Source organism: Nelumbo lutea, chromosome 7 (assembly GCF_056320005.1).
Source record: "Nelumbo lutea isolate HS-2025 chromosome 7, American lotus-T2T, whole genome shotgun sequence".
In the NCBI taxonomy this organism is placed as follows: domain Eukaryota; kingdom Viridiplantae; phylum Streptophyta; class Magnoliopsida; order Proteales; family Nelumbonaceae; genus Nelumbo; species Nelumbo lutea.
The window spans coordinates 31,763,438-32,033,203 of NC_142690.1; the positions used below are offsets into that span (position 1 = coordinate 31,763,438).

The window sequence follows — 269,766 nt, forward strand, 5'->3', positions numbered from 1 at the left end:
ATCATCCACCATTCTCATCACACCAATTCAATAATCTCTCTCTCTCTCTCTCTCTCTCTCTCTCTCTCTCTCTCTCATACTCATACATTCACAATTCTCTACAATCTGAGCAATTATGATTAGTTAATTGTCTGATTTTGCATTCTCCAATTCTCAAGTCTCAATTTTATCAAAGTTTCGACTTTCAACAAGAAGGCTTGCTTAACCAGCTCAAGTATCTCAATTTGGGAGGCTTGGACGCTGAAAGGCTTCAACTGTTGGAATCAAGTTGGGATTTTGAATCGGCAATTCAGGCAAGTCAAATTAGATTATTTTTATCTTTTTAGAATTAAAAAAATTGCCTTCTCTTCTAAAAACCGATTCCCCAATAGTACTTATGCGATTGATGATATTCAATTGCATCATGATAGTGTTAGCACTGATGCAATTGATGTCGATGGAAGTGGAACTTTCACCCTTGGAACAGGTACTAGGGGAAAAAGGAGGGCCTCTAAGTTGAGTAGCCCTAATTGCAAAATTTTCAAAGTAGATGATATTGAGAAGGGGAAAAGAGCAGTTTGCTAAAATTGTAGGAAGGACTTTATTTATTATAGCAAGAGTGGTACGGGTCATTTGATGAGACATCTTATCACACATAAGAAGGAAGAAGATGAAGGAAGAGAAACAACTCAAATACAAATTGGGAGGGGGAGTAGTTTTGGTACTTTTAAATATTAACAAGAAAAAATGAGACAAGAATTAGCTAAGTATATTGTACATGTAAAACAACCATTTATATTAGCTGAAGATCCAAAGTTGCAATTACTTCGGATGTTTGGACATCCAAATTTAATATAAGTTATATTTGTGTTACCGGTCATTTCATTGATGAAAATTGGCATTTGAATAAAAGAATTTTAAGTTTTATTATGCTTGAATGGCCACACACTGGCCTAGCTATTGTTGCAAGTATTTTAAATACTTTGCATGCTTATGGAATAGAAAATAAGATCATGCTTAAATGGTAAATTAATTTTGATAATGCCAACAATAATGATTCTGTAATAAATATTTAAAAATCTTAATTAATATGGTAAATTATTTCATATTAGATGTGCGCGTCGCATCTTAAATTTATGTAATCAAGATGCCTTGAATATTATTTCTACTCATATTTTTAAAATTAAAAATTGTATTATATATATATTAAATATTTATGTCAAAACTATGGTTTAAAATATAAACATTTTATATTAGATATAAAGCATAGGTGGAATTCTATTATGCTATGTTAGAAAGTTGTATTTCTCATAAACAAATTCTTATTGATAAATGACAGTCTGTATACGAGATTTTTTAAAATATTTTTATGATGCAACTAATGAATTATCAGGAATTTATTATTCAACTAGTTGTAATTTACCATATCAATTAATTGTAACTAATGATTGTTTTGCAAAATATAGAAACAATCCACAATTTCAATGTATTGTTGAGATAATGGAAAATAAATTTAAAAAATATTGGAAGAACATTTCTCCCCTTTATTGTTTAGGTACAATATTAAACCCTAAGATTAGGAAAGATGGTTTAGATATTTTACTTGAATCATATTGTGAAAATATGAATATTGATATAGGAAATAAAAAAGAAGAAATTAATAATTTATTTTTTGAAATAAACAGTTTGTATGAATTTGAAAACTTGTACAACATCTTCTACTTTTGACCTTAAGCCCAATAGTAGAAGAGAATTTTTTTTTATTTAATAAATAAAAGGCAAAAATCTACTACTTCTACAACAAATTCATTTACTAAACTTAATTTTTACTTATAAGCAAATTTTTTATAATTTAGGTAAAGGATCAAATAATTTTGATATTTTAAATTGAAGTGAATATTCAAAAAATTATGCAGTTCTCGCTGCCATGGCACATGATCTACTAACCACTCAAGTGCTTATAATTCCATCGGAGTCTTGTTTTAGTGTAAGCACCAGAGTGCTGGATGACAAAAGTTGTATGAACGATGAAAGCATAGAGATGTGCATCTGTTTCAAGGATTGGCTAGATGAAGAAGATAAATTACAAGATAAAAGAAAGCATGATACTACATCGAATATTTCATCCGAAACAGATGATGAAAGTCATGAATTTGACATGTATAGAATTCTTTATTTTTTCAAATTATTGTAAACTTTCTAATTTTATTTAATTTAAATTTGATTTTTTTAAAATTTTTAACAATGTAATTTTGTATTTTCAATTTATAACTATATTGTATTTTTTATATTTTATTAATTTATTCCATTTTCATATTTCATTCATCCAAGCATCCAATGATCCAATCATTGTATTTGTAATTTGTACCATTCAAATTTAAATCAAAGAAAATTCCTATTTTTCTTCCAATTTCTTATTCCATGTTCCATCATTCTTAATTTTTTATTTCAATTTGGTTAAGCATTTTTTTTTCATTTATGTGTTACATAACTTAGATTTCTCCTTTCTTAATTTTTTAAATAGTTCCCAATTCCCAAAGTTCAAAGGAAAATTAAATATTTTAGTTTTATAATTTTACTTAGAAAAGAAATCAAAATTTTCAAAAAACAAAAAAACAAAAAAGTAAAAAAAAGTGTAGCATGTTTTATCCCAAGCCCAAGCCCACCCTGTGGCCTAGCCCGACAAGGCCTGCAGCCTAACACGACCCAGGCCCGCAGCACAGCACAGCATGGCATGGGCCTGGGCCGTGGGCCATGTCGGGCCAACCCCCAAAATTTCCACCAGGGAGGGCAGCACAGCCCGTGACGGCCCATGGGCCAGAACGGCATGGCCCGCCTTTTGCACGGGCTGCCCACGGGCCATGCCATGCCGGCCCAGCCCACTTTACACATCTGCCAGAGCTACTAAAAACAACTATGGTATTTCCCATTCTCTACAATATGCTTCCCAAATTTGCCAATATAGAAGAGAAAAACAGACGTTCTATTTCAGTCCGTAGTATTGTGACTGAGTGGAATACACTGAATCTATTAAAGAAATTTGCAGGAGTCTAAATCCGGAAATTAAGAGAAAAATAAGCACACCATTTAACCATTACGAATTTACGATTATGCAGGCAAAGATGACTCTTTCCTCTACCGTTTTCATTTTAGCACAATTAGGTTAATGATACATCAATAATACAGCTATAATTAAGTTCCTAAAAGCATGATGACAAGTTTGCAGAGCTTTTATAGGAATCACTGTTCTTTTTTTTTTTTTTTTTGTTATCACTCACTGTTCTTACTTGTACCAGATAAATTTAAGGAAGTTATACCAAGTTAGCAAAAAATTAAGGGCGAAACATGAATTAATAACTTCATGTTGCCGTGGTTGAATTGTAAGCAATATCAGCAGATGAAGTGTCCATGTCATTTAGGCCTAGCTCCTCATTTTGCTCCCAGGATCTCTCATATTCTTCAACTGGACATGATATCCAACCACAGTAAGAAAACATTTAGTGGATTGTTAATTAACAGACTAGCAGATGGCAATATAATTGTAAGTTATTCCAAGAACCACAAAGATATCTAAAGACTGATGGCTCGAAACTCACAGCTAAGCTGATGGTCATCTTCAATGGCATCTGTGATAGGTGCAACAAAAGAATTTGCTAATGCATCATCAATAATTAAAATCCAAGGTTGCTCCAAATTTAAAAGCTGTGTAACATAAATAACTTGCATTAGTGGAAAAAATGGTTAATGGAAAGAACAAAAAATAAAAAAAAATAAAAAAGAACGTAGAGTTTTGTAAGGAAACTGTACAAAAAATAGAGAGAATAACAGAGAATATTTATATGGATTGGCTTTAAGGGCTACATCCAAGGGAGAGGAGCTTGAATCCAGCATTCAGAAAATTGCAGTTGTTCTTAAATTATCCCATAACCACTGGATTGAATACACCTAAAACACACCCCAAAGTTATATACAAGTCCTTTATACTATCATAATTATGCAATAGTCCCCAGGCCCAACAAGCTTACAGAAATACCCTTATGGCCCTGCAACACCCGCTTTGAAAGAAAATCCAGATGAGGAAACCCACTTGAGTTTGCAATGTTCTCAATGCTGAAGTATAACACAAAATCAGCATGTTGGAGTAAAAAAATGGAAGAGGCCATGAAATCAGAATAAGCCAACAGAAAGCCAGTGTATACTGTATACACCAAAGTAGATAATAAAACCACGTCAAGAACGAAAGTAAACTAGGGAATCGCCAGCCAAGGTTGACCAACAGAAAGCTAAACTATACAAAACAACTAAGAGGAACACCAACCAGATGCTCTGAATGGTCTCAAAAAAGAAAAACCCACCAAATGAGCGAGTGAGAGAGAGAGAGAGATCTAAATTTGGGTGACCCAAAATCTCTAGAATTGATAAAAAATATACTAACCAAAGAGATCAATTATCTAAATTAATCTGAACAAATAACAGGGAGCTCACATGCACATGGAAGACTTACACACAAGAGTTGGACACCACCTTTAACCCAAAATCTTAAGCCATTAGTCTTTTGCATCTCTTATCTCTTTCCAATGTATGCTCATACACTCGTACATGCATCCCAACTATCTCCCCCTCATGAGCGAGTCTCTTTCCATCCACATCAAGCACTCCCCCTCAAAAGGATTCATCATCATATCACCAAGTTTGACACACACCAACCAAGAGACCTTTGCTCACGACAATAAAAGCCCTTGTTCAACTGCACTGTTCAACAATGGAAGTATCCTGACCATGGATGGAGCCATGCATGGGCGACAAACCTCTCTTGCCAACCACTCAAACCATGGGAAACCAGCAAAGCCATTGGAGCCACTGTGTGCATCCATCAAAACATGTGCCCAACCAAACCTTCAACTCTAATACCACTTGTTAGGGACCAGGGAGAGTCACAAACACTAGAGAGCTTGTATGCACATGTAAAGCTTACATACAAGAGTTAGACACCACTTTTAACCCAAAGGCTCAAGTTATAGGTCAATCCTTGTCCATAAGTCCTTTGCATGTCTTATCTCTTTTCAATGTGGCATTCATACATTCACACATGCATCCCAACAAATAGATACCCATGGCACCCAACAAACACCCATTATCTCTTTTCAATGTGGAATTCATACACTCACACATACATCCCAACAAATAGATACCCATGGCACCCAAAAAACACCCATTATTTTCCTAAACACTATTTGCATTGTTTCACACTGAATACAAGAATCTTACCAGGTCCTAATCAACCAATCAAAGTGGTCCCATCTCAAGTTCAAAACACCAATAAAAAATAACCTAAAATGTTGACAGACTTCAACAAAATATCAAAAAACCACAAATATGTGTTGCATTGATATTCAACACACCTAAGCCTTACAGTTTAATGACTGATAATATTAACTTACAGCAGAGAAAAAGCAAAAACCAGAAAAATAGGAGAAAGTGTGGATAAACAAAAGCAAGCAGATTTATGTGGTTTAGCTAGGAGTTCTATATCCATGGGAGAATTGAGTCTACTATTCAAAGAAACAAAAAGACAATAATGTACCCCTGTATAGACTCTCAAAACCATAATTACATAAGAACAACTATTCAGAATTATAGATAAGCCACTTACACTTAATAATTACACAATACTCCACAGATAAATAAACCTTACAGAAATACCCTCATGTCCACAAATAGCAAGGACCATGTGATCTCTACATTACTCACGGTTCACATGTAATTAGTAATTTATTTTATAACATAGAGTTGTTTTCATAATGTCCAGTCATCTACTCCAAAGCATTATATGACTTTTAATACATTGGCATATCTGTTAATAGCTTACAGTCAGAAGTTCGAAGTTGACTACCACATTTTTGAACTTTGTGAACAAGCAAGTAGCAGCTAAACCACTGCCAATGACATAATTTTCATATACAGCTAAACCAAAGTACATCTTATACATTACCTTGCTTAGTCTATCCCTGAAATCTAGCCATTTGGTTTTTCTACAATCATCAAGACTATCTCCAAATGTGAACCCATGTACTCTCTCAAGATCTGCAAGGAAGTATATAAGATCATGCATTAATCTCCACAAAAATATCTCAAGTGTTGTATATTTGTTAGCCATATCCAAATACTTCCACCTACTCCCCAAGAGAAATGCCTAAAATCAACACAAAACAAAGAAGAAACAAAAGAAAAGAACAAGTAATTGCACTAAATACAATGCCTATAGATTAAAATGACAATCAAACCCCCCCGCTGTGTTGAAAAAACAGATAGTACTTATTTAGGATCTCACATGAATTACAGCAAACCAAAGCAATTTATGACTCAACTGTGAAAATAGCATAGTTGTCAAGGCAACACCTAGGTGACTAGGAATCCCTGGCTGGGTACCTCACCTAAACACCTTGACTTGTACCAATAAGGCACCCATCTAGGCAACTAGGTGTGCACCTAGGTTTTACAAATATGTGTTAATGCATTCTATTATATACTATATATCCTTTAGACTTTGTTTTACTGATAATATACCTCATGCTGAATTCGGCTCATTAACATTGTAGTGGAGACCGTAGTGACAACTAAGTTTTGATTTGAAAAACACAAGTTATCTTTTAATTTAAATGATAAATAAATGGCCAACAAGATAATGTACAAATTGGTACATCGTCTCAGATGGCAAACGTTTTACCATTGTAAGGACTAGAATCAAAGTTTCAGCCTCCATAAGTATATGTTAGTTTTCTAATATAAGGGGGGAAAGTGCCATTTGGAGGCTAAAGAAATTCAAACTTAGAGTAGAGGTACGAAAACAAAGTGAGGAGCAATCTATCAGGGCTACTACATGAATTTGTAATATGTTATGTGTGAAATATATATAGGTCAAAAAAACCTCATTGCATTTGTTTCATAGATTATGAATTAACATGTTGCTGACTAACTAGGTCTTAGAAAGGAAATAAATTAATATTTCATCGATTTAGTTACAAGAAAATCAAAGAAATTATGTAACTAGAAGAAAACAACACAACGCTTCCATGGTTTGCTGTATGTAAATAATGAGAACACAGCTTCAATTGCAGCAATGGTTTTTGGATAGCTTCAAAAAAAAAAAAAAATCAATTGCACTTTTCATAATATCAACTAATAGTGCCAATTGCTGAATTCATCAGAAAAGAACACCCCAAGGAAATATTTCTGCACTTTATTCCTAGAACGTTCAGAATCACATATACAACAAGCAATGCAGACAAGTGGAAGATATGTAACAACCCTCCCTGGTCATATGTTCCACCCTAATCTATAAATTGTTTACTGATTAAAATAAAAAATATATGTTTACAATCCATTGCAAGTCTTTATTGATTAAAAAATAAATAAATCTATTTTTCACTGATGGGGCAAATTTTAATTCTTTCCTTGCTCAATAAAACCATCTAGCTGCCTTTTTTCATCTACATAATAAAGCATGTTCCACTTTTCTTCCCTTATGCAATTCTCACAAATTGTACTCCAGTGCATCAGGTACAAAACATGCCATAACCTCTCACTGAGTATGCAACCCTTGGTAGAGTTAAATTGAAAAGGATCAATTTGTCATTAATACCACCAAAAAAGCTAATAACTAAAGTACAAAATCCACAAGTTTTTCTTTTTTTTTTTTGTACAAGTGAAACCCACAGATATTCAGAAATAGAACAACTTAGATGCAAGTCTCTTCAAGAAAATCATTCAATCTGCATAAAGATACACATAATACAAGAGATAGAAATTGGTCAAACGATAACAAAGTGCTTTGTTCAGGAAACAAAGAATATATGAACAGAGGACTTACTTTCACTAATTTTAGTAATCAAACCTTCTACTGTTGTAACAACTCCTCCTAGTGTGCCACTAGCAAGCTCCAACTCAAGCTCTGGGACTTTCACACATGCAGAATCAGACTGGTAAATGCAAAAAAAAAAAAAAAAAAAAGTCAAGAATAGGAAGTATATCGCAATAAGCTGGCTGCAATTGTGTTTCTGTTCTCAATATAAACCAATTACATTATTATATTTTAATCAATAATCACCAAATATTCTCCCCCAGGGGTAAAATTGCAAGTTGTCATTTCACAAACACCAGTGTTCAGATTTCAAAAACAACATTCACTAACATTCAGTAGTCAGAAAAAGCAGAAAATCACAATTTCATAGTGCTTTTGTCAGAAGTGTTTTGCTTTTCAAATGTCATATGTCAGTACAACTGAACAGCACCTTAGCAGATAGCAATAGGGATTCAAATGGATCGGATTTGAATCAGGGTATATCTGATTCCAATCTGATAGCACATATCCTAGATCTGATTGGATTTCATATATGGCGATTCAAATTCGAATCCCCTAAGGATGTTGAATATCCGAATCTGATCTGATCTGATTCAAATTCTGAAAATTTTAATAAATTATTAAAATAAAATAAACATAACAATTTATATAAAGAAAAACAAAAAACATAAGTATTTTTTTAACTATTTTCAATATATATTAATATGTACATAATTCGATTCAATTTTCAATCAGATCCCATTATCCAATCCGATTCAATCCAAAATCAACAAAAATAAGGTTGGATTCAGATCGGATCATGATCTGATCCATTTGCACCCCTAGATAACAATAGTAATTAGTTATAATTAAAAATAAGAAAAGTTTAACTATAAGGGAATAGAACATAGACTAAAATCTACTAAACAATAAAAAAGAATAAAATAAATAACCGTAATCTTATATAATAGAACTTGGATTGGAGAAGAAAACACTACAAATAATTTAGAATTAGATTGAACAAGAGGGAGAAAGCTAGAAGATCCTACTAAATAAGGTTCTTTTCTGCTGGGTTTTTATTTGATTTTGTTTTGTGGTTGGTGGTGGGGAGATGAAATCAACACATAATTGGAATTATCTCTGCACCCACCGGAAAAGAGAAAAACTAGGATCCTCAAATTTCTGTCCACCCTTCAATCTATGGGTTCCTTGGTTTACCTGTGAGAAAGAAATTGACTGTTCCTTTCTAAAGCAAAAAAGAAATGTCTAGAGAAAACTGAGGAAATCAGCATATACAAACCTTTATAACATCCCGACTTAGATCACATGTTTTCTCCACATGGACTGTTATTCTTTTTCCTTTTTCAGAAATTTGACCACCAGGTTTTAACTGTCCAGTACATAATGATCATAATAATGAGAGACAAGAAAATAAAAAGGAACAAAGAAAAGAAGCAAAACTCTAAGAATATAACAACCACAAACCTCAGAATTGCGGTAACCACAAGCATCACAAGATGATGCCATGACAATTACTTCTTGGAAGTATGGAATATCTGTATGTGGTTAAAGCTCAGCATTCCATGTGAAACAATAACTAAAGAAAAATTGCCAGACATTGGTTCAAGTGAAAACTAATTTTATAAGCTATGAGGTGATCCATGCAGATCTGCATAATAATATGCATCATTCTTAGATTATACAACTTGGAATCCATACTTGTACGGCTACAATGTATTTTATGTTCTTCTTAGAAGTTTTGACCATATATGATGATTACTCTTTATCCCTGTGACTTGTAGGAAACATTTTTTATTCGAGGGTTGTGATTGAAGGATCATACCAATGAGATGGGTGGAAAATCTGGGTTTGTGAGGGAGATTAAGTGGTGAAGACCCATGGTCTCTTAGTGTTGCAGTCTAAAAGTCCAACAGTCGGCTTATTTCTGAGGGTACAAAGGTTGAAGACAAAAGCAGTTTAGGGATTTGGGAAATGTTTCCCATAAGGAGGACGGTGATCGGGGTCTCGATAAGTGTGGTGGCAGTTGGGATACGAAGGAAAAAGGGAGCCATCAAAGTGATGCTTCGGTTCTTTCCTCTGGTAACCATAGTGGAAAGCATTGGGGTTGGTGTGCAATTGGGTCGGGTGGGGCTTGTGAAGGGTCAGAAGTTTAAAGAGGTGGGACCAGAGGAGGTTTAGAGAAGAGGTGGAACAAGGAAGAAGAAAAGCCATTTTGGTCAAAGGTGGATAATGGTTTGAGTAGATTTAGACAATTGAGGTCTCGTTGTATTAGGAAGGGAGACTGGAACCAGTTGTACAAGTTACCGATAGATTAAATAAGATTTAGTTTTAAAAGGGAACTTTGATAAATAAACGAACGAAGCAGAGTTGGACCAAGAAGAGTACAAAATCCAGCAAAGAGAGCAAGAAAGAAGCTTTCTGAAGACAATGGGAAGAAGCTCGTCGGTTCTAGCAATAATCATCTTAATTATGAGGTTGGTATGGTTTCAGGATCTTTTCTGTAGTGGATCTCATGTGCGGAGCAACGATTTTGTCACTCAGGACAACGTCCTCAGCCCATTTCAAGAATTCAACATTTCGTTGGTAGAGTCGGGTGTGAGAGCTTCAAAAGAGGGTGTAGAAGGGATGGAATTGTGGGTGAGGGGAGATTTGGGGGACAGCGAGAAGCATCGAAACAACATTCTGATGACCAAAGGTTTTGTTAAAGCCGAAGAGGGTGACTTGGTCGGAGGCATTGCTAACAGGTTTACCCTTATAGATGTGCCTTCATCCAATCTTCCTGTTAGTTTTAAGATGGTGGTAGTTGTTAAGCTGGGTGTCAACTTGGGTAATAGGAGGAAGAATCAGGGGACTTTGGGTCTGAGGAAGTTTCAAGCTTCTAGCAAGATGCATATTGTCCATGCAACTAAAGTTTTCTTGAGTCTGAAGCTTGGTTGGGTTGGAGCTGGTCCCACAAAAAATTTCAAAAAGGTTTACAAGAGAAAGAGTGTAAAGTTGAAGTTGTCGAAGGTAGTTGGTCCTGGTGGGAGAGAACAATCTCGTCTTTCGAATTCGAATACGTATCTGGTTATTGCTCAACAAGAACTTATGAATCATGAAGAAAGGAAAGAAGTGGATTTGAGGACAGTTGGTACACCCACAGAAGAAAAATTGGAAAAGAAAGGTGGTTTAGATGTTGAGAAAAATTATTGAGAGGAATGTTAAATTGGAAAAAAAAAAACTTGGTCTTTTCTCCTTAGGAGGTGAGGCTTTTGTTAAGGAAAGCCTGTGAAGATTTCAAGAGAAGAAGAGAGGATAGTTTGAAGATTGACACTGTGGGGGAAGGAGGAGAGGCTTGGAATGAAGCAGACGGTGGGAGGGTTGATATGCTCGAGGAGGAGGATTAGTGGAGGCTAGGGTTTGCCCTTATATTGGTTTTGGTGTGCCTTATGTTGTAGGATCAAGGTTGTAGGGGTGTTGGGTGTTAGATTCAAGGGAAGTCATTTTTTAGGTTTGTGTCTTGAGATTTTATTGTTAGGATGGTCTCCTTTATCTAGTTGGTTACCACTGGTCACCTCTCCCATGTATGCTTTTTTGCTTTTCTTCTGTAATAAATTCTCTTTTATTATCAAAAAAAAAAAAAGACTGGCTAGTGATCCTACTTATCAAAGAAAAAAAAAACAGGTCAGTTAGTGATCCACATATTTTCAAACTTAGTAAGTGTTGGGATGCACCTGTGAGTGTACAAGTCCTTGGATAGAAATAAGAGAAGCAAAGGACTTATACATAAGGATTGGCCCACAACCTAATAGCTTAAGCATTTTGGTTAAAGGTGGTGTCCAACTCTTGTGTGGAAAGACCTCCATGCAATGCAGTACATACGAAGCAATAGTATTCAATCAGAATCAACCAACATGAGAAACCTGTCCAATTTGTATACAAAGAACGGCCCTGCATCTTGGACCATGTAAACCTTGCATTACCAAGAGATAAATCTTCAAGGGAGCAATCATTGATCCAATGATTCAAAGATCTCATACTTCTTGAGATTCACGAGCTTCTGCCCTTTCATCATTGCAACAGCTATTCTACTTTTATAATGCATCAGCTGGCCTTGACCAAAAAATAGGCTGCCTTCAAGAGAAGCGTTTTGGGTGATTGACGGTTTTTTCTTTTACTTTCATCAGGAGTTTTAATAGGGTGCCAATTGAATCTAGTTGTTTTTCACAACTTCAATTTAACTAGAAATGATTTGCAAGGTTGGAGCAAGTCAATTGCTTAGTTTAACTCAATGTTTTAAAAACCGACTCAGAGGACAAACCATTTTTTTGCCTCCGAGTCGCAAGTCACCGGTCGGGTCGAATGGTTTAGACCGGTCCACATCATATATATGTATATATGTATTAAGTATATATATTTATATATATACATATGTATATGTTATACATGTATATACATGTATAAATATATTTTTATCAATAAATAATGTATAAATATGTTAGATGTATTTTTATATTTAATTTATAATTTTTAACACATTGTTTTAATTTTTTATATATAAAAATATTAAAAATTGCAATTTGAGGCCAAAAAGGGGGCTTTTTGCGAAAATAGTGGGGCAAGGCGCCTTGGAGCACATAGATCTCGAAAAGTTACCCAAAATAAAAAAAAGCACCCCAATTGGACATCAGAGTGCAATGTTATGGCCTCCAAAAGTTTGCATACATTGAGTGTGCAACCCGCGACCCGGTGACCAGGTCGAACGGGTCAACAGTTGAACCAGCTAGGTCAAACGGTTCTTGACCAAATCAACAGTTTTTTACCATCTGACAGGTCTTGACTGAAACGGACCCACAATCTTGGTCGGGTGATGGTTCGAACGGTTCAACTGACCGGGTCAACAACGGGTTGAAAACAATGGTTTAACTTTCTGATTTCATAAGTATATGAGCAAGAGAGAGAGAGAGAGAGAGTAAGAGGAGTCCCAAATAGGGCTATACTTGTTCTGCAATGCAAATATGTACCATATTGAGATTATGATAATGATTTATTCCAGTCCTAGTAAGTGTAAGAAATCATTTTTGTAAATACAATGTCTTGGTTTTTTTTTTCTTCTTTGTACTTGATCTAAGCTTATCTGTCTAAGTCCACAGAATCAGGGGGCTATGCTCCTTTGCTTTTTCTCTTTCTTTGTAATCATTATCTTTTTTTTAAGATAAATAAAAAATAAACTTTATTAGAGAAAACGAAAAGGAGATTACAGCAGGGTGATAAGGAATCACCCAGCAAGAACAGACCCAAAATATGACAGACCCACCCTAACAAAAGCCCCTAAAACAGAGAATTAACCCTGCAGACATACCAAAGCACCTTAAGAAACAAACCCATATCCAATTACAAATATCACAACAAAATAATGGAGGTCCCTACCACCAACCCCAAAAACAAACAAGAGACTGAAACCCAGAACCTCCAAAACCTGCCAGAAAACACATGAAAAAGTCATCCTGAAACCAAAACAATCCAACTGATGAAATGCTCAAGTTAAACTTTATTCATTTCCTCATTATGTCCACTGTCTAATATAGAAATCTCGTCTCATCGGGGTAACTTTCTTTATCTTTCTCCCTTTATTTTTTAATCCCGCTCCATATATTCCCAGCTTCAGTCTGGTAAAAACATATGAAACTTGTCTATTTTGATTGGTTTTCTGTCTTCTAAATCTTCTTACTGCATTAGGGCATTTCTCCCCCCTAGTAGATCCCTCCCTCTGAGCATTAATTCTTTCTAACTCAAATATGGCACTCTTCTCTAACAATCGATCAGCACTCAGGTCTTCTCTACCCTTCCCCTCCTCTACATCTCCATCTATCTTTAAACTTCCAAACACCTTAGTTGTCCCTGAACCAGAATCAGCCGCCCCCTTAATCTTCTCTTTCATCTGGACTCTAGTATTTTCCACCTCCCTAAAAGCTTCCTTTGCAAAATCCTCTCCCCCCAAGAAGAATAAACCCAACAATTTACTGACCCTCACCCGTGTTCAGCACCCTTTCCATATCCGCAGATTTCTCAACTTCGTGAGTCTCATCTATGGCTACTTCTTCCTCCTCTGTACCTGCTGCTCCATCCTCTTCACCTGATCCTGCATCCTCTTGCAAAGGCCCGGTTCTGTATTTGTGTTTCTTGTCTTACTAAACAGGACGGGATCTCCTTTTCTCCATTTATTTATTTATTAATTTTATTAACCATTGGATAAAGAAACTAATTTCACTAAAAAACCACTCCCCATGGATAACTTTAAATTTCAATCTGTACACGACTAGTGTACATCCTAGTCTATACATGTAAGGTTTCTTATAGTACAAGGCTTACATGTATAAATGCCTATGGTAGAGTTATAAAGAATTACCTTACTTTTTTCTCAAAAAAAAATCAAATATCAATCAAGATGTCTATCTTCTAAAACTGAGAAAAATGGAGATAAACCATGTCAAGTGACTGGAAAAAAGAAATTAAAAGAAAGAGAAAGGAAGGTTGGAAGAATTTAAGGATACGGGTTACAAACATCCGAGTTTCACATCTGGTGCCACAAGCTCCACAAGTTGATGGGAAAGTCATCACCTGACCAGGAAGGTAAAGAGATGATCAATAGAGCTAGAGCATAGGGTATGTGAGAAAATACAAGTAGCATTTAATATCCTTCTATTAGGTGTACCTCTTCTGGTGCAGAATACCTAAACAAGGCTGCAGCAACTTCCTCACTATTGCCCTGAGCAATAGCTCTATGACCACCAAGATCTCCAATTGACCCATGCGGCTCTCTCTTTACATTGGAAGCACATATCCTGCCTTCCAATACTTCACTTTCACGCTGAGGTCCAAGTTCACCTGAAGGTGATGAATCCACAAGGAATCCTAGAGATGCCTGTTGCTCAGGAGTCCGCTCATAAAACTTAATTGTTAGTGATGGATCTGTAGCTGGCGCAAGCCTGTAATGGAATATATTCAAAATCAGACAAAAAGGAATCCAGCCAGTGCATGTCAACAACATCATAATAAAAGAAGTTAAATGGCGCAAACATTACGAGTGAAAACATATAATAATTTGGTCTACCCACCTTTTTTTGATAAAAGGTATAGAAATTTTATTAATTCTCAAAAACAAATCCCTGTACAACAAGAGGCTGCTATATAATGGAAGCTTACAAAACACTACCCCTGCAATATTGGAATGGAACCTTTGGTCTGCCCACATTTGTGGAACCTTTTCCTGGGTCCTTACAAGGCCTGTCCATATCCAACTCCTTGGTGCCTTCATTTCCATCTAAAGAGATATGGAGTAATCCCGTGCCTCTTAAGGGCTTTCTGTTAGAATGTGTATCAAGAGAAAATCAACACAAGCAATAAACTTCAAAAGAAGAGACCTGGTTGGTGTCTTTTTCAAAATGTTTGCATTTTGTTTTGGTTAGTCGAGAGTCTTATTTCCATCTAATAACCTCCTGTTCATTTGTTTCTTGTATTTGTGAGTGTTTTTGTCACCTTTTTATGCAAGTGGACCCCCCAACTGATGTAGTAGAGTAGTTTAGTCCATTGACATTTCCCAACTGATGGAGAGGCACAAGAGCAACTGTTATTTGGACAAGTTGGGAGGAGCAGAATGCAAAGATCTTTAATGGGGAATCGTAAGGAAGGTTTATTTGATTGCATCAAAATTAAAGTGGTGCACTGGATGAAAATTTTGGATATCTTTGGCCTGTTCTCTATGAATAATATCCCTAAAGGCTGCAGAGTAGTAGCCAATTCATCACCCAAAGGGGAACTTGTAAAACAGAACTTTGATGGATGCAGCATTGGCAATACAGGCCATCAAGGGTGAGAGGGGTCTTTAGAGATGCAAATAGCACTGCGATAGCACTGTTTTCAAGACATATTGGGTGTGGGAACTGAATAAGAGCTGAAGTATTAGCTGTAGTGCAAGGACAGAGGACAACAAGGCAACTGAATCTGAAAGATATTGTAGTGGAACTGTGGAAGGAGACTATTTATCAAAAAAAAACTGTGGAAGGAGACTAAATTTGTGATCAATTGGCTTAGGAACAACAGAAAGGCAATGTGGCAGCATAGACAAGTAATCAAGGAGAAATTTTGGCTGGCCAGGGAAGTACTTATAACCTTTCAATGGGTGCACAAACCAGCTATTTCAATGGCTGATGCTTTCACTAAACAAGGGGAATATGTGGAACAAATGATTTGGACACAGCTGTAACGCTACTACTATAGCAATGGAATAGCTGGCTAGTCTGGCCTATTTTGGAATTCTAAGCCCTGTACATGATTTATTCTCTTTTAATTATTAGAAAAGTTACATTGCCTATAAAAACATACAAATGCAACAAACAAATAAACACATGGCCTAGAACAGGGCAAATTGGTATCGTCATTTTGGAGAAACCCCATCAAGAAACCATTTCAAATATCTAAGTGGAAAAGAGAGGGAAAAAGGTAATTTAGACAAACATAATAATCCCCTAATCTATCTAACATAGACAATCATAATAATACTCAACGTTAACCATTTAACTAACCAAAATTCACTAAAATTATAATGAAAATATGTAAAATTCACATTAAACCAATAAAACAGATCTTACGGATTCTCAATGAAACTGTTGCCAGATGGATCATCCAGAATGAAGGTGAATGATGCATCCCCAATTGCACATGATTTCAATTTTGTCAAGAACTGGTCTAAAGCTTCAGCTGTCCCAGGATCCACTTTCTGAAAAAACCCAGAACAATGGTGTAAATAAACTGAGAATTAAAAAAAAAATACAACTCCTAAGAGAGTACTTGAAATTTCAGCACCTTGCGTTCTTCTTGAAGTGCCTGCAATTCATCTATAGCTCGCAATAATATCCCTTCCACCTAAAAATATTCTAGGCAGGTAAGACAGTGCCTGAGGGAAAAATCTTTAACAGACCACTAGAAAGGGAGAATCTATTGAACCAGAATGATGTGGCATAATCATACACCAAGTGAAATGGTATAAACGGTTAGTATAAAAAGATGGCTTATGAAATTGTGTTTCTAAAAAATGCATTACCAGATAAGAAGCGAAGATGATACAATTTCATCTACGAACATTAATGCAGTTTCACCATAACATAATAGATTCTATGGGCTATTGATGGAACATATCTCCTTAAGTATCGAATATTGCTGTTTACAGTTTAATGTATCTGGATTGTCATTAGTGAACAAAAAATTAAATCAGGAAGTAAGGTCTCAGGTGCAATGCAAAGAAAAATGGCATATGCTAAATAATCTTTATGTACTTTATAGTAATGGCATGGCAGAATGTTTAAGCATCATATATTTTTAGTAAATATATGGCCAGTAAACAGACAAATGGAAGAGGCAGAGGACTGGTACAACAGAAGACCAAGAAACATAGAGACACTTGCTATCTATCCCTGTTTCAGGTACTTGTTTCTTCATTGTGCTCTCCATATTCCTCATCCTTGTGGTTACCAAATTCCTTCTATAATTAAGTCTTGCGGACTTGACATGCTCTCCCAATGAGATGACTTCCATCCTTTTGGCATGCAAATATTTTGTTTCCTATTTCTCACAAACACCATCAAAGATATGAATCTCCCCTTTCATTCTTGTTTCTTTTCATATAGTGTGTTCCATTCCCTTTCAAAGAATTTTACCATTGTGAGTATTGATTTGTGAGTGTTGCTTCACCTACAAAGCCCTTAAGCCATATTACTGCTTCCTCCACAAGGAAGATCATTTCTCTTCCTCTTTCCCTGATTTTGAGGATACAGCCATCCAGACCAGATACTTCTTCCATGAAGAAGTATATCATTTCCAAGTTCCACCTGAAAGACTTTCTTCAATTTTCCTTCCTGAGAGATTTCCCCTTCTCTGCCCCTTTCTTCGTTTCCCTTTTTTCTTTCCATATATCCTAGCGTTCTCCCTCAAGATAGAGTAAACATGTCAATCATACCCTGGATTTCCGCTTATCATAAACATGATATTTCATGATATTTTCTAAATTGGAGTCTTAAGAGGGATGGCAAATCCTGGCTCTAAGACATGTGAGGCCCTTTTATACATAGACTGAATGAATTGAATAGAAAGTGTTGACTTCATCATAGTTACCTTTGGTTATATGTGCTTTTCCTCTATCCTTTCCATGAGCCCAACTATACACTCCTTTCTTTCTTCTTATCTCTATTTTGTTATCTGAAATTCTGAATCACTTCCTCTCATAATTCATATCCTTAGATCCCTTATTCTTCACCTACCTTATGCTGAAACATAGTGCATCCTTCCTGTACCTTATAAATTTTGTGGCACTGTCCCAGTGTCCCTTATATATATGCTCAGGCTGCCCCAGGTGCTTATTCTTCTATTCTTGGGGCTTTACATATCCTAACGTATACGCTATATAGTTTCTCGTTAATGATCAAAAAAAGGAAATGGCACTTCACGATAATCTTTGTTAGCAATGGAATATATCAACACTTTTTAAGCAAAGGGTGTTAATTCGAAGTTCAAAATTTTCTTCAACAAGTAAATATTTCTATAGAAATAAAAGCGGGCAGTATTTGTAACATATGAAGCAAACACACGAGATGCAAAATGATATGAACCAAAGACAGCTAAAGAATGTTATTGAATAATTAGACTCTATTGGAATAAAAACCAGGATGAAAGGGGAATACCGTAGATAGTGTGCCACGTTGAGCTTCTGGAGGAATCTCAAAATCCAGTTCCGGAATCTTTTTTGTGGGGGGAAGACAAAAGTGTTAGTAAATTGCTTAAATACATTCATGTACAATAACAGAAAGAAAGAATAATACTAAGTCACCTGGTTAAGTTGAAAGAAAAAATCAACCACAAGAACAGAGTAAAAAGTATTCACAATTATCAACCCTGATAAAGTGAACCTTTTAAATTTTCACAAGAAAAGAAACATGGAAAGGGTAAAGCACTTAATTGATAACTAGATATATTTCCAAACTTGATTCGACTAGATCAACAAATAGTCCATTAGAAGTAGAATTTTTTTCTTTGGAAGAACTAGTTCGGTTTTGAATCATGCAATGTTTATGGCTGTCAACTTTTTTAGAACTTTTTTTTATCAATAACTGTGAAATTTCATTAGATTTGAAAAATAATATAGTACAGTGAGTAAAACCAAAGAGAAGATAGTGAAAGATAAAATAACTTCTCTCTCCCCTTAGATACACCCTTCCCTTACAATTGTGCCCAGAACAGAACTTGTCGTCCCACCCCTTGTTTTGCTAGAGAATCAGCAAAGGAGTTGGCACTACACTTGAACCAGTTGACAGAAACTTCCATATCCCTTGTTAGCCATCTGAATTTTTTCTTTTCATTATTGTAAACCCACATCTTCATCTTAGCACTGTGCAGCCAATTTGCAACCAGTTGGGATCCCCTTCCACTACTAATTTCCTAATATTCAAGGATCTTGCCCTTTGAACTCCTTCCATCATTGCCAATACCTCTGCTCTGAGAGAATCTCCCTCTCCTACCGAGCTTGAAAATAGAGCTATTATTCTCCCCTTAGCATCCCTAAATGCACCTCCAATTCCTGATGGTCCTGGGTTTCCCATGCTACTACATTCAAAGTTAAGTTTGATGGACCTGTTTCTGGTGGAAACCAAAAGTGTACAGTGGCAGGTGTACAAGGAGCAGATTTTGCTACTTCCTTCCAATTTCTCAGAACACCATCCGTAGCTACACTAGAAAAGGACTCAAGAGATCTGAGCCAATGAGCCACCCTGACCATTATTGTTTCAATTAGGTCTTCCTTGTTCCTTTCCTTGTCCAGAAATAATATTGAATTCCTTCTTCCCAAACTGTCCATACTATTGCCACTCTAGTACATATCCACATCAATCTTTCCCTCTTGTATGGCCATGGAAAGAATGAAGGGTCAAACAATCGTTGCACATCAACTGGAGGATAAAACCATTCCCAAATATAGGCAGTAAAGGAACAAAAAATAAGTAGATGGTAGCAGTTCTCACCATTAGCTTTGCATAAGACACACCAATGAGGGGATAAGCTCCATCTTTTGTGCTATCTTTGAAGCAAACCACAAGTGTTAATCTTTCCATGGACAGCCTCCCAACAGAAAGTTCCAATCCTAGGGGGAATTGGCTTTCACCAAAGCTCTTTAGCTGGAAACGAAGGCAAAGAACTTGTGGAAGGGTGGGATAGAGCTCTATAGAAGGAAGCACAAGAGAAGAAACCTGAAGGAGTGCAAGTCCAAATTCGGCTATCCGGTTTAGAAGGTTCAAAAAAGACTTCCTCTAGTAATTGGAGTAAGTTCGTCACATTTTGAAGCTCAAAATCCCTAATACCCCTCCTAAACCCTAAATCCCAACTTACTCCATTGGTAGAGTTCAAGGGAACAAGGAACTTGGAAATAGGCTCATTTTTCAAACAAGAGAGGGGAATTGTTCTTTCAAAGGGGAGGAGACCAACCAAGTGTGTACCCAAAAAATAACTCCATTATCACTACAAAGATCATACCTGATAAAGGGAGTGAAAGAAGGTAGGATTTTCTTGATAGCCTTCCAAGGAGATGCACGACTTGCCCTTGTGAATGCTCCAGCATCCCATCCATTATCCAAGACCAAATGAATGCTTGCTATGACCTTAGCCCATAATTTCTCTTTCTCCAATGGCATTCTCCACAACCATTTTCCTAGTAATGCAGTATTCCTCCTTTGTATGTTCCCTATCCCCAACCTCCCTTTGTTTTTTATCCCTACATGCCACTTCCCACCTTACCCTAGGATCCCTCTTACTTTTCCCTGGTTCCCATAAGAAGTCCCTCACTATCTTCTCTAACTTCTTCTCCATGCATGCACCTACTGGAATCCTGAAAACTGACAAGTAATAGACCGATAAGTTAGAAAGGGTTGACCTAATCAGAGTAATCCTTCCCCCCAAGGATAAGTACCCTTTCTTCAAAGGCGCAAGCCTTTTGGTAACTCTTTCTATCACTGGGTTCCAAAAGCTTACATCTTTAGGATTAGCACCAAGAGGTAGGCCTAGGTAGGTCAGAGGCCATTGAGCCATGCCAAACCCCAAGATATTTGCACATTCAGCCATCTTCTCTTCTGTCATGTTGATCCCAGCTATACAACTCTTTTCAAAGTTTATTTTCAGATTTGACATTCTAGCAAATAGTTGTACTGACAATTTCAAGTTTTGTATTCATTCCATTTCACCTCCCTCACAAAACAAAATTGTATCATCTACAAACTCTAAGTGGGTGATAGGCACATTCTCTTTTCCCACTATCCACCCTCACGCTAAACACCTTGAATCTGCCCTTGAAATGATCCTACTCAAAACATCTGCAATAAGAGTGAACAAAAGGGGAGAAAGGGGGTCTCCTTGCCTAATCTCACACCTAGCAGGGAAGAAATCCACCACTTTACCATTTACCAACACCGAGTAGTGGCAAGACCTCAAACAGCCCCATATCCATTTACACCATCTATCACCAAACCCACTGAAGATCTGGCATTTACTCATTTCATTTAGAAACCACAGAATCCAAGCCAAAGAAACCCAAATAAATTTAAGTTTCTGCTCAGCATGTTTCTATCTGCATTTATTATCTTGCAGTGATAAACAAAAGCACTACATAAAGCTCAGGTTCTGAAAAACTCATGGAGATGAACATGGAAAAAGAGACAACTAGGATAATGATAATTATACAGTAGAAACACATGATGCTTTCCAGTTCGGTAGACATCCAAACATAAGAATTAAATTACATGTGATGAATGCATGCTAAACAATAGACCCAAAACAAGTAAAAGAAAAAAGAAATATTGTTTCCCAACAGACAAGCAATTGTAGTTACACTATTTAGGGGGAATATGATGCAGACCTGGAACAAGGGAAAGGAATCATGGAAACAAATCATGTTTCTCCCAGTTCCTCATCCAGTGTGGTCTAGCAAAGTATCTGAAGAGGCAATATTAAGTTTTATCATTGCAAAGTTTACAGTTGCAGCCTTGAAGGGATGTCATATGCATTTAATGTATCTAATAGTCACAATAGTAGAAAAAATCATAATAAGGTTTTCATAATTTTAAGAAATTGAAGTTAAAGGTTCATCGCTTTTCTCACCCCAAGGATTTAAGGGTCAAAATTTGTCAGACTGATATGATTTTGATTTCATTTATTTAGTTACCTATCCAACAATATGTAGCCTACCCCATATAATTGGGGATAAGGCTTGGATGATGATGAATTGCCCATCTAACAATGCAAAGATCTTACAAATGCAATATGATTTATGATACGGAGGGACGAAAGAGAGGGAGAGGTGCAGTGCTGACAGTTGACATTGGGAAGGTTGGGAGAATGGTTGGAAGGATGAGTGTGTTGAATGTTAACCTCCTAGATAGATTCGTTGGATTGAATTTGGATGTAGACAATGTAGAAGCCTGGATGATCCTTTAATAGGGGCATGAGAAGGTTTTGGGGGTCAGGAAGCTGAACGCAGGACTATATGTCTTTATGTTCCACAGTAGAGGTTGGGTCGAGGTGGTGTTGGAAGCTGAACGGGAGATGGAGAAGGACCTTGACCTCAGATTGGGGTGGTGGTTTCCTGTAGAAGGCACTTTGATTGAAGAAGGAAGATAAGGGTGGTTTGGATTACGGTGGTTGGAATTCCATTACATGCATGGAGTTGGAGTATCATCACGTTTGAAGAGATAGAGAGATATGGCGGGAGTTTTTTTAAATATGACGATAAAAACTTAAGCTGGAATAGATTGGACATGACCAGAATACTGGCAGAAGTGGAGGAGATCGTTGATATTCCAGTCAAATTGAAGTTGTTATTTGCAGGGGAAATGTATGATTTAAGGTTAATCACAGAAGGAGAAGACGGCACATCTTCAAGCTTGGCTCAAGGGAACAGCGGGAAAAGGGAGGAGTCAGGAGACGGAAAGCAAAGGTTTGATAGCAGAAGTGAAGCTCATAGTGCAAATGACCGGAAGACAAAGGGACATTCAGAGGAAGAAGTAATAAGGTGGATTAGTGGTAATTAAGCAATATATGAAAATAAGAGGTCATGGGTTCAAGTCTTGTTAATCACATTTTAAAATTTCAATTATTCAAGGACCTAGGCGGTTTCATAAACCAGGACTGGTTCATTGGTTTTACGATTAAACTGGCCAGTCTGCTGGTTTTCAATAGATTTTTAGCAATTACGGTTATTGGGGTTTGACCGAACCAGAAAAGGTCTTGGGTCACAATTCAACCAGTCCAGTCCGATTTCCTAAACACTGATCAAGAGAGTCCCTATATGGTTTTGACCCAATGAGTCCTTACTATTACCACCCCAATTGATGGCTCCTTCTGGTTGGAATTTATTCAAAACAAAATCTAGAGTTCCATCATTCCCGATTGTTCATAAGATGGCTTCTTTCATACATCTCTATATGATTTTTCTACTTTTCTTTCTTGGGAAAAAGAAAGATAGGTGAAATAATACATTTTTATCTTGTAATGGGTTGCACCAAGAACCAAATAAGTAAATAATATGATTCCATATACGGTTTACAAATGAACAGGAGAGTACTAATTGAAAGGCTCTCTCACAACTAGCCTTTAGCTAAAAGCAAATATTAAGTGAGAGAGCCCAAGCGAATTGCTTTGTCCTTTACTGAACAAGTTATTAAGGAGGTTGTGAACACCTTAATGGCTGAAGCTGAAGTTGGGGGTTGGTAGAACGAGGAATATATTTAAGAGCTCATATTGGGGGGTCTAGACACTTGGTGTCTGTTGTATTTTCCACAATGTCTTTGAGGCGAAGATGATTTCGTCCTTTTCCTGTGATCACGCAAGGGATCACAAACAAATGGGAAAATTGAATGAAAATTCAGGACTATTGCATGTGTGTACCTTTGGAGTCGAAGATGATTTCCGTCCTTTTCCTCTTGCTTCTCTGCATTCTTTTAAAATTAATAAATTCTTCTAATGAGTTACTGATAAAAAAAAAAAGTATTTATTGTTAGATGAAACACCTCCAACTTGGGGGAGTAGGACCCAACCCAAATAGATTTGACCAGAAAATTCAAAGGATTTTGAGAAGATGGCATAAGAGCTTTGAAGAAAGAAGCGTAGAAGGACTGATCAAGGTTATTGATAATCCAAATTCCTCCTATCCAACACACAAAAATCTTAGCAAGCACCTTCAAGTAAATAAGAATATCAACAACCTCTAGCATCTTTTGATCTCCAAGGCCTCCCCTAAAACCAAAATCCCAGGTTAATGGCAAAACTAAATGATGAAATTGGAAGAATTTTTTATTTTATAAAATTGAATACAGCTATAGAAATCCGTCCATAAGTAAAGAATCTCCACACCATGGACTTTCCTAGAATTTAACAAAGTTGCATTTTTCCCTATTTATTCTAAGGGCTAAGGGCTTTTGTTTTACAAGATTTACTTGAGTTATTTTAATAAACTATTTAGATACTTCTTTTCAGAATATTTCCCATCATATAAGTTAACAAACAATTTTATATGGGTTAACTGACTCTTTTAAGTCAAACTCAATTATATCATCCTACACTTGTAGACTCAAGTAGTAAACTTCGTATAATAACATATAAAGTAGATGTGGATTGAGAAAGGGGTAATATTATCTTTCCATATAATTAAACATTTAGTCTATCTATAAAATCTTAGGGATGTAAATGGATCAGATCCAGTTAAATCTGCATCCAATCCAATTATTAAACCCTTGGATCTGAATCTGATTTGAGTCCGACATTTCGGATTTCAGATCGGATTTGTATTTAATCTGCATCCACAAAAAAAATATAAAAAATAATTATTTTTAATTTATACATGCACAAAAAATGTATATAAATATAAAATATTAAATTTATCATTTATAAACTTTATATATATATATATATTGTTAGAATCGACAACATAAGGGTAGCTTGGTCTTTTGTCATGTAATTAGTTGTGTGTCCCATACTTAATGAGGGACATAATTGTCTGTGACAGCAATTGGGTTTTGGTGACGAACCCTACTGTCCTACAGCTGTGTGTGTTTCAGCAACAGTTAATTATTTGTGGTGTGGTGTGCGGTGTGGTGAGTGCTGAACAGTGAAGGGTGGTCTTGGAAATTATATATATATATATTGTTAGAATCGACAACATAAGGGTAGCTTGGTCTTTTGTCATGTAATTAGTGTTGAATTGCCTATTTTGTCTTCGTTTAAGTTGTGTGTCCCATACTTAATGAGGGACATAATTGTCTGTGACAGCAATTGGGTTTTGGTGACGAACCCTACTGTCCTACAGCTGTGTGTGTTTCAGCAACAGTTAATTATTTGTGGTGTGGTGTGCGGTGTGGTGAGTGCTGAACAGTGAAGGGTGGTCTTGGTGATTCAAGTTTTCTTTTTTTAACAATGGCAACAATTGGAGAGAGTAATGATAATAAATCTGGTGTTACAATTTCCCCCGGTTACCTAAATGTACAGGACATCCATCAAATTAAATGGTGAGAATTATGTGCCATTGGCTAAGTCAGTGGAAGTGTTTTGAAGAGTCAAGAAGGTAAAACATGTGAAGGAGGAGAAACCCTCATCTGAATCTCTTTTTTTCTTCTGAAGAGTAAAGAAGAAAATTTTGTTAAATTAAAAGAAAAAGATACAACTTTAGTAGGTGTCAAGTTAACAACCGAACAACTGAAGCTATGAAAACATGTTTACATTACAAGCTGGGATCTCAAGAGCACCCCAGAAATTTTCTTCTAGGTCTACACTATCAAATTGCTCAAATTCTAGTAGAAACGAGACCCTGCTTGAAGCAAGCTTTCCTACTGAGGGCACCAAAGCTTCAATGCTTTTGGACTTGTCTTCGAACAGTTGTTTGTTTCTTTCCATCCATAAGGCCCCGCACACTGCAAAAAGGGATGCAGCTCTACAAAATTTTTGCTTTCTTGCATACTTTAAACCTTGGCCAAGCTGCGAATATCTCTGCAGGTGAGGAAGGCTGGAACACCGGCATGCTGAAAAGGAAGGAATAGAATTCCATATGAAATTTGCCACTTCACAAGAGAAGAACAAGTGCCATACTGATTCCTCTTCTTCTCTGCACAGGCAACAGTAACTGGCCATAGAGAAACCCCTTCTCTTCAGATGCTCTGTTGTTAGTATATTGTCTAGTGCTACCAGCCAAGCAAAGGTTTCCACTCTTGGTGGGACAGGGTTACCCATACTCCATCTACTTTATCCGCAGTTAATTCCTCCTTGATCAGAGATAAATACAAGGGTTTTACCAAAAACCTCCCATCCTCGCATTCCTTCCACCACAATCCATCACTAGAAGACAGAGATAACTTGGACTGTTCTAACTTATCCAACAACAGCATGCACTCCTCCACTTCTTGATCCAACAAAGGTCTTCTGAGGTTGGGAAACCACGCCAACTGATCGCCTCTCATCTCATAACATTGGGCAATCACCACTTGGTGCTCTGCTAATCTGTAGAGTCTTGGACAGATACCACACAGCTTCCCAACCCCACTCCAATCATCCTCCCAAAACCTCACCCTAGTCCCGCTCCCACCCTAAAGCTCACTAAACTCTTGAATTCCTGGTTGAATTTCATAATGCCTTTCCATACACACACTCCCTAAGAACTTAACACCTCTCTTGGCTCCCAACCCAGCCTTGCCACTACATATTTCCCTACTATCACCCTCCTCCAAAGAAAATCTCTTTCCCTTTCTAACCCAAACCACCACAACCGCTTCCCTAGCAAGGCTTTGTTAAAGATTTTTAATCATCTTATCCCCAGCATCCAACTCTTTCGGCCTACAGACCTTTTCCCATTTTACTAGGTGAAACTTCTCTGTCCCTCTTGCTCCTTCCCAAAAAAAAATCCCTCTGTAACTTTTCTATTTTGATAGCCACCTCATTTGGTATCTTTAACAGTGAAAAGTAATAGTTTGGTAGATTTGATAGCACACCTTTAATAACTGTGATTCTGCCAGAAGACCCAAGTAGGTAAAAGGTAGAGTCCCAATCTGACAGTCCAAGGCTACTGCAAACCTATCCAAATCCGATTGACCTAAATTTCCAACTCCAATTATATGGCTCTTTTCCATATTCACTTTCAGCCCTGACAACAGCTCAAACTTGGCTAATATAGCATTTAAGTTTAACACTGCTCCACATCAGTATCAAGAAATATCAGTGTATCATCTACGTATTGTAAATGGGAAATGCATGGGCCTTCCCTCCCCACCTTCAAACCAACCCTGTTGAACCCCTTTCAGTATTTGCAAGTTCAGCACTTCCATAACCAACACAAACAAAAGAGAGGAGATCGGATCCCCATGTCTCAGCCCCCAAGAGGCTTGGAAAAATTCCAGGACACTCCATTGAGCAGCACTGAAAAAGAAACAATTGATATACACCCAAACATCCACCCCTCCACTTTTCCCCAAAACCCATCATATTCTGAATCTCAAGGGTATAGTGAGTGGGAACAAGAGGATGCACAGATTATCACTTGGTTGAGGAATAGCATGGAGTCCAAAATTAGTGTGAATTTTATGTTCTTAGATACAGCCAAGGAGATTTGAGATCATGCTAAGAAACTCTATTCTGGCCAAGATAATACCACCAAAATATATCAACTTTATCAGGAGTACTTCAATATACAACAAGGAAATCAGAGCCTAGAGGAGTATTATGCTAGTATAAAAAAACCTCCAGAATGAGATTAATGTGTATCACCCCTTGACCTCAGATGTTAAAATTCAACAACAGTAACAGCTTGATGTGACAAGGTTTTTAGTGGACTGAAATCTGGATGTGAACCTATTAGGGCAACAATACTAGGCGGGATCTACTCTTCCTTCTCTTGAGGAGGTGTTTGCCCGACTCCGAAGAATTTCTATTGGAACATCGAAGAATTCTAGCCTCTAACAATCTGTTTTTGTGGTGGCAAGAGGGAGAGGTCATGGGAATAGAAATGGTGGAGGTGGACGTGGAATCCCAAGGAACCGAGGTGGTCCTATGATTAACCGTATCGGTGGACGAGGTGGAGGTCGAGATTCAAGGGAAGTCATGGTAGAGGACAGAGTAATTGTCCTAGGAAGTGCACATATTGTGGGTTAGAGGGGCACACTATCAACTTTTGTTATGATTTGCATGGCCCACCAATACTTGGGCTAATCATGTTGTGACTATTGTAGTGATTTAAAAGGTGCGCTAGGCACACAGGCGAGGCACATTTTGGGGTATGTGCCTCCCTAGGTCCTAGGCGCACCCTTTTCTAAAGGCGTACCAAGCGTGTGCTTGAAGCACCTTGCGCCTTAGCCCAGGCATGCGCTTTTTGCGAGTCTAACAGCGGGCTAGGGGGCGGCCCCCTGACCCCGACCACGCCGCTCGAGGCAAGCCCGAATAAGTCTATGTAAGGGTCTGAAATTCTTATTTCTCACATAAAAAGTAATGATTTTATATCTTTCATTGCCTTTTAAGAAGATATTTTATTGCAATGAATGAATGAACAACATTAGCAAATAGGGAGTTCTACTCCACTCCGGTTCGCTCACTTCGCTGAAAATTATAAAATCATTATTTTTTTACGTGAGAAATAAAAATTTCAGACCCCAACATAAACTTGTTCAGGCTTGCCTCGAGGAGCGTGGTACAAAGGCAACTCATAGAATCAAGAATGCAATATGTTTTACATCACATTAGCTACTTGAAGAAATGCAATTAAGGAAAATAAGAGATTGTAGGTTTTACATGCTTGAAAATGCTTTATATGTTTGCTTTTATTTTTAAATTTTCATTTGAATACGCTTTACATGTTATGTTTATGTATTTTAATTTTAGATAATAGGTTTTTTAAAACATTTATTTTAAATTTAAGTTTATATTTTTTATTAACATTATGTTCAATATTTTTTGAATTTTTTGCATTTTTTAAAATTTTTAGCTTTTTTTTTTGAATTTTCTGACTTTTTTTATCATTTAGCTTTTTTTTTTGTAATTTTCTGCCTTGCTTAAAAAGGCGTATGCCACGCCTTGCGCCTTGCGCTTTTAAAACACTGAACTAGTAGTGATGGTGCAATTAGTGAGAGCTAACAAACTAATCAAACACCTTCCACATCTACATGTGCTTCTGGGAAGGAAATAGTGAGTGTCTCACGTGATGAGTATGAAAATTTTCTTCAAGCTTCCTCTCAATAGAACATAGCTAGCTACCCTTGCTCACTCAAGTATGGCTTGTTTGGCATCCAAACCTTCACATTGGATTATTGATTTTGGAGCCTCCAATTATATGACTGGGACTCCAGGTGTGTTTTATTCTCTTTCCCAATCTTCCACATCCCAACATACCTAGCTAATGGTTCTACCTGTCCTATTTGTGGTGTTGGTAATGTTGGCATTACATCTTTATCTTTATCCTATTTTTATATCTACCCAAATTCTCATTTAACCAATGTGTGTGAGTAGATTGACTAAATCTCTTAATTGTTCCATCACCTTTACCCCTCTTTTGTGTGTTTTAGGTTCTCAAGACAGGGATGAAGATTGATGGATCATGAAGCTGGTGGATTGTATTATCTTGATGTTGGTGGTCCAAAAGTAGCACTTCAGTCTTCTCTCACTCATCTCCAATTGCACTCTAGGCTTGGCCATCCGTCTCTCAAAGCTCTTAAGTTACTTGTTTTGTCATTGAGTCATCTTTCTTCTTGGGATTGTGAGTCATGTCAATTTGAAAAAATATCATGGAGTATCCTTTAGTCCTAGGGTTGATAATCGGGTTCTAAGTCCTTTTTCTTTAGTTCATTCAAATGTTTAGGGTCCAAATAAAATTGTCGTACAATGATTACAATTATTTTGTAGTTTTTGTTGATGACTATTCAAGGATGGCATGGCTTTATCTTATGAAAGAAAGAAGTGAATTGTTATCTATTTTCCAAAAATTCCATGCTGAGATTCATACTCAATTTGGTGTTCATATTAAAATTCTCAATTCTGATAATGGGAAAGAATATTATTCAACACCATTTCAGCAATATTAAGAGCAACATGGTGTAATTCATCAAACTTCTTGTACTTACACACCGCAACAGAATGGCATGACTGAATGGAAGAACCAACATTTACTTGAAACTACTCGGTCCACTTGCACAATATGAATGTTCCCAAACGCTTTTGGAGTGATGTTGTACTGACATCATGTTTCCTCATTTAATCAAATGCCCATGTTTATCCTTGGAAGTTAGTCACCTTTCTCACTCTTGTTTCCTACTTTATCTCCTTTTCCCCTTACTACTAGAGTTTTCGGTTGTGTATCCCTTACTACTAGAGTTGTCGGTTGTGTATGTTTTGTTCATAATTTAGGCCTGGACTGAACAATTTAGATGCATGTGCTACAAAATATCTTTCTTGGTTATTCCAGAACCCAAAAAGGGTACAAGTGTTACAACCCCAGCTCCCATCGTTCCTTTGTGTGTCTAAATGTCACTTTCTTTGAATATGTTTCCTTCTTTACTAGTTTTGATGTTCCTCCCTCTCCTTCAATGTTCCCTCTTTATGTTCCAATTGAGGACCCCATTCCTACAATTCCCGTTTTGTCCAAGCCTTCATCTTCTCCAGTGTAGGTTGCTACTGAAAGCTAACCAATCACACAAGTGTATACTCACATACGGGCACCGGCTCCACCCCTAGTCTATTCCCCGTCGACAAATCCAACGATTGTGTCTTCCCATTACATTGCAGAAAGGTAAACATAATTGTACTTCTCATCCTATTTCCAATTATACTTTTTTTGCTCACCTTTCTGCTTCCCATCGACAATTTATCTCTTTTATCTTCTATTTCCATCCCTAAAAATGTCCAAGAAGCTATTACCTCCCAGGGTGGCATCAAGCAATAGAAGAGGAAATGTCTGCACTAGCACACAATCACACGTAGGAGCTTACCACTCTTCCTTCTGGTAAGAAGTTGGATGTAAGTGGGTGTATACTATGAAATATCTACCAAATGGCAATGTGGAAAGGTTGAAGGCTCAGTTAGTGGCAAAAGGTTACTCTAAGTTGTATGGAGTTGACTACACAGAAACTTTTTCTCCAATGTCAAATTAAGTACTGATGCGGGTGAAGAGTTAGAAGATCATGGGAGGTACAGAAGGTTGGTGGTTAAGTTGAACCGCCTGACTATTACTCAACCAGACATATCATTTGCAGTGAGTGTGGTGAGTCGGTTTATACAGCATCCTTGGGTTCCACACTAGGATGTAGTTCTAAGGATTGTCAGATATTTGAAGGGAGATCGAGGTTGTAGATTGTTATACAAGAATGGAGGAACTCTTGAGATAGAGAGGTATAAAGATGACAATTGGGTTGGCTTGGTTTCTGACAAGAGATCTGCTACAGGGTATTGTACCTTCCTTGGGGAAAATCTGGTGACTTGGAAGAGCAAGAAACAAACTATAGTAGCGAGAAGCAATGTTGAAGTTGAATACATAGCCATGGCACATACTACATGTGAACTGTGGCTGAAAAATCTTTTGCAGGAGATGGGATTCTCAATTGACAGGCCTATGAAGTTACATAGCGACAATCAAGTCGTAGTCCACATTTCCTCTAACCCAATTTTCCAAAAGAGAACAAAGCATTTGAAATAGACAACTCAACTCTAGAAGTTCAATTAGCACTTGTCATGTAATTAGAGTTGAATTGCCTATTTAGTCTTTGTTTAAGTTGCGTGCCCCATACTTAATGAGGGACATAATTGTCTTTGTATCTCAAATGCATAAACTATAAATAAGAGGTGAGTCAGCTGAGAGAGTGAGTTCTTTTCCCTCTAGTCGAACTCTATTTTTCTCTTCTCTTCTCTCTTCTTCTACTACACATATATATAAAATAATAACTTTTTATTGGACTCAAATTTTAATCAAATCAAATGGGGTTAAATCTGCATCCGATCCGATTATTAATTAGATGCAAGTTTTAACATCCAAATCCGAGATAACTTAGATTCACAGTCAAATCTGATATCGGACTTTTGGAGTCCGTTAACAGCCCTATTCAATATTAATAGAAACAATCAAGTGATATATGATATTTTTCACAAATCAAAACAGTTTCTACTTATAGCATAATTCCAATATTTAGAACATTGGTTGATACTAAAAAAAAAACAAATAGTTAAATGGCAACCACTACTTATTAAGCCATGGCACTAATGGAGCTGGATCCTAGGTCACATTTTTTAATACAACTTAGTGATTCACAATCACAACGCAGTAAGTATATATGTTAAGTTTAATAATAATAATAATAATAATAATAATAATAATAATAATAATAATAATAATAATAGGAATGCAAATCAGGGTACAATTAGGAGTTAGGACTGGAGACCAAGAGATAACTCAATGTTCCGGTACCTAGAGTTTCTAATTCATAACAAGTGAGGGGGAATGGCAATTTCTACCCTTCCTGGTGGATACCCGCCCCTACCCATCCCAACAGGGCAGGTTTTTTTGGTTGAAGGACAGGCTTTGGGATGGGGGCAGGTATTGGGATTCTACAACCTGTAATGGGTACAGGTAGGGTACAGTATTAGGCTAAACCAACCCTCCTCGACCTGCATATTGTTGGAAAGCATATGAATTTTATGTATTAGGTGTTGAATTTAATAATATTTTGAATTTTATGTGATGGATAATTGATAGCTCATATGTATTTTACATGTCTTAATCAAATAATTGGAAATTTTGTTGTTTGATCACATTATTTTACTTATTTATTGCTTACATATAAGAAGCAATAATAGAAAATTAGATGTGGGTTCTAAACCCAACCCACCCTACCCTTGAATGTAGGAAGGGTAGGGTCGGGGAGGATTTTGCATTTTCATGTGCGGGAAGGGTTTGGATTCTCAAAATCCAACCAGTCTTGGTTTTGGGGCAGGTACAGATTGGGAGGTTTAGGAAGGCAGGTGGGGTCTAGAATTTACAAAACCCTCCCCGAACCCACCCTGTTTCCATCCCTACAAGGGAGAGATTGAGGAGGATGTTGCCCATAGAATTGGAGTAGAACATGCAAAACAGAGGATGCATCTGAAGTCTTTGAGATGGGCAAATACCACTTAGATTAAAAGGAAACTTGTACGAAACAGTTGTAAGGCCAGCAATGCTTTATGGAGCAAAGTGTTGGACAGTCAAGGAACTGCAAATTCAAAAAAGGAATGTGGCAGAGATGTGTATGCTGAGATAGATCATAGATGAGTGGAAAAACTATAAAAATAGGATCATAAATGAAGTCATACAAAATAACCTAGGAGTAGCTCCAACAGGTGATAAAATGAGAGAAAATAGACTAAGATTGTTTGGTCATGTGCATATAAGACCACCTACAGTACCTCTAAGAATAAGTGATCTGTTATATAAGTTGAAGGGGCCAGAAGGGCTAGGGGCAGACCAAAAAGAACATGGGTTGAAGTAGAAAGAAATGATTTAAGTGCTCATTTTTAACAATGGATATGGCACTAAACAGAACAGAATGACAAGCAGGATTTACGTAGTTGACCCTGTATAGTTGGGAATATAGACTTTCTTACATGCATCAAATAATGGTCATAAGAGGACAACGGAATGCTACTTGATCTCAAATATACCAAAATACTTCCTCCACATTGACAAGTTAATAGAACATGAACAGAACTCTAGTATGTAAACCTTCAAATGGAAGTATATATTCACCAATGTCATAACCCGGCTAGCAATTTTTGTTTAAATAATTCAACATGAAAATGGAAACTTTCAAAAATCAGTGCCAATACAGATTCAGAAGATACATGAATATGAGCAATATATATCATGGTAAAAAGGAACCTATTGAAGTACCTTAATACTGGCAGAATCAGATTTGACCACTTGCCGATTAAGCATCTGCAATGAACAGAATCATCATCTCTAGATTCCTACCAGAGATATTCCTTACATATCAACAGAAAAACAGAACTAAACAAATGCAACCCACCAGAAAGGTTCATATATCTGCAATAATAAATATCACCACTGCATGGGATGAAACCAGAAGTACAGGTTAAATAAGTTTGATTAATTTAGCATGGTGAAGGGGAGTCTCTCTAAAACAAGGTGAAGGTGAAGGTAAGTAAGGGTTATGAAGTCTATATGGATTGAGGCAGATACAAGTACTGGGACCTGAGGCCGATATGAGGAATCAAACTTTACAAGTCTAAAAAAGCATAGATTAGGGACTTCAGGGATACAAGCAACGGCCCTTGGTTAGGGAACCAAAAATAATAGTAATGAAGATTAAATGTAATAGCAAACTACATCTGCCAGCAAGCAGGTTTCAACAATCAGTACTTGCCCTGGAAATCAAATTCATATTTCTTCTTTTCTATATATATATATATATATATATATATATTTTTTTTTTTTTTTTTTTTGGGGGGGGGGGGGGGGGTGTATATTATGATGCATATGGTAAATTCCTAATTGCTAAATGTAAGGACCATACCCAGTCTACCCCTCCCAAGATGCTAGATAGCTAGGACCAACATTGGGTACCGGTAATAGCCTTTTTTTATCAGCAATAAAGATTGACTCATTAATTAAAAATATATTGGATTAAGTACAAATCTGATAACCCTAATGTCATCCCCAAGAAATACAACCAGAATTACAAAGAGGCCCAATATGCTGCCTTGGCAGTCTTGCAGCCCCTTGTGCTGATCTTTCCACACCCCTGAAGATATGTTTAAGGGTCCATGGGATATGTCTGTTAAATCTTGCCCAAGAAACTACTTTTGAGTCCCCTTTCACTTCCACTTGTCGAAAACCCAATTGCTTTGCCAACTGGAGCCCCTGCAGTAAAGCCAGTAACTCCGCCTTTGTTGAATTTGTAATGCCAATTGGCCCTGACTATAGAGCCAATATCTTACATTCTGCATTCCTGATTGCTCCACCGATTCCTGCCACCTTTTAGTAATGCATATAGTTTACTCATCACCAAAATTCACAAACAAGCATGTCACATTCCTGAATTAGCAAAAAATTATTTACCACTATTCACCAAAAAATACCATAAATTAGTTATGGTGAAGCCCATTCATCTTTCCTTTCTTATCCAGAATATAATTGTCAGTTTCTCAAGCATAATATTTACTTAAGCCAATGCTACATCTATAAGCCACATTTCAGGTGCACATAACATAATTAATAGTGTTTACTTTATAAATATTTTCATTCATATTAGCACAACCTTCTGATCACCAGATGGAACATCCAAATGATAGTGACATCCTCGAGGTTGGAGTTCACCAGCAAACTGAACTTCATTGTTCCTAACAGAAGAAAGAGAGAACAAATAAAAAATGTTCTAGGTTACTCCAAGTAGCTTAACTAATATGAGTGCAACAAAAACCTTGTGAAAGCATGATATAAAATAAAAGAAATATATGCAGGACTACCTTTCATTACAATGTGGGCATTCAAAGGCCATCAGCACAATCTGCAAGCAAAAGAGAAGAAAATAGAAGGAGAAAGAGAAAGGTTTCACAGAATTAGAGGGAGAAATATTTTTTTGAAGATAAATAAAAAATAAAATTCATTAAGGAGAAAAGAGATACAAAAGAATCAGATAGCAATCCAACAGTTTCCATCCAATTGCAGAACAAAGTTATTCCTTGATTCTCTTTGTTCATAAGAACTCTTCTATTTCGCTCTTTCCAAATCTCACAGCAGATAGCAAAAGGTACGCAGCTCCACATAATCTTTGCTTTCTTACAACCAATCATCACTGGTCATTTTTCAAAAACCTCCTTGGGTGACTGAGGTTCCCATCCCCCCATTTTGAAGAGTCAAAAGAATCATATACAGCTTACATGCATGCAGTCAGCCATCAAATGCATAACATATTCAGCATGACTTTCACAAAGGCATCTATTTGCCAAGTTAAAGCCTCTTTTCTTCAAATGGTCTTGAGTAAGAATGCTGTCCATTGCCACCAGCCAGCCATGCAAATGCCTCAACTCTAGGAGGAATTGGATTGCCCCACACACCTCTCAAATGATCTTTCTACTTGACTCCAAGACAAAATTTTGTAGAAGGATTTGACTGTAAATCTGCCATTTTTACTCCTTTTCCACCATCTTGCATCTGGGTTTTCTGGGTGAATCACCACATCCTGTAATCTGGACAGCAGCCTAACACAATCTTCAACTTCTCTGTTGAGATAGCGACACCAGCACACCTTCCCCTGCCTCTACTCAAAACATTGAACTACTGTGATATCCTCCCTGCTAAGCCTATATAATCTTGGGCATATATCACATACTATTCCCACACCTAACAACTCATCCTCCCAAAATTTGATGCTCAACCCATCCCCCACCGTCCAAGAGACACAAGAACTAACTGCAGATTGAAACTTCATGATCCCTTCCAAACACTCACCCCAAAGATGTATTGACCTCCCTCAGATCCCACCCAAGATTCACCACCCCATACTTACAAGCAATAGCCCTCCTCCATAAAGCCTCACTTTGCCATCCAAACCTCCAAATCCATTTTCTCAATTGTGCTTGATTAAAAGTTCTCACCCTCCTAGTTCCCAAGCCCCATCTTTCTTTGCCCTACACACTGACTCCCATCTTACCAAATGAAACTTCTTTTGAGCCACTTTAACATTCCATAAAAATTCCCTCTGAAGCCTTCTCAATTTCCTGACTCACCACAGGTAGCACTTCTAGCAATGACAAATAACATATAGGAAGGTTTGAAAGAACACTTATTATAATTGTAATCTTCCTCCCAAAAGACAAATACTTTCCCTTCCATTCAGCTAATCTCTGTTCAATTCTATCTAGTACTGGCTACCATGTAAAGAAGGCAGATCGCTGCACATTCTTCAAGGATTTCTTAGAGCACATCTCCCACCCCAATCATGACACTTTTGCTTAAATTGATCTTCAAACCAGATAGCACTTCAAACCCTTTAAGAATCCCCCCTCAACTTCAACACTTGCTCAGATGAAACATCCACAAAGATAAATGTATCATCTGCACATTGTAAATGAGATATTATCAACCCCTTGAGGACCTAAAAAACTCAGTAGAAACCCCATTAACTAATACCGAGAATAACACCAAGGAAATACTTGCAAACACCCAAGTCCTCCACTTCTCACCAAAACCCATTAAGCCCATCACTTCTTCTAGAAATCCCCACTCCACGTGATTAAGCTTTTTCCATATCAATTTTGCATATCACCCCTGGCAATTGGCAAACCACTTCCAATTCTGGCATCCACACATTCACTAGCAATCACCACCCCATCCAAAATTTGCCTGCCTTGAATAAAGGCCATTTGTGTTAGACCCACCACCATCTGCATCACCATCTTTAATCTTAGAGATAGAACCTTTGTGATTATTTTATACAGACTGGATACAAGACTAATAGACCTGAAATCTTTCACCTTCACAGCTCCTTCCACCTTTGGAATCAAAGAGATAAATGTTGCAACTTGCATTTGCCAATTTTTCAATCTTCTTTTCCTCCCATAACTCCTTGAACATTCCCATCACCTCCCCCTTCACTATTCCCCAGCAAGCTTTGAAAAAGGAAATGTTAAAACCATCCAGCCCCGGTGTTTTACCTCTATCATCTTCTTCACAGCCCCCCAGACCTCCTCTTCATCGAATTCCCTTTCCAACCACTCTCTCATACCCTCTTCAATTCTGTCAAAGTTCAATCCCCCTAAAAAATAGCTTCTTCTATGCCCTGATTGAAAAAGATTCAAATAAAACTCAGGAATTTTTTCTGCTACCTCTTTTTGATCATCAATTATCCTTTCATCTTCTTCAATTCTCAAGATAGCATTCCTTCTCCTCTCCCCCCCCCCAAGGCCTGAAAATATGCAGTATTTTTATAGGAAACGGTAACATTAATTCCTTTAATCATAAAATTACATACCAGATATTCCATAGCTAAATTGCTGATTCCATAACCAGATCCACTGTTACAATAAATCCCAGAAAAGTTCACTCCCATTTGATCCTTGTTTGGCTAAAACATCAGCCAGGCCACTGGCAGTTCTTCTAACCCATTTGAAATCTATTTCAATTTCCTTTGTAAGACACCAAATTTCTCTCATAGCTTGTCTGTGATTGCAGATTCCCGACTTTCCAGCTTTCATCCAATCTTAATTGTATCATCCACTGAGAACTCCTTAAACAACTCAGTTGTTTTTACCCAATGCACTACCTTAATAGTGATGCAATCAATCAAAACTTCCCTCAATTTTCTTTTTCCTTGAAAGATCCTATTATGTCTTTCCTCCCATACTGCCCATAAAAACACAGCTCTTGTGGCTCTCCACAACATCCTTCCCCTTCCCTTCAGTTGCCTAAAGAAACTTGCTTCAAAAAGGCTTAACACATTAGGAAGAGGAATCCACCTACAACCAACAAGAGAACAAAACCATTCCCAAATAAAAGAGACAAAAGTGCAGGAGATTAATAGGTGCCCAATAGTCTCACCACAAGCAAAGCAAAGAGAACAAATATGAGGGAAAAGGCACTAATTTGGCCTTCTTTCATGAAGTACATCACAGGTATTGATCTTTGAAAGAGCCACAACCTAGCAAAAAGCCCTCACTTTTGGAGGCACTGGGCTGCACCACACCTCTTTAGCTAGGAAAGACACTACTACAGTTGAAAAGTGGAGGAGGGCATTGAAACAAGAAGAGCAAGAATACAAACCAGAGGGGGAGGCTGATCAGATCCTACTTTCCTCACAAAAAAGAGTCCAAAATTAAACAATACTCAACGTTGAGAGAAGTTCATCCATTGCCCCCATCCCTAAGCCCTCTCCTCAAACCCAAGTCCCAAGAGTTCCCATTACAATTTACAGATGCAATCACTTTCCCTTGTTCAAAGAAAGGGAGTATAAGTAAGGAAATGTATCCATCAGAGGACTAACCCCAAACCAAACATCTTCCCATAAAAACACTTTATTACTTGAACAAATGCCATACCTGAGAAACAGACAAAGAGAAGGGGTGACTCCATATATGGCCTTCCAAGGGGATAAACGAGAAGCCCTGGGGAAGAGACCAGCCTCCCAGCCATTTGATTGCCTACCATGAATACTTGCTATTACTTTATGCCACAAATTCTACTACTCGTGGGGCCATCTCCAAGCCCACTTCTCCAATAAGGCTACACTCCTCTTCATGATATTGCCAATGCCTAAACCCCCTTGTTCCTTACTTCTAGTCACCACCTCCCACTTGACCAAATGATCCTTCTTAACATCACCCAGATCCCACAAGAAATCCCTCATAATTTTCTCTAATTTCCTAGCCACACCCACTAGAATAATAAATGTTGAAAGGAAGTACATTGGCAGATTTGCTAAAGTCAACTTAATTAATGTGATTCTTCCCCCAATGGAGATATAATTTCCTTAGCTGTCAAGGTGACACCTAGGCGGGTGCCTAGGCGACAAAGCGCCCTTGGAGGCTCACCAAGCAGTTTCGTACATTGTCTTATAAAATACTTTTATATTGTTATCTTTTTAGATTATAATTATAAAATAGACATTATTAAAACAAAAATATTCATTTTTTTGTTTGCAAACTAATTTCTTTTTATTATTTTCTTATTTGTTAGGGTTTAATCAACACAAACATTACTAACTGCTGTATTGAACCCTCAAAGACTTCAAAATCTGAACCGACCAGTAAGGGAAGAACTCAAATTTTCGTCTAAGCAACACATTTCTTCTTCCACGTTTTCTTCTTTTCCTATAACAAAAATAGGGGTTCAGGCCCTATATTTTTTTAATTTTCTTTTCTTTCTTCTTTTTCTTCTCATAAATATGTTGATTTCTAGACTTAAACATGAAGTTTATAAGTTTCTTATGAAAATTATGGATAGCTATTAAAGAAAGATGGTTATGGAACCTAGGGAAGTACCCAAGGATATGTGGTTTTTACTTAAGAAAACCCACCATCTAGGCAACTAGGCGACAAGGTGCCCCCCCCCTGTCGCCTTGGCGCCTTGAAAACTATGTCAATTTCTTTGCCATCCAGCTAACTTGTTCTCAAACCTCTCTAGAACTAGGTATGAAAAGCTCCCCAAAAATGGATTCCCCCTGAGTGGCAAGCCCAAATAGTTCATCATCAATTGCTTACCTCACAACCCAAAGATGCAACTAGACCAGTGACCTCCTCCTCTAGCCTATTTAATCCCACCACGAAACTCTTGCTCCAATTCCCCTTAAGATTAGATACCCTTTCAAATAGGCTTACTAATACTTTAAGATTCTCCCTCTCTCCCTCGAAAAAAAAAAAAGAATTAGTCCATCTACGAATTGCAAGTGAGTAATCACTATCTCCTCCCTCCTAACTCTCCACCCTTTTAACAAGTTACTAGCATCTGCCCTAGAGATCAAACCACTCAACACATCTACAACTAGAATGAAAAGGAAAGGGCACAAAGGGTCTTCTTGTCTTAGGCCTCTCTTTGCTAGGAAAAAATCTCTAGCCATTTTTTATCAACAAAAAATCTCTAGCCATGACACCTCTCCTTTTCCTCCCAGCCTTCCCTTGTCAAATTATTTTCCACCTCTAATATATCCAGCCTCGCCATCATACCCAAAACCACCTTCTTTCTCTCATTCACATCTCCAAACACCAATTTACTCCAAGACTTCAGATCCCCCCACAAGAAACTGCAGCTTCTTCATCAACACAAAGAGCCAGCCAAGACTTTAAATGATAACTATTCCACTTGACTTCAACAAATTGAAGAAAACTTGGATGTCCTAACCACACATTCTCAAGCCTGAATGGTTTAGGACCTTCAAGCCTAACATGCACCCTTAAAAGTACTAGTTTATGATCTGAAACAGGAAAAAACAAAGTTTTTTGTTTCAGATCTGCAGAGAACTTGTCTCATTCCCCATTCATCAAGTATTTGTCTAGTCTTCTTAAAATCAGTGGATCTTGCCCATTTGACCAAGTAAACTTCGAGCCCACCAAACCTGGCTCTTCCAAATTCCAATTCATCTCTTCGAATAAAGTCCCCAAACCTTCTCATAGCACTTGTCACACTCCTATCCCTTCCCCTTTCATTGCCCCCCCCCCAAAAAAAAAATAATAAAAAAATAAAAAACTCCCCACTACGTTAAAATCACCTCCTAGCAACCAAGGCTTCACTCCTGCATCATGAGAACCTTCCGATTCCTCCCACAACTCCTCCCTTTCACTATCCAGGTTTGGCCCACATACATTAGATACCATTAGAGAGAGAAATATTTGACCATCAAGAATTTAGTTTATTTACATTTTCAACAACAACAAAAGGCTATAAGCTAAGGTAAGCATGTAATATAAAATTTTCGATAAAATCAGAAAATAGCAAGAAGGGGAAATGTACCTCTCTAAAATGTGGAATGCGCGTCAGTAGTAGTCTTGTTATTCCCTGTGACGAGCAGCAACAATACAAGGTGATTTTCTAGTTAATGTTCATTGGCAACTCGGTTGCAAATAATAGATATTACAATCTCAAACAATCAAAATTTTCATCAAAGGAGCGATTGATGAACACAACAAAAAAAAAAAAGAGTAAAAAAAGTAGTAAGAGAAAAGAATAACGCGAATGACGAAACTGACGAGATTGATATAAAAAAAAAAAAAAGTAGGAAAATAAAATTTCTGAAGGACATCTGTTAAAAGCAAAAAAAGGCACCAACAAGAAGTAAAATATCGAAGCTTTCTAACGAAAAATACCCAAAAAAAACAAGCTTTATCTCCTCTAATAATACAAAAACTCTAGGTATTCAATATCTGTAAAGTGAAACATCACACTGAACACCGTGAACGCAATCAAAACCTTAAGCTTATACTTCAAATACATGGAAACGGATCACTAAGGTTTTCGGGGATCTTACATTTTTCCCACAACGCATGCAAAGGCTCTCAATCTGGTGAAGAGGCACCGACACATCGTCCTCCGCAGAAACTGCTTCGGCAGCCGACCTTACATCCACGAATGAGTCTCCCATGTTTAACTGTGTTCCCTTCGAAGAAACCCACAGCAGCGCCCTGACTCAAGTTCGCTGCCTTAGGTTGGTTTTTAAGTTTGAATTCAGAAGATGCAGAGGGAAGAAGCTCGAAACCTCTGGAATCAGCTCTATCTATCTATATTACTACGTATAAAAGAGCGAATGCCCCTTCTTTTATGTATCTTTAGACTATAACAGTTCATGAATTGCCCACTTATAACTGTTGAAAATTGTTCATGAATTATAAATAATTTTGTCTTTATCAAACAAAGAAAGAACAAAGAACTCGAAGCTTCCACTCTTTCCGTCTCACAAACTTTTACAACCCTTCTAACATAAATACGGATGTCAATGGATCGGGTTCAAAACGGAGTGATTCAACCCTAACACGACTTGCTACGCATACACGAGTAGGGAATACCGAGTCTGGATTCAGTAGACCCTTCAATAGAAGGTGTGCACGTCGCTCCATTCTGTTAAAGGTTGTAAGCCCGATTCAAGTGGTTAGGTAAAAATAAAACCTAAGCCCCTTATCTTTCCCCCTCATTTGTTTGAATTCTCTTTCCCTAGTTTCATTTTCACTGGCGACAATTTCAACGAGTTGGACGGCGTGGAGTCACTGGCGACAATAATCAAGCATCCACCACCCTCATTTTCCTTCCAAACCTATTATTACTCTCTAATCTATATTCCTTAATTAATTAAACTAACTTAACTTACTTGTTTCTTAACAAAATTAACTTATTAATTTAATGTTAAATTCACTAAAATAATTAAAATTTTAAAATTACTTAAACTAAATTAATTAATTAAAATGAACAATAAATAAAAATTATCAGAGTTGGGTGGCGCAAGGACTTCACTCCCTATCTCCAATCGGGTATTCCTATTAACCCCATCCCCATCCTTGTCCATGCAAGGTAGTCTCCATCTTCGCCCCCATTAGGTCAGGAAGTCCAAGTACCGGACGGGGATAGGGAAAATTCCCATCCCCATTTGAATATGATTTACATAAAGCAAAGCCATAATAACTAATTAATTGAATCAATTAAATACTTAAAAATAGACATGAGGTCTAAACATTCAAATTAATCTAGTTAAGTACATTAAATAATTATTGTATTTATTAAGTTAATTATTTCAATTAAGTATAATTAATTAATTAATTTAACATTTTGTTAAGTAATTAGTGCAATTCTTATATCAATAAATTATTAAATAGAAAGGACAGATAGTGAATGAGTCAACATAAAACATCCCTTTTTTATTAAATTATACTAATGCCCTTAATAATTTGTAAAATAATTAGTTATCAAATAGATCAAACATTTAATAATTCATTATATGATTAGATTATTATATAAAACAATTATTAAACATTTGTTTAACTTATAGTAATATGTAAAATGCATAGATTATTATTTATATATTTAATTTGATTAACTTTAATTAACTTAGATTAATGGGTAAATGCAAGAGACCATGAGGTTCATTTGGATCCAACACTAAGTATAACCCATTTTACAATTTGCAGATGATTGCATTTTTTTTTTTTTTTTGCCAAATACAACCATCCCCACTTGCATGAAAATCCTATCAAATTATGCAAAATCCTTAGCCCAGTGCAAAATTTTCAACAAATCCACAATTAGTTTATCAAAGAATATTCCTCATAGATTTTTAAAAAGGCTCTCAAGAATGCTTAAAATTCCTATGGATGCTAACCCAAAAAATTACTTGGGAGCTCCCATAATCACCAAGAGAGTTACAAAAAAACATGTTTGCTTTTATCATAGAAAAAATGGCTCAGAATTGGCAAATTGAAGAAAAATTCTCTCTCCTTAGTTGGTAGACTTGCTCTTGTTGACTGTGCCACTAAAATGCTATGAGGTCTTTCAAGCTTCGCAAAAATGCCATAGATAATCTAGACAAGATTTAGAAGGACTTTCTATGGACCAATAATGATGGAAAAAAAAAAAAAAAAAAAAAAAAACCTTAGATCTCTTAAATTGGGAGAGAGTTTGCACTCTCAGAAGATGGGGATAGATGGGAATAAGAAAGCTCCATTGGATCAATGAGGCAAATCTAGCAAAATTAGGGTAGAGGATTTTACATGAAGAGGACAATCTTTGGATCAAGGTTATTAAAAGCTATAAAGGGCATCTCTTGAGCATGGAGAGGCATTGTCCTTGTTAGAGATTTCATTAGGAAAGGCAATTAATGGCAAGTTGGGAATGGGAGGTCTATTAGCTTCTGGCATGACAAGTGGGTGACCAATAAACCCCTGGCAGAAGTTATTAATGACGAGAATATGGAGAATGATTGCTTGGATTTGATTGACTTTGAGAGAGTGTTGGAATGAGGATAAAATTCGAGTTGAGATCACTGACCTTTTGTGGTAGGAAATAAAACCGATTTTTATTTTGCATAACTCATTGGAGGACAAAGCTATCTAGGAGTAGGAGTGTAAGTCTAATGGGTCCTTTTACCATTAAATCAGCCTATATGTTGAAATAATCCTCTATTCTTGGGCACAATGATGCTACAAATTGCTTAACAAATGTTTGAATATCAGATGCCCCCAAGTCATAGCAAGTGTCCCTACAAATCATATCCTGATTAGTGGCATAACAACCACACATTTGTTACTGCACTATTTCTAAACTAACAAAATAATAATTAAAACCATCATTAGAATGATCAAAACATCATACAATAACATGCATAAATGATAAACCCCAATTACAACAGCCTGCTCTCTCTTGCAACCTGCATTGTCATTAGCGATATTATGTTGTTTTTTCTCTAGGGTATAATTTTTTGTCCACGGGAAGCCATATTCATGTGGCTGGAATAAAAAAAAGGTGCTACTATTATTCCTTATTTCATGATAAGCATAAATACTCACAAATAAGGTTCTTTGCGTGTTGCGTCCATACATCACCAATTGGACATTTATAAAACTATCTTCCATATTTTTTTCTATTTTCCGCATGCACACATGGGTCCTCTTCTAATAGTGGCCATAACTATACAATGAAACATTTGATCATCATACCATAACTAGACAATTAATTCCTAGAAGCTATCTTTATAAAGATACAACTTTATAACAATTGGTACATTACATATCATAATTAAAACATATACACACTAAATTGTTCAAGAATGCAATAAAAAAATACAATTAAGTATATTAACATGTAAGTTGTAATGGTTAACCATTTTGAACATGATTTCATCCCAAACATGTTTTATTCATTTTGATGCATGCGATTCAACTTCAATGGTTGTTAGTGTTACACCATAAAGCATCCCTCCATCTCCTTCGATGGGAACATCATTTTGGCGGAACCGGTTCCAATACACATCTTGTATTCTTGACATCTAAATGAAATTGTGCATCACACAACAAGCAAATACAATCCTAATTTGCTTGTGAATCAAGTATGGAGGCATCAGCTTCAATATCAAGAATCTTGCCTTCAAAACACCAAAACAAGATATATGACAACCCTCAATGAAGAATGCACATAATTAAAGTACTCACCGGAATTCTTGGGACAACCACCTCTTCCTTGAAAGTCTCTTAAATGGTATCTCTCCAATCGATATGGATCTAAAAATCCAAGCATATTAGTGTATTGAATAAATAAACCTTATGAAATTATTTGATATTTTTGTTAACCTTCTAGTAGTAGAGGGAACATATTGTCAAGGTTTTGGACCACCTCCAAGAAAACCCTTGAATCACGTGTAGGGACCTTCTATCCTGATTCAACAAAAGTGAACATGTCAAATGAACATGCACACATCACATTCTAGGTAGTTGTTGACTTTTGTCCTCTAAATGGTACTTGCTCATTACCGGAAACATAAATATTGACATGTGTACCATTTATTACACCTACACAATTCTACATGAAGAAAAAAATCCAAACGAAGGATTTTTATTGAGGGTATAATGAAGAACAAAACATCCCACACATAGAATGAGTTACCTCAAAGCATGGATGATATTTTAGATTATTGAGAATATGTAGTGGAACAACTATAAGGTCACATGGCCGTACAATTTCTTTTCCAGATTTACAAATGCATTCAAAGAAATGTTAAAGTGTTGTGAAATTGTTTCAGCAGAATGTTGAAAGTGGTCTATAGTATCTCAATTTGATTTGTTGTATCCTATGGCCTTTAAAAGAATTCCAATTTATTCATCAGTTAATACATATCGACTATCTTTCACTAGCCCTCACTATCTCAATGAACCTACTAGGCTAACAAGCATTGGTGGTGTCATTCTAAACATATCCACACATCTAATACCAGCACTAAAAACGGAATTTTTTAAATATTTGATCCAATCAGTATGTCATCATGATAGGGCGTCTTAAGAAATACATTTCTTCTTCTCTCTCTACCTCAATGAGGTATATAAGCTAACTTATGAGATAAAAAAATATGGATTGTTTAGTCAAACAACTTGTTGCAAGTTGATGACCCCTAAGCCTACACTAATATCCACATGATGACAATCAAACACACAAATCCAATAAAAACCACTCATTTTACTTGATCCATTAAACCAATCACCAACATGTTTCAAGCATAGATTTGAACCTACACCACCATCCATCTGATGGTTTTAGAAAGAAAGAACACACACACACACACCCACCCACCCATTCATCTTCAACCCATTAAACCAATCATCAACCCGTTTCATGTATAGATTTAAACTTGCAATACCATCCATCTGATGGTTTTAGAAAGAAAGAGAAAAAACACATTCATTCTACTTAACCCATTAAACCAGTCATCAACCTATTACAAGTATAGATCTGAACCTACAATACTATCCATTTGATGGTTTTATAAAGAAAGAAAGAAAAAGACAATCCATCAAATCAAGAAAAACCTACTGCTATTTTAAGAGTGAATTGCAATACCATCCATCTGATGGTTCTAAAAAGAAAGAAGAAAAAATCACACACACATTGCTATCGATCCATCAAACCAACCATTAACCTGTTTTAAGTATAGTATGAGACTGGACCTGTTACACCCATTCATATGATGGTTCAAGAAACAAAGAAAAAATATAGAAAACAAATCAACCCATTCAACCAGTCATTAACTTGTTGTAAATATAAATCAAACCAGCACTACCATTCACATGATTACATTCAACATATTAGAACTAAATCTAGATAGTAGTTTAACTAGTAACAACTACTTAAAAGTTAAAAAGTCATATGTATTTGTAAGTTTATTAGATAGAATAAATTTAAAGTGTAGTTCAATGGTGAAGGGCACCCGTCACCCAGTTCTTCCTAAGGTTTGGAGGCATGTTCAAAAACCACTTTCTTGCATCAGGTTTCTCAAAAACTTCATACAATTTAACATGATCATTATAGTCAAGCCCATACATTAATGGAGTTCAACTATTTCAACACACAAGTCATGGATATTTGACCCTACAGCTTTCTACTCAACCCATTAATTGCATCCACCAACCTATCGAACCTCTTATCAACTAATATATTTGCTCACAATTGCCTTAGAGAATTTTGAAGGTCTCTTCTTACATGAATTTTGCTTAGATGTTGTAGTAAAAACCTGATCAACATCAACATTGCTTGAATCATCAATTCCTGGTGATGGTTGTTGGTTCTCATCAATATGTGAATCAGATGAGACATTTCCCTCATCTCGAGGTGGAAACTCTATGCTACACGCTAATGATGTTGAAAACCTTCCTATAGATGTAGTTCCCCCAAATATAACCTCAAGGTTTTCAACATCTTGGTACAACTCACTTTCAACCAATTATATACCAACCAAGGTTTAAAATATCGACACAATACTCCCCGTATTGAACTTACCAATTGGTATCCCATGGAACGGATACACTACGACTGACACAATACATGTCCAGTTGTGCGTATCAGCACGAAACATTGGTGTGCATCACACTGTATCGACTGATACGGGCCGATATGTGGCGGTATACACTAATAGTCAGATACACATGCATCTTCAAATTGGAAAACATCAATAGCATAACTCAAATTCAGTCTCTATGCTTAATCCACCTTTTGTCTAACTTGTTGAACCACTAGGCCGCCTCTTAGCTCGTGATAATAAATGAAATAAAATAAAATTTTATTAACTTTATTATTAACATGCAATCTAGCCAAATACCATATGATTATGTTCAATAGTTTTAAGTTTAAATTAAAAAAGAACAATATTAAACATGGGTATCTTATGAACATTAACGAAGTAAATAATATACCAAAAATACATTTATATAATAAATTAATTTTTAATCTCAATAAATTTATACAAGTAAAAATACTAATAAAAGAATAATTATTTTAGTACTTAAAATTCATAAATTTGAATATGATATGTATCTTCAAATTTTAATATATTTTTATAAATTATTTATTAATATTTTAATTTACACTAAAAACAACATATTTATTATTTACAAAAATATTTTTTTTACAAAATACTCAAGAATATAATATTAAATTGAATATATCAAATCCACTAATTTATATATATATATATATAATGATTTTTTATTTCAAAAAATTTATAGAAATAAAAATGTTTTAATAGTTGTTCCATTATTTTAGTGATTAAAATTTATAAATTTGCATATGATATGTATCTTCAAAATTTTAATAGATTTAATATATTTAAGTTAAGATTATATATTTTTATAAATTATCAATTGATATTTTAATTTACAATTTACAATGACATATTTACTGTGTACAACAATAAATATATTGTTTATCAAACATTTCAAAATTTAATATTTAGTTGACTTTTTTTGTTAATGTTAAAAAGTAAAAATAGTAAAATTGTATAAGTTTTGTGTCTTGGACTTTTAATTGATGGATTATCAACAAAATTGTTTAATATCTATGCATCTCGTTATATTACTTATAATATATTTCTGCATATATATCATTAAAATATATATTTCTTATGTATTTATACATAAATAGCCACAAATATGATAAACGTTGTATATTTATTATGCATCTCGTTGTATATTTATTTATTTCTCTTAAATAAATGCATCCCATTGTATATTTCTTATGCGTGTGTGATTTTCTTTCTTCTTCTCTATAAATAAATATACAACATTACTTTCACGAGAGAAAAAAATAAAAAGAAAATTAGATTCCATGAAGTTGATCCTTCCGGGTGGAGAAGACGATAGGAAACATTGCTTCTCAGAGGACGTTCGTGTTCCAAAATGATAGTCATAGAGATTTGATTTCAGAATTTGGTTTGCTAAAGATATTTAGTATAAAAGACATTTCCTAATAATTGTAGAAGTTCTTGAATGGCACTATGAGGGTTTGTAGAAATTTTGGAACAACATCGATTTTCTAGGTATGTCGTTCAACAAACTTGAGATTTTTTGCACTTTTTTTTCATCATTTGGTCGGCTTTTAAATTTAAGCTATCTCCTAGGGAATCTTTATCATCCATGGGACACTAGGGTGCCAAAAGGTGAAATTTTATGAACCCTAATATGCTATTGTATTCACTATTTCTATTTCGAGACTTCGAGCACTGTAACATAGTATTGGGTCAAGAAGACAAGACATGTGGGTCAGATCATTTGCATATCTTACCGCCCAACCTGTGTATCTGTTAATTAAAGTTACTATTCTTCGATTCAACCGATCAATTCGTAACGTAAGGTCACGTTACTATTAATTAATAGAAATTTTATTACAATTACCACTTAATCGGTTGTTTGATTAATTTAATTTACTATTAGCATAAATTTAAGTAACGATAATTATTGACAATAATTAGTAACAAATGATTTATTACCATTAACAAAAAAGTTATTAAACTTAATTAATAGTTGTTAATGAATATTGAATTAAATATAATTAATATGTAATTAATGGTAAATTATTAATAGAAATTTTATGTTAATTTACTAATAATTAATAGAAAAAATTTATAAAAATAACTGTTAATTAATAGAATATTTATTATAACATCATCCTTTAAGTATAATTTTTGAAATTTAATTTTCAGGGAATTAATTATTAGAGTTAATTAAATATTCAGGAAATTAATTTTCTGAAAATTAAATATTCTAATAACATAATCAGAATTGAATATTTTCTGAAAATAATTTTGTGAAAATTAGGTATTGCAATAAAATATCACAATTAAACAATTTTCTGAAAATAATTCAATAAATATCTGAAAACATATTTCCGAAAAACAATTTGAAAAATAATCTAAAAAATAACTAATGATTATTGTAATTATACAACCTGAAGAAAATTTTAATAATTATTGTTATTGTAAATGTTTAAGTAATTTAATTATAATTTAAATAATTTAATTATAATGTAAATAATTTAATATTTTAATGATACTTTTCTGAAATGAATTTAATTTTGGCAAATTAATTTTCTGAAAATTTGTTTAATAAATTAGTTTTCTAAAACTGAATAATTATTAGAGTAAATTATTTACACTAAATATTCCAATAAATTTATGATTAATTAATTACTGAAAATATAAAAAATTTCCAGTAAATTAGATTTTCTTTGAATTAACTTTCACTAATTAAATTATCAAAACCGTGAAATTAACTATCCCAATAAGTATTAAAAACCAATGTAAATTATCAATAACTATGAAAATTATTAAGTTTTCCAATTTACTGTGCATCACATGGGCCTTGCTAATAAATATTTAAAAATGTCAAAACACAGAAAATACAAAAAGAAGTATAAAAGTTTTGTAGAGAACATTTGAATACAACTTTAATATTATATATTAATCATATTAAACAAAAATAAGTGTGAAAAATAAAATTTGATTATACTAATAATGAAAATGAAATACTATAAAGTTGACCCAAGAGTAAACCAATTTTCCTATCAATGAAAGTGGTGGGGCAATGGTTCAACCATCTAGGCCGAATGGGTATGCCCCATTGTCATAATTAAATAATAAAGATTAAAAACTTAGATACAAATACAATAAATTGTAAAAATTAGAAATAAAAATTATTATTATGCATTCATCACATTAAGAGTATAAATTTAATAAATAAAAATTGTTTTTTTATCAATGATGAAAATGAAATAAAAAAAAAATCAAGGAAAAAAGAGAATTAAAGTCTAACTTGTGACACCACTAGCTAGGTCAAACCATTCAATAGTTCAAATAGTTAGGTTACCGTATTGTTGATCAAGCTAATGATTTTTTGCAAGTAATTTGATGACAAATGGATCTAAAATACTGGTCTAACGGGTCAATTGGTTGATCAGATGATTTGACTATGAGATAAAAAAAAAAAAAAAAAACGCTAGTAAAAAACCAATGTTCTAAAATTGAACAAATCCACATTTGCCTCGTGGTCAAACAAGTTAACTTGTGATGTCATAAATTAGATAATAAAAATAAAAACATAAAAAGCATTATAAAATTTACAAAAAAATTAAGCATGTATTTAATATTATATATTCATCGTAATAAACAAAATTACTTTTACAAAATGAGAATTATTATGATTAATGATTGAAATAGCTAAAATGCAGAAAAGAGTAAAGCAAACAAGTTAACTTGTGATGTCATAAATTAGATAATAAAAATTAAAACATAAAAGGCATTATAAAATTTACAAAAAATTAAGCATGTATTTAATACTATATATTCATCGTAATAAACAAAATTACTTTTACAAAATGAGAATTATTATGATTAATGATTGTAAAGAAAACAAATATGCCCATTAACATGGTCAAATAGATCATATTTTTCACTAATACACACCATTTTAGATTATTTATCTTAGTTCATGGGATTTGAAAAGAACATTAAAATTATTATTACTATCGTTGTCATAGAAACTACCATATGCACATTTATTAGTACTATTGTATAAAGCGGATAGTTGCCTTTGGATTTATTTGTTAATTAACAGTGGCTTACTACAAGACTCACCAAGGAGTGACCGCATGTTCGGGTTGGGCAAGTTTCCTTGGTTTTGGTGTAAATCATAAAAGTCAAATTTGATTCATCTTAACTTATATCATTACCCTTTACTAGCCCCTTACACTAAAATACATCAAAAGGCCCCAACAAATGCTAATAAAAAGATGTATTAATGATAAGAAGATAATACACATAGGTAAGAGGTCTTGAGTTTAGGGTGGTAATTATGGTCTAGACCATCAGATTGTACCGAACCAAACGGCAATTGGCAGTTTGGTCTAGTTTAGCCTTAAAATGGTTTGGTTTGGTTTTCTAAATTTTAAAAACAAGACCAAACTATAAATTGTATTAAATCGAATTATTAATAATATATTATAATACATATGTTTAAACATAAGTATAATATTTAAATTTTTAACTTGTAATTTGATTCCCAAGAAACTGTTTATGTTTGAGAAAGTGTTAATATAATTTATATTATAGTACCAAGTGACGTTTGTTAACATTCAATTTGATATTTGAATGACCCAAACCGTACCAAGTCTTGTTATTACCATTTTCAAAATTTTATTTATGTGACCCAAGCAATTTCATAAAATCAGGAGTCAGGACTGATTCACCAGTATTCTAGTTAAAATAAATTGATAGGTCAGCCAGTTTTGGCCTTTTTTTTCTTGAATCACGATTTTCAAGGTATGACTGATCAAACCAGCTAAAGGCCCAGGTTGGTTCAACCAACCTGACCAGCCGGTCCAATCCAGCTTTACGCTTGACCAAATTAGTAAATAAAATGAGACTACAATTTTCCATTACAAGGTCCGTAGGAGTATAGGCTAAATCTAAAAAAAATATTTAATGAAACAATACTGAAAGAATATCATGTTAATTATATGGATGCAAATGCAAAAGGAAATATCCTTCCTACCTGGCTGAGGGCCCTACGGCTTGTTTCAATGTAAATGGGCGGAATATAGATGAAACATTTGATGGTGAATTTGACTGCCCCTTCAACGTCTGAACAAATGGATCCTAATAAAAAAATATAACAATTGCTATCCCCTGATTTTTCCTTCAGTCATTGGACGCAGATGTTTTCTCTCCCTGGTTTGTAGTCGATGGAGGTTTAATTCTCAAGTCCCCAGTTTGTTGCTGCTGCTGGAATTGCTGTTGTTGAGGTTGTGTGCGTTGCTGTTGCTGCTGAAGCTGATGCTGATGCGGCTGCTGCTGCTGCTGTTGAGAATGAATCTGGAGCTGTTGAAACTGATGTGCAGCTAGGAGTGTGTGCATCGTGTTACAATTGGGATAGAATTGCTGATTGGATCCAATTCCAAAAGAGGATCCATAGTTCATCATGGGCCGGCCATTGGGAATGGCTTGCCCTGTCATCAACTTGAGACGTTGGACTTCTTCCCTCAGAGCTTCATTCAGGGCTATCAGAATAGCAGAAATAAACGATAAGCCAGTTTTCAAAGACAATAAAAACACATACAATCTTTCATTGAAAGCTATATAGATACGTCCAAAGTAGCAAAACATGTTTACGTTGAAATAAATGAAAATTGTCTTTACCAGGAATCGAAATAATAAAAACTGGAAGTCACTCAACTCAGATAATGCCAAACAAAAAGAATAGTTGATCGCCATGATTCACTCCCCACGCTTGGGTGTAGAGCCAACTTGGGGGAATCATGGAATCCACTTAAGAGTAGGCTAACTATAAAAGGTACCGACATTTTGATGAAATTTGTCATCAAATCAAATAGAATGTACACAGATGCACTTTTAGCAATATTTTAGTCCAACCCCAATCAAACTCATATCCAGTTGAAACTATTACTAGATTATAATGGAAATCTTCGTGACAGAATGATCCTTAAATCTGACATGCCACTCTCTGACCACCCACTCCATATACAAATACCACCCACCTACCCGTGGTCCTGTACATGCCCCTAGCCAGTATGGATACAGTAACAGATACTGCATGGATACTTCTACACATGGTTTTCAAAACTGAACTGGACCGGATGGTCAGACTGGAAAAACTGGGAACCGGTCAGGTGACCAGTTCCGTTTTTCCCCCAAAACCGTTGATTTTGGTCAGCAAACTGCTGACCCAGGCAGTTAACTGTTCGAACGGTTTTGACCATTTTTTATTTTTTATGTCAGAACGGGCCAAATGCTCAACCCGGGAACCAGACCCCTGACCGGTTCGTTCTCCGGATTGATTTTAAAAACCTTGCTTCTACATGTACCTGTATTAACACAAAAAATGTAAAATGGTATATTCTAACAAAACATACTATAAAATTATTTGCATGTTATTAGAAGTTTAATTAAATTTGGCAAGATCTAAGCTTTGCTAAATAACAATCAACTTCAAAAACTAAATTTAAATGCGCAATGCAAGAATATCACATGAGATGCCCATATCCATATCCCCATCCAGGATTTTAGAAAATGGAATCATATCTTCATTTCCCATATGCATGTCCATGTTAGTATCCATATCTGGGCAACACAGATTATCATAATTGAGAGAAGTCATAAATCCTCAACTAAGGAACATGGGCCAGCTCAGAAAGAGGACTGGAGAAGTACGAGGCTGATCAAAATTCACTCCAACCCCAGGAACAACCATCAAATCCAATTTTGTGACGCTTCATAACAGTAAACGTTGGCTACATGAACCCTGTTCCGCCATTCCATTCTGTTGAGTACCATAACCATTGTAAAACTATGGGCCCTTAAATTATTTTTCGCTATTCAACTCATGTCCTCTTTGGTATGCCCTTAGCTCTTCTGGCCCCTCCACTTGTTATCAATCACTTCTTACTAGTGCTGTGGACGATCCTTTCTGCACAAGACCAAATCATCTTACTCTAATATTCCTAGGTTCCTTTCAATAAGTTCATCTCTCATCCTAACATTTCTAACTTTCATAACATTTTAAAAATCCATTGCCCAGGTGGCTAGGTGCTCCCATTGCCTAGAATCACCTTGGCACCGTGTCAACCACGGAAGTATAAATATGCAAACCCTTGTACAAATCCAACAAATAATGCTCTGACAGGTTGGTTATGGTATCAGAAAATGAAAATCCTGAAATTCTCCATTTCTTTTCTCCTACATACAACCATAAATTGGCCAAGCACAAAATAGACCTACACATGCCCCCATTCTCATCCAATACACACAAAAGAACAGGTGAAACATGCAAAAACTGCAGAAAGTCCATAACATCCCCCAAGAAAAAAGGCAGTGGATACAAGGAGACCCTCTAGTTATTACTAGGAACACTGTCTAGAGGACCTCCTTTTGGTAATCAGTTGATTACGGTGGCATTTGGCAAGTCTTTCCATGCGGTCTTCTGGGCCTAGGCAAGTTTGGAAGACCAAAAATTGGTCTTTTACATTTGGTAACAGAAAGCCAATAAGATGACGAAAATCAGTGAATTTTGGTAAGCTTTAAATGAAGTTTTTGCATCTTTCCACATGATAAATAGCCTTCAGATGCATTTTTTGAAAGCTTGATAGACCGATCCACTTGCCAACCGGTCTTGATCTTTAAAGACAAGATCCCGAAAGATCAGTAAACCTTTTGGCCATCTGGGCTGTTGGAAGATCTTTCTAGCTTTTCAAGCCCAATCAAGCATGGTAACTCTCTAAAGGCAGAACTCCTTTCACTTATCCAAGGTCTAGTGCTGGTCTCCATGTAAGGATGGACATAAAATAATAGTAGAGGGAGAATACCAGTCATTTATCATGGAAGAAAGCTGAAGAAAACATTCCAGGGCTTATAGGACAGTGGTTAGATAGGTGCAAACACTGGGTAATAACTTGAATAACTCATTCAAGTGGGTGCCTAGTACTGGTAACAAGGAAAAGTTTTCAGTGTGTAATACCCAGGCCGGGTTTCTTATTAAGGATAGCCTTGTATCACCTTATCATAATTATGGGTGGGAGGATGATTTTGTAATTAACAAAATAAGAGTATAACCTGTTCATTATGTCATCCTGCATTTCTTTTGTTACTGAAAAAAATGTTAAAAAACCATCCTAAAAAAATGCCCCCTCCCCATTCAACCAAAAACAGTAATCAGTTGAGATAGCAATAAACTGGACACAGGCACATACTGGACCTGGTGCAGTTTGCTGCCTGCTGGGAGGTAGACATACAAAGTTTCTAACCACTTGAACCAACTAAAAGACCAACCCACCCATCCCTCCCCCCCCCCAAATTAACAACCACATTATTCCACTACATATTACTAGATCCATTGAAGCCCTATAGAGGAAGTTGAAACCTACCTTATATTCTTCCCAAGACACTTACAGACTACAATTTACTCAATTATTTTATTAGTCATCTCCCTAGAACATTCTAGCACCTACTATATATTCTTACCAAAGCATGCAAGGACTCCAATTTACTAAAACATTAATTTCTTAGTTGTCTACCTAGGATTTTCTAGCCCCTTCACATTCCAACAAGCAATCTTCATTGGACACCCCTCCTGGCTTCCAGAGATGGACAAAAAAATCTACTCTGTATTACTATCCAAACACTTTTTTCCCAATTTCAATACAAGTTAGAGAACTTCCACCAGAGTACACCAATGACAAAACTCATTGTTGAGACTTTTTTTCTCACCTGACTTATGACTGTCAAGCTAGGAGTGCAATCAAACCAAGCCGAGCCAAACTTTGGCATGTTTTGGCTCGGCTTGACTAAAATACTAGTAGGTTCGAGTTTGAGTTCAAGTTTGAAAGCTCAAAAATTAATATATTTTTATATTTTATGAATATATATATGATCTATTTTTTATAATATAAGTATATTCTTATATTATATATAGAATATAAAAATGTTTTTTACATAAAAATATATTTTCATAATATATATTATATAATATATTTTTATATTCTATAATATATATGTATGCATGTTTGTGTTAATTGAGCCAAGCTCGCAAGCTTTTGAGCCAAACCTTTTATTGGTTGAGCTCCAACTCAAATACCTAATTGAGCTTGCCCTGATGTTTGAATTCGATTCAAGCTCAAATAAAATCGAACTCGAGCCCAAACTATTCAATTAGACCTCGATCCTATTGCAGCCTTATAATTCTAGCCCCCTCACACTAAAGGAAATGATCTCTATAGGACATTAAATTTAAGGCATATGATGAACTATCAAAAGTTAGACACTAGAGAGAATGGAATTTAAATCAAGTTAGATGCAATAAAGAGGAAGACAAATGAGCCTTGATAAAGGATCAGTAAATAAGGGAGAATGATTTTGAAAATTTATTAAATGAAAAACATGTAGAAGGTGCTAGTGGAGGAGACAAATGAGCCTTGATAAAGGATCAGTAAATAAGGGAGAATGATTTTGAAAAATTATTAAATGAAAAACATGTAGAAGGTGCTAGTGGAGGAGGGATTAGTAACTCCAAATAGTACTAAAAGTAACATATAGCTTCATAAAATTAGAATTACCAAATTTGATGAGGCACTAAACAAGATGAAGGGAAAGATGTAAAGACCTGATGGCATCTCAATAGAAGTGTGGAAAGGTATGAGAGAAGTAGGATTATCATGGCAACTAATTGAGCAAAGGTTATGACATGAAACAAATATTTAAGAAAACCAATTCAGGTTTATTTTATGCTAGGGATATCAACCATGGAAACCATCATTCTATTAAGACAATTGATAAAAAAGGTTTAAAGAGAAGAAAAGAGATCTCAATATGGTTTACGCGAAGAAAGGAATCCCAAATTGGTATGTAGAACACCTGAGGAAGAGACATCAAATGTCCAAAAAGGAAAATCCTATAAATATGGAGCAGAGGGTTGGGCATTTAAGAAACAACATGTCCAAAATATAAATGTGGCAAAAATGAAATCACAAACAAACCAAGGAGTATTCCCAATGGTGATAAAATAAGAGAAAGTAGATTGAAATGGTTTAGTCACATGCATAAAGGACCATCTACAGCACCTGTTAAATAAAAGCGATCTGTTACTAGTTGAAGAGGCTAGAAGAGATTCATCAAAAAAAGAGGCTAGAAGAGCTAGGAACAAACCAAAAAGGACTTGGTGGAAATAATAAGGAACGATTTAAGTGTTCATGGTTTAACAATGGATAAGGCTTTAAACAAAATAGAATGGCAAGGGTTCATGTAGCCAACCCTATATCGTTAGGACAAGGCTTTGACGATGACAATGACAATGAGACAATCTTCACTAGGACATTGCCATGGGCTTTCACATAGATTCACACATAACAATTTTTCTTTCTTTTTTTGACCAACAACCACAATAAAAGAAATTTTATTAATGTGAAAAAGAAATGTCTTCTACTTAAAGAGGAACAAAAACTTAGAAGAAAAATAGAAATAACAGCTGACCCAGAAAAATACATCAAACAGAAAATGAAGAACAATAAAGAATGTATGATTAAACTTCCTGATGCATCATCCCTAGTCTCGGTGCCCCCTATAGCATAAATAATCTCTCAACCTCATTTTTTTTATAAATGAAGAGGAATTTTATTAAGAAATTATGAGAACTGTTACAAGCATCCCATTGAGAGCCACGAGGTGCGACCTACCTTAAAGAGTGAAAATCACATAGCACTGTAGATCAATATTACAAGGTTGCCCAATACAAATGTTCCCTCAAAACCCCTTGTTTAGCAAGATAATCTACCATAGCATTTGCAGACCTGCCAACCCACTATATGCTAGCATTCCTGTTTCTTAATAACCAGTTGGCCTTCTTTGAGAGGTTCTTGTAGCACCAAATGACTGAGCTCGGATCTGTTAACCAACCTACAATAATCTTGGAGTCTCCTTCAATTTGAAGGTTCTCAGCACCAAGTTGATTAGCAATCTGAATACCTCGTAAAGCTGCCAACAACTCAGCCCTATTTGAGTCTCCTATTCCCACTGGGCCCAAGTACAAGGCTATGATATTACCATCCTTATCTCTAAAAACCCCTCCTATACCTGAGGGGCCAGGATTGCCTTGACTGCTTCCATCAAAATTCAGTTTTACACAACCTTCCAGCAGTGGAGTCCATACTGTGGAAGTCCTTTCCTTCTTGAGGGAGCTATTAGCCACCTCTAGCCAATTCCATCTAAAGTCGTCAAAGGAGAACAAATGGAAAAAAAAAAAACTGAAGTTTTCAACCAATGAATTGCCTTGTTAAGATACACTCATTGATATGTAGGAGACTTTGTTCCTTTTCTTGAAAAATTCTTGCATTTCTTTCCTCCCGAATTGTCCCAAGTGCAACCGCTCTGATACATTTCCACATAATCCTCCCTCTTTTTGTGGGCCATACAAAGACCAACAGGTCGAAAAGCAGACATACATCAGTGGGTAAATTCCACCTGCAACCAAATATGGCAAAAATCTAATCCCAAATAACAACAGCAAAGGAGCAGGAAATTAGTAAGTAGAAGCACTCCTCACTGTTAGCTTTGCAATGGATGCACCAGCTAGGGGACAAGCACATAAAAGGCTTCCCTTTTTGTAGGCAGTCCAGAGTGTTGATTTTCCCATAAAACACTTCCCAACAAAACAAGATAATTTTGGGGGGAATAGGCTTAGCCCAAAGCTCCATTACCGGAAAAATCAACTGCGGGGAGGAAGAACAAATAGGTTTCAGAAAGGAGGCACAAGAAAAGGAGCCTTTTGTGTGGGGGCACCAAATCCTCTTGTTTGACTGTAAAGGATCCAAACAAACATTATCAAGAATCAAAAGAAGTTGAGAAACATCACTAAGTTCAGCACCCCTCAAGCCTTGGTGGAAGCCAAAATCCCAATTTAAAGACAAAGAAAAAAAGGGAGAGGAAAGGGAAATAGAGACAGCCTTATTCTTAAACAAGGAAATAGAATAGAGAGAAGGGAAAAGGTCTTTTAAGGTTGAATTTCCCACCCAGACATTTTCCCAAAAGAGAATAGAATTCCCTAAGCAAACATCACACCTGAAAAAATTAAGAAATTGGGGAAGGATGCTTTGAATCACTTTCCAAGGAGTTGTCAAAGTAGCCTGTCGAGAAACACTAGCATCCCAACCATTATTTGAGAGATCATGAGTACTAGTTATCACCTCATGCCACAACCTCCCTCTTTCCAAGGGCCATCTCTACAGTCACTTACCTAACAAAGTTGTATTCTTCAATACCAAATTTCTTGTCCCCAATCCACATTCTTCCTTCTACACACTATGTCCCACCTTATTAAGTGATCCTTGTTCTCTTCCCCTGGCTCCCATAGGAAATTCCTCATTAGCTTCTCCAATTTCTTTGCCTCCCTAGAGGGGATTCTAAAAACATAGAGATAATAAACCGAGAAGTTAGTTAGAGTGACTCTTAACAATGTTACTCTACCTCCTAGAGAGATATAGTTCTTTTCCCAAGTAACTAATCCTTTTTCAAACCTCTCTAGGATTGGAATCCAAAATCTGCTTTCCTTTGGGTTAGCACCTAAAGGGAGACCAAGACAAGACAACGACCAAGAATCCACTTGACAATTTAAGCACTCAGCAACGGGCTCAATGACCCCTTTCATCCAAATTTACTCCCACTATGTAGCTCTTATCCAGGTTTATTTTTAGGTTAGAGACACTTTCAAAGTAATTTATCAAACTCTTTAGATTCCTCACTCTCTGTAGGTTGTCTATCATCTGCAAATTGGAGATGGGTAAACTAGGACATTATTCCTACCTATCCTCCAACCTTTTATTGCCACCTCCCTATCAGCCTTAGAGAGTAGCCGACTGAAAACATCTGCTACAAGAGTAAACAGAAAGGGGGAAAGGGGATCACCTTGCCTTAGTCCTCTAGTAGCAGAAAAGAAATCCTTCACCACACCATTTACCAACACTGAAAAATGACAAGAGCTGATGCAACCCTTCACCCACTTACACCACCTATCACCAAAGCCATAGTTCCTAAGAATCTCTAACAAGAAACTTCAATCCACTAAATCATAAGTGATGATGGAAGATTTGGCCCGACCTCACAATTATGCAACATGTGGCAAAAACAACAGCTCGGCGCAAAAGCGAGCCTAAGGCGCGAACACCAAGGGGAGACACCAGCGGACCGAACTCCCTACTAGGGGCCCGAACTCACCCTTGGCCCCAAACCAGAAAGCAATCCGAACTGGCCTACCTTGTAACAGTTCAGGATTCACCTCGCCGAACTGGCCAACCTTGTAACAGTTCGGGGTACACCTCGCCGAACTGGCCAACCTTGTAACAGTTCGGGGTACACCTCACCGAACTGGCCCGCCCTATACATACCTTCGAACTCAAGACTTCACCTCGCTCACCACTCCGCGTCACCTTCCGAGCACCAAAACCAAACAAATCGTACCATGCCTGACACTGAGGAAGTCCGTACCCGAGGGCGCCGCACCGGACTGACTTGAGATCTGACGCTTGACAGCCGCACTCTAAACGGCCACCTGCCACCGCAAGGGTAATCATACCCAACCTGACAAGGGCCTCGGAGCGAGTGTGCGAAGTGATTATAAGAACCCCCTGCCCCCAACAAACAAGGTATGTGAACTTTGCGCTATCTGGTCTACAATTTGCCTTTGAGAGATTACTGACTTGAGCTTCGGAGTTATCACTCCGGGTTCCCCCCGGAGCTCTCTCATCTTCCCCGTTTCAGGCCCCCTGACGCTCCAGCTCAGAGGCGAGTTCGTTGACAGCTAAGACCGGCCAAATTGCGCTCCATCAATTGGCGTCGTCTGTGGGAATGCTTCTAAAAGCCTCCCTCTAAATATCTTTTACCTACCCTTCTTTCAAAAACTCCCAACACCCACTCCATCACTGAAATGGCCTCCTCCAGCAGTGTCGGACGTGGAACCGAAACAGCCACTACCGGAGAGCAACTTAATGCTCTGGCGGTGTGCATTGGGCAGTTCACCATCCCCCTTTCAGTGGATGGGATCCCAAGTTTGAATGTGCCACATGCGGTGGCACCTCTGAACACTCCCTCACTGAACATCCCTCTCCCACTCCCCGTCGAAACAAACTTCGCGGAACCGACTATTGTACCACTGGCAGCTCGCCAAAACCATATAGATGATCTGATGCAATGCATGCGGGCAATGCAGGCCCAAATGCAGCAATTCCAGCAGCACCAACTCCAACAACACCAGGTGTTGCACCACCTCTCCCAACACCATTATCAACAACAATTCCCTCAGCTACCCTTGAACCAGCCACTTCCCCCCCCAGCACCGTGTTTCAAAGCCGGTCAAGGCCTCCCCTCAAGGTGGACGACCTCACCAAGGAGAGGCTTCCCAACCGTAGAACCCCCCTAACAGTCAGGCCTCATCCCCGGGCCGAAAATAAAGAAAGATCACTCCCGCCTCGTAGCCTACGGGCGGGTCAAGAACCTCGCCAACAAAGTCACCTCGGCGCTCCAAGCCCGAGTTCCCACTCACGGAGAACCGCTTTAGCGCCTTGGCAGCAGGCCAGCAATCCGAGCCCATCAAGCTCGGCAACACAGAGGCAAGCAGCGCCAGCACCAGGCCCACTCAAAGAAGGCACCGGCGAAGTCGCCGAACTGCTACCCGCGTGCTACCCGAGCTCAGAGGAAAGGAAGAAACGAGCTCGGGCAAGGTAAAAACCGTCCCCATTCTCTCAGTTCCTTCCCCCCTTTCAGCGGAACTGTTGGCAATCCCCTTGCCTAGAGATTTAAAACTCCCTTCTCTAGACAAGTATGATGGGTCCTTTGACCCCAACGACCACGTCGACGTGTTTCAGTCGCAAATGCACCTCGCTAGGGCAAGCGAGTCGTGCATGTGTGTGGCCTTCACCACCACCTTCAGAGGGGTGGTCCACACCTAGTACCGGAACCTAGCTTCCAGGTCGATAAAAAGCTGGCCCCAGTTCGTGCAGATCTTCACTGCGCACTTTGTCACCAACAAAAGGTGTCCCAGAACCGAGGAAAGTATCTTCGGGGTAATCCAAAGAGAGGGAGAACCCATCTGGAGCTACATCAAACGGTTCAATGAGGCATGTCTACAGATCCCTCGGTTAGACCCCGCGGTACAACTTGCCGCGACCAAAAGGGGTGTGACGCACAAAGAATTCAAATGGCACATGGTGGCTAGCCAGCTAGCAACCGTGGCCGACTTCCTCAAGCTCGCGGACAAGTTTATGAGAACAGAGGAAGAGATCAACCAGAGAAACGAAGGCGGTGTTGAAAAAAGAAAAAGAGAAAGCGAGCCCTCCAACCTCGGCGACAGAAGAGGCCACAACCGAGATGCGAAGCCAAGTCAGCTGTCCCGAGCTCCCCTAGCAATTCGGACGGATTACACGCCATTGAACACGAGGCGGACCGAGATCCTGATGACGATCAAGGACGCCCCTTACGTGAAGTGGCCACCTCGCCTGAAGAGCAACCCCAACGAGTGGAACAAAAATTTATATTGTAGTTTCCATAAAGATCACGGTCATAGCACCGAGCAATGTAATAATCTCCGCGACGAGATAGGACTCATCCGTCGCAGGTACTTAAGAAATTTTGTACATTATGACAACAGTAATAAAGCAAGTCGACAAGGGGAACACGGGAAGGATGTCCCCGAGCCGAGCAACAGACCGGCCGAAGCCTTGCAGCAACCTCCCCCAAAAGAAAGGCCAGTCCGAGGAACCATCCACGTGATAGTGGGCGGTTCGGTGGTGGTAGGATACACTTCGACGGCAGTAAGGACGTCAGTTCGCGAAGCAGCCCGAGAGGAGCAGAACCCTCCCAAGAGGCCAAAGAAGGAAGACCCAATCTTTTTTACAGAAGACGATGCGCGAGGTGTTCAATACCCTGGCGCGTACTGGTAGACTCAAGCAGTTCGGCAGACATACTATTCAAATCAGCATTCGACCAATTGCAGTTGCAGAAAAGCGATTTGAAACCCGCTCACACTCCTCTGGTAGGCTTCAGCAGAGAGGAAGTCATGCCTTTGGGAAAAATAACAGTACCTGTGGAAGTCGGCACATGGCCGTGCGCGGCAAGACTCAACCACGATTTCCTGGTGGTCGCGACCCCCTCCCCATACAACGCCATAATAAGGCGACCAATTACGCATATTATGTAGGTGGTCTCCACCTATTATCTAGCAATGAAGTTCCCCACGGACTTTGGTGTGGGGGTAGCGCAGGGCGACCAACTCGAGTCCCGCAAGTGCTATGTTGCCGCCCTAAAGGGAAAAAACAAGGCAGCCGATGACCTCGAACTAGAGGGACCGGCGGAGTAGGGCAAGGAACGAGCTTCGCCCACTGAGGAAACAGTCGCAGTCCCGACCTCGGCTACAGATCCGACGCGAACTCTACAGATCGGCGCCTCCGTCAAGGAGCCTTTGCGAACTGAACTGGTGAGCTTCTTACTCCAAAATTTAGATATTTTTGCATGGTCCGCGGCAGATATGCCCGGTATTGACCCTGGCCTTATAACTCACAAGCTTAACACTGACCCTGTAGTTAGACCCATTAGACAGAAGAAATGCAACTTAGCCCCGGAGTGCTGAAGGGCAGTCGACGAAGAAGTCGAAAAGCTCCTCGCAGCGGACTTCATAAGGGAAGTTCATTACCCAAGTTGGGTAGCCAACCCAGTGCTGGTGAAAAAAGCCAACGACAAGTGGCGCATGTGCGTCGACTACACTGATCTGAACCGAGCTTGCCCAAAAGACTGCTTCCCCCTACCCCGAATTGACTGTCTGGTGGACGCGACCTCGGGACACGAGCTACTAAGCTTCCTACACGCCTACTCAGGCTACAACCAGATTAAGATGGACCAGTCCGACCAAGAAAAAACCAGCTTCATTACAGAGTTCGGCCTGTACTGTTACAAGGTCATGCCCTTCGGGCTAAAGAATGATGGCACGACCTTTCAAAGACTTATAAATAAACTTTTTCGGCCTTTAATTGGCACGAAAATCGAATGTTATGTAGACGACATGGTCGTCAAAACACAATTTTCGCGAGAATTAATAAAAGACTTGGATTCCGTCTTCCAAATTCTGCGCCAGTATAACATGAGACTAAACCCAAACAAGTGTGTATTCGGTGTCACCTCGGGTAAGTTCCTAGGGTACATTGTCAACCGGCGCGGCATTGAGGCCAACCCGGACAAAATAAAGGCCATCCTTGATATGAGACCACCTCGGAAGGTAAAGGAAGTTCAAAGGCTAAACGGCCGCATAGCCGCTCTGAGCCGCTTCATGTCCAAGTCGGCAGACCGCTGCCTGCCTTTCTTCAAGGCAATCAAAGGCAAAGGGTTCGAATGGACCCGAGATTGCCAGCTCGCGTTCGACGAGCTAAAGACTTACCTCGCCACCGTACCAACCTTAGCCAGACCCGAGGAGGGTGAGGTCCTAGAACTGTACCTCTCGGCGAGCGACGAAGTGGTCAGTTCGGTATTAGTAAAACAAGTAGATCGGGTCGAACGGCCCGTCTATTATGTTAGTAAAATTCTGCAAGGAGCAGAAACAAGGTACCCGCATATTGAAAAAATTGCCTACGCACTGGTGATATCAGCTCAGAAACTCCGGCCATACTTCCAAGCTCACACCGTCATTGTCTTAACCGACAAACCCCTAAGACAAGTTTTGCTAAAGCCCGAGGTCTCCGATAGGCTGACGAGATGGGCCATCGAACTCAGCGAGTACAATCTCCAGTACAAACCTCGAACCGCAATTAAGGCCCAAGCTTTGGCAGATTTTATCGCCGAGTGCACTTTCAGCCACGAAGCCCTACAGGTCGAGCCCGAGGTCCCCAGTTCGGGTGAACCCAGAGCTCCCGAGCCAATAGAGTCTGAACCCCGTGAAGTAGCAGCAAGTGTGGCATCTCTCCTAGTCAGGCGAAACGCGAACTGGGATGAGGAGCCCTAGATCCTTCATGTGGATGGTTCCTCGAACCAGCAAGGCAGCGGGGCTGGAATAGTCTTATGCGGCCCGGGCGGCACAAAATTAGAGTATGCACTACGCTTTGAGTTTGCGGCATCCAACAACGAGGCAGAGTACGAAGCATTGATAGCTGGGCTGGACCTAGCGCAAAAGGTGAAGGCAAAGCACCTGGTCATCTGCAACGATTCCAAGCTCGTGGTCAACCAAGTTACGGGCGAGTATGAAGCACGCGACCTCTACATGATCGCATATTTGGCGAAAGTAAAAGAGGCCCTGCTCAACTTCCAGTCACACTTCATCAAGCAAATCCCGAGGTCAAAGAACACTGAGGCCGACGCTCTGTCCCGGTTAGCCAGCACAAGTCACAATGACATGAGAACCGTGTATATAGAGGACTTACCTCGGCCTAGTATTCTCGAGGGGGCAAAGGAGGTCGCTCCCATCCTGGAAGCAGAGTCGAGCTGGATCGACCCACTCGCGAGCTTCTTGATAGACGGAACCCTCCCTGCAGAACGCAATGCGGCCAAGAGGGTAAAGCGCCAGGCAGCCAAATACGTCATAATAGACGAACGGTTATACCGACGGTCCTACACGCTCCCCTACTTGCGTTGCTTGCAACCTGCCAAAGCCGAGTTCGTACTCCACGACACTCATGAAGGCCTGTGCGGCGGACACTTGGGGGGCAGAGAACTTGCCCAAAAAGCACTCCGACAAAGATACTACTGGCCAACGATGAAGGCAGAAGCTGTCGAGCTCGTCAGAAAATGCGACAAGTGTCAGAAGCACGTCAATCTCCACCATCAACATGCCTCCGACCTCAAATACCTCACCAGCCCGTGGCCCTTTGCACAATGGGGCATCGACCTCCTAGGGCCATTCCCACCAGCAACAAGCGGAAGAAGATTCCTAGTTGTTGCAGTAGACTACTTTACGAAGTGGATAGAAGCCGAACCTCTGGCAATTGTTACGGCCCGAAACATACAGAACTTCTTTTGGAAGAATATAGTATGCCGTTTCGGGTTACCTCGGGTACTAATTTCCAACAACGGCAAGCAGTTCGAGGATATCAAGCTCCAAGAGTGGTGCCAGAACATGGGGATTCAGCAAAACTTCACGTCAATCGCGCACCCGCAGGCAAATGGTCAGACGGAAGTAATGAACAGAGCCATCCTGCGTGGACTGAAAGCACGTCTGGATCGAGCTAAGGGATTGTGGGCCGAAGAGCTACCAAGTGTCTTGTGGGCTCACCGAACTACAGAAAAAACCGCCACGAGAGAAACCCCCTTCAACCTCACCTACGGCATTGAAGCAGTGATCCCGGCAGAAATCACAGTACCAACATTGTGACTAGAAACATACGACGATCGGACAAACGGAGATGAGTTACGCACCAACCTTGACCTACTAGATGAGGTAAGGCACCTCGCGCACATCTGGACAGCGGCTTACCAGCAACAGGTAGCTCGCTACTACAATGCCAGAGTAAAGGAACAAAGCTTTCGAGTTGGCGACCTGGTCCTTCGTAAGATTATGGTGTCCAAACCCGACGTGGGCAAACTTGGACCAAACTGGGAAGAGCCCTATAAAGTAAAGAGAGCGCTCAGGGGGGGGGGGCATACGAACTCGAAACTTTGGAAGGCAAACAAGTACCTCGAGCGTGGAACATCGTGAACCTAAGGTGATACTACCTATAAACCACCAAGCGAGGTAGACGAAATCAGGTCCTATGGGACACGGTGCAAGCCAAGAACCTCGACGTAAACAAGCAAAGAAAAGGGCATATTATCAGCTCGACAAAAACAAGTCGCAGAAGTATAAAAACCCGGACAAGAAAGTGGCATATTATCAGTTAGACAAAGAATCAGTTCGGGACAAAGGAACACTTGGGCAAAAAGATTATCTATTCCGTTGCAAGAAACAGGAGCACATTAGCCATTAGAAGGCACTTCAACAACACCCGAAGGCCCTGCCTCTCCTTCAGAGTCCGACTCGCCATTAGCAGCACTGGCCATCTCCTGAGTTATGCGCGAGGTGGATATGGCACTAATATCGAGGTCGGGGTACGTGTTCCGGATCATCCACCAGCTCAGTTTTAACCCCCTTTTGTAAGAATCCACCATCAGATCATCAAAACGCAGAGAGGCAATGTAGTCTTCAACGGCCTTCTTCTTGGCGTCTTCAATGCCTTGGGAAAAAAATCTGTGTTTTCTCCCTAATGTCCTCTTAAAGATACTCGACTTGATGCTGCAAATCCAACTTCAAGTCTGCCATGTGCTTGACAACGACCCCCATGGCCTCGACATCACGCTGAGACCTCGCATGCCTAGCCATTGCGACGCGAGCAGCCTCTTCGGCAGCATAAGTGGTCGCCTCAGCAGCTCAGGTATTCGCCTCTGCAGCATGGAAAGCCTCTTCAACAGCATGAGCGACAACCTCAGCAGCTCGCGCCTGTCGCGAGCTCTTCTCCACTTGGGCTGCTAAGGCATGAATTGAAGAATTCACCTATCAAAAGAAACAAGTGAGCAATGACAACAAAAGCGACAGAAAATGAAAAGGGCAAATGAAATCTGACTTACCACCATAGCATGTGTTACGGCGCGACAGGCGACCTGGTTCAAAGGAAGATCAGTCTACGCCGCGATCTCCTCAGGGAAAGTAGCCTCCCTACTCTTCTGAAGAGCGTAGTTTGGCGTCAACACGCTCCTGAACTCCCCTTGAGCTCCCGAACCCGAGGGCCCAGCCCGCATATAAGCAGACCCAGAGTGAGCAGGAGCACTTGAGTATGCAGGAGCGCCCGTATAGGTGGTCTCAGCGTAAGGTGCCCCAGCAGCTTCATGAATCGGAGTCACCTCGGGCTCCCTGGGCAGATCCTCCGGCGTGTTGTCTGGAACTTGAGGCTCCTCTTCCGGGGGCAGCTCGGTACAAGTTCGCTTGGCGACCCGCTTCCTCCTCTTCATACCTTGGAACAGGCGTCCCCCACGAGTTCTCTCCGCATCCATCACACCTGTAGAAACGAGTTCAACATCAGAAAAATAAAGGAACAAAGCAACAAGAAACCGCAGTACTAGAAACCTACCCGAACTCAGGCCGGCCGCAATAAGCTTGGCCTCCGTTAAGTAGTGATGGCACTTTAAACCTTGTTGTGCCCATTGCCAGAGGCCCTTCACCGTCTCTTTGTCGAGAGTAACACCTGAATCAGGAGAAGCCTCACCCCACCCGGTCTGAAAGGGCCATCCCTGTGCACTTCGCACACCAAAGTAGTCCCGCTTCCACGCCGGGACCTTATTAGGAAGATCGTGCAGAAGCTTAAAGCTCGGGCGAGGAGAAAGGTAATACGCACGTCTTCCCCTAGGAAGAGAACCCGCCTGTCTCTTGAGCATCAAGATGGAGGAGAATATCTCTAAATCTAAAGGGAAATTCTGCTCGCAAAATAGGGAGATTGTCCTCACCAGGTTCCGAATAGAGTTTGGATGAAGTTGGCCAATGGTGACACCGAAATGGTTTATGACTTCGACGAGAAGGGGGTGGAAAGGAAGTCGCAACCCCGCAGCGAGCTGCTCTCGAAAAATCACGATCTCATCAGGACCGTGTTCCCAAGAAAAGCTACCCGAAGGAATAAAATATGTATACCCCCCAGGCAGATTGTAAGACATAAGTATAGATTGAAGCCCCTCGGGCGTCATGGTCGAGGGACCAAACCTGTCTAGCATCCGACCTCGGCAAGAGGTAGACGCCAAACTGCCCGAAGCGGCTCGGCCTACTGGTTCATAGTCCTCGAGTTCCACCTCAGGATCACTGAGGCAGTCGGGGGATACGGCTCGGTTTGTAGAACCTACGTCAGTCCTACTTGAAGAGTCGTCTGAGCTATCAAAGCTAGACATTGAGGAAAAGAGGTGGATTCAGGAAAGTACTCACCGGAAGAAAGTTTTGAAGGCTCCGGAGACGAGAACAAGCCAAAGAAACCTTGGAGGCTATGTAACCAGCCTAGGCACGAGCTGAAAAAACTTGGACGCGAGCTAAAAAGTTGGACGCGAGCTCAATAGGCAAACCGCAGAAGTGACAAATCGACTGGGGTCCCCCACTATTTATAGCTACAGTAACCAAGAACCGATCGTACAGATCAAAGACGATCTGACGGCCCACATCCGCGCTGACCGCACGTCCCCTGGGGTCGAGACGTGATTGGCGCACGTCCTTCCGAAAAAAGCGAAACGTCGACGCACGTCTTTTTGAAACCGACGTCGCGCTGACGCACGTCTTTCTGAAACTGACCGCGCCGCACGTCTCCCTGACAAATGCCAACGCACGTCCAGCAGTGGCACGCCCGCTGTCACGTCCCAGCAGTGCGAATTTTTGAAATTCAAAACGTGCGCGGTCAACCATCAACATTTATTAGTAGGCACGTTTCCTGCCTTCTCGTCAACAGAAGAACCCTCGCAAAAGCAACTCGCGCATTCAAGGTTCAAAGGACGGGACAAATCCACCTACTGCCTCGCGAAACTCCCCGCGCCAGGGCAAGACCCTTGCACGAGGAGTGGGGGGCAATTGATTAAGGAAGATTTGGCCCGACCTCACAGTTATGCGACACGTGGCAAAAATAACAGCTCAGCGCAAAAGCGAGCCTAGGGCGCGAACACCAAGGGGAGACACCAGCGGACCAAACTCCCTACTAGGGGCCCGAACTCACCCTTGGCCCCAAACCAGAAAGCAATCCGAACTGGCCTACCTTGTAACAGTTCGGGATTCACCTCGCCGAACTGGCCAACCTTGTAACAGTTCGGGGTACACCTCGCCGAACTGGCCAACCTTGTAACAGTTCGGGGTACACCTCGCCGAACTGGCCAACCTTGTAACAGTTCGGGGTACACCTCGCCGAACTGGCCCGCCCTCTACATACCTCCGAACTCAAGACTTCGCCTCGCTCACCACTCCGCGTCACCTTCCGAGCACCAAAACCAAACAAATCGTACCAAGCCTGACACTGAGGAAGTCCGTACCCGAGGGCGCCGCACCGGACTGACTTGGGATCTGACGCTTGACGGCCGCACTCTAAATGGCCACCTGCCACCGCCACCCGACACCGCCATCTCCAGTTAGAGAGACGGTTAGGTAGTGACGGTTCTGTCCCAGCAGAAAGGACGGCGGCCGAATTGACAGACGCAAGGGTAATCATACCCGACCTGACAAGGGCCTCGGAGCTTGTGCGCGAAGTGATTATAAGAACCCCTTGCCCCCAACAAACAAGGTATGTGAACTTTGCGCTATCTGGTCTACAATTTGCCTTTGAGAGATAACTGACTTGAGCTTCGGAGTTATCACTCCGAGTTCCCCCCGAAGCTCTCTCATCTTCCCGTTTCAGGCCCCCCGACGCTCCAGCTCAGAGGCGAGTTCGTTGACAGCTAAGACCGGCCGGATTGCACTCCATCAATAAGCTTTCTCTAGATCCCATTTACAAACCACCCCTTGCTGGCCAGACCTCCACATTTCCTCCACGCATTCATTGGCTATTAAAATTTGACCAATTATTTGTCTTCCTTGCACAAATGACCCTTGGGCTTGATTTATTAATTGGGGTAACATTGTTTTTAGCCTAAAGGACAAACCTTAGCCAGAATTTTGTAAATACTCATCACCAAACTAATTGGCATGAAATCTTTGGGATATCTTGCATCCAACAATCCTAATAAAACTCAACCTCATTTTTACCAAATGAGTCTTCTATACCATTAATTGATCAAGGGATTCAATTGAACAAGTTCAACGATCAGTCAAGAATCCAAGGGACCACACACCCTCAAATGCTTAAGACATCATGACAATCACATTGGCATTCATCTTCCACAACCAAACCATGCCACCTAAGAAATAGGCCAGTTTTAATCCTGTAGCAGATCTCACAATTCAATCCTTTGGGAATTGTCTTCTCCCACTTAAACTGGGAAACTTAATGGAATAATTCCTTCATTATCTAGAAAAGAAAAAGAACAAAAAAACATTAATACCTGAAGATCCAAGGTTAACCAAAGAAAATCCGTTGAAGTTAAATTTGACAACCAATTGCCTAAGCAATCCAAAGCCAAGAGTCCAAAACACCCTCCTTTGATTTGTGTTTGATTCCTGAAAAAATTATTAAAATTGGTAAAGTTTTGGGGAAGTTCTTAAAAGCATCTTATGAAACCCCTTAAGACTTGACAACTTCCCCAATTTCAATAATCTTCTTAGAAATTAGATGCAATCTTGGGGAGCAAAGCTGGTTTGTAACCGACCACTGCCAGAAAGATAGAATCCATAAAAACCCCTTTTAAATACTCATGTAAAAAAAAAATCAATGGGTGACTCCTACGCAAATAAATCAATGAGGATATGTACCTCTTCTTCCTTGTTTCTGAAGGGAGACCTGGAAGCTCCAAAAAGAGGAGAAAATGGTTCCATAAACAAGAATGGAACAAGTGATTGCATCCATAGTTGTCAAGGACTCAAGGTGACACCTATGCAACAAGGAGCCCATGGAGGGTCACCTCACTTAAACACTAAGTTATTTTGAATTATTTTATCCATGGCATGCCTTGGAGAGTTCAACCTCAATATGAAGCTTCACAGTGTTTGAAGAGTAGGCACCTCATATTACTTAATTGGTGTCACTTTACAATGACAACAACATGAGTGGAATCCACAAAAACTTAAAATTTAAGAGTACTCATCTAGATTTGATACAGCTAAGCGTCTACAAAAAACACAAAATAGAGTTGACATACATGACTATATTCATCATCGTCAAAGTAGTACTTATTGATTGTTAAAATATAAAATAAATTTATACTAAAAGAATTCAAGACAAAAAAAAACTACAAAAGCATGCAAACTAATCCTGAACCAAAAGTAACATTTTTTTCCCTTCCCAATTAATACGTAGGGATGAAAATTGCGAAGTAGCTAGAAAAAAAATTGATGAAGGATTTTTTGTGGGAGCCAGAAGATGAAAAGAAAGATTTAGTGAAGCGGGAACAGGTGTGTAAACCTAAGGAGCAAGAAGGCTTGGGAATTGGAAACCTAATTAAGAGGAACAAGCTCTTTTAGGAAAGTGGTTGTGGAGATTTCACTTAGAGGAACAGGTTGTGGCACAGGATCATTGAAAGCATTAATGGTGTAGCGGAAAATGGCTGGGATACAAAACTGCCGCCTCACACTACTTCAATTTCCCCTTGGAAGGCAATCTCTGAGGTACTATCTACCTTTCTAATTCTATCTGTCTTGATGTCGAATGTGGGAATAGAGTCTTATTTTGGGAAGAGCTCTGACTTGGGGATTTTCCGCTCAAACTACAACTCCCAACACCATACTCATTAACAAACGTCAAGAATGAACCGGTGTCTAGATTTGGCAAACCTTCAACACTTGGTTTAAACTAGGATTTTTTATTCAGAAGGGGATTGAGGGACAATGAATGTGAATCCCTTATCCTCCTACTTTCTCTCTTGGAAAAGGTTTTCTTGGAACAAAACCTTTTGGATGGTAGAGTTTGGTACCCTTCCCCTAATGGTCACTTCTCTTGTGCTTCCCTCTTTAACCTTCTTATTAGCTCAGAACCCACGGGGATAAATCAACTAGTGAGTGAAATTTGGTGCAAACCAATCCCTCCTGAAGTGCAAGCTTCCTCATGACAATTAACACCTATGACATGCTACAGAAAAGAAGGCCAAATAATTACCCTTCTCCTCATGTGTGTCTCCTTTGCAAGGCCAATGGCGAGACCCTTCCTCATTTACTACTCTCTTGTTCAGTTGTTCCTTTGTGACTTGTATTTGGGACTACTGCTCTCTTTTTGGTTGCAGATGGGTACCCCCACAGGATGTGATTAGCCTATTCAACTCTAGCTTCTTGAGGCAACAAAAGAAAAGGGGAAGATGTCTATGGAGAATAAAAAGAGCAGCCCTGGTATAGACCATTTTGGAAGAGAGAAAAACCATAGAATCTTCCATGAAAAGAGTACATCAGTCGAGGAGGTGATTGAATCCATAAGATAAGGATCAGATCTGCACATTGGGCTAAAACAATGGAACTTTTCAGAGATGTCTCTACAAATGACTTGTTATGGAAATGGACTAAAGTGGCACAAATAGATACACACAAAGTAGTGATAATGGAATGGAAACTTCCAAGGTCAAATAAATTAATTTTTTATGGGACCTCCTTTGGCAATCTGGGAGGGTGTGTATAGAGGGAGTCTTCAAAAACCATCGAGTAGTAGTGGCCTTATTTTCTGGGACAATTGGACTTGGAGATTCAGTTAAGGCTGAGATAATGGCACTTTTAGAAGGACTAAAAAACTAGCAACACAGCTAGGTGTTAGAGAGCTCGAAGTAGGAGACTCCTTATTGGTTATTTCTTGGGTGAAACAAATCAATTCAGCCCCTTTGAAATATAGATTTGCCTTCAAGGAAATTGACTTCCTAGCAAATAGTTACAACTAGCTTTGGATGGGTATAAAAAGAACAGAAAATAGGCTGGCAGATGTCCTAGCAAAACAGGAAGTGGACAGGTCCACTTTATTTTGGGCAATGTTGTAATCTATGATAGTGAAAAGGGGGGATGGCAAAAATTAGGGTGGTCAAGCTGTTTTCTGTTGTTTTTGGGCTACTGTGAAGCAAAACAATGTAACTTTTTCAATCATTAACAAAAGAACTCATTTTTCTGATAAAATAAATAATACATAGGGCTGCAACAAAGCAATATCCTTATGTACACAGATTCATGTACCATTATTTTTCTTATTTTATTGACTGATAATACATCATAAATAGACATCTTAAAATACAGTAGATGTGCACCACTCATACTTTGTGTGTATATGTCTTCTCTTTAAAAACTGGAGTGTGAATAGCAATATAGCATAAAAAATCACCATCTGTAACATAATATTATACTGTTTGATTGACAATGCCAAGAGGCACAACCAACATGTTAAATTTTGGTTCCTAACAAGTTACCTCTTTCATCTGAAAAAGATGCAGCCAAGATAAACATATAAAACTTTGAAACAGAAAAAGTGATTTTCTAACAAAAAGTAAACATGTCATAAATAAAGATGGCATTTTTGTTAAAATAATTCAAAGACCTATGTAGGAGCTTTGTGCCAACTGCCAATTGTAGACAATGATCTGGTAAACATGCCCAGAACTTTAGAGCAAGTTCAAACATCAATGGTAGAGGATTGTATCTGGAAGGAGTAGATTAGCACTAACATTTTACCAACGTCCTTGTCATATAAAATGATGAAGCAACAAATCAATTGATTATAGATTAGGATTATGTCTTTTTTATACCATCTGCGACAAAAAGTATGCAACTAGTTTGGTGTTCTAGAACAATGAGCTCGAGAGGGCCATGGTCAGTAACACAATTACCTATGAGTATGAAATCATACTAAGAAACACCATTTATGAATTTAGAAGTACAATGATTTAATGAAAGACACATTAGGCATCAAACAACAAAATCAGATTGAACATTTACCATCTTGAAGGTGAACCTGTTGCTCCATTGTTTGCAGACGGAGTTTCAGCTCATTATTTTCAGCAGTCAGAACATTTGTATCTCTCTACCCATGAGAAGGCAATAAAAAATGATAGTCAGAAACAAAAAATGAGGAAATAAAATAAACTGTGTTTATTCAGGATATCATAATGTACATAAGCAAGGGATACAAGATCAAAACATCTAGAGAAATGGCACTGGAGTTTAAGAATTGGTAACATTCTAAACCGCCATGCCAAGTTTTGATTCCTATCGAAAGAAAGGAAAATTGAGAGAAAATAGTAACAGAATACCTGCAACATGGTCAACTGAGCAGAAAGTGTGGTTGCTTCTGTTTGGAGGGTCTGCACTTTCCGTTCTAGTTCTGCTATGTACCTCATTTTCCTCTCCTTTGACCTTGCAGCTGACTGCCTATTTGCCCAGATTCTGTTACATAAAATAGGACAGACAATCGTAAAAAAAAAAATAATGGGTGATGGTAATCAATAACAGGGAGAAAGAAAAGCACTCCAGTTATTCTATTCTTATCCAAGGAAAATCCAACAAGAGGGAGCATAAACAAATGCTGCACAAATTTCCTTGTAAGATAATAGAAACTACAGAGCTCTCAGACTAAAAAAAGAATATTTAGGAATCACAATCTGGACAATGTCCTTCTGCCTTGTACATGGGAAGAGATGGCTCAATAAATTACAGTTTTCCACTTTACCTTCAATATATTTTATTCAAATATGGTGCCTCAAAATCATCATTTGCAGGAAGTATATGACCCTATTCGTTAGAAATTTACTCCTTCCAGTCAAAATTATAGATGTGATCTAAAAATAATGTCAATGTGTGAATTCAATATCTTGTCAGAACTTAGAATTTCAAATAAGGCAATAGGTTGGTATTTTGCTAAGTCTAATATGCAGTTTCAACTGACTTAAAAAGAAGTTTTAAATGCCCAGACATATCCAATTTGTGTGCTTTTTATTGCAGGGTGGAGAGAGAGAGAGAGAGAGAGCCCAAAAGGTGCATTTGAACAGCATTGAGAAAGCTATATTTTGCAAGCAGCATTTTTTTGCCTCCAAATGCCTATTGAGAACAAAGTCTACTAAAGCAGACCAAACTATTGGTTGTACGGTGGGAAATTAGAAATAATCAACAATGCCATTTAAGCAGGCCGTACTTTGTTTTCCTACTTAAGAGAGGCTTTTTTATGATGGACTTCAATATTCAAAACATTTTACTAAAAATACCTTCCAATGAGTCAATAAATGAACTAAGAAAAGGCTGCAATCATCATGAATGCAAACTTGGCATAAGAATGTTGCCCAATCTACTAAGTCTGAGATCATTTGCAAGTTTTCTACTATGACCAGTTTTAGATTTAAATCTTCATATTCATGTCCCAGTCTCCTGTATCAACTCCATTAACTTCATCTGTAAAATCATGGCCTTGTTTTAACCAAATTTCAGTGTGGATATGTTTAAAATTAAATCACAAAAGAATAGAAAAAGAAAATGGTGTTACATGAACTCAGAGCTTTTTTTTTTATAAATAGGCACATAAGATAGGAAGAAGTGTTTTCCCTGATTTTGTTGCGAGGCCAAGATCCCAAAAAAGTTATGTGAATAAGGCTTTCATATCATATACATGAAATACCAAGCTACTCAGTTGATAATGGATTCTTTTTTCTATGAAGTTGATAATGGATTCACAAATTTACCATTAAGAAATTTCATAAACATTAAAAGTTAGATGAATATGAAATGATTGGATGAGATAGGTTTTGAAAAAACTGAAACTAAAGCATGACATTAACATGAACATGTGTTTCTTCTTTTGTAGATTTGGACTTTCTTTTACCAGTGTCCATGTCTTGGGCCACAAGAAATCAGAGGCCATCCATTCTAGTGTTTCCGGTGTCCAAGTGTGTATCTTCATTGAGGAAATCCAAACATATTTTTTTTTATCTCATATGCAGAAAAACATATGAGATGCCAAGTGGACCAATAGATAAAGATGATGTTTATAAAAGAAATCACTTGAGATTCTAAGTGTGCCATCAATAAATATATAGAACCTATTGAGTAAGAAAACTTAACACGATTACACAAAAACACCACAGACCTAAAACAATAAGAAAAAAAATTACAACGAACACATTGCAAAAGTTATGCATGCCCTTATTTATGCATATGCAAATATACAAATCTCAACATTGTAGATAATCAAGGGCAAAAATGAGTAAAAAGATGAGAAATCGACCTCTTTGCACGCTTTGGGTCAATGAGGGCAAGATCAGCAAGCTTAGCCGCTGACATGGCCTTCTTGGTTTCTGCCGCAGAAGGTCCTTCTGTGCCTGAAACAAGCAACTCCGATTTGATCGAGGTTGACCCATCCATGGATTGGCTGTGCTGATGCCTAACCCTTGGCCTCTCATTAGCACCAACAACTAAATTCTCGGCCGAAGGAGTTGCAGTTGCTGCAGCCGTCGACCTCTCACCTGCTTGAAACCCAGATGTCGCCGAAGATGCACTAAATTTCTCCATATCAACGTACATGGAAAAGAGGTCTTCCTCAGTATCGTCCGACAGCGAAGGACCGTCTCCAGGACCGACAACACCAAGATCACTATCAAAGCTGATATCGTCTGGGAGACTAAGGATCTCAGACTGAGCCCGCCGATGACCAAGATTCTTTGGAGGGAAATCTGGCATCCGACTGATGTCATGGCTAAAATGGTTGGTATCAGACGACAATCCATGACCAAAATGACTTGATTCTGGAGTAGATACCGGGGCTGGCGGTGGCAATGGAGAAGAGGAAGGCTCAGACTTCGCAGTGAAATTATTCCCCGGGGACGAAAAAGCAGAATAACGAGCTGAGGGAGGTGGCAAACCTCCTCCATGGCAAGGAGGCTTATCCTTCTCCATGATCAAAACCCCTCAAAGTATAAGAATCTCGAAACAGAATAACAACAATCGAGCAGAACGAGAGATGATAAACCCCCAAAAGACAAATGCCTACTCCACCACAACGTAAACCCTAGAAAAAGAGTACCCGAGAGCCGTTCTCCTCACAGACCAACTAAAATCCCTAAAAAAAACGAAGGGTTCTTCTTAAACCCTATACACTAGACATTTACACCTTGTATAAAAAATGTGGGTTTCAGATAACAAAACGGATTCAAAGAAGTCAGAGTGTTGAAGAACTATTGCTCTCCTTGCAATCAGAGCTTCGACAAATAAGCAAATGCAGAAGCCCTAAAAATCGAAGATCTGAACTTCCCCCAGAGTCGAAAGGACTGCCACTTCGAACGAATCAATGAATCAAATGGCAGTTCCAATTTTATAGAAAAAACCTCCAAAACATAAAAAAAAAAAAAAAAAATAGCAACAGAGCATTGACATTCACAGCAAGCAAAACCCTAAAAAACAGATACCTGAGCTTCTAATATGATATATGAAGTTCCAAAAACAACAAATACATCAATTCTACAACTTTCCAGAGATTTTATAGCATAAAAAAAATGATGGAACAAGAAATGCCTACCGCCTACCGCCTATCGCCTATCAACAGCTCTGACGAGAAGAAAGAATAAATTACAGAGAGAACCGAGAGAGAGAGAGAGAGAGAGAGAGAGAGAGGGGAGGAGGAGGCGTTTCAGGAATTTATTGGAGGCATTATAAGAAAAATAATAAGGAAATACAATTTGGGTATGTTTCTGGAAAGAATTCACGCCGAAATCTGGTGGGTGACGTCGTCACGATATACACTGCATTTGGGCAATTACTGCGCTGGGAGTACTAATTACTTAACCCAAGACGCGTCTCGAGCTAATTCTTTTTCGCTGGGCCATACTGTACTTTCCAGTGTTCTAAGATCATTGCTGTCTTGCTGCTTACTCTTGTTGAGGTGTTCGTTTCCACCATTCTCGTTGCCTTGAATAATTGCCTCCATCATTTACCAAAATACCTCCTTTGCTATAGTTCACATTTTATCAACACCCCCACAAAATTTGTTAATGATTTACTTAATCGACCTTATTTAACTATCTATCTAATCTAAACTATTATTAAAAGTATGAATGAGAGTGTCGAATTTTTGTTTAATTAAGATGATCTTTAGTATTGTGAGTTGTGAGTGTTTTTTAGGTTCAATTGAAAAAACATGTTTATACTCAAGATGATGGATAATTATTCTGTTTGTGTCTATGTTTTACCATGTAGGCAGTAAGAAATGTTTTTCATCTCTTTTGCAGTTTGGTAAAGTGGTTTTTATCACTTTTTTTTTGTATATGCATTCTGATTTGTACAAATCAGTGCCATGTCAAAGAACCGTTGGTAGCAATAGCTTGTTTATACATATATGAAATGTCAAATTTGGTGTTTCATGCATTAGAAGTATCATGATTTATAAGGCATGGGTGATTTTTACTATTTTTTTCAAAAAGATGCTTGAACCAAACAACATTATAAGTTATAGAAAGTGGCACCATTTTTTGATAAACGTCATTGATACCAAACATCTATACTATTTTAAAAAGCGTGAATGGCCTCAAGAATATTTTTGGAATTTTTTTGAGGACAAAATTTGTCCTCCTACATTTAAATTTATTGATAAAAAGTGAGGGCAAATAGGGTAATCGGTTATTGGTATTAAATAAGTTGAAAAGAAGTAATTTTATAATATTCAATGCATTCAATTCCCTCTCAATAAGCCTAATATTTATTTTATTAACTTGCATTCATGTTCAATGAATCTTATATTTAAGTTATTTTTGCTTCTTCTCATCATTAAGTTTTATTAATCAAATAGAGAATAATATAGTGATTGTTCATGTCTTACTAGGGGCAAAATTGGTATTTTTGCTTTTAGTTTTTTTTTCATTAAATTTATTTGAATGGATTTTAGGGTTAAAATTGTCATTTTCCACTTTCATCTAATGGAAGACCGGTTAAGTAAATTGATTGCAAACTATAAAGGGTGTTTTAGTAAATGATCCTATGTTATATTATATACTTTTGTGTATAGTATATTCATTTATACTATTAAACTCAATGAGGGTGTGGAACTTTCTTTTTTTACTAAACTACCCCTATTTTTGAATTTAGTTGATCTTTAATTCTGAGGGCTAATAATGTAATACCCCTTACAAATTTTCACCTTATTTAATTCCCTTCTCATTAAGCCTTGTATTTAAAGAACTAATTCATATTCTCTCACATTAAATTTTGTATCTAAAGTAATTTTATTTAATAAATTCTAATAATTAAATATTTTTCAAATACTTTTTAGCAATATGAAACTCATGTTTTTTAAAAGATAAAATGCTAAAACCCCCTTAAAGTTTTTGACCATTGTTGAAATCTCCCATTAAATTTGGTAATTGCAATCATCTCCCTTGAACTTTTAGCACAACTACAAGTAGACCGCTTCTCTTATAATCCTCTAACAAGAGGCATGAAAATGTCCAAAATAACCATTTTGTTATCTTGATTAAAAAGTTTATTTTCTAAATTTTCCCTTCATATCAATTACTACCCCAAACCCTTCCAACCTCTTTTTCAAAATTGATTTATTTTACAAATTTTCTCTTCATATGAATCTCTCAAAAAGTTGAAATTTTAAACTTTCTTTGTTTGTTGTTCATAAAGTTTGCATTATGCTATGCAAAAACCAGCCTCAATGATAATTGCATGGGTATTATGGACATTTGTGTGCTCTTTGTTAGAGGATTTTAAGAGAGAGAGGGTCTACTTGCAACTTTATTAGAAAGTTCAAGGGAAGCAATTGCAATTACCAGACTTCAAGGGAGATTTCAGCAACAGCCAGAAACTTCAAGACAGGTTTCAACAATTTATCATTTTCTAAAATTAACCAAAACAAGAAAAAGAAAATGAAACTGTTCTTCCATCCAAGTGGTGGCTAAGCCAATTCGACCATCTAGTGTCAATTGGGTGAATCCATGTGGGCCATTTCTCTGATATTTTATATTAATCATAATAAACAAAAATAAGTGTCATCAACAAGAATTGTTTATATTGATAATGGAAATGAAACACAAATTTTAAAGCCAACCAAAAAATGAAATTGATTTCCTATTTGGTCTAGATCAATAGTTCAACTTTTAATTCAGATGTGCCAATATTTGATGTCATAATTAAACAATAAAAATTAAAAAAAATAATAAATTTGAAAAAAATACATACATTTTGCAAAAAAGAAAAACATTTGGGCACATCTCTGATATTGTATATTCGTCATATTGAATAAAAACAAGTGTCATAAATAAGAATTATTTTTTTATGCATATGAAAATATAACAAATGTAAAAAATGTAATTTGAATTTAGTCTATTTTTAATTGCGAGGGAAAAAAATGTATTTGAACTATTATTTTTTACCTCATTCAAATCCCTCTCATTGAGTCATATATTTGAGGGGCCAACACATATTCTATCTCATTAAATGACATATTTAAGATATTTTCTCACTAATAAATTTTGTTATTAGATCTATATCAACACTTTTAACAATAAATCTCTCTTTTTTTTTTAAGTTGAACCAAAAAATGAAATTGTCTTTTTGTATAAGTGGTGGATAAGCAATTCAACCACTTGGGTCAAATGAATCAAGCCATGATGTCATAATTAAATAATAAAAATTAAAGAAAGACAAAAACAAAAAATGCACAATATTTGTTTTGGGACATCTATAAAATATAATTATTTTATATAAATAAAAATATATACAAATTTTAAAATAATTTAAATATATATTACTATCTTCATCATCTAAAATTGACACATGCAAAGCACATCTAAATTTACTAGTATTAAAGAAAAATAAGTATGACAAATAATAGTTGTTTTATTGAACTTGGAAATAAAATTTAAAATTTAAAACTGACCAAAAAATGAAATTGTTTTCTTGGTGGCAGGTCAACAATTCAACCTTTTTAGTCATATGTGTTAACTCTTAATCTCATAATTAAATAATAAAAATTAAAATATATATGTATATATATACAAAAAATGTAGAAACTCTATAGAAAACATTTGGCTACATGTTTAATAGTTTATATTAATCATATTAAAAATTAAACACGATAACAAGAATTTGTTTTAACTTTTTATTGATGATGGAAATAAAATACAAAATTTAAAACTAATTCAAAAGTGAAATTGTTTTCGTGGTTGGTGGTAGATAAAAAATTCAACCTTTTAGGTCAAATGTGTCATCTCTTAAAGTCATAATTAAATAATAAAAATTAAAAAAGATAAAACACAGCAAAATATATAAATTATGTAGAAACCATTTGGGCATATCTCTAATATCTTATATCAACTAACCATAAAGAAAAACAAGTGTGACAAAGAATAATTGTTTTTATTGATGAGAGAAATAAAATACAAATTCAAAAGTAATAAAAAATTGGAGTTGTTATCTTGTTTAGTGTTGCGTCAACAATTCAATCTTTCGGGTCAAATATGTCAACCCTTGATGCCATAATTAGATAATAGTAACAATTAACAAATGAAAACACACAAAAGCATAAAAATACAAAAAATGTAAAAAATATTTGGGCACATCTATAATATCGTATATCCATCATATTAAACAAAAATAAGTGTGACAAATAAGATTAATTATAAAAAAAAAAAATTGTAAAAAATTTTAGAAATACATTATTTACTATCATCATCATCAAACATTATCACGTACAAATACATGCACGCTTACTAGTAATTTAAAATGGCCCCTTGACCACCTAAACTAAATGGAAAAGGTTCATACCACTAAATGGAGTGGAAAATGTTCAAGGGCATGGATTTATGGTATTTTATTCTGAATATACCCCTATCACTTCATATAAGGCTTCTAAAATGAAATAATGTTTGGTTTTCAAGTTTATCAAACAATGTTTGGTTTTCAAGTTTATCAAACAATGTTTGGTTTCAATATGCTGAAGAAGATGAGAGAACAATGACATCCCCAGGTTCTAAGTTTGCAATGAAATGTCTTCATTCTTCAAATAGAGAATAAAATTAATCAAAAAGAGCTATTGCCCTGTTTTACTATTGGCAAGATTGACATTTCCATTAATATTTTAAATTTGTTTAAGCACACACTAAGAACAAAACTATCAATTTCCACTTCCATCTAATGGAAAGCCAATTAAATTTACAAACTAGAAGAGGTGTTTTAGTAAAATATAAATTATAGGATAGGTTTTAGTAAATCCATTAAACCACAAGGGATGTTTTAGTAAATGACCCAAAAAATAATAACAGTATTGTTAAATTTAGACCAGATAAAACTGGAATGCTTGCTGATTATGGTTGAACAGGTTCACCAATTGGATAATCTATGTAAATAAGTCAGCATTGACCTAGGCATTCAAACCATTTGAACCATTACCCATAAAAATATTGGCTTGGGTTAACTCCAAACCCAAAAATTAGTAAAAAACCATTGACTTGGCCAAAGACCCATCAACCTGGTTTATTAAACCATTGACTTGCATGACTTCGACAACATGTCATGGGTTACAAATTATATTATATTTTTTATTTGGAAAACTCTACGATGCCAGAAAGACATGATGTTGGAAAGGCTTTAACCAATCAAAATCCATGTGAATTTTGATAAAACCCTACCTGATTGGTTACCCCTTTTATGATGTCAATTGATTGGTTATAGGTTTTTCTAGTATTGTCTTTCTGGCATCATAGTTGAACCCTTTTTTTAGGTTTAATTTTCTTTTTCAATACCTATATTTATGCACATATATCTACTTATGTGGGGCATCTATGAAATTATGCATTTTTTAAAATATTATTTTCTGCAGTAATAATTATATATAACTATATTTTCTGCACTTATAATCAAGGGAGATGCATAAAAACTTTTGAAGGCTATAACTTTGCACTTGGTGATCAGATGAGGATGATACATAATTATAACCCAAAGGGAAAAATAAGCTAGACTTTGCTGAGTCAATTTTTAAAATACTCGTCTAAACTATAAAAAATTGTCATTTATTGTGCATTAAGTTACTTGTTCAACCATAAGGAGGTGACAACGTACAACACAATCCCATCTTTTAAATTATCTTGTTTCCATGTAAGGGAGTCATTTTCATTAGCATAAAGTACTCCTAGTTAGCAATCTTGGAAGTGGAGGTGGGGGTGGGACCCTTTAATGACGGGGTTGTAATTCTTTGTACATGGACAAGTGGTAACCCTCAGTTAGCTGTTATGACAAGGATATTACTCATAATCCCTTTATAACTGCTTTACTTTCTGCCTCTATTGTGGGAGTCTTATCTGCCTAAGGTGGCATTCATTTTCTGGATTTTGAGAGGGGGGAAAGTTGGTCAAATAAAGTACTCCTAGTTAGCAATCTTGGAAGTGGAGGTGGGGGTGGGACCCTTTAATGATGGGGTTGTAATTCTTTGTACATGGACAAGTGGTAACCCTCAGTTAGCTGTTATGACAAGGATATTACTCATATTCCCTTTAGAACTGCTTTACTTTCTGCCTCTATTGTGGGAGTCTTATCTGCCTAAGGTGGCATTCATTTTCTGGATTTTGAAAGGGGGGAAAGTTGGTCAATGGCATTTTGATTCCCATTAATCAAGAAATCCATGTTCTTTTTTCAGATTTATGTGGGGACTAGGGAAATTTTCTTTTTGTGGGTAAGTGATACCCATCTCCTAGGAGGGTAAATAACTTTCCCACTTGGGGGAAAGTTGCCAACACTTGAATGAGACAAAAGTGCCCCTTTTAATATGCTAAAATGGTCATTGCCTTATTTACATGGGTGAATGCACTTACCCGGGTAAGTCTTTTCTAGGAACCTATCCGGGTAAATAACTTACTAAAAATAGAACGGAGCCTAAAAGTCATATGTTGAGGTAAACACTTGAATGAGACAAAAATGCCCCTTTTAATATGCTAAAATGGTCATTGCCTTATTTACATGGGTGAATGCACTTACCCGGGTAAGTCTTTTCTAGGAACCTATCCGGGTAAGTAACTTACTAAAAAGAGAACGGAGCCTAAAAGTCATATGTTGAGGTAGGTTATACATGGATGACCACTTTTGAACTCTTAGTGGTGGACAAATCTGCTGCAAATTTTGATTTTCTATTGTTAAAGAATAATGGTTGATATATACAAGAGCAGTTAAAAACCAACTACTATGCAGCTCCAGAAAAAATGCATGTGCATGACTGATCATTGATGTTTACAATTTGAAATATCAAGTTTGATGTATAACAATTTGTATTGATCAATCCCAATTTCATGTAAAAAAAAATCTTTCTTGCAAATTTGTATTGATCAACTCAAAACATTTCATGTAGAAACAACAATGGTATCAAATAAAACTTTAATTATATTTTGTATTTCTTAAAAGTTGAAATCAATGTCTTCATGCAAATCCAATTTACAAGATAAACAGTTATAAAATGTTCTGTTTTTAATGCCAATTTTCTTATATTTTCAAAAAATGAAATATTAATAGCTCTTGAAGACGTTTGGATTCCTAGAATGACTGCCGTCAATCCCAATTTCTAGAGTTTGAAACATTTGGGAAACCAAGGCCATGTTTGGTTCAACTCTCACCCTTGGTCATTCTTGTCCATAATGAAATTCTAGAATGGGTAGAAATGAAGAGAATGAGAAAAATGCTATGAATCAAATGTTCTTTTTTTCCTAAAATATGTATTCTTTCTGCAGTAAAAACGACAATAAGTTTTGAATCGGTTTGGTTACAAATTTTATTCTCATTCCTTTTTTTCATCAACCAAAATAATGAAATAGGCAGCCAATTCCAATGTCAATAGCATTGTCTAAAAAATATAATAATATATGCTATTATTAAAAGTACAAATGAGGGTGTGGAACTTTTCTTGATTAAAATACCCCTATTTGTGAATTTAGTCCATTTCTAATTGTGAGGATTGGAAGTATAATTTCAACTATTACTTTTCACCTCGTTTAATCCCCTCTCATTAAGCGTTACATTTAAGGTATTAACTCCCACTCTCTCTTATTAAATACTATATTTAAGTAAAATATAAAAACCTCTCATGTATTTTTTAACAATCATATGAACCTCCCCTGAGGTTTGAACTTAATAAAAACCTCCCTTCACTTTTCAAGAAAACATGCAAAAAAAATCCCTTCCCTTACATTTTTTGATGGAAAATGGTTTATGTGGAGCATTAAATGCTATAAAATGCCATTTTTTTTCCCATGAAGAGTGTGTTTTAGTAATCAGAAATAGTGTTCCATCACCATGACAAGCAACATTAACTCTAGCTGTAGCATTCAGTTGTGGAAAGCAAGAATGCCATAGAAGAAGTTGGTTATGGGCCTACCCATGTATGGTTGGTCACACATGGAAGCTTGACCTGAATTTACATGGTATTGAAGCTCCAAGAGTCGCTAATGGTCATGGGGATGGTATGTTACTGTACTTTATGGCAAATAGTGTGAACAAGGTGTTTGACAAAAAGACAATTAGTATCCACCTAGTCTCATGCCAGAACCAATTGTCTTGAGCACAATAATTTCATGTCCATTAGATACAAAGTGGAGTTCTGTGTGTGTGTGCGCGTGCGCAACATGCCACTTGTTCTCTAATTTAATTAGAATTAGTGGTTTTTCAATATGTAACTTTGAAAGCACCGAGCTTTCAAGGGTGCTTGACATTTGAAAGTCTGACTCAGTATGGAAGGAGTACAAATACAAATATGTACAGTGCAAATATGTACAAAATAATACAAAATATAAGGTTTTTTCACTCTACATATTTGTATTTGTACTCTTTCCAAACTAAACCTCCATTTTTTAATTTTTGTTTAATGACAATCAATAAAATTTTGGGGCTTTTATCATTCATTCTACCTCAGAATTCATAATATGATCACAATAAAATCGTACAGTTTGAGTCAATATCATGGGGGGAAAGATGCCAAATTCACAAGGATTATAGGGGGAGCTAGGCATAAATACATTGGAAAAAAAATTGACCAATTATGAGGTGGACTGAACTGTAAAAATCCCTAAAATTTTATTGCTAGCTTGTTAATTTTCACATTGCTTATCTGTTATTAAAAAGCATTTTGCCAGTAGGTACCTAGATGATTAGTGCATGTAAGTTCAAATTCACTTTATTGTTTCGTTTTTAACACTACGGCCATGGGGGTGTTCTCTTTACAGGAAAAGCTGAAGTACTCCTAAAATTGTTCAAATTGGATCCATTTAATCTATAAGGTTGGTAATGGTTTTTATGGTTCTACCCTAAAAGAAGGTTAAAGGAATGAAAGAAATCATAAGTTATTCTTCCAATCCCCAAATGTAGAAGTTCCATTAATCCAACAGTTTTAACCTTTCAAGGACAATCTCTATTGTTAAGGATAGCAGATGAGGATGAGGTGTAGGGGATTGGGCAGTACATGGATTAAGGGAGGTGCAATGGATGGGATATAGCAGATGAGGTACATAGGCAGACTGCCTTTACTTGATGAAGTTTTGAAGGAGGTTCGAGTTACCACCAAATTTGGTGGATTTCATTTTATTGGAACCCTTCTTTTTTAAGGCAATTTAGTAAATTTATGATGGGCAAAAGTGGTATTTTATAGCATTTAAGTCTCTACGTCACCATTTTATGTCAGAAAATGTAAGGGAAGGGAGTTTTTTTTGCATGTTTTCTTGAAAAATGAAGGCATAGGTTTTTATCAAGTCCAAACATTGGGGACATTCATATGATTGTCAGAAAATACAAGGGAGGTTTTTATATTTTACCCTTTAAGTTATCATTACACTAATAAATGATAGTAATTAGATCTATGTCCAGTACTTTTAATAATATAAAACCATGTATTATAAAACCGACTCAAAAGCAAAATCATTTCTTTCATCCAAGTGGTGACCAAGTAATTCAGTCATTCAAAATAAATTTGTCAACCCATGAAGTCATAGTTAGATGATATATATTTTTATAATAGAAATAAATATGGAAAATTACAAAAAATGTAGAAAAGTTGGACAAATTTATGATATTTTTATTAATAAAAATAAAAATAAGTGTAATAAAAAAGAATTATTTTTATTGATGACGAAAATGAAATACATAATCTAAAATTGACCAAAAATGAAATTATCTCCCTGTTTGGTGGAGATCAATAGTTAAACTTCTGGGTCAAATGTATGAACATTTAATGTCATAAATAAATAATAAAAATTAATAAAAGATAAAAACACCCGAGTTAGTTGATTTCTAGTAGTTAAAAAATAGGGATGGCAATTTTCCCTATTTCCCTGATCCCTGCGGGGACTTGCCCTGAATGGGGTGAGGATGGGGATGATTTGCCACTTATGGATGGGGATGGGGAAATTTTTATCCCCATTGGTGGGGTGAGCCAGGTCGGCCTGACACGACCCATGGGCGGTCCGTGCAAAGTGTGGGGTTGTGTCGTGCTAGCCCGCGGGCCGTCACGGGCCATGCTGCCCTCCCTGGTGAAAAATTTGGGGGTCAGCCCAACACGGCCCACGACCCAGGCCCGTGGGCCAAGCCTTGGCCCAAGTCGGGCAATGGATCGAGCCAAAGCTATTTTTGTCTATTTATTTAAAAAAATGAAAAAAAACTTAAAATTTTAATTTTATATGAATTTTGATGTATACAATTGCTTATATATACAATAATTAAATAAATTAGTATAATAAAATTGAAAACAATTATTTATTTTATTAAAATATTATATATTATATATTATTATATAATTATAATTTATATAATATATTATATATAAATATATAAATATTATGTATATATATAAATAGTATATATGGGCCATGTTGGGCCACGAGCTGGGCCGTGTCAGCATGTGGGCCACAGGTGGCACAACCCTCTTGGTCATGCCGTGCCGTGTTGGCTCGTGGACTTCAAACCCTAGGTCCAACATGGCATGGACCACCGTTTCGGGCTTAGCACGGCCCGTGGGGTGTCGTGCCGTGTTGTACAGGGCCAGTCCAAAGTCGGGACAGGCCATGCTGGGCCGTGAGTGGCACGGCCTGATTTACACCTCTAGGGATGGGGAGGGGATGGAGAGAGCACTCCCCACCCTATGGGGCCCTCGATCCCCGCCTATAATATATGTGTATATGTATACCAATATTTTTAAAAATATGGTTGAATATGTTTGAGTATATTTTTATCTTTTTTAATAGGACTTTAAATTTTGACTATTTTGTTTTTAATTTTTTAAATGAAAAGAAAAAATAAAAATAAAAATGATTGGTGTTATAAAAAAATCACGGGGTGTAGGGATCCTCACGGGGATAGGGATGGGGATTATTTTGTCCCTATTGGTGGATAGAGATTTTTGTGGGGATAGGGATGGGGAGTGGCTCCCCATCCCCACTCTGCTCCGTTGCCATTCCTAAAAAAATCTTATCTCATATGGTAGCCAATGCTAGTAAGTAGTGAAGAAGTGCATTAATAAAACCCATCAAAGAGAAAAGTTTGCCTTTTTTACTTGGGTTTAGGATTTTGCTTGGATGTTTCTATGGGGCTTTTACTATAACTAGCTTTTTCTGATGCATCGAATAGGTTGACATGAGGTTAACAATACCTATTTACCCATCTTATAGAATTTTTTCCTTAAGTAGATTATTTTTACTTCCCATGGGATTTCAGTACTCAATTCCATATATTTGAACAACTAATAGTCTTTGTAGAGCCTGAACTAAAAAAAAACTTGTACAATTGCTAGTTTAGATATCTCAAGTTCTACCATTTTAAGGCTTTAACATCACATGAAACAATTATAGTTCTGTTTGCACAAAAGCAGCAAAGGATTGGAAGGAAGAAAGAAGCAGCACTTGTTTCTTATTCACAAACCTTGGGAAAACCTATTTATTTCATTGTGCCGAATGCATATTTATTGAGACTCTACCTTTTGGCCTCTAATTTTTAATTATAGGCATGCTGTCTTTTCATGATTTCAAGCATAAATAGAATCGATCTTGTTAGGATTTCAAGACTTGTACATGTATGTCCACATTTTAATTTTCAAGGAACTAGGGTTTGCACTCTAGTTTGTTCTTAGCTTTTAACACCAATGTGCAGTTAACATGCAAAAAAGTGGTATGGAAATGAAATCATTCTAAGAATTAGGAGTTTATTATATTGGATTGCAATGGATGTTTGACTAGGAATCCAAGAATAAAGAGTGAGTGGTAGTTTCATGGGAAAAGTTGACATTTTTATTGATATCTTGGATTCTAAGAATTATGGCATTATTACAGTTGGCTTCAAGTTTCAAAAATCATTGGGTATCCAACACTAGAGTATTCTGTCTTGATTCATCCTATTTTTCAAGATGCCAAAAATCTTTCATTTCCTATTAAAAAACTCTGTTTGTGGAGAATTTTGCAGGTGATAGATGAGATAGATTTTCACTTGATTACCATTTTATTAAAGCTAAGTGTTTAACTTATACCATGGTTTTCAAAACTGGACCGGACTAGACGGTCTGGACTGGAAAACTGGGAACCGATTAAGTGACTGGTTCCATTTCACCCTAGAACCATTATTTCGCCAAAAACTGTTGATTTGGTCAGTAAATCTCTGACTCGAACCGTCAAACCATTTGAACCGTTCAACGGTTTAGCGTTTTTAAAATTTTTATATTTTTTTTTGTCAGAACAGGACATCCGTTTGTTTCGAACTATCGGACCATTCAACTTGGGAACTAGACCCTGACTGGTTCGTTGTCCGATTGATTTTAAAAACGTTGACTTATACATACCTAGGAAAACCTTAGAATTGTCCAAGCAAGTCATTGAAGATAAAAGAGAGACACCCTTTAACACTTAGAGCAACAAAAGGTCAACATCATGAATTGGAAACATTCAGCCATGAAAATAGAAAACAGACTCGTATGCATGTAGGGAAAGTGTGTATGAACATCCACAAAAATGATTGGGTAAACCTCACAAGAAAAAAGACAACTAAATGCAAATAACATGTTTAGAAAGGAACCATGCTGAACTTATCTTGACTAGAGCTTTTGTTACATAAATGGCTTATATTTTTAATGTGCAAGACTTCATACTTAGATATAGATTGATTAGATTACTGAGGGATGGAGTATATAATTTGACAGTTGGGGCTTACCTATTTTTTTGATCTGTTGAAAGTTATAGTCTTACATATCTAAACTTCTTCTACTTAACTGGATGCTAAATTGCACACATATAAATACATAAAAAGCATTAATATTGTAACCAATAGAAATTTCATATCACAAACAATAATTTAAGATATAGACAAAGATGAATAGTAGAAGAGAGAGCCTGGGAGTTGGACCTTCAGAAGACAAAGTGCTAGGAGGTGACAGTGTGTAGTTGAAATTAAATGAATTGCTAGTTAGGGATTTGAATGAGTATTGGTCTACATAAAGTGCAATCAAATGCTAACACATTTATAGGTAGTATTTTCTAAACATCAACATATCAATGCTAGCATTATGGGGATGCAATCATGGGTAATATTCAGTTGTGTCAATTGAGGGTTGTTGTTGTTGTAAAAAGTGATCTAGGAATAAACTGTCAGTCCAAAAACAAAAAAAAAAAAAAAAATAGGGTACCTCGATATACCTGATATGGGGCATATCGTATCAAAATTTTTAACCTTCTTCTTAGAGGGCTAGATCTCTTTCTTTCACTAACCGTATAACTATGGTATACATGTGCTCTCTTCCCCCTCCACTTATTTGATGTTGTGTCTCTTCCTAAATTGTCATATTATGAGATTGAGAAACATATGTCTAAATTGTATGAAAAGCTAGATAAACATGGCTGGAACCAAAAGATAAAAATATGCACGTGTCCTAAAATAAAAACATTATACAGATGTCCAAAAGTCTTAAGTTTGATAACCATCTCTAATATTCCCCATCAAATTGGAGCTTCATTTATGTTTGGAAAGATCAAGCCAATTTGGGTAAAAGAGAATGAAAGTGATGAGTGAAAATGGTGCCAGCCTGAAGATGTTCTCGCACAAAATGATAGTCGATATCTATATGTTTTATGTGTTCATGAAAACAGGTCAACAACAATGTGCAATGTAGTCTGTTATCATAGAAGAGTGACATTGGTTGAGAATGTTACAGACCCAAATTAGATAATAATCGCTTCATCCAAAGAAGCTCACTTGTAGTTGTAGCCATTCACGAATTAACTCAATACATGTACAACATAATAGATATCTAGGCGTGTAACAATGAAGTATGTAAGCCACCCAACTAAATGCCTATAAACATTAGGTTGGAAAAGCAATGGACCATCTAAACAAGCCAACCTCTTTTATTATATCTAAGTATACTTGTGTTGACTCATAAAAATACCTAAAGCAAAACAAGAAAACTGGATAACAAGGAAATATCGAAGAGGACCAAGGTCCTTGATATGAAAGCAAAAACTTAAGTAAATCTTCAAGCCAAAATGCGATTTGGGTCATCCCAACTATGAGCCTATGAGCAGGTTGTCCACATAAACAAAGACAAGGAAGCTATTGGGATGGGATGAGGTAAAGAGAGTGGAGTTAGTAGTAGATTGATGAAAATCATTGCTCTTTAGATCCTACCTAAGTTTCTTAAACCAATTATGTGATGCTTGTTTCAAGCCATACAAAGATTTTTGTAGGTAACATACTTGAGTATCACCTACTGAAATAGGGATGGATTCGAACCGAGTCGAGCCGAATATCTAGCTATTCGAGCTCGGCTTGGTTCGAACTAGCGACTTGAGCTTGAGCTCAGCTTGAGTCAAAAGCTTAGAAGTTTGAGCTGGCTCGGCACGAGCTCGACTGCCTCTGATTGCAGGACTCCCTAGCAACCAAGGTGTTGAACTAAGGTCTCCCTCAATTGTCAAGGTGCCAAGCTGAGGTCTTCCTTAGTTTCTGAGGTGCTGAACTGAGGTCTCTCTCAGTAGCCAAGGTGTCGAGCCGATGTCTCCTTCAGTAGCCGAGCTAAGGTGACACCTTATGTATATATACTCGACTAGGCTCGCGAACCTTACGAACCGAGTTGTACTAAGCTCGAGCTTGGCTCGATTAGCAAACGAACCCATATATTAGGCTTGAGTTTGGCTCGAAGCTCAGTTTAGGCTAAATAGCTCGGCTCGTCGCCACTCCTATACTGGAGGAAGACTTATGGTGGGAGCATGTAGACTTCCTCATGTAAGTCACCATGAAAGCATTATTTATGTCCATTTGGTGAACAACCCAATGTCAAGTAGCAACAATTGACAATAAGCATTGAGTAGTGGCAAGTTTGGCCATTGGAGAAAAAGTTTTGGTGTAATCTATTCCTTCTTCCAATGCGTAAACTTTGGCTACAAAGCGAACTTTATAACGCTTAATATTTCCATCAGGTTTTAGTTTCAACTTAAAATAGTCAAAGTTTTCAAGACGTCCAACGACACACAAATGTGAATAGACCAGTGGCTTTCCAAATAAACACTCAGATCTATATTTGTATTAACTCAAATATTTATAGATACACATCGCTGGAACCAAAATACAGAAATATGCATATGCCCCAAATAATAGAATTGTACACATGTCCAAAAGGCTCAAGTTGGATAGGTGTCTCTAATAACATAAGGTGTTTTTATAGAGTAGAGGTGAGATAAACCTCCACATACTACAATGTCTTGAAATAAAGTTTGTATTCCAAAATGTGCCAATGAGAATTTGGATTTCGTCCTTACAAAACTATCCTCACATCATCCTTACAGCCTTTTGTAGTCATGCATTGGAAACATCTTCGTACTTATATTTTTATTCATGGGAGATTTTCCTAACACAACTATAAGGGGTTGTGAAGACGCTTTTTTTGAGGATGAAGTCAATATTTGCAGGTGGGTTGGGAGTTTTTCTAATGAAATAAATTTTAATAAGGCACTCTTGGTTAAGGTGGGATGACAAATTTTGAGTGATGATAATTCCTTTTTTGGTGTGTATACTAAAACCAATCATTTCTCGTATGAAATTTTCTTGGATGTATTTCCAAGCAAACATGATTCTTAAATTTGTAAATGTATTTGTAAGGAGATGCAATGCAAATTTGGGAAGACATATAGATTCCATCCCTTTTTATTACATGGTGAATAGGGGGGCTGTTTTGATTCCTAATAGGATTGCTTGAGTTTCTATTTTTTTTTAAAGGCTGATAGGAGTTGGAATGTTGACTTGTTGAGCCATTATTTTGATGAAGAAACACAACTTGCTATACTACGATCCTAGTTGGTTTGTTGGAATTGGGGTTTGGAATCGGATCATTTCAATTCCTATAGTTAATTGGGTGGAATCGGAGTCCCACCCTCATTCTTGTTGTAATGACATTCCCCCATTTGAGGGAAATGGCCATTCCCTCCCCCTCCCTTGGGAATAAAATCCCATTCCAACTTATTTCAATTTTGATTCTTGTCTAAACCAAATAGACTATCGGAATAGACCATCTTGGTTCCAATTCCAAGAGATTTTGATTACAAACCAAACGTACCCTACGTGTCCTACGACACAAGTTGCATGATGGTGAATGGATGTAGGTGAAGACAACCAATGGTGCCTTAGTTGGACATATGACACACAATGTAAATGCAGTATTTTGGAAGAAGCTTTGAAAATTGAAACTATATAGGAGTGGTTTTTAGGGATGTGTTTCTATGTAGACCCAATTTCTATACAGGAGTGGTTTTCAGGGATGACACATCTAATCATGATGAGTAGATAGCATTTCTTACTTAATGTGTTTCTATGTGGAGCATTTGGAACATTAGGTGTCAAGTGGTTTTCAAGGAGGAGGATGTTAATGCTTTAAAGGTGATTCAAGATATTTCGAAACTTATACAGGAGTGGTTAACTATTGGTGTTAATGCAAAACTTGTTGATCTTAATACATGTTTGTAAACACACTATAAGCATTCAAGGATCATTCTATACTCAAAAACGATTTGAAAGTTAATAGAGAGTTTACCTTGAGTTATTGAAACAAATGCAACATCCATGGCTCCTTTCAAACGTCTCAGAGCTTTGTAATATCCTTTGAAACTCCCTCTCCCTTTGTTCTCCTATCTTCTATGCATGCAAACCAAATTGGAGAGCTTTTCTCCCTTGGCTAAACTACTAAACCAAAACATAGGAACTCCTCTTGGGAGTTGGTTGCTTCTTGCTTGATGGATGAATTGGTAGTGTGTGGCTCTAGTTATAGAGCTTTTTAACTACCCAAGAGGGGCTTCCCTTCATGGTTAAGTATTTGAAAACTAGAGGCTCCATCTTCTATTTTATAATTCCAGGAGGTTGTATACTATAAATAACTACTTCTTTACCACCTCAATGCACTCTCTTTCTCAAGGGAGTCTCAAATTGGTTTCTAAAACCATTTTGCCAACCGAGATACTAGTTGGAGTCATAGTCATCAATTGGGCTTAAGTGATTCATCTCAAGCCACTGTTGAACTTGTAGAGAGGATGAGGGGTAACTTTGTAATTTTACTTTATTTTATTTGGCTCTTTTGTATATCTATTTGTACATTATTGTATATAGTTTACACTTGTAAGGATAGAACTGTCCATTCTCACATTAATATATAAATATCTTTTTTTGGGCATGTGGGACTATACACACCCATCCATTTTTCTATGACTCTTGTTTCTTCTCTTCTTCGAGTGAAACTAACATGGTATTAGAGCAGGTTGCTCTCCGATCTTATTCTTGCTTCTTTATCACTTTTTGTGAGTAGTAATCTCATCTCTCTATTGAGATCTACTAAACCCTTCAACCGGTGGAGTGTATAGGGTTGTTTTTTTATCAACCCTACCTACTTTACAGATAATGTTCAAACTTTGTAGGAGAGATTTCATTAGATCTCTCTTGGGAGATCTCAGATCAAGGCTAAACTTCAGATTTGGTGTCACCTAGACTAGATCTATCTACTATACAAATATCTCTTGATTTGGTGAAGTTTTGAAGGGGGTTTGATCCTTTTCCTTGGATGGATGCTATTTACAGTTTCCTTTTTTGGATTGTTGATTTTTGGCTGAGGTTTTAGACTTCGTTTTCTTACTCTTAGGGTCTCAATGATTCCTGGTGATTTTTATCTCCTTCTCAAGGTATTCCTCTTGACTTCTAGTGATTTTTATCATATTTTCTATAGTCTTTCTTTGGTTTCTTGACTGAATATGGGATCTAAAAGGAGTGACATTATATATGTGAAATTCGATGGAACAAACTATGCTCTCTGGAAATTCCATTTTTAATTTTTTTGTTGAAGGGAAGGGTATGTGGGACTATCTGGATGGTACCACAACCATTCCTGATGCTACAGATGCTAAAGGGATGAAATAATGGAAAATTAGTAATACCCAAATAGTTTCATGGATATTAAGTTCAATCACTATCAATGTAGCTTAACTATCCCTATGAGAGGCCTGAAAACTGCTAAGGAGATGTATGACTACCTTGAGAAGGTGTATCAGTAGTCAAATATGTCCAAACAATATCAGATTGAAATGGACATATTCTCATACACCTAGGAAGAGAGAATAATACATGAATATTATGCTGGTTTTGTTAATCTATGGGCAGAATATGAACTTGTTCATCTTGGAGTGACCACAACTGATTGTTGTGTGACAATTATGAAGAAGCCATTTTAATAAAAGGAAGATCATGCACTTTTTTATGCACCTTAGACTCGGCTATGAGTTGATAAGATCCAACATACTCAGCAGGGAAAATGTGCCTGATCTGGACACCATATTGGGTGAAATATTAAGGGAGGAGACTAGACTATACATTTAGTCCTCCCTTGACAGCAAGAAAGAACATGAACATGATGCAGCTTTTTTTTCTAGCTAACAAGCCAAATGGCAAAAAGAACTTTTCCAAGATGCAGTGCTATGAGTGTAAAGAGTTTGGACATGTGGCCTCTCACTATAAGAAAAGGAATTTTTTGTACCTACTGCAAATAATAGGGTCATATCATTATTGAATGCCCTAGCCGACCTCCCAAGAAGGGTCAATAAAAGGCACTTCAAACAGTTACAGAGCCTTCATTTGATATTATTGTCTCCTCTAACTCAGACTCAAAGGGGGAGCCTTCCGATACTCTACTGACGATAAGATATGACAACTTGCATCTTTAGCTATTTAATCTAACTTCTTTGCTATATGTGGTTTATAGATTTTGGAGCCTCAAATCATATGACTGAGGCCTTCTTTGGTCAGACTCCTAAACCCTACTCTTCTAATGACTAGATTATTACTGCTAGTGGTGAGTCATTAAAGATTGTTGGTTGTGAAGATTTACTTCTTTCTACCTCTCAATCATCTTCCTTTCATCTTCCCAAAGCCTTCTTTATTCCTTAGTTAACTACCAATCTTATTTCTTTGGGTCAACTTGTTGATGATGGTAACTTAGTTCTATTTTCTCGTGATGGTTGTGTCATACATGATCAACACACTAGGGAGGTAAAGGGGACGGGGAGTAGGTTTGGAAGGCTGTTTGCTCTTGAGTTCGAGGAGAGACCTACATCCTCAGCTTGTTTTCTTTCTACTACTAGTGATGTGTTGCACTCTCATTGTAATAATGTGTGGAATTTATGTCATAGACATTTAGGCCACAAACATGCTAAGAACTTGGATCATATGTTTTCTTCTTATTGTTTACCTACTATTAATTTTATTTTTAGGAATATTAATAAATCTTGCATAACTTGTGGTCTTAGTGAAAGTCATATTTTACCATTTCCATCTTCGTCTATTCATGCTACTATTCATTTCTAATTAATACATAGTGATGTTTGGTCGTCTCCTGTTATATTTAGACTTGGATACAAATACTTTGTTTTATTTATTGATGATTGCACTAGATATACTTGGATTTATTTCCTTCGGAAGAAATCAGAAGTACTTTCCACCTTTCATAACTTTCACACCATGATAATGGAGAATTTTAAACATATTTAAAGAAACATGGTATTCTATCTCAAAGATCTTGTCTAGGAACTCCTCAACAAAATGGAGTTGTTGAACGCAGAACCGACACATCTTGAGTATAGTGAGATCCTTTTTGCTTGACTCCCATGTTCCCATTACCTTTTGGGTGGAGGTGGCCAGTACTGTTGTGTATCTCATTAACATCATTCCATCTTTAGTTCTTAGTAATCAATCACCTTTTCTTTTGTCTTTTTCATCATTCTCCAAACTACTCTACTCTTCATATTTTTTGTTGCATTTGCCTTGTACATCTTCCTCCCCATGAGCGCACTAAGCTTACTACTCAATCAACTATGTGTGCTTTGATGGGGTACCATTTAGAACATAAAAGATTTTTCTGTTATGTTCCAAAAGTTTTTCGTCTCTGTATATCTCAGAATGTTATGTTTCTTAAGAATTTGTCTTTTTTTGAATATGTTAAATTACATGCACCATCCTTCTCTATTCTATACAACTTTACTTACGTAAATGATTTAGTCTTGCCTCTTCAAGTCTATCATAGGAAGTATCTAGCTGCACCAATGCCTATGCCTCCTCCTCCTTCATCGACCCCGATGCATGTTCCTTTGACACCCTTAGACCTTGTACCATGCGCATCTACTTCTCATGTAAGTGATCCTTCACCTCCTACTCACACTCCTTTACGATGCTCTTCTAGAGTTATTCGTCCTCCTAACCGCTATGGATATTCTACTATCCATAGTTCCCTTTCTACTACTTTGTCTTCCACAGATATCCTTAAGTCTTACTAACAGGCTACAACAATTGGGCATTGAAAAGCTGCATTAGACTTGGAAATTTAGGTCCTATTGGAAAATGATACTTGGGAGTTTGTTTTTCCTCCACCAGATGCCTCCATTATTGGCGATCATTGGGTGTACTCAGTCAAACTGAATTCTAATGGGAGCCTAGATAGATATAAAGCTCGCCTTGTTGCTCAAGGGTACAAATAAGAACATGGCATTGGCTATGAGGAGACGTTTGCGTCGATGACTAAGATGACTATTGTTCGGCTTATTCTTGCTATCACTTCTATTAAATAATGGATTGTTCATCAGATGGATGTCAATAATGCCTTTCTTCATGGGAATCTCCATGAAACAGTGTATATAAAGCCTCCTCCAAGCTACTGTGATGATTCTACTCTAGTTTGCAAATTAAAGAAATCCTTGTATGGGCTTAAACAAGCCCTGTAGGCCTGGTTTGAGAAGTTCAGAGGGGTTGTTATTGAAGTAGGATTTTAACAAAGTGCCTCTGATTATTCCCTCTTTATTCTTCATCATCCCTAAGGAGTGATTCTTCTACTAGTGTATGTTGACGATATACTTATTACTGGTGATGATTTGGAAGGGATCACTCAGTTGAAGCAACTTCTCAATCAATACTTCAAAGAAGGATCTTGGTCCTATGACCTACTTTCTTGGTCTTAAGATCACTTGAAGTGCTTGAGGATATATTTTTTTTTAATTAGCACAGATATGCTAGTGACTTAATTAAGATGGCCAATCTCTCTGACTCGAAGCAAATTGATACTCCATGCTCAGTAAAGGTGACAGACAACTCTTTCCTGATGCTACATTATATCGTCAACATGTTGGAAGCCTTATTTACCTTACTATGAATCAGCTAGACATATCATATGTTGTGTAGATAGTTAGCCAACTTGTATCAGCTCCTCGACAACCTCATTTCTTTGTTATGCTTCGAATTATCAGATATGTTAGAGGCACCTTATCTCATGGACTTTTCTTCTCATCTTCCTCATTTCCTCAGTTGATTGCTTATGCTGATGCTGATTAGGCTGGTTGCCCTAATACCAGACGATCCACCACTGGATGGTGTGTTTTTTTAGGTGATTCCCTCATCTCTTAAAAGTGTAAGAAGCAATAGACAACCTCTAAATCATCTACTGAAGCCGAATACCATGTCATGTCCTCTGTTTGCAGTGAGCTTGTCTGGCTTAATGCTCTTCTTCATGATTTGACCATTGATCACTCTACTCCCATCCCTTTATTTGCTGGCAGTATGAGTGCGATCAAAATTGCCTCAAATTCAGTCTTCCATGAACGAACTAAGCATATAGAGGTGGACTGCCATTTCACTCGAGATCTTCTCACTACTAGTCACATCACATTGCCTCATGTGTCTTCCATTCTTCAGTTGGCCGATCTCTTTACTAAGGCTATTACGCACACTCTACACAATTTTCTTGTAGACAAACTGATGCTCTTACCTAAGCATCAGTTCGAGGGGGAGTGTAGAGAGGATGAGGGGTAACTTTGTAATTTTATTTTATTTTATTTGGCTCTTTTGTATATCTCTTTGTACATTACTGTACATATTTTACACTTGTAAGGACATAATTGTCCATTCTCACATTAATATATAAATATCTTTTTCTAGGTGTGTGGGATTGTACACACCCATCCATTTTCGTGTTACTCTCTTGTCTCTTCTCTTCTTCGACTAAACCTGACAAAACTTAGGTTGTGTTTGGTTGTAGTACAATTTTGTTTGCACTAGTACAAATGCATGGGAGTGCAAATGAAGAAAATGCAAATTCCCGTTTAATTTTGTTTTCGATTTTACTTTATTCTACTTCATTCTTACTGCAATCAAATAAAACAAGCTAAAATTTGAAAAAAAGGCCAGAATTTACACTCAAACCATTTTCATTGCTATAGTTTTACATCAGTACACATTTATTTGCATTGCAACCAAACAAAACCTTAAGAACAGTATGAACTCTAACAATACACCGGAGCATTGCATTATTCACCTCTACATTTTGATGTTGATCTCACAATTTACTATGATGGTTTGGTGAAGGGGATGCAGGGTTTTGTTGCTTGGATAACCATTTCAAAGAGGTAGATATTTGGAGTTAGGCGTGCATCCAGTTTTTATACCAGATGTGGATGTGGATGAGTAGGCATCTATGCAAACAATTTTGTTGGGAAGGTGATACTGGTGTTTGGAGATAACTTGGGCATTCCACTTTATGCAAGATCGATCAAGGAGACCAATCCTTGAAGATGCTCGGCTTATAGCTTTTGAAATGACTTCTTTGAGTTTTCATCACTTTAATCACACTACGGAATGTTTTGTTACATAAGTCAATCACTTTGTATTATGGTACCTCTTCTAGTATCTACTGGAATGTTTGCCCTCTTGATGTATCATGTATTGACATCTTTTTTTAATGAATCAGTTTAACTTCATAGCATAAACAAAAAAGAATGAGCCCCATGGTAAGGATTTTATAACCAAATTCTCACATGATGTTTGGGGTAAACTATATTGACCCCTTCCATTAGGTTTTACTAAAGCCTGACCCCATTTATTAATGAGATATGGGACTCAAGGGACAAAAGTTAGATCGCTGCGGACTTGAAAGGTTTATCATGAGGAATCATCACTGATTGGGATATTGGTTTATTCAGTAAATTGTGATGTTTCTTAGGGAAATTTTCCATTTCAGTGGTGTTGGAGTATGTTCCTTCAAGTTATATGGCCCTTATCTCTAATGTGTATGGACCTAAAGATAGGGGCTGATTTGGGAGGAATTTGAAAGTTTTCATGAAGCTGTGATATGCCCTTGGCTCATTGGAGGGACTTTAATGTAGTAAGGAGAATTGTGGAAATGAAAGGTAGGGGGATAAAAGATTGGCTACGACAATGAGGGGCTTTAGAAGCTTTATTAGTAGGAATGATTTGGAAGATCCAGGTTTGGTCGAACGGATAGGACAATCCAATTCTTAAAAGGCTGGACAAGTTTTTGTTGAATGGTGAATGAGAATTTGATTCAAAAAACTATTGTTTTCTCCTTGTCTAAGCACAAACTTATCCTTCTAAAGTATAGTATGAGAGTATGGTCCAAATCCATTCAGATACGAAAATATGTGGATGGGGACATGCCAATTTCATGGAGTGGAACAAAAGTGGTGTTCATATCTATTCAGGGATTCAATTGGATTCACCATGATGAAAAAGATGCAAAATTTGAAAGAAGATTTAAAGAGTTGAAGTAGGCTTGTGTTTCAGGAATGTGAAGACAAGAAAGAAGGTGTTGGATAGGTTGGCGATTTTGGATAGATTGGAGGAAGAAGACTCTTTATCTAGGGAAGGGAGATGAGAGAGAGAACAGATGAGGGAGGAGATGGAAAGGCCGATTCACTTTGAAGAGGTCTCTTGGAGGCAAAAGGTAGGGCCTTGTGGCTGATAGAGGGGGACAACAAAAGTACTACTTTCTTTCAGGTTATGGTGAGAGGAAGGAGGAAGAACTTAATCTTGAGGATAGAAGAAGGAGATCAGGTTATAAAAGACCGACAAGAAATAATTGAAGAAATATGTAAATTGTACAAAACAAAGCTAAGCCAAAGAGATTTTGTAATTTAGGTGATCTATTTTTGCCACAGATAGATGGAGAGTTAATGTCATGGCCAGAAAAAGAGTTTGAGGAAGCCAAGGTGTGGAATGTCATGGCCGGATATATTCAATATAGCTTTTACAAGATGTGTTAGAACCTTATAAAATAAGGACCTTATGGACATGTTTAGAGAGCTTTGGGTGGAGAAGAAGATCGAAAAATCAACAAATGCTACTTTCGATGCGCTTATTCGAAAGGTTGTAGGTGCAACTAGGGTGAAGGACTTTAGGCCTATTAGTTTGATTACAAGCCCATACAAAATCATTGCCAAGGTATTATCAACAAGGCTGAAAGAGGTTCTTCACTTGGTGGGGGGTGCAACTTAAATGGCTTTTATATATGGGCGTCAAATTTTGGATGGAATTTTGATTGCTAACATATGTGTGGATGCAAGAATAAGGAGTGGGGAAGGTGGAAAATTTGCAAAATTGATTTGGAAAAGGCATATTACCATGTAGAATGGGGTTTCTTGGAGTAAGTGCCAAGTAGGATGGGATTTAGGGAGAAATGGAGAAACTAGATGTTTGCATGTATCTCATCCATATCAATTTTAGCTTTGGTTAATGGAATGCCAACAAAATTATTTGAGGCTTCGAGGGTCAGAAACAAGGGGATCCCTTATCTCCCTTATTGTTTTCTTTAGTAGTGGAAGTTTTGAGTAAGTTGCTGAATAGAGGAATGGAAATAGGTTTATTGGTTGGCTTCAAGGTTGGACCTAAGAGATTAACTATTTCACATCTTCAATATGCTAATGACACTTTGATCTTCTTGGATGCATCTGTAGAACAAGTTTATACTCTAAGAAAAGGTTCCAATTGCTCTCGGGGCTAAAAAATATATCTAAGCAAGAGTGTAATGATTATGGTGGAAGAGATTCAATAGGCTTGATAGGAGGAATGTGTTGGGGCTTTAGGGTGCCTCATTGTGGAGTTCCCTTTCTCTTATCTTGGGATCCCCATTGGAGCGAAGGCTGCAACTCTACATGTTTGAAAACCTATTATTGACTACATTGAACAAATGTTAGGTTGGAAAGGCAAATACCTCTCCTTTGGGGGGAAAATCACTTTAATAAAAAGTGTTCTTTCCAATTTACCTATTTACTACTTGCCTTTGTTGAAGGCTCTAGCTTTCATACAAGAAGAAATTGAAAAGTTATAGAGAGATTTTGTTTGGAATCTAAAGGTGGAGAAAAAGAAATATCACTTGGTGAGTTGGGACTTGCTTTGTAGGGCCAAGAGAGAAGGGGGTTTAGGAGTGAAAAGGGTGGGTATCTTTAATAAGGCCTTGTTGGGGGAAATGGGTTTAGAGGTTTGGTAGAGAGAGGGAAGCTCTATAGAGAAGGGTGGTGGCCTACAAATATGGAGTGGTGAATTTTGGATGGGATGTGAGGAAAATTCAATCTCCCTATGGGGTGAGTGTTTGGAAATGGATTATGAAGTTTAATTCTTTAGTTCAACCTTTCTTTAATCGGAAGGTAGGGGATGGTTCAAGTGTGATATTTTAGAGGATGATTGGATTGGGGTGGGAAAGTTGTCTGAGTTATGTCCTAAGCTTTATAGTCTAAGCAAGAAGGGTATACCTATCTCTTAATGCTTTGAATTTTGCAATGGGGTAGTGATGTGGTGTCCTAAATTTAGAAGACCTTTGTTTGATTGGGAATAGAGGAATGCATAGGGCTATTGGCGAAGCTTCAAGAGGTGGAAGTATGTCCTTCACTTCTAGATGATAGGCGGTGGAAAGAAAATAGTAATGGAAGATTATTAAATCTCTGTACAATGCTTTGTCTAGAAATTAGGTAGAGTCTGACTTAATTAAAGGAGTATGGGGAAGCAATTCCTCCAAGGGTGGAGGCTTTTGCTTGGCTCATTTCAATGTGAAGTATCCTGACTCAAGACAATTTGAAAAAGAAAAGCCATCAGTTTCTGAGTAGACGCCCTCTTTGTTTATTTGAAGAGGAATTTATTCTTCACCTTCTGATACGATTGGCAGTTATATTAGGAGTATTTGGACCTATTTTTCAAGCTGTTCAACATGGATGGATGGGATTCTAGTATCTACCTAGAAATTTTTGGGTGTTGGCCAAGGGTAAATGAAAGCATCAAAACAAAAATCATTTGGAGCTATGTTCCATTTGTTGTATGTTGGGATGTTTGGAAAGAAAGAAATAAGAGATTTTTTTTAAGGAAAATTGAGAAGCAATAGAGAATTAGGGGCTGTCATTAGTTCAAGTATTGTAGGGTGGGTCTTAGTTTTGCCAGAATTTGAAGGTTTAAGCAAAGCAAGCTTTGGAGATGACTTCTGGAACACCATGAATGCTTAAATCTAACTATATTTTCTGTTTTTTCTTTGCTTTTGTTTTGAATACAAATTTTCTTCTTTTTTTTTTATCTTAAAAAAAAAGATCCTACATGTCAAAGAAACAAGTACAACTCAATTTGAAATTAGAAATAAATGGGCTTCATACACTAATATTGTGGCCCAAGATGGCCAACCTATTAGCCACAAAATTTGCCTCTCCGAATATGTGATCTTATGACACCTTGAGCTTGTTGCAAATTGGGATTACATATTTCATGGGATTCACAGAAGAACATTTTTATGTTCCATGAGAGCTTTTCTCTCCTACGAAGACCATTGACAATATTGATGGAATCTCTTTCAATAGTAATCTTTGTGAGAGCAAACTTCGTAGCCACCTTTTGAGCTTTGAGGGCAGCCTAAGCTTTATTTTCATTTTTCGAACAAGTACTAATATCGTTAAATAAAACCTACTGAACCTTGCCATAATCATCTCTAGAGATCATGCCAACTGCACATCTTTTGTCCACTCTTCTAAAGCATCAAAGTTTATTTTCACTTCCCCATTCTCTGGTTTCTTCTAGTGCACACAAGTACCTATAGAATAAGTAGAAGGGGTAGGCTCCAATTTGGAGCATGAATTGATAAATTCTAGACATTCATACCTAGCTTTATCAACCAACATAAGAGGGGTCATACATTTATTTTTAAAAATTTTATCAAATTTTGATCATTTATGTTTTTTCCAAATATTCCATAAGATCACACTTACATTTTCCATTATATACCAGTGTTGGTTGCATAGTTTTCAAGGTGCCAAGGTGAGGCTAGGTGACAGGGGGAGCGCTTTGTTGCCTCGTCGCCTAGGCGATAGATTTTTTTTAAGTGAAAAATACATATCTTAGGTAGTTCCCAAGGTTCCACAACCATATTTCCTTAATAACTATTCATAATTTTCACAAGAAAATTATAAACTTCATGTTTATGTCTAGAAAATCAACATATTTATGAGAAGAAAAGGAAGAAAGAAAAGAAAATTCAAAAAATGAGGACTAAACCCCTATTTTTATTGTAGGAAAAGAAGAAAAGAAAAGGTGGAAGAAGAAGACGAAGAAGAAGATGTGGAGGAAGAAATGTGTTGATTAAACAAAACTTTAAGTTTTTCCCTTATTGGTTCAAATTCCGAAGTCTTTGAGGGTTCAGTACAACATTTAGCAATGTTTGTGTTGATTAAACCCTAACAAATAAGAAAATAATAAAAAGAAATTAGTTTATAAACCCAAAAAATGCATATTTTTGTTTAATAATGTATATTTTATAATTATGATCTCAAAAAAGTAACAATATAAAAGAATTTTATAAGATAGTATACAAAACTGCTAGGTGACTGGGCGAGCCGAGCCTCCAAGGGCGCCTTGCCGCCCAGGCGTCGCCTTGACAACTATGGTTGGTTGTCTTTATCCCCAAGAGTCACCACATGTTCCCACTAGTCAAGAAAGCCCTCATTTGATGATGATGTTGGAATGATATCATCAAGCATATTCCAAATTTATCTCCCTTCCCCACAAAGGAGGAGATGATTTATCGTAGCCACAAAACAACAATGAACATCATGCCTCATCCCCTAGCTCTTTTAACCAATCAACATTTTATTTTTTTAATAGTAAATACATAAAAACCTAATTTTTGAGGGGCATTGAATTTTCCATAACCTCAAAACCCCATTTACATAGTTGATCAATTCAATATTATCCTCCATCAAGATGTAAGGGGATTTAAGTGGGAATCTCTCTTTAGTGTCTAATCTGTATATCATAATGTCATTATGTCCAATAGATGGAATTAATTTTGTCCCATATCACTAGATGCACCTTTTCTAAAACTAGAAAGTGTGCACGTGGAAATTTTTTATGAGAATGATGATAGTAGATAATATGTTTCTATTTTTTTTTATAATTTTTTATATTTTCATGTCTATAAAAATTATTCTTATTTTCATACTTATTTTTGTTTAATATGATGAATTTATGATATTAAAGATGTGCCCAAATGTTTTTTACAAAACTATTTTGCATTTTATACTTTTGTGTATGTTAATCCTTTTTTTATTTTTATTTTATTTAATTAGGACTTCTAGGACTAACAGATTTTACCTAAAATGTTGAATTGTTAACTCATCACCAAATAGGAAAACAACTCCATTTTTTGTTTGGTTTTAAATTTGTATTTTGTTTCTTTCTTCATTAAAAACAATTATTCTTTATTACACTTATTTTTCTTTAATGTGGATAATTAATATAAAATTCAATGAAAGAATGGGAGTTAATACCCTAAATATGAGACTTAATGAAAGGGAATTAAACAAGAAGAAATGTAGTAGTTCAAATTACAATTTATGCTTTCACAATTAGAGAGGGACTAAATTCAAAAATAAGGATATTCTAGTAAAAATTATGATTCAATGAATGTTAATGGGAATAAATGCACTATATAAGACAATGAGAGGAATTTAAATGAAAATAAAAGTGATTATTCAAATTACATTCTGTCCATATAATTAGAAAGTGACCAAATTCAAAAATTAGGGTATTTTAGTCAAACAAAAGTTCCACATTATCATTCACACTTTTAAGTCTTCTATCATAAACTCATTGACCATGCAAGATTGGTCATTATGGGAGAGATTTAAAATGTCGTTCAAAGAAGAATCACCAAATCAATTATCACACCAGAATTGTATGGATTTACAATTGCCAATTTTCTATCCAATCTCCTTTTTTAAATACTTCCCTATGTTCTAAAATTCCTCTCCAAGCCCATGATATATACTTTTTAGGGGAGAATTGCCAAAAATTCTCATATTTAAGGTACTTACTTTTGATTTCTTGAACCAATAGGTTGTTAAGTAAGGATTTTCCAACCTAGCTTTGTAATACAACTTACATTTACCCTACTGAGGTTTTTAATGCTTTATCCTCTTTTGGACTTCACCTTGCACACTGTATTCCATTTGACTAGATTTATGGCTTTTTATCATCTTTTTTACCCCATAGAATTCCTCGTTGTTTTACATCCACATTTTCCACTACCATTTTTTATAGCTTAAAAGATCTCATGAGAAATTGCAACATCATACCATTAGATGATTTTTTTTTTTCAACCTGCCAACTTTTTACTTTCTCCTCTATTTCTCTGAAAGTCTCCCTAATCAGCCTTCCATCTATAATCCCAGATAATTTTTCCTTTTCACTTATCAAAAAAAGGAGGTAGCTTTCCCTTTTCCTTTCAATGGGGATCCTCAACAAGCTAGAGATAATTCTCTGGAGCCTTTACTCTTTGTAATACCGATACTTTGAACCTTGGTAGCCAGATGATGAAAAGATGCATGCTTTGGATCTTGTGTGAATTCTGCAAACATTTGGATCTACTAGATGGGCTGCAGCTTTTGCCTTTTGGATTGGCATGCTTTGCTCTTCTATCATCGGAAATCTGGCACCGGGTGATTTGTTAAGTCTTCAGCTGACCTTACTAACCCTTGAATGTGAAATCCGATCTCAGGGTACAAATTAATGAAGTCTGGGATGATGGTTAACATCACAAGTCTGTTGTTACTGTGCGACGGACAATGTTTAATGTTATGTCCACTGAATGATTCAGTAATCGGCTGGATTCTAATGTAGATTGGTCAGAAGCACGGACAGCTGTGCAAATCCTGTTTTAGAAAAATTCATTTCTATCATCTAAATCCCTGATGAAGTCAAATTTCCCTACCGAACACCACTGGCACTTCAACAAGATTATGCTAGAACTAGAAATCCATTCAAGCACCTAGAAAAAGCATGCAAATAGGAAAATGCTGAAATAAATTACATCGACTTGACGTAGCTTCGTGTTTAGTTCCCCCTTCAAATGAAAGTTGACATCAAGATCCACGAGCATGGATTGTGGTTCAGATTTTGGGTGGATGCAGCACAATCCATTTACAGGAAGGTAACCGCAATGTAATTCATACCAAATTGTTTTTAATCTGTCATCTTCTTCGCACAGCAGAACTTGGTGCATGCTGTTGCATTGTCTGCTGTGTTTGGGCCACTGCTTGTTCTTCAGGCAAGTTCATTGCTTGAGTGATGGCATTCATGACGATAAGCCCGAGAGGAATCAGATACATCCACTGAATCATTGGGTCAAAGGGCAAAAAACAAAAGCAAATAGGATTAATTTCTCCTTTGCGGTGTAAACGACAATAACTAGGACAGAGACCAGAAAAATTATCCAGTCAAACTGTAAAAATGATGTCACTCACATATTTAGCCCAAAATGATCTCTCTGGTGGCTTTGTGCCTTCACCTTCTATGTTTTCCCCACCAAGAATTTCTTCTGAAAACACTGGAGTTCTGCAAAAACCAAACTGCAATTTTTAGTAGAAGAGAATATGAAACAAATCAAAATCAAACACAATAGTGACAAATTAGAATTCTGTTGAATGTCAACCAATTTAATTAACTTCCACTTTAGTAATCTGCTAATCCACAAAGCAGCTCAATTGTATGACCATAAAACTCTGACTGACATTAGTCGTCTTAACCATTGATGTGACAAACTAAAATGGCCATCTATGAACCATTAGAATCACATATTATTGAGCTGATGTGGGTCAATGCGAATCCAAAAGGTGGCTAGTCAAGGCTCTACCATATATTATGGGTCAATTTATCACATGCAACATTTATAGCTAGAGAAACATCAAGGTTTACACAGAACCACAACTTTTTACTTGTTTTACTTGTTTCTGTGTTAGAGAGTAGACATGTTTGAGTTATTTTCTCTTTTAAACCATTTTTCATAAAAATAAAATCCCAATTTGGCTCTATTATTTGTGCTCTTCAATCTGATAATGCAAAAGAATGCAAAAGAATGAGATCTGACACTAAAGATCATGTGTTCATACACCACAACCAAATATTGTAGCTAAATGTAGAAACCATTATCTCTACGAAGTGACTACAATTCTTTTCCTTCAAATGACAGTACCACAAATTTGGAGTTGTGTTATTTTTACTGCATTCTATCTTATTAACTATACTAGTGGGGACCCGTGCAATGCACAAGCTTTATTAAAAGAATTTGAGGCAAAAGGAGCTAGGGGTGCAACTTGGGATGGCCCAACCCGAGCCTAATGTGGCTCAACCAAAGCTTTGCACAGGTTGGGCTTGAGTTTTCAGATGTAAATCAGTCCTCAAATATTAGGTGTAAATTTGAAGATTAGAGGGAAAAAAAGGAAGAAGAGAAGAGCAGCAATACAAGAGAAGATGGCAAAAAGAGAAGGAAGAAGAAGAAGATTCGAATTATCTTCCCTTTCTCCTCTAATCCCTTTTTATTAAGAATTAATGTTAGAGTAATGACAAGTATGCCCTTAAGTGGGTGGCCAGCTAGGCAGTAATATAAAGAGATTAAACAAAAAGAAATAACAGGCCCATTAAGAGAGGCCCATTAGCCAACAAGAAAAGAAAAGATATTTCAAGAGAAGATACTAGGACCCATTCAGCCCAGTCTCTTTACACTCCCCCTCAAGCTGAGCATAGATGTCAATCATGCCTAGCTTGCTTATATAGTGTGTCATTTTCCCTCTTGGAACTCCCTTGGTCAAGATATCAGCCAATTGTTCATCTGATGTGATGAATGGCAAACAAACTTCTCCTGAGGAAATTCTTTCCCTTATAAAATGTCTATCAACCTCAATGTGCTTAGTTATGCCATATTGAACAGGATTATGTGCAATGTTGATAGCTGCTTGGTTGTCACAGTAGAGCATCATTCGCTTCTCGTAGTCAACCCCCAATTCTTCTAAAAGGGATCATAGCCACAGTAATTCTGACACACCATGTGCCATTGCCCTGTATTCTGCTTCAGCTGAGGACCTAGCAACTTCAATGCCCAAAAAATACCGAAGATCTCCCAAATCCTTGATCTCAAATTCAGAGTTGAGAAATCTTTTTAGTTTACTGACCTCTTGAGTGTCATTACCCGTGACCATAATATCAACATAAACTATCAAGAAGATCACCAGAGAGCCATTTCTCTTCAAGAACAAGGTATGATCAGATTGAGTTTGTGTGTAACCAAAGGAGACAAGAGCAGCCCTGAACCTCTCAAACCAAGCCCGAGGATACTGTTGAGACCATAAATGGATTTCTGCAGTTTACACACTTTGCCTTGCATTTCCTTCCCATACACCCCTGGAGGCAAAAACATATAGACCTCTTCATAGGTCTCCATTCAAGAAGGCATTTTTAACATCAAACTGGTGTAGGGGCCAATCAAAAGTAGCGGTTAGAGATAACAAAACCCTGATTGAGGTCATCTTAGCTACAGGAGCAAATGTCTCAAGATAGTCAATACCATACATCTAAGTGTAGCCCTTAGCAACCAGCCTAGCCTCAAACCTCTCAATAGATCCATCAGAGTGATATTTAATGGTAAACACCCATTTACAACCCACTGGTTCCTTCCCTTTAGGCAAGTCAACAATATCCCAGGTATGGTTCTTATGCAAAGCATCCAGTTCAGCCATCATAGCATCCCTCCATTTAGGTTTAGATAACGCTTCCGGTATGGACCTAGGTATCACATGGGAAGAAACAAAAGCAAGAAAAGAGTAGTAGGAAGGAGAGAGAAGGCTGTAAGACAGATGTTTGGAGATACAATGGACTGTACACTTCCGCTTGCCCTTGCGGAGAGCAATAGGAAGGTCAAGGTCTGGGAAAGATGTAGATGGGTCAGAAGAAGGCTAACCTGTTACCTCAGTAATGATGGGAGGAGCAAGAGGCTCTTCTGTAGGAGTGGAAACAACCTGCCCATGTCTGAATTTGTGCCTTTGGTACCACCTTTGGAGAACATGATGAGGAGGAATTATAGGAGAATGAGGTGGGGAGGAGGAATAGGAATATCGGAGGTAGGTCCAGTGGGAGAAGTAGACACCTCATGATAGGACTCAAGAGGAATGGGAAGAGGAACAGCTGGAGACATAGCAAAGGGATCTTCAGATTTCTCCCCCCTCAAGAGAAATGCTCAAGAAAGGAGTCAACTCAACAAATGTGACATCCCGAGATACAAAGCGGGTGCCACTAACTGGATCAAAACAGCGATATCCCTTCTGTGTGGAAAAATATCATAGAAAAACACATTTACGAGCCTTAGGTTCAAACTTGTGCCTTTGATGACTATGAATATGCACATAACAAGTGCACCCAAAACACAGAGAGGAAGAGAAAAAATATCCTCATCCGGGAAGAGAAGGCTAAAGGGGGTTTTGAAGTTAAGGACCTGGGAGGGCATACGATTGATCAAAAAAGTAGTAGTAAGAACAACATCTCCCCAAAATTTTATAGGAACATGGGATGCAAACAAGAGGGATCTGGCAACTTCAACCACATGTCTGTTTTTCCCTTCCACCACCCCGTTCTGTTGTGGAGTGTAGGAACAAGAACTTTGATGAATAAGCCCAAAAGTTTCAAGATAGGCGGAGAGGGTTTTCTCAAAATACTCCTTAGCATTATCAGAATGGAATATTTTGATCCGAGTGTTAAACTGGGTGAGGATGAGCTCATGAAATTTTTGCACAATAGTTGGTACTTCATCCCTGGATTTCATGAGATAAATCCAAGTATAACGAGAGTAGTCATCAATAAAAAGGATAAAGTACCTGTAACCTCATCTCTAGCCAAGATATTTTACCTAATGATGTCAAACTCAGGGTTGAGTCTAGTGAGAAATTCAAACACCCTATTTCTCTCCACCAACTTCCTATACATTTCAACATCATTCTTACTCTCCCATACAACTGTCTCCATAACATCAATTTCTTGCCATAGAGATTTCAGTATAGAGTAGTAGATTACTACACTCTTCTCCCCCTGTCTTAGGTTCTTCACATTACTTTTCAACTTATAGACTCTGGCTACATTCAACTTCTGTGAATAGGTCTCAGTAACACTATCCCATATCTCCTTAACCGAAGACATCTAGAGATAATGTTGACTTATATGAGGTTGCATAGAATGGACCAACCATCCTATGACAATATAGTTCTCTTGCATCCATCTCTCAAATTCAGGGTCTGTCTCTTCGGGTTTCACTTTACTACTTGTGAGATACCCGAGTTTTCCTCTACTACAGACATAAATTCTTATAGACTGTGCCCAAGCAAGATAATTTGTCCCATCTAGCTTGATTGTGGTCACACAAGTCAAAACGGAATCTACTGAGCCAAGGCCAGAAACCGACACTTGCTTGAACTCACTTCTGTATGGCTCCATTAATCAAACGAAAATCAAAGAACCAGAAATTGTCTATATAAACTTACTTGAAATCAAACCAGAACCCAAATGCTTGAAAACTAGGGTTTTACTCCGTCCAATTGTTGGGGAGAAAGAGAAGATGCAGCCGCTCCTAACAGAGCTTCCCAATCTCTTCCAAACCTGAACCGCCCTCCTTTAGGAGTCAAAAGACACCTCCCAAGCACAGAGCGCCACACCCAAAGCTTCACCTTTATCTGTACCTTCGAAAATCTCTAATCGGCTAGTGTTTTGGGCAACAACAGAACAACACCACTTCTTGGCAATATCCAACCAGATTTAAACTCTCCAAACCCTCTAACAACTAGGCCAGAGATCCTCTGAACTATAGAGAACCTATCTCTCCATAAACACTCTTAATCTAAGGGTGTATGGGAAAAGAGGAAGAAGAAAAAAAAGGAAGAAATAGACCTGTTTTGATGCCAAGATGTAAATCAGTCCTCAAATATTAGGTGTAAATTTGAAGATTAGAGGGAAAAAAGGAAGAAGAGAAGTAAGAGCAGTAATACAAGAGAAGAAGATGGCGAAAAGAGAAGGAAGAAGAAGAAGATTCGAATTATCTTCCCTTTCTCCTCTAATCCTTTTTTATTAAGAATTAATGTTAGAGTAATGACAAGTATGCCCTTAAGTGGGCGGCCAGCTAGGCAGTAACATAAAGAGATTAAACGAAAAGAAATAGCAGGCCCATTAGCCAACAAGAAAAGAAAAGATATTACAAGAGAAGATACTAGGACCCATTCGGCCCAGTCTCTTTACATTTTCGAACTTCAAGCTGGGCTTGAGCCAAAAAACTTTGGCCTAACATAAACTCAGGTTGGGCTTGAGTCGAGGCCTTGAGTAGCTCTATCCGACCCAACCCAATCTAAGTCTGCCCAACATTTTATGATATACATATCTACATATTATCAATCCATTGAAATTGGGCTACAAAGCTTAACACGCCCAAGCCCAGATTGAGATGTTGGGTTAAGCTCGGGTTGGGCCTAGGTTGGTAAACTTGGGCTTAACCTTGAGTTGTGCCAAGTCAGCTCGAGGATTGGGCTTGGGTTGACCCTCAACCCAACCCACATAAATTGCACCCAAAGGAGAATTTTCATCATTATCATCCATGCCCTATCTTAACTATTGTGGCATTCCCAATTGTATTAGTTTTTATTTTTTATTAAATTGTTTTAATTTTTACTAAATTGTTATTTAGTATTAATTATTGTTATTTTTAAATGGATTAGGAGATTTTAAATTAATATTAATTAAGTTTAAAATTAATAATTTTGTAATTTTTTTAATTTTATCAACAAATTTGTAGTATCATTTTTTAGATGAAATTTAAACAGATATCAAATTATAAGATTTAATTTTTGAACCTATTTTTTTACTTTTTTATTGTTTTGTTAATAAACATGTATTAATTTTATTTTTAAATAAAAACTTATATTAATAAAAGTATTAAAATAATTTTTATTAATCCATATTATTTTTTATCTATAATTTTTATTACATTATTAACTCAAATAACTAATTTATTATGTTATTGATCAATTAGTTAACTAATTGAATAAGATTTTGTAATTAAGTTTTAATTAGTAAACTAATTATATAATTATCTTATTATTTAATTAATCTTTTAATTATATAATAATTTTCTAAGTTAACTAAATTTGTTAAGTTAATTAATGTAATTAAAAGATTAATTAATAATTTCCTACTTTAATTAATAAAAGTAAGTTAACTAAATAAAAGTAACTGACTAAATAACCCTGTATAGGTTAGGCATACACAAAGTTAACTAATAACTAATTAATTAATCTTAGTTATTTAATTTAATTTAATTAAGGTAATGACTTTAAGTAAGTCAATGAAATAAATTGAGTTAAGATTTATTTATGTTTTAATTAAATAATTGATGATTATGTAATTAATGACTTAATTGTGTTATCATTAATTAACTAAGTAGTTAAATACTTTAAAAATAGTCAAAAAGGTCACTTGTATGGGTGATTGGGTACTTGGGTTGACCCTCATTTATTTTAAATGGGTAAATATTAACCTGAAATGGAAATAATGTATAGAACTATAGATAGTTTATTAATTAGTTAGGTTAACCCTCATGTTAGTTGCTAAACCAAATCTTACTAAGTAGGGTCTTATTTGTATGGGAAAGTGGAGAGAATAGAGGGAGTTGGAGAATTTAGAAGTGGAAGTTCCTATAAAACAGGAGTATAAATGGGTGGGGCTCTAGTGAAAGGGGAGGATAAATAAGAACTAGAGATAATTTAGTAGGTGTTTGGAATCAATGTTGTTTCCTCAGAAAACAGCACCACATTAGTTAATAAGACACTTCCTATGCACCTATACTATGATATTCCAGCTGTGATACATATTGCATCAAACTTTGTGTTCCATAAAAGGACAAAGCATATCAACATTGACTGCTTTCATCAGAAAAAAGATTCAATGCTGAGATGTGAATACCCTGTTTGTAAAGACTGGAGACCAGTAAGCATATCTGCTCAACAAGGCACTACATCAACTCTTATTAACAAGCTGGGTCTATATGACATATATACCAGCTTGAAGCAGAGTATTAGAGAATAGCTTTTATTTATTTTCTTTATTTTATGCTGTTTGTTCTTATTTAGACACGGGTATATGTGTCTTTTCATTATTCCATGACGGGGGTAGTTTGGGAATCACAATATTCTTAATAAACAGGGGCAATGTTGCAATTTGATTGGTTATAAGAAATCTATACAAATAGGCCTCACAAGCTGGGAGATTAAATTATTCTCCTCAATTGCCAGGTCTGTTCCGGTCTCTCTTCTCCTCTTGCTCTTGTTTCTTGTTTCTTATTTTTTTCTTATCTTTTTCTTCTTTCTACCCACCAATATACAGATTCTGTACAAGTATCCATTGTTGCATTGTAAGATTAAACAAACTTCCAAATTTATTCATGTGTAAATGGCAACAAAGAAATCTATCTATTGAGAAAAGAGTGCTGAATTGGGAAAGAGATATCCTGTAATGTACTACAGAAGTCTAAACAATCCAGGAAATTTCCACCTGGCAACTTATTTTGGGGCTCTAAAGGAATCATCACATTCCTCTCCTCACCCCTCATGGAAAATTTTTCATCCAGAAACATTTTGCAAGTGTCCAATGTTTCTCTAGGCATCTTTTAATTAAAAAAAAAAGAAAAAAGAAGTTTGGAAGGTCATTATTAGTTGGGAAAAACTCCTATACAGACGGGTATGGGGTAATGTGGACTGGAGAAGTGAACATGTAGACAATCCAGAGGGTCCTCTATTTGAGGGACAGTCTGGACTAGTCACAAGGTTCCACCACATGAAACATAGGTTGGACCAGCAACAGGCCTTCCTGAATTTGACCCAATTAGGAAGCCTTTTATTATATTTGCAGGTTTGCTAGTTCCTCTCCTCATTCTTTGTGCGAAAAGAATTGGCAAACACCTCACCACATTTGCAAAATAAGCCCACTATAAGCAATTAAAAAGTTCAACTTGAGTGACTATTAGGTTAGTTGTGAAAACCATCAACAAAAGGTGGGGCATATGGCTGATAGACTATGGGACTGAACATGTGGCCAATCCATGTGGTAAAAATAGGTGGTTCATGTAGGGAAGCTTCCTGCTACACACTAATGAGCTTTTATCCATATATCTGTTGTGTTTATGCATGTATTTGCATGTATTCATGTTAATGTGTGTATGTTGCATCATACATGTCTGTGTTTGTGCAACTATGCATGCCTATGAAGTATACCATCATTGATAAAAAAAGAATAGCCCATCACTCAATGGTTGATTCTTGGATGTATTGCCACCATATCCACCTCAATGCATATTTTTTATGTTCCTGCAATAAAACTTACAGAACTTGAACATGGAAGGAGCCGGTATAATCATATTACCTCGGTGCCTGTTCGCTGTTCTTCAGGACTGTGTAGGAGTTGAAAGACCACTTCCCAGGCTGAAAAGAAAAACAATGGGATATCAGCTGATGCAAACCAGGAACATAAAAAGCTGCACTTTTCTGTACCCATGCTTTGATATTGGCCTTGAAAACCAGGAATTTTTCACTGAATATATATGGTGAAAATTCATTTTGACAAGCAGACATTGTTCCAAGAACAATCTGATTCACATGTTTTCCAAAATCCCTAAATGCTTAGCTGCTCACATATATGTCCAGGTGAGAATCTAAAGACATGAACCACTATAAATCAAGGTTAAAAATTTCAATACATATCAGGCCGTATTGGCTGATACGTATCATATCGGTGGCTTCCCAATACACCCCTACAGTGGGTGTTTTGGGTCAGACCCTGGTTCAGGGGGTAGATGGGCCTTAAACCGACCCCTCTGAACCAGATTGAAAAAAAAAAACTAATAAAAAGGAAAAATGAGCCTCGATACAGGCCAATACGCCCCTACCAGCATATCGGCCTGTATTGATATTTTGAACATTGCTATAAATACTAATGGTGATCTCATTAGACCCCACGATCTATTCTCCTTTCACATCTTCCTCTCCCTCTCTTTCTCTTCCATCTTGCTGATCTAAGTTTCTTGCTTATTTTTCTGTTACACATTGATTCTACATGATCTTTATTGCTGAAATCTACAAGTCCAACTTATAACTGATTTTTTTTCTTATGGTAATGTAGGTGGTCTTCTATGCACAAGACTGAATCACCCATCTACTTTTTCTCATTTTATCACCCATTGGCTTGGGGCTACTCCTATGTTCCTTCCAAATGACTTCATTTCTGACCCTATACTTTCTAGTTTTTCCATTTATTCATCTCAGCATATACATTTCTATCACATTCATATTTTGGACATGTGTCTTGACTGCCCAACACTCAGCTCCATACAGCAATTCTGGCCCACATGCCCAGGATTAATCCAAGTGCTTTTGCCCTTATTATGAATTATCAAACCAAAGCACCGGAAAAGGTCACATTAAGTTGTCTCTGTCTCCAATCAAAAAAAAAAAAAAAAAAAAGCAGCAAATAGTGAAGAAAATCTTAGAGACCACACATTTTCTCAGCATAACTGTTCATGCCCGGTCATCACTCCTTCACGAGCGGAATTTTCAGTCTCATGCAGAAAAGACAAGATATTGAATTGCATGAATAACACAAACCATTGTTCAAATGAACCCAATAGACTGAGTCCTCCAAACAGGGTTCTTTATAGTTTAGACAAATCAGTCTCACCAATATAATATAATATATATAGTGATCATCCCACCTTAGAGTCTTGTTTGATTGACAATGAAACTTCATGAGAGAGAGAGAGAGAGAGAGAGATTAATTATTTTTTGGAATTGTGAACCAAAAAAAAAAGTTAGGGTGGAGAAGCAAAATTCAGAATTTCTTTTTCTTCTTTCCTCTTTTCACCATAAAGAATATGACAATGACCTCTAATTGGAATAGCATAAACTGGAAAACCAATCCAAGACATGACCAGCATTATTTGACTACCCTGCTTTTTATTGGGAAATTAATTGCTTGTAGGAAGAAAATACTGTCCAAGACAGAAGACAGCGGTACTCTTTGTCATTTAGTTGGTTAGTTCTTTATTAAGAAATAAATAATTGGAGTTGCTTAGTGGTCTGGTGGAAACTATCCTATGTGCTCTCACATATCTCACATGCAAAAAGTCTAAACAGGATTTTTTCCTCTTTTTTATTTTTGTTTTTATTTTTTTTTTTACTTTTATAGGAGAGAACAGAAAACAAGATTCAATCTGCCTCACATATTTCAGTGGCCGAGGATACTGGCATGCTCCAGGAGAACCATAGTTAACAGCCAAAATATTCACACCATCCTGTAAAAAGGGGAAAGGGAAAGGAAAGCAATCATTAGGACTAGCTGAAAAAACTCAATAATGCATATATGCTGTACAAAACAATTCATTTAAACAAAAATGACCAATAGATCATTATGGAAGCAAAAAAGATCCAAAATTGCATGTACCATAGAATATAGCACTACATTTTATTTTTTATGAATATAGGAAGCAAGGCAAGCAACTTACTGGTTACTACACGAGGTAACTGAGATGGAACAAGCACACAAAAACTTGAAAAGGGGGTTAATATTAGGCTGAAGAGAAATACAATTAGGGATTTTGCATTTGAGTGGTTATGAGAATGATAATATGCAGGTTTTATCAGGATATAGATGAGGTTTGGAAATAAGATTAAAGATTGTAATATATGGTTGAATGTATTAAGAGAAGAATCAACACCTTAGGTAAGGTGCAATGACATTTTGCAGTTGAGCAGCAAAGCAGTGAAGCTCTAGTCTGTGCTTCATCTTGCAGCAGAAGAGGATGACAATATTTTTTTTGATCAGTAACATGAAACTTTATTAATGATATGAAACTATGTGAAACTTTAGGTACAAAGGGGGTAGGTAAAATGTCTTAACTCCCCACCAACAGAATACAATGGAAAAAAGTCAAAAGTTAGCCCAAAAGAAAGATTCCCTATTCACCCCTTGCTTGGCTAACCCATCAGCAAATGAATTAACAGTCCTCTTCACCTAGCTATAATGCAACACAATCTCCCTACTCAGCCATTTGAATTTTTTCTTCTCATCGTTATAACTCCACAGGCCATTGTCTTCTTCCTTTAGCCACCAAATCACCACCTCCGAGTCACCTTCAAGAACCAATCAGTTTTATGAACCCAAAGGGACGAGGGGACCAAGAAGGACTACGAGTCCTCTTACATAGGGCAGAGGAAGCTATCTCTTTCCAATTTCTTACCAAATCAGCCACAGAATAGCCTGAGAACAGCTCCACAGTTTTCAGCCAATGGGCTACCCTTAACAGAATTAGATCTAATAAGTTTTCTAGGGTTCTTTCCTTGTCTGAATATATTCGTGAGTTTCTTTCTTCCCATAGTGACCAACACATTGCTGCCCTGATGCTTCTCCACATAATCTTCCCTCTCTTCTTCGGCCATCTGAAAAAAGAAGAGAACAAGCTTTGGATGCTCCCAAGGGGAATCCAAATACACCCAAAGAGGGAAAAAACCCACTCCCATACTGTTTTAGCAACCGAACTAGTAACCATAAGGTGGTAACCAGTTTCCCCATCAGCTTTACAGAGACTACACCCATTAGGAAGTAAACAAGAATTAGGTCTCTTTTTTTTCTCAAGTAGGTCATTTGTGTAAATTCTTTCCAAGAAAGTTTCCCAACAAAAACTACCAACCTGAGGAGGAATGGGCCTACTACAAATTTCGTTAACCGGGAAGGACAACCCAATAGGATCAGAAGGCTGAGTTAATGTCTCAAAAAACGAAGCACAAGAGAAAATATGATGTGGCCCAAGTCTGTATCCCTAATTGCCCGTCTCAGACCTAGGTTCCACCCAAAACCAGAATGAGAGTTGGAAGGGCATAAGAAGGATGATATGGATTCATTTTTCAAATCTGAAAGAGCATACAAAGAAGGAAATTGGTCCATCAAAGGTGAGTCCCCAACCCAATGTTGTTCCCAAAATTTTATTCTATTACCGGAGTTAAGACCATACCTGATCCAAGGGGAGAAGATTGGAAACAATTTATAAATGGTTTTCCAAGGAGAGGCAGTTGTAGCCCTTGCCAAAATTCCAGGTTCCCAACCATTGTCTTCCAACCCATGTATGCTAGCCACAATGTTTGTCCACAATGTCTCTTTCCAATGGAAACCTCCATAACCATTTCCCCAACAATGCCATGTTCCTTTTCCTAATATTCCCAATCCCAAGACCTCCTAGCTTTTTACATCTAGTTACCAACTCCCATCTCACCCTATGGTCCCGCTTTTCCTCTCCAGGCTCCCACAAGAAATTCCTCATGAATCTTTCCAAAATGTTAGACACTTTTGTGGGGATCTTAAATACTGATAGGAAGTAAATAGGTAGGTTAGCTAGGGTTGACCTAATCAAAGTAACTCCCCCCCCCAAGGAAAGATAATTTTTCCTCCAAGAATCAAGCCTTTTTTCAAATCTCTCCACCACCGGGTTCCAAAAGCTTACCTTCTTAGGGTTATTCCCCAAGGGGAGGCATAAGTCATAGGCCAGTCCAAGGTTGCACAACCTAACACGCCTGCATATTCACTTAACTCCCTCTCCTTCAAATTCACACCCACCATTACAATGTCAAATCAGCAGAAAACCTTCTTTGGACCCATGTAGAAGCCTTCTTTTTTATCAGTAAGATAAGTTGCTCAAATGACCATGCAACTTCACCAGTGCTAGTGCATTACGGACAGTGAACTGAAGAGCATTTGGAAGGAGCACTTACCAGAAGAAGAGGGTGGCATATAAATCTTCCTCTCTGGGTTCACAACATGGGTGCTTACTGGGAGGTGAAAGTATGAAAAGGTGTACTGTTCAAGGATGCTGTGAGGAACCTTGTTTTTTTTTTTTGATAATTGTGCTGTGAGGAACCTTGTTTTTTTTTTTGATAATTGTGCTGTGAGGAACCTTGTTGGGTGACAACAATAACCTATCAAAGAGGACTTTCTACATTGAAACTGATCTCAAAGGAATAGGCTTCCAGAAGGCATTCTTTCAAGGTTGTCATATTGGTGGATATAAAGACAAAAAGTAAATGGTGAAAGAGAACTGAAGGATTGGGCAAGGGAAACATGGCTACCATTGTCAGGATTGAAGATTAAGCATTTAATACATGATTTATTCCTTTTGGGGGGTGACCTAGTTTGACAGGAAAACTTGGGGATAGTGGCATATGCAAACCTATACAAATACCAATTAATATCATTGTAGATACTATTTTTATACAACCAATAAAGTACAAGTTAACAATAAAAAATACATGACATATTCTTGTTTATGTTGCCTCTAGAGCTGATGCTGACTGTCCTTTTGGAAAAACCAGTATGGTTAATGGAAGGAATAAGGTTGCAATTGGAAAACTGGACTGTAGGGGCTGATTGCTCTTCCTACGAGTTGGAGTCCAGAAAAGTGGCTCAGGAAGTGCATATCTGATGGATATGGTCTACCATTGATGCTGTGGATCCCTAAGAAAACTGAGGTCATTTTCCTATATATAGAAAAGCAAAGCAGTCCGCGTCAGCATGCTTCTCCTTTCTCCCTTCCCCTTTCCTGCTTCCTCTTTAACTCCTCTCCCTTCCTCCATTCCCCCTTCCCAGCCTTCCCATTAAGCCAAGTCATCATGGCTTTAGCCTATCCTATTAGGCCACATCATCCTTCCTCTCAAAATTTCAAATTATAGAGGAAACCAAAATCAAACCATGATGTAGTTGGGAATTGCCAAATACTATGGTATTGCTTCCCTGCTTTTTTGAATAAGGTGTCTTCCATTCGAAGACCTTTCCTACACCCCATTTCTTCCTTTTCCAATATCATTCTGATAGCAAATTTTTCTTTTCCTTCCTCTTGCAGTAGCAATCAAACTTGAACAAGTTAGCAATCTTCCCATTAGCAAGGTTGGTACCACCAACTCTCCTTAATCTGTAATAATCTGTAAATTAACAGATCATTTCTGCTGATAATCCGTAAAGGTCTATAACATAATCTGTAAATTAACAGACAATTTCTGCAGATAATCCGTAAAGGTCTATAACATAATCTGTACAGTCATTTTTTTTTGTAAAGGTCTCTAACATAATCTTTTTTCCCACATCTTGCAGTGATACATTTTCAAGTTTCCTTCCTGTTAGCAAGGTCTCTAACATAAACAGTAAAGGTTATGGTTTCAATTCATCCATCTCAGCATATGCATTTCTGACACACTCATTTATTGAACATGTTTCTTGGCTGCCCAAAACTCCATTCCATACAGCATAGTTGGCTGTACAACTGTTTTATAGAATTTTCCTTTTAACTTGAGTGGTATTTACCCATCACATAACTCTAGATGCACCTCGCCATTTTGCCCATCCTGCTCTAATTCTATGGGCAACATCCTCCTCAACTCTCTCTTGTTATGAATTATCAAACCAAGGTAATGGAAAAGGAAAATCAATTTAAGTATGTAAAAGAAATAGATATGGAAAAACATGACAGTTTAGAGCTGTTAGATTATAATAACATAAAATTTCTTAAAATAAAAAATAAAGTACAAGAAAGGTGATCAGAAGTCACCGAGAGAAGAAAACAACCCCCAAAACAAACCATCGCAACCTTACTTTTTTTATTTTGAAAAGTAAAAAGAAAAATTCATTGAGAAAAAAGGAAAACTGATTACAACCAACATAGGGGTGCTAAGATAACATCCAACCAAATTACAAAAGGATAACAAAGACAAACAAGCATAATGAAAACAAGAGACGCCTCCCCCAATGCAAATGTATCTAGTCTTCAGCTTCAAACATCTTGTCATAGCCATCGCCATCCTCGTTCCACACCTTTCCTCCTTCCCCTATTATGTTCTTCTTCATTCTCTCTTCCCTTTGGCTTTTTTTTAGATGCTTCAAAAGCCCTACCAGCGAACTCCTCACCACCTCAATAATAGCCCTAAGCTCTTGCCAGTTCTAACATCCCTATTGACCAGACTCTTAATCTCCACTTTACCTCCCTCCTTTCCATCTTGTTGAGACCTAGCGAAACAACTCCACCAACTCAACCTCCCTCCTTTTTCCCTGACCCTAGCCTAACCTCCAAACCTTCCTTTGTTGAAGTCAACATTTTCTCCCCTGCTACAACTTGAAGCTCCTCCCCCCTCCATCACCCTTCTTCTTTGAATCTTTATCTCTTAATCTCTTCCTCTTATAGACTCTTATATTTATTGGAAGGACCAGCCCCAATCAATCCATCTTTTAGTCTTAAAAAATCCTTTGACATGTGGACAAAATGAGACTTGATTATTTCTCTAGCTTTCTCCACCACTTCTAGAGATTCAACGTCTCCTTGTTCACATTTCTTCTCTAACCTAAATCGACTCCAAGCCTACCAGCTGAAACTTCAAACTTTTGAACACCCTCACACCCGGATGACGAACCAAATTCCCCTTCCTTGTCTGAATCCTCTACATAGCAATTAACATTCGGTCAATTATCATCACCCCCTTCACAACCATCTTTTCCTATCTTTCCTTCCTTGCCCTCACTTTCCCACCTTATTATTTCCTTCTGTTCTTCCCCCGAGCCCACCTCCCTTCCCTCCTTCTGACCTTCTAAACAAGGAGCCACATGGTCCTCCACATTCAGACTCCATGATTGAGATGCATTAGGAAAGAGGTTCACCACGAAATCACCAAAAGAAATGAACCTACCTGCTTGCTAATCAGACCTTGTCCTCTCCTTCCTTCTACCGCACTATTCCCCTAGATCAAGCTTATCCTTGTATCTACCACAATGCTTATGATATGCATGAACATTCTCAACTCTCAAACTTGAGAACCGCTTTCCAAATTTCTCAGAATGAATCATCAGCCCAAATCCTCGAATCCGAATCAGGCCTTGTCCTCTCCTTCCTTCTACCGCACTATTCCCCTAGATCAAGCTTATCCTTGTATCTACCACAATGCCCCCCTCCTTATGATCTGCATGAACATTCTCAACTCTCAAACTTGAGAACCACTTTCCAAATTTCTCAGAATGAATCATAAGCCCAAATCCTCGAATTCGAATCAGGCCTTGTCCTCTCCTTCCTTCTACCGCACTATTCCCCTAGATCAAGCTTATCCTTGTATCTACCACAATGCTTATGATCTGCATGAACATTCTCAACTCTCAAACTTGAGAACCGCTTTCCAAATTTCTCAAAATGAATCATAAGCCCAAATCCTCGAATCCGAATCAGGCCTTGTCCTCCTTCCTTCTACCGCACTATTCCCCTAGATCAAGCTTATCCTTGTATCTACCACAATGCTCCCCTCCTTATGATCTGCATGAACATTCTCAACTCTCAAACTTGAGAACCGCTTTCCAAATTTCTCAGAATGAATCATAAGCCCAAATCCTCGAATCCGAATCAGGCCTTGTCCTCTCCTTCCTTCTACCGTACTATTCCCCTAGATCAAGCTTATCTTTGTATCTACCACAATGCCCCCCTCCTTATGATCTGCATGAACATTCTCAACTCTCAAACTTGAGAACCACTTTCCAAATTTCTCAGAATGAATCATAAGCCCAAATCCTCGAATCCGCTTAAACTTTCTCTTGCTCAAGACCCTTAGCTTGAGGCAATGTATCTTAGAGGTCTCCCCAACTCTACTAGTGAGATTGACTCTTGAAACACGATCCACACTCGAACCTCCAACACTTCTTCCAATCTGAAATGCCTCTTTTGTCTTCTGATTTTTCAAAAACCTCCTTTTCTTTATTCATCTCAAGTCCCAACCCTCTCCTCCTCTTTCTCTTCTTCCACATGCCCCAAAGATTTAGCCTCTCCCCTAGCACCACCATCTTTTAATAAGAGAAAACCCACCTTTATTACATCCCCACTTAACTTTGCATGGGCCCCACCACTTTCAATTCTTTTTGGAACTCTACGATCATTATAATCTATGTAACCCATAGAAAGTCCCCAACCAAACCATTAAAATTTTCAATTCCAAAAATACCCTCATCTTCAACCTCACACCCTCTTCAACCTGACTGTTTGCCTTCCCTCCAAGATCATCAGAATGCAAACAGGCCTTCTTAGCCTCCTCACTCCACAACTTCATATTTTCAATCCATCTCACCAGGTATGAACCTTCAACAACCAGCCTTAAATCGAAGATTTCACCAGCAAATCAAAGGGAAATGGAATTAGGAACAAGATGAATCTCCTCGACTTCAATTGAAATGCGAGCAGCAATCAAATTTCTCCAAGAATTTGTTCTAGGATCAATAAATCTGAACTTTCTGCATGCATCCCCCATGACCTCAAAGGTTTGAAAACTCCATGCGTGCAAATGAATCCCAAACACATAAATCCACACCATGATTTTTTTTAGATCAGCAAATCCACACCATGTTTAAAGGACCCACGTCCCTGATTGCTCCAACTAAAGGATTCCACCTTCCAATTCTAAGGTCGGGAGAATGAAACTTATTTTGTTCTCTCCTCAAGACATTGCTTGCCTCCTTCTTGCTTTTGAAAGTGAATAAGAAGAAGCCAGCATTCAGCCTTCTGATATGAAAAAGGCTTCACAGGCTGCCATTCAGTAATGGCCCAATCTTTTTTTTGATCGATAGTAATGGCCCACTCTTGAATCTTCTTCGGTCGAATTTACAAAACAACCAACCAGGCTTCTATCCAGGAGTCTAAGTTGATCTCTAATCTCTCCATCTGGATTCATAGTCACTTCCTTTATTTGCGGGTGGACATTACTTCTATTCAAGCCTGACTCAATGCAGCATTCTTTCTGCAATCTATTCAACTTTTGCATTCTACACGAACCAACAAGGGATCTGCAATCTACTCAACCTTACAACCAAGTCCCAATACCAAACCCCCAAAAAAAAAACTTAAAACCATCCAAATATCCCCAACAAACTTAACCAAAAAGCCCCACCACAGGACATAACTGTTCTGCCTCATCAGAGGTTATTACAAGAACCTCCTTACTTCTCTTCAGAACTTTTTTGGATTTCTTGACCTTTTTGGTAGGTCCAATCCCAGATCAATCTTCCTTCAGCCTAGCAAAAACTTTAGATACTTGTATAACTCGATATTTTTGTACCTTTTAAATTGTCTTAGTCTTACTGCATTAGGAAACCTCTTCAAATACTCCACCCTCCATCACTTTAGCAATTGGAATTGGCATTGATCCTTTCCAATTCCAAAACTGCATTCCTCTCAAAAATTTAAATTCCATTCTACTTTCTTCTGCAATAGCCCCCACCACTCCAAATTTAACTTGATATTTTTGTACCTTTTGAAATGTCTTAGTCTTACTGCATTAGGAAACCTCTTCAAATACTCCACCCTCCATCACTTTAGCAATTGGAATTGGCATTGATCCTTTCCAATTCCAAAACTGCATTCCTCTCAAAAATTTAAATTCCATTCTACTTTCTTCTGCAATAGCCCCCACCACTCCAAATGATTTTATTCTTTCTTCAACTCCTCTGCTTCTAAGTTAAAATCTCCTACCTCCTTAACCAAATTATCCTGTTTCCCTTCCCTCTCCTCCAACTCTTCACCCCCCCCAAAGGGCAGCCCTAGGATCTTACTTACATCCACCTCTTTATTCACCACTTCCTCTAAATCAAACTCTTTCTGAACTTTTTGTGTTTCATCTATTATCATCTCCCCTGTCTTCTTCCCCTTCCCCCCAAAGATTCCTCATCCCCACCAATGTCAATGGGTTTAGTTCTGTACTTCTTTCTCCTGTTATAAACATTTGCCTTTCCAATGTCATCTCTGCTCAGCTCTTTCTCCCTAACTCTCCTCTGTCACTGTTGGGGTCACTTCCCACCTCTCTCCTACCCTCTCTTGGTCTTCTAGATTGTTATTTTTCACTTCAATTTCCCTGCCCTACCCTTCCTCTTTACAACCTCCTCTCAGGCTCAACCTCCTGATCCACCTCTAAAGCATCTCCGCTGGTTTCCTGCAAACTATCACGGATTACTCCTACTTCAATCTCTATTTCCACTATAATTATCCCTTCCCCTCCCGCTGAAGCCTCCTCTCCCTCCTCCTGCCCCCTTCTCTTCATCTCTTCGATTCACAATTTTATCAGCACCCACCTTCTCTTCACCATTTTCATCATTCTGCTAACTCAGAGTTATTGTATCTTCGGCAACTTTATCTGCACAGCTCGGTCTGTCTCCACCTCTATCAAAACTTTGAATTGCCGCATTTTTCTTGATGCTCAAGTCTGAGAGGCTAATGCTTCCATCTGCAACATTTTTCTTACACAAGCTGGCCTTTTCTCCATCTTCAAATCATACTTTTCCTTCTCCTTTTTGCCCCTGCCATCACGGATGTATCTTTTAATACACCACAAATATTCCTCTTCTTATTTAAAACCCGTGTTTCATTCCTCATCTTATTTAAAAACATTCAGCCCATTTGTTTTAACTTGACCTTTTATACCTTGACCCTTTATAACCTTATTTATTTGATCATCCCTACATACCCCACGTGCCCACCAACTGCTCAGTCCAATGTCATTTGTTGGTCTATGGACCAGCTCCCCCTGACCAAATTTAAAACTTGTCCCCATTTTTATCCCCTTTACCCTCTTCCAAAATTACCTCCTTGCCCTTCCTTCTCAACACATCATCTTCCTTCCCGTTCTGCCCCTTCCCCACGATGCTTCGTCTCCCTTTCCTCTAGACCTTTCATCTTCTCTATCACCTCACTCCCACCATCACTGCCCTGAAACTCCTGCATCGTCATTGATCTAATGCCAATGGTTGGATCTTTACCTTCTATTACCAGCCTGATTTCAAAGACATTGACCAGCGAAAAACAGTTCCGGCTTCAATGGTATTGGTATCACCTGCACATCCTCTGTCTCTACCAGTTTCCATGTGACTAGAGATCACCCCATCTATTGTGAAAATCATATTTCCTAAATTTTCTACAAGCACCCACAATTGCCTCGAAGGTCTGTACACAACAGGCATGAAAAGGAATCCTGTAAAAATTGATCCATAGAAAACTTTTGCCTGAAGTATTCCTCACTTGACCGACCAGGGATACCATCATCCTGATTCTCTTTTTTTTTTTATTTTTTTATCAGCAATGCAGAAAATTTTATTAAATACTTGAGAAAAGTAAAAAAAGAGTAATGGCAAGATGTTGTTAGATCTGAAATCCCTTTGCATCAATGGAACCCCATCATCCTATTACAATTGAACCCAATACAAATGTCCATGGACTCCTTGCTTAGTTAGGCCATCTGCCAAATCATTAGCGGATGTTCTTGCCCATCTTGCTTGAGTGTTCATATTCTTAGTTCTGGTATCTGTATCTTCCTATCACTTCTCCCTTCAAAACATCTTCTGCATCTTATTTTCTTTAAACATAAAACAAATGTAAACCAGATTAAGGTCTTCACACCCTCTGCAATCCATTATCTCTCCATTCATTCCAAAGCCCAATCACCAACATCTTTCTCGTTTGGGTCTGATTGAATCTTCCCACTAAACATGCCTCTAACAACTCTAATATTCCTTCAATATTAACAACATCTATCATGACCATGCTTGAAATCACCATCTTCCACCTTCAGATTACATGGAGAGTTGGTCTTTTCTCCTTTGTCACACTTTCAGGTAATGCTGACCGTACTGTGGTGTATCATGTTTGTTTTAATAAAATGAGTCGACAAATTAAAATATGTTGAGCATGTTGTGAAGTGCCCACCTTTAGACACTGAGGTGCCTGTCTTGTCACCTAGACATGTGCCTAATAGGCTGAGTGAGCATCTTTCTTAAAATACTTAAGGTAATGCAATCAGGAGACCCCAAATGTCACCTAACAGGAAAGAGAATAGTAATAAATCAAGAAGAAAATAGGAAGAAGAAATAGAGAAAACACCAATATATAATGTTGTTTGGCTCGGTAGCCTACATTCACGAGATTTGACTAGAGGTCAAGATTGTGGAGAACAAGGAAGAAGGGGGAGAAGTAGAAATGGGGGTAGAAAGATAGAACAGGAAGAAGTGATACTTGATACTAATGTTATATGCATTGGAACATTAGAAACCTAAATTTGGGGAGGTGAAGAATTATTGCTAGTGTGAACAAAGGGACTGTGCATAGAGTAAAGTTCTATATTATTATTGTAGGAAAGCAGTATAGTATCATACGTTTATTTATGTTTCTTTTTTCTTTACGGCCCAAAGGGGCAAAACAATAATTGTGCATGTAAACTCTTCTGATAGTATTTTAGACCCTTTGGGGATCGGGGTCGACAGATTTTGTTATTTTTATTTTCTTCTCTTTCTCTTTACATTAGCTGGTTGAAACCCTAGAATACTCCTATCTCTCTAGGTTATGATGGTAACAAGGCAAGGTTGAAGATGGATAGTATGGAATTTCAATATCCTTGTGTTTGGATTCAAGGACTGTTGAATATCACATTTCCCTCTCAAGAAAGGAATTCACGTTGGGTTCAGACAAAGAGGCTTTGGAAGGGGATTGAACCTTGCTTTTTCAATTTGTTTTGCCAGAAGATTTTTTTAAATAAATAAAAAATAAAATATATTAAGTTGTAGAGAGAGAAAGAGAATACAATACAGGTGATAAGGAAACACCCAAAAAGTAGAACCAAAGCCCCAACCCAAACCCTCCTTTATTCTTTGGACTGACACTCCCCATAGCCAAAGAAACATAAACAAAAAATCCCAAGCTGAGAAAAACCCACAAACACCCAGAAAATTACTCACCTACCATTCATGAACAACTAGCTCACAACTATCTCCCTGGCTACCCACCCTTCCAGCCTTAACCCCTGAAAACAAGACCCTATACCCAAAGACATAGACTCCCAAAAAATAAAATAAAACAAAACAAAAAAACTACTCAGCCTTTGTGTCCCCTTTGTGTCCGACTGTTCATCAACTCTAGTGACCATAGTCAAATCCTCTGTTTTTCTCTTGTTCACTCTTTTTGTTTTCTTTCCCTTCTTATTCAGCCTGATCCCAAATACACCCCCCCCCCTAATCTAGAAAAACCTTTCGAGACTTGCACGGTCTGACTGTTTTTCTGGCTTCTAAACCTTCTTACTGCATTGGATCTTATAGGCCCATGTCGATATTTAGAACCTTGCCTAGCATTAACACCATCCATTTTCAGATTGAGTTTCTCCTTGCCCTTCAAAGCCCCACACAATTTTTCTTCCAACTCTTTAAACTTTTCCATGCAAATTCTCCCCTCCAATTAAAAAAAAAAAAAAAAAAAAGTATTCCACTCACCTCTGCCTCTGTATTCACCACCGTCTCCAAATCTATTGAGCTTCCAACTCCATGTGTTTCATCAATAATGATTTCATCCTCCTCAAATTCATCCCTAAATTTTTTTTCTTCAATTTTTGGACAGCATCTGGCCCATCAGTCTAACCATACAAGGAGTCCAAACTTTCTGAAATTCAAGGGGACAGTCTGAACATTTTCTCAAAAATAAAAGGGGGACAGATTGAATAGTCCACCTTTGATCTTGTCCATTTTTCACTCTTTGAAACTGAGCTCCTAAGAGTCTAAATCACCCATATATGAGGTTTGATTCCATGCTGGCTGATCTGAAATAGATCTCTTATGTAGGGAATACTACCTCAGTAACAACACATTATTTGGAGGCTAGGAAGTCTTCTTTTTTCTGAAAATATACAGTTTTGTGTTATCAGCCTACACAATGTGTGATAAAATTTCTCTGATGTTGGGGTCAATCATAGAGGTACATGTTACTATTAAACCAGTACCTTTAATTTCTCAATATCAACAACAAACATCCTTCAGTTGTCTAACTGAATGGTATGCTGGAAAAATGCCTACTTTAGCTCATACTGTAAAAGTTTGTATAGCCAACATAAATGCATATTTTAGAACACTAGAAATTATAGGAGTGAGATAACAGCATTTTAAAGTCCAATAAATAGGACTGGAATCACTAGATTGGAGAATTACCATGTGAATGACAAAATGCTCATCCAGACCTTCGCGTGGAAGACACCTCTGAAATGAAACATACTACATGTTTAGCATTATGTAGAAACCAGTCCAATAAAATGTATTTCTATTTTCTACAGTTCTCAAAAATTCAATATATTCATGTTGTATATATACAATTTCAAAATCCAAGATTGGTAGAAGGCATCAAACTCTACAAGACAAAAACAGGATCTGGAGACTTAGCAGATAAACTTGAATTTTCATGCCTTAGTTTTTAATGGTATATTTTGTCTTATAGAAATAATTGAATAAACTTTTGGTACAACAATGTAAATGTTGAAGGCTTGAATTATAAAAACAACACTACACAATTGATTATAACAATGTTTTGAAAATGGAACCAGCTCATCCAGTTAAACCAGGTTCATCCGGAACTAGATCCTTTTCCAGGTAATTGAAAACCAGGAAATTGAACCACCAAGTTGAAATGGGAAGGCAAGAACAAGGGCCCTGGTTTGTGAGGTCTGGTTTTCAAAATATTGGCTGTACTAAATAATCAAGTATTACAAAATCACAATTCATGAAAGAACTTTTGCAATCATTTTGTAAAGGCTACCCACCAAGTTAATTGGCCTAATATTTTGTAAAGTTCTTTCAGGAAGGTTAAAGAAGGTTTTACCCACAGTTATCTCACAAAACCAAGGTGCCTTTGTGGAAGGGAGACAAATTGTGGACCAGATTCAAGTGGCTAATGAATGTGTAGCAGAGAATAAGAAAATAAAAGGGAAAAGGGTTTATTTGCAAGTTGGACTTAGAGAAGGCTTATGACTTGGTGGATTGGTCCTTCCTTCTAGAGATTAAGGAGAGAGTTGGTTTCAGGGAAAAATGGAGATTTTGGATTAAGGGTTGTTTAAGCTCAGTGTAGTATTCTATTTTGATCAATGGATCTTCTAGAGACTTCATCCCAGCCAAAAGAGGTTTGAGACAAGGTGACCCCTTATCCCCTCTCCTCTTTCCTTGAATGCTGAAGTCCTAAGTAGAATGATCATAAAAGCGGACTTGGATAACCTAATCAGAGGCTGGAGAGTGGGAAGGGCTGAGGTGGTAGTTAACCATTTGCAATTTGCAGATGATATTATCTTGTTTTGTGATGATTTCAGCCTTGAATCCCTCAGAAGCCTAAAGACCCTTGTCATCTCTTTTGAGAATCTCTCCAAGTTAAGGATCAACCTGGGGATGAGTTGTTTGGTGGGACTGAATATGCAAGAGGAAACCCTTAGAATAGCAGAGTTCTTAGGGTGTGGAGTACCTTGGTTTACCTTTGGGAGGAAATCCTAGATCTCAAAGCTTTTGGAAGCCTGTGCTAGAGAGGTTTACTAAAAAATTGGCTCTTTGGAAAAAGAAGCTACGTTTCTTTGGGTGGAAGGATAACCTTGATCAAAGCCACCTTAGCTTATCTTCCCATTTACTTTTTGTCCACTTTCCGCATCCCTACGGAAATAGCTAGGGAACTAGAAAAGTTGATGGGGGATTTCTTGTGGGAAGCAGGGGAGGGAAAGAAAGACCACTTGATGAAATGGGAACAGGTTAGTAAACCCAAAGAAAAGGGTGGGTTAGGAATAAGAAATTTAACCCAAAAGAATATAGCCCTCTTAGCGAAATGGCTGCGGAGGTTCCCTTTGGAAAGTGGTAGGCTTTGGCACAAGGTGATTGCAAGCATACATGGTCGGATGCACAATGGCTGGGATGCAAACGTAGCTTCCAATGCAACTTCTTTTTCTCCCTGAAAAGCAATTTTTGAGATTTATCCTTCCTTTGTGAATCTTATCCAATATGATGTGGGAAACGGGTTGAGAGTCTTGTTTTGGGAGGACCTTTGGATAGGTATGTAACCACTAAAGGTCCAATTTCCTGTGCTTTAAACACTATCAAGTTACAAATTTGAACCCATCTCTAAGGTTGTGAACTTTCTACATTAGGCATAAATTGGGATTTTGGTTTTAGAAGGGGCATGAGGGAAATAGAATGTGAATCTCTCATTCCCCTTTTGGCCAATATTGACTCTACCTTCTTGGATCAAAATGTAGAGGACAATAAGGTTTGATCCATCACTTCAGATGGTACTTTCACTTGTGCTTCTTTTTTCAACTTCTTAGTTCAGCCTACAACCATGGGGGTAAATTTCCCGTTGAAAGAAATTTGGAGTAAGTCAATCTCTCCTAAAATCCAGGCACTTTGTTGGGAAGTTTTCCTTGGGAATATTAACACTTGTGATGATATGCTGCAAAAAAGAAGGCCAAACAAATGTCTTTCTCCTCACATGTGCTTTCTATGTAAGAGCAATGGTGAAACCATTTCCCATATATTTTTATCCTATCCTTTTGTACTTTATATTTGGGAGCAGTTTTTGTTTTCTCTTTGGGTGCAGATGGGCTCCTCCTTAAGATGTGGTAGGTCTCTTTGATCCAAATTTCTTGAGACAACTGAATAAAAGGGGAAGAATTTTGTGGAAAATAGTGAGAGCCGCCGTGTTATGGATTGTATGGGAAGAAAGGAACAAGAGGATCTTTAATGAGAGTATTTGCTGATCTCCCCACCCACTGTACAGTGACCAACATATTCCTTGTCAACCCACTGAATTTCTTCATTTCATTCTTGTAGCGCCACATAGCCTCTTCCGGATTTTTCAACCAACCCACCACCACTTTGGAATCTCCTTCGATTATTAGGTGTTGTACCCCCAGCTGGTTTGCAAATTGCACCCCTTGTACAGCAGCTAATAGCTCTGCCCTGATAGAGTCCCCAATTCCTAAGGGACCTGAGTAGAGCAACAAAATCTCTCCCTTCTCATTTCTCAAAGCACCCCCCATTCCGAATAATCATGGATTACCCATGCTACTTCCATCAAAGTTCAACTTCAGTGAACCTTCAGATGGAGGAGACCAGCTTGTAATTGATTTGTCCTTTAGGGGTGAACACCTTGCTACTGCTGACCAATTTCTCCAAAGGTCATTAAAGGAGAATTGATGAAAGATTTCCAAAGTCTTCAGCCAAGGTATTGCCTTATTCAACACACAGTCTTTCAAATCCTGACTGCTCCTTTCCTTTTCTTGAAAATTTTTAGCATTCCTTTCTTCCCAAAGAGTCCAAATCAAGGCAGCGCGAGCACATCTCCACATAATTCTCCCTATTTTTGTGGGCCAAAAAAAGTAGAATGGTTGAAGAGCATGCGAACTTCTGCTGGTAGACTCCAACTACTCCCAAACAACGAAAGTAGCCAAGCCCAAAGGTCTACAGAAAAGGGACGAGATATTAATAGGTGATAACAATCCCACCGTGAGCTCTACAGAGGATACACCAATTAGGAGAAATATAGAGGAAAGGTCTCCTCTTTTGTAGGTTATCTAGAGTGTTTACTTTCCCATGGAATACTTCCCAACAAAACGCCATAATCTTTGGGGGAACTGGCCTGCACCAAATTTCTTTTGACGGAAAGGGTTGTTGAGTACAAAGTTGAGAGATGGACTTGAAGAAAGAAGCACAAGTGAAGGTTCCGTTGGGTCTAGGAGTCCACACCCTCTTATCTGGCTTAGAGGGATCCAAACAAACCTGATTAAGACAACAAAGCAAGACAGAAAGAGATTCAATTTCATCATCCCTTAGTCCTCTACGAAACCCAAAATCCCAAGTAGGTTCTAAGGGTGTTCCTAAAGGTGAGACAAATTTTGAGACCACCTCTTTTTTATACAAAGAAACAGAAAATAGCAAAGGAAACATGTCCTTTAAAGGTGTGTCTCCTACCCAAATATCCTCCCAAAAACGAACAGCGTTGATAGAACAAACTTCATACCTGATAAAATTGAGGAATTAAGGAAGGGTGTTGTGAATGAACTTCCAAGGTGTTGCTAGGTTATCCTGCCTTGATACACCAGCATCCCATCCATTCTCTAACCTCCCATGAATGCTTCCCACCACCTCATGCCATAGCCTCTCTCTTTCCAATGGCCATCACCACAACCATTTCCCTAACAGAGCTTGATTTTTTTCCAGTCACCCTCCCAAGTCCCAAACCCCCCTCTTCTTTACTTCTGCACGCAATTTCCCAATTAACCAAATGATCCTTTTTTCCTTGTTCTGGCTCCCATAGGAAATCTCTCATCAACTTCTCCAGTTTCCTAGCTTCCCTAACTGGTATCCTAAAGACAAACAAAAAATAGGTAGGTAAGTTAGCTAAGGTAGCTCTTATTAAGGTAATTCTCCTTCCTAAAGAGATATAATTCTTCTTCCATGAGGCCAAAAGGAAGCCCTAAGTATGACATAGGCCAAACAGAGATGGAACACTCAAGACACTCCGCAATAGCCTCGACCTCCCCTACCTCCAAATTTATACCCGCTAGGCAACTCTTTTCGAAATTTATTGTCAGATTAGAAATACTTTTAAATCCTTTGATTAGCTCCTTTAGGTCTGCTACCTTTTCACTAAAACCTCCTTCACAAAAGATCATTAGGTCATCTGCAAACTGAAGATGGGTGACAAGGACTTGGTGTCTCCCTATTCTCCAACCCCTAATGGCATCTTCACTGTCAGCCTTAGTAATGATCCTACTAACCACATCAGCTACTAAGGTAAAAAGGAAGGGTGAGAGTGGATCCCCTTGCCTGACACCCCTACAAACTGGAAAAAAGCCCCTTGCCATACCATTTAACAAGGTGGACTAGGTATAGGGAACCTGTTAAAGAAAAACAAGGCCCTTCTTGGGAAATGGCTATGGAGATTCCCTTGTGAAGAAGAAAGATTGTGGCACAGGGTCATTAAAAGCTTACATGTTGAAGCAGATAACGGCTGGGATGCAAAACTAGCCCCCAATACAGCTCCATCTTCTCCTTGGAAGGCGATTTTTGAGGTATGTTCTACTTTTCTTCAATTTATCAAGTTTGATGTCGGTTGTGGTAACAAAGTCTTATTCTAGGAAGACCTTTGGGTTGGGGAAGTGCCTCTTATGTTCAAATTCCCAAACCTCTACTCCTTATCAAACCATAAAAACAAACCCGTTGCTAGGCTGGGTATGCTTTCAAATTCAGGGATCTCTTGGGATTTTGGTTTCAGAAGAGGGTTGAGGGAAAATGAGTGTGAGTCTCTAGTGCTTTTGATTTCAACACTTGAGAAGGTCTACTTGGACCAATCTATAGCTGATTGTAGAGTTTGGTCCCCAACTTCTGATGGTTTATTTTCCTATGCATCTTTCTTCGGTTTGCTCACTCACATTGATCCTATGGGAGTGAACTTCCCAGTGAGAGAAATCTGGTCTAAACCGATCCCTCCAAAAGTACAAGCTTTCTGTTGGGAAGTGTTCCTAGGGAAGGTAAACACTTGTGATGTGCTACAGAAAATGAGGCCAAACAATTGCCTCTCTCCTCATGTGTGTGTCCTTTGTTTAGGATGTGGTGAAACCCTAACCCACTTATTTTTATCCTATTCTTTTGCTTCTGGTATTTGGAATGTTGTTTGTTCTCTCTTTGGATGCAGATGGGTTCCCCCCCAGGATGTGGTAAGTCTATTCAGCCCCTCTTTCTTGTGTCAACAAAAGAAAAGAGGAAAGTGCTTATGAAAGGCAGTAAGATCAGCTACAGTATGGACCATATGGGAGGAAAGAAACCTAAGAATCTTTTCTGGAAAGAGCAAAACAAAGGAGGAAGTTATTGAAGCCATAAAAATCAGAACTGCACATTGGGTGAAGACCATGGAGATATTCAGAAACTACTCCACAAATGAGATACTAAGAAATTGGACTGAAGTAGCACAAATAGATGTACCCAAAGTACTTGTAAGCATGGAATGGAAGCCACCAGCACTAAACAAATTAAAACTAAACGTTGATGGGAGTTCTCTTGGCAACCCAGGAAGAGCATGCATAGGGGGTGTGTTTATAAATCATCTAGGTGCGGTGGTGGCACTCTACTCAGGACCAATAGGTATTGGTGACTCAATACAAGCTGAATCTCTAGCCCTACTTCGAGGTCTAAAGATGGTTGAGCAGATAGGAACAATAGACTTAGAAATAGAAGGAGACTCACTATTGGTCATCTCTTGGGCCAAAAACATCACATCAGTACCTTGGAAGGAAGTTCAACTCTTAATTTGGTTGGATTAAACAAGATGCAAATGGAATGGTGAGTACCCTAACAAAACAAGGGGCAAATAGATCTTCATTGTACTAGGCAGAATTGTAACTAATTAGTGGAGATTGCAGTTTGTTCCTCTGCAATCTTTACTTACTGTAACTTAATTTCCCTGTCATTAATGAAAGTTTTTTTGCTGATAAAAAAAAATACCATTTACCAAAATAGAGTAATGACAAGTACTGATACACCCAAATATCCAACTCCACCACTTGTCCCCAAATCCACAGTTTCGCATCACCTCTAATAAAAACTCCCAGTCCACCAAGTCATAGGCCTTTTCAAGATCCAATTTACAAATGAAACCTCTCTTCCTAGACCTTTTCATTTCCTCCACACACTCATTCATAATTAAGATTTGATCTGTTATTTGTCGCCCTCAAATGAAAGCCCCCTGGGTTTCACTAATGATAGAAGGGAGAAGTGTTTTGATCCTCAACGAAAGCACTTTAGCCAGAATTTTATAAATGCTTGTCACTAGACTAATAGGCCTATAATCTTTCGAGTGGTTGGCATCAATCTTCTTAGGTATCAAGGCCAAAAAAGTGGCATTGATTCCAAGGCTTATTACATGATTGTCTTGCTTATTACATGATTGTCTGCAAATTCCTTAAAGACTTCAACTAAATCCTCTTTCAACACCTCCCAATAGTCTTGATAAAAACCCATTGTAAAGCCATCTAGACCTGGAGCCTTGGATCTTATCCATTAGAAAGACAACTTTCTTAATCCCTTCTTCTTCAAAATCCCTTTCCAGCCACCTTGCCATTCCGTCCTCAATTCTTGGCCATTCCACCCCTTCCACGACTGCTCTCTCACTCAAAGATCTTCTATAAATCGATTTGAAGTGGTCCACAAATTTTCTGGCTGTCATCCTAGTTGGTAATCACTTTCTCTCCTACCTCTAACTTGGTCACAAGATTCTTTCTTCGTCTCCCATTTGCCAAATCATGGAAAAATCTAGTGTTCCAATCGCCTTCCTTAATCCACTTGTGTATAGATTTTTGTCTCCAACTGATTTTTTCCCTCAGTAACACCTCTTCCAAATCATTTTTCAATTGTCTCTTTAACACTCTGTCCTCCTCGATCAACCCATTTTGAGATTCCTTTACATCCAAGTTTTCTATTCGAGAGATTAGGCACATTTTTTGCTCCTCAATTTGGTAGCTCTTTTCATGCCTCTTGTAACATGTGAAACACTTTGCCCCACATTGCTTTGGAAAGGGAAGTGGTGTTCACCTAATAAGTTAACTCACTCTCCCTATGGATAGGGGACCCATTAAAGCACAACTATATATTGTGGGGTTAGGAGTGCTTTTCACACACACATGTGCCAAGCCAAGTTGGGTTGGACGCACAAACACCATATCCTTTTTATCATTTTAAACTTTAATTGCTTGTTTAATCATTGTTTTTTTTTCCTTCCTTGTATCTCTTTAAACAAGTGACTCTCTTGGGCTGTTTTTTTATTTGTTCAGGTGTTTGTTGATTCTCTATAAATAAAAGGTCAGGGAAGCTAGTGACACACAATTCTTAGCAGTCATCTTGTGTTTGTTATCTTAGTCTAAACATCTTCATAAGTGACTTGAAGAGGGCTGGTAAACAAGTACAAGTCTATCAAAAGCCTATGGATGGAACGTTTCATCATAGAAACTAATTCGCAAGATCTTAGTTGTACCATAGGGGGTAAATGTGGTTTTAAGGAAAGTGACCAAGTGACACAACTCAGGCCAGTTCGCACTTTCATCACTCGTTTCACATAGGAGCATTTCACAGCTTGTGTTTTGCATTTGCACCTGGAGTCTTTTTTTCTTGATAAAATAGTAAGATTTTATTAAAAAAAGATCAATATGATAATACAATACAGGCTTCCCAAGGAGAGGCACGAGCTAGTACCCCTCCTAAACAATAACATTGTATTATTACATCAGACTAGAAAACAAAAATTTACAAAGCTGCCCAGAATAAATGCTCCCTTGAGGCCCCTTGCTTAACTAACCCATACGCTATGGCATTAGCTATTCTACCCACCCACTAAGAAGTAAAAGTCATGTTCCTTGAAAACCAATTAACTTTCCTCAAAAGGTCCCTATAGCACCAAATAACTGAATCTGGATTTGTTAGCCAACCCACAACTTTGGAATCTCCTTCAATAAGCAGATTTTGAACTCCTAACTGGTCTACAATCTGAATACCCTGTACCACCGCTAGAAGCTCAAGTCTAATAGAATCTCCTATACCCATGGGGCCTAAGAATAAGGCTAAAGTTTTGTTGTCTTTATCTCTCAACACCCCTCTTATCCCTGAAGGACCTGGGTTGCCTTGGCTGCTACCATCAAAATTCAACTTTGTCCAGCCTCCGAAAGGAAACACCCACACAGTTGGTACCCTATTCTTCCTGGTACTGCTACTAGCTACAGCTATCCAATTCCTCCAAATGTCATCAAAAGAGAACGTGTGAAAGGAGTCCAAAGATCTCAGCCAGTAGATTACCCTAGTCAAAATACAATCCTTTACAATCTAAATACTTCTCTCCTTCTCTTGGAATAGCCCAACATTTCTTTCTTCCCAAATTGTCCACAAAGCAACAACTCTAATACACCTCCACATTGTTTTACCAGTTTTTGTGGGCCACACAAAGGAGGGGTCATCAAAAAGTTGATCGATGGTTGTAGTCAAATTCCACCTGCACCCAAACAAGGCAAAGATCCAACCCCAAATAGTAGCAAAAAAAGAACAGGTTAAAAGTAAGTGGGAGCAATCATCACCATTAACCCTGCAAAGTACACACCAATTAGGAGATAAACACATGGAAGGTCCTCTCTTCTACAAGCAGTCCAAAGTGCTTATCTTCCTATAGAACACCTCCCAATAGAAAATAGTAATTTTAGAAGGTACATGTCTAGACCAGATCTCCTTAGCTAGAAAACCCATAAGTCCTGGGGAAGAGCAAAGGGACTTAAAGAAAGAGGCGCACGTGAAGTAACCTTTTAGATGAGGGGACCATAATCTCACATCAGATCCGGGGGGTCCAAAAAAACACTTTCAAGTAGTGACAAAAGGTCTAAAACACGAGAGTTTCAGAGTTCATGATCCCTCAAGCCCCTACGAAACCCAAAGTCCCAATTCAGAGAGGATGGAGAAACAAGTGTTGGAAGAAAGTGAGAGATAGCTTTTTCCTTGTAGAGAGAAAGGGGATAGAGAGAAGGAAAAGTGCCCTTAAGAACAGAATTGCCCACCCAGATGTCTTCCCAAAACAAAACAGAAGTACAAGAGTTGACATCATACTTGACAAAATTGAGGAATTGAAGGAGGATACTCTGAATTGCTATCCAAGGGGTTGCCAACGTGGCTTGACACAATACACCAACATCCCATCCATTTCCCAAACTGTCATGTATACTATCTATCACCTCATGCCACAGCCTCTCCCGTTCTATAGGCCACCTCCACAATCATTTTCCTAAGAGAGTTTTATTCTTTAAAACTAAATTCCCTAGACCCAACCCACCCTCCTCTTTCCTCCTATAAACTATTCCCCAATTTGTTAGATGATCATGTTTTCCTCCCCTGGCTCCCAAAGAAAATTTCTCATTAATCTCTCCAACTTCTTGGCCTCCCTAACAGGTATCCTGAAAACCGAGAAGTATTTACACCTGGAGTCTTCTATAGTAGTTCAGTGTGCTTTAAAATGATAAGTTCCATCGCTCCCCTCTTTCTATTTGTACAATAGTCTCTTATTAGGAGAGGCAATGGACTTGTTGGCTCTTTTCTTTTTCCTAGTGTACTTCCTTACTTTTTCATGAAGTCTTACTTTTTCACACTGCCATTTATTATGCCCCAGTTCTGAATTCCATACTCGATACTATGTCTCCCTGTAGAAAATAAAATTAATATTGAAGTAAATATGCACCCACAATTCTATTAAAAGCAAAAATCAACTAAATTGCAAATTGCAAAAGAAGCTCCACTTTTTTCACTGCAGAAGGGGCGGAAATTTTTTTTCAATCTGTAAAACTTCAGTTATATCTTTGGCCCTTTTACAGCAAGAGAGAGAGAGAGATTATTGCCAACTTACTGCTTTGACTGACGATATAATGTAATCCTTCCCCGGAGGGCTCAATACATTAGACGGTATTCTTATCCTATAGAATTCGTCATCCTTCAGCAGCTTCTGCAGGAAATAATGTTAATGCCTCATTAAAGCTACTGTCCGGTGCAAAACAATAACAGAAGAAAGAGACAAGTAGATGTAGAAGAGAAATTACTTCGAACTCTTCCTTCTCTGTTTCACTAAAACCAGTCCTTGAAAACCGAAGTTTAGTTAAAGTCTGCAAAGCCAAAAATTAAACTTTGACGTCAGATAGAGAGAGAGAGAGAGGGAATTTGTCTTTCGGAATCAGAAATTCCCAACTGCTTAAGTCGAACAAAAGCCATTGAGACAAATTCAAGAACCAAAGCAGTAAATACACCCATAGAAACTCACGAAGAAAGAAAGACCAAATTCGATCCTAAAACTGACAATCTGACATGAAAAAAGAAAAGAGAGGAATACCCACCTGTCCACCATGACTGGAGGTCTTGAGGCGAGCAGTGAAGGTTCCAGCAGGAGAGAAATCAGAGTCTGCAAAGGCATGTTCAAGCGAAAACTGAACCTTCGAATCCGAATCGTGATCAGATGAAGATCTCCTTCTTACCGGAGGAGACGGAGTTCGAGTAGGGTTTATGTGATCGAGGTCGGGAGCTCTTCCTCCTTCGAGTCCGAACTCCTCGTCGTCTTGAGGGAGCTCGTCGGATTGAAAGGCGGAGGACAAGATTATCAACGAGAAGAATAAGCAGAAGCAGAACAGTAGAGTCTTGCGATTTCTTCTCTCCATTTTGATCGATTCACGGATTCAATCAAAAGAGCAGTGATTGTTCTGATCGGTTTATAGGATAATAGGAGTTTCGGAATCTATTCCATCTTATTCTCTCTTCCTCATGGACCGGGCCCGGCCGGATTTTGGGCAAATTGCACTGTTAGGAATGGCAACGGGGCGGTTCGGGGCGGGGGACCCCGATTATAAAAATAAAACCCATCCCCGTCGTCGATCCCCGCCGGAAATAATCCTCCATCTCCGATCCCCAATAGGCATGGGTTCCCGCGGGGATCCGAATCCCTGATTTTTTTACTATTTATTTAAAATAAACAAAAATTTTAAATTATAAATAATTTTTTAAATATGTTTTGATATCTAATATAAATAATATAATAATATAATCTATATACATAATCGGAGTCGGGTGAGGCAAGGACCTCAATCCCCATCCCTAATCCCGACACTCGATCAGGAATTCCTATTAATCCCCATCCTTGTCCCCGCCCTGCCAAAACAATCCTCATTGGGTCGGGGAAGTCGGATCCCTCCAGGAATGGGGAAAATTGTCATCCCTATGAACTTGTATGCCCTGTTTGGTTCAACTCTCGACACGGACAAGAATGGATAAAAATGGACATAAGGCTCGGTTTGGAAGGACTACAAATACAAATATATGTAGAGTGCTAAACTATGCATTTTTTGTATTATTTTGTATGTATTTGTACCATATATATTTGTATTTATACTCCCAAACTGAACTTGAGGAGAAAATATTGCTATGACCTATGAATCAAAATGCTTTTTCCCTGAATTCTTTCATGTCCTATATTGCTTATTTTCAATATTTTCAAAATAAAGTTGTGTCGACAATCATAGATGACCGACCTAGGTCTCCAAACCCATCAACATAGGTGTTTACTGGTGAATAGCCAATTGTCAATGTTAGTCAATATAAGTTTCCATAGCAGTCCACTAGTAAACATTTATTGTGACAGCTATAACATAGAATTTTTTTAAAGAATGAAAATGAATAAGATGAGACATGATTACTTTTCATGATGCACTTTAATTTTTGTGCTATGGGCTGATTCTTCATTTTGAAAAGAATGGGGTATATGGCAGGAATTTTGTAACCAAATGCCCTAATGTTATTCATTCTTGCCCATTCCTGTCCTAAATAAACAAGAATTAAATGAATGAGGCTCGAAACAACGAACCAAACACATATTAAAACAAAACATGCCATGTCATATGCATCTCCTTTCTCTCCTTCTCTGTTCCCTTCCTAAGTCTCATAAGTTGCCAACTTAGCATGGCATTCCCTTCCTTTCCGACTCCAATTTAATAGATAGGCACATATTTAGGATACAATGTTTTAGATGTGAACAAAATAGCACGGAATGGAACATTCTTCTGGGATTGCCTAAGATGAATCAACGGAGAAGAGCAAGTCAATGAAAGCAGTGATGGCAGAATTCATATCTTGTAGCCGTTTCAGGACCTTGAATCTAGTTGGGTTGTTTGGCCCCACGAAGAACCTAAAGGAATACTCTTGAAGATTTACACTAATGCAATCATTGGAAAGATGACAACCATCTTTTCATGATTTTTACCAAGGCTGTGTTTGGTTGTGCTACAAATACATTTCTGTACATTGTAAATGCAGTCTTGATCAGTTTAGGTGTAAGCAAAGTGGGACCGGGTCCCCACTTGGATGAATTGCAAATTAGATATGGAAAAAGCGTATAATTGTTTGGAGTGGAAATTTATAGAAGAATGTCACAAGAAATTGGGATTTAGTCACACTTGATTAATTGGATTATGCAATGCATCACCACCCCATCATTTAGAATAAGTGTTAATGGGTTGCTTGGTCCAAGATTCAAAGCCAGTAGAGGAATAAGGTAAGGTGGCCCCCTCTCACCATACATTTCACAAGCAAAGTAAAAAAGGCTTCTAAAAGTACAGAACCGAATATAGGGATTAAGTTAACCTCGGGATGTCTGAAAATTTCCATTCTACAATTTGCAGATGACTGGATGATCTTTGGTAGGGTGTCTATTAATGGATACATTGGGATCAAATCAATCCTGCATCAATATGAGATTGCACCAAATGAGAAGGTTAACTTTAATAAATCTAAAGTTCTTTTCTCAAAAAAAATTGTCCAATAGACTCCAAAAATTTATTGCTCGAAATCTTGGAATCCCTAAGGCTATGAAGTCTGAAAAAATATTTAAGGTTAGTCTTGGTTTAGTTACCCAAAAGCTTAAAGACAAATTAAGTGGTTGGAAGGCCAATACTCTCTCTAGAGCTGGAAAAGCAGTTCTAATTAAGTTTGTGACTAGTGCCACCCCTTTCTTTCAGATGGCCTGCTTTCCCCTTCTGGCTCTAATGCTTAGGCTCAGTTTGGAAAAAGTACATATACAAATTCGTAGAATGCAAAACCATGTATTTTGTATGTATTTGCACTGTACATATTTGTATTTGTCTTCCTTCCAAACTGAGCCTTAAGGAAATTGATAACACCCAAAGAGATTTTTTTTTTGAGTGAAAGTTTGAATAGGAAAAAACTTGCTTGGACAAAGTGGAAGAACTTATGCAAACCAACTAGTCTTGGAGGGCTTGGTTTTTGAGAAGCTAAAAAAAAATCAATTTGGCTTGCATGGCTAAGTTAGGATGTAGGGTGTTGAATGATCATGATAGTTTATGGGTAAAAGTAGTTCAAAATAAATATCTTAAAAATCAAAGTTTCTGGGAAGCTTCCCTAAAAGCTAACATGTCCCTTAATTGGAAAGGAATTCTTAGTAGCCGGAATTTTATCCTCAAGGGTATGAAATGGATTATGGGAAATGGAGATAATATTCTGATTTGGATGGACAATTGGATTGGAAAATTGTTGAACTTGGGGGAGCTTAGGATTAAGGGCCTGTTTGTTTGCTCTAAAGTCTGACATCTAAAAGTGCAACAATTACATTAAGAGGTATATTGGTATTGGTGAACTCTTCTTTCCTCTGAATGTAGAAAATGTTGTTCTGAATTCTGAATTTTGAACATGATCAAATATCCATTTTGACCCCGTGTATGAGAGTTTTTATTTGTCTTTTTGGGGGTATCATTGAAAAACAAAAAATTGTATGATTGCATTTTAAGAAATAAGAGATAAGAGAAAATGAACAACCATTTTTCTCTTAAAGTTAAAAAATTCCTCTTAACAGATAAGAGTTAAGAGGAAACGAACAAGCCCTAACAATACTAACAATAAGGTTGGTGAGTTTTTTTAACCCAACTATAATGAGTTGGGAATATTCTAGAATCCCAATAAATATTCTTCCTAAAATAAACAAATGTCCTTGAATGATATTTTATTCTAAAGACTAATATGAATGATGAATTGAAATGGGGTCCAAGTTGTAATGGGGAATTTACTATTAATTCAGCGACCTAGTTTTAAGATGATATTGATAACGATAATGAATAAGTTTTGGCTGTGAAGTCTCTTCTTAGAAAATTGAAAATTCAGCTAAGAGTGAAGCTATTCTTGTTGTTTTTAAGTATGGGAAAAATACTACAAGATCAAGACTCACAAGTGTAGGCATAATTGTCCCATTTGCATCTCAAAGTTGGAACCAATTGACCATTTATTTGTGAATTGCACTTTCTCAAATCAAATTTGGACTCTTCTACCCCCCCCCCCCCCCCCAAATGGGACCCAAATCCAATGAAAGATTTATAGATTGGTGGGTTAGAATATCTAAAGACCTGGGGGCAATAGAATTAGGAGAAAATTTGGCATAAATAATGTGGTCTTTAACTCTCAAACTCCCTCCCCTACAAATGTATTAGAAAACACTGCTTGTGATCTTAGAGACTTGAAGGATACCTCTCTATTCATCAACATAAGAGAGCATAGGAGATAGATTATTTATGTAAGATGGAAATCACCTGAGATGAATCATGTTAAGATCAATTTTGTTGTTTCTGTTAGAAGCACTAGTTTGACTAGTATAGCTTGGGCCAAAGACTGATTTGGAGCTATTCTTTCCTTCAACTTTCATTCCATTGGCTTCAACAATGTTACAGTTGTTGAGGCTTGGGCGGCATGGGAGGCTCTTCAAGGCATGTTAGAGTTACCGTTTGAAGATTTCACTATCGAAGGAGACTCCACCCTCACCATCGCATGCATCAACTCAAAGTGCAAGCAATTATGGTTTTTGTTCAGCATCATTAAAGACATCCTAGCATTCTATAAAAGCAATTAGAAGAGGTTCAAGTTCACTCACATCCATAGAGAGCCAAACTTTCTTGCGGATTTTTTTGACAGACCTGTGTCACAATAGCTCTCCGGATTCCACTTCTCCTCAAGTCAAGAGTGAAACTGAGAGAATTAGATGGGAAAATTCCTGGGGTCCCAATCCTCCCGTCTCTATTAGTGCCCCTCTTTTCTGTACCAAAAAAAAGTGCACTCTTCATATTTGGTAAAAACCATTCAAACCAAACGTGTTAAAATGTGGATGTTTGGATTATTACGAGGGTGCAAATCCAAGTCGAACATTGCTCAAGACATCTTAGTTATTGTTCTTATTTACTTTTTCGCCATAGTCGGTTTCTCTTTGATGTTTCTTAGAAGACAACCTTGGACAGCTAAAGCTGAATTACAAGCAATCTTCAAGCACGTTTCAGGTGATTCAAAGCTTCATGAATTCAATAGAAATTAAATAGATCTCATTTGTAAAACCCTACTTGTTTCAAATCTTGCAATTGAACCTGAAATACTAGCAATCTTTAAGCACATTTCAATTCCTTTACTCTTTTGTATGCTATATAGCCTTGACTTAATGTCTTTGGCAGAGGCGTTAAGCTGCTCCTTTGGGAAATTTAATTGGCTATGTTTGATTTGAAGGAAAAGGTAGGGAATGTCAAGGAAACCAATACAAGGGTTGTAAAGGTTTTCCTACCTTCCCCTCCCTTTCCCTACATTTTCCTTCAAACCAACATAGTGGAAAGGTAGGGAAATTTATACAAAATTTGTAAAGGTTTCCCTACCTTTCTCACTTTTTCCTTCAAACCAAACACGGCCTTATGGACTAGGACACGATCAATCATAGGACATGATTCTGATGAGGAAATATTATTCAGGAGAAAAAGATCCTTGTTTCAACTTTGCTAGGTTCCACTACCCTTGATGGAGAGGGTTTGTTGCCATGGAAAGCTTTGATGAAAGTATGCATAAAAAAGAAGGGCTTGAGCTCTGTACTACAATTTGATTGTTGTATTTCAAGGAAAGGTGAAGATGGATTTGAGTTTTCCATATATAATGCCTATCACCACCCATCTTTGACTTGCTTTGGAGAGCCAGACTAGGGGTGTCCAATCCGATCCAATCCAATGTGAGTCCATTATAAATGGACCAGGTCCAATCTATTTCAATGAATGTTTTGGACTAATTTGGACCGGTCCAATTTAATGTCTGGATCATCCAGTTTGTTCAAATTCATTTTGATTTAAATTGGTTTCAATCCAAATCTGGTCCATTGACACATATATTTTATCTTATATCAAAGGACAAGATATTGGCTTAAATCAACCCAATCCAATATAAATTTGTTACAAATGGACAAGGTCCATTCCAATCTAATAAATATTTTGGATCAGATTGGTCCAATCCAATATATCTTGTTAGTTCGTCCAAATTGATTTTGGACTGAACGAGGTCCAATCCAAAACTGGTCCATTGACACCCTTAAGCCAGACTTAGGGATGGCAATTTTCCCCATAAAACAGGGGCCCCGCCCCACCCCAAAAGGGGCGGGGACGGGGAAAATGATTTTTCTCAAAACCGGGTATGGGGCGGGAATGGATTTTGTATATAATTCCCCAAACCCAAAGGTAAATTAGTAAAATATCTCTAAGTTTAATATTTTTTTATCAATAATATCTCTAAGTTTAATATTGATATTTAAAATATCTCTAAATTTTTCCTAAATTCTTAAAATCCTAGGATCCCATAATTTTATTTTTGAATTACCCCTAAAGTATTATAATTCAATTCTAAAATACCCCCAAATTCCTATATCCTATGTATAAATTATTCATAAAATAGATAATTTTTAAGTAATTGCTTTAGAGCGAAGAGAATTCGGGAATTCCCTATCCCTAATGGAGAATGAATGCCCCACTTTGCCACCGGAGACGGAAGATATCTTGACTTCGGAGTTATAAATTGTCCATTCCTAGCCACTAGCCAGACTACGACAAGGTCCCTTTCTTCAGGTTAGAAATTGGTTATTAGTTCCTTTGCAGCGGTTGTTCTTCTCTCTCCAATTCTCTATTTGATGGAGTTTTCCAAAAGTCCCTATTTCTGTCAGATAATAGTTTTTTTTTACATATGTCACCGATGACAGGTTCAACGGATCTAAATTACCCATTGTAACTCAACCTCTGCTGGAGCACTATCACACTATGCAAGCGAGGATGGAAGATAAGAACAAAACGATGGCTTGTTTCCTAACAATCGAAGAATGGAGGAAAGGAAATGTTTACTTCGATAAAAACGAAGTAAAGTTTCCTTCATAAATGGAATTCAAATCTGCGCCTCACCGGCTCTCGCCCCACAAACGCCCCATACACCGAGAGTCCGCCATCTGTCCCTTCGCACGCAATTAACTTGTCCCACGTGTAGGGATAACGGGATGGCCGTTAGCTCGTCCCTTTAGCCCCAAAACTAGCCCAAAACCGAGTCAAACATTCCCGCATGCTTGAGCTGCCGGTCCCCTGAACCCCGTTCTTCTCCCCTCACCCGAGTTCTCCTTCTCCAGCACCGGTGACCACTCCGACCAGTTCACCTTGACCAGGTATTCTCCAACATTATTCTTATGTGTATGATATTTGGCTACACTTCATTCTGTTACCCAATGTAATACCAGCCGTCGAGGCACTGGGCTACACTTCATTCAGTCGAGCGAGCTACTATTACTTCATTCAGTTGCCAGAGCAGAACTCCATGACCACGCAAGCGTAACGCGAACGCTTCCAATTCTGCATAGAGAGTAGGAAGGAATGGATGGTCAAGCATCTTCAGAATCCTCTTCTCCGTCTCCGCCCTCTCTACCTTCTTCTTCAACGTAAGCGCTTCTTTATCCACAACCTTCATGGCGTAATAGCAGCTATCATCGCTGGCACCGGAGGTCCTGAGACGGCACAGGTAGACGCTCCCAATGTCGCCGCTCCCAATTCGACGAACGTGCTTGAAATCCCTGAAAGTCATCCCGCTCTTGCGGCGGGAAATGCCGGAACATATAGCTTCCCACGCGAAGTCCGATGACCAGTGGGTCTTGACGGCAAAGTTCTCAGGCGAGTAATAAGACGAAGTCTTGGCGGAGATTTCGAGAGCATCAAATGAAAGACGACTGATGCTACTGCAGCTATCGCTAATCATCGAACTCTGGCTAGAATTTAGTGTCTCTGCTGAACCGATTTCACCTTCTGAATCCCGCAAAAACTCGCACATTTTTGGATCAGAGACTCCACTTCACCTCTTCAAAGGTCTTCTACGTACGTACGCTTGAAAGGTTCCTACTTCCTACACAACACTACATTGGGTTTCTAAGTTTCTTCTGAAAACACTTTCAGCAATATATAAAGCATCACCTTCTTTTCCCCAGTGACTCAGAACGTAGCAAGTAGAAACGCAACAAGCAACTACCAGTCAAGGAAGTAAAGAACAGCAGAACCTAATCTTTTCTCCACCAAGAATCTAAGCTCTCAAAAGAGAGAAAATTGAAAAGAGAAAGCTTCCAGAAAGCAAAGAAGGAAGAACGAATAACCGAGGATTTCCTCAACGAACCGTCAAAGCAGCTTCTACTTCGCCATGAAAACACCTTGGAAGTTCTACTCACAGCTCCTTTCTTCTCCACCGAGAGACATGCATCGTTCGAATCTGTTGGGAATATGGGGTCATAACTTTAATAGTAATTGTAAATCAATTCCTATTAAAATACTGAAAATAAAGCTTATAATTTTCCAAGAGACAAATTCAAAATTGAGTTTTATAAGAAAAAAGCTAATTTTTCAATCAATTGTATAGGTGCAATTTCTCATGTAATTGACCAATCAAATCCATTGGATTTAATCTCTTATGAGATTAAAATCCAACAACCATTAAAGGACCATCAACTTTAACCCCTTGTCAAAGCACTACTCGTTGGAGAATACATGGTCAAGGTGAACTGATCGAGTAATCGCTAGTGCCAAAGAAGGAGAACTTGAATGAGGGGAGAAGAACAAGGTTCAGGGGACTAACAGCTCAAGCACGCAGGAATGTTTGACTCGGTTTTGAGCTAGTTTTGGAGCTAATAGGACGAGCTAACGACCATTCCATGCACGCGAGACAAGCTAATTGCATGCGAAGGGACAGATGGCGGACGCTCGACGTGTGGGGCATTTGTAGGGCGAGAATCGGTGGGGTGTAGATTTGAACTCCAATAAATGAAGTAATATCTAATAAAAATACAATTTTACCTTGATCCACGATACACTTTTACGTTGCAACCAAACGACTAGAAAACTGATCCAGAGTGCATTATAGCACTGATCCGGTATTTGCACCTCAACCAAACGCAACCTACGGCTCAATTTAGAAAGAGTGCAAATATGTAGAATACAAATACATACAAAATACAAAGTTTTGCATTATACATATTTGTATTTGTAGTTCTTCCAAATTGAGCCTAAAGGTTTGTTCCCATGCTAGTTTTTTTTTTTTTTTTTTTTTTTTTTTTTTTACTATTAATATTTTTGTTTTTGTTTTTCGTTGGAGGTTTTGCTTGTATAATTTTCTTCAACATGCCATTGCTATGTTGCTTCCAGGCCAATTCAGGTATACAAATGGAAGGTGGAATATCTTTATTCTTTATTTTTGCATGTGTTGGAGTTCATTTTCCATTAGGTCTTTGTGTTTTTTATTTTTCTAATTATTATTGATCTTCTTCAATCATTTTTTTTATTAACTATGGTATGGTGATATAATGGGTAGAGGCCCTTAGTTTGAACTCATGCATCGAATATTTTCAAAGATGGCTAAACGTTTCATATGGCTATTTGAGATTTTCATTAATTATATGGTCAAATATGATATGCAATTTTAATAAACATAATTTTCTTGAATTTGTCAGAACTTTTTACCATGGGAATGTTTATAAATATAAGGGCCCGTTTGGTTTGTGGATAAGATCAGAATTGGAATCAGAATTCCTATGAATTAGAATCAGAATCACCTATTGTAAGTGTGGCGGTGAAGTTACGTATGGGGGTCTCCCTAAGGACAAAGTAAGATTAGGTGCAGGAGGTAGGCTAAAGGCTAGGGAAAATGAGAATGATAAAATGATGATTTCGTTATGAGATTGACCCCTATTTATAGGGAGAAATCATGAGGTCTCGAAAGGAAGGGGTTAAAAGCATTTTATTCCCACTAAGAAATGGAATATTGGATTCGCTATTAATTGTCAGGGAACACTGCTAGAGTTTCACTACGTGTCTCACGAGATATCTTAGGGATATACTTTCATTTCATCCAAGAATTCTCATAATTCATGTGTGCTACTTCCTTTCATGACCCTTTTAATCGACGTGGCATGAATGGCACCATTATTTAGCTGGCGCGCCTTTATTAGGTCCACAAAGCATCCTGTCATGCACGTAAATTAAAGACACACATGTTTCTAGCATTTATTATTGGTCCGTAGTACTTCAACGCTTTTCGCGGCTTTGCAATAGTTTTGGAGCCCATCGCAGATCCACTCGTTTGCAAAGCTCATCGTGGGGTCACGCATGTCCAAAGCTCACCGCATGTTTACACTGGTTAAAGTTCATCACAACTTGTTCTGTGTACGAGTTTGTCGCAATCATGCGATGAGTTATGAACTCATCGCAGACATCCGATGAGTTATAAACTCATTGTAGACATCCGATGAGTTATAAACTCATTGTAAACATCCGTGTGGTATTAATTTGACACCATCTGTGCTTTGATGGTTTGAGTGACCACTATATACCTACACCTATTGTTGATGCCTGTTTGGTTCATTTGGAGTTGGAATCGGAATCAATCAAAAACTTTGAATTTTATATTAGTCTATTTATTATTTTATTATTACTTTATTAATATTTTATAAATATAATTATTATTTCATTAGTACTTTGTTATTATTACTTTATTAGTATTTAATAATTAATATCTTATTATTTATCATTAATTTATGAATATTTTATTAATATATTATTATTTTATTATGACTTTAATGATATTTTTATTTTTACATCTTATTAATATTTTATTAATATTTTCTTATTAGTTTATTAATATTCAATTACTTTTGTTTTTTATTTTAAAATTAATTTATTATTATTTTATAATTAGTATATTAGCATTTTATTATTACTTTATTTATGTTATATTATTATTTTATTTGCAATTAATTATTATTATTACTATTATTATTTAATAAATAATGTCTTTGCTTTTTATTAATATTTTATTATACTACTATTATTTTATTAGTATTTTACTAATATTGTATTATTATTTTAATTATTAATATATTCTTATTATATTTTTTCTTTAATTATATTGTATTAATATTTTTATTTATTTATTTATTATTATTATCATCATTATCATTATATATAATAATCAATATCTTTGCTTGTTATTATTAATTTAGTAATAGTTTATTATAGCACTATTATTTTGTTACTACTTTACTAACATTTTTTTAATTGTTTACTAATATTTATTATCGATATATTATTATCTTATTATTAATTTAATAATATATTATTATTTTATTAATATTAGGGTTTAAGTTTTTTGTCTTAAGTTCTTTACTTCTTGAGAGAGTGGCCATTCCCCATATGGGGGAATCCCATTCCGCCAGGAATGGGAATCAGAATCCCATTCTCGTCAAACAAACTATTTTGGCCATTCTGATTCCAATTCCAGGCAACTATTCTACAAAATCAAACATACCCTAAATAATTGTTTAGTTAAGAATAAAATGCAACAAATGAAATATGACATAAATCAAATTAGCACAATTGAATAGTTTTGTTGTTGTTACTACTAAATTAATAATCCTATCCAATTAAAATGCAAATGGATCAAATTGGGTCAAATTCAATGTAAAGTGAATGAATAAAAGCACTTTTGTAAAAATACTTTGGTAAAATTGCTTTTGTAAAAGTACTTCCGTAAAAGTGTTTTCATAAAAGTACTTTTTTAAAAGTACTTTCATAAAAGTGCTTTCGTAAAAGTACTTTTGTAAAATTTCTTTCGTAAAAGTGCTTTTTGTAAAAATACTTTTGTAAAAGTATTGTTGTATAAGTTCTTTCGTAAAAGTACTTTTGTAAAAGTACTTTACATAAAATTACTTTTATAGAAGTGCTTTTGTAAAAATGCTTTCATGTAAAAAGTACTTTTAAAAAATGCTCTCATAAAAATACTTTTGTAAAAATACTTTGCTTTTGTAAAACACTCTAATGTTATTCATTCTTGCCAAGAATGAGCAAGAATTAAGAGAATGATGCCTACAATAGTGAACCAAACATGACCGTAATTTTTATAAAATTACTTTTATAAAAGTGCTTTCGAGAAAATGTTTTCATAAGTGTTTTTATACTGGTCCAAAATATTCATTGGATTGGATTGGACCTGGTCCGTTTATAATGGACTCACAGTGAACTGGCTCGGATTGGACCAAATCCAGTCCAATTGATACCCCTACATACAACACTCGATGGCAAATATATCATGGAATCATGTGGGCCCCACATCAATAACACAATATGAAAAAGACAAAAAAGCTTGAAAAGATTTTGTAGTTTGTTGCATTAAAAAAATATATAAAAAATGAAAAGAATCAATGTATGACATCAAAATTATTTACTTTTCATAATTTTGAAGGGATTGGATTGAAAATTTTCATAATTTCATAATTTCCAGGTTGGATTGAAGGGGTCAGGTAATTTCATAAGCTTCTCTCTCTCTCTCTCTCTCTCTCTCTCTCTCTCCAAAATTATTTACTTTCACTACTAAGCAAACTGATTTCTCATCACGTTTCCTTCTTCCCTCATTTTGATCAATTACAAAACCATTGATAGTCTGATACTCGGTTATGGTAAGGGAAGGCTAACTTGTTTCCGTAGTGATCCTAAGTTGATCATGAATGTGATGAGTTAACTCATCATCTATATATCATTCAACCATGTAACCGATGCATCTATTCATTAATATATAAGTACATATTCAATGCCATTGATGTATATGCCAGTATGCATTTTCCATCAATGCATATATATGCATCCATACATGTACATGCAGTAAGAAATACTTTTGATATTAAAGCTGGAAGCAATGACAGATTCCTGGAGATGTGGTGGCGAATAGAAAAAGTAGCTACAAAGTATCTCTAATATTCTGAATGAAATCCATCCTTCTTACACCTATAATTTCCAAAAGATAAATCTTACTTACGGACTATGGGAACACCAAGCTAGCTAATCCTGGCTTTATACTCTCTTCCATGCAGCTATCTAGCAAGCTTACATTACTCTCTCAAATCTTTATGGAGTTTTTCTCCCAGATCATCATCAAATACTGTTGAGTTAGGAGTGATTACTTTGCATCCTGAGGTTTAGATTTAGAAAACCATGAGCATGACAATCTAATCCTTTGGATGTAGGTTACCTCTTCCTCACCAACACTTAATATATGGTGCCATGCATCAATGCACACTCAAGTCTCCTGCACCACCCAAAGAATCTCTAATTTGTGCTGCATATGTTGGTACGTGCATGGTTTAGTACACAGCAAACCCTTTTGCTTATAATTAGATTTAAATCTAATGTACTTGGTACAATAGATTCTAGTGTATTGGTATTGATGACGTAGGTGAGAGATCATGTGAATGATGGGTCCCCTGACAAGCAATAAGCCAATATTGCTTGTTATCTTCAAAACTAGCATTTTAATTTTAAGATTTCAAGTAGTAGGTTGAATTATCTTCAATTCCTGAGATCTACTAAGGCTGTTATTGGTTTCTGAAATGAGTAAGAAAAGAAAAGTTGTGGGATGATCCTTAAAATTTCCATTACTTTTTTTTCCTCATTCTTTTTATGTAGGTTGGTAGACCATTCTTCCCCCCTGGAATATCCTCATGAATTCAAAACATCCTCAACAAACATATTTACATCATTTTATTTGAATAAATCTGTACTCACCTTTTGCACTCTTATCAAACTTACATGTCAACTTTACATAAAAACAAACGCAAATTGCAAAAATTAATAGGAAAAAACTTCAGTCCCATTGCAAGACTTCCCCAGTGGAATCCATCACTAGCAATGTACCCTGATGTTAGGCTAGGCATTAAATAGTCTGGGTCCCATTACAAGACTTCAATCACTCTTCAGTCTTCCCCTAACAGGACTGGTATCAGAACCCGTATCCCCTAACATCAATAGCAAGATGTTTTCTTCAGACAAGAAAAAGAGATAATTCGGTTTCCCAACTACATAGACCACCACTGGAAACTGATTTGTGGGGGATAAATTCAGAACCTTTAACACTAAAACATAATATAGACTTACAACCCAAAATTCTTTATTACACTTAACTTCTTCAGTTCTCCCACTCCCCCCTTTGCAGATTTGAAATGCATGCCATCTTCTCGACTGCCTGTTGGACAAAGTAGAATAACATTTAGATAAAGACCCATCTCCTGATGTGAGGTAGATCAATCAGCATGAATCATGAATATATCTGTATACATCTAGGCCATGATGAGAGAGAAGAAATTGGTTTTCCAAATTTTAGTAACAATATTTGGGAAACAAACAAACAATAAGTAGATCATGGAATGAAGTCTAGTAACCTGGTGCAAACACTTCTGTGATGGAAAAATCTTTTAATACTCCTAACAGAAGTTACAATTTTGGCTAGAAAACCTCAATACAGAAAATTAGTGAGATAGGGAAAGTTTGGTTTTAGTTTGGCTGCATTTGATTCCTTGAATTAGTGAGGAAGGGCAAGTTGGGAAAAAGAAAAAAAATTCCTTAGGTTATGGTTTGACAGAAGTAAGAGAAAAAATATAGAAAGCCAGACCAACGACCTATGCCACAAACAGTTTTCAGGTATAGGTCTTACATGTGCATGTGGGGGAGTACAGCTATATTGCATATTTGGACTGGACAAATGACATTTTATTGAACTTTTCTAATAAAACAAATTTACCTGAGGTCATTAATGCCTAAGAAAATCTAACAGGACAAATATCACCACAGTTTGTTTTTTTTGATAGATGACCACAGTTAGCAAAAGATTAGTCATACTTGATTACATTTGGAAATGAATAATAGAATTGAACATGGAGCTATTCAAACCTAAGTAAACCCAGAAATTATATGCTTGAACCAACCCTTTGAATCAGAATTTAAAACCACACCAACTCCTCATATGGCAACCTCACCAGTAGGAAACTTTTGAGATCACACCCAAAACCCAATAACATGAAGCCCAAAGGTGAATCCTACCTCACTTTGGACATTAGAAAAAAAAAAAAAAATCTCCCCTTCACCTTCGCCTAGACTTGGTCTTAATTAACCAAAATAGGACAAGCATAAAATGATCATGGTAGAGATTTAAAACCAGTCCAATCAAACCAGCCCTTAGTAAATGAGCTTTCAAATCTACTCAACAACTAAGAAATGAGTTAATTTGTCACAACAGGGGGAGCAACTCCAAGTTTTTTTTTTTTAATTTTTTTGTCTGCAAGGGTTTTAGTTCACTAGCACATTAAGTTCAAATTTCTGTTGTAATGGACCTATCATCACAATAGCAAGTTGCCTTTTAGTAACCAATTATGGCCTTATGAATCGAAGATTTTCAAGTCAACCGGTTTATTGTAAAACTGTAAATTGTTATATGTGGATAAAAACATGTGTTTTTAATCAAAGTTATTTTATACACTATGTCACTATCTATGAAATTTATCCTGTTTTGTCAAAAAACAAACAAGGTTACCAACAAATCTTTTTTGGTTATAAGGACAACAAAGATCAAACAATTCTACTAATTCCTGTTATTTTGTTGCTCTCAACTGGGGTTGGACAAAATAATTTGTTTCAGTTGCATGCAATAGGTTTGTGTTACTGGAGTGAAGTAGTAGAGCTAGCTCTAAATTAAGGCACGCACCACCTTCCTAATTAAAAGTTCAAATCATGACTCATTGGTTTCTAGCAAGGAAATCATAATGGCCCTTGTAGCTTTCTCCCGCCACTGAATGCTGTATCTTGAGACTTGGCGTTTGAAAATTCTTGGTATGGGCTGTTACTTTGGAGTTTGGATGAACACTAAATTGGAATACTTAGCTATAGCTAAGATGCCGAATGCCTGAAACTATTACAGCAATTTGTTACCAAATCACGGTACGTGCCGAATGCCTGAAACTATTGCAGCAATTTGTCACCAAATCACGGTACGTGCCGAATGCCTGAAACTATTACAACAATTTGTCACCAAATCACGGTACGTGCCGAATGCTTGAAACTATTATATTTTGAAAATTGAAGCTCTGCCTGAATATTTTGGGGATTTTGGCTTTGAACATTAAATGATGGATACATAGAGACTAAATACTGACAATTAAACAATTTTACAAATTAAAGACAACATTACCTTCACTGTTAGCTTTGTGATGAATACAAATTGCTGGTCGACCTAGAAAAGGGGAAAAAACAGAGCAAGAAATAGATAAGGAGGAGGAGGAGGAGGAGGCATCCAACTTACCTTCACTCTTAGCTTCGTTCTCTGTGTGCAGCTTGAGAAGAAGACCGAGAAGAAAAAGAAGAAGAAGAAGAGAGATCGATCTTAGTTTCAAGAGATCGAGATCAATCTTAGTCGATTGGTTTTACCAGAGAGAGAGAGAGAGAGAGTGACGAAAGGTTCAGTCGAGACAAGGGTTCAAACACTTTGAAAAAAGAATGGGGCGGTAGCATGAATATTTTTCATGCTGCAAAATGTTATATTTTTTGCCCGAGATCCAAGTTTCATTCTTTTCAGAATGAGTCTTACAGCAAGAAATGGTTACCCAAACACCCACATCTCATTCATTCTTACCCATTCTTTTCCAAAATCAGTAAGAATTAAAAGAATGAGACCAATGACAGCGAACCAAACATGGCCTAATGCCCATAAAAAATTAAGAGAAAAAGAAAACTTTCTTTGATCCAATTCACAAAATGTAAAAAACCAAGTCAATTGAGGCTCCATAACACCCAATTTGCATATGACAGTTTTAAAGAAAGAGGGCAAAATCTAGGTACATTTATAGACAGCATAATTCAAACATGAGCTAACCAGTTATGACATGTGTGACATCTTAAACATTGTTAGTCTTTAATGCACACCTTGTTAAACGTGAACCTAAAACTCAAATCTCTTGGGGAAGTTTTTATTGGATTCACATTGACACCTCACAGCGAACGCCCCACAGCACATCATTGGAAATATTTCCCAATGGCAAGTACAGGAGGTATTCTCAATGCACACTGAGATGTGCATGTGAGGCACCCGTGGGGGGTTGATGTGATCTCATTTTTATTGGAAGGAGATCCCACCTCATAAATCAATGAAAAGTAAATAGACTATGTCATGCCTTTAATGTAATTGATTAAAAATTTAATATAAGGTGTTGTAAAATTTCAAAATGCTACAGTCGGGCTCAAGGAAGAGCAATCCCCGGAATTTGTTCATTATCTCAGTTTTATTGAACAATCTAGCAGGCAGCTTAGCTCAGTATTCAGCTACACGGCCCTGGCCATGTCTGTATTGGGTAATAGCCAAGATGCATGTTAGCATTTTAAAACTTTTATGTTTAATTAAACCCAAAAATAAAATGAAAAAGAAAGAGAAACACAAGAGAGGTTTGAAACTTTGAATCAACACTTGCTGATATTATCGCCATGCTTGTGTGCCACTTTCAAGGATTCAAAAGGGATTATTTTTGTGAAACATGAAGTGTAAGAAAATTAAAAGACTGATTAAATTAATTTCAAAATGGGATTTCCAGTTCTTCCACCATTGATCATCTAGGCCGGACCACAAGTAGAACAAATTCGATTACTAAGGGCACTCCTGGAAGTTGGAGTGTTGGACCAATTTAAATTGTTGAGAGACCTTTCAACAATACCTCTTCTAGAACCACCAGTCATGCATTATGTAACTGACCAAAAGGAAATGCTTTACATTATTTGGGGTTTTACCTCCCTCACCCCCCTTCTATTTCTCTCTCCAGAGAAGATAAAGGAATATGGCATCATAGTTAGAGAGGAATAGCAGAACATAATTATTTACATTAGAAAATTGAAAAGATGGGGAATCTACATGATTGAATATCCTGGACCACCGCCTCCTTCTGGTACTGTCCACTCAATATTTTGTTTTGGGTCCTTGATATCGCATGCCTGCAAAATTAACAATAGATAATTTTGGAATAACCAAATGAATGTGAGATGGTAGGAAAAAAAGATGAAAAATATCAAGAAATGGCAGGAACAGCATGACTGCATATTCAAGGGTTGCCTGGTTGAATATTTGAATAGTAGACTACTAAATTCTTTCCCCCCTTGAGATTGTGGAGGATGAATTTTCCAATACATGTTGAATAGTTTGACAAAGTAGGGAGGGTGCAGTAATATCATTGGATTTGATTATTTCTTTCCCCTCATGCAGTTAAGATTTTCAAATAGAAAAGGAAAACGGGACTAAAGCTTTCTAAATACTTTACCTACCTTTTTATTCTATACATGCTTAAATACATGTTGATACAACATGTGATCACCTAAGTTTGTATTCACATAGAGATCCAACTAAAAGATGCCATTTTCATTTGGTCACTTGAAAAAAAAATATGATTAACCTGACAATAAACCAGAATAATCTAGGCAAAAGTTAAATAACCTTGCAATGGAGGCAGTTTTGAGCATTGATTTGCAACTTTTGCTGGCCTTGCTCATTAATAACATACCTTTGTTTCATGCAAATACCAAAGAAATGTCAGATGGAATCCACAATGTAAGATCACTGGAACCACAAGATAAAGTACAGTGCACTCTACTCGTATACGCGTGCAGGGCAGTATCGTGACTCAGGTCCTGCATATTTTGGCAAATTTACACATTCGGGTATTGTTGGGTCCCTCAGATGAAGATGGGCTGGTTGGTCATGTTCATGGTTTGTGTTGCTCCTAACAGAAAAAAAAAAAACAAAAAGATATATTATGACCTAAAAAATACAAAAAGGGAGAGAGAGAGAGAGAGAGAGAGAGAGAGAGAGAATACAAGGCTTCCCTAGGGGGCTTCATCAAATGTTGACTTAACCAACTGCATGTGCACCATGTGAACAATGACACTAAGAAAGTTTTCCTCTTTTGTGGATCCACCAAGTAATACAATCAGATATTCAATCACTTTTTTTTTGGAGTGTATACTAAATTGTATTGAGATGAAAAATATACAATTTAGAATCATGAAGGAATCAAAGAACATAGTCATCATGGGCTATTGAGACAGCCACAGAGTGACCCAAAATATACAAACAATCAAAAGGGGCCATCACAAGATAAAAAACTCAGAAGTCAGAACCAAGACAAAAATCATACAAAAGGCATTCTAAATACTCCAATTACTCGTGAAACATAGATTTTTAGAAGGAAAATAAGAAAAAAGACTTCCTGCAAGGATCTAATCTAAGAAAATCAATCTGGCTTCTGAGGAAGACAGGAAGTCAAAGACCAAACTGGCAATTTTCATTGTAGAAGTGCTCACATTAATTTTGGGAAACTAATCTCAACCTTTGGGATTAATAAATTTATCTGCTATTAAGATACACCTAAATTAGTAATTAACAGCATAGTCAGACTTTATAAAACCATCCAGCTGCTCAACATTCTGGAGTCTTGAATTACTATGCAATAACGATTATATATTGACCAAGCAGAAGATAATCCTCAACAGATTCTTGAGCATTAAATTCTAATCACAAATGGAAGATCACCGTCTATTTGTGTTTTCAGCAATAAAAAATCAATGGAATCTGAGAATTATTGAGAAGAAGAGAAGGAAATAACAGTAGAAGAAACTAGGGGAAGAAGAGAGAAGAGAGTGGAAAGAACACAGCCAATAATGGGGGATAAAGAGACCTCCACTTCTTTTAATCTGTCAAGCCAATCAATAACTGTTAAGCTACAAGACTTCTGATTAGTGGCAATAAGAAAAAAAAAAAGAAAAATAAAATAAAAATAAAAGGCCCATGGCCCATAAGCATAATAAAAGAAAACAAGTAACAAAGGTCCAATAAGAATAAATGCTAAAAGAGGATAGCATTCCAATAATCCAATCTGTCAACACACCTGAAGGGGCTTATAACCCTCCTAGAGGAATGAGACCCTCAGCTTCTTGGCCGGGCCTCTTGTTTCACTATGTTCCTAAATTTGCATGTTCAATCATGTATCTTTTTTTTTCCCAATTTAATCGACACATTGTTTTATATTCATTTCTTTGGGGTTTGATTAGAGCATGGTTTGTAATTTCGATATCAATGGGCATTTCACCAATGTAGAGATGCAGATATCTCAGAGATATTTTGCTAATTCTGCTAAGATATTTGGAAAATCTAAAATACCAGGAAAGTTTTTTAGAAACACAGAATTAGTTAATAAATCTTTAACAAATCATTAGAAAAAATATAATTGCACAGCTATAGCAAAGAACTGTATAAATCAAATAGGAGAAAATTAAGAGACTTTAATAGGTACCTTTCTATATCTCCCTTTTTGCCTTTTAACCACCTTCTCTTCATTTAATATGTCAATTACTTGGCATTTTGACTTTTATCTTTTTTGTTACTACAGTTTGGATTATATTGAGAACACTCTTTTGTAGTTATATGCATTTTTCTACTTCTTTTGAATTATAGTGACTTAGTAAGTGAATCATATGAAAATAGTAAGCCAATTGTCCAGTCACAAATCCTCCATTGGTTCTTTTAGGAAAATACTTTTAAATAATTATGATGATTATAATAAAATATCGGAAGTTTTTAATAATATTCTAAAATTTTAAACCTTAAATATATAGTATATCAATGAAATCTGAAATATCGCTGACATATCGACAAAATATCAAAGATATTTGGAAGAAAAGATTCCCGAAAAATTTCATATCACCACTTAGAAAAAAGGAATATATCAGGGATAATTTGCCAAATATCACTGATATTGTGAACCATGGATTAGAGTAGTGAGAAAAGATTAAAGAAAAATGAAAGCAAGAAGGAAGAAAAGAAGAACAATAAGAGAGAAATAGAAGGGGAAGAAAAGACGAAGAGTTAGGGCAGCAAAATTGAGGGCCATGCTCCATTCATTAAATTATATAATCATGGGAATATTACAAAGATACCCCTGATTATTAGAGAGATAGATATCCCATATGGCATGACAAAAATGCCCCTGAGTGCATATGAGCTTACTTATCAACACTCACAACACTCCCCCTCAAGATGAGCATAGATGTCAATCATGCCTAGCTTGCCAAGATTGTTTTCCAATTTAGATCGAGAAAACTTTTGTTGAGAGAGTCCGCAAATTGATATCCTGACCTAACAAATGGTAAGCAGATTTCACCATTAACCATTCTTTTCCTAATAAAATGTCTATCAACCTCAATGTGCTTTGTACGGTTATGCTGGACAACATTGAGAGCAATACTTATAGTTGCTTGGTTGTCACAATATAACTTCAGGGAAGTGTCAAATTGTACCCCAATTTCAATCAACAGGTTCTTCAACCATAATAACTGCGATATTCCATGAGCCAATGCTCAATAGTCTGCCTTTGCACTTGATTGAGCCATAATAGATTGTTTGTTGCTTCTCCAGAAAAGTGCAATAACCTGAAGTAGATTGTCTATCATCCATTGTATGACATTTGTATGCTGTCTTTGTTTTGTTTTGCTTTTTTATGAATAATTAGAGTTTTATTAAAATACTTAATGTAAAGACTTTACAATCATTCCTCAGAGGCACGAGCTGCTACCTCTCATACAAATAAGAACATATTACAACTGTGCCTTGAATGAAATAGACCTGTCCACCCCTTGTTTAGCCAAAGCATCCGCCATCCCATTTGCTGATCTTCTCACCCATTGTATCCTTAAATTCATATTCCTGGTTAGCTAAGTAATTTTTTTTCATTTTACTTCTGTAGCACCAAATTGTCTTTGTTTTGTTTTGTTGGAGTTAGGCATGTTGTTCGGGGGTGGTGGTGGAGGTTGGAGGTTTGTGGGAGGTTAACATTGTTTTGTATGTTAGGAGTTCTTTTGTTTTCTATGGTTGCTTGATGTAGTTCAGTCGGAGTTCTTTTTCTCTCGGGTGATAGCTTGTCACCTTTCTGTTGTATTCTCTTTTTTCTCTTATGAAAATTTCTTTTATTATAAAAAAGAGGTTTTCAATACAGTTTTCTGATGTCATCACACAGACATGATGACATCATCCCTAGCTGAGGTTCTCCAAAACACCAAAAAATGAGCTTCCCCCTGCTCTGATACCAAGTAGTGAGAAAACATTAAAGAAAAATGAAGGCAAGAAGCAAGAAAAGAATAAGAAAAATAGGAGAGAAGTATGAGAGAAGAAAAGAGGAAGAGTTAGGGCAGTAAAAGTGAGAACACACCCCATTCATTAGATTATATAGTTGTGGACAAAATTACAAAGATATCCCTGATTGGTAGAGAGATAGATAGCTCATATGGAATAACAAAAACGCCCCTGATTACAAACAAGCTTGCATATCAACACTCACAGCAATTAGCAAAATTGTTCAGCATTATTTAGAGACTACAGGCTTCCGAGCTTGTCAACTTATCTTAATAGCAATAAAACTAATGACAGCCTATGAGTTGGGGGCAAAAAGAAATTATGATCATCAGAAATGGCTGCAGGTCAGATAGCAGTTTCCGGGTTTCCTGACCTTAGTATTCATCCTAGCACAACTATCATAGATTTTCTCTTCACAAGTCCCAGCTGCCAATGCTACAGACCCAAGGCTGAAAAAAAGGGTTTTTTTTTTTTTTTGGAAAAAAGTCATGATCACAGAAAATGACTTTATGACTGTAGGTCAGATAGCAGTTGGACATGTGGATATCCTGATGTTAGTAATCCTCCTAGCACAACTATACTAAATTTTTTCTTCAATAGTACCAGTTGCTAATGCTCAACATAAGGCTGAAAAGGTTTTTCATTTTCCTACAACATAAATGGATCCAAAGAAGACAATTAAGTAGCTAATAAGAGTTAATGCATATATAGAGGAATAGGTAACCATCGTAACCATCAGACCTGTATAAAGAAGTTGGAACATCAAATGACACCAGTCCATCTGGCTTTGAGTAGTGAATCGGAGAGTGTACACTTGCAACCTGCACATGAGAGAGCAAAGTAATTGATATCTGATACAAAAGGCATCTAACTGTTATGTAGAAGCCCAAACAAATGTTAAAAATAATAAAAAAAGACATCAGCATTCATCAAAGGTGCGAATTTACAACTTAATGTGTTCACTAATGTATCTATAACCTACCCATCCAAGTAGCAAAAGTTTACACAACATACAACTTTCAAACACTTTGTGATTCAAGAAGAATGAATAAAAAACTTATAGGCATAATAAGAGACAAACTCATAATTTTATCATTGAATTTTATGAGAAAAGCTAAACGAACAAATCAATCTGGTGAAAATCAGCTCCTCAAAGTTTATATTACAAGCATAAGAAGAAACAAGAGGAGAGAGGTAAATATCCTTTAGATAGACTTTACAAGGGTATGGTAACCCCTGACAATCAATGGGAATAACATCCTAATCAGCAACCAAAAAAAAAAAAAAAAAGAAATTGCTTCATGCTCAATTTTATTGGCCTCAATAGGAGATGAAAAAGCAAGCAAGAAACATGGAGATGGGTGGCTGTCAAGTATGACAAGAGCAGGAAGAAGAGTTTTATTGGAGAAACAAGCATGGATCATGCAAGCAGCCCTGGGATTTTAGAGGATAAAGAGCCTGATAGCTGTGCCATGGGTGACGGAAGTGCCGAGTTTCTTTGTGATTCTGCTGCATCTGAAGTTTCAGATGGGTGCAGACCGGAATCTGTAAAGTGTGATGTATTGACTCCGGGAGTGATTCTTCCTGCGGGGAGAAGGAGATTGGGGAAGGGTGTGTCTCTGTAGGTGATGAACAATGAGAAATAATGAGAATAAGGAGAGGGGAAACAGGTGATGGAGAAGGTGTAGGGAGCCTAGAGTGGAGTTACGATGAGGATAGCTTTCAATCCGAAGAGGTGATGGCAGGAAGATTGGGGGTTGATCTGGGCCGTAGGAGCAAGATTGATGAAAAAGCGAGGCGATCAACAAGAAATCTCGTAGCTTGAAGACTCTTAATGCAGTGCATGTGACGAAGGTATTCTCCAGGCTAAACCTTGGCCTGGCAGGAGCAGGCCCCACGAAAAACTACAAATGGGTTTATAAAAGGAAAAATTAAGAGGCAGCAGGTCATCTGGCACTGAAAACAGAGGGACAATGGCGCAAAGCCAGCCTGTGTCTTCCTATTCAGGAGAGAAGCAACAGAAGGACAATCTGAATGTTGACAACTTTGCTTCTGGTAAGAGCAAGACAATGCCAAAAGACGGGGGCGTTGATAATACGACAGGGAGTGGGACCCTTCAGAATTTGGTGGGTAGAGAGGTCATGATTGGAAAGAGCTTGGGTTTGTTTTTCTGGGGTGGTGAGGAGTTTGCTAGAAGGGCTTTTGAGGAGTTTGAATAAAGGAAATGGGAAGAGAAGATGAATAAAGAAACTCATCGAGAAGGCGACTAGTGGTGGGATGACGATATTTCAAGTTGGGAGGATGAGTTCGTGGTGGAAGATTGAGGTCTTGGTCGTGGAGCAAGGAGTGTTTAAGTTTCTGGTTAGGGGTGATTTGGATGCTTTTGCTCACATGGGTTTCTGGCTCGTTTTCTTGGGTTGTGCTTGGGATTGGTTTGAGAAAAGCTTCAAGTGTTGTCAGTTGTGGTTTTATGGGTTTTAGTCTGGGACTATTGAGATCTTTGTTGGTTATTTGGGTTTGTTTCCTCTTCTTTGTTTAATGAATTTTATTTTACTCTTGAAAAAAAAAACTATAATTCAGAACATAAAGGGCAATCTACTGCTTAGCCCCTCGAGCCCCCAAAAAATGCTCTCTATGCACTTTATTCCCAGTGAGTGAATCAGAAAAGGAAAGGACCCCTAAGCAAAGGAGCCCTACCAGTTTTTATTTTTTTTTTCTCCTGACCGGTAAAATAACAATATACAAATATAAGCTACACAAGGAGTACAAGAAAGGAGGCAAGGAGAAAAACCTCAATCTCTGCCTTGCAATGTCTTATAAACCTCTGATATACATGAAAGCCTCAAATCAAGATAAATCCCAACCAAAAGGCATAGACATCCCATCCAAGAACAAAGACCACAAACCCCCCACAAGGAAACCACTCAACCCTATCCAGAACCTACTTGAAGTACCCTTCAAATAAACCACACAAACCTCCTCCTTCCACCACTTTAACTCCAATCCTAACACCCCAAAGGCCAGAGGATTTATAATAGTGAGATCTAGTTCTACAGCCTCTTCATTCTCTCACTTTGGAGCCTCCTTTAGATGCATCATCTCTTCCTTTGCTTCTTCACCCTTTCTTCTACTTGCTCACTGAGTCTTCCAATTCTACCAATTCAATTACTCCAAAGGGGATCATTTTTTACCGATAGAACATCAATCAATTGATTTTTTCCTTCCAATTATTGTAAATTATCCAATCTTGCTTGTTCATGCTACCTGTTATAGTATTCTTGGCCTTTGTAACCACTCCTCCCCCAAGAAAAATGCTACAAATGTTCAATTCAGAATCACTCTTCAATCGATGATTCCTAACTGTTCTCTCATTTCAACTCCTCTGTAATTGTCAAGTTGCACATCTTCTCTCAATAATACCCAAAAAATTGGAATCTATAGAGAGAGTCATATAAATGAATTAGCCTGAGATTATTGAATACCTTTTTCCTATAGGCAAACATCTCACTAGCAATTTGGAAACCTCTCGTTGGTAATAGCAACATCAGTTTCAATCGAACCAAGAACCCACAACACAACTCTAGCATTATCGATCTTCCATTCCTTCAGATTCTTAGAATCAGATTCACCTGGTTTCTTTCCTGTACTATCTACATATCCCCAGAGTTTCTTTCTTTCAACAAGGAATTGGAAATGAATTTCTAGAATGCATAGTTAGTTCCATGAAAATTAACCAACAGTATTTCTCCCATTTCAAAGGCCATTTCAGCAAGTTATAACCAATCAAAGATAGTTGAGCAAATCAACAAGGGTTTCAGTAAACCACTACACAACAGAATATATTCCTTCCAAAGAATCTTCCAATAACCAGAAACAAGAGGTAGGGGAACTCACAGTTCAGTTAACCGAACTGTGGGTTAATTTTTGAAACCGAACTGAGCTTACCGGTTTTCGGTAACCGAAACCGAACCGAAGCCGATCGGTTAACTGGTTGACCGGTTTGGTTAACCATCGGTTTTTTATTATTTACAATATTTATTATAGAAAAATATGTAAGTATATAATAAAATACTAGAAATATATAATACTATATTTTAAATAATAAATAATATATTATATATATTATATATAATGCATATTTATTAATTTATAATGTATAGAAAATATAAAAAATATATATATATACTATATATAAATATACATAAAATATATATAAATATATGTATACCAATTGCTTCAGTTAGCCGCCGGTTTTCTATTTTGGTTAACCATAACCGAACCGGTACCTTCGTTTTTTTTTAAATACTGAACTGAAACCGAACCAACCGGTTTGTTTAACCAAATTTTCAGTTCGGTTTCGGTCGATTCAGTTTTTCGTTTTTTTTTTGCTCACCCCTAACAAGAGGTACCAATCCAAAAACGGTAAGTTGCAGGCTTGCCAACTTGAAGAAAGGGATCAAAACCCTTCAAAATCCAGATTAACAAATAGAAAGAGTAGGCTAGGGCAAGACAAGATATCAAGCCCCAACCTAATCGGATCATCCAATAGAGAGGAAAAAGAGAAAACTCCAATCTGAAAAGTGATTTTCCAGAGAAATATACGAGTACTTGTGCTGATCAATACACCCTCCTGAAGGTTCCCAAAGGACTGCAAAGTAGACGATCTGAAGGTCCTGGAATATCCCTTTTAAAATCCAAGATTTGGTCTTTAATAAAAAACGGGTTTGAGAAACCTGCTCCGATACCATGAAAACACAGTATGAATAGAGCAATAGAACAGTTTGAGTAGGGTGTACTAGGGGTGCTCAACAAAAGACAAAAAAACTGAAAAGCTGAACAGAACTGAGGAAACTAAACCGAAAAATCTGGTTAACAGAACCAATCGGTATATATTATATTATATTATCTATTATACATAAATTTATATGCACTATATATAAATACATATGCATATATATTATATTTCTAATTATCTATTTATAATATACAGTATATTTACAATAAATTGTATATTATATATTATTTGTAATATATATTGTAAATATAAAAATCGAGAAACTGAAGAACCGAACCAATCAACCGGTTAACTAATTGGTTTTGGTTTGGTTTCGGTTTACGGTTTTTCAAAAATGGTGGTACTGGTTTGGTTAACCAAACCATGATCACCCCTAGGGTGTGCTTAATGTCACACACCCAAATGAAAACTTTGTATACTAATGATATAAAAGAATGAAAAAGGACAATTATGCCCTTCTCTTACAAGAATAAAAGAGATGTACAGAAAAAAATGATATTGTATATAAGATACACCATGCAAAAGTACACCTGATCCCCACAATAAGCATCTGCCCATATAAGCCCATCGAATCTCTACACTTACATCAGTTGCTTCATGATCAGGTTTCCCATGCTTTAATGTCAATGGTGACCTTCCTTTCAGAATGTAGCTGACAACAAGAAAAGAACCACCAAGTGTGGATCCATCAGAGATAAGCACCGAATACAAAAGATAGAAAGTTCTTGAAGAATGAAAACTTGATGTAGTGATATCTTACCGTTCCAATGCAGATAAAGCCAAACCTGGGATCATCCCATACTCAAATGCCTACAAAAATAGAACCACTAAAAGTTGAATGGAAAGACTGAAAAGAAAAAGACTGATAAATTGCATCTCACAATGCTCTGCATCATAGAAATTTCGCATTTCTCAAAGATCAACCACCAATAAGTGGGCTGGTATGTTGCCACATAAAAATAAAAAATGATGGATGATCCTGATTCTGACCATCCTAAAAATCAAGAAATTCAATAACAAAACGTCTCCTTTTCTTTCTTCTTTGTTTTTTCAACTCCCGAAAGGAACATTAAGTACAAAACGATGAGAACCATGTAGTCACTCAAGTGTAGCCAATTGAAAGACACAAGTGACTACAAAAATGGACAATAATTCAAATGTTTCAAGATAACAAAATGATTTCTTGATGATGCAGAACCCCACAATATATTACATTTTTATTGATATAGGCCCTCTAGAAAACTTCTGCCATATGTAACCATAGAAAATTCTTTATACAATTTTTCCTACAGGATGAACCTAACCATCAAAATTGAATCATTGTGAAAGACCAAAAACAGTGAGTATATAACATGTAAGAAAAGAAATTTTACCTATCATCTTGAAAATTATGTGATCACGCAAATTCAATCTGAAAAAAATCCCTACAAGATGGCCTACTCTATATATCAACTTTCTGTTCATTTTTTTCTTTTTATAGAAAGTAAAAACTTTTAATAAGAAAGAAAGGAATGTAATATAGTAGTAGTTTCATCATAAACATCATATTTATAACTTGTATAACAAACTTTTGTATGTATCTGAGTTTGTCTTGTAAGTACTCCCAATGCATCTTAATGAGATATACAAAACATTATCTAATATGCACAGACAAATATAACCAACATAACTGAATCTTTTAAATGATGCAATATTCATACAGAGTTTGATAATCACAGAATTTGGATTATCTAATTATATATCCTTCCATGTACATCTTCTACCATTTTGATTAATATAATATGATTTTGTTAACATAAAAAAGGCATAAAATCAAAGAGAAAAAGAATAGTTGGGATTAGTTGATTATATCTTTTCAAAATACTAACCGGACGGTAATTCCGTGCTCTATAGAGTTCCTCCCATATCCATGACTTCTTTAAATTGTCCCAATATGCTTCCATACTAGAACCTTCTTGAAGTGTACGGAATACAGCTTCTGCTGCTAGCATTCCTGCGTCAAGTAATGTTTGATATGACATACAACCAAGGTTATAAAACCACAGATCACAACTCAATAAGCCCCATATTTTACTGATTCAGAGAATTGTGGCTAAACAATGATACCAGAGAAATGACATGAATTGATAATAATCAATGTAAGAAGGTTCCACTAAAAAGGGACAATAGATATATGACGGCACACAAAAAAATCATAATATGAAATGTTTGCAAAGTTAGCAATTTTGATATCAATGGATGTTTTTCCATGCAGAGATGGAGGAATTTCAGTGATATTTCACTACTTTAGCTTTATATATAATCTCAGGAAATCAGGGAATTACCAAAAACATAGAATTTGTTAATAAAAACTTGTAATAAAAGGTATAGTTGCATATTTAAGATTAAGATAACATAGCAAACAACTGTATATAAGTGTTACAAAAGCGTTGTCTAGTCATCAACTAGTTGACTAACTAGTCAGTTGAAGGCCAAGCCAAGTGCATCACTAACTAGTTGGTTGATACTAATAATGTGGTATCCTAGGACAATAAGCATCAAATGGGTCAACTAGTATAAGTGACTAGTCAGACAGGTCAGCTACAGTCATTTTAGAGCTTTTTTTTTGCATCTCTAAAGTAGAAGATCAAGACTGCAATTAGTCTTGAATCCTAATAGGTTTTAGGTTTACAAAACAGAAGAAAAGTTTGAGAAAGGAGGAGTAGTAGAAGAGAAACAGGAGAACACAAGGGGTTGAAAGGAGGGACAGATTCTAATAGATCTGACGCCGCCACTCTCTTATTATTTATAGGTTATGTTCAGTACATAATGGAAAAAACACATCTGCCCTTAGTACTTACATGATAAATAAAGTAAATAAAAACTGAAATAAATAACAACTGAATTAACAAACTGACTCAAAACTGACACTACTATAACTGAAACAAATAACTACAATTGCTGTCCTATGAACACAGTGGGGACCACTGCAGTGGGGCCCACATCAGTGTTCTCTACACTCCCCCTCAAGTTGGGAGTAGATATCTATCATTCCCAACTTGGATAGGTCTGTCTCTAACTTCTTCCTTGGTACAGCCTTGGTGAGGATATCCGCGAGCTGCATATTAGATGTGATGTACGGAAGACACTTCTTGTGATGTGACCCTCTCTCGCACAAAATGTCAATCAACTTTGATATGTTTAGTTCTGTTATGCTGCACTGGGTTGTGGGCTATATTAATAGCTGCTTGATTATCACAATACAGCATTAAGGGCTTTTCATAGTGAATACCCAACTCTTCAAGTAGTGATCTCAGCCATAAGATTTCAGCCACTCCGTTAGCCATTGACCTGTATTCCGCTTCAGCACTGGAGTGGGAAACAACACTCTGCTTCTTACTCCTCCAAGAGACAAGGTTACCTCCCACAAGAGCACAATATCCAGAGGTAGACCTTCTGTCATCAACACTCCCAGCCCAATCGGCATCTGTATAGACTTCCACCCTCATGTGATTATTGTTCTTGAGCAGTATACCTCTACCCGGGCATCTCTTCAAGTATGCTAATATTCTCTCTGCCGCAAGAAGATGAGAAGTTCTAGGGGAGTGCATGTACTGGCTAACAACACTAACTGCATAGCTGATATCTCAAGGGCCAAGAATGATTTGCTGCAAGGGATAACAGAACTCGGATGGTGGTCATCTTGGCTACTGAGGCAAAGGTCTCCAAGTAGTCTATTCCATAAGTTTGAGTGAACCCCTTTGCAACCAGTTGGGCTTTGTACCTTTCAATAGAGCCATCAGCATTATGCTTCACAGTGAACACCCATCTGCATCCCACCGGTTTCTTTCCTTTTGGTGGGTCAACCAGTGCCCAAGTATTATTCTTCAATAGGGCATCCATTTCGACTTGCATTGCATCTTTCCATTTTGGAACTGATAAGGCTTCTTGCACTGTTCTTGGGATAGGGACATCGGCAATGGAAGTGAGATAGGACTGGTAAGATGGAGATAGACGATCATAGGATAAGAACTATGACATGTTGTGAGCTGTAGAAGTGGTGCAATGTCGTTTCCCTTTGCGAATGGAAATAGGGAGATCAAGGTCATCCACAAGAGGAGAAGTGGCAACAGTGGGAGGTGTCTCAGTAGGCTCTGGATCTGGAGCTGTAGAAGAAACTAGAGCTGGCCGGGACTGCTGATGACTAGGATCAACCTGCCTGCATCGCCTGTGATAGACTCTCAACTCAGGCTCCCTGTGACCACCCTCACCACTACAGCCTTCATTACCCAGTAGAATAGGTAAAGGAACAGCCCCACTCAAAACAACCCCATTTCCACCAGCCCCACTTCCACTCTCATTGCTCTCCCCCTGAGGAAAGAAACTCAAAACAGCCCCACTCTCACTGCTCTCCCCCTGAGGAGAAACCCTAGGATAATAGGGTGTCTCCTTAAAGAAGGTGACATCCATGGAGACAAACCTTTTCCCTGAAACCGGATCATAGCAGCAATAACCCTTTTGAGTTTGTGCATAACCGAGGAAAATGCATTTGGAGGCCTTAGGTTCAAACTTGGAATGATGAGGCCCGAGAAGCTGAACGAAACAGGTACAACCAAAGGGAAAAAGGGGTTTTCATATCAAGAACCCGAGAAGGAACTCGATTAATGAGATAAACTGCCGTGAGTATAGCATCACCCCAAAAGCGAATAGGTACATTGGAGGTAAACATAATGCTTCTAGCCACCTCCAAGATATGCCTATTCTTCCTTTCGGCAACGCCGTTCTGCTGTGGTGTATAAGGGCAAGTGCTCTGGTGAAGAACTCCATGGCTAAGAAGGTAGAAGGTCAATGGCTGAGCAAAGTATTCCTTTGCATTATCAGATCTAAGGACTTTGATTTTGGCCCCAAACTGAGTGAGAATCATCTTATGGAAGTTTTGGGTCAGAGCAGGAACCTCATCCCGAGAACGCATAAGATAGACCCAAGAAAGCGGGTATGGTCATCAACAAACAGTAGAAAATATCTGTACCCACCCATAGAAAAGAGATGATATGGCCCCCAAGCATCAGTATGCACAATATCAAAAGAGGAATTACTCCTTTTATTACTTAAAGAATAAGAGGTTCTACAATGTTTGGCAAACTCACAACTCTCACACCTCAACTTTAATAACTCAACAGACTCAAATAAAGCAGGAAACAGACTCTTCAAAGACTTAAAAGACAAATGACCTAATTGGTTATGCCAAAGCATAACCGAAGTCACAGACTGAGAAACAAAAGACTTCTTATCCACTGACTCCTTCCGACGAGAACTCTCTCCAAGCATATATATTCCGTTCGTCTCACGGCCAGTCCCAATCACCTTCCTCGTCTCCAAATCCTGAAAAACACATCGGTCAGGAACATGCAAGACAGAAGATAAAGAGATAGTATCCGAGAGCTTGATGTCCCCCCTTGCCCGAAATGGGAACAAGAGAGCCATCAGCAATGGATACTCTATCTCGGCTAGAGGAGAAGTGATAAGAGGTGAACAATGATGGCAAGCTAGTCATATGGTCGAATGCACCTGAATCTATTACCCATCAGTGGTCAGTATTACCTGGAGCTGAAGCATGGTAAGCTGAGGCTCGAGTACCTGAATGTGAAATGCAAATGTGGCAGGAGCTGATGGTGACTGAGATGGCTGAGCTGAACTCCCAACTTCCTTTTCCAACTGTATGAGGGCAGCCCGAACAGCAGCTAAAGTCTCTAGGGATGTGCCTGATGAGGATGCTGAATCAATGTTCACGGCCACATGAGCATTACCCTTCTTATTTCTTAGTTTTGCTGGGACCAAGTGAGGATGTAGCTTCCAACAAGTATCTTTTGTGTGCTTGGGTTTCTTGCAATGTTCACATACCAGATCCGTTTATCTTCCTTCTTTCGGTCCCTTTCTGGATCACCCCCTAGCTTAGGTTTAATAGCTGTCAAGGCTGGGAAAGGGGGCTGAGGCTACATCATGACTTTCCTCCTGGTCTCTTCACTATGCACCAGGGAGTATGCTTGAGAAAGGGTCACACTATCTCTTGTCAATATCTGTTGTCGCACAATGTCATATTCTGGATTCAAACCAGCTAGAAACTCAAATACCCTATTCGTCTCGACTTGCTTTCTGTGAGTCTGTGCATCTTTGGGACTCTCCCACTCAAGGGTCTCTAGATGGTCAATCTCATGCCACAAGGATTTCAAGGTAGAGAAGTAGACAGAAACTGGCTTCTCTCCTTGTTTAAGGCTGTTCACCTCACACTTCAGTTCATAGGCTCTGGCAACATTAAGGGGTTGGGAATGTTTCTTTCATAACATCCCATATCTCTTTGGCTGTCTTTGCCTACAAGTAATTTCGGCTGATATGTGGCTGCATAGAATTACACAGCCATGCCATAACTAAATAGTTCTCTTGAACCCACTTGGTGTATGTTGGGTCCTCCTTGGAAGGTTCTTTCACATCTCCCAAGAGGTAACCCGGTTTTCCCCTTCCTCCAATAGCCATCATGGCTGATTGAGCCCACTCCAAGTAATTTGACCCATCAAATCTCATAGTTGTAATTTGAAACCCGGTTTCAGATACACTACCATAACTGTTGTTTCCAAAACTACTTTCTCCCTGACCCTTAAACTCCATCTTTGATCAAGAATCAATGGCTACAAACTGGTAGAGCCGCTAAACCAGAAAACAAAGTAAAACAAGCAGGTCTGAAATCTGATCTGAAACCAACACAAATCGGATCTGAAATCTGATATGATATGAAATCTGATATGAAACCAACCCAAATCTGATCTGAAATCAATCGCCTATCACAGTATATGCAAGGAATAAACTCAAATCTAATCTGAAATCAATCGGCATGCACAGTACCAGGCAGCCTGTCAATCTGAGATGCCATTTTTTGAAATCACTACTATGGGGCCCACTGTTGCAAGAGCAAAATTAGGGTTTCAACTGTAGGTCTGAAATAAGTGCTCAGCTGCACTCTCCAAGCAATCCGCACAAGTGGGACTTGTCGTAGGGCAATATGAAACCCTAAAAACTAATCACCTCTGAGAGGGGGGGGGGTTCGGCCCAACAATCAAACCCTAGAAACAAACTTGAACACAATTCAACCCCTCCTTCTAGATAGGTCCAACCTATCTTGACTGATTGCAGTCTTTGAAACTCAATAAAAAAAAAAAACTTATGTACTTCGGTTTACTGCCTTCTAGGGTTACCTGAACCCTAACCTTCGTTGCTTCTTCCTGATTACCAACTCTCTGCAAGCCGCGACAAGTCTTCAACTGCTGCGAACCTCTCCTGGTAATCTCCAAGATTCTGCCACCGAATACTTCTTCAAAGCTTCCAGCCCTAGCTAGTCCTCATGTGGTTGGCTGGACTAGACACACATGAGAAGCCCTAGATAGGCTCTGATACCAAGTAGAAGATCAAGACTGTAATCAGTCTTGAATCCTAATAGGTTTTAGGTTTACAAAACAGAAGAAAAGTTTGAGAAAGGAGAAGGAATAGAAGAGAAACAGGAGAACACAAGGGGTTGAAAGGAGGGACAGATTCTAACAGATCTGCTGCCGCACTCTCTTATTATTTATAGGTTATGTTCAGTACATAATGGAAAGGACACATCTGCCCTTAGTACTTACATGATAAATAAAGTAAATAAAAACTGAAATAAATAACAACTGAATTAACAAACTGACACTACTATAACTGAAACAAATAACTACACATGCTGTCCTACGAACACAGTGGGAACCACTGCAGTGGGGCCCACATCAGTGTTCTCTACATCTAATTTATGAAACAATATAGAATATGATTGCCTTTTGTTATATTCATGCTGTTGCTTTAAGTATTTATGATGGAACTTGATCAGACATTATATAAAATAGAAATAAAGGCACAAAATAAGAGAATATAGTGGAGGAATTCTTTTAAGTTTTCTTCCAATCAGTGGTGTGTTGATATGGAGTTGCTATAAGTAAAGGGCACATCAAATAATCAAAGTTGCTCTCTTTCCTTGGAAATTTTTTCCTATGTAAAAAACAATGACTAAACTAAATATTTACATCATCCTTTTCTTGCATGATTGTAGTTTATGTTAACTAACTTATGAGATTGCACAATATCTTAAATTTAGAACATATCTTTTTTTATGGATGGCTAATTATCTACTAGAGAGGCTAAACAACTAGTCATCACTTCACCACATTGATAACATTGCTGCGTATATCAAATCAGAGAACATTAAGAGACTTGAATAGGCGTCTCTATCTATCTCCTTTTAGGTGTTGTTTTGTTGTTCTAAAGTTTGACGTCTGAAAATCTAAAAAGCTCTAAAAAGAAAGTACTTTGAAAACTGGTGCCTTTTGTTTTATCAAATATCTGAATACAGAGAATATTGTTTAGAAATATGAATGCTGAATTTAAAAGTGGTTACTTTACCATTTCCCCCCCATAGTTCATTATGAGAATGGATGTTTCCGTTACTGATAATTAGCATTAATAATAATAAAATAATAATATAATTAATAAAATATAGATAACATAATAACATAATTATAAAATATTAATAACATACATAAAAATAGAAACATAATAAAATACTATTAAAATATTAAAACAGTAATATTTTTATATTATTTTATTAAAATAATATTATTTTAAATATTAGTTTTAATTAAAATATTATTTTAATACTATTTAAAAATACAATAATGTTAATATCATTGTATTTTAACATTATGTTATTAAAATATTATTATAGAAATAATATTAAAATAATATTTTATTATTTTATTTATAAAATTTTAATAATGTATAGTAAGAGTGTGTTACTAATAAAAAATAATGAATAAATTGCACGAAGGGCATTTTGGGGACAAAAAGTAAAAATGTTGTCAAGTCTAACGTCTGAAGTCTAAAAATAAGAGTAAGAGGTATTAAAGGAATAGTTTGGTCTAAAAAATTTTGCTTTTAGGATATCGGAGGTTGAAAACAAACCAAAAGAACAAGACCTTAGTCTTTTAGTCATCTTCTCTTCTATATGTATCATTCCCATTTTGATTCCTATTACTTGTTATTTGTTACTATACATATGCATACAATTTTAATCTTAAATGTATAATTTATCATTGAAATTCAAAATATCACCAATATATCAGCAATGTATAAGATATATAAGGGAGAAAAGATTCTTGAAATATTTCATTCCACTCCCTAGTGAAAAGGGAAAATTTCAGGTACATTTTGCCAAATCTTGCCAATATTGAGAACTTTTTAAGCACATTTGTGCCTATGCATGTATGTGATTATGTATAATATATATTACTTGTAGAATTTATAGCTATTTAAAAAATAAGGTATGTGAATACCTGAATTCCTAGCTTTTAATTCTATCAGGTTCTCTTCTTTGATAAGAAACAAGAAAAAAAGAATGGATGCAAAATCCAATTACTTTCTCTACCATTTTCCCCTATCGATCATATTTTATAGAATAGATATAGGAATATCCAATATTGCTTTGTTTTATATAAATACTCCATTATTGGTAGAATCATGTTTGCATCTAGTTGTTATCAAACCTAACCAACATAAGATCAAGTGTTCAACAATAAAGAAGTGAGTAATACCCGATTTCATTGCAGTATGTGTCCCCTTTATCTTTGGCACATTTAAGAAGCCAGCAGAACATCCCACAATTGCTCCTCCCGGGAAAACTGGATAGGGAATAGACTGAAACGTAACTAGCACCATATTCATATTTGCATGATATAACAACCATTTACATGAAGCAGAAAATCAACACCACAACTCAGATCAAATAGAGACTTGATGGTAATGGGAAGGGCATAAACAATCTCCCTTGCATACTGTGGCAACATTGCTGCAAAACCAAGTCATTGATGGCCCTTAGAACTTAACCTATGGCCTCTTTTTGGGTTGTTGCAATCTTCTCATTATCATCCAATGCAATGCAATGAATTGGATGATAAGGATAAACTAAATTGATTTTTGGCAATGAGGCCATTCCAGTCAAAGGATGTATGAAATATGCAGGAAGACTGTCTCTGTTCAACGAACCAAATTCTTGTTCTCCCTCCTTATATTACCGACAAGAAGTTTATTTGATGCACCTGAAAACCGCCTTCATTCAAAGTTCGAGCACCATATTGCAGAACTGTTCCACCTTCCAATATAGGTTTGATTGCAGGATGGTGTTTGAGTTTCTAGGAAAAAAAAAGCAACAAATAATTAGGAATTAACATCTGATTTCAAGTATTCAAACTAATTAGATGGAATATATCATCACAAGTTACAACCATGCATTATCAATAGTACTAAAGGTAGCTAAATAATAATAGCACTATTCTTTCAAAATTAGGCAAGAGTAAATATAGATATATGCCAGGATTCCAGGTTTTTAAGGTCAGGATTCAAAGTATCGATATGATGTATCATTCCGGAGGGTCACCAAAATGCTGATTCAGAAACTATGATATTTTTAAACATTAAATAGAAGTATTAGAAACCCCCTATAAAAATATGAAACAAAAAAAAGTGTATCGCTCACCAGAAACACATGTTCAGGTGTACTAGGTGTATCAATATTTTGAACCTTGGTAAAGACAAATGAATGGGGACGAACTAAATATAATTGACAAGGAATCAATTCGTAACTAGAAATTAGAGAATTTCATAATTCTAAAAGAGCAAGCATACAATTATGGTCTACCCAAAAACATCACTTTGCTGCTTGATTCATTTGAATATTTTACAGACTAATTTCAAAACCCCTTCCCCTTTATCTAATGCCTTCCCCTACTTGGACACAATCTGCTTTTCTGAGTTACTGTCCATGGAGGTGAGGTGAGGGAGCTCAAGGGATACTTGTAACATTAAGAGGGAGACTAGAGGCTCTACTCGTAATACTTGCTACTTATACACCATTTTATAATTCTTAATAAAATGTTTCTGATCTGTCAGTAGTAAAAAAAGCAATCTGCTAAACTTTTTGTTTTCGCAAGACAACTTTCCTTTAGTTCCACCTTATTCTAAGTTAACCAAATCTCTAGTAATTTCAGCACAATAATTATTAGTAGTTTTATACATTCTTGTTGACAAAACAGGTCATGTGAACTCTTAATAAGAGAACAATTGATGATATACAAGAAATAAATATGTTCTAGAAGTACCAATTCAATGTCCAACACACAAATAAAGAACGCTAAGCATGCTGAAGTATCTCTATCATAGGTCATGTTGAGGTACACATGCACAAAGGGGCTAAACAAAAAGGACCGCAGTGGGGTCTGTGTTTTATCAGAGTTCACCATAATTATATCTACATTAAAGCATGACAAAGCCAAGGAAAATGTTTACAGTCAGAGTAAATGGTATTACTATTTGTGAACAGGATGACCATACCCACATAACATCAGCTACATGGAAGTCAAAAATGATCCTTCCCACATAACATCACCCTCACTATTAATTATTGAACCAACAAAGTTGTAACACTGAGATATCTCTTGGTCATATATTCTTGACTGCACCATGATTCTGACTCTTGTCATCGCTAAGTTTATATTGCATGTATTCTCAAGCTGGCAGGTGTGAGAACATGGGCTCAAGTCTGAGGGCAGCCACTTTGAGTGAAAAAAAAATGCCAAAGATTAAGACCATAGCCAGTCTACCCCTCCCAAGACCCCAGATAGTTGGGACCATTATTGGGTAAAGGCCTATGTGTTCTATATTCTGTTTTAGTAGTCCTTATTTCAATATCTTTTATACTAGAGTATCTCCCCATGGGTATAATTTCGCTTTTAATTCTACCCTAGTGTCAATCATTATCTGATCACACAATACACCATGGAACCTCCTCTTGCACATACATTTTAAAATTATGTAAATCTTTCTCGTTTCTAGGACATGTTCGTGTAAGCATCATGATCATGGTTTGCAATTCCGATATTGATGGGCATTTCGCCATACAAAGATAATTTTTCTAATTTCATTAAGAAATTTGAAAAATCTAAAAAATCAGGAATATTGTATAATTGCACATTCATGGCTCAAAAAATCATAGAAAACAATTGTATTTACTTGTCATTTTGACTTTTGTCTTTTTGTTCTTTGCATTTTGATTAGATTTAGAATTCTCTTTTATAGTTGTGTATTTTTTCATTTTCTTTTGAATTATAGTGACTTAGTAAGTGAATTACATTAATATACTAAGCCAATCATCCAATTAGTGAATCCCCATTTATTCTTTTAGGGAAAAATTAAATAAAGTTATGATGATTTTGATGAAATATCAGAAAATATCGTATGTATAGTCTATCAATGAAATCTAAAATATAACCAAAATATTGGCAAAATATCAGGGATGTTAAGAAAAAAAGACTTAGAAAATTTCATATTGCTACCTAGCAAAATAGGGAGATTCTAGGGAAATTACACCAAATATCGCTAATATTGTGAATTATGGTGAACATTTTACAGATGGGCTTTTGGAATTATATTACAATACACATAACCATGTAATGTCATCATGCTTGAAATTTGGATCATGCATTATTCATGTACAAGATATAGGAAAATAAATGCAGCCCCAAGGTTTAAGGACACCATAATCACAATTTCATATCAATGAAAGTATGTATTTAGAACATTAAAGTGGAGGATATTGGTCTTACCTGGAATTCCTCATATGGGTTCAAGAAAGGATTGCGATAGTTCAAGGCAACCACAAGGCCAATAGAAATCTGCAATGTAACCAAATAAGAACTCTACATATGTTAGCAGTCACGAACCAAATAGGAATCTTGTGGTGGACGGTATATGTCATTGTCATTGACTCAATACCAGACAAAGTGATCTCTTCTTTGATTCTCTATGACCATTTTGAAACACCAAATTTACGTCTATAATTAATTTTTGCCAATTGACTTGGCCATTCAATCATAGAGTTAATTTCATTTGGATGCATAACCAGGAATTCAAACACCAATTTATGGTAAATCTGACATACATAATAAGCATAAGAAAGAAATAATAAGAACAAAGAATAAGCTAACCATTATGAAAATCTTACAATGCCAAAAAGTGACAATACTTTATGAATGTTGACCAAGTAATTAGAAATTCTTCTTAGTCAATGATTAGTAGTGAAACAGAACAGCACTGAATCTTGTTGTTTAATCTAGAAGATTAAGCAGGAATTAAGAAAAGAAAGTTCAGATCATTACAGAAGAGAGAATGAAATAGGGTTTGTTGCCAGATCTAGAAGGAGGTCCCCTTGGAAGGCTATCAATGAAGTTCTCCCTCAGTTTCTTCCCTTTGTCAGGTATGATGTTTGCATGGGTAATCAAGTCAAATTCCGGGAACATACTTGGGTGAGAACAACCCCTTTGAATGATCAATTTTCACTCTTTTTTGACGTGGGCTAAGGGAATCTGAGGTTCCTTTAGTCCTAAATTTAATAAAATTCCTTGATGGTATCTTCTTGGATCTTGAAAATTTTAACAGTCAAATTTGGACCCTTTCCCCTTCAGGTTCTTTCTTGTATGGTTCCTTTTTCATGGCTTTTACCTATCCCTTGCCTCCTCTTTAGTCTCTTCTAGTTGGGAATTTGGGAGGACAATAATAAAGAAAAAGAGAAGAGGAAGGAGGCATTGATTGAATGTGCATCCACTAGAGCTACTCATTGGCTAAAAGCTCTAGAGTTGTTCTTGGACTTCTAGGTGGAGGGTTTTACTAGGAAGTGGCTAACACATCATCCTTGAAAATCAGGATTAGTAGATGTTGGACACCTCCATTTGTGGGGGTACATAGAGCTCAATTTTGATGGAAGTAGGCCCCTCATGTGTTGGAGGAATTTTCAGGAATGAGTTAGGACATGTGGTGGCATTATATTCAAGTCCGATTAGAATTGGTGATTCATTGAAGGCTGAAGTAATGGCAGTCGTCAAACGGACAATTAGAGAAAAAGAGCTGAGCGTGCATAAACTGATTGTTGAAGGAGACTCAATTTGTAATCAAGTGACTGCTAAGCAAAGCAAATGAGTTATGGATGCACAAAAATGAACTAAAAAGGTTTAAATGGATAACTAGGGATATGGATGTTAGAATACAATAAGTGTAAAGAATGGCAAACGGCATGGCTGAATCTTTGGCAAAACAAGAGGTTGGGAAAGATCATCTATATGGGGTTCAATTGTAAACTTATTGGTCATGGAGATAAGCTGTTTTATTTGCAAGTATGTTTGTATTAGCTGTTATTTTACTGTTAATGAAAGTTGCAGTTATTGGTAAAAAAGGAACCGTAGCTATCTCCCAACTCTCCAATCGAGCTTTATTATATCTAAACATAATTAAATGTATAATTGCAAGAAATCCCTTAATAGGGAATCTATAAGAATAAATACATAAAATAGACTTACATGGCCCATTAGTATAAAATAAAGGAGAGAAACATTAAAAGACTTTGCATGGCCGAATAACTCAACACTTCCCCGCAAGTTGAGCATAGATGTTAATCATGCCTACCTTGCATATATACTGCTGTAATTTAGGCTTTAGAACTCCCTTGGTGAAAACATCCATAGCTCCTCAGATGCAATAAAAGGTAGACAAACTTCCCCGAGGTAAAACTCTCCCTTATGAAGTGTCTATCTACCTCAATATGTTTTGTCCTATCATGTTGTATGGATTCTAGGCCATATTGATAGCTGCTTGGTTGTTATAATACAACAGAATTGGCTTGTCATGAATTGTGCCCAGCTTTCCCAATAGCGATCTCAACAACTTTAACACTCCATGAACCATTTGCTCTATACTATGCCTCAACTGAAGACTTCGCCACAACCATTTGCCTTTACTTTAACAAGAAACCAAGTTGCCAACAACTGAAGTACAATATCCAAATCTAGATCTTTTATCATCAATACAATCTACCCAATCTACATTTGTATATGCTTTATCCTTTTATGCCCATAATTAGAAAACAAAATCGCTTTGCCAGGTGTACTTCAAATAGTATAAAAAACTCCCTCAGTAGCCACCAAGTGAGTGTCTTTGGGAGCATATATAAATTAACTAATAACACACAGCCTAGGAAATGTCAGGCCAAGCCATAAAAGATACAATAGCTTCCCCACAAGCCTTTGAAACACTCCTATATCAAACAATAACTAACCATTTGAGGCAGATAACTTGTAATAATAGTAAATGAGGGTAGAAACGGGCTTGGCCCCATGTTTTATAGTTTCTACCAGCAAGTCAAGGACACACTTCCTTTCGGAGATAATGATACCTTCTTTGGATCTTGCTACTTTAATCCCAAGAAATATCACATTTCACCAAGGTCTTTAATCTCAATTTTTTTGCCAAGAAACTGCTTCGATTTTGCTATTTTCTACACATCATCTCCATTAACATCTATATCATCAACACAAACAATAAGAATAGTCATGAAATTATCTATCCTCTTCATAAAAGAGGGTGTAATCCAATTGGGTCGTGTGTAGCCAACTCCAACAAGGGCATTATGGAATCTCTCAAACCAAGCTCTAGGAGATTGTTTGAGACAATATAGAGATTCAACATTCTTTCCTTCACATCTCCTTATCATACATACCCATAGGAGTTGTCATATACACTTCATGTAAATTTCCATTACAAAAGAATCATTTAAGTCAAATTGATATAAGGATGATGAAAATGTAGTTACCAAGGACAAAAGAACACAAATGGAATTCATCTTGGTGACTAGAGAAAAAATCTCCAAGTAATCAATACCATACATCAATGTGTATCCCTTAGATGCAAGTCATGCCTTATAGCAATGGGAAGGTCTAGATCAAGAAAAAACAGATCTGTACTATTGTCTTTTCAACAATTGGTTGTGTAGGAGGCTTTGATGATGAAGGGAAACAAACAACCTATCTGTGTACCTTTGGTATAGCCGCATTCAATGGGTGGTAGATGGAGAAAGAATAGTAGGGGTAGAAGTAGGAGCAGAAGGAGAACAAGAGTACTATTACAAGGAACTTGAGGTAGAAGAGGGGGGCTCAATAATATAGGATTCTCCCCCTTACAAGGAATATGATAAAAGGGCACAAACTTTGTAAAGGTGACACTGATGAAAACAAAACAAGTTTCACTTTTAAGATCATAGCAACAACAACTCTTCTATGTGGAGGCATACCCAAGGAAGATACATGTTTTGTCTTTGTGTTTGTTCAAACTTATGTCTTTGGGAACTAGGAATGTGAATATAACAAGTGCACCAAAGACTCTAAAAGGAATAAATAAAGCTCCTCATCAGCAAAGAGAAGACTGAAAGGGGACTTAAGACCAAGAAACCGTAAAGGCATAGAATTTATCAAATAGGTAACAATAAAAATATCTCCCCAAAACCTAATTGAGAGGCAAAAAAGAATTCCTAATAATCTCAACAATATGACGATTTTTCCTCTTAGCTGTAGAGACTGATCTATGTCTCTTACATCTTATTTCTTTTTTTGGCCCTTGGGACCACCCTTTTATGTTGTAACTTATGTACAATATCTTTTGTTTTATTATTTCTTGTAAGACAAGGACATAACTGTCCTTTCCAATAACATTGTATTATCTCATATATAAGTTAAATATTTATGGGCGTGTGGTTCAAGATAGAACACACCCTTTTCACTCTCAACTCTTTCTCCTCTGATTTGACCCAAGTTGACATGGTATCAGAGCAGGTTTTTCAACCTGTCCTTGATTGACATCCTTTTAAATCTGTGAGATCGACCCATCTTCTTCAGTTTTAGATTTTGTATGCTGCTGTACTGATCGGCCCATCTCTACTGCTATTTCTCTGGAAGCTCGCCATCAGAAATAGGGTTTCTTCATTTTCTCTCAATTGGCTACTCCAATCACTGTGAAACTTCAGATCTGAAGTCGCCCAGGTCAGATCTATATAGATCTATAATTTTTTTTGGTTCGGATTCCTATTGAAGAGTGTTCTGCCCCTCTTCTTGTTCGACAGTCCAGAAAACTTACCTTTTTTGGACTGTTATCAGTTCGAGAACTCTGTTTGACTGGTTTCTTTATTGGATTTTGATTCCTCTCTGTGACGTGTGGTTGGGCACACTTATTCCATCAACTTTTGAACTTTCTTGAACCTTCGGCTGCTCTATTTTCTCAGTTTTCCTTGCTTTGCTGAAATGCCATGGATAAAAGAGATTCTACCAGTGAAGTTCAATGGAACAAACTATGCCTTCTGGAAATTCCATTTCCAGTTCTATGTTGAAGGAAATGGATTATGGGGATTCGTGGATGGTTCCACAAAACAACCAGATGAGTCTGATTCTAAGAGGCTGAAACAGTGGAAGATTGACAATGCCAAAGTGGTGTCTTGGCTTCTCGGATCTGTTGAAACTGAGATTGCTATTCCAATGAGAAGTTATCGAACTGCTAGTGAGATGTTCACCTACATGGAAAAGGTGTATCAACAGTCCAACATCTCGCGCCAATATCAGATAGAGACAGAGATATTTTCTTACAGTCAAGGTGAGAAGAAAATACAGGAGTACTATGCTGATTTCGTGAGCTTGTGGGCGGAGTATGAATTAGTTCACATGGGTGAAAGCACCTCTGCTTGCTGCATCAAAAATCTGAAAGAACACTTTGATAGGAGGAAAATCATGCATTTTCTGATGCATCTGAGACCTGAATATGAAATTGTAAGATCCAACATTCTCAGTAGGGGCACTCCTCCCACACTTGACACAATTTTGGGGGAGCTTCTCAGGGAGGAAACTAGACTCATTACTCAATCGACCTTGAGGTCGAAATCTGATTTAAGAACAGAGACAGCCTTTCTGATGAATAAATCCAAGCCCAAGAAGGACTTGTCTCGTGTACAGTGCTATGAATACAAGGAATGGTTCAAGCTCTAAGAAGAATCAACACAAGGCTTTCCAGACAACCACTGAAGGTACAGACACAGGGAGTACAACTTCAGCTGGAATGGATGAAAATTCCGGGACTCTTACAGAAGAAAGAATGCGACAGCTAGTATCCTCAGCTATTTCCTCTGCATTTTTAGCCATCGGTCTTACGGGTGAATCATCCTATTATTGTTCCTCTCCTAGCCACTTATGGATCATTGATTCTGGGGCCTCTAACCATATGGATCCTTGAATAAACACATTATTACTACTAATGGAGAGAAACTAGATATTATTGGTTGCAATGATTTGCCCTTAACCACATCTGTTGATTCTTGTTTTCATCTACCTAAAACTTTCTTTGTTCCTAAACTTACAACTAATTTGATTTCAGTCAGTCAGATAGTTGAGGATGGTAATTTCCTTTTCCCATGATGGCTGTTTGATAAAGGACTAGCACACTGGGACAGTGAAAGGGAAGGGGCGTAGACTGGGTCGGCTATTTGCCTTGGAATTTGAAAAGGCAACGGGGCATTCATCCACATACTGTTTACTTACTACCACTCCTAGTACTGAGGTTATTTGTAGAAATAATGTATGGCACTTGTGGCATAGGTGTCTTGGGCACCCCTATGCAAATAAACTTGAGTCTTTGTTTTGTAATGATTATTTGTCTTCTAAAGCTACTTTCTTTAATAATGTTGATAAGGCTTGCATTTCTTGTTGCTTGAGTAAGAGCAATATTTTACCCTTTCCTTCAATTGTCGAACATGCTTCTATTCCTTTTAAAATAATACATATTGATGTTTGGTCGTCTCCAGTTGTTTCCAGATTGGGATTTAAATATTTTGTTACATTTATTGAGAAACAAATATGAAGTTTTCTCTACCTTTAAATCCTTCCTAGCAAAAATCAAAAACCAATTTGATGCAAATATTGAGGTTTTCCATTCAAACTCGAGGGGTGAATACTTTGATGGAGATTTTCAAATTTTCTTGAGAGACAATGGAATACAATCCCAGAGATCTTGTCCTGGCACTCCACAACAAAACGGAGTGGCAGAGCGCAACAACAGACATATCCTGAGCATAGTTCAAACTCTTCTTCATGATTCCCATGCTCCTACTTCATTTTGGGTGAAGGCGGTCAACACTGTTGTGTACCTTATTAACATTTTTCCATCATTTGTCTTGCATAATACATCTCCTTTTCAAAGTTAGTTTCACTGTTCACCTGATTTTTCTATTCTTCATGTCTTTCGTTGTGTATGTTTTGTTCATCTTCTTCCACATGAACGCACAAAGCTGACTCCCCAATCAGCAATGTGTGCTTTTGTGGGATATAGCCCTGATCATAAGGGCTTCCTTTGCTATGATCCAAAGTCTCATCAAGTTCGCGTATCCCCCAATGTCATCTTCCTTGAGGACATGTCCTTTTTTGCTCACATAGTTAAGTTGCTTGCTACTTCCATTTCGATACTGCATTCTTTTGACTTTGCAGGTTCTTCAGATTCACCTTCCATTCCAGAGTTGCTCTGTGTCTATTTCAAAAAGAGGCTAGCTGCTCCAACTCCTATTGCCCTGCCCCCTTCATCACCAAAAGCTGATCCATCATCTCTAGCCACGAGTTCTCATCCTTCTCTTGATCTTGTAAGTACACCTGCACCTATCAGTGATCCTCAACCATCCTCTAACCCTCCTTTACGTCACTCTTCTTGAATTTCTCGTCTTCCTGACCGCTATGGTTTTCCTTCAAACCATAGCTCCTCTACTGTTTTGTTTGCCACAGATATTCCCACATCATACTGGAAGGCTATGGTTGTCCCACATTGGAAAGAAGCTATGGATACTGAGCTCCAAGATCTTATGGATAATGATACTTGGGATATGGTTCCAACTCCTCCAGATGCCTCTCTTATTGGAAGCAAGTGGGTGTATTCAGTGAAACTCAATTCCGATGGGAGTCTTGATAGATACAAGGCACGTTTGGTGGCACAAGGGTACAGGCAGGAGTATGAGATAGATTATGATGAGGCATTTTCCCTTGTTGCTAAGATGAGCACCGTCCATTTGTTGTTGGCCATATCTGTAATTAAACACAGGGAAATTCATCAGATGGATGTCAAAAATGCTTTCTTGCATGGGGACCTCAAGGAAACTGTTTATATGAAGCCTCCACCAAGATACTATGACAGTTCCTCCCCGGTATGTCAACTCAAAAAGTCCTTGTATGGTCTTAAACAAGCACCTAGGGCTTGGTTTGAGAAATTTTGTTTAGTGATCACAGATGTAGGATTCACACAGAGCTCTTTAGATTATTCGTTGTTCATATCAAGGAGTCCCCAAGGAATTACATAACTACTCCTTTATGTGGATGACATTCTTATTACCAGTGATGACAGTCAGAGTATTTTTTCTCTAAAACAACTACTCAGTCAGTCTTTCAAGATGAAGGACCTTGGTCATCTCACTTATTTCTTGGGTCTAGAAGTTACTCACTCTCCCCGTGGGTATTTTGTTAATCAACACATTATGTGATGGACCTTGTGAAATCTGCAAACCTGAGTGATGAAAAAACAGGTTGAAACACCTCTTGAGATGAATCTAAAACTTTCAAAAGATGATGGGGACCTCCTAGCAGATGCCACTCTTTATCGACAGCTTGTCAGTGGTCTGATCTACCTCACCATGACACGTCCAAATATCTCTTATGCGGTTCAAGTGGTAAGCCAACTTGTTTCTTCTCCTCGATAACCGCACATGACTGCAGTTCTTCGCATTATCAGATACATCTGTGGAACAATTTCACATGGCATTTTCTTCCCTACATCTCCTTCGCTTAGCTTATCTACATATGCAGATGCTGATTGGGCAGGATGCCCAGACACTAGACGCTCCACTATTGGTTGGTGTGTCTTTCTTGGTGACTCTTATATCCTAGAAGTGCAAGAAGCAACTGGCCGTTTCCAAATCATCTATCGAGGTTGAGTATAGGGCTATGTCATCCGTCTGCGGTGAGATTATATGGTTGGGAGCCCTTCTTAATGATCTTGGCATCTCCTTGTCATCCCCAGTTCCTATTTATGCTGACAATGTGAGTGCTATCAAGATTGCATCCAACCCGGTCTTCCATGAGCGCACCAAACATATAGAGGTCGACTGCCACTTCATTAGAGACCAGTTTTCTACTGGACACATATCTCTACCGCACGTGTCTTCTGCTCTATAGCTTGCTGACATATTCATGAAGGCTATGACTCGTGCTCGCCACCAGTTTCTAGTTGACAAACTGATGCTCGTAACTCGGCATCAGTTTGAGGGGGGGTGTAAAGACTGATCTATGTCTCTTACATCTTCTTTCCTTTTTTGGCCCTTGGGACCACCCTTTTATGTTGTAACTTATGTAAAATATCTTTTGTTTTATTATTTCTTGTAAGACAAGGACATAACTATCCTTTCCACAACATTGTATTATCTCATATATAAGTTAAATTTTTATTTGGCGTGTGGTTCAAGATAGAACACACCCTTTTCACTCTCAACTCTTTCTCCTCTAATTTGATCCATGTTGACATTAGCTACCCCATTTTGCTAAGGGGTGTGACAACAAGGACTTTGATGAACAACCCTAAAGCTTTTAAAATAAGCAAAAAGACCATTCTTAAAATATTCCTTTACATTGTCAAGTCGGAAAATCTTAATACATGTATTGAACTAAGAATGAGTTCATGAAAATGTTGAACCAACTTTGGGACCTCATCACGAGACCACATCAAATAAATCCAAACATATCCTAAAAAGTCATCAATAAACAAGATGAAATTTTATACCACCCATGGAAGTGTAGAGATACAATAGATTAGTCTTGATCTATTATTTGGGTGTGGTCCCATATATTTTTTACTTGTTCTTTATTGCTGATTTTCTGTTATTATTTGTTTTTCTTTTATCTTATAGGAGGCAAGGGTATAACAGTCATTGCACTTTATTTCTTAGTTGCTCCTTGCTCATATAAATAGTTACGAGTAGGGTGGTAGGCACATTACAATCTGCTCCCCTTTTCTCTCTTTTTCACTCTATTCCCTCTCATTCTTCTCTTCTGCTTCTCTTTTCTTTATTTTCCTAGCTGTTTTCTTCATCTAAACCTGGTCTTCTATCAACTATTGCAGCCAAGTTGGTATCAGAGCAAGATTTAGGGCTGAACAATGCTCTCATATGGGCTTGATCCAGCTGGCTACATGAGACATCCTTGGGGATAGCAAGGTTTAAGGATGAACAATGCTCTCATGTGGTCTGATTCTTGGTGGTTATTGGAGATTGTAGTTGCCGCCAAAAAGCCCAGTGCCAGATTTAAGTGTGGTGATTAAATACTGGAATGGAGGTGGCACTCAGTTTTTTTAGCATATCTTTCCTTCTCTCAGAGATCAACAGCAATTAGAAACTGTTTGGAAGACTCTGGAGGGAGTTGTTCACTTTTCTCTGTTTTCTCCAGGGCTGTTTTAGGGTTTTCCTTTGGAATTGTTATTCAGCTGAGTTTATTCCTTGACCAGACCTTTTTTTTTTTTTTTGAGTTTCTAAGAGGAAGTTGTGGACTGTCACAACTCTGTTAGTTGGTGTACTGCTCCTGGGAAGGTTGTTTCACCTGAGTAAGAAGAGAATTGGATCATTCTTGAAGTCCAACTGTTGCTTACATCATGGAAGCTACTGGAAATGACTCTAAATCTCATGGAGAAGGCTTAATGGGGGCTGTTTATGTAGCAGATAGTAACCTTTCCAAATTACTACAGTCAAGTTTGATGGATCAAACTATTTAAAGTGGGCTCAGTAGCCATGATGGCCATTGGAGGAAGAGGAAAATTAGGGTATTTGACTGGTGACACTGGAAACCAGCCAAGGAAGATCCTTTAGGAAAATATTGATAAAAAAAATGGGTTTAGGAAAATTACTTAGTGATAACCTGGTTGTGTAATTCCATGCAGTCTCATATTAGCAGGAACTACCTTTGGGTGAGGACAGCTAAGGATATTGGGAGAATATGAAAGAAACTTATTCTCAGCCACTCGATGTTGCTAGGGCCTATGAGTTGAGGTGTGTAATGAACAATCTTATGCAGGGGGAGAAACCAGCTTCAATTTATTTCTCTACTTTGAAGTTGTTATGGTATGAAATTGACCATTTGGAGACAATTGAGCAGGAGAGTCAAAAGGATGCAGCAACTTATTGGAAGTTGGTTGAAAGAAAAAGGGGTTTTTGAGTTCTATTCTGGGATAAACTTTGATTATTACATTTTTAGACAGCAGTTCCTTACTACGGATAATGTAACTTTGTAGCACCAAGCTTATTCTCTAGTACACAGTAAAGAGAGTAGGAGGAAAGTTATGTTGCAAATTTCACAAGTAGAATCTGCCCTAGCAATTATGAAGCAGAAACAGGGAGGTGATAAGGAGAAAGAAGTAAAGAAGGAAGAAAAAATGAGGTGTTTTGTGACTATTGCAAGAAATCTAGACACACCAGAGATGCCTGTTGGAAGCTATATCCTCACCTTGTGCCTACAAGACTTAAGAACAAGAAACAAAATGTGAATTCAGCAATTACTACATATACCTCTTCTGCTCCCAGAACTAGATCCACTTCATTAGAGGCATTGGCTGCAATTAGAGCTGCTTTGAATCAAGAGGAGAGTGGTGTTGACATTACTAGATCATCTCCGTCCATTGTTGGGGTACCTACTCCTACTTCAGCTTTTGCAGTGAGACTATTTGGCTTACGGCCCTTCTTCATGATCTTGCCATTGATCACCTGGCCCCTATTCCTTTATTTGCTAAAAATATGAGTGCAATCAAGATCGCCTCTAATGCAATCTTCCATGAGTACACAAAACACATAAAGCTGGATTGTCACTTCATCAGAGATCTTCTCATTGCAGACCACATCACTCTTCCCTTTGTCTCTTCTAGTCTTCAGCTAACCGATCTCTTTACCAAGGCTATGACCTACAATAGGCACAATTTTCTTATGGTCTTATGGACAAAATGAATCTACTGCCTAGGCATCAGTTTGAGCCTTTGAGGGAGAGTGTAGAGAAGATGGGGTTAATATTGTAATTTCAACTTTCTTTTATCTTTGTATACATTTGTACACTTCTGTATTTTATTTATTCTTATAAGGGCAGAATTATCCATTTACACAATAACATATTCTTTCTTTTTGGATGTGTGACTCACTGCACACACCCTACCAATTGAGTCTCTCTCTTGTTCTCTCACTTTCACACTTGGAATTAACACCAAGTAGTAGCTTGAATGACTCCTTTTAATGCTTTGTATGGAAGAGGTCCTCCTTCCATATTGCCTTATGAAAAGGGGTCTACATTGGTGGACTCAATCGAAGATCATTTGAACAGGAGAAACTAGATATTAGGGGAATTGAAAGCTAATATATATTGGAGATTTGGAGTCTAGCAGCAAATTTAGACATCTAATGAACATAGATCAGTGGAATATCAAGTCAGTGACATGGTCTGCATCTGTTTACAATCCTATGCCCTATCAACAAACTTCCTTCGCAAGACAAGCTTGGCAGAAGTTTATGCCCAATTATTTCAGCCCATTTCAAGTGCTGGAAAGAATTGGGTTGATGCCCTATAAACTATTCCTCCTTTGTCAAAACTTCATCCCATTTTTTATGTCTCCTTGCTCAAGAGGTGTACTAGCAAGGAAATGATCAGAAGCCCAATATTTCCCACTTTTTCTAGGAGAAACTATAAGTGAAGCCACTCAAAATAATTGACCTCAAGTGGGTGCACAAAGGGCACCATATTCCCAAAGAAGCATTGGTAATATAGTCCAACTTACCGTGTGAAGATGCTACATGGGAGCCCTTCAATAAATTACAACAAGAATTTCCTTCCATCAACCTTGAGGACAAAGTTGAACTGAAAGGGGAGCCATTAGAAGCCCAAGCCTAGCTAGTCCCTTAGACAACAGGCCCACGAAATCAGATGCTCGAGACATCCCTCAGTCCCTCTATAGTAGTTAATTTAAGTGACCCATGGTTCAATCCATGTCAACTCAGCAATTGGAAGCTTGACACTTGACAGAAATCATGATAGTCTGCTATAACTGATGCATGGAAAGTTATCATGATGTAAGCCCATACAAAGGCCATCAAACAAGATGAATGCAGAGAAAGCTCTGAACTCAATTCCTTCTTCTTACCTTTTCTCAGCTGAGGAAGTTGGGTGCAGTAACTTAACAGATCACCACCACAATCAAATATTATAAAGTTGAATTTTGATGAGTGTAGTGTAGTTTAGGCAATCCTAGCCCATCTGGCATAGGAGGCACCTTCAGAGATGAAAGAGGGTCAATTCTAGCCTCATCTTCAGGTCCATAGGCTATGGAAATTCAACAAGAGCACAAACAGTGGCCGTACTTCAAGGAATGAGGATGGCAAGATCCCTTGGTTTAAGAAATCTGGTTGTAGAAAGTGATTCAAAAGTGGTGCTGGGCTGTCTTATAAATGATAGCTTGGTCACATGGCAATTCCAAACAACTATAAGGGAGATGAAAAATGTGGGGAAGGACAATAGCAGATATTTTAGCGAAGTGGGGAGAAAATGTATAAAACAGTCAAGGAAGAATCCAAATTATGGCCCAGGCAGTGTTGCAGACGTGCTTTTGGGGTGTTTAGAACTGGTTGCAAATGCTTGTTCTTTCTTCATAATATCATAATTAATTGTAGAGAGAATGGGCCGAATGGCACATAGGCTGCTCTTATTTCTTTATGTTTCTATTCCTTTTTGTTAATGGGCCTTTATGTTTCTTCATATTTTATGTTTAATTAAGTTAATTGCCCCAATTAAGGGCCTCCTTGTAAATACAAAAACTTTGTAAATTATTTTTAACTAAAAGATTAGGGAAGGGAGAGATGTTCGAACAACTCATCTCCCAAAACCCTATTGCAGCCGACTTTTTCTTCTTCTTCTTCTTCTTCTTCTTCTTCTCTCTTTGCTGCTGATATCGACCTTTTTTCACACTTATTAAATCAGTCATCTCATTCATTTGGACTGTTTTTCTTCTTGGTATCAGAGCGGGATCCTTTCTTCTCCCTTTTTTCTCCTTTTTTCCCATACAAAGTGTGTATGGAGAACTGAATCGAATGAGTCATTGAAGAAAATATTCCAGCCCAATTGTTAGTGGTTTTTTGAAGAAAATGATGCTGTCTTGGTCATTATTCTGACAGTCCTTGGAGTTTTTTACCCAAAACCCTAATCAACTAGAGAATTCTGATTGTGGGCCCCATAGGGAGCTTCACCTTGGCACTCAGTGACCAAAGGGGTTCTTTTTCTTTATCTTGAAGATCAATCTGTCTTGTGCTGTTCTGTGAAGCCTACCAGGAGCGGCTGCTGTTTTCCTATTTCTCCTGGGTTCTGGGTGAGACATAGCTGGCAGATACGACTTCATAGAGGTTGGTACTTGGTGTCTGCTTTTTCCTGTCTTCCTTGTTTATCATTTGAAGTTGGTTGAAGTTCTTTTGGAGTTGTTTGAGGAAGATGGATGTTTCTGGAGTTGAAAATAAGTGTGGCTTAGAATTCGGACAGGTTCTGGGAGCACCTGTAGACTCATTATTGGCTATGACCGTAGTCAAGCTCAATGGAACTAACTATCTAGCATGGTCACAATCAGTAAAAATACATGTTTGTATTAAAGGCAAGTGGGGGTATATCTCCAGGAGCAAGAAAGCACCACCAGAAGATGACCCATCTTATGAGAAATGGCTACAAGAGAATTATACTGTTATTGGATGGTTAGTGAATTCGATACAACAACAAATTAGTCAGCATTATTTATGGATGAATTCAGCCAAGGAAATATGGGATAATATTGCTGAAACTTATTCACAAAAATTGAATGTGGCCAGGGCATATATGATAAGGAGTGATGTGAATAATCTAAGGCAGGGGGAGAGACCTTTGGTAGTATACTTCTCAATGCTGAAATCCTTATGGCAAGAGATAGATCTAATGGAAACTGTTGTTTGGGAAAGCACAATTCTAAGACATATAGGAAATTAATTGAGAGGAATAGGGTTTTTGAATTCTTGACAGGATTGAATCTAGAGTTTGACATTACCAGACAGAATATCCTAGCTAAGGATAATGTATCTTTGTCTTAGGCCAATGCCATGGTGAGTAGTGAAGAGAGAAGGAGGCTGGTCTAGGTTCAAGGAACTATCCCAAGTGACCATTTTGCTAATATGGGGCTGAAATCTAAGGTGACTATAGGTAGTTTAGGTGATTCAGGGAAGAAGGAGGTTATATGTGACTACTGCAAGAAACCCAAATATACAAAAGATAAATGTTGAAAACTGCATCCAGAACTCCTTCCACCTTGTTTTCAAAAAAAGGTTGATAATGGGAAGTCAGGAAGTGCCAACACAGCCACAATCTCAGATAATAATAGGTGTTTCACAGATGAAAGGATTGCTAGTGAGCAGTTAGCATTTATGAAGGCAGAGTATGAGAAGTATGGGAGGATGATTAGTCACCTTGAGAGTGCAGCCTCCTCCTCCAACTCTCTAGAAAATCCAACTACTTCTGCATTTGCATATTCAGGTATACATGCTACAACCAGTCATGAAACTATCTCAGGTAATCATAGGATCCCTTGGATTATTGATTCTAGTGCTCCTAATCATATGACCAGCCTTTTCACTCTATTTATTTCTTATGATTTGCTTCTTGGCCGTGATAAGATACCCTAGTTGATGGCTCACTTGCTCCTATCTCTAGCAAGGGAACCATCAAGGTTACAAACTCTCTTTCTTCTGTCCTTCATGTCCCTAGACTGAATACAAATTTATTGTCTGTGAGTGGCCTAACTAAATCCTTAAATTGCAGTGTAACATTCTTCTCTTCTTATTGTGTTTTTCAAGACTTGAAGTCTCAGAAAGTGATTGGGAGTGACCATGAGGCGAATGGAATATACTTGCTGGATACTCCTGGACAAAGCCAAGGACAACCTAGAAAAGCTGCTTTTGGATCTACTTCTTTAGAGTCTTTTAGTCATGTCGTGCTATGTCATTTTCGTTTGGGTCATTTACCTTTTTCTGCTTTGAGTCATTTATTCCCAAAATTGTTTAAGGGAATTAACTTGTTTAGCCTTCATTGTGAGTCATGTGAGTTATCAAAACATTGTAGAAACAGTTATCCTTTGAGTAATAAAAGATCATCCTTTCCTTTTCATATTGTACACTCTGATGTGTGGGGGCCATACCACTTACCCTCTATGGGAGGTTATATATACTTTGTCTTGTTCATTGACGATTTCTCTCAATATACTTGGTTATTTTTTATGAGATCTCGAGATGAAGTTCCCAAGCTTGTGAGGCAGTTCCATGAATTTGTTCTTACCCAATTTGATACAAGAATCAAAATATTCAGATCCGATAATGCAAAAGAATACTTTGAGAAAAACCTAACCTCTTATCTCACTGATTCTGGGGTCATTCACCAGAGTTCTTGTGTTAGTACTCCAAAACAAAATGGAGTAGCTGAGAGGAAGAACCATCACATAGTTGAAGTTGTAAGAAGCATTTTGTTTGCCTCACATGTCCCTACAAGATTTTGGGGGGATGTTGTTCTCCCTACAACCTATCTAATCAACTGCATGTCATCCAGAGTATTGGGCTTTAAGTCCCCTCTTAACCTCCTTTATCCAGATAAGGACCTTTTTTCTATTCCTCTTCGTGTCTTTGGCTGCACTTGTTATGTATACATTTCTAGTACCTAGAGACATAAATTTGAACCAAAGGCCCATAATTGCATCTTCCTTGGTTATGGCTCTACACAGAAGGGTTATTGTTGTTTTGATCCTAGCACTGGGACTCATTGTGTTTCAATGGATGTTACCTTTGATGAGTTCACTCCTTTCAATGATTCATCTCGGGGGAAGCATAGTTCACAGGGAGAGTATTTGTCACAGTTGTTTGCACTCCCCCTTCCTGTCCCTCTTGAGTTTCCTTCTATTCCTGATGAGTCAAGGGGGGTACAATCACCTCCTGCTCCTTCTAATATTCATGTTCCTCCTCCATTACCTCCTCGTCCTCCTTTTAATCCTAGGTGGTACCAGCGGCAAAGGACCAGGAGTGAGCAGATTGTTTCCTCCACATCACATGAGCCTCCTGCACTTCCAATTACTGAAGAGAAAACAGGTACTGATACCATCCCTTTGTAGCCTTCCTTCCCAGATCTTGGTGTCCTTATTGCTATTAGGAAAGGTAAACGGAAGTGTACTGTACATTGCATTTCCAAACATCTTTCCTATGGCCTTCTTTCTCTTTCATATTATGCCTTTCTTTCTTCTGTTGCTTCTAACCCTATACCCAAGTCTGTATCAGAAGCTCTTACTATTCCAGGATGGAGGGATGCTATGAGATCTGAAATAGATGCTCTACACAAGAATGACACATGGGAAGTGGTCGATTTGTCTGAAGGGAATGAGCCAATGGGTTGTAAGTGGGTGTATACCATTAAATATCATGTTGATGGCTCCATTGAGAGGTACAAATCTCGATTAGTTGCAAAAGGCTATACGCAAACTTATGGAATTTACTATCTAGAGACTTTTGCTCTTGTTACAAAGATGACATCTGTGCAGGTTCTACTAACTTTGGTAGCTCATTTAGATTGGCCTGTTTATCAGTTGGCTGTGAAAAATGCATTCTTGAATGGAGAATTACATGAGGAAGTTTATATATCTCTCCCACCAGGGATGTATGGCACAGACATGGAGGAAAAAGTGTGCAAGTTGAAGAAGCCTCTCAATGGACTCAAATAGTCGCCTAGGGCGTGGTTTGAAAGGTTTAGGGCTGCTCTTGTTAACTTTGGTTTCGTATAGGCTCGGTTTGATCATACCCTCTTTGTGAAATGAGAGGTTCATTGGTGGTATATTTCATAGTTTATGTTGATGATATTGTAGTGACTGGCACTAATGTGACAGGGATTGATGATCTCAAATCTTTCCTTAATATAGAGTTTGAGATCAAAGATCTAGGAGAGTTCAGATATTTCCTTGGCATTGAAGTGGTTTAGTCTAAGGATGGAATCTTTATCTCTCAAAGCAAGTATGTTCTAGACTTGCTCACTGAAACAGGCAAAATGGGTGCAAGAAGAGTGGCTACTCCTATTGATATGAGTCACAAACTTTCTGCCTCTGATGGAAAACTATTGAAAGATAAGAGAGTGTTTCAAAGGTTACTAGGGAAACTGTTATATCTTTGTATGACTCGACCCGACATTGCATATGCTATTAGCTGCATTAGCCATTTCATGCATGCTCCCAAGGACACTCATATGGAAGCAACAGAACATATTTTATGTTATTTGAAGAGTACGCCTGGGAAGGGCATTCTTTTTACTAAGCATGGTCATATGAAACTAGAGGCTTACACAAATGTTGACTGGACAAAAAACATTGATGATAAGAGGTCAACTTCGGGATACTATAGCATGGTGGCAATTAATATTGTTTCTTGGAGAAGCAAGAAACAATTTGTTGTTGCTAGATCTTCACCTGAGGCCGAGTATAGGGCTATGGCTCATGGAGTTTCTGAGTTACTTTGGCTTTGATCCCTGATGGAGGAACTAGGTGTTGAGTATGATAAGCCATTGATGCTATATTGTGATAATCAGGCCGCCATCAACATTGCCCACAATCCGGTGCAACATGATAGGACTAAACATATTGAAGTTGACAGTACCAGAGAAAGAGTGGCTTTTGGAGAAGTTTGTCTACCATTCATTACATCTAAAGAACAGTTAGCTAACATTCTTACCAAGGGAATCTCGAAGGCCAAACTACAACATAACATTGGCAAACTAGGCATGATTGACATCTATGCTCAGCTTGAGGGGAAGTGTAGAGAGAAGGGTCGAATGGACCATAGGCTGCTCTTATTTCTTTATGTTTCTATTCCTTTTTGTTAATGGGCCTTTATGTTTCTTTATGTTTTATGCTTAATTAAGTTAATCGCCCAATTAAGGGCCTCCTTGTAAATACAAAAACTTTGTAATTTATTTTTAATGAAAAGATTAGGAAAGGGAGAGATGTTCGAATAACTCATCTCCCAAAACCCTATTGCAGCCGACTTCTTCTTCTCTCTTTGCTGCTGATATCTAACCTTTTTTCACACTTTTTAAATCAGTCCTCTCATTCGTTTGGACTGTTTTTCTTCTTTAATAAAATTTTCTCTGTTATCCATTAAAAAAAAAATGATTCTTCTTGTCTAGCTGTCCTGTATAGATTAATAATCAAAATCAAAATTACAAATGCTTGAAGGACAAGAAGGGAACTTGGAAAACAAAAAGAACAATAGTAAGAAAAAAATATAGTAAAAGAAAATGTCTAAAATGCTGAAATTAAAACCAAAGAGAAATGTAACCAAATAATGGCTTACAAGATGGAGATGCAATGTCAACAAATAATTCATGGTAATTGGTTTTCTGATAACAAGAAAGAAATAGAAAGAAAAACAAAATCATACTTACCTGTCTATCTTTCATGTGGTACAGAAAGGAACCCCCATATGTCTTACTGTCTAATGGCCATCCCACTGTATGAAGCACAAAACCAGGTTTATGCTTGCCTTCATCAATTTCCCATACCTGGATATGCCACAAGTTAGGCATTTTTCTTCATTCAATATGCCAAAGTTTAGTAGGCATGAGCTATAAATTTTCTTTCTGGAAAACTAGTTAGCATTTGGTGAGACTCAGTAAAACCAATAACTGTGGAAAATCATGAAAAAAAAAATCAAACCCAAAACAATGACCACTCAGAAAAAATTGTGTAAATTTTTTATTATGTCAAAGAATCTCATCATGGGCCCACTGCATTGGTCCTATGAGAAGGAAACAACTATTACCAGGAACGAAAGAAAATTTAGTAATAGTAGTGAACAAGATTAAAAAGTCTGGACAAGACAGGAATGGAAAGGCATATAAGTCATAAAGGCCTCCTTTAGGAGGAAACATCATTAAGAATGAGTAATCAAATTAAGAGAAAAGAATGAGATCGAGAAAACATACAACAAACACAGATCTCAAGAAACAAAATTAGCAAATGACTATAAATTACCTCTTTAATGCCTAAAGCATATGTCTGATGTTGTGCATTCCCTTTTTCTCTCAGTTTGTAATCTCTTATTATTTTCTGTATATGTACAACAGAAAGGTCCAACTTAGTAAAAGAGGTTTGCAAAAAAATAATAAAAATAAACCAGCAGTACCACATAGGAGAATTAATGTTTGAATATATTATTAAATCTACTAGACTTTTGAGCAAACCTCTGATAAAGAGCCTCGGCATCCTTCAGCAAGAAGTGTTACACGCCCTGCATACTCACCCATTTGAGTTCAGTATAGAGACATCAATCTTGTACAATTGTAAACTTAATCATTATTAAGAGAATAAATCTATGCCAATGGAGCTTTTGGGTGGAGGGGGCCTGATGCAGGAGCAGAAGAGTCTAGGTTGCATCCGGCCACCTCAAGAATATCTTTTTTTTTGGTCAGCAAGGAATTTTATTAATCATTAAGAAAATTAAGGAGAGTACAACAGGTTGGTGCAAACAAGACCCAATAGGCATCAAAACTTAAACTTTTGCCCAGAACAACTGAGGTCTACTAATTCCCTACATTAGCCATTCCATTTGCAGTTCTCCTTACCCAACTAAAGGTGGCATTGAGTTCTCAAAAACATCTTTCACCCACTACCAGAGGGTTTCAGCAAGTTTGTACTGGGTGAAAATGTGATTAGAGCTCTCCATTTTTTTTGGGTGATAAATGAGTAAGATTTTATTAATCCGGCAAATAAGATTTACAGGCAATCCATGGAAAAGGCATGAAGTGTGCAATCTTTCCTTTAAGACTAGTTACAGAATTACAAGTACAAAAGAAATTACACAGAAGCCCAAAACAAAGTAGCCCAAAGAGCCCCATGTTTTGCAAGTGAATCAGCCATTGAGTTTGCCGATCTGCATACCCACTGAACTCTGATTGTCATATTCCTTGTTAGCCATTTCACCTTTTTGAGAAAATCTCTAAAGCCCCAGATCACAGAGTCTGGATCCTTCAACCAACCCACTATCACCTGAGAGTCCCCTTCAATAATCAGATGCTCTATTCCTAGCTGGTTTGCGAGCTGGATTCCTTGTACAGAAGCAAGTAATTCAGCCCTTAAAGAGTCTCCACACCCGCAGGACCTGAATACAAAGATATAAAGCTACTGTCTTTATTTCTCAGCACTCCTCTTATGCCTAAAGGTCCAGGGTTACCTCGGCTACTTCCATCAAAATTCAGCTTAATAAACTCCTCCCCAGGTGGCATCCATTCAACCACATATCTGTCCTTTCTGGTAGAAGTATTAGCCACTGCTAACCAGCTTCTCCATAGGTCATCGAAAGGGTATGCATCAAAGAGATTTAGCGTTTTCAGCCACTTAATTGTACCCTTGTCAGAATACATTCTTTAACTTCCAAAAACTCCTTTCTTTGTCACAAAAAAATCTGGTATTCCTTTCTTCCCAGACAGTCCACAACAAAGCTGCTCTTATGCACTTCCACATAATTCTCCCTCTCTTTGTGTGCCATTCAAAGGTAGACAGACTAAACACAAGTCTCACCATTGCACCATTGCACAAAACACAAGTCTCACCATTAAATACCATTCTTCTTCTTCTCAAGTTTCCTTCATTAAACAAGAATTAAGAACTCTCCACACCAGAAAAGAGACTTTTGAAGGCACTGGAGAATGCAAAACCAAATCAACTGGGAAAGAAATCTCATCCATCCTTGCAACCTTGGGGTAAAAGGATTTTACAGAAAACAAACCAGATACACTGAATCGCCCTTGCAAGTTGCAACCTTTAGATCTTGTCAGCATGGCTCATCTTTCTGACTCGAACAAGTTGACATTCCCATGGAGCTTAGTCTTAAGTTGTCCAAAGATGATATGAGTTATTATGTGATGCTACACTATACAAACAACTTGTGGTCAGTTTTACTTATGTACTTTTCAGTTTCTTTTCTACCTAAGGAGTACTGTTGTATCATACTCCATATACACTGAATCATCTTTGTACTTGTACTTGTATCACTCTCTTTCTAAGGAGTAAGGACAGAATTGTCCATTTACTATCTTTAATATATAAAGATCTCTTTCTGGATCATTCTAGACACACCCATACAGCCTATTTCTGTTTGACTTGCTCTATAACACGGAGGAACCTAAAATCTATGCATATCTATCCACCAACCTACTCCCCAACCTCAGACCTACCAAGTAACTTTTTTCAAGATTGATCTACAAATTTGACACTTTCTCAAAGCATCTAATTAAAGCCAACAAATTGACTAGATCTTCTTCACCTCTGTTTTGGCAACAAGTAATGATATCATCAGCAAACATAAGGTGAATAATTTTTTTTTTTCTGCAGTGATGATATCGGAGAAGGCAATGCTACACCAGGGTGTATATCATTTTTTTTTTTAATATTAATAAAGAAAAAATTCCATTCAACCAAGCAGAAAATACAATGGTTTGGTGGCAAGAAGTCATCCCAACTCTTACAAAGCAGATGCAGAGCAGAAACAAAAAATTACAACTAGACTTGTACATTCAAAGTGTTTCAGAAGTCAACTAGACTTATACATCAGGGTGTATATCATTTCATGTGTATATATACTTAAGAACATAGGAACCAGTCAACTTAAGATAATCTAGTAAACACTATTGTCAACATAAATGTGAGTCGATGCATTTGATATAAAATGCAAATACCTAATTAATGGAGCCCATTTAGAGAAGAACCTACCTAAAACCTGGCACTTGACAACCCCAACTTCCCAACATGCAAATCCATCAAATTCCTTTGTGTGAGCAAATAAAGTTCAAACATTAGATTTTACTAGAACCAATCGTAGCAATTTTTCCTAGGTTTATCTCTGCTCCGGTTTTTTTTCTGATCAGTAACTATCAGTATTTTTTAGAACCCATAATTTAATGATGGATATGGCACTAAACAGAACAGAATGGTGAAACAGAATTCATGTATCTGACCCATAGACATGGCTTAGATGATGATGAACTATCAGCATTTTATTAAAATACAGTATGTACACTATGCTTCTTAACAGTATAAGTTGAGCCCTCGATCAGTCACCTCCCTTACACCCAAGATAAGAACTTATTCACTGTCCTACTGCTTATGTACAAACTACAATGGTTTTCCATTTACCTCTTCCCTAGCTAGTATATCTGCCATTCAATTGGAAAACCTGGGAGTCCCATCTGAAACTGCACCTTAGTCATGTGCCAAGTATCTTGCCCCTCAAATATTGTGCCATAAGCTCCAAGATCCATCCCCTCCCTCTTCTGTTCACCCTATCACCACTTGCAAATCACCCACCACTATTATAGAACCATTGTAACCAGGTGAGCAAGGTCCAAGGATTCTAGAACTGTAGCTCCTTCACGATTTCTGAGCATTCCTTCCATCTTGGATCAACCAAGGAGTTTTAGAAGTGTTGGAGAGAAGAAAGTAGGCCTAAAAAGTTCTCTCCATTCTGGATTATTGTATATATTATGTACAATACAACCCAAGATACCCTTTCTTTTTTTTTATCAATAACAAGAAACTTTATTAATGATATGAAACTTTAAGTACAAAAGGGGGAGGAAAAATGTCTTAACTCCCCACCCACAGAGTACAAAGGGAAAAAGTCAAAAGTTAACTCAAAATAAAGATTCCCTATTCACCCATTGCTTGGCTAACCCGTCAGCAAATGAATTAGCAGTCCTCTTCACCCAGCTGTAATGCAACACAATATCCCTACTCAGCCATTTGAATTTTTTCTTCTCATTGTTATAACTCCACAAACCATTGTCTTCTTCTTTTAGCCACGTAATCACCACCTCCGAGTCACCTTCAAGGGCCAAACATCTGATGTTCAACTCCCTTGCTCTTTGGATACCTTCCAGGGCTGCAAGAATCTCAGCCCTAAGAGAGTCTCCTTCTCCAATTGGGCTTGAGAACATGGCAATGATAATCCCATCATCATTCCTGAACACTCCCCCAATCCCAAAAGGCCATGGGTTCCTTAAGCAGCAACCATCGAAATTCAGTTTTATGAACCCCGAGGGAGGAGGGGACCAAGAAGGACTATGAGTCCTCTTACATAGGGCAGAGGAAGATATCTCTTTCCAATTTCTTACCGAATCAGCCACAGAATAACCTGAGAACAGCTCCATAATTTTCAGCCAGTGGGCTACCCTTAAAAGTATTAGATCTAATAAGTTTTCTAGGGGTCTTTCCTTGTCTAAAAATATTCGTGAGTTTCTTTCTTCCCATAGGGACTAACACACTGTTGCCCTAATGCTTCTCCACATAATCTTCCCTCTCTTCTTCGACCATCTAAAAAACCATCTGAAAAAGAAGAAGAGAACAAGCTTTTGATGCTCCCATGGGGAATCCAAATACACCCAAAGAGGCAAAAAACCCACTCCCATATTGTTTTAGCAACCGAACAAGTAACCATAAGGTGGTAACTAGTTCCCCCATCAGCTTTACAGATACACCTATTAGGAAGTAAACAATAATTGGGTCTCTTTTTCTGAAGTAGGTCATTTGTGTTAATTCTTTCCAAGAAAGTTTCCCAACAAAAACTACCAACCCAAGGAGGAATGGGCTTACTCCAAATTTCTTTAACTGGGAAGGACAACCCAATAGGATCGGAAGGCTGAGTTAATGTCTCAAAAAACGAAGCACAAGAGAAAATACCTGATGAGGAAGGAATCCAAAATTTGGTGTCCTCCTTATTAGGTTCCAAGAAAACACTTTCAATGATGGCTAACAAAGACATTCATAAAAAAAAAGGATGGCTAACAAAGACATGATGTGGCCCAAGTCTATATCCCTAGTTGCCCTTCTCAAACCTAGGTTCCACCCAAAACCAGAAGGAGAGTCTGAAGGGCTTAAGAAGGATGATATGGGTGCATTTTTCAAATCTTATAGGGCATACAAAGAGGGAAATTGGTCCATTAAAGGTGAGCACCCAACCCAATGTTGTTCCCAATATTTTATTCTATTACCGGAGTTAAGACCATACCTGATCCAAGGGGAGAAAACCGGAAGCAACTTATAAATGGCTTTCCAAGGAGAGGTTGTTGTAGCCCTTACCAAAATTCCAGGTTCCCAACCATTGTCTTCCAGCCCATATATGCTAGCCACAATCTTTGTCCACAATTTGTCTCTTTCCAATGGAAACCTCCATAACCATTTCCCCAACAATTCCATGTTCCTTTTCCTAATATTCCCAATCCCAAGACCTCCTAGCTTTTTACATCTAGTTACCACCTCCCATCCCACCCTATGGTCCCGCTTTTCCTTTCCAGGCTCCCACAAGAAATCCTTCATTAATTTTTCCAAAATGTTAGAAACCTTTGTGGGGATCTTAAACATTGATAGGAAGTAAACATGTAGGTTAACTAGGGTTGACCTAATCAAAATGACTCTCCCCCCCCCTCCCGCAAGGAAAGATAACTTTTCCTCCAAGAAGCAAGCCTTTTTTCAAATCTTTCCACCATCGGGTTCCAAAAGCTTACCTTCTTAAGGTTATCCCCCAAGGGGAGGCCCAAGTAAATCATAGGCCAATCCGGGGTTGCACAACCTAACACACCTGCATATTCACTTAGCTCCCTCTCCTTCAAATTCACACCCACCATACTACTCTTATCCAAGTTCACCTTGAGATTAGACATTTGCTAAAAGAGTTGTATTGCCAATTTTAAATTCAGGATATGTAAACAATTTTAAATTCAAAACTTACGTTCTGAAAGAAAGTAATTACATTCTTAATTGATTGAGGAAGGTAGAAAACAATATGCAGAATGTGAAAATGCACATAAGCACATTAATGCATGCAATAAGGCAAGTTCTCACTCTCAAAGGCAAAAACTAAAGCTTAAATAAGAAAATCCTTTCAGGTGTAGAATCTCATCGACTAGACAAAAGAATATCTACAAAAATTGACAGAAAATATTTGCTAATGACAAGGAGCATAAAGAACAGATTGATGACCATGAGTACATAACTAGGTAAGCTGGTTACAAGGCACACCATAAGGGAAAAAAAATGCCAGAATTATATTACAGGTATGAATATGTGCTCAAAAGCTTTGTGTGAGAGAAAACGTAAAATATCCATGGACTAGAATCACTAGACAGTATGGATGCCAACTACCAGAAAAGTAATACCATGACTCAGCCACATGGTGGTAGCACCATTCATTTAGCATGCCAATTTAGGAAATCTCTTGTGCTAGAGATCAAGTGATTGGATTGCCAATGATCGTTGGTGCTATTGCATTCCTCTGAAAGTTTATACACATGCAAATTGTATGGTTATGCAGACATACAACTGAAACAATTATTAATTTTAGAAAACCTTAGAAAGAGTTCCACCCCCTCTGTGTCCATCATAAGACAAGGATAACTAACAAATATAGTTATTTCATTTTATCTAGGATTCTGGATGTATAAATGAGGCCATTTCATCCATCTAGGATCACAGATTGTCTGGAAATAAATCAAGAATGCTTGCCTTTTAGTTCAACACCACGCTGAAAATTTTCCCTTTTTGAACCATCTTTAGAAATGCCCATATCATTAGTTCCAATTCCCACAACCTTGTGATTTGCATCATACAAGATCTGCCAATACCAAACTCATATATAATCAATCCTCAATAACATATGCTCTGCTATGTACCAAGTCAACAGAGGAGAGTACCTCACTAGCTGCAAAGCCTGGGTATATTTCAACTCCCAATTCTTCTGCTTTCGTTCCCATCCAACGTACTAACTGGCCCAAACTTCATCACAGGGCCTAGGATTGTTATTTGTAAGCTTTATAAAGAGGAAATGGTTCCTTAAAGGTATGAAAAAAATGAAAAAAAAATGGCAGATAAAGCCAACATAAGTAGATAAACAAAACATGACCAAAAGTGATATTATCTCAAAGCAAGGGAGAGGAATGATATAGTATAATAAATATTGAATTTGTTAGAGCATCTTCTTAAAATAGAAGATATTACCAAAATTTCTCATGACAAGAGAAGGTTACAACTATTTGGAGCATGGGTTAAAATCTTCAGCCTGCCACCCTATATTGCAACAAATTGTGTTTTGACACATATGCATAAATTAGAGAACCAACCTCTTTCACAATGAAATAGCGAAGATGCACCAAATCCAGTGTAAATTTTCTTTTCAAATACAACCAAATGACTTTCAAATTTTCTGAATAATTAAGATGAATCATAAAAGTTTGAAACATACTGGAGTTACCACATTCAACAACTTCCCCACTGATATTAGTATCAAAATATAATGAGTCTTGGCTGTGACTGACAGATCCAATTGATGTTACAACATTGCAGACAAACTGGAGCATGTCTAACAGATAAGCCATGAAAGTTGAATAATTACTTTACTATCAAAAAAATGAGAAAAAGTCAGTGAATGGCTTAAGGATTTTTGGGTAGGCAAATCAGTTCCAAACACCTGAATAGTAAAGACATTCTTCTACTAGACTACCTTACTCCTATTGTAATCAAATAAAGGAACTACCTTATTACATAATTTCCTCTGTTACCAAAAGGACTTGGAAGTGAAAATGCATGCTCCTTTGTCAGTAGCCAAAATTTGTCAGAAGAAACAGGAACACAGACTGGAGACTGCAAATAATATTAAAACATATGTAAGAACCCAATGAGAGAAAAAAGTGAAGGTTACTGCAAATTAAATAAACATTTCTAGGATAATCATACTGTTTTAATTAATATTCCATTACCAAGTCGATGCATATTCTGAATTTGATCAATGAGAACCACCTGATAAGGCTCCATTTAGAAGACATCTTTGACAGAAAATCAGCTTCATTGAATAATCTAACCATCTGATCAATACACCTTTTTTCTAGAAAGTTCTACCTTATCTTCCAGGCTATTAATAAACAATAAAATTGTTTGGGTGGCTAGGTTCAGTGAAATGTATTAGAGTTGTAGCCCATGAGGAGGTCAAACTCAATGGCTCTAAACAGAAAAAATAGAAAAAGAAAAGACCAAATATATTTAATTTTTCTCAGAAGATCTTCTACATGGAACGAATAAATAGAGTGCTTTACCTAAATTACTCATTGTTTTATTTTTCATCAATAACTCAGAAAATCGATTTCATTAAAATTAAATAAAGCAGTACAACAAGAAGTTGTGAAGGAAACAAAGAGGACACCAAATGCCCAAACCCCCAAATATTACATAAAGACCCAAAACATAGACCGTCTTTGTACCCCTTGTTAAGCCAAACTGTTCGCCAATTTTCTAACCCAATTAATTTGAAACAGCATATCCCTGGAGAGCCTTTTGAATCTCCTAAGGCCATTCCTTAGGTGCCAAGAGACTCCTTCCCCTTTTCTTAACCAGTCCACAACTGTTTTGGAATCACCTTCAATAATTAGACGTTCCAGGCCCAATTCCTTAGCCTTCTCAAGCCCAAATACAGCAGCTAAGGATTCTGTATATGCCACTTCACTATGCCCAGCTGGACCTGAAAATAAGGCACAAATGTTGCCTTCATCATCCCTGATAGCTCCTCCAATACCTTCAGGGCCTGGATTTCCCACACTGCTCCCATCAGAGTTCAATTTGAACCAGCCACGAGGTGGAGGAGACCAGACCACTGCTTCAAATTGCTCAAACAGACTATCCTATAAGTTCTTTGACAAATTTACTTCAAGGATATAACCATGGCTTGAGTTATTCTGAAAGAGGCATAAATGTTACCATCTTTGCTTAAATTTTGCACCTAGCAACTAAGGGGGAGAAAGAAAACAAAAGGAAGTGCACATATGATTGGAACAACCTCTCTGCCTTTGACGTACCATAGCACACATGCACAAAGAGCTACCATGGTATTACAGCAAAGAAATCCCCTAGCCAGTTTTTTATCATAAGGATGTGTTTGGTTTGAAGGAAAAAGTAGGGAAAGGAAGGGAAACCTATACAAGGTCTGTAAAGGTTTCCATACATTTCCCTTTCATTCCCAACATTTTCCTTCAAACCAAATATAGCCTAAAGGAAGAATAGATAATATCAAATTGGTAAAGAGATTTCACTATAAAAGATAGATCATACACCCTATTCCCCAATCAAATAACAGAATCCAACCAATAAACACAAATCAATTCATTCATTCTCATTAACTATTTACTATTTACTAAACACAAAGTTGACCACAAACTTGAACCAAGAGCCTCTGTTCACATCCTGAAATCCTGGATGAATTAAAAAATTAAAAACCAGTCCAAAATAATGGAAAAAAAATATCATCAACAAATCTTCTTCTAGACAATTTTTTGTCTTAAAAGATATACCTATTACTTCTCTCCAATATCCCCCAACAGACCATGAAAGGGATGACACTCCAAAGCACTCTAACCTTCTTACCAAAATATCATTGCACTAAAATATCATACATACATATATGAGAGGATACACCACAACAAGATAAAATAGGGTTTAGGGGTGATTTTAGGACTGAAGCTACAGATTGGTTATCTTATGGTCTCTCAAAGCTTATCTACAATTGAAATTTTGTCAAAAAACTATAAAAATTCAAAATGGGGAAAATTGGTCTAGGATTGAAGTTTTTCAATGAAATTTTAAAGGTAGAATTTTAATGATAGTTGTAAAGGGCAACCAAGTTTGATAGGGCGGTCAATCCTACTAGAACACAAAAAAGAAGAAACTAAAAAGTTATCACTGTCATATGAAAACAATAACTCCTAACCGATTTAACCAACAACCTTGAAATTTTGAAATTTTAAAAACAAACCATATCTAGACAAATCAAACTATTAGGCCAAACCCTATAGACAATATGTAAATGTCCAAAGTACCCCCCCCCCTATTGTAAAAAATTAAAATATATATACAAGTAATCTAGAAATTTTCAAATTTGATTCTTTATCTCTTCCACCAAAAAGTTTAGTGTGCATTTACACACCTCCTCCTGTCTCCACAGTGGAAAAAGTTCATCAAGTGCACGAGGCTCAAAAACATTCCCCGATATGATATGAGCACCTGCAATTACATGGAAACATGACTTGTAAAGAGCAGAGAATATTGGTTCCCAAAATATGATCAATGTTTACTAAAATTATAAGTATTTATAACTCTTAGAGACTCGACACAAGTGACACAAGGCAAATAAGTTTTATCTATGTAGAGAATAGTTGTTTGTGTTTCTTTTCACCATATACACTAGTGTAAGAGCACATTGTCACGGACCTAGACTCCTCTAGTGTCTTGTGCGGCACTTGCACAGCAATCCGTCGCTCCACAAGTCAACCTTCCCTACTTAGAGCACTCTCCTGGCTTTTGAGACCAAGTAACTTACCATCTCGTCCCTCACACTAAGGCACACCCTTAGGAAACAAAGGCACAATGCACACAATGCACACAAGGAAAGAGAGATAGAGAACTCAAAGGAACTCCTTGTATTGCTCAAGAGAGGGACACAACACTTGAATGTTTGGTTGCTTATTGCTTGATTGCAAATGAGGGAGGGGGTCCCCTTTTATAGGCACTTCCACCTCCTTAAAGAATTTCTCTAGAACATGGGTGTTCTAGACTCCTACTTCTAGACTTATATGAATGCTCTAGAATAGTTCTAGAAGTATGTACAAGTATGTACAAAGTTCAAGCGGTCTTCATGAGGCTTTTGGAATGCTTTTGAAATCTCCTTGAACTCTTCTTGAAGTGTCTTGGGGCTTCTGAAAGCTTCTAGATTGTTCATGGAACCTCTTCCATCAGCCCTCTCCTCGGTAGGGTCGACTCAATCTTGTCACCTCGTGATAACATGCTATGCACATGTGCAAGTATTAACCATATATGATAATATGAAATTTGGATTCAACTTTTATGACTTGCAACAAAACCAAGGCAATGTTCGCCTTATATGGTATAGATGTAGTGTTATCAATGCAGTGAGGCAATGACTAGTCAATGCTTAGGTGTTGACTAGATGATATGAAAAGATATGTTCTAAATTTAAGACATCAGTGCAATCTCGTAAATTAGTTAATATAGTGTACAACTATGTAATAAAATAATGAAATTGTACATTTAGTTTACAATCTTCATTTTGCAAAGATAAAAAGTTAGGCTAGATAAGCTAGAATATGAAATTACAGCCTTTGTTTTCCAAAGGAAAAAAAATGCAACCTTGACTATCAGATCAGATGTACCCTTTCTTTGTGATGAGTCCATACCAGCACACTAATAATTAGTAGAAAACTTAAAAGAACTTCTCCACTGCCTTCTTTTATTTCATGCTTTTTTTTTCTATTTTATATCCACCACCCAGTCATATTCCATCAAAAATTTTTAAGCAACAGTAGGAATATAACAAAATTAATTCTATATAATTTCAAATAAGTAGAGATACAAACAAATAAATAAAGCTTTAACATAACTTTGTGGTTGATTAGGTTAACTATTCATTAATTTCAAGTCCATTTCCCAACCCTCTATCCCACAGCCTTTTCCTTCAAAGGAAATTTGGTGCAGACCGGTTCCACCAAAGATTATGGCATTTTGTTGGGAAGTGTATTATGGGAAAGTAAACACTCTAGATAACCTACAAAAGCGAAGACCTTTCATTTATATTTCTCCCAACTGGTATGGGGAGGATTGTTATCATCTACTAATATCTTGTCCATTCTCTGCAAACTTATGGGTTTGGCTACTCTCATTGTCTGGGAGCAGTTGAAGATTACCAGCTGAAGTCCGCTTGATCTTTGAACACTCTACTTTCCTTTGGCCTAGTAAAAGAGGGAGAATCATGTGGAAATGTACTTGTGCTGCCTTGATTTGGACCTTGCAAGAGAAAAGGAATGGTAGATTTTTCAAGAGAAAGGAGGATGCAGGAACTGAAGGAATGTGTGTTGAATAAGGCAATTCTGTGGCTGAAGATTTTGGAAATCTTTCAGCAATTCTCCTATGACAACCTTTGGAGAAACTGGGCACAAGTAGCAAGGTGCTCTTCCATTAAAAATAAGACAGTTACAAGGTGGTCCTCCATCTGAAGGCTCTTTATAGCTAAACTTTGATGGAAGTAGCTTGGGCAATCCTGGGCTGTCTGGAATGGGGGGTGCTCTAAGGAATGAGTTTGGAGAGGTGGTACTGCTTTTATCTGCTGTACAAGGGGTGCAGACTGTGCAGTTTGCAAACCAATTGGGGGTAGAGCATCTAATCATTGAAGGGGATTCCAAGGTGGTGGTGTGCTGGCAGAAAACTCCCAACAATACAATATGGTACTACAAGAATGAAATTAAGAAATTTATTTGACTGACAAGGAACATGTTGGTTTCTATACAGTGGGTGGGGAGACCAGCAAATGCTTTAGCTGATGTGTTAGCCAAACAAGGAATAAATAGGGAAGAATTGTTTTTGGGCTCAGCTGTGATTTATGTAATTCATTACTAGTTTATTTATGAGCTTTTGGGAGAGGCTGCAGCTCGCACATCTCCATGGGTTGTTGTATGATGTTTCAATTCTAAAGCAGTTTAATAAAACTTTTATTACTCATCAAAAAAAAAAAGATCAGAAAATACTTGGGCTGATAATCTAGCAAAGCAAGGGGTGAATGGAAATCGATTGTTTTGGGAAAATTTGTAATAATCTACTCGGGAAGGGATAGCCATAGTTTTTAAGGCGCCAAGGCAAGGCTAGGCAACAAGGGGAAACCTTGTCGCCTAGTCGCCTAGGCGTTGGATTTTTGTAAGTAAAAACTGCATATCCTAGGGTAGTTCCCTAGGTTCCATAACCATCTTTCCTTAATAACTATCTGTAATTTTCATAAGAAAATTATAAACTTCATGTTTGAGTCTAGAAAATCAACATATTTATGAGAAGAAAAAGAAGAAAGAAAAGAAATTCAAAAAATATAGTGGTTGAACCCTATTTTTGTTATAGGAAAAGAAGAAGAAAAAATGTGTTGATTAGACAAAATTTTAAGCTCCTCCCTTACTTATTGGTTCAGATTTTGAAGTCTTTGAGGGATCAATACAGCAGTTAGCAATGTTTGTGTTGATTAAACCCTAACAAATAAGAAAATTAAAGAAATTAGTTTATAAACACAAAAAATGAATTTTTTTTATGAATAAAAATGAATATTTTTGTTTAATAATGTCTATTTTATATTATAATTTCAAAAAAATAACAATATAAAAGTATTTTATAAGACAGTATACAAAAGTGCTTGGCAACTAGGCGAAGCGAGCCTCCAAGGGTGCCTTGTCGCCTAGGCGCTGCCTTGACAACTATGGGGATAGCATGACTATGCTCTCAATTTTGTATAAAAAAAACTGTAAAATTTATGTTTATATTAATAAAAGTTTTGTTCTTAGTTTCTGATCAAAAAGGGCCTAGTGCAATCAATTTTATATCCCATGTATACAAAGTGACGACTTTAAAACTCTCACTTGAGATCACTTGAGAGAAGATGCAATAAAATATTGTTTCCTGTTTGTATACATTTTTTTTTCGGGTAAACCATTTGTATACATGGTTGGGCTAACCTGATATAAAATCTAAGTGTTATTTACTACTTCACTTTTTTTAAGGGAGACTCTCAAGTTCATCTTTTCTTGGGATGTACCTAGACCAAAAGCTCCAGGTTTCTGGGGATTGTCCAGGTTTCTGGGGACCAAGACCTTATATCCGAAGTCAGAAAGTGTCCTTTTCCGGTATTATATCTCACTTAAGAATCATGATTACAACCTCTTCAGTCTCTTTTGCTATGGAGGGTCCCCAATCTCCAATGAACTCAATCATCTGAACTTAATTCAATTAAGAGACTGTGATAACAGCTTAAATGGATGAATTTAACTGCATCGTCTTTTAGTGACCAGGAGAGGTTGTGAGCTGTTGAGGTTGGGTTGATTATATATCCTCAAATATTTTATTATTAAATTACTTTAGCCACTAAAAGACAAAGCAATAAGTCAGTCAGGTCAGCATTTCAGCCTTTATCAAACGACCTCTAAGCCCTATCCAACTATTTGGATGAGCTACAAGAGTCACGCTTCACCATTCCATCATTATATTGCAAGCTAATATTGATCGTTTTGTTATGTCAACATGATAATTTTTGCATCCACCTGGCCTTCCCAAATAAGCTAAGTAGTATAGTTCTAGAAGATGGTAATCATTGTATATCTAACAAAATATCACTCTCTTTATTGTAAGAACAAGCTTGGGCATTTTAGGAGGGATTAACAACAGCTACCATGTTTACTTCAGAAATTGCAAGCTAATACATAGAATTAAGAGCCCAAATCAGTCAAAATCCAATAAAGCAGAGGTACTCACCCACTTCAGCACCTTTCTCGACGACACAGATGGACAAATCAACATCCTTTTCTCGGCATAGCTGCTTCAAACGGATCGCCGCCGACAACCCAGCGGGCCCAGCTCCCACAATGACAACATCGTAATTTATGGACTCCCGTTCGGATTCACTAGAGAAAGTTCTCGACCCTCCAGCCGAACTGCGAAGTCGCAGAAACCCAGCTCCTTCTTTGAATGGACATCTCAAACTAGAATTGCCAAACAAGGATAGCCCATCTCCCTTTTCTGCCCAATTTGTGAAGGCCAAGCCCTTTACAGAAAACCCAGGCAAGAAAAAAGAAGCTGAAGAGATTGGGGAGCCGAAATTGAATTGAATTGAGGAGGGAATGCTATTGTTGATTGGATTAGACAGATGGGTAGACCTGAAAATGGATTTAGAGGACGAATTTTGGATCAAATGTGATATTTTCGAACTGTGGCTCCTGAGACTGTTCGATTTGCAGAGAATAGAGAGGAATCCGATCATGGCTGTACCGTTTTGCTGATGAGACTCCAAGGATGATATAAGGCCGACGGGACACTTTAATAATATAAAAGGGTCTCGCGCTCGCCGTCTCGTCAGTCGTCACTGATGTTTGTCCATCTTCGGATCTTCCCTACGTTTACACATGTCAGAAATAGGCAGCTTTTGGAGGTTCATTATTTGCATTCCTTCTCCGTGAGATGATAATGATGGTACTTCATGGTTCAAATATGTGTAGTAATCGTGCCGGATTCGGATCGGATCCTGCAACATCCGAAGACAGGTCCAAACCGAAAAATTAATCTCCCCTATAACCTATTGGGATAGGGTGTTTGGAATCGTGTGCATTTATTAAATAAATACTATCACTTACGCGGCACTTCAGCATTTCTCCCATTATGTGAATCCCTATTCAGAGGTACTTGTAAAAGTAGACTTCAGTTTATGTGTGCGCCTAGGGAAATACCATTTTAGTGTTTATAAATTATTTTATTGATGTGGTGCTTAAGTGTTAATAAACGGGTTTATCATTACTTTTCTCGATTTTTCAAACAAATCAAGTACAAAATGTTTAGTCAATAAGCGTCTATAGTTCCAAACACATACTACAATTTCAAACCCAGCATTGGATCGATTACTAGTTGGACTAACTAGGTCCAATAGAATCGATTATATTTTTGGCTTCATAGTTTAAAAGAGAAAAAAATAATAATAACAAAATAAAAACTAACAAAAAAGCTAACCTAGTTCAATTAGAACAAGCTGAATAGCGAAGATGGTTGCTACTTGCTACACAAAGCAAAGCAATGGCCCAAGGTCCATGGTTGAATGCAAGGGTGTTATTTGGATTGGATTTGGTATAATCTAATCCGGTCTAATATGAGCTTGGATGAGGTCTAATCTAATCTGATGATTACTTTGGATCATTTTGGATCGGTCCAATTCAATGTCTAAATTATCGAATTTGTTAAAATTGGTTTTAATTTAGATTGTTTCCAACCCAAACTTAGTCTATTGACACCTGTATTCTCACCTATTATCTATGGATGCATCAGGTCCAATCCAACCCAATAAATATTTAGATCATTAAGTCTAGAGTGATCCAATTCAATATTTCTCAACAATCCATCCAAATTGATTTTGATTTGGAGAGGTCCAACCCAAAACTAGTCCATTGATACTACCCCTAGCTGAAATGAATCAACATAGTTACTAGGTAGCTACTTTTGACATGATGGCATCTACTATGTCTCATGACCAAAGGCTCGGTTTGGAAAGAATACAAATGCAAATATGTAGAGTACACAACCTTGTATTTTGTATTACTTTGCATGTAGTTGTACTAAGCATATTTGTATTCTTAAACTAGCTTTAGAGTGGCAATAAGATCAAATTTATCCCACCAATTGATTTCTATAGTTCTTTCTATAGCAAATGGCATCCATGAAACACCTAGGTGATACTTCCACCTTAGGATTAGGGAAGCGGATAGGTCTTGAAAAACTTAAATTGTCTTACATGATCATGCTCCAGATAACTCCTCCCTTAGCCAAATTTTATATATTTATCTAATAATTCTTTTTTGGGGAAATATATCATCGGACACTCCCCAAGATGTCCACCAGAGATAGACCCTGTCTAGATATGGGCCTTGAAAGTCTTTTGAGAATCTAATGAACCAAGAATGACGGAACACAGTATTCTGGATTAAGAATACCTTGTACTAGGCATTTTGATAATCCTAGTAGTTGAATGCTCTGGGTCTTCAATCAATTGTCCTAGTGATAAATTTATGTCTATTGAGTTCTCCCCATGAATCTTTAGTAATGAATATAACAATTACTAGCTTTGAATAAGCTATACCAGTTTTTCTACCTTAAAATAGTGTTGGATTCTGACATATCCCCTCTGAATAAGGATCTCTTCATAAATATCTTTGGCCTTTATTTAGATGACAAATAGAAAAATGATGTCCCTCTAAATATTCAGAGACGAACACATTTATTGCTCCATCAATATTTATGGAGGATGAAATCATTGATGCCTCCGCACAACTTATTGTTATAATAAACTCATAAGAGTTAGTCATATATTGGCTAATATCAATCTCATAAATTGGGAGAGATTGATCCCTATTTAAGGGAGAATTAGTTCTATTGGACTAATTAGTCCTATAAGAAATTGGGCTGGACTAATGAGTCCTTCTATTGAATTGCCTCTGATTGATTAATTAGTCCTATAAGAAAATGGGCTGGACTAATGAGTCCTTCTATTGAATTGCCCCTGATTAGGGCTTGGAAGACAATTCCTGTTGTTGTTTGCCATCTTTAATTAGATGTCCTTGGAGAAATTATTTGGTTATAAAGTCAGGAAAAACATTATCAACACCTTTAATATATTTAATTTTGTAATAAAAAACTGATAAAATTGTTTTCCATTGGGCAAAAATCCATTTTGAAACCAAGTTTTTTACATCTTTTTTTCCAAAATCTCTTTTGCAGATTTACAATCAATTTGCAACGTAAAATGTTGATTTATTAAATCACCTTGAAATTTTATTATGCATTGTTATGAAATTATAGGCTGTAAATATATAGTATTAGCCCAATTAGGAATAGCTTGATTATAGGAATTATTCTTTCTTTTATTTTTTTCATATTTTAGTATCTACAAGGCTGTATGATTTTCTTCCTTTTTTGTATCTACAAGACTGTATGATTTTCTTCATTTTTTGTATTTGCAAGGCTATATGATTTTCTTCCTTTTTAATATCTATAAGGCTGTATATATATGTACTACTTTCTCAATAGAAATACATCAATTTCTTCCAATTCTTGTTCTATCACATGGTATCAGAGCTGGAGACACAAATTCTAGTCTGAAACTAATTTCTGGTTTTCTTCCCACTGCTGCCCAAGTGAGCAGCTTTGAATTCTTTACGTTGCCCAAGTGAGCAGTAGCTGCGATCTCTAGGTCACCCATTCCAAGTGACATCTGCATCTCACCACCCCTACCAGTGGAAGCAGAATCCCAGATCGGCCTACCCACCTTCACCCATCTCTTCTTCACTTCGATCGGGAGAGGGCTTTCAAGTCTGCAACAGGTCGAAGAGTAGCACAGCAGCCTCAGTGTTATTCCTGTGATGTTTGTTTGCCCATCAGGAAAGTATTTCTTCTCTGTTCTTTTTATATAGTTGATATTTCGGTGCGGCCAGATGTGGTTTCTTGTCGTTTGTGTGTTGCATCTGCTGTCGATTCTATTTAAGTGTGTTTTATTGGCTTTTCTGGTTGGTAAAAGTTTAGTTTCCTGTGTTTATGATGGCAGTTGAACAAAAGAACTTGGCTATGCCTAGTGTTATCCCCATTCTGTCTAAGATCACTGAACAAAAACTAAATGGAACTAATTATTTAGACTGGAGTAAGACTGCTCGTTTGTATTTACGGAGTATCTCTAAGGACAACCATCTGACTAAGGACCCTTCTACTGATGAGACCCGCACTAAATGGCTAAGGATTGATGCTCAATTGTTTTTTGCAAATCCACAATTCTGTTGAGAATCAGTACGTCAGTCATATCTCTCACTGTGAGTTTGTAAAAGAACTAATGGAATATTTGGCTTAAGAAAATATTTCTCGTATTTTTTATGTTTGCAAGACATTTTATCGGGCATAACAACATGATTAGTCTCTTTAGACCTATTTCATGAATTTCAAATGCACTTATGAGGAATTGAACGCCTTGTTACCATTCAGTACTGATATCAAAGTTTAGCAGGTTCAACGTGAACAGATGGCTATTATGAGTTTTCTAGCTGGCCTTAATCATCAATTTGATGGTGCTAAGTCACAGATTCTGTCTAATCCTGAGATTACCACTTTAAAAGAGGTCTTTACTAGGGTCCTTCGTACATATACCGGTTCTCATACCTCACCTGTACAACAACCTAGTGCACTTGTTAGTCAAAATAGTGGATCAAATGGCCGGTCTCATTCTCAAAATAGTAGCAGAGGTGGCAATAATAGTGGTTGGAATGCTGGACTCAGGCCACAGGGGGAGTAGTTTGTTACTATTGCCATGAACCAGGACACACTAAAAGGACTTGCTAGGAATTGCTAAAGAAAAACTAGAAGTCTTCTGGGTCTCAATCAGCTCATGTTGTAACTACGAATGATGCTCCACATCCATCATCAAATTAGACCATTACAATTTCTGCATATGAGTATGCAAAATTTACCCAGTATCAAGAGGCATTAAAGAACTCCTCTCAGTCCATCATTGCCCTTGTTGAGTCAGGTAAAACCAATACATGTCTTCTTTCTTCTTCCTCTCAGTGGGTCATTGATTCTGGTGCAGCAGATCATATGTCAAGTAATGCTAGTCTCTTTTCCACTTTCTAATCACACACTTTTCCTTCTTTAGTCACCTTAGCAAATGGTTCTATTTCTTCAGTCCTTGGTTCTGGCACTATCAATCCCACACCAACACTTTCTTTGTCATCCGTATTGGGTTTACCAAAATTTTCTTTTAATTTGGTATTTGTTAGCAAACTCACTCGTACTCTTAATTGTTGTATCTCATTCTTTCCTGATCATTGTCTGTTTCAGGATCTTATGATGAAGAGGATTATTTGTAAAGGATGAGAATCAGGAGGTCTGTACATTTTGGATACCTAGGAACCTCAGACCATTGCCTGTTCTAATACTTTATCTCCTTTTGAAGCTTATTGTTGGTTGGGGCATCCATCTTTACTTTTGTTAAAGAAGTTATCTCATCAGTTTCATGATGTATCTTCTTTAGATTGTGAGTCTTGTCAGTTTGCAAAGCATCATCGTCTATCGTCTGTTTCTCGAGTTAATAAAAGGGCTAGTCATGCTTTTGAATTAGTACATTCAGATGCTTGGGGACCTTGTCCTATTATGTCTAAGACTGGATTTCGATATTTTGTTACCTTTGTGGATGATTTTTCTCGTATGATTTGGCTTTATTTAATGAAATCTCATTCTGAGTTGCTTTCACATTTTAAAACATTTTGTGCTGAAATAAAAACCCAGTTTGATGTGTCTGTACAAACATTGCGAAGTGATAATGTCAAAGAATATTTCTTTGATTCCTTCTAGACTTACATGGCTCGGAATGGAATTCTCCATCAATCATCTTGTGTTGATACTCCATCTCAAAATGGAGTGGCTGAGAGAAAAAATAGACATATTCTTGAAACTGTCAGGGCTCTTTTATTTCAAACACATGTTCCTAAACAGTTTTGGGCTGATGTTGTTTCTACAGCATGTTTTTTTATTAATCGCATGCCTTCCACTGTTCTAAATGATCAGATCCCTTATAAGATTATGTTTCCTAATAAATCTGTGTTTCCTGTTGAACCTCGTATCTTTGGATGTTCTTGTTTTATTCGTGATGTTTGTCCGCAGGTTTCCAAATTGGACCCCAAGTCATTAAAATGTGTCTTCCTAGGATACCCTCGTCTCCAAAAAGGGTATAGGTGTTTTTCTACTCTCTTGAATAGGTATCTTGTGTCAACTGATGTTACATTCCATGAACATCTTCCTTTCTTTACTGCTCCATCTACACATGTGTGTCCACAAGAGGATGATGATCTACTAGTGTATCATGTCACCGGTCCAGACGCTAGTGTTGTTCCAATACCCCCACCACCACCTTCTCAACCAAAACTACCTATTACTCAAGTCTATTCTCGATGACCTAATTCTCCTATGACAAGTCCGGCACCGGTCTCTTCTTCGTCATCAAATCCAATGCCTAGTGATATTGATCTACCTATTGTTCTTCGGAAAAGGTAAACGTCAGTGTACTTATCCAATTTCCTCTTATGTTACCTATGATCGTTTGTCCTCTACTTCTTGTTCGTTTGTTGCCTCTCTTGATTCTGTAGGGATTCCCAAAACTGTTCACCAGGCTTTATCCCATCCTGGGTGGTGTGATGCCATGTTTGAGGAAATGAATGCCTTGACTGAGAATGATACTTGTGATCTGGTCGATTTACCTGCTGGTAAAAAGCAGTTAGATGCAAGTGGGTCTTTGCAGTCAAATTTAATTCTGATGGATCAGTGGCTTGCCTAAAGGCTCGCCTAGTTTCCAAATGATGTGCACAGACATATGGAGTGGACTATTCTGATACTTTCTCCCCTGTGGCAAAATTGACTTTAGTTTGATTATTTATTTCTCTGGCAGCTACATATGATTGGCAACTTTTCCAGCTTGATATTAAAAATGCTTTCCTGCATGGAGCAACCACTTGGGTTTGTTGCTCAAGGGGAGTTTGGAAAAGTTTATCATCTTCGAAAAATGTTGTATGGACTAAAACAGAATCCTCGAGCTTGGTTTGGAAAATTCAGTCAGGTAGTAGAGAGGTCTGGAATGAGGAAGTGCAAATCTGACCATACTGCTTTCTATAAGTTGTCCACATTTGGCATCATTCTATTTGTTGTATATGTAGATGACATTGTTATCACTCGGAGTGACATGAAGGGAATCTCATCCTTGAAATCCTTCTTGCAAAGATAGTTCAATACTAATGATTTGGGGCACCTAAAATACCTTGGGGATTGAGGTGGCAAGGAGTAAAAAAGGCATTTTCCTGTCTCAGAGGAAGTATATTTTGGACCTATTAACAGAAATTGGGAAACTGGGAGTCAAACCATGTAGTACTCTAATGCTTCCTAACCAGCAACTCACAAAGGATGAAGATGCTTTAGATGATCCTGAACGATATAGAAGATTAGTTGGAAAGTTGAACTATCTCACAGTGACTCGTCCAGACATTGCTTACTCAGTTAGTATTGTAAGTCAATTTATGTCCTCTCCTACAGTGAATCATTGGGCAACCTTAGAACAAATCTTGTGTTACTTGAAAGGAGCTCCTAGATGGGGGATATTGTATCGGAATCATGGTCATAGTAACATTGAGTGTTTTTCTGATGCGAACTGGGCAAGTTCCAAGATAAATCGAAGGTCCACTACTGGCTATTGTATTTTCATTGGTGGTAATCTGGTTTCGTGGAAGAGTAAGAAGCAAAATGTGGTGTCACGATCTAGTGCAGAATCTGAGTATAGAGCAATGGCACAAGCTTCGTGTGAGGTTATGTGGGTTTCTCAACTCTTAACCGATGTCGGTCTTAAAATCTCAGTTCTAGCGAAGCTATTGTGCGATAATCAAGCTGCGATTCATATTGCTTTGAATCTAGTTTTTCATGAACAAACTAAATATATTGAGATAGACTGTCATTTTGTTCATGAGAAAATTCAACAAAACTTGATCTCTACAACATATGTGAAGACTAGAGAGCAATTAGGAGATATCTTTACAAAAGCTCTTAATGGAGCTCGGATTTCTTATATTTGTAACAAGTTGGGCATGATTGACATTTATGCTCCATCTTGAGGGGGAGTGTTATGAAATTATAGGCTGTAAATATGTAGTATTAGCCCAATTAGGAATAGCTTGATTATAGGAATTATTATTTCTTTGATTTTCTTCCAATTTTAGTATCTACAAGGCTGTATGATTTTCTTCCTTTTTTGTATCTTCAAGGCTGTATGATTTTCTTCCTTTTTAGTATCTACAATGTTGTATATATATGTACTACTTTCCCAATAGAAAGACATCAATTTATTCAAATTCTTGTTTATCACATGCATAAAACAATGCTTAACATTTCCTTTTTGACATTGGAATATTTCTGTTAAGTTTCATTCTAGGTTCCATAGGTAAATCTAATAATTTCATCATTGTCATTTCTGTTCTGCTTTAGGATCCCTCCATATCCCATTTCACTAGCATCCGTTGCAATGATCTTAGGGATTTCAGGGCGAGGAATATTGAGACAAGGAAGGGTTTTGACTATTTGTTTAATCCTCTTTACTATTTCAGTGAACTGGTCATTCCATTATGGAGGACTTTTCTCAAGTCTTTTTTTTAGTAATTGGCGATCTTTAGCCAAATCTTTGTGGTAGTCTGCTACATAATTAAGACTACCTAAAAATCTTTGAAGTTGATTTTTGTCCTTTATTTCATAAGGAAATTTATCTACAAATTCAATCACCCTTTGGATAGGTGCTACTTTTCCTTTGGATATTTGATATCCTAAAAATCTAGTTCCAATTTGGAAAAGTTTCATTGTTCTAGTTGATCTTGCTAAGCCATTTTCTTTCATGACTTTGAGAAATATACTTAGATGTTTCCAATGAGACTTCAAGGATTGAGAATATATGAAGACATCATCTATCTTAATAATTATAAATTGAGTATAAGGATTAAATATTTCATTCATAATCCTTTGAAATTTTAAATGGGTGTTTTTTAAGCCAAAGGGCATAACGTTCCATTCATAATGCCCCAATGGTACTATAAATGTAGTTTTATACCTATCTTTTTCATTTATTTGTATTTGTCAATGTCCACTTTAAGTCAAACTTAGAAAATATTTCTATGGCATATAAACTATTTATTAAATCTTATTTATTAGGAATGAGATACCTAATTCATCTTAAGGCTTTATTTAATGGTTTATAATTTTTTACTAGCCTAGGTACTCCTCTTTTGACTTCTACTATTTTTTCTACATAAAATGAGGGGCAACTCCATAGAGACTTACTTGGTCTAATTAGACCTTTAACTAATAAGTCTTGAATTTCTTTTTTATAGATTTGTATTCATCTACTATTCATTTGAATAGGTCTGGCCTTTGTAGGAATTTTAGCTTCGCTAAATCCTTTTTCATATGGAAGATCTACCTCATGCTTCTTCTTATACCCGAAAGCGCTTGGAGTTTCAACACATATTTCCTTTTCTAACTTAGATTGAAAATTCTCAATTTCTAATTGAGGTTTTTTCTCTTCAAGGGATTTAACTAGTTGCTTTCCTATTATTTTTGTCATTAATTCAAAAACAAATTTGACTTTATTTTTTAGACTCTCTTTTAGAGTGTTTAAGGTTGTTGTCTTAGGTTTTCAACAAAATTTATAAGTGATGGTTATTTCATCTGTGGTGGTTGTAATTCCTACGGAGTCTATTTGGCAGGGTAGGATTGACAATAAGAAAGGGGTTCCTAGAATAACATATTGCCTTTAGTTCCTTATCATAAGGAATGTAGTATTTAGGCAGGTGCCTTGATTACAAATGTAGGCTGTAGGAATTTTATATTTAATTCCCAACTTTCTCTCATTTGCACTCACTTGTTGAGTGTTTTTTCTTTTCAAAACATTTGGAAGGAATGAGTCCTTAGATGCAATTTATATATGCCCCTGAATCAATTAGGACTATAGTGGTAAGATAAAAACCCTTAATTCTATGAGTCACTTTTGAGTACCATTTTTGGTACTTGACTTCTTCAATTTAATATATAAAGGCTTCATCTTCTCCTACAAATTCTATAAGTTCTATACTTCCAATTTCTGAGGACCTATCTATCTTGATACATTAAATATTTATAAGACTAATTGTCAACTTTAGTTTTTAATAGATTAACTTCCTTTTTAAGATCATTGACTTCTTGCTTAAGGTCTATTAAGGTAGGAGGTCGTGAGGTGCTTACTTGAGCTGTTTTCATCTCATCCTATGATATTATGTTCTCTGATGTGAATAAATCTCTTTTAGATTTTTGTTTTTATCCTTTTCCTTTGTTACTTTGCATCGCTATAAACAAATGCTTTTTTTTTCTTTTTTTGGTTTCCTCATCCGGAATGTATTCAACAATTTGTAGAAGGTGTTCCTCATCTAACAAAAGCATATTAATACTTTTCGATTCTTCTTCTGTACTTGTTTCATATTTACAAGTACAAAGACCATTTTTGTTGCAACAAGCTTCTGAGGAAGTAGAAGATTCTCCTTCATCAAAAGTGGTTTATTCTCCTTTATTAGATTCCTCTAACTCATTAATCTTTTTAGAATTTTTAAAACACTTATTAGCATAGTATCCCTTCTTTCCACATTTATAGCAGGTATGGGTCTTATAATTTTTCTTAGTTTTAGAATATTTTGATTTGTTTTCCTTTTTCTCATATATTCTATAACATTGTTCTCAAATAATATAACAAAACAGTTATATATGTTTAAATGTCATTGGAAAACAAACAAATAGAATAGAAACATTATTGAGTTCATTAGAAATCACTAATCAGAGAACATTAGTAATTAAAAAAGAAAAACCTATGGAAATGATACAAGAATTCCCTCCAAGCATGAAGTTTAAGAAGAAGGCTTTAGATTTGTCTAAAATAGACTACAAAGTATTAGCCGTGAAAAGATTTCATCCTCTAAATGAGAAAGAAGGGAATACTCAAAATCTTCTTCTAAAAAACAAATACCATAAGAAGAAAAGGACAATAAAGGCATATGATTCCCACTCAGTTGATTTATTAAGTGAAAGATTTGGATCAGAAATAGAGTCAACAGAATATCCCTCAATAAAGCTAAATAAGCTCTTATATAAAAGCAAGAAGCCTTATTATCCTAGGCATATTCTAGTAGATTTATTGTTCGAAAAACTGACCAAACCTCAAATTAGTTATGATGGTAATACTTTCTATGAATGAAAAATCCAAATACCAAATTCATGAAATGATTCACCATATGGCCATGTATGCTAGTGCTGGTAAATTGGTTGAAGATGAAGATAGGGTCATTACCATAGTGATAACTAAGTATTTCACAGGACAACTCAAAGGATGGTGGCACAATTATCTTACCCAAGATGAGATAGACCTTAGTGCAATAAAAAGGGATGAGGATGGAGATGTGATTTTATCAAAAGATATAAACCCTTCATCTAAAAGAGTGTTATTTACATTTTTAGACATGTCTTTAACCAATCTCTCTCTCTTTATATATATATATATATATAACCCAAGAGAGGGTGAATTGGATTCTACAAAGTTTCCATCTCCAAGTGATGTTTTTCAAACTTAAGTGTTGTACAAAGAATGGTATAGAGCAAATGATGAAAAGTTCAGCATGGGAACTATAAAAACAAGTATCAATCAACAAGTGTAAAAAACAATCACAAAAAAAAAAACCAAAGCACATACAAATTTATAGAAGTTCGGCTAAACCAAACCTTCATCCTATCCCTTGGCACACCACTAGAGAATTTCACAAAACCAGCTAAATTTTTCAGGTACCAACAAAACCCTTACAATAGTTGGACTCTCTAAGTGCCAATAAGACCTTTACAACGGTTGGACTTCTAGGTGCCAACAAGACCTTTCATCTAATAGACTTATGGGTGCTATCCCAACCTTTTAATGTTCAAACTCAAAACACTCAACAACATCAGCTAGAAACCACTAGCTGATATTATAACAAAATAAACAAATATATACAAGGTAATGCCTCAACCATTAGTTTTGTGTCCTAAAACCAATCTTGTGACAATGTAAAGGGCAACCTTATACTATTCGTATTACATTTAATAATATAATTGGGCATTTTTCATTCATGTTTACCACCCTATTTTTACATGAATAGTCCATTGCTCCTTTGTTAAGTAAACATATTTCTAAGTGTACTAGAAATTTAAGATATGCTTTTAGTGGCACAAAGATCCTAAAATAGTTCTTAGTCATAGGACTATCAAGAGGGCTTTGATAGTCTATATAGATTTACACATATTATGCTTACCTTATGGGGTGATGAATATCAAGTCACTTGTATTGAGACACTAAAACAAACCTGTGGGTGCCTCTTATATAACAGGTCTACTGAACATGATCCATGATAGAATAACTATGTGGAATCCCTTAGTCAATAATTGTTCCTATCATCCCAATCATATAGATAATACTCATTCATACCTAATATATTGTATATGAAACATTATAGTTTGATAGTGCAAACAAATACATATGCCTTAATCAAAGGATTTAAGTATGGACATGTTGATTGTGGTGTCTTATGCATAGAGGTTTGTGAATGCACAATTGATCTATCACTCTATACAAGGAGAAAGAATGTCCTATGTGACAAAAATTGGTGAGACTCCAGAAGTCCTTGGACAAGGTAATATAGTATATGGAAAGAGTTACAAGTATCACCATATGCATCATCATTAATTCAATGGAACATATGACTAAGCCGGTAGGGTTTGACTTATTCTCCATGACCCTTTGCTCTCTAGGGACATTATATGATAGAAGGATTTGACTATATAGTAACTGGAGATGAAAAGGTTCAAACAACTAAAAGCTGTTAGAATAGCCATGACATACTACTAGGTATCATTCATGGTTTGTGGAACCCCTATGTATAATGGTTGATTATTCATATTCAAGGGAGAATTAAAAGAGTTAAATTAATTAAAATAGAAAGAATTCTATATAAGATGCCTAATAACATTAAACCTAAGAGGTCACACACATTAAGGGGTAATACGCAGACAAAGTATGAAGGTATGCTAAGAGGGTCTTAGTGGAGGGATCTATTTGTAAAAATTAGGGACTTTGTTGCAATTAAAGAAATTTATTATATAAATCTTCTCCTAATAAAAAAGGAGCACATGTGATATAAAATAAGCAAGGGGTGGCCCTAGGAATAGATTATCACATTATCTACCAAACCCTAACCCTAAAATATACTACTAGCACATTCTTGGAACTACCCAACCCTCATTCTCCCATTTTTTTCTCTCCTAGATCATGATCTACCTTGAGAATTGGGGATTTTGATTATTGATGCTTCGTGTGGATCAACCTTAGAGGCCAAACACTTGCAAGGCTATAGTTAGAATTAAGTTCCTATTGATCTACTATAGAAATTTGAATCTACATAAGAGGTATGCAGATATTTTGTTTTAGAATTAAGGTTTTGCACACCACCATGGGTGTGATCTTAGGTAGATCAAGATTTTTCTTTGTTTTATTTTTCCTCTACAAATTAATTAGAAACCACAAAAAATCTTTTATCAAATAAACTTATGGGTGCCAATAAAACCTTTCATCAAATAGACTTGTGGATGTTATTCCAAACTTTTAGTGTTCAAGCCCAAAAGACTCAACAACCATCAACCATAAACCACTAGCTCATTAATCACAACAAGTATGATAAGAAGAACAAAATCAGCACAAGGTAATGCCTCTACTAAGTCGATATACAAATATAGAACAAACTATTCAGATGTAAGAGTTAAACATAACAAATATAAGCACTAGCACTTGAAAAAACTAATGATTCTAGAAGACAATTAATGAAGCACAAATAGCCTTTTCAATCTTTTCCCCCAAGGATAGACTCTTTCAATTGAGAACTCTTCAAACTACTTCACTCTCTTGCTCTTGCTAAATTTACTTCCGTGAAAATTTTCAACTTGAACTCATGCATATATAGCATGAATAAAGTTTAGAGAGCTTGTGATTGTTATAGAGCTGGTGGAACAGGATTAATCCACTTTAGGAAATGTTTATAACTTGTTTTCAACATTCTTAAATGCTTAACAAAAGGGGAAATAGTCATCGAGCCTTCAAACAGTCAAAAGCATCTTTTTCTTCATGAAATAGTTGATTACCATGACCAGGTAATTGACTACTTCATCCTGTATGAAGTAAGTAGTCGACTATCATGTCTAAGTAGTCAACTACTTCTTATAGGAGATAATCTCTTTTCTCTTGTAATCAACTACTACCAATAACTCATTATTGGTTGATAGACATAGTCAAATATTTCCTTTTCATTATTTGACTATTATCTAGAGCCAGTGTAATACTAAGCTCAACTATGACAGGTAATCAACTACTACCTCTTGTGTAGTTGATTATTTAGTGACTCCAATCATTTTGGGTGTGACATTTTCCCTGGATACAATGGTTCATCCTTTACATTTGGTTATTTTAGGTATTACAATTTCCCCTTGTTGCGGTGTTTCCCAAACTAATCCTTATGCTTAGTTTAGGAAGAGTGAAAACACAAATATGTATAATTCAAATACAAGGTTTAGAAATACAATATAAAAAGGTTTTGCATTGTACATATTTGTATTTGATTGTTTTGGAATGGCAGTTTCCACTGGCTGCAATGTTTCAACCTTCATGCTTGGTTTGGTTATGCTATTGCAACATTGTTTTGTTATCATCTCTGTTCATATGTGTGGGATAGTTTATATATATTCAATGGTGAAGAGGTAGAACCCCACCAACATATACGATGAGACTTATGATAAATGACAAGATTGGTGTTTTGTAATGCATTAAAAAGCAGAAACAATGCGCCCTCGCAAAGTCAAAGTTATTTGCAAAACCTTGTAAAAGTAGTAATCAAACATTGCATGGATAGAGTAATTCAAACTTGCAAGGCAAGGCTATCCTTGCAAACCAAACCCTACAAGGTTTAACCACGACTAGTTGTACTTGAGTGTCATATTAACATGCATCACTCTTGGAGAAAGCTTGAGATCGTGCTATGATGACCTTGTGGTCCTAAAAGACATGTGCTCTAAGGGGAGAAATAGATGAACTCTATTCCCAAATATTACTTAAGCTAAAAAATATTTTAGAATTCTTGCTTCATGCAACCTAACTTGATGATGCACAATCTGGTTGCTCCCTCGTGTACTGTCACTTGGACTCTATTCAGGTGCCAATCTAGCTGGGCCAAGCTGACGTTTGGATGCCCTTGAGCTTCTGGTGGAACTATTTCTACGATATGAGGCACATTAAGGTGTCAGTTACACAATCTCCACGACGGTTATACATTGTTCACTTGGATTGCAGTGTACGGTACGACGAGCTATTCCAACGGCCGCGATATCGGCGCCCCTAGAGCAGGACGCGTGAACAGTTGGACGAGCTCTTCCTCGTAGGTCACCTAAGGTCCTCTCAGCTCAGCTGGCTCTTAGAACAAGTCACCATAATCTTACGGGATCTGCCAGCTCGGCCTTGCCGAGGTGGAGGTTGGCTCGGGTGAGGCGCTCCGAGTTGACTTGTCAAGTTAATATGGTGACTTGGAATTGTGTTGTCGATGATGTCCATGTGTCACTTTTTGTATGGGAGGGCCAAATCACCCCTCATCAATTGCCCCCCACTCTCAAGCCGATGTCCATCTGGTGAAGAAAGTAGGTTCTTCTAGGATGTTTGGTCTGTTTGCCTTGTGGGTGGTTCATCTCGCCCGAGTTTTGCTTGTAGCCTGGACCGGGCCTTTTGGGATATTTTGAAAAGAGGGAGAATTCCCGTGTGCACGCTAGGAGAAATTTTGAGCATGCGTTTTAATTGTGAGCACACGCTCAAATCTGAATTTGAGTACGCACAAATTCAAAATTTTGAATTTGTGTGCTCTTTGGCATGCACACCCTTGCGTAGTTGTAGCTTGGATCTGCACCGTCAGTTTCTTCCTCCATGAGCTATAAGTAAGGGGGCCCTGACAAGGTCCTCACTCACTTACTGTTGCTTTTTGGATTTTTTTGGGGAGGATTGGTGGTCTGCGATCTGGTGATCGGGGTCGATCTGGTGAAGCGAGCTTCTTTCTTTTGCTGATCTAAATCGCAGTCGTTCTTGATCTTCATCTTCTCGATGAGTATTTCTGATTTTGGTCATGTCTCATTACCCTTCTAAAGATAGGTTGTCCGATGTTAAGTTGGATGAAGAGGCGAGCTTCTCAGGAGAGGGTTCTTGCAGGGTTTATTATAGCGGTGCTTTGGTGGGAAAAAGGGAAGAGGTGGAAATGGTAATAAACATGTTTGAGTCGACCTAGCTGTCTGGGGAGGAGATTATCGACATATGCCAAAGATATGAAATTCCCAACGAATATCATTGGATCGCGTCTGCCACCGATCACTACCCTTGGGACCACGACCAAGATGGGTTGTGTGTCTATGAGGAATCGCTAGCAGCCGGTATCCACTTACCTCTCCATCCATTTATAGCTGCTGTCTTAAGGCGCTACCGGGTGTTGCTGGGTCAGCTCACCCCAAATGGGGTCCGATGGGTTGTGCCACCATCAGCATTTCCCCTCAAGCCTTGAGGCTTTCTCTACTTTAGTCCAGATGAAAAGAATTTCAGGCCCGTTTTTCTTTTACCTTCTCTTTCATAGTGGAAGGAAGATATTTGATTTTCCCAACAAGGTTAGAGGGTGAAAGAAGAGGTTCTTCTTTCTTGAAAAGGACGGAGGTTGGAATGTTGATACTACTTGGTATAGTACTTGTCAAAAGGTTGTTGAGAGAAAACATGTCGAGCTATAGGCTACAGCTTAGCAGCTCGTTCAGGAATGGATTAAAATAGAGGAGTTTCTGGCTGAGCCCATGCTTGTTTAGGCAGGCCTAAGTCGCATAGGTAAGTTAGTTGTCTGATCATTCATTTGCATATTTTCCTTTCTTATTAGCTTGAAAAATGGTTTTGTTCTCATTCGTAGGTATGATGAGATTGTCTTCAATGATGTCAGCCGATAAAAAAAGGAGGTCTTCTCGAAAAAAGCGCCTAGATGAGTGTCGTTCTTCTGTAGGGGGACTTTGTCCTACACCCCTCCCGTCGTTGACTTGGAGGGGGATAAGGATCCGATGTGTACTAAGCATCACCCGCCTGAGTCTCAGGTTGGCTTGGAGGAATGAGAGGCTGGCCCCTATATTTCTAACATCCCTCCCTTTATCCCTAGCGTACCTAACATGTTAGTGATCGATTAATCGAACAACGTGCGCGTAGCTCTTCGATTGGCCCGGGGAATACTTCTTCCTGAGGACATGCGACAATTTGGAGAGCTGGACCTCATTGAGACTGGAGCCCGACTGACCCAATCATCATCAATTCTTGCAGGTGAACACCTATGGCTAGATTTTGTTGGACCGCACTCATTCAGGGCAGAAGGAATGGGCCAGCATGCAAGCGAACATCGACTTGCTTAATGCTGAAATGTAGAAGCTCCAAGTCGATTTGAAGGGGGAGTGCTAGGAGCACCAACGAACTTGTAGCGTGAGTTGACCCAGTCACAATGCGAGCTGAGCGAGGCGCTGCATGAGCTAGAGGAGAGGCGGTCGATGTGTGCTCAGGACATGCACCGAGCTAGGGAAGAGGCCGTTGCCCTTTATCTGTAGTCCCATGAGTACGAGAAGCAGAGGGCACTGGATGGCATGACTTCGATGAAGAAGGGTTTCAAGTTGTGTCATCGCTATCTGAAGTCCTTGTATCCCAACCTCGATGCCAGCTCTGTCTCTACATACAGGGTCCCAGACGATCTCGTTACCCAGGTAGATGAAGAGACCTTGACCCCAGAAGAGGAGGAGGATGACGACAAAGAAGGGGTCACGGAGGGAGACGATGTGGAGGCCCTAGATGATGATTACGATGAGTAGCTCGGCCGGTCTTGGTGGTGATGGTGATGTCTCTGTTATTCCACGGGCTTGTATGCTCTTATAAGCTTTATGGGCTTGCGTGTCCTATTATGTCTATATTTTTGTCTTGCTCTCTTTCTTTTTTTTTAGCGGCCATTTGGCCTGCTTAGTATATGGCTGTTTGGCCCTTTTCTTTTTCTAATAGAAGTTGTTGTTTTTGTCCCATCTTTTGTTCACTTGGCTGCTTTAACGTTGATTAGCTCAGCTCAGTCATAGTATTGCTGATAGAATATATCTCTATACTTTTTAACTCTATCAATTTGCTTTCCATAACTTTTGGCCAAGTTGTTAGTTGATCTCTGGCGAGTTCATAGGTGTAGCTTGAAACACTTCGTTTTCAAAGGTAATACCTATGCAAGTTGTCTATATTCTAGGCCTGGGGCACTGTCCTTCCCTCGAGTGTTTCGAGCTCATACGCGTTCCCACCTATGATCACAGAAACCCTATAGGGGCCTTCCCAATTCGGGTCGAGCTTTCCTACACTGGGCTCGGGTACCATAACCTTTATGGTTATCAAGTCACTAATCCTAAAGTGATGTTTCTTAACTCCGGTGTTTTAGTACCAAGCTAAACATCGTTGGTATGCTACGATCCGAATGTAGGCCAGGTCTCTGACTTCCTCCACCAAGTCGAGGCTTTCTCGCAAATCTTCTTCATTTAACTCTTCAGTGAATTCTTCAGATCGCAACGCCGGTATTTCCATTTCAGTTGGTATCACTGCTTTAGTCCCATAAGTTAAGTTGAAAGGTGTCTCACCTATTACTGTCTTGATAGTAGTTTTGTAGGCCCACAGTACGCTGGGTAACTCATCCACCCACAAACCCTTAGCTTGGGAGAGCCGAGCTTTGAGGCCACGTAGAATGGCCCTATTGGTGTCTTCATCTTGTCCGTTAGCTTGGGGGTGTGCTACCGAGGTGAAGTTTTGCTTAATTCCCATCTGTGAACACCAATTTTGGAACTTAATATCCTCAAACTGCTTCTCGTTATCTGAAATCAATACTCTAGGTAGACTAAACCTATAGACAATGCTATGCCAGAAGAAATTTTGGACGTTGCGAGCTGCTATGGTGACCAAAGGCTCTTATATTTTGCTTATTTAGATTGATTCGTATAGGTTTTAGGTTCCTTGTTCAATGTTAGATCCGAGTCATAATCAATTCACTAAAACTATAATATTCCAAGGTTTGTAAGGAAACCTTTACAAACCTTGTAAAAGTTTCCTTGCCTTTCCCTTCCTTTTCCTACTTTTTCCTTCAAACCAAACACAACCTTAAATCCCTTAAGAATTTGTATTCTACATAAGATCATATGCAAGGAAACTTTTTGCTAAAGGAATATTCAAGTTTTGCCCTCTCAACCATATAATTTGTAAAGTTAGGCTTTCTATTTTTTATTACCTTTCCCTTCGTATTTTCTCTTATATATTGATGAAGTTATATAGTTAGCAGGTTTGGAGAACTTAATAATGGTAGATTTGAGTTGGAATAAATATTTATGAAGTTAGATTTTCTATGTTTGTAAAATTTATTGTGGAAATGCATGTAGAGACACAATAACTAGGAATCTAATGTTGAAAGCCTACCAATTAAGCATCCAAGTTAGAAATACGTTCTCTTAATCTTAAAATTGGAGGCAATGTTTTCAACCTGCCATTAACCCAGTTGGTCGAACCGTTTGAACTGTTACCCGACCATGATTCTAGTTCTGGTTCAGTCAAGACTCGCTAGACAATAAAAAACATTGGTTTGGTCAAGAACTGTTCGACCTGGCCGATTCGACCTGGTGATTGGGTCCCTGGTTGCACACTCAATGCATGTAAACTTTTGGAGGCCATAACTTTGCACTTGGATGGCCGATTTTGGTGATTTTTTTTTTATTTTATGTAACTTTTCAAGATCTATGCGTCCCAAGGTGCCCAATATTTTTGTGAAAAAAAAACCCTTTTTTGGCATCAAATTGCAATTTTTAATATTTTTATAAATAAAAATACTGAATTAAAAAGCATAAATTAAATATAAAAATATATATAATGTATCCAACACACACACACACACACACACACACACACACACATATATATATATATATAACTAGTTCGACCCGAAGGAAAAAATAGCTCAACCTTTGAGTCATTTTTTTAAACATTGTTTGGAGGTTCTGTGCACAGTTTAAAGTAGGGGTTTTATTTAATTGTATCATAGACGAACATATGGGTTTTATGGAGTAGTTAGTTTATGGACCTTTTGCATACAAATTAAAGAAGTTTAGGATTTGTGGATTTCATTTATTTCAACTAGGTTTTCTGGAATAACTCAATATTAAACACTGTCAAAATTAGAGAGCAAAACTCAAGGTGGATATATGTTTGCTTTTTCAGGGGCAGTTTTGTAAAAAAAAAATATTTTTTAGGAATAACTTATTTTGAACTTATTTGAAAACATAACCGAAGTTGCCAATTTACTATAAACTACTTTAATTTTTGGGATAAGTGGACTGCAATCCACTTCAAAAAATTTGAATTGCAATCCCTTGCTAATCTACTAGTAGCCTCCTTATAAACCACATCATGTCCGTGAATTTGGCATCAATCCACAGGCAAGATTCAGTCCATCCCTAAAAATCCTAGCTCTACCCTAGGGGTGGACTGAACTATAAAATCCCCCTAATTTATTTATAGGAATAACATTTGGAAGGATGCAATCCATGAACAATCCACATGGCAAACGCATATAAAACAAAGTTCCACAGACTTATACTCATTTGTACTTCTTTGCATGCAATTCTGTTGTATTCTTCCCCCGCCCCCTTGCATAAAAGCCAAGTTTATAAAAAGACACGCATAGAAGCTACAATTCTAATTCTAGAAAGAGGCCCATTACAGATTTCTGAATTGACAATTATGTCCCTGAACCTTCAATATATGCTTATATTTATTTATCGAAAAACAGAAAATTAGGAACAGGCCCATTACAGATTTTTGAATTCCATTATAAACCTATCAACATTCAAAATATCAAATACCACCACTTTTGTGAATTGGTAATTTGGTATTAATTTTGAACTGACACCAATCTTAACTGTACTTTCCGCCCAAAAATTCTGATCCTGGACTGGAACGAAGGCTCCCCATTCTCTGACCAGAGTTGAATTACCATAATACCCTTTTATTGGTCCGTCCAATCCGTCCACGGGTCCAATCCAAAACCGGTCCAGTGATACCCTTCAACGTACCGTGGAAGTTATTCTCTCCTTTCGACGGAAGAAAACTTCCGAGAGGGCTCAACGATTTTGTCTTTCATGAGAGAGCCGATAAGCTATTTCGGCTGTATAGAGCTTGCTTAGTTTGTAATAGATGTAACTGGATCGGACGGTCATGATTGAAAGATCTAAGCTTTATTAATTATTGCCGCCAGTAGTGACAAAAGGCCAGGGGGTCCACTGATCGCCGGGAGCTTCAAAGCAACGGACCTCTTGTTCTTGACTTGTTTCTTTGGCCTTCTGATTCCGGCGAAAACGGAAGATGTTTTTCTTGAGATCTAAGTATCTATGCTTGACTGAAGACTTCGAAATCTAAGTTCTCTCTCTTTCTCGAATTTGGTTTTCCACTGGAGTAGCGAGAACGCCGTTTGAACAGATCGACCTGAGAAATCTCCATAAAGGTTAGGGTTTTTGTCTTTGTTCTTGAAGCATGTAGACTTCGATAACTAGTTAGTTATCTGTAATATTACTGTTCTTCTTTTTTGTCTATCTTTTAACGTTGAGATTGCTTTGGTTTTGGTTTTGTGGAAACCAGCTGAAAATTCTTCCGAAGAGGGACGATTTTGGACTCTCTGCATCTTTTTATTGGTGGTGCTATTTGATTGATCCGTTTTGTATCTACTTGTGTGTTTCTACGAACACTGTTGGGGGGGGGGGGTTGACGTTTCACTACCCCTTTTATGTTGCCGGATTAAAAGAAGACTGTATTTTGATCAGAGGGATATTTTTTGAATTGCTGGTTCTTTCTTACTCGGGTTCAATCACAACACCAGGTGTTTTTATGATTTTAATTTATTTTATGTTTCGTCAATAAGCATTTCGGTGTTTGAATTGTGTCAATTTAAAATATACTGTAAGAATTCAGAACAGATTTCTTTCTCCTTTCTCCAATAAAACTACTTAGAAAAAGTTTCGTTTTTATCGCGTTGTTATGCGAGTCTGTGAATTTTAATCTTGCGCCTTCGTTTTTTTCCCTGAAGAAAACCCAACACTGCAGTTTGGGTTTTGTGTCCTATTTGCGATTGACGGAAATGAAACTTAACTTTTTTTAGTATTTAACATTTTTATTTGTATTTAATGATCATAAGAAGAAAATTCGTTTGGAAGTAAAGGTACTTTCTCTACTCTTCTGACAATCTGATTGGTTATTGATTCTTCTTACTGTGACTGTTTCAGTTGTACATTACAATGAACTATCAATGTGATTTTCTTGGAACAAATAAATCTCAGATGCAATAGTGTAAAAAGATTCTGGCTAAAATTTTCTGTTACCTATCAAAAAAAAAATCTGGCTAAATACTCAAACTAGTTGGTATTATTTTTCCAAGGTAATTAAATTTACTGAAAATGTAGTTCATGAATTCAATTATGTGCAAGTTCTATTTTGGGTTTTCTCCAATCTTGTCCTTGTTGTAAGGAAGTTGTTGAGGCTAAATATTGAAAATAGGAATTCATGGTCTGACTGCCATTGTTTACAAACGATTGTAAGGTATCCTAAAGGTTTTTATCTGATGTTCTACAAGCCTATGGTGGTTTACAAAGGATGATTGAAACTAAATATACCTGAAACAGGTTATTTGTTTGCCTTTTCCTTTTTTTATTGATATATGCATGTGCCTTTTTTAAACAGAGTTTTTTGTTTGTTGCATGTTAATGCTTATCCATTGGATGAGAAACCCTGCTTCGAGATTCAAGACATGGCCTTGATTTTAATAGTCAGCTATATAATCAGTTAATAGAAAGCTCTCCTCCTTCTATGAATATATAAACGTTGATGCAATGATGCTGTTTGGGATTAGATTTTACCTGCATGAGGATAATGCTGTTACCTTACTTGATGGAGTTAGAAGGATTGAGAAAAAAATGGACTTGGATAGTGTTGTTGATACTGATACTCGAGTAAGAAATTGGGATTGTGTTTTGGTGGACTTCAGTCCTTCAAGTTATGAGGGTCCTGAAGAGGCAGAGGATGTGGGTGTGTTTGAATCAGCCTTAACATTTGGAATTGAAAAGGATCAGTACGGGAGTACCAGGTAGAGTTTGAAAAATTAGCCACTTGGGTCCGGGGCTGGCCTGAGAAGGCTTTGGTGGGGTGTTTTGTTGGGGGATTCAAAGATGAAATACGCCTGGGAGTAAAGGCAATGCAGCTAGCAACTATTATAGCAACAGTTGGGTTAGCTCGATTGTTTTAAGAAAAGAACCAAGCGAAGAGGACCATCAAAACCCCTGGTATGAATAACAGAACACCATCGCTGATCAAAGGAGAGGAATGTTGGACAAACTAAATTTCCACCCTAATGGGCCAATTGGGCTGACCGTCGCCCTTAAAAAACTGACTTGGGCTGAAATGCAGGCCCACAGAGATAAGGGTATTTGCTTCAATTGTGAAGAGAAATTTGGGCCGGGCCACAAATGCAGGCCCAGTAGACTTTTTTACTTGAGACCAATGGGCCTGATGGAGATAATGAAGATTTGGGTCCGATTCTAGACACTGGAGGAAATGAAATAGGCTGAGATCCGATTCAACCAACACGTGCCTATCTTAATTGACAGCTGCAACACCATGAATTTTATCTCATGCACCCTGGTGAAACAATTGAGGCTGACGGTCCTACCCAGCACAGCATTTATGGTTCGGGTGGCCAATGGAGAACAATTGAAATGTGATGGAATTTGCATTGGATTGACCCTTAAGGTGCAAGGTTACCGGTTAAAGGTGGACTTGTACCCCTTTAGCGGGCTGACATAGTTCTGGGGACTTAGTGGTTGAGACACCCTGGCGGGCCCAGTGATATGTGATTGGAACTGTTTAACTATGGACTTCCAATTGGGGGACACTATGGTGCAGTGCACTTACAAGGCTATGATGTTAGAGCTCCCAAACCAGTAGACCTGGCTATGATTAGTTGGCTCAGACTTGACCTAGATCTACCTTCATGTGTTTGGGAGCTAGCAGCGGGGGCCCTATTTTATCACAGCCAACTGGGTCGAATGGGCCTAATGACTTCCAGCTGAAATTACACAGCCTTTTAAAACAATATGAAGAGGTTTTTAGTGAACCCAATTGCCTGCCACCTATAAGAGCCCCCACAATCATAGAATCCTATTGGTACCCTGGGCCAAGTGATAGGAATCGATCAGCACCCTTGAAGACTTATTCTAGAAAGAAGAAGGCCTTACAACAGGTCCTGATATGACATAGTGATGGACCTGATGGTACTTGGAATTTGGACTGAATTGAACACCAAGGGTATAAAATTTTCTGTAGGGTCCAATAATAGGGTTTGATTGTCTATTTTTAGTTTGTTTACATTTAAAATTTCAGAGTCATTATTCATCAAAAAAAAATTTAGAGTCATTGCATAAGTAGGATTAGAGTTATTGAGACTTCTTTGAATTGAAATAGGATATGACAGCTTAGTTTGAGTCCTAATAGGATTATTAAGTTTAACAGTTTGACTCCTAAGATTATTATGAGTCTAACAGTTTGACTCCTAGGATTATTATGAGTTTAGAGTCTATAAATATGTATGGACATTTTACACAAAGACAGTGAAATATATTGAGTTTTCTTCAGCTTATGCTAATTATGGTGAGTGATTCCCATGCTCTACAGTGATTCTAGGCACCCTGTGAGTGATTCCAGGTATTTTCTCTCTTCTTTCTCTCCCTATTTTCTTTCTTATTCCTTCAAAAAGCTTTTGGAAGTTTATCATAGTTTTTTTTAATGATATCCTAGTGTACAGTGTGGACTGGGAGACCCATCTGGCCCATTTGCAAATTACTCTTGGAATTCTTAAACAAAATCAGCTTTTTTCAAAAGAAAGGAAATGCAGTTTGGGCAGACCAGGGTCCATTATTTGGGCCACATAGTAGAGGGTGGTAAGGTAATAGCAGGCACGGAGAAGTTATCATGTATGACAAACTGGCCTAGACCCAAAACTGTTAGAGATCTACGGGGGTTTCTTGAACTGACCAGGTACTACTGACAGTTTATCCAAAACTATGGCAAGATAGCCGCTCCATTGACCCAGCTGCTCAAGAAGGATTCCTTTGCCTGGAAACCCATGGCCCGGTCCCCTCCTGTACTTATGTTGCCCGACTTCAGTAAGGAATTTGTGATTGAGAGCAATGCCTCTCATGGTGGAATAAGGGCCATCTTAATGCAGGAAGGCAGGCCTATAGCTTTCTTTAGCAAGCCATTATCTGACCAAACTTCAGCCAAATCAGCCTATGAAGTAGAGCTCATAGCAGTGGTGCTGTCGGTCCTAAAATGGAGGGCATATTTGATGGGCTGACGGTTCACTATCTGCACAGACCAAATCAGCCACATTCTCGTGCTCTTGGAGCAATTTCACAGCACAACAGAAAGGGGGCACTCTGGGGTTTTGCGCACCTACAAAAAGCTAGCTTCTCAGTTCATTTGGAAGGGAATGAGGGCCAAGGTGCAGGAGTTTGTAGCTAACTGCTCAATTTGTCATCTGCAGAAGTATGACACTCAGCTCCCATCTGGACTGTTACAGCCACTGCGCATTCCAGGCCAGGAATGAAATGATATCTCAATAGACTCCATATCTGGACTTCCAAAATTTCAAGGGAAGTCAGTTATACTGGTTGTTGTAGACTGGTTCACCAAATATAGCCATTTTGTGGGCTTGCCTCACCCTTATAGTTCTGCCATGGTTGCCAAGGAGGTTGCCAAGCTCCATGGCACCCTGCAGTCGATTGTCTCAGATAGAGATCCAGTTATGAGCAAATTCTGGGAGTTTTTTAGACTGCAGGGCACCAAACTGAAGAAATCCACCAGCTACCACCCACAGACTGATGGGCAAACCAAAGTGGTAAACAGGTGCCTAGGACTTATTTGAGGTGTTTTGTTGGGGACCTTCCAAAATCATGGATGGAGTGGTTGCCATAGGCTGAGTGGTGGTACAACACATATCATGCAGCAGCAGTTATGACTCCCTTCAAAGCGTTGTATGGGCAAGATCCATCCCCTGTTATTCCATATGAATGGGGCTCTACATCAGCGGCTTATGGCTACCCTAGAAGAACACCTTTGAAGAGGGATTCCATCCTCAAGGAACTTAAGGAAAATTTACTTGCAGCTTAGAAACTAATGAAAAAAGCTTATAATCACAGTCACAAAGATGTGCAGTATCAGGTGGGGGATTGGGTCTTCCTCAAACTGCATCCCTACCGGCAAGTTTCTTTGGCTTGTCTGACTTGGAGGAAAATAGCCCCTCGATATTTTGGGTCCTTTCGGGTTGTGGAAAAATTGGAGTAGCTGCTTACAGTTTGGAACTCCTAGCCGGGTCTAAAATCCACCCTGTGTTTCATGTCTCCTTGCTCAAAGGGAGCCTTAAAGAAGGAACCATACAGGGAGTTTCTCATCTTGACTTCACTGAAGATGGGTCTCTGGTAGCTTAACCAAAACTCATTACAGATTTTCGATGGGTTAGAAAAAATGGCAGAGTGATACTAGAAGCATTGGTGATATGGGATAATCTTCCTATTGAGGATGCCACTTTGGAGCCTTACCTGAAGCTGCAAGATGATTTCCCTCAGCTAGACCTTGAGGCCAAGGTCTGCTTCAACCGGGAGGGGATGGTCAGGCCCAACCCAATCCAGCCCCTTAGGCCAGGCCCAGAGGATATCGCAGCAGAGACCTCACGTGAGAAAGCTATAGGACAGCTTGTTGTAGAGAACATTGATGTGGGCCTCACAGCTGTGGTCCCACTTTGTCCGTAGGGTAGAATGTATCTAGTCATAGCTGATGGTCAATTTATTATTTTGTTATTCTGTTATTTACTTTTTAGTTTTATATTGTTATGTGTTATGAGATGTAAACACCAAGGGCAGATGTGTCCTTTCATGTAACTAGCATAACATATAAATATTAAATTGAAGTGGTGGCGGCAGAATATTGAGATTCTGTTCTTCTACTCAAAACCTATGTTCTACTGCTCTCACCACTCTTTCTCCTCATTCTTCTTCACTTTCTCTTCTCTTCGAACCTGAAGTTTCTCAGTGATCAAGACTCACCTATATGGTATCAGAGCCAAGTTAGAGTTTTCTCATGTGAGCCTAATACCAACCGACCACATGAGAATCTCCTAGGACCGGAGCTGAAAAGGAGGAGTTCGCAGACTGATTCTTGGAGATCGCCAGAAGTGCTAGCAGCTATTGGAAGCTTGTTAGGGTTGCAAAGTGTTGGTGGTCAGGAAGGATCAAAGAAGACTAGGGTTTAGGTAACCCTAGAAGGCAGCGAACAATTTTTCCTTGCATACTCATTTGTACACACTGAAGAGACCAGAAGGAAAGTTATGATGCAACCTCAGCCTCCACCACCAGCCTTTGTGGCGGTCACACCCAAATCAGGGGGTGATTCAGAAAAGGACAAGAGGAAGACAAGAAGGATGTGGTATGTGAACATTGTAAGAAGCCCAAACATACAAAAGAAACATGTTGGAAACTGCATCATCACTTGGTTCCTACGAAGTTGAGAAGCAAGAAGGGCACTGCTCATGTAGCCGTGAACACTGATTCATCATCCTCATCTGGCACAAAAGGAACATCTTTAGAGACCTTAGCTGCAGTTCGGGTTGCCCTAATACAGTTAGAAAAGGAAGTTAGAAATTCAGCTCAGCCACCGCAGTCATCATCAGCCCTTGCCACATCTGCCTTCACACATTCAGGTACTCGAGCTTCAGCCTATCATGCCTCAGCTCCAGGTATTACTGAACCTTGTTGGGTAATAGATTCAGGTGCATCCGATCACATGACTAGCTTGCCTTCACTGTTTACTACTTACCATTTGTCTTCTGGTAGGGATAAAATATCTATTGTTGATGGCTCCCTGGTTCCTATTTCTGGGAAGGGTGACATCAAGTTATCAGATACTATCTCCCTATCTTCTGTCTTGCATGTTCCTAAGCTTGATACTAATCTTCTTTCAGTTAGTAGTATTACCAAACATATGAACTGCTCAGCAACCTTCTTCCCTGACCAATGTGTTTTTCAGGACTTGGAGACGAAGAAGGTGATTGGGACTGGTCGTGAGATGAATGGGATCAATCTGCTCGGGGAGAGGTTACATCAGGAAGAGTCAATAGAGAAGATGTCTTTTGTTTCTCAGAGTGTGAGTCCAGTTATGCTTTGGCATAACCAATTAGGTCATTTGTCTTTTCGGTCTTTGAAGAGTTTGTTTCCAGCTTTATTTGAGTCTATTGAGTTGTCTCAGTTACAATGTGAAAGTTGTGAGTTTGCTAAGCATTGTAGAAAGCCTTATTTATTGAGTAATAAAATGAGTGATAATTTTTTTGATATTGTGCATACTGACGTTTCGGGGCCTTATCATATCTCTTCCATGGGTGGGTACAGATATTTCTTGCTATTTGTTTATGACCATACCCGTTTTTCTTGGGTTTATCTCATGCGTTTACGAGATGAGGTACCTTCCCTGACCCAAAACTTTCACCAAATGATTCTAACCCAATTTGATACCAAGATCAAAGTTCTCAGATCTGATAACGCAAAGGAATACTTTGCTAAATCATTGACATCTTATCTTCTTCATCATGGGGTTATCCACCAGAGCTCTTGCCCTCATACACCTCAACATAATGGAATTGCCGAAAGGAAGAATAGGCACATTTTGGAAGTGGCTAGAAGTCTCATGTTTATTTCCAATGTTCATATCCACTTCTGGGGTAATGCTATCCTCACGACGGTATACCTTATTAATCGGGTTCCTTCCAGGGTCCTTGATATGAGATCTCATTTTTCCCTTTTACACCCACGTGAGGACTTGTTTTCTATTCCTCTTAAGACATTCGGTTGTACCTGCTTTGTTTAGCTTCTCGGACCCCATCACTCCAAGTTCGAACCCAAAGCCTCCAAATGCATCTTCCTTGGTTATGCACAAACTCAAAAGGGTTATTGCTGCTATGATCCTATCTCAGGGAGGAAGTCTGTCTCCATGGATGTCACTTTCTTTGAGGGGACACCCTATTATCCTTGGGTTTCCCCTCAGGGGGAGAGCAGTGAGAGTGGGGCAGTTCCTTTACCTATTCCATTGGGTGATGAGAGCTACAATGGTGAGGGTGGTCAGAGGGATCAAGAGTTGAGGGTCTATCACAGGCGGTGTAGGCAGGTTGATCCTGATCATCAGCAGTCCAGGCCAGCTCCAATCTCATCTGCAGCTCCAGGTCCAAGTACTACAGTCTCAAGGCCCATAGAGACTTCCTCTATTGTTGCCATTTCACCTCTTACAGATGATCTTGACCTTCCGATTGCAGTCCGTAAAGGGAAACGACATTGTACCACATCTATAGTCCATTGTATTTCCCATTTTTTATCCTATGATCGCCTATCTCCTACCTACAGGTCCTACCTTAGTTCCATTTCCAATGTCCATATTCCAAGAACAGTGCAAGAAGCCCTATCCGTCCTGGAATGGAAAGATGCAATGCAAGTTGAGATGGATGCCCTGTTGAAAAACAACACCTGGGAGGTAGTTGATCTGCCCAAAGGAAAGAAACCAGTTGGATGCAGATGGGTATTTACGGTGAAGCATAATGCAGATGGATCTATTGAGAGGTATAAAGCTCGGTTAGTTGCAAGAGGGTTTACACAGACTTATGGCATAGATTACTTGGAGACCTTTGCATCGGTAGCCAAGATGACCACTGTTCGAGTCCTATTATCCCTTGTAGCAAGTCACACTTGCCTTTATACCAAATGGACGTGAAAAATGCTTTTTTGAATGGAGATCTGCAGGAAGAAGTTTACATGCATTTGCCTCCTGGATTCTATGATGCAGAAACAGGTAAGAAGGTCTGCCAGCTCAACAAGGCTTTGTATGGTTTGAAACAGTCACCTAGGGCTTGGTTCGATAGATTCAGACTAGCCCTTGTGAAGTTTGGTTATGTACAGGCCCAGTCAGATCATACTCTATTCATCAAGAGGGTGGAGTCCTCATTGACACTACTAGCAGTATATGTTGATGATATTGTGGTCACAGGGAATGATAGCCATGAGATTGAGTCTCTTAAACAGCTCATTCATCAAGAATTTGAGGTGAAAGACCTTGGTGTACTTCGGTATTTTTTAGGTATTGTGGTTGCTAGATCCAAACAAGGGATCTTTATCTCTCAGAGGAAATATATCCTAGACCTGTTGGCAGAAATTGGAAAGTTAGGTGTCAAGCCTGTAGATACACCAATTGAACAGAACCACAGGATTAGTGCAGAGAGTGGGGAGCTTCTTGAAGACAAAGTTATATTCCAGCGGTTAGTGGGAAAGCTCCTATATCTGTGCCTCACTCGGCCAGATATCAACTATGTAGTTAGTGTTGTCAGTCAATACATGCATTCTCCTAGAACCACGCACCTTCTAGCAGCAGAAAGAATACTAGCATACTTGAAGAGATGCCCGGGTAAAGGTATACTGTTCAAGAACAATAACCACATGAAGGTGGAGGTCTATACGGATGCCGATTGGGCTGGGAGTGTTGATGACAGATGGTCTACCTCAGGATATTGTGCCCTTGTGGGAGGAAACCTTGTCTCCTGGAGAAGTAAGAAACAAAGTGTTGTCTCCCAGTCTAGTGCTGAAGCAGAATACAGGTCCATGGCCAACGGAGTGGCTGAAATCCTATGGCTAAGATCTCTACTTGAGGAGTTGGGTATTGAGTATGAGAAGCCTCTGATGCTGTATTGTGATAATCAAGCAGCCATTAATATAGCACATAATCCAGTGCAGCACGACAGAACCAAACACATTGAAGTTGACCGGCATTTTGTACGAGAAAGGGTCTCATCTCAAGAAGTATGCCTCCCTTACATCACTTCCAGTATGCAACTAGCAGATATCCTCACTAAAGTCGTATCAAGAAAGAAGCTAGAAGCGGATCTATCCAAGTTGGGAATGATGAACATTTACTCCCAATTTGAGGGGGAGTGTAGAGAACATTGATGTGGGCCCCACAGCTGTGGTCTCACTCTGTCCGTAGGGTAGAATGTATGTAGTCATAGCTGATAGTCAATTTATTATTCTGTTATTTACTTTTCAGTTTTATATTGTTATGTGTTATGAGATGTAAACACCAAGGGCAGATGTGTCCTTTCATTTAACTAGCATAACATATAAATACTAAATTGAAGTGGTGGTGGCAGAATATTGAGATTCTGTTCTACTCAAAACCTGTGTTCTACTGCTCTCTCACCACTCTTTCTCCTCTTTCTTCTTCACTTTTTCTCTTCGAACCTGAAGTTTCTCAGTTATCAAGACTGATAGCAGTCTTGATCACCTACACTTGTCTTTTGCAGGAGGCCACATCATCCACATCTGCAGGATTTAGTTAGCACGAACCCACAAGCATAACCGAAATGATTTGATTGCAATGATGATTATATAAGGGTGTGTTCATGTATGGGGAAGGCATGAAAAATCAGATCTGAGTTTCTTTTTTTATATTCATTTCTGTTCTGGAGGGTGGTTCCTCGAGAAACCCTGGTTAGGCAGTTCCTAACATGTGCTCTCCTAATAAATGCCAGCAGTCAGCTACCACAGCCTCTATATGCATGTAAAACCAGGCACTGAGCATCAAACAGCTGACTGCATGGAAGTTTGGATATTAGCCCAGCATAGAAAGAATGAATAGATAAAAAGCACATAACCCAATGTTGGTCCCAGCTATCTGGAGTCTTGGGAGGGGTAGACTGGATATGGTCCTAACCTTTGGAATTTTTTTAGCACAAAGTGAAGTGACTGCTCTCAGAATTGAACTTGCATTCTCATGCTTGCCAGCCTGAGATTTTACCAAATAATTGTGCATTATACAAGTACCAACTATTATTGTGCATAGTACAATCTGAGCACTTAAAATATTAATAATAATACAGTGCTGTTGCATTTAATAATAAACAGTCTAATGTAAATATTCATCTACATGTTTTTCCGTATCTTCTCCATGATTATCTCATAATTTTCTGATTGGTTCCATGATTATCTTATATATTGCCAGGTTACTTTGTTTTCATATGGCTTGCTGTGATGGGAACAATCAGCATGAGTGGATAGAAAGAGTGAAAGATGAAGGATCCGTTCCACTTCTTGAACCAGATAACTGCCCAAATGGCTGGGCTTCCCCACCAGGAGAGAAGTTCATGGTTAGAGGTCCAGAGTATTTGACTACCAAAGTCAAGGTTCCTGCAGGTGACTACCTTCTAAGGCCTCTTGGGTTTGATTGGATCAAAGGTGCTTCAAAAATTAGTGAGATCTTAAATCACCCAAATAGCCGTATTAGGAAAGCTATCGAGGATGAGTTTCCAATGGCTGATAAGCCTTTTGTATGGGCTTTTAATCTACAAGTCCCTAGTAAGGATAACTATAGCGCTGTAGCATATTTTGTATCATTGGATCCTATTCCACAGGGGTCCTTGATGGATCAATTTTTGAAAGGGGATGATGCTTTCCGGAATTCAAGGCTTAAATTAATAGCCAATATTGTAAAGGGTCCTTGGATTGTCAGAACAGCAGTGGGGGAGCAGGCCATATGTATACTTGGACGAGCTGTTTCTTGCAAGTATTTCATAGGGGAGAACTACATAGAAGTTGATGTTGATATTGGAGCTTCAATGGTTGCAAATGCGATTGTTCACTTAGCATTTGGTTACATTACAACACTGACTGTTGATCTAGCATTTTTAATTGAGAGTCAAACTCAATCAGAGCTGCCAGAACAGATTTTAGGAGCTGTACGATTCTCAGAACTGAATCCAGCTTCTGCTCAGCCAATTGAGACACCCTCTGTTGGAAGCACTGAAAATTTGCAATCCTCTGGATGGTGGAAATCAATAGGACAAGGCTTCTCCCACCTTCTACAGCGAGGTGCCCAGGACAGTGGCTCTGCCTCCAACTCAGCCCATGTAAATGGCAGTACTAATCACGAAGAAAGTGGCGAACTAACAACTGGTAAGAAATTTCCAAATAATCCAGAGGAGTAATTAGCTAATATGTATAATTTTGTTTTTCAAAATAAAGAGCAATCATCACATCAGTAAAATCATATTGTTTTTGCCTATGTGTAAGGTATTTTTGGTTTGAAAAACAAAATAATACATACTGGCGAACATCCTCCTGAATGTTGGTTTCACATTTCAAAACGAAAGCTAAAATGATAGCTGACACTAGATGTACCCAGTCTGTCATGTCATATTTGTGGTAGGAGTATAGATAATGAATAGCAAGCTATATACAGGGATTGGTTGGGATCAAGGTTCAAAAGTATCAATACTCTCAGTATGCAAAATTTGTGTGTCAATCATTTCTTTTAATAGAAACATCTTTCTCTTACTTCATTGATCTTAACACTTTGACAAGATAAGTCACATAAACTTCTAAAGTTAAAAACAAAAGAAATCACATAATATCCATCATTTAGCATATTGGTTACCCTGAAAACCAATATATATTTAATGATACACATGGATACGTTTCGATATTTTGACCTTGGTTGGGATTACTACATATGGTCATACCAGTATTAAAAGATTAGCAAATGAGAGTTATTTGTTTGGGTTTTGGTTGGAACTGATCTATCTCAAGTAGAATGCTTTCTAATGAAATGAAAATTTTAACAGTAGGTTCTTTTCAATTAAAATTAATAATCAACTTACTAACTATTGTTACTTCTGCAGATCAACCTAATGCCAGGAGTTAATGTATTTATCTTTCTGCGAGGGACAGAAGCCTGGAATTGGCAGCCATCTGATACATTCGCTTGTTATCTCGACTTGTTTCCCTGTAATAATTTATTCAACTGTCAGGAAGTTGAGGAGAAAGACATGGCCTCTGTTTTTCATGAGCCACACGTCTTCACTGTGTTAAATTGTCGATTCAATTCATGAAATTCTTTGTCATTCTGCGGGTCATTTAAGTTGTCTTTTGGTAGAAATCCAGTAATTGTTGTTGTTGTTGTTGATGATGATGTCTATCTTTGAAGGGAGTAACATTAAATCTCAAGTTGTAGTATTCAATATTTCATAATTCGTCAGTTGCCATTCCTTCTGATTTTGTTACATGTGATATTGATTGTAGTTCTTAATGCATGTACAAAGAATGGTATTTACTTCATGGGTACGTAGCTTCAGTTATTACAGGAATATTGTTGATGTTAATATATCGTTCTTTGTACTCATTTTATTGATCATGTATGCTCTGGAGATGCTAAATGGTCAATGGTTCACATTAAACTATATGGCCTTATTGAATGGCAGATGGTCTGCTCCATTAAGATTGTAGTTACAGGCTTACAGCAAGCAAATAACAGACATATTCCACATGATACAGATGAATTGCTGATGATGTTTGGACCACCATCAGAGAAACCTCTCTCTCTCTCTCTCTCTCTCTCTCTCTCTCTCTGGGTTCCACTATAGCAATTGCCTCACAAGTTCTTGAGACTATAACACCCAAATAATCCTGCGTATTAAATATAGAACATTGGCTGATCTGCCTTTTGATTAGATCACTACAAAGGCTCAAAATATTCAAGTGATCACTGAATTGCAGGGTATCATTCAAATTCTTAATTGCTAGGTCAAAAATGGGTTATTCTTAATTTTTAGGAAAATTTTAGAAATAAAAAATAATGTATTTTATATATTTTAAATGATTTTCGGGAAAAACAATAAGATGGATTTATCAATGATCAATCACTCGTTGACCTAACAACAATTTGACATATCTTGTAATGAATTTTTAGTAGATTGGAAGTAACAACATTGGTTGATATATTATTAATCGTCATATGGTATCTACGTGTTCTAGACTCCCGGTATTGTTGGTTGTGATTTATGTTTGAATACACATTATTAAAGTGTGTACTTTCTTATGTCGATGACCTATATCCCTTTGAATCTGGAGTCATGGGATCGTCACATCTGTGGGTTCTTCGTAGTATGGTTAATGGACCTTAACTGCACCTTGCTGTCCTAGAATTTGGATTTGCTAGTCATATTAACGTCACAATACTTGTAGTTATGTAGTTGTACTAAGTAAATCTTTTCTAGATCATGCTTCTTACAACATGGAATTGGTACCAAACCAAGTTGATCTTGAAGCTATGGTATAAAATGCGAAAAAGACGGTTATCAATTATGCATACAAGTGGCACGAGATAGCAGTTAAATTGCACCACTTTACATTTTAAGAAGAAATGGTGAGGACCTTTATGAAAATATTGAAAGATCCATACCATACTTTGTTGGTGGTCCAACCATTGAACGATTTCAGTGATGTGGTGGGAGGGACCATGAGAATTATTGTTAGTTAAGCATAGGCATATTAACTTGGTGATGGTAGTAATCGGTACCCCTGCACCCTTAGCGGGTTGAACTTCAGTTTTCTTGCCTAGGGGGGTATCCATGCCTCCAGTTGTAATAGAAGGTGTAATTTCAGTGAACTTTTAGAGAAACCCCCTAATTGATGTATCGTAGAGGGACTATCAGTGATCAGTTGATGTGCAACACTTGTGTGGGGTGTGTTGATGATCTGAAAGGTTACAATTGTGGTTTTCTGGACTGGTTGTAGTTGGCCTATCAATAGGTATGTATGAGGAGTGATTTTCTGAAATTTTCTTATTTGTGGAAGTGAGTAATAGGTGTAAGAATAGTGTTGGAAACCCTAGGATACAACAACGATCAAAAGTCTAGTGTTATGGTCCCCCCCCCTAACTTAGCGGAGGTATTTCTTAGAGACAAGAAGAAAGTGAAACATGTGAAAGAGGAAAAACCCTCAGCTGATTCTTAGGGGTATAGTAATTGGGAATAAGAATATGCACAAATTATGAAACGATTGTGGAATAGCATGGAACCTAAAATTAACATGAACTTTATGTTTCTAGATTCAACAAAAGAGATTTGGATCGTGCCAAGAAACTCTATTCCAGACAAGATAATACTATAAGGATATATCAACTCTATAAAAAATACGTTAATCTACAACAAAGAAATTAGACAGTTGAGGAGTACTATGCCAGTATGAAGAATCTTCAGAATGAGTTGAATATCTATCATCCCTTGACATCAGATGCTAAAATTTAACAACAACAAAGGAATCAACTAGATGTGACCGGATTTTTGGTTGGGTTAAAAGCTGAGTATGATCTAGTTAGGGCTCAAATTCTTGGAAGCTCTGCTCTTCCCTTTCTTGAAGAAGTGTTTGCACAAATTCATAGGATTAATATTGGGTATTTAGAGAGTCCTATAGTCTCAAATAGATCAACCTTTGTAGTGATGAGAGGGGGGAGGTCGTGGTGGACCTATGTTGCACTATGGTGGTGAGTGTAGTGGAGGTCGAGAGTTAGGGGGAGGTCATAGTTATGGGCCTAAAAAGTGTACACACTATGGGATGGAATGATACACTGTTAATTTTTGTTATGATTTACATGGACATCCTTTTACATGTGCCAATCATGCAGCAACAAGAAGTGGTGGTGATGTAGTTGATACCCAACAAACTAATCAAACACCTTCTATATTTACTAGTGCATTTGGGAAGGGGATGGTGAGTATTTCATGTAATGAATATGAAAATGTTTCTTTAGGCTACTTCCCAACAGAATACAACTACTCTTGCCCACTCAATGGCTTGTTTGACTTCTAAACCCTCACCTTGGATTATTGATTCTAGAGCTTCCGATCATATGACTAGGATTCCAAGTTTTTTTTTCTTCTCTTTCTCCATCTTCTATATCACAAGCAATAACTTTAGCTAATGGTTCTACCTCACCTATTTGTGGTATTGGAAATGTAGACACTGCATCGTTATCTTTGTCTTCAGTTTTGTATGTACCCAAATTCCCTTTTGGTCTTATGTTTGTTAGTAAGTTGACCAAATCTCCAAATTGTTTTATAACCTTCCTTCCTAATTCTTGTGTTTTCCAGGATCTGAAGACAGGGATGAAGATTGGTGGGGGCATAAAGCTAATGGGTTGTATTATCTTGATGATGGTGGTTCGACAGTATCTCTCTAGTCTTTTTTTACACCTATTCTGTGGCATTACAAATTTTGTCATCCTTCTCTCAAGACACTTCAGTTACTTGTTTCGTCTTTGCATCATCTTTCTTCTTTGGATTGTGAGTCATGTCAATACATGAAACATCACCAGGTTTCCTTCAATCCTAGAGTTGATAGTCATAGTTCAAGTCCTTTTTCCTTAGTTCATTTTGATATTTTGGGTCCAAACAGAGTTGTGTCGTAAAATGGTTACAAGTGCTTTGTAATTTTGTTGATGATTATTCAAGGATGGCGTGGTCTTATCTTATGAAAGAAAAGAGTGAATTATTCTTCACTTTTCAAAAATTTTATGTTGAAATTCGCACTCAGTTTGGTGTTCACATTAAAATTCTTTATTTTGACAATGGAAAAGAATACTTCTATGCTCCATTTCAAGAATACTTAGAACATAGGATTATCCATCAAACATCATGCATCTATACACCTCAGCAAAATGGGGTGGCTGAATGCAAGAACTGTCATCTACTTGGGACAGCTCAGTCCCTTTTGCATCATATCAGTGTTCCTAAAAGTTTTTGGAGTGGTGCAGTTCTTTCAATTTGTTTTCTCATTAACCAAATGCCATTGTCTATCCTAGAAAGTTAGTTTCCCTTCTCTATCTTGTTTCCTATGTTGTCTCCCTTTCCTCTTATTCCAAAGGTTTTCAGGTGTACATGCTTTGTTCATAATTTGTGCCTGGGGATGGACAAATTAGATGCACACCTATAAGTGTATCTTTCTTGGCTATTCTCGAACACATAAGGGCTATAAGTGTCATCATTCATCTCAATGTTCCTTTATGTGTCCTGATGTCACCTTTTTCAAGTTTGTTCCATTTTTTACAAGTAGTGATAGTCCTTCTTCATCCCTTGTGGCTCTTCTTCCAATCCCTGTTGTTGACCCCATTCCACTTCTTCCTGTTGCTCCTGCATCCTCATCTCCTCCACGACAAGTTCCTACTGAGCGACCACCTATTAGGCATGTGTATACACATCAACAAGTACCAACTCTTCATCTAGTTTCTTCTTCATCAATAGATCCGACAGTTATTCCTAACCCTGTGATGCCATCTTCTTTTGATCTTGATCTTCCCATTGCCTTGTGAAAATGTAAACATAGTTGTACATTGCATCATATTTCTAATTATGTTTCAGTTTCTCATATTTCTACTTCCCATTGATAGTTTATTTCTCTTTTATCTATTGTTTCTATTCCTAAGAATGTCCAAAAAGTTATTACCTCCCTAGAGTGGCGCAAAGCAATGGAAGATGAACTCTCTGCCCTTAATCATAATCACACGTGGAAACTCACCACTCTTCCACCCGATAAGCATGTTGTAGGTTGTAAATGGGTTTATATAGTCAAATATTTACTAGATGGGAACATTGAGCGCTTAAAGGCTAGGTTGATGGCCAAATGGTGCTCTCAATTGTATGGTGTGGATCATATAGAGACATTCTCTCTTGTTGCCAAGATTGGCTCAGTTCGTGTGTTGATATCCTTAGTAGCTATGTTTGACTAGCCTCTATATCAAATTGATATTAAAAATGTACTTTTGCATAGTGATCTTAGTGAAGAGGTGTATATGGAATAACCACCAAGGTTTTTTTCTTAGGGAGAGAATAGTAAGGTGCGTTGACTCAAGAAGGCAATTTACGAACTAAAAAAATCTCCACATGCTTGGTTTGGTAGATTCAATGAGGTAATTAAAGACTTTGGTATGAAGCAATGTCAGGTTGATCATTCAGCGTTCAATTATGATTCTAAAGTTGGAAATATCTTGTTGGTGGTATATGTCGATGATATTGTCATTACAGGTAGTGATAAGTTGGATATTGATAGATTAAAGACTTTTACATGCTCACTTTTAGACAAAAGATCTTGGCAAGTTGAAATACTTCCTAGGTATAAAAGTTGCAAGGTCGATGCATGCATAAATTTGTGTCAGAGGAAATATGTGTTTGACTTGTTAGAAGAGACAAGATTGTTGGATACCAAACCAACTGAAATTCTTATGTAACCCAACACCAAATTAAGCGCTGATGCAAGTGAAGAATTTAATGATCTTGGGAGGTATAGAAGGTTAGTAGGTAATTAAATTATTTGACTATTACTCAGCCAGATATCTCTGTTGTAGTGGTCAGCCAGTTTACGTAGAAGCCTTGGGTTCCCCATTGTGCGATATTTAAAAGGGGCTCTAGATTATGGATTATTATACAAATCAGGAAGAAGTCTTGAAGTAGAGGGTTATACAGATGCGGATTAGGTCAGCTCAGTGTTTGATAGGTCTACTATAAGGTATTGTACCTTTCTTGGAGAAAACCTAGTAATGTAGAAGAATAAGAAACAAACAATGGTAGTAAGAAGCAATGTTGAAGCTAAATATAGAGCTATGGCACACAACTTACGAGTTAGTGTGGTTGAAAAACCTTTTCCATGAGATTGGGTATACTCTCAACAGTCCTATGAAGTTGTACGGTGACAATCAAGCTTTTATTCACATTGCATCTAATCTAATCTTCCATGAGAGAATAAAACACATTGAAGTCGACTGTCACTTTGTAAGATAAAAGTGCTTAGTGGAGTGATAAATACAATATATATAAATACAGGAAGTCAGTGGGCTGATTTGTTCACAAAAAGGTTGAGTCGGGGAAATGTGGATTATATATGTAACAAGCTGGGATTATATGATATATACTCTCCAGCTTGAGGGGAGTGTTAGAGTAAACAGTTTAGGGGTAGTTGAGTCCTTTCATAGTAGGTTATTCTAGGTTGTTTTGTTAATTATGTTTGAGATAATAATAGAGTATCACATACTTAATGAGGGGCACAAAGGTCATTCTGGTCGACTGAGTAAGTGATTTTTTTCCTTCTTCTAGGAACACTCGAACCATCTCTTCATCTTCTTCTCTCTTTCCTTTCTCTTCTTCTTCTTCTTTTTCTATTTTTCCCTCTATTTGAAGAAGGAAATCATGTCTGATCTAATATCTAATAGAACCAAAAACAATAGAAAGTGTTTAGGCAATTAGGAAGATTCACAACTTCTTCCACTTCCCAATCTTAAAAATCTCGACAAAATTTGGGATTTTGCACCATTTCACCTCTAACTAGTTCGAAGGAGTCAACAACAATTGTTTCACTGTTCTCAGCCACCGAGAATATACGAGGAAATTTGTTCTCCAACATCATCTAACCACCTATCCTTCAGAAACAAATTCTACCCCCATCTCCCACTCCCACTTGAAAGCCCATCCCTTTGAGGAAACTAGGGAGGATTAATTTTCATTATAGCCTTCCATGGAGAGCATCCATGAATATTAATGGAAGTCATCCATCCCCTCAATTGAAGACCATATTTAACTGCAATGATATTCCTCCTCCAGCTATTTACTTCCACTCCAAACCTCCATATCCATTTTCCCATTAAGGCTGTATTGAAGATTCTTATTCTTCACTGACCCAAACCACCTAAATTTTGAAGAATGCAATTCTGATTCCAAGCCACCATATGGATTTTCTTCTCATTTTCCCACACTATAATGTGTGTGTGTATTAAAGCATTTAAATATAATAACATTTCTTCCAAAATGAGTTCATCACCATTTTAAGGGATAGTCAAATAACACCCACAGGAGAATCTTCAATGCAATACATGGAAGAAGGAAGTAGATGCTTTTCTACTCAAATTCACTTTATCCAAGCCAACGTTGTGTTTGCAAACCACCCCTGCAACCCATGACCTCCTGCCAGAACTTGAACCCACTAAGATCCCTAACCTTTCTACCCACTTCATTGAAGATGAGACAAGTCACTATATGGGAAAGGGCCAACATCGACTCAATTGGGCAAATGTAGCAATAGTAATTACCAGATCTTCATCTCTACTATAGACTAGTCAGCCATGAAAGTGCTAGGCAAGGTTTAAAGTATCGAGACAGTTCAACACACTAGATAGGGCATATCAGACTTTAATATCACATGCTTTTATTTTTTTTTCAATTTTTTAAAATAGGATCAAGGGGGTCAGTATAAGGTTGGCTACCCCCTAAAAGGGGACTTACCCCGAAACTACCTGCATTTGCTAAGGTTTGAATTGAGAGCCCTTTTGTCTCTATATATAGTTGTTGAGATTCTTTGTCATTCAAGAACACCCCTATACTACATCGGGCCTAATCCCCTCAAAAGAGTACGTAAATCAAACCATATCATGGGCCCAATCCTTTTCATTAATAAAATTTTATTTTCTCCATACTAATTTGTCTACATTTACTCCTTTATAGGAATATGCTATTGACCCCTATGATTTTGACATCGAACTAGACGTTGATCTTATGAGCATTGAGCAAAATCCTAATGAAAAAAATTCCTAAGGAACTTGGTAACCAATTTGAGCATCTCAAAGAGAACAAGCCAAAGGCCAAAGTTGAGCTAGTGAACCTGGGTATAGGCAACTTTGACATGATCTGGAGTTCATAAGATTCCCATCTAATCTAGATGCAAAGCTAGTCAAGCAGAAGCTCCAAAACCTTAACCCAAAGTGGTCACTCCAAATCCAAGAAGAGGTAAAAAAGCAGTTTGAAATGGCTTCATAGAAAAAGGCACCTACCTAGAAATTTGAAATGTATGTAGATTTCAGAGATTTGAACAAGGTAAGCCTAAATGATGATTTCCTTTTACCTAACGTTTACATTCTTGCTGATGATACGATAGGACACAAAATGTTTTATTCATGGATGGATTTTTTGGATACAATCAAATAAAGATGGACAGAGTTGGCAAAGAGTTGATGTCGTCTGGATTGAAAAATGTTGGGGCAACGTATCAACGTGCTATGACCACTCTTCAATGACATCATCCATAAAGAAATGGAAATCTACATAGATGATATGACAGCCAAATCTAAAAAACAGAAGACCATGTACAACATCTTTGCAAGTTATTTAACTGGTTAAGACTTTGTCAACTTTGGCCTAACCCTTAGACGTGCATTTTTTGGTACCACATCGGGCAAGTTGTTTGGGTTCATAGTTAGCCATAGAGACTAATTTCTATGAACTCATAGTGACTAATTTGGAAGATAATCCTAATTTCTATGAATTCGAAAAGCAATAAAGGGCAGGCTACAGTGGATTATTTGGAAGATAATCCTACTATCTATGAATTCATAGTGACTAATCTCTTATATGATTCCATGCTTGAAGCTCGAGGGGCCAAATCGATGATAGGTTGACCACCTATTTTGATGGATCATCCAACCTAAATGGATGGGAAGTAGGTGCAATCTTGGTACATCTTAATAGCTTGCATTAACCACTTGTTAGTCTTAGTTTTGCTAACACCAACAATGCATGTGATCAAAAGCTTGCTTAAAGTATATGGAGATAATTCTTTGGCCCTTTTTTTTTGTCATTAATCAAGCTCAAGGTGATTCAGAGATTTGAGATAATTGATTGGCTCTATATTACAACTATTTCCAAGAATTGTTAAAAAGCTTTGAAAGTATCCCTTTCAATTATCTGCCTCACTAGGACAACCATTTTTCCTATGCCTTGGTAGCTTTGGGGATCAACTACAAGGTTCTTTGAAGAAGACAAAATTGAACCCATTACATTGAACCAAGGTTCTTTGAGGGAGTATTTAATAGTAAACGTTGATTCTACAATATCAACAACTTGGAGAATTCCCAATAAGAAGTTCCCTAGTCTACCATTGTTGAGATGGCTAGTCAATTCATTTTTTCTCTCTCCTCTTTCTTCTTCTCTTCCCCCTTTGTTTTCTTGAGATTTCCCAATATCACCACCATCACAATTAGCAACTTCCCAAACCCTTGGTTGAACTAGTAAAGACCCTAGAGCACCTGCTTCAGACACAAAAAGAGGATTAGTACCAAAAACCAAATGGACAATGACACTTGACACTCGAGAGGGTTGGTTAAAGGAAACCAATTCATCACTCTATCATCTTATCCCATTCAATTGCAATGGGGTTGGCTTCCATTAAATAGTGTTTGGAACCAATGTCGTCGTGAGAGGAGTTTTTTGAGAAAAGGATGTTGCATTGGCATGTCATTTTCTCAGAAAACATTTTTTTTTATTTGGTACCATTATTGTTGCTGCCACATAGGCATTTTTTAATGCTATGTCAGCATATTATTGTTAGTAGCAATTAAAAAAATGAGAAAATACCAAAAGGTGGGGGGGGGGATTCTCAGATCATCCATTTCCTGATTTCCAAGGCATGGTTTAAGAAAACAATTTTCCAAAAAATGCATAACCAAACATGAGGTGTTATCCAAGAAAACGAATTTTAGACAAGGTGCTGATGTGGCACCATTTTTTTTTAAGAAATGACATCTGTTCTAATAATGCACAATCTGGATGCTAATGTGTTGTCAAGAAGGTTGGGGTAGCTTGTCTCAGCTACCAGGGGTAAGACCCAAAGCACATGTAGTGTGGGTTTGCTTGAAACTTTGAACCAGGACCTTTTTCTATTTATGCCCTGAACCTTAGAGATTGGTGGGCAAAAGTGGAAAATTACACCTAACCCCTAGACTTGATTATGGTACTGCACTAGGTGTTGGATTGGGCTGTCTTTGATATGCAAATCAGTGAGATCCTTAGCGGGGGTCAAAAATTCACCTGAGTGGGTGGTCATAGTGATAGGATTAGCCTCTTTGTCAGACAAAGTGAATGATCAGGAACAACACTCTCTCTTATGGAAACCTAAACTGTCAGCTTTTGATTTCAAACTTGTTTGAGATTTGTTTTTGCAAAGATATATTTATATAAAAGATATAATATATATATATATATATATATATATATATATATATATATATATATATATATTATGGTTTCATGAAAAATGGTTTTACAAAAGTTTTAATTTCCGGGATCCATGTGAGCAGAGAGTGTGGCACTGTACCTTGCAGCCGAGGGAGAGGTCCTCTCTTGTCGGACAGTGTTTGATCAATATGTGGCTGAAAGGTTAAGTGTAAGACCATTTGGGATTTTTATACCTGACGAGCTAATCTCGCATCTACCCATAGTCCTTGGGCCTTCATTAGGTGGTTGGACCCAAGAACCATTTAGTATAAATGTTAGGCCCATTAAGAGCCCATATTGATGGACTTAGGGGTTCACTGTATTCTGTAGTGAACTCGGCTAGGCCTTGTAACAGATGTTGGGTTGAACCCATGTGTCTGATGTGGAGATCAATATTAGGGTCCCACGCCATACAAAGAGAGCCAAGCTAGACAACATTTAATAGGGAAGAGAGCATGACATCTTAATGGGCCTAAAGCTCATTTTCAAACTGGGGTTAATTGACTTAATTAAAAGGGGCAAATTTGGTTTATGATCTAACCAGGATCAAAAAGAGGATAAGACATGTCTTATCCACTTACATGTCCAGAACCAAATATACATTTGGATGAAGAAAACTCCATCCTAATTGGATTAGGAAATTGATCCCAAAAAGGTTATAAATAAGGGGGGTGAATTCCTTAGTTTATACATTCTTTGACTGTTGATTTCTCCCTCTACTCTTGTCGCCCCTACCCTATTCGATCTCTAGTTCTTAGAAGTGATCAAGATTGGATCTTGATATTGTTTCTTGCTAGAAAAAACAATCTTGAAGTCGTGTTCACACCCCTTGCGTGATTCTTGCTGAAGAATTAGGGTTTTTATTGAAGAATCTCCTTGTTGATCCTACATCATCCTACACTATGTCATCTTCAGTGGAGGTGGGTTTTGATAACCTCTTTGGGCATGAACACCTATGTTGGGAGCTACTTGCGTGGATTCCGTATCAGGTATTCCTCTCTGCATTCTTTGGTTTCAGATCTGGTCTGGTTTGTTCAAGAAAAACCTTTGAAAAACGCAATTTTTCTAAAATTGGGAATGTGATTCCCGGAAGGAAGAAAGAAATTTTTGAAATTTCGCCCAGCTACCCTGCATGGTTCGACCATCCATATGATAAATTTCCCTTCAAACTTTGGATTGGGGGAAGTCTTAGAAGTCATTCCCATAGACGATGCCAATTGTTGATGCTCAGAATGGGCTGAGGACAACTCTATAGGTTCGCTCCTCGAACAAGCTAACAAATGGAAGAGTCTAAGGGCTACTGAGACCGAGGACCAATGGAGTCCGAGGTCTACTGGTCGAGGACCTGTGGAGTCCGAGAACTTCTAAGGTCGATGACCAATGGAGTCTGAGGTCTACTATGGCTGAGGACCTGTGGAGTCCAAGAACTACTAAGGCCGAGGACCAATGGAGTTCGAGGTTTGTTGTGGCCAAGGACCTGTGGAGTTCGAGGTCTACTATGGCCGAGGACCAATGGAATCCGACGCCTGCTGAGGCCGAAGACTAGTGGAGTCCGAGGTCTGCCGTGGCTAAGGACCTGTGGAGTCCAAGAACTGTTGAGACCGAGGACTAGTGAAGTCCAAGGTCTGCTGTGGTTGAGGACCTATGGAGTCCATCTTGCAGGAAAGGGAACATCAGAGGCCTCGGGTCGATATTTGAGACGGGGACTCCGACGGTCAAGTGTAGGAGTGTGGCAAAAAGGGCAGACGAAGCCTAAATAGTGTAGCTCAGACGAAGTCGCCAAGAAGCTAAAGAGCTTGGGGTAACTAGTTTCCAACCCAAGTTCCAAATTCTTACCTTGAGGGGGGTTAACTCCTATTTATACTTGAGACTGTCTGGAGGTAGACGGGCATAGATAGTCGGGGTGCAGTCCAACCTTGAGAGCACGACAATCCAAAATCGCCACATGTGGTCACGCCATTGGTCCTATGCTGCACACCACCCCTCATCCACGTGTCAACATACTATTGGTATGCCTAAAGCGCCTACATCAAATACGTATCAGCCAATATGAGCCAATACGTAACGATATTTTGAAACTTACAATGAACACCGCTAAAGAGACCGAAGTTGTGGTCTGTGAAACCTTTCCATCTTTTAGCTATCACTTAGTCTTCTGAGCACATGACGCCAACCCATTCAAACTAAAGTTCCTCTCATCTAATGCTTTAACGAGTTGAACCTACCTTTGTCAAATTGGATTCGTGACTTTTGAAATTCCATTTTTAGTCAAACGTATTTGACCATCTCTAGTCTTCAAAGCACCCTCACCCGAACTGGAATCACCCGCCAACAAAAAATGTCCCAACTTATATCTCACTATGAAGCCCATCATAAAAGTGAGACCGGTCAAGTATGTGGTTGATCCGGACTCAACCGCTTATGTTTGAGATTTTCTTATAAAAGAAGAGCCATGTTCCAAGCCTTTCAACTTCCAGCCTTTTGCTCTTCCTTGTGTTAAGTTCTTTCCCTCTACATTTTGGCCTCGTTCATTTAGAACTTTGCAACTTAAATTCATTTACCCATGTTCTTTTAATTCTCAAGTTTTCCAAGTAATAAAATTACATTTTTACCCATAAAAAGTTGATATTAAAATGGTCAAAATTATCCTATCATGTTTTGTAAAACTCCCCCAGGGAAAAAGATACCTAAGTGGGGCCTATTCATCCATTAACCAATTTTCCCCACCTTATTTACTGTAAATGTAAATGAATGGGGCCTTTACGTCCTTTCTCTTTTCACATCATCATCTTATTCTCCACCGTCACCTCTTCACCATCAAGCTTCAATGGATGAAACAATCCATGCTTCATATGCAACCCCATCAATGAAAACTTCAATAATACGTGGCACCAGCTCTGGTTTTCAACCATCCTTATCCTGGCTGCATTGAAGGTCAGATACATCTAGAAGTACCAATTCTCCTCTACAAAGTTTTGCAATCTTTGTGCACAGAGGTAACCCCAATATTCTCGAGAAATAGCCCCTGTTGGTTTCAATACTTTTGCATTACTGGAGTAAGCCCACCTTTGTAATGTTACCAGTTCCTACTTGGTCACTACTGATGTCGCAGCAAACTCTGACAAACACTGTGGGATAACTAGCACTGCCTTGTTTACTTCAAAAGGAATAATCTTTATCTTGCCTGCAAACTTCAAGACCCCTTTTATTTCTTCACCTAACACGCTCAATCTTTTATTTTTTCTTTCACCAAAAGCACTAATCTCTTTTGAAGAGAGCATCCTTTCCAGAACCAATTTTACCATTAATCTTCTCAGTTGAATAGCTGACCTGCACTTAGTTTCTTCCTTTTTACTTCCCCTCTGCAATTTTTTGAGTTTCAACATTGCTATCCAAACACTCTTTTATCATCCTTGCTATCTGCATCCATCCTATAGCTCTCTTTCCTTCTGGGAAACACGTGTATTGCCTTCGCCTTCTTCATAATATTTATACACAGCAATAAATCAACCCTTCCTTTCTCTTTCTTTTCTGCATAATATTTTCTACCTCCTTTGACATGACAGTCCTTCCATTCCTGTCTTGGTTCTGCTCCTTTTGCTCCCTCCAAAATCTTCTGGAACACAATATAGCTCCTCCTGCTAGTATCAGGGAAGCTCTTCTCAATTCTACAATCTTCAAAACTGTAGTTTTCCTTGTTGACACTTCTTCCAGGATGAACATCTTTGCCTCTGTCTTCAAAACCCTCATCTTCTTGCTGGTGTGAGTTCTTCATCTTTTTAGATAGTCATAAAATTATCATGGTACAACAATCACACATAGCTCATCACTCTACCTTAGTTTCTGCCAAAGAAAAGAGGAGAGGAAAAGCTGTCCAAAAAAAATCAAGGATCATGCACATTTAAGCATGGCAAAATGTCTCTACCAATGTCATTCTGCATCTTCAGTGAAAATTAAGAAACTTGGGGGGGGGGGGGGGTCAAAGCTTCTATGTTTGTAATAAATTCAAAGACAAACTCAATATATAATGGGAAAGAAGACCAAAAGAAGTAAAAGATTATGCATTTTATTTCTTGCAGGACATCAATCAACAAGAAAGAAAAGTTGCAAAGCCCAATGGAATAGGTACTTCATGAGACATGTTATAATGAAGTACCTATTCTATTGGACTTTGCAACTTTTCTCTTATGAAACATTTTATAATGAAGCATGGTTTATTATGTCCATTATCTTTGTTTAAGGTGTTACAGTAATGTAGATTTCATATTGCGAACATGTTTATTGTGTAATGAAAACGGACATATTGATAAGAAAAATGAAAAGGAAAAACTCGTTAAGCTTAAGCCTTCCATTTTTTAATTATAATTTCGATGATGGATAATTCGTAACAAATTAAATGACATGGTTAGGACCAAACAATTTAATGTCAAATGAGCAAGTCAAAAAACTATTGACTAACATTTAACAACAAGGTGTTATCCTATCGAACCTTGGCAACGGAGTCAACATGGGGGAGTCAACATTCAATGAAAAAAATTTCCAGCCATCACCACTCAGTTAAAGCATATAAGTAACTCAGAAAAGCTTCACGGCCATGCATTCCACATGTAATGATCAGTTGATCACAAAAAAATGCGAATTTCTTACTTTAATTTTTATTTTCTGGGGGATCTTCAAATGCAAGACAAGCCAAAATGGTAGAATCTAAAGCAATCAAAGTCATATATTTCAAAAATCCAAAAGAATACATCTGCAAAAAATTATATGGAATATTACAGAAGTTCAATGATCTGTAAGTTTGAATATCATATTTGACAGTGATTTGCATGTCAAATTAGTCAAAAAAACTGCAACAACAGACCCATATCAGTATATCACAATAGAAGATTCACCCATACAAGAATACTTGTAGAGGGATCATGAACCTCCTTGCAGTACCAACCAAAAGCAACTGTACTAGAACACCTGTTTCACACCATAGGAGCTCCGCATATTCAAAAGACTTCAACGCCTTCAACAAGAACCTTATAATGCATTGCAATTGCAAGACCCAGATACTACCTTGACAATATAGGTCCTGATACAGTGTTGATATAATTCTGTATAGAATTAACCCCTCCTCCAAAACGGGTGGAACAGGGACTATATCAGAAGCTAGACAAGTTCAGAACCTCCCAATGAAAGTGTGTTCATCTGTAATGCTCTACCATTTCTGGATGCAAGAAAACCAACAGAAGGCAATGAAGGATCTGTAACAGGTTCTATCTCAATAAAGGCAAAGTCAAAGGCACCAGAGCGCTTCAAACTGAAGACAAATACAAGTATGATCCATCCGACCATAGAAATAGCCCAGTAATTGTTCATCCCATGGATCAAACCCCAAGCAATAGAGTACCCAACAATAATTCCTGATAGATGTCCAAGAAAGCTTGCCTGTGGAACAATTATTGAAGTAATGATAAGAGACTCAAATGGTGCAAAGCTGATAGGAAGTGAAAGGAATCCAAACAGGTCCAGCTTAGAGGATGGTTGCTTCACTGCAAGGATTGTCATCCAACCAAACACAACACATGAGTAGCCAACAGCTGTCACTCTTCGAAAATAGTCTAGCTTAAATTTCTGGATCAAAATATGGTAAGTTCCTAGAACCAGCCCCCCTGATAAGACTACCAGAAGAAGAGTATAATGGAGATAGAATTTAACACCCAGACCCATGTGCCCTAGCTGCTCCACCACTCCAAGACTCCAAAGGGCGCTCATATTGAAAACCAAATGAAGCACACTTATGTGGGAGAATGCAGAAGTTATTATTCTCCAATAGTGGCCTTCAATAGCCGTTTCATAACTCAAACCCACATGTGCATACCCAATGCCTTTCTTCTGTATGTAAAACCAAATTGCACTGCATATCCCTATTATACAACTTGTTGCAGGCTTTTGCAGGATCTCATAGAATAGCGGTCTCCCCATCTCGGGAGGACCTATTTGTGTTACTCAAGCCTCAACCTACTTGAGTAAGACCCACTTCAGCAAGCCCAATTAATAGTGATGCTTGAATCGGAGTTATTAGAACCCAATAACCAGTTCCAGCACAAGAGCAATCTCACTACATCATCCAATATACTAAACCCATTTGCACCAATTTTCTCATCGAAATCGTTCAAAACCTAGAAGTTGTACGAGACATTCACAATCACGTTACCAGAACAACCCTAAACAATCTGAACTTCAACCCGTTTCACTATTTCATCACAAGAAACCATCCAAATAAAGATGAAACTATAAGACACAACTAAAAGAAACCCAACTCTAAATTACAGTTTTCTAGAAAGAACACAGAAATGCCAATGGATTTGAACGGAGAAAACGATGAAGTGAGCTTTCCTTGCGTGTTTTGCACGTAAGAGAGACCTCAAATCTAGGGCTTACAAAATCAAAACAAATTACATAAAATTAGGGCCTAAGGGATCTCCATCACCTCTCTGCAAGGATCCGAGCTCTTGTTTTGCCCTGAATTTCTGGCTTCTGCACGGTTACGGTGGGAACGTCGGAGCCAAACTGCTTCTACGTCTAGTTCCTTCTCTCTAGACTTCACTACGGTGTAATGAAGGTCTATTTAATGTCACTTAATTACCCTATTAATAATTGCACAACTCCTGAAACTTTAGTGATTACCCAAACACAGAAAACTTTGGCTGTCCGCTTGACAGCCTGTGCTGCACACAGGCTCCCTCCACGTGATACATTGATTCATTAGGTGGCGTTTGGTATAAATTCCCTTTATTCGATAAACAATGCCATGCCATTGCCAAATCAGTATCTATCCTATCATGTCGATTCGTATGCATAGGTATTGATAAAAGTTGGTCTTAATTTATGTGTACGCCAATAGTTAGGAAAAACTTCATTTTAATGTTTTTCCCAACTGTTAAGATCTAAGTACCTAGAGATGTAAATCAAGTCGTGTCGTCCGTAGTCTCACATGATTTTGAACCAGTTGGGCATGATCGTTAATGGGTCGTGCCCGATACAACATGATTGTATAGGCCATGTCTGGCTTGGGGTTTCAGATTCGCAGGTTAGGTCGGCACAACCCATACATATTTATATATATAATATATTATATAAATTATAATTATATAATAATGCATAGTATATAATATATTAATAAAATAAACCATTGTTTTCAGTTTTATTATACTATTTTGTTTAATTATTGTATATATAAACAATCGTATACATCAAAATTCATAAAAAATAAAAATTTTAAGATTTTCTTTTCATTTTTTTAAATAACTAGCTTTGTCCCGATCCATGGCCCAACCCGTGGAATGACATGTCATAGCACAGGCCCGTGTGGGCTTAGGCCGTGGACCGTGCTAGGCCGACCCCCCAAAATATCCTAAAGAAGGGAGGCACGACTCGAGATAGCACCTACATTTTGTGCGGGTTGCACATGGGTTGTGTCATGCTAGCCTAGCACAACCCATTTTATAGCTCTAGGTTAAGCATTTTATTCATTGTTCTGCTAATGTGGTGCCTAATGGCGGCTAGTTGTCAATAAATGGTTTATCAAGTACTTTTTCTTGGTTTTGAAGACAAATCAACTACAAACGTTTATTTAATAAACGAAAGCTATACCAAACACCTACTTAATCTTTCCTCTATTTGTTTCTCTTTTTGTTTTTTTATGAAATCTTACCTCTAACTCTTGCATAGTTTTTAGGGTAAATAATAGATTATGACCTTTTATAGTAACATTTAGGTGGCGTTTGATAAATCTAAAATCTGAAAAATTAAAAAGGTATTAAAAGCATTTGAAATCTAAAAATAGACATAGATGCTTTTCGACTTTTTAGAGGCTCTAAACAGAGAAGGTTGTTTGTGTTGGACTTTCATTTGTAACAAAAACCCTCAACTTTCACATTTCAACACTTTGCTTCCTCTCCATTAGAATTTTGTCGGTTAATTTTAGAAGAAAGGCTCTCATGACTGATATTTGTTTGATAAACATTTTTTTTATAAGTTAAACATGCAAGGTGTCAATCAGTTGAAAGGTAAAGTCTCTTGCTAGTCGTAGCATAGACTTGGGATCAAATTCCGCCTGCACCTAGGTTAGGAGATGGGATACCCCATTGTGTAGCCCTTCAAAAAATATCAAAAAGAAAAAAAAATGACCTAGGGAGATGACCATACAAAAGTACTCCCCTCCAAAAACTTAATCTTTGGAACAATTGTATGGGGTGGTTTAGTGGTAGTTATAGGTTTAAATACAAATTTCACATTATCAAAAAATTTTAAGAGATATGACTAGCAAAAGACCAGTCATATCATTGTCCTTTCCATCCAAAGCCAACACAATCAGAGCCATCTCAAGTAGGGTTGTTCATAAGAATGCTCAATCTGACCAAATCGACCAACCCGAGTCGGTCGGGTTTTCATCAGTACCAGTCGGTTTCGTGTTGGGCAAATATGTAAACCAATATATTAGGTCGGTTTCGGTTTTCTTGTGTGAAAACCGAAACCAACCTGACCTGAATTTCCTAGTTTGAGTAGTTTCCTACTTAACTATAACTAGTTTTCTACTAGAACTAGAAGGCCCATTAGGCAATTACAATTAGAATTCAATTAGGTGTCTTTTTGTACAGGAGCAAAACCGAACCCGACCCAACCCGACTCAAACCGACCAGGTCGATTTGGCCTATCAGTGGGTCGGTTTCGATTTCCACCTTAGGTAACCCGACCAGGTCGGGTCGGTTGGGAAAACCCCAATAAACTGACTCGTGAACACCCCTAATCTCAACAGCTTTTCAATTCATCTTCATAGCATTTTTCATAAAGCCAGATTTGCGTCCTTCAGCCATAATAAAAGTTTCGTCCTCATCAAAACAGTAATCACCAAAAGTTATTCCAATTATAATTTGTTTTATACATAATCCAATTCATACTTCTATCCCTATTCAGAAAAAAAGCATATCATTCCTACTAAGGGTGTCAATGGACCGGCGGTTTTGGATTGGACCCCGTCCAGTCCAAAATCAATTTGGACGGATTGGACAGACCAACAAGATATATTGGATTGGATCAATCCAGTCCAAAATATTTATTAGATTGAATTGGACCTGGTCCATCCTAACAAATTTATATTGGATTGAGTTGGATTAAGCCAATATCTGATCCATTGATATAAGATAAGAATATATGCGTCAATGGACTGGGTTTAGATTAAAACCAATCTAAATCAAAATGAATTTGAACATATTGAATGGTTTAGACATTGAATTGGACCAGTCCAAATTAATACAAAACATTCATTGGATTGAACACATAATATTGAACACATCAGTGCTCTGTAGGCCCCATCTGGGACATAGCTGTACTGCACGCCAGTGTGCTCAACTGTGATAGGTACTTCAGCCAGGTATATATATTTTTGTCTCCAGATAATCGGCTCCCAAAAAATTTAAGAGGTCCAAAATATCCCTCTGCCCATTCTCATCAAACAAAAGAGTATTAAGGACTAGGAAAAGGAACCGAACGAACCAAGGGGCAGAAACAAAGATATGCATAAGATTTTCTTGTTGTGATCCACAAAATAGACGTAATTCATCTTCTATGGTTCCCATCTG

General features: G+C 37.5%; 5 protein-coding genes and 2 pseudogenes across 9 annotated transcripts; 2 read left to right on the forward strand and 5 right to left on the reverse strand.

The window, feature by feature from the left end:
- Positions 1–3,087: 3,087 nt before the first annotated feature.
- On the reverse strand, positions 3,088–42,561 carry LOC148845987 (uncharacterized). Of its 3 annotated transcripts, XM_088953434.1 has the most exons (17): positions 41,881–42,331; positions 41,367–41,411; positions 35,390–35,430; positions 35,182–35,263; positions 33,795–33,839; positions 21,771–21,847; positions 18,556–18,612; positions 16,685–16,744; positions 16,471–16,598; positions 14,535–14,808; positions 14,374–14,440; positions 9,305–9,375; positions 9,120–9,209; positions 7,850–7,958; positions 5,972–6,063; positions 3,576–3,681; positions 3,088–3,442 (listed from the first exon to the last, which is right to left on the reverse strand). In XM_088953434.1, the coding sequence occupies exons 6-17, from the start codon at positions 21,804–21,806 to the stop codon at positions 3,339–3,341; spliced, it is 1,194 nt and encodes a 397-aa protein (XP_088809560.1). In that variant the 5' UTR covers positions 21,807–21,847; positions 33,795–33,839; positions 35,182–35,263; positions 35,390–35,430; positions 41,367–41,411; positions 41,881–42,331; the 3' UTR covers positions 3,088–3,338. The 3 variants fall into 3 exon arrangements, with proteins under 3 accessions (XP_088809560.1, XP_088809559.1, XP_088809561.1); XM_088953433.1 differs by lacking the exon at positions 21,771–21,847 and having other exon boundaries at positions 41,881–42,561; XM_088953435.1 differs by lacking the exons at positions 33,795–33,839; positions 35,182–35,263; positions 35,390–35,430; positions 41,367–41,411; positions 41,881–42,331 and adding an exon at positions 23,798–23,875.
- A 10,213-nt stretch (positions 42,562–52,774) lies between these two features.
- LOC148845988 (Basic-leucine zipper (bZIP) transcription factor family protein) lies at positions 52,775–79,182 on the reverse strand. 2 transcript variants are annotated; one of them, XM_088955026.1, is made up of 5 exons: positions 79,002–79,182; positions 77,715–78,753; positions 75,754–75,886; positions 75,440–75,524; positions 52,775–53,426 (listed from the first exon to the last, which is right to left on the reverse strand). In XM_088955026.1, the coding sequence occupies exons 2-5, from the start codon at positions 78,380–78,382 to the stop codon at positions 53,068–53,070; spliced, it is 1,245 nt and encodes a 414-aa protein (XP_088811152.1). In that variant the 5' UTR covers positions 78,383–78,753; positions 79,002–79,182; the 3' UTR covers positions 52,775–53,067. The 2 variants fall into 2 exon arrangements, with proteins under 2 accessions (XP_088811152.1, XP_088811153.1); XM_088955027.1 differs by having other exon boundaries at positions 77,715–78,759; positions 79,002–79,145.
- A 29,793-nt stretch (positions 79,183–108,975) lies between these two features.
- LOC148845989 (ER membrane protein complex subunit-like protein) lies at positions 108,976–143,395 on the reverse strand. Its single transcript, XM_088953383.1, has 8 exons — positions 142,912–143,395; positions 142,621–142,683; positions 142,431–142,526; positions 132,188–132,235; positions 119,394–119,465; positions 117,542–117,600; positions 109,564–109,654; positions 108,976–109,431 (listed from the first exon to the last, which is right to left on the reverse strand). The coding sequence occupies exons 1-8, from the start codon at positions 143,227–143,229 to the stop codon at positions 109,291–109,293; spliced, it is 888 nt and encodes a 295-aa protein (XP_088809509.1). The 5' UTR covers positions 143,230–143,395; the 3' UTR covers positions 108,976–109,290.
- A 16,888-nt stretch (positions 143,396–160,283) lies between these two features.
- Positions 160,284–216,853, reverse strand: ETFQO (electron-transfer flavoprotein:ubiquinone oxidoreductase). The gene is made up of 18 exons (XM_088954907.1): positions 216,147–216,853; positions 211,777–211,853; positions 209,341–209,447; positions 208,502–208,583; positions 208,314–208,422; positions 202,001–202,047; positions 201,792–201,866; positions 201,203–201,319; positions 182,414–182,482; positions 179,852–179,944; positions 179,348–179,450; positions 171,578–171,702; positions 170,470–170,519; positions 170,295–170,361; positions 165,656–165,735; positions 161,382–161,510; positions 161,225–161,291; positions 160,284–160,728 (listed from the first exon to the last, which is right to left on the reverse strand). The coding sequence occupies exons 1-18, from the start codon at positions 216,649–216,651 to the stop codon at positions 160,645–160,647; spliced, it is 1,986 nt and encodes a 661-aa protein (XP_088811033.1). The 5' UTR covers positions 216,652–216,853; the 3' UTR covers positions 160,284–160,644.
- Positions 216,854–219,965: 3,112 nt separating this feature from the next.
- On the forward strand, positions 219,966–220,707 carry LOC148845991 (uncharacterized; annotated as a pseudogene).
- Positions 220,708–237,408: 16,701 nt separating this feature from the next.
- LOC148845992 (ENHANCED DISEASE RESISTANCE-like protein (DUF1336)) lies at positions 237,409–250,330 on the forward strand. 2 transcript variants are annotated; one of them, XM_088954734.1, is made up of 4 exons: positions 237,410–237,646; positions 237,781–238,018; positions 248,275–249,224; positions 249,950–250,330. In XM_088954734.1, exons 3-4 carry the CDS (start codon positions 248,291–248,293, stop codon positions 249,970–249,972), a joined length of 957 nt encoding a protein of 318 aa, XP_088810860.1. In that variant the 5' UTR covers positions 237,410–237,646; positions 237,781–238,018; positions 248,275–248,290; the 3' UTR covers positions 249,973–250,330. The 2 variants fall into 2 exon arrangements, with proteins under 2 accessions (XP_088810861.1, XP_088810860.1); XM_088954735.1 differs by lacking the exon at positions 237,781–238,018 and having other exon boundaries at positions 237,409–237,646.
- A 14,505-nt stretch (positions 250,331–264,835) lies between these two features.
- Positions 264,836–266,747, reverse strand: LOC148845993 (RHOMBOID-like protein 13 pseudogene; annotated as a pseudogene).
- Positions 266,748–269,766: the final 3,019 nt, after the last annotated feature.

Excerpts from the sequence above, each read along its gene's own strand:
- LOC148845988 (XM_088955026.1), bottom strand. The coding sequence starts at position 78,382 with ATGGAGAAGGATAAGCCTCCTTGCCATGGAGGAGGTTTGCCACCTCCC. Across the intron at positions 75,887-77,714 it reads GACCCAAAGCGTGCAAAGAG|AATCTGGGCAAATAGGCAGT; the intron begins GTCGATTTCTCA and ends TTTATGTAACAG. Across the intron at positions 75,525-75,753 it reads CTCAGTTGACCATGTTGCAG|AGAGATACAAATGTTCTGAC; the intron begins GTATTCTGTTAC and ends TCTCATGGGTAG.
- LOC148845992 (XM_088954735.1), top strand. The coding sequence starts at position 248,291 with ATGGCTTGCTGTGATGGGAACAATCAGCATGAGTGGATAGAAAGAGTG. Across the intron at positions 249,225-249,949 it reads AAGTGGCGAACTAACAACTG|ATCAACCTAATGCCAGGAGT; the intron begins GTAAGAAATTTC and ends TTACTTCTGCAG.
- ETFQO (XM_088954907.1), bottom strand. The coding sequence starts at position 216,651 with ATGATCGGATTCCTCTCTATTCTCTGCAAATCGAACAGTCTCAGGAGC. Across the intron at positions 201,867-202,000 it reads GCCGAGGCTCTTTATCAGAG|AAAATAATAAGAGATTACAA; the intron begins GTTTGCTCAAAA and ends GTACATATACAG. Across the intron at positions 179,945-182,413 it reads ACCCATATGAGGAATTCCAG|AAACTCAAACACCATCCTGC; the intron begins GTAAGACCAATA and ends TTTTTTTCCTAG.
- LOC148845987 (XM_088953433.1), bottom strand. The coding sequence starts at position 41,994 with ATGGGAGACTCATTCGTGGATGTAAGGTCGGCTGCCGAAGCAGTTTCT. Across the intron at positions 18,613-33,794 it reads CTGATTCTGCCAGTATTAAG|ATTCCGGAACTGGATTTTGA; the intron begins GTACTTCAATAG and ends CCCACAAAAAAG. Across the intron at positions 16,599-16,684 it reads CACTTCAAGAAGAACGCAAG|AAAGTGGATCCTGGGACAGC; the intron begins GTGCTGAAATTT and ends GGGTTTTTTCAG.
- LOC148845989 (XM_088953383.1), bottom strand. The coding sequence starts at position 143,229 with ATGGAGAGAAGAAATCGCAAGACTCTACTGTTCTGCTTCTGCTTATTC. Across the intron at positions 142,684-142,911 it reads CCTCCAGTCATGGTGGACAG|ACTTTAACTAAACTTCGGTT; the intron begins GTGGGTATTCCT and ends TTGGCTTTGCAG. Across the intron at positions 109,655-117,541 it reads AACAGCGAACAGGCACCGAG|AACTCCAGTGTTTTCAGAAG; the intron begins GTAATATGATTA and ends TGGTTTTTGCAG.